Here is a 277,430-nt window from a genome sequence, read left to right as displayed (position 1 = left end):
AATAGTTAAAAAGCAAGGGATTTCACATAAAAACCTGCATTTCAGCTCCTTTTGCAAAGTCAGAAAGTCCTGGCCTCACTGGGCCCTCACGCCTGCCTGGAAGCTGTCCCCCGGGGTGGCTGTGGCTCTGAGGAGGGACATACGTTCTGCGTCACACCCTGGGCCAGCCTCACTCACTAAATGCGGCTGCGACCTGGTGGCATGTGAGCCGGTGACCCCACACTGAGCATGAACTCTTGCAGGAGGCTTCTAGGAGCTGGCGGAGGGCCCGTGGGCTGCATGTGTCCCCCATTGTCCCACAGCCCAGTAGAGGTAGAGCTGGGCAGTGAGGTGCGAAGCAGGTTGAGGGGGAGACTTCCTGGAGCCCCTAAAAGCTCTCCCACCGCCCACCTGTCCTCGGGACTGCCCGCGTGTCCACCCCACTCGTTCCAAAGCAGCTGTCGCCCGGTCCCCGAGCACCTCACCCGGAACCGTTCCCTCTGAACTCGGGGTGACTGTTTCTTCTGCCCCGAAGGACCCAGAGAGGTTGCAAAGTGGGATTCCCTCCAGAAACTTCCCTCGACCTCCCTGCCCCGGATAGAATTAATTTCCTGAAAAGCCATCTCCTCCCGCCCCCTCGGTGCTGAACAGCAAACCGAGTGCGGGGCCGGGGCTGGGGCTGTTCACTGCCAGTGGGCGAGGTGCCCTCTGATTCTGAGAGGGGCGGGAGAGGGGCCCGGGGCGGGCGGAAGGCTGGCGGGCGCCCCGAGGCCCTCGCCTCCCTGCCACCCCCCAGCTTCGCCGTTGCCCAGGCGGGATGCACGCAGGCCCCAGACGCCCATTTGTCTTCCCCCATTTGCAAGGGCTGAATGTCAGCATCTCCTGACAGGGCCGAACGCAGCGACTCCAAGCGAGCTATTTATGGGCCATTTTTTTCCGGCATAACTTGCATATTATAATTAAGAGATAATGTCAGTGGAATAGAACATTGTCATCGGGTAATGGTCCCCCGCTGCTTCCCAAATGTCAAGGCAAAGTCACAGCATTTATCAAAAATAAATGTTGGCGGGAAGACGCTCCGTTTGTTTGCACAGCAGGGACATCAATCCCGGGACAATGATATTGCAGCGTCTGCACCGCTCGTCCCGCGTGATGGATGCCAGGGGACCGTGCTGTCTGGCGGAGGTGGGGTCTTGCTGGTGTCTGGGGGTCTTGCCAGTGTGTGTGTGGGGGGGTGTCTTGTGGGCCAGGCAGCCACATTTCGAGCGGTTGGCGGGAGGGTTCAGCCACTGCTGGGACCAGCAGATTCACTCCCCACGCGTGGGAGGTGGCCCTCGGGGCGTCCTGGTTCCCGGTTGGGCGAGGCGGCTTCTGCAGCGGGTGAGGGCCCGCTGACTGGGCGGGGAGAAGGCCGACGGTTGGCAGAGGTCCCCCTTCCTGCCAACGCACGGTCCCCGGGGCAGTCGGCATGGTGATGGAGCGGGGGACCCCGGGACAACCTCAGTTTCCGCATCGCTACCCAGGAGGGAGCCAGCGTGGGAGAGGGCAGCTGGGCCGGCCGGCCACGGGTGACTCCCGGTGACCCGGGGACCTGGGGACCACTGGCTTGGCACAGGGACCTCACCCTCTCCAGGCAGCCTCACGGTCCTGCTGAGCCGCAGGATCGGCCGGCATCTCTTCGCACCGCTGCCCGGAGCGAATTTTCTCAGCTGCGGGTCTGATCAGGCAGCCGAGGCCGGAGTCCCCCCCGGGCCCTCAGGATCCAGTCCCGGTGGCTAAACAGCAGGCACGGCTTTCCCGACGTCCTCGCTGCCCCGGGCGAGCCTGCTGGTCCGAGGAGAGAGACAGGTGCTCAGCCAGCTGGCAGGTGCCCGCAGGCGAACGCGCGGCTGTGGCTTTAAGCCGCCGAGCCCGGGGGCATTTGTTAGGCGGCGCATCCTGGCGGCAGCTGACCCGTACAACCCGGCGCGGCGAGCCGCTGCTGCCGGCAGGGAGGCGGGGGCCGGGGATGCGGCGAGGGTTCCTGTGGCCGAGCCCCCAGAGGGCCCGGCTGCTGGAGTCCCGCCGCTCGGCCGTCCACCCGGCGCCGCACCGAGCGCCTACTGCGCGCCTGCCGGGGTGCGGGAAGCTGGAGCGCAGCCTCTGCTGAACAGACGCCTTTCCTCGGGTTTCACCGGGTGGCTGAGGTGGGGTCCCGTCGCCCCGGGGTGCATTCCCGCCCGAGCTAATCACGGCAGGGACGGGACACCGGGCTCGGGTTGGCCGGGCTCGGTCACATGTCCCCTCCCTGCAGTTAGCGGGGGGAAGCGATGACCCCACCTGAACCCCCCCGAGAGGACGGAGGAAGGGCTGTTAAACCTTGAGAAGGGGAACCGGGGCCGGGCAGAGAAAACCCCAGCGATGATCACACAACCCTCTGGGGTCCTGCAAGGACCTTGCGGCAGCTCTGCGGTCCCCCCTGCCCCCGACGTCCCCGGGGAGCTCCGCCCGGCTCTGGGAAGATCAGACGTGATTTATCCCTGGCATCTGTGCCGCCGCTGGCTGCGCGGCGCTTCTCGGTGGAACAATAAGTTGCAGGGCCATTTATCTTGCCGGCGGCTCCTGATAAAACCGGCAGCCTGGGCCGACGGCGCCTTTCACCAGCACGACCAGGGTGTTCATTTAGAAACCGGGAGACCTTGCAATTGGCTTGAATTGAAGGGGTGAGCGGCGAGGGGCTTGGCTGGGTTTGCTCAGAGCGGAGACGCCCCACCTCCGGGAAGGTCGCAGCGGCGGGCAGACCCGGCCTGAGCCCCAGGCGGTGCCCCCCCCCCCCCCCGTTTGACTCTGGGAAAGCTGCGTGACCTCGTCCGTACTTCGTTCCCTCCTCTGTGAAGTGGAGACGGATCGGCCAGTCCTTTTTCATGGCTGAGTAATATTCCGCCAACCAGCTAGACCATGTTGTTTCTTTGTCAGGTGATGGGCTGTTCCCGTTCGCTGGCTGTTGTGAACAGAGCTGCCAGGGACATTCCTGTGGGGTCCTATCATTTCATTTCTCCTGGGACTGTCGACATTTGGGGCAGGATCATTGCTTTCAGCTGTCCCCGGGCCTTGTGGGACGCTTAGCAGCATCCCTGGAGCCTATTAACTAGATTCCAGCAGCACGTTACCTTCAATTTGTGACAACCAAGAAATGTCTCCAGACGTTGCCCAGTGTCCCCTGGAGGCCAGCGTGCCCCTGGTTGAGAATCACGGGTGTGGAGTGAAAATATCTAATCACAGAACCGCCCTCCCCCCCGCCACACACAACACAGTGCTCTTGAGGTGAAGTTTAAAAATGACCATTCAGTTCCCACTTTACAGATGAGGAAACTGAGGCACAGAAAGGTTGGTCCAGGGTCCCACGGCTCCGAAGACCAGGGGCCCGGAAGGGTGAACCCCTCCTTTGGGAGGAGAGACTCCGATCGGGGCTCTATTTATGGCTCCCTGGGAGAGGAGGCCCGCGGGCTGTTTGCAGGCCTCTGCCCTGCCGTTTCTCGGGGTTAGCCAGCCCGGGCAGGCGGCTCTGTCCACACTCCGCCGGGGCCAAGGAATGTCACCGCGGCTGTGGCTCGGCAGGGCCGGGCGGGGGCAGGGGAGGGAGCCGCGTCTTGGCAGCGATGACAAATAGAAAACAGATTGTGTTTCCCTTTGCTTCCACCCCCAGCCGGGGGAGGGGATGAGCCGGAACCCAATTACCCACTTACAATGGACGCTCTATTGTGGGCCGGGGCAAGGTCAGGGGCAGGCGGGCGGGGCACAGTGTCCCTGGCAGGGCCGCTGGCTGGGTTCCCGCCGACCTGGCTTCCTCCTGCCAGTTCCCGCCAACCCCCTCCTGGCGCACAAAGACCCAGCGTCCCTTGTCCAAGCCGGGCTTTGCTCTCCAAGTAACCTTCACGCGCTCACTGCCCAGGACCTTCCGTAGGAGCCGGTGGCCCTCAGAGACCCCAGGCCCCAGGAAAGGCTTCCGCCACTCGCTCGGTCCTCCCTCCCCATCTCTGTGTCCACCTACTATCTGCTTAGTGACCTGGAAACGTTTGGGCAGCCAGCCAGCTTGGCTTCCATGGAGATTCATCCGCTTATTCACTATGTGTTAAGCACCTACTAGGCGCAGGCACTGAGGTATGTTCTTTCACCAACTAGCTGTGGTGCGCCTACTATGTGTAGGCGCTAGAGATGCTTTTTCGTCCATTTACCAAGTACTTGTGGTAACGTGTTTACCCACGTGTTTGCGCAGGTGTTTATCAAGTATCTGTGGAGCACCTACTATGCGCTAAGTGCCAGGACTATATGCATTTGTTTGCCCGGTGTCTGTGGGGCACCTACTATGTGTTAGGGATGCTGCGGTGAGGGAGATGGACATGGTCTCAGCTGCCAGGCATCTTGTGGTCCAATGGGATGGCCCTACTGTGTGCAGGGTCCTCGGAGGGCAGGGCTGGAGACTCATGATGGTCGGTGTGGGCAGCAGGAAAACTCAGGCTCGGGTTGAGTTTGTAACTGTGCGAGGCCTCACCTCCGGGACCTCAGTTTTCTCATCTGTGGAACAGGTAGGGGTGGGACCCAGCAAAGGGGCCCAGAAGCATCCGTGGGCTTCTGTAGGGACAGCAGTTGCTTTCGACGGCTCCGTATCTGTTCCTCCTCCTGGGCATCCCCTGCCCTGGTTGCTCTGGGCATCCGTGCTCTGCTTTCCTCTCCGCACCTGCTTTCCTCCCATCCCGCTCCCGGAGGAGCACGTGACCAAACCTGGCCAATCACATCACCCCATCCCCTGACCACGCCATTGGTTAGCGGGGGAGTCTCCTGATCCAGGCAGGGCCCCGGGGGTTTCAGCTCTGGAACCATCTGGAAGTTCACCTGCTGGGGTTGGCAGGTGGATGGGGTGTGGGCCCCTGGTGCCAGGCTGCCTCCCTGAGAATGAAACCAACCCAGAAGGAGGGGACAGAACCCGTCCTGATGGTGCTATGCGGAGCCCCTGGATCCAGCTATGCCTGAAGCTTGCTCAGCTCCTGGACTTTTCAGTAACACGGGCTGGGAAGTTATCTTTTTGCTTGGGCCAGTTTAAATGGGGACTTTATCACTTGGAAACAGGAACCCTGACTCCTAAATAGGCCTTTTCTTTCCCCAAATTTCATAAAACAGAAACCGCAGGATGCCGCACTCGGAACAGGGAAAACGAATCCCCTCGTTTCCTAAAAAGCTGATGAGAAGTGGATAACGGGAGAGGCTGCACAACCACTCCCGTGTCCTCGGGGTGTGGGACACCCTTTCTCCCCTGGCTCCAGCCTCGCCTCGCTGAGCCGGGGCAGAAATCGCCTAACCATCTGGGCCTTGGCTCTGAAAGGCTTATGAGGAATGGCGCTTGGCCTCGTGGGCGGAAATGGAAATTTCTGAGCTGTTTGGCCTGTCCCTCGGCTCTGCCTTCACAGCTGGCCGGGGCGGGGACGGTGGTGGGAGCTCTGGCTGGTGGGACTCAGAGGGGGCTGACTTTTTCTGTAAAGGCCGAATAGTCCATGCCTCAGGCTTGGTGGGCCAGAAGGTCTCTTGCATACTTTTTGGTTTCTGTCTATTTTGTTTTCTACAACTCTTAAGAAATGTAAAAAAACATTCTTAGTTCACAGGCTGCCCCCAAAACAGGCCACCGGCTGGATTTGGCTCATGGCTCTGACTCGCTGACTCCTGGATTAGATTATAGTTATGGGACTGAGCATCCCTTTTCTCCCTCCCTCCCTTATTTTTTTCTTTCTTTTTTGGGACAAAACCCTTGTTCCCTCAAACCCAAGAAATATCCTGGAAATTCTAATGTTTTGGTGTCAAAATTCACACCTACCAGTAGCCCACATCTCCTCTGCCTGCCCCTTGTCTCCACAGGGCTCACCACAGTCTGTAACTCCAGCTTTATTCCTTTGATTGTTTTGGGCATCTCCTAAGTCTAAAATAGGAGCCCCATGAAGAAGGAGAGCCCTGGGCAGCCTGGGGTCTGGGGTGCCTGGCACTTTGGGGCTGATTTCAGTGACATGGGGCTGGACGTGATAAAGTGCAGAGAGGCCAGGCTTCCAGCTGTGTGGCCGCTGGTGGCTGCTGGGGTCCCCTCTGCACAGGGAAGCGGAATCCACGGTCCTGAATCGTGATCTCAGAAAGTAGTGAGACCCCCGTCCCTGAAGGTGTGTAAGCCGAAGCTGCCTGTCTGCCACTTACAAGTTGTGCCAGTTTCCTCCCGTCTTGGGCTTTCTGTGTATGTGTATCTGTAGTAGATGCAAGAGCCTGTTTTGTCCTAAGCGCTACGTACATGTCATTAATTATATTTATCAATCCCAGTTGATGAAATAAACAAAAATCGACATTTCAGCTCAGTCTCTGAGCATCTGTGGGAGACAGCAGCCAGGCAAAGGTGTAGGCGTGTGGGGAACCGTGTTCCAGGTGTGAGAAGCAGCAGGTGCAAAGACCTGCACGACAGGCACGCAGAGACGCGTGAAGAGCTGAGTGCGGGGCTCAGCACAGGTGTGGCGAGGCTGAGCCCCGCCCTTTGGGGTTCACAAGGGTGCATCAGACCCGTTAACATGAGGTGGGAAAGGACCAGGCAGGCGTGTCCCAGCGGGCTGAAGAGCAGAGGACCTGCCCGGCGGGGCGGGCCTCAGGCATTGAGCATCGACCTGGGATCCAGGCGATCGGGGTTCGATTCCTGGTCAGGACACACGCCCGGGTTGTAGGCTAGATCCCCAGAGGGGGGCGTGCAGGAGGCAGCCAATCAATGCCTCTCATCATTGATGTTTCCATCTCTCTCCCTCTCCCTCTCTCTGAAATCAATAAAGATCTATTAAAAAAACAAACAGAGGAAGTGCATGGGAACAAAAATTACAGGGACCGCCCTAGCAGGTCTGGCTGAGTGGTTGGGGCGTCGGCCTATAGACTGAAGGGTCCCGGGTTTGATTCTGGCCAAGGGCACGTACCTCAGTTGCAGGCTTGACCCCGTTCGGGGTGCATGCGGGAGGCGACCAATCAACGCGTCTCTCTCACATTGACGCTTCCCTCTCTCTCTCAGTCCCTTCCACCCTCTCTGAAAAGCAATGGAAAAAATATCCTCTGGTGAAGATTAAAAAACAAAACAAAACATTGCAGGGGTCTTGTTAATTAAACCAATACCTCAGTTCTGGGGACAGAGATGTCCAGGTCTTCCTGGGAGATTTTTTTCCTCCCCCGCTCAATGGAAACGCTCCTCGCGAGGCCTTGGCTGCCCAGCCCTGTGGCCGTGGAAATCGAGCCTGTCTTTTCTGGGCGTGCAGAGGGACCCGCTGCGACTCTCATTTAAGAGCCAGGCACTTCCTGACCAGAAATGACTCAGATAAATGTGTTGGCGGAGGGCGGCAGCTGCCATCCTGGGATTCATTTGCAAGTGCTGGCTCAGGCCCGCTGGCTGCCGGCTGCCCCTGAAGGTCAGGCCTTCTCCCAGCCTCCCGCCCGGGTTGCTCTCGGAGCCTCTCTGCCTGCAGAGAGGGGGTGACTGGCCGGCATGTCGCCCCTGGAAAAATTCTGCTGCCGCTTCTCCCTGCCCTCCCGTTCTAGAGATGGGAGGGCGTTGGAGGGGGCATCCACTCAGTTGTTTAATCATCAGCATGGTTATTATTCAGTCAACAAACGCTGGCCCAGCACCTCCTACGTGCCGGGCACGGAGCTGGGTCTGATGACCGTTAAATAAGGTAGTGCCCCTCCGGCTGGCGTGGCGCAGTGGTTGAGCGTCTACCCGTGAACCAGGAGGTCACGGTTCGATTCCCGGTGAGGGCTCGTGCCCGGATTGCAGGCTCCTCGATCCCCAGCAGGGGCGTGCAGGAGGCAGCCGATCAATGCCCCTCATCACTGATGCTTCTGTGTCGCTCTCTCCCTCTCCCTTCCTCTCTCTGAGGTCAATGAGAACATAAGGTGTTGTCTTGCTTTCAAAGAGCTGCAGCCTCCCACGAGAGAGGCTGCGAGCTGGCGGTGACTCACAGTGACCGTCCGACGGGTCAGCAGCTGGATCAGCCAGGCTCCCTCTGCAAGTGCTAGAAGAAAACCAGACAAACCGCAAAGGAGCTGAGGCAACAGGTGGCTCAATAGCCATCTCGTAACGGAAAAGTCAAGGACACAGCTTCAGGTAGAGCTTGACTCAGGGGCTCCGCGCCGTGACCGGGATTTCCTTCCTTCCTGCCTCGGAACTCTGTTTCCCGTGGTTTTGGAGAGTGGCCTCCCCAGGGCTGTTCACGTCCTAATCCCAGGGAACCCGCGTGGCCTGACGTGGCAAAGGGGACTTTGCAGATGTGGTTCAGTGAAGGGTCCTGGGACGGGCAGATGGCCCTGATTAGCATACAGGTGATGTCATCACAGGGGTCTGCGTCGGGAGAATGGGACTCAGAGAGGTGACAACAGATGGAGAGATGGGAGTCATGCCATTTCCGGAGGGGCCACGGGCCACAGAACGTGGGCAGCTTCTGGAAGGGGCTGGGAGAGGCGAGTCGTGGATTTTTCTCCCAGAACCACCGGGAGAGGCACAGCCCGGCCCGCATCTTGGTTTCAGCCCAGGGAGACCGGAGGCCGCGTTGTCCGAACTGACTTCTCCCTCGGTTTCCAGTCCAGCAGAAGAGATGGGATGTTTTCTCCCTGGCAACTCCCGCCCAAGTCCTGCTCCCCGTTCTGATTGGACTAGCTGGGGTCACATGCCCGCCTCTGAGCCAATCACCTGGCTTGCCATGCTCCGATTGGCCAGGCTTGGGTCACAGGCTCCGCCCTTCGAGGAGGTGGCCCCCCACCAGCCCCTCCTGAGCTGCGTCCTGGCAGGTGGAGGAAATCCAGGGTGACGCTCCCACTGAAAAGGGGAAATGGGTGCTGCGTGGCTAAACTAGCAGCTTGTCCACGGCAGAGGCCGGAGAAGTCTCACCCGGCTCCAAGGTAGGAGAGAGCTGGCGGCCTTGGGAGCCTTGGGCCCAATCTTCCGTCTCCTGAGCTGTGTGACCTTGGGTAGGTGGTGCACCCTTTCTGGTCCTGTTTCCTCGCCTGTAAAACGGGGCTGTGGCTCCCTCGGGGATCATCCTCGAGCGACAGGCCGGCTTTGAGCCACTGCTGTCACTGTCGGGCCAACCCCAGGACGCCGGGCGGTGCGCGGGCTCCAGTGCGGCCGGCTCTTGGGTTTGCTTTCTCGGTGGTCTTGCTTGGTTCGGTCATTAAGCGGAATCTTGCTTTGGTGACTCAGACTCCCAAGGAGATTGAACTTCTGGGCGAATCCCCCCTGGTCTGCGGGTGGCTCCTTCCGTTCGTGGTCTCGTGGCTCCCGACCCGTCTGCGTGTGTCTTGCTGGCGTGGGTCCCGCCGTCTTCGTTCCTCAGGGGTTCCTGGCAGAGGGAAGCTGGGACCCGGGCCCACTCGTGGAGAAGGGAGGGGCTTCTCCAGGGCCAGCGGCCTCCTGCTTTGACTTGGCTCAGGTTTCAAGGGTCACATGATGTTTGGATGGGGACAGAATGGCCACAGTGACAAAAAGTCAAATCCACCCCGGCCAGTGTGGCTCAGTGGTTAGAGCATCAGCCTGTGGACGGAAGGGTCCCGGTTCAGTTCCAGCCAAGGTCACGTACATACCTCAGGTGCAGGCTCGGTCCATGGCCCCCGGTCTGGGCACATGCGAGAGGAGACCGATCTATGTCTCTCTCTTCTCCCCCTTCCACTCTCTGAAAAGCATTGGAAAAAATATCCTCAGGTTAGGAAAAAAAATAAAAATAAATAAAAAGATCAAATGGGTTGAAATCCCAGCTCCACTGCTCACTCGCTGTGTGACCCTGGGTAAGTCACGTAACCTCTCTGACACTGGTTGCTTAGTCTGTAAAAGGGAGGTGACCTTCTGTGGGCAGCTATGTGTGTTTTCCATCTATAGGGTGCAGCCACTGAGCATTCCCTGTGGATCCCTGCCCCGTCCAGTAAACGAGTTTTCTATTACACGCACCTGAATTTAATCCTGACTCCTAACTGCACCTCTCTTTGGCCCCTTGTCTCTGGCTCTGAGGAGCGGCACCTGCTGGCCTCCTCCCAGGCCCTTCTGGAGGCTGCACACCTGCGTCTGGCCTCCTGGCCTGACCCTGCCCTCCTTCACCTGCCCGGGTCACCTGAGAGCCTCTGCTTCGTGCAGGGTCAGGAGTCGGCGATTTGTGCCGGAAACTGGCCAGTGGGGGAGGATTCCCGGTCAGACTTTAGACACCACCCCAGGGAATTCTGCACCCTGCTGGGATGGGGCGCCTTGGGGGTCTGTGTCAGGCCTCCACCCTAAGCTTTGTCCTAAAATGACCCCGAGCTCGCCCCCCTCTGTTGAATAATCACCGTCCTTGGAGTGTAAATAGGATGGGATAGGCGCTGCCCCGACTGGGGGATGTGATGTCAGAAAATGGGAAGGTACAGCCATCCCCACGGCCACGTTGTATAAAAGCCGGTCGTAGAGACGGGAGAGAGACTCCCCTGCTGGCTCTGAGGGGCCTCAGAGAGCTCAGAGCGGCCCCTGCTGACCACCAGCCAGAATGTGGGGCTCTCGGGGCTGCTTGCAAGAGGAACCCGGCAGAGGAGCCCGAGGCCTCACCAGGCTGCACCGTCGCCCCGGCAGGGAGCCCAGCTAAGGTGACCAAGTGCGTGTTCTCGTGGTCACGGTCCATCTTTTTCCAGGAGAATGTCAGCCGTGATGTCGAAATGTTGGGGGCTTGTTCCCGCTATTTACTGGGGAACTCGGAGGAGCAGCAGGCAGGCCCAGCTTCCCCTAGCCCGCCTCAGCCACACGGATGGAGGCAGCCGCACGGCAGACACCCCACAGGCCGCCCTCGCCCCCTCCACGCCCCGCAGACACGTGCTTCGCCCGCACACCTGAGCGTGTGCCTCCGCAGGCAGGGGTTCGAACACCCTCCTGCCCCACCTGCTCTGCCCCTCCCGCTGCGGGAGGAGGTGGGACCCGCTCCAGGCTGACCTTGCTCTGCAGAGCCGCTTTCTGGAATTGCTGAGACGTTTCCCACAGGGAAGTGAAAAAACCAAGCTTTGCAAGAGAGAGAGAGAGAACTGGCTGAGCTGGCTGCTGGCTGGGCTGGGCCGGTTCCAGCAGCCACCCAGCCCAGCCCAGCTCAGCCCCCAGCCCCATCCAGAGGCCTCCCCGGGTGTGGACAGTGGGGCCGGGGACCCTCCCTCTGCTAGCCTCGGAGGGAGGTGGCACTCCTGGGACTCACACCTACTCCCAGCTTGCCCCCCCCCCCACTGGGCCCTTAGAGTGGCCAAGACGGACACGTGAGAATGAAATCACGGTGTTTGAGATGAGGCCACCCGGACTGTCCCCGGTTTCTGCCGCATCCCCTCAGGCAAATTCTCCCAGGCCCGCATCCTAGACATTCCTGAGCTGGCGGCCAATTCAGTTAAACAGTAAGCTGGGAGCCAGGCGGGCCTGGCGGTCACCTCGCCAGCAGCCACTCCCTCCTTCTTGGATGGGAATTCAGCCTCCACGCTGGGCTGGGCCACGAATGTAGATTCCACAGTGGATTTCCAAGTGTTCACGTGAGAGAGAGAAAAAAGTAAATATCTCACTGATAATCTCTCATGTGGATTTGATGCTGAAGTGATGATATTTTGCACTGATTAGGTTAAATGAAATATTAAACTTGATTTCCTCTGTTTGTTTCTCCTTTGGATGTTAACGTGGCTCCTGGGTAATTTTAAATTCCCCACGTGGCCTGGGCCAGCCACGCGTCCTCTGGGACGCCGGCTGGGTGAGGCAGCAAGTGGTCTCTGGGTTCTTTCTTTTTATTTTTAAATATGTCTTTATTGATTTCAGAGAGAGGAAAGGAGAGAGAGAGAGAGAGAGAGAGAGAGAAACATCAATGATGAGAGTCATGGATCGGCCGCCTCCTGCACACCCCCTGCTGGGGATCAAGCCCACAACCCGGGCATGTGCCCTGACGGGGAATCGAACCCTGATCGCCTGGATCCTAGGTCGATGCTCAACCACTGAGCCACTCCGGCTGGGCAGGGTTCACGTCTTTCTCAGTGTCATCTAGAACTGGGCCTACTGTGCGCTCTGGGTCTCCGTCGTCCCTGCCTTGACTTGTGGACTGTGAGCCTCTGTCCTTAGCACCGGGACATTCCCAGCCCCCAAGGGACAGCAGCTGCTGGGAGGGTGCGGGCAGGGTGACTCAGTTCCTGCTCTGGGGAGGAGAACTGGGGCGTCTGCTGGGAGCTTGTCACCGTGGCTTCTACCCGGTCCTGTTTGCCCGGGCCCTTCTCCCTGCCGCCCAGCCTGGGCTCCGCGGCACCTCCCCGTTGGCTGCGGAAACGGTTTGCATCATTTGTACCCACGGCCCGGGGGCATCTGAAGTTCAGATTCACTGGCAGGAAGTCAGGCCGGGCCTTGCTCTCCCCATAAAACGCAGATCAATAGGGCATTGATCCAGAGGAGGCACCTCCCTCCCCTGCGCGGCCTCTGAGCTGAGCCGGACCCTCCAGAGCCCAGCCCGGGGGAGGCTCAGACATGGGGCGGGGCGGGGGGGGGGACCGGCGCTTTTCCTGTTTTTTGTTTTTTACAAGCATAAAAAAATTATGATAAAATACACATAAAATGGACCGTTTTCACCATTTTTAGGTGTACAGTTCAGGGGCTTCAGCACATTCGCAGGGTGGTGCCGCCCTCAGTCTCCAGAACGCTTTCATCTGCCCCAAGGCACTGGCTCTTCATTCTTTGTTAACCTTCACCTGAGCGTATTTTTTCCATCGACTTTTAGAGAGAGTGGGAGAGTGGGTGGGGAAGAGAGAGAGAAACGTTGATGTGAGGGAGACCCATCCATTGGCTGCCTCCTGCATGCGCCCCGACTGGGGCTGGGGATCAGGGATCGGACCTGCAACCGGGAATCGAATCTGAGACCCTTTGGTACACCGGCCACACCGGCCAAGGTGTCACTGGCTTTTTAGACTTGGGGATGGGCAGAGGTGCCTGGGGGGCTGTGCGGTGCAGGATTCACCAGATGGCATCTGTGAATGAAGCCAACAGGGAGGAGAGGACAAGCCAGAGAGGGAGAGACTCAGGTCCAAGGACATTCTCTCAGCCCCTGGATCCAGCCATGTCTGAAGCTGACTCTATTCCCGAAATTTTAGTTACTCGAGCCAATGCATCTCTTTTTATTTTTTTTTTACTTAAGCCATTTGGATTTGCACCGGCTTGCAAGAAAGATTCCTGACACTATCAGTTTTTCCTTTTTTTCATTCTAAGCAGGCTACAGCTCTGATTCTGTCATTTTTCAGGGATTTTTTCCCCCCTCAAGTTCGGCAAGAACGCTGAGCAAGCGGCAGATGTGGGAGCAGCAAGCCGTCTGCTGCCTCTGGCCTTGTGGGTCAGCATTACTTCAGCCAACGGGGAGGGATGGGCCTGGGAAGGGTGGCGTCTGGCAGGACCTGTCCGGCTACACTGGATGTGGCTCTGGCTGGGGCCCGGGATCGGACCTGCAACCCGGGTACACACCCTTGACTGGGAATCAGACCCATGACTCTTCGGTGGGCGGGCTGACGCTCTGACCATGGAACCACACCGGCCGGGGCTACCCACATTTTTTCAGGTGAGAAAACCAAGCTCAGAGAGGTTAGGTAACTTCCTCAAGTACACAGAGCTTTTAAGTAGCTAAGCCAAGGACTCGTCCCATGTCCTCAAGACAACCTTCCCGTTTCTCACTCATGCCAGGCTGCTTATGGCCTAGTCTGGGACACACACACACACACACACACGCACACGCACACGGCAGGCGAGGCGATGGTCTGGAGCCTGTGGGGCTGGGAGGGCCCCTGCACCCGCCCCTGCTCACCCTGCAGCTCAGCTGGATGCCTGCGATTTCCTGGTACTTTGTAATAATTTATGGCAAATCTAATGTGCCTGCTGCTGCGTGAGCTCGCCCGCACCCCCCTCCATTGTCTGAGCCTCCTACCAGGAGCCGTCCTCCGAGGGCCCGGGGATCATCGCTCTGTGATTTATGGCACCAGCGTCCCCGCCGAGCCGGGCTGACCCAGTTGGAGGCTCAGCGCTCGGGAGAGGCGGCAGGGAAAGATCTGGTCGGTTTGTTTTATCCCCGGAGGAGAGCAGGCCTGAGGAGCGAAGGCTTTCAGACGCTCAAGCCCGACGGTGGATCACATCTGCTGCCGCTGTGCCCTCGGAGGGGGCCCGGGCTGGGCTGCCGCGGGCTCGGGCCTCCCGCACTGACCCGTTACGCTGACCTCAGACCTGCTCCCCCGCCGTCTCTGTCTCCGGGATGCTGACTTGGTCTTCCCGGTGCTGGGCTCAAAACCTCGGGGTCATCCCTGCCGCCGGTCCTTTCAGGAGACACACTTACTGTCGTCCGGGGACCCGGTATTTCACGTTCGTACGCAGATTGTCTTAGCGAAGGGGTCAGAGCGTGAAAGCGGGAGCTGCGTGCGTCTCTGAGACGCCTGGACTCGCTCTCCGCCCCGGAAAACGAGGTTTCCCGCACCGGCCAGGCCCTTTGGTCCCATTCCCTGACCCCCAGTGCGTCTGGCTGAGGGCACGGCTGTGCCCGGGAGGCGAGAGTTCCCGGCCACGGTGTGTGATCGATGGAGTTAATAAGCCGCAGTTCGCTTCCGGAGCCGTGGGCAGGAGGAGCAGGGGTGGGGGCCTGGCTGGCGTGGCTCAGTGGTTGAGCGTCTACCCATGAACCAGGAGATCGAGGTTGGCACGTACCTGGGTTGCAATTTCTACCCCCAGCAGGGGGCGAGCTGGAGGCAGCTGGTCAATGACTCATCATGATGTTTCTCCCTCCCTCCCTCCCTCCCTCTGAAATCAATAAAAACATATTTTTTGGAAGAAAGAAAAGGGTGTGGAGGCAGAGCGCCACGGACTGTGGGTCTGTGTCCTGCCCCCGTGGCCCCTGCGCCCTTTCCCCAGCATGCTCTTGGCCAAGGCCTGCATCTCTCTGCCCCTCCGTCCCTTTTCCTTCGAGGGCAGAGACTCCAGCTACTGCGCGTGTCGAAGCTGCCGGCACCCTGGGCTCGCGGGCAGGTCTCGCCCCCTCCCGGAGACCCTGCTGGCCGCCTTATTTTAAAATCACAGCCCTCCTGACCCAGGCCCTGGGAGAGGCATTATAGGAGTGATTCATGGGGGAGGGAGGCGGGGGGAGGCCGGATGGAGGGCAGGAAAATTTGAGCAAGGACTGTGGTCTCAGCTGGAGGCCAGCCTCAGCTGGTTCCCCGCAGGGCCCTGGGCTCTGGGCTCCAGAGCGTAAACTGCACCCGGATAGCCTGTCTTCTGCCAACTGGGTCAGGGTTTGTGTGTGTTTTACATGCCTAGTGGGTTGGGGTTGTTTTTTTTTTTTGCTTTATTATTATTATTTTTTAATTTTTATTTATTTTTAAAAATATATCTTTATTGATTTCAAAGAGAGGAAAGGAGGGGGAGAGAGAGAGAGAAACATCAGTGATGAGAGTCATCCGTCGGCTGCCTCCTGCACGCCCCCTACTGGGGATCGAGCCCACAACCCAGGCACGTGCCCGACCGGGAATCGAGCTGCAGCCTCCTGGTTCATAGGCCGATGCTCAACCGCTGAGCCACACTGGCCAGGCTGCTTTATTTTTTTTTAAATTGTGATAAAATGTACATGCTACAGGCTGAATGTGTTTCCTGCAAAATCCATATGTTAGAATCATATATTTGTCCTTTGGCGGCCGGCTGACTTCGCACGATGTGCCTCAGTCTCCCATCTGTAAAATGGGGGTGATGACAGACCTACCCCTTGGAGTGTGTGTGTTTCCTGGGCTTCCGTAACAGACATACCACAGACTACGTGGCTTAAAACAGCCAAAATCTATTCTCTCCCAGCTCTGGAGGCTAGAAGTCTGAGACCAAGGTGTCGGCAGCGTTGGTTCCTTCTGGGGTCGCTGAGGACGAGCCTGCTCCATGCCTCTCTGAGCTCCCGGTGTCACCAGCCATCCTTGGTGTCCTTGGCTTGTGGGCGCATCGCTCCCATCTCTGCCTCTCTCATTACCTAACGGTCTTCCCTCTGGGTATCTGTGCCCAAATCTCCCTCCTCTTATAAGGACACCAGTCACTGGCGAAGGCCCCCGCCCCCCGAATCAGCATGATCCCATCTTTAGTGGAGCAAACACCCTGTTCAAATAAGGTCCTATGCCCAGGTTCCAGGTCAGTGTGAATGTGGGGGGCACTTTTCACCCCACACAGTGTCATTTGCTGCCTCGGTTGTCCCAGGGAGAAATGGAACCTCCTGCTCTCATTTAAGCCACCGTTGGGGGGGGGGTCCCGTTACCTGCAACCCAATAAAACTCGACAGGTCTGTGCACCTCCTGGGTCCGGCAGAATCCTGCCCCTTCCCATGGGTCCTCCTCCTGCAGGCCCCTCTCCCGTCCCCCACTCCCCCCCGCCCCCCGCATTCAGCTGCATAATTCAGCCGGGGAGGGTGCAGGGTGCAGGCGAGAGCCACGGAACAGAGGAAACTGCTCCAGTTCTGGCTTTTTCAACAAGGCGGGCTTAATGAGGCAATTCAGCAGGACTGTTTTCTTTTATCCCCCCCCCTCCGTCTTCCCCAGAGTGCCCTCTGCGCCTGGAGCCCGCAGGGCCCTGAGGAGGAGAGGGACCTGTTCGCCCCCTTCAGGGGCAAGAGCGGGACTCAGAGGGGGCAGCAGCCGGGCCTGCGTAACACAGCGAGCTGGTGGGGCCAGAGCTGGGGGACCCCAGAGCCGCAGGACCCCGGCAGGTGAGGGGAGCCGGACGGGCCGGGCGGGGACTGTGGCACCTTTTGCGTCTGTACCACACCGGGCCCGACGTTGCTGCCCCGTGAAAGTGTTTTCTCTCTGCTGCCGTTGAAAGCCGCCCCATCCGTGTTCCGTGATGCCCGGGGGAGCGCTGTGTCTCCCACACACGTATCAGTTGCGTGGCTGCTGCCACAAACTGCCACAACTTAGTGGCTTAAAACAGTACATATGTGCCCCTGGCCGGTGCTGCTCAATGATTAGAGTGTCCGCCTGCGCACTGGAGGGTCGAGGGTTCAATTCCCGGTCGAGGACGCGTACCTGAGTTGGACCCTTGCCCCTTTTATCTATCTTCAAAACTGGTAACAGGGCCTCTGGTTTTTCGGGAGGGACTTTTCCTCTCCTGCTCTTAGTCCAGGGGCTTCATGTGGATCTGACCACCATCCTCCCCTCTCCAGCTCTCGGGTAGGCCAAGGGCCCGAGCCTAGCCCATCAGAGCGGCTCATGACCTTGGCCGGGCCAGTGAGAGCGTCCCTGGACTTGGGGTGGGTTGTTTTTCTGTGAGGTGGCTAAGCTGGTATATTGAAAACCTGGCACTGCTGGTGGTTTTCCTGCCTCCAGGTAGGAAGACGCTACTCGATCGTAAAGTCTACACAGAAGAAAGCAGACTAAGAAACAGAGAAAGGCCAATTCCTATGGACCTTGAGCGCCTGGATCCAGCTGTACCTGAAGCAAGCCAGGCCCTTGAGAGTTTTCAGATTCTGACATAATGATTTCTCCGTTTGGCTTAAGCCAGCTTGAATTTTGAGTTTCTAATTCTTGCTGCTAGGAGTCCCGGCTGGTCCTCCCTTCCCCAGTTTTGAACGCCCAGCCCCAAACCTCAGAATTAACATGCTGTTTTGGGGAGGAGGGGGCACCAAGCTTGTGTGGGCCTCACTTGCTTTCCTTCCTCTCCCCTCTCTCCCCCTGCCAGCGATGCTCTTGGGTGATACATCCTAATGTATATTTAACAGTGGTTTAAAATCAAATTAATTTAGATTGGTTAATAAACTGTAACATCCGTTTCTAAATCAAGCTCCGTTTTCCTCTTGAGCAACTAAATTCATGCCTGTTGGTTTAATTTGTTGCTATTGTAATCTTTAACGCTGATGAAATTATGGAAAGGTTTCTAGTGAAATTACCCAGATTTGATTAGGGTTGAACATACTAATATTTCTCCTTCCCAGGAGTCTTTGGAGAGAGACCGGCCGAGAGTACGCGGGCCCCGTACGCCGTGGAGGGTGATCTCAGGACGCAGACTCATCCTGTCCCTTTTCAGGTCACTCTTTCGATGTGCATTTATTGAGCACTGACTGTCTACACAGCCCTGGACATTAACACTCTCCGTGGAGCCCGGCCGGTGTGGCTCAGTGGGTTGAGCAGCATCCAAGGCACCAAGAGGTCGCCAGTGCGATTCCCGGTCAGGGCACATGCCTGGGTTTCGGGCTCGATCCCCAGGAGGAAGCATGCAGGAGGCAGCCAGTCGATGTCGATGTTTTTCTCCTCGACGTTTCTATCTCTCTCTCTCCCTTTCCCTTCCTCTCTCTCTAAAAAGCAATACAAATATATTTAAAACAAACAAACAAAGAACTCTTCATGGAGAGTCTGCAAGAAGAGGTTCCCGGGCTCCTATGCAGGAGCTGTGAGGAATTTAGGGGCACCGAGGGTCCCCTCAACTTTACCTCCTCCTAAAGGCCCCACCTCCAGCGGCCATGGAGCCTTTGCCCTCTCGTGCTCAGTTCCTGCCCCAAGTAGGTGCCCGCATGCAAATTAGCTTGACCTTGAGCTTGACCCTGAAGAATTTCCTGCTGACAAACTGCACCCCTGCAGGACCCCATGGGGAGCAGGAGCAGGTTGAGGCGAGAGGAGGGAAAGGGTGAAGGTCAAAGCCAGCCCCAGACGCGGCGGAGGGGAGAGAGACCGGGCAGGTGGGTCTCCATCTGCTCCCTCCGCCTCCCCCCTCCGCCCGCCGAGGCCCCGGCCTGCTGCTCGCTCCGTTCGTCACGGAATGCGCCAGCCTCGCCCCAAACAGCACATAATAGCCCAGGAATCCGAAGTGCGTTCCCAGGTTCCTCCTTCAGGAAAGAGTGGGTGGGGGCAGGCCCCGGAGTGGGTGACGTCAGGCCCAGAGAGGCCCCTGGGAGGGCCCCCAGCTCAGATTTCCAGCCACTCCTTGGTTCCCAGGGTAGCCTGGCTCACCCTCCCCTGCCTGGCATTCTGGCTGGTGATGCCTGAGCCTGGTACCGAGCTCCCCGGGAGGGCTGCCCCTTTCCCCACTAGGATGCATTATATAATGACCGCCCGGTGTTGGAAAGCGGGGTCCCGCAGCCAAACCTTTGTGTCGTCCGCCCCCCCCCCAACCTGCCCTTCCCCTCCTCCTGACCACACGCCTGCTCCCAGAAACTCAGCCTCAGGGCTCAGCTGGCCCATCGCTTCCTCAGAGAAGCCCCTTCTCCAGCGTCTAAAAGACATGAGTTCACCCATCCTCTGTCTCGCCCACTCCCTATTGCCTCCCCGGTGCTCAGAACAGAACCTGGCACATAGTAGGTGCTCAGCAAACGAAGGAATGGTAGGTGCACCTTCCCAGGCATTTGCTCATGGGAATCCCACAAAGGGAGCTCCTGTTCGCAGCCCTTTCAGGGCCAGGCACCCAGAGGAGAGGCGGAGAGCAGGAGGGATGGCCCGGCGTTCGCCCAGCTGCTCGGGTGGGGCCCCGGCTGAACCGGGGCCTCTTCCTGCCCCAGCCAAGGACCAAAAGCCCCGGCTCTCCTCTGTCTCCCTTCCCGTGTGCAACTTGAGATTTTTTTGCACAGGGGACTTTCGGAGCCGGTGGTTGACACCCCGACGAACAACCAGATGCCTCTCGTAACAGTAACGACGTCAGCACGGCCCTTCTTGGCCACCCTGGGGAGGGGACCTCCCTGAAAGGGGGGTGCCCCCCCCTTTCAGGAAGAGCTTCATCTGGCCCCCCGGGCAGCGTGAACAGGTCGCTCCTGGAAGGTATTTCAACATTCAGCAACTGTCGTTATTTCCCCAAGTGAAATATTTAAACAGAGCGTCAAGGAATCCAAGAAAAGAAAATTAGTTTTAGGGGAAACGCACGCAAGGGCACGCAGACAGACAGACCGACGCGCGCACACGCACGCACACACGCACACGCCGAATTCTTTCCCCAAAACATAAGCTGGAAGGATTTTATCTGCTCTCAGAGGGAAAATTCAAGAGGTTTCATTTAAAACTTGGGCGGGCTCAGGGCTTTTCAATGGGGCGATTGTTCCATAGTCGGGGGATGAGATAAGCAAACGTTTTCCAGCCAGTGTTTGCTTTGGCCTCCGACGGTCCATCGGGCCGACGGGCGGGCCTTCTTCCGAGAGCTCCCAGGCCCCGTGCGTGGCCTGGGCCGGTGTCTCCCGGCTCAGAGACCGGGTTTGCGGTAACGGTCCTGCAGTCGGAGGCTTCCAGGGGAAGGCTGAGCCCGGGCGCACGCCCGGAGCGTGGCCAAGGACGCGCTCGCCTCTCCGGGCTGCCTGGGGCCCAGCTGCCAGGCGCCCGGACCCTTGGCGGGCCGGTAAAATCCGGCCCAGGGAAGACGTGAGAATAGTCAGCCGTTGTCTGAAAGCCCCCTGAGGCAACAGCGTCCTGGGATCTGTGGGGAATCCAGGCTCTCCCGCCCTCGGCCGCCACCCGGGTGGGAAACGCAGACTGAGCTCCCCACAGGCCCAGCTTCCCCGACTCTTCCTGCCTGAGCTTCGTGGGGAATGAGACCTCGTGCCCAAGACCCCCCACGCCCCGCCTTTGCGCTCTCCTGGGAGAATGTTCGTTTAATAAGAGAACAGAGCGGCCTGGCTGGTGTGGCTCAGGGGTTAGAGCGTTGGCCTGCGCACCAAGAGGCCGCAGGTTCCACGCCCGGTCAAGGGCACGTACCTGGGCTGCAGGTTGGATCCCCGGCCCCGCCAGGGCGCAGGCTGGAGGCAGGCAATTGGTGTGTCTCTGACATCGACGTTTCTCTCGCTCCTCAGTCTCCTGCTCTCTCTAAAAATCAATGGGAGAAAAGAAAGCATCTGATGGGAATAAAAAAAAAACCAGGGCTTCCCAGAGCCCAAATTCAGGGAGAAGGGCAACCGAGTGGGACATCGAGCGGCTGTTGCTCTGGGAGTGACCAGTGTTTTGGGGAGAGCTTCTGATTTGTGGGTGGCTCCCCGGGGTCTCCTCAGTTTTGGAGATCAACACCCTCTGGGGAACTTTGCTCCTGGACATCGCGGCATCCCGCCTGGCGAGCCCCCGCCGTGTGGTGAGGGGACCAGCCCCGCATTCCAACGAGGAGGCAGGGCTCCTGCTCAGAGGGCAGGGAGCCCCCACCCCTCACCCAGCAAAACCCATCCTTGACCCTGACCTTGCCCCCCTGTGAGGCCCGGGCAGCCGGTGGTGGGGTCTGGCTCTCGTGATGGCTGCAGAGTGTCCCCTCGGCCCCGCTCGGGTCCCCCCCCAGCTGCCTGCCTGCATCCGGAGCAATCCCCACGACGCCCAGCCGGGAGGCCGTGAGCGGCTACGGAAAGCGACCGTCGCAGCCGATCCCGCCCTCAGGCCCTCCCCGCGCGACTTTCTCCAGGCGGCCATAACTCATTAAGCCGCAAGCTGGGTGGTTTAGCTCAACGGAAATGTGTTCTCACAGCTCCGGAGCCAGAAGCGGGAACCCGAGGTGTTGGCAGGGCGCGCTCCCGCCGCAGGCTGGGGGAGCCCCGCCTGCTTCCCCCGCCCGCAGCTGCCAGCAGCCCTCGGCCTGCCCCGGCTTGTATGTCTCCTCCGGGTCCCTGTGTCCTCACGTGGCCTCCTGATAAATTCACCAGTCATCGGGGCAGGGCCCCCCCCCACTCCTGATTCCATCTGCAAAGACCCTGTTTCCCTAAAAGATCTCGCTCTCAGGTTGGGGGTGGACGCGATTTGGGGGGAGGGGGGGCACTATTTGACTCAGCTTGCTCCCCAAGGGCCTGCACTGGGCTGAACTTCCTGCGTCCCCCACGTCACGCTCACCGCAACCACGGAGGCAGGTACGGTTGAAATGCACTGATAAGGAAACCGAGGCCCGAGGGCTCACGCGGCCAGGGCACGGGTCTGCGCAGCTGAAAGGCCGGAGCTGCGACTTCGTCGCACGTCAGCCGGGCTCCGGAGCTTTCTCTCGGCTGAGCCGGGGCCGGATCTCGCGGCCTGAACGCTGCGGCTAAGAGCAGGCCGGGCAGGAGCGCCTGCTGCAGACTCGCCTCCCTCAGGCACTCGGGTTTTAGAGCCCCATTTAAAACACGAGGAGCCCGGCCGGGCGTGGCCCAGCAGCTGAGCATCGACCTAGGATCCAGGCGATCGGGGTTCGATTCCCGGTCAGGGCACAGGCCCGGGTTGCGGGCTCGATCCCCAGTCGGGGGCGCGCAGGAGGCGGCCGATCAATGACTCATCATTGATGTTTCTCTCTCTCTCCCTCTCCTTTCCTCTCTCTGAAATCAATAAAGATATATTTTAAAAAATAAAATAAAATAAAACACGGGGGGGCCTGGCCGGTGTTGCTCGGTGGTCGAGCCGGTCGCGTGCACCAAGAGGTGGCTGGCCTGGTTCCTGGTCGGCGCACATGCCCATGTTGCGGGTTCGATCCCCAGTAGGGGGCGAGCAGGAGGCGGCGGATCGATGTTTCTTTCTTGTCGATGTTTCTGTCTCTCCCTCTCCCTTCCTCTCTCTGAAATCAATCAATAAAAACATTAAAAAAAAAAACCCACACACATGGACCCAACCCACTGATGTTGGGGATCCTGGGGATTAAAAGTTTTTCTAGGCAAGTCTGTAGAGACAACACAGGTTGGTGGGTGCCAGGGGCGGGGGAGACGGGGCAGAGTGACTTTGTAATAGGAACGAGGTCTCCTTTGGGGTGCTGAGGATGCTCTGGAACTAGACAGAGGTGGCAGGTGCACAGCGTCGTGAAAGGACCAAGTGCCCCAGCCCTGGGCTTGTTAACAGGGTTCGTTTCCTGTTATGTGACTTTTACCTAAAACACTGGTTTTTCGGTCTCAGTATCTTCCCTTTACCTGAAGTCTCGCCGCCAGAGCTCATCTTTGGTCTTGAGGGACCGTCCAGGTCGCTTCCTCTGCCCGAGACATTGTGTCCGGAGAGCTCGGCCCAACGCGGGGACGCTCCCGAGGCGGGGAGAGAGCTCGCAGCGTCCCCCTCGAGGACGAGGGGGGGTTGGCTCCCGGCCGCTGTCTCTTTAGAACCCGAGGGGGTAGGATGCAGGCAGGTGAGTTTTGCTTAACTGTTTTTTTTTTGGGGGGGGGGGGTAGAAGGGATGTAAGAAAAGCGAACGCAGCCGAGGATGCTGAAGTTCATCCGTTTTCCCCGGTTTCCCTGCCGACTGGTCCAGGGCGTCCCGTCCTCGCTCCATCCACTGTCCCCGAGCCCCTGGCCCTGCCCGCGGGGGGGTCGGGGGGCCGCCGGACTCTGGGCCCCGGGAGCACAGCCCCCCGCCTATTTGCCAAAAGGCCCAATGCAGCAATAGCTCAGTTTTATCGATCGTGTCGAAAGCAGTGATTCAAGAAAGCGATTTAGATTCTCCGGAGGAAGCCGGAGCACTTCCCTGCGTCTGCGTCAGCGTCCCCATCATTTCTGTTGCTGGCTGTCGGGCTGGAGACAGGCTTTCTGTAGGAGGCCGGGTGGCGACGGGTTAGGGTTTGCTCGCAGCCGGGGAAAAACTCGTAATCAACAGTTTGCCACCTAGAAATCGACAGGCAGGAGGGTTTACGGGGTGTGACCGCGGGGGGGGGTGCGGGCACCCAGGGGCGCACGCGGGCGTCCTCCCTAGTCCCTTCGGCAGATCCCCGCAGCCTCCGTCTCGGCGACAGTCACCCCGTGATTTGTGGCGGAGCAGGTGAATTTTTTCGCAGCCTTCCCCCCGTGGTTAAACTTTAATGAAAGCTTAAATCACGGCAGAATTCTCGCGGGTGCCAAGCAGATGAGCTCGTGGAAGGCGCGGCGGGGCTGGGTGGGAGGGCGGGCGGGGGCGGGGGGGGAGACAGCCCCACCCACCTGCTGTCACAGGGCCTTGGACCCCGGCCCGCAGCATCCTCTCTGCGCAGGAGCCGTGATTAATTCAGCTCCGAGTCCCCGGCGCCTGGCATGGAGCCTGGTACACAGCAGGTGCTCGGTGAATAATTGAATGAATGCTCGAGCCGGGTGAGCCGCCTACCTTTTTTTTTTATTTCAGAGAGAGGAAGGGAGAGGGAGAGAGAGAGAAAGAAACATCAATGATGAGAGTCACGGACCCGCTGCCTCCTGCGTGCCTCCTGCTGGGGATGGAGCCCGCAACCCGGCCTGCGCCCTGACCGACCGGGGATCAAACCGGGAATCTCAGCAGCCTCCCCTGGTTTGTAGGTTGACGGCCAACCACTGAGCCCCTCCGGCTGGCGTGAGCCGCCTGCCTTGAATTGTGTGCCGGGCTCAGCGGCTCCTGCAGATCACCGGTTGTCATGATATTTTCTGTCTGTGCGGGACATCTTCCGTTGGCCTCTCCAGGTCGATCAAGGACTTACCATTGGGAAACTGAGGCTCAGAGAGGCAAGGGGACTTTCCCAGTGGCACGCAGCCTGTTAGGGGTAGATCCGGGGCTCCGCTCTGAACTGTAAGAACCCCAATCTGAGCCTCTGGGCGTCACACATGGCATTTCCCTAGGACACTGAGAGATGCCCGGGGGAGGGCCCTAACCTCAAAGGGACCAATGGCTTGGAGTCTACCAGAGCCTTCTGAGATGCCTTTTTTAAAAATTTAATTTTTTTTTTTTTTTTAGGTGCTTTTAATTATCTACATTTCCCAGGAAAGGAAACTGGCTCAGAGAGGTGAAGCCGCTTCTCCGTGGTCACACAGCTTTGTGCAGAGCGGGGGTTCAGACCCAGATCCGTGGGGCTCCAGAGGCTCAGTGAGGCGGCTACAAGGGTGGTGGGGGGAAGGGGGTAGGCTAGGGTGCGGGGGCCGGGGGCCTGGGCCTTCACTGTGTCCTTCCTGCCTGCGCCTTCCCGGGCCCCTCACGGTTACGAATCCCGTTCATCTTCACGGCCCTGCGGGGCGGGTGCTGCTTTTGACTCTGTTTTACGGGCAGGGAAAGCTGCTCAGATAGAAGAGAGAGCCCCTGAGAGGGAGCCGGGAGGGGCCGGGTTAAGAGACCCTTCAGCATCGGGGGGGCCGCTTTGGACTTGGTTCCCCGGTGGGAATGGGCAGGGGGGCCCCACTCTTGCTGTACCTCGGGGACTCTCCCCGCCCCGCTCGCTCCGTGCTGGGTGATAAAGGAGCCACCGGCCCTGGTGCGCTGAGCTGCCCAACAGCTCACGTGGGGTTGAAACGCTGAAAAACGGACCCAATCAAGCTAACGGCCCCCTGGCTGCCCTGCAGTGAGCGCTTTGTGCTGAGCTGGGGGATCCCGCCGGTTAAGCCGTTAAGCTCCCCACTCTCCAGGGAGCAGCTGCGGGAGGAGGGGGTGCGGGGTGGACTGGAGAGTCCCCGAGGCTGTGGGCTCACGCCAGGCGCCTGGTGCCCTCCACGCCCGCCGTGGCCACGCCCTCGTGTTCGCGGAGACCGTGTCCTGTGTGTAGGGGGGTCTCACGTTGCCCCGTGGTGCAGGTGAGGAAACTGAGGCTCGGAAGGGAAGTGACCCACTCAAGGTCGCGCGGCTCATTGTGGGTGTTAGCTGCTGCTCCCCCCGTCCCCCTCCCAGTCCCTGTCACCGCTGAAAACGGACACAGGTCAAGCTGCCCTGGTTTCCATATGACTCAAATGCGCCAAAAATATACCCAGGGGGACCCTGCAGACCTGGCCAACCCCACGGGGCATCCTAGAATCGCCATGTGAATCCCTCATCTAAATAAAGCCGGGAGCTCTGGCCGGGTGGCTCAGTGGTTAGAGCATCGGCCCTCGGACTGAAGGATCCCTCGTTCGGTTCCGGCCAAGGGCACGTACCTGGGTGGCAGGCTCGATCCCCGGCCCTGGAGGGGGCACCTGCGGGAGGCAACCAATGGTCTCACGTCAATGTTTCTCTCTCTCTCTTCCTTCCACTGTCTCTGAAAGGCAATGGAAAAAATACCCTCGGGTGACAATTAAAAAAAATTTTAAAGCCGGGAGACGGGCACGGCTCAGCCTCTTCCCCTTACAAACCAGCCGCTCGGCTCCGTGGCGGGCGCAGGGCTGCAGACGCGACTCGGAGGCTGGACCGGGCGCCCGGAGCCCAGCGCTGAGAAAATTACCCTCAACCCCGTTCTCCTGGGTTTGAAGCTGACGGGCTCCCAGCGATGACAGGCTCGCCCAGCCTGGCCCTCCCGGTGCCGGAGCCCGTCTGGGCCTCCAGCCGGTCCGGGGCCCCAGTGCCAGCCGCCCTCGCTTGCTCTCCGGCAGGCGGCGAGCTCTGGCCGGGAGGGCCCTTAGAAGCCGTGTGCCCTGGGCCGGCCTGGGGACAGCAGCGGCTGGCCCGCTGTCTGCTGACTTCCAGGGCCCCTTTTTTCTGAGCTTTCAAAAAACAAAGGCTGCAGGGAGAAGACAGCGTGTCATTCGCAGGTGCCCGGGGAACATGCTGGCAGGTTCTGGCTCATTGAAGCTGGACGAGGCCCAGATCCTGGAGGCCGTTTTGCAGATTCACACTTGGAACAACGCTCTGGGTTTCGCAGGGTGAGTCACTCCCGGGAGACGGGAACTGTGCCGTTGGCAGATCTGCTTAGACTTTATGACAACTCCTGCCGGCCCCTCCTCGCTCCCTTTCCGCCGGTTCTCTGGGTCTGCTCAGGGCGGGCTCCGCGCGCAGCCGACGCGGAAAAGCCGTGGCGTGCGCGGGGCGCTTTGTGAGTGACCGGGCACCGCGGTGCCGGGGATGAGTCACCGCGCTCTGCAGGGCTGACCTTCTGAAGTCCTTCCAGGTACAGCCGGACCCGCACAGGACGCCGGGCCTGGCGCTGGGAACAGTCTGGACCGAGGCTGGGCCCTGCGTGTCCTTTCTGCACGGCCGGGTCTCAGACAGTCTAGCGTCTGGGTGACGACGCAGGCCTCTCCTGCCCGAGCGGCCAGGGAGCGCTGGTTTCCCCGAAGGGCTCGCCGTGTCCCCAGGAACCGTAGGGTACGTTTTTCAAATGAATCATGTCCCGAGAATTGGAGATGATAAAAAACGGGCCATTTTGACCCAAACAGTCGTATTCTGTACTGTGTGCCGGTTGCAATGGGGTGACTTGGGCGTGTCTGCCGTGAAGTGATGTCCCAGCCAAGGATCTCATAGAACAGAAAATGAGGGGGGAGGGAGAGGGGTGCCCTGGCCAGTGTGGCTCAGTGGTTAGAGGTCAGCCCTTGCCTGGAAGGGTCAAGGGTTCTATTCCGGTCAAGGTGAGTAAGCGGGTTGCCCGGTGGATCCCCGGCCCCCATCGGGACCTCACGCAGGAGGCAACCAATCAGTGCGTCCCTCTCACTCCCTCTCTCCCCCCACCTCCCTCCTTCCTTTCCACTCTTTCTGAAAATCCATGGAAAAAATATCCTCGGGTGAAGATTAACAAAAACAAATTTTTTTAGAAAAAAAAGGGAGGGGAGAGTTTTTAAAAAGTGGTCAAAAGGGAGGGTGGAAGCCGGACTGTCTGAGGGTGACCGTCGTTGGCTAAGCTCTGTTTCTTTCCCCGCCTCAGTCTCCCCATCTGTAAAACGGAGTAATAGCAACAGCCACGGAGGCTGGCCAGGGCCCGTACAGGAATTGGGTAAATGAAGGGGCCCAGGAGTCACAAAGGGCGCCTGCCACCTCTGACTGTGGTTGTCAGCTCTACGCCGGGGGTTGGAATGGGCAGGGTGAGGACATCCTGTCCTTTTATGTTCTGGAAATTTCGGGATTTTACAGCGTCAACACGTGGGTTACAAGGGTAAATATTTAACCGGGGGAAAGAAAGGAAAATTAGTAATGCTATTTGTAAAGGGTTAATGTGTGGGACGTTGGAAGGCCCCGGGACCTGCCCAGGGCATTACGGCAGTTTGGGGGCTGGGCTGGGGAGTGAGCACGCGGGCAGGGCTGTGGGCAGAGGCTGCCCTCCCGGAGAAGGTGACCGGGCCGCAGGGCATTTCTCGGGAGTGAGGTGACCTCTCTCGGGTTACCTGGCGGCCTCAGGACAGAAGTCCTTCAGCAAAGCAGGTTCCTTCCTGCCCGGTGGGTGCGATGAGCTGAGATTAAGGGCTCAGGTGACGCACAAAGGAACTGTTTCATCGGGAAAATTCCACGACAGGGCCGGGCTTGCCAGGCCTTGAATGCAGGGGCCGGGGACTCCTTCCATGTGTTCACTGCGAGCTTAGCAGGCAAGTAGCAGATTTTTATTGAGCACCTACTATGTGCTGGGCACTGTTCTGGGCACCGAGGATGTGGCCAATAGAGAAATAAATAATGCGAGAAATCCAACTGGTTGTCAGTTCTGGGAAAACCATAGTTTGTTTGTTTTAAAATATGCCTTTATTGATTTCAGAGAGAGGAAGGGAGATCGAGAGAGAGAGAGAGAAATATCAATGATGAGAGTCATGGATCGGCTGCCTCCTGCACACCCGCTGCTGTGGTTGAGCCCAAAACCTGGGCATGTGCCCTGACCAGGAATCGAACCGTGACCTCCGGGTGCGTGGGTCAATGCTCAACCAACTGGGCCACGCTGGCCGGGCTGGACCTCAGTTTTTTTCATCTATCAAGTGGGTTACGTGAGAATTAGGCAATAAATAATCAGTGAAGGGCTGTGTACTCAGCGCAGGTTAGCTGGTGTTGCACACGTCACTCAGTTATGACCCGTAAAGGCCAAGGTGCAAGGAAACCTTACAGCTGCCAGAATGCATGAAGAGCCCCCCCCAGTCTGAGCGGGGGGGGGGGGTTCCCCCAAGGCCAGCCCCTTCCCCCCGCAGGCCCCGCCCTCTTTGTTGCCATGGGTCTGTCCGGGAGGCCGGAGGGGGGGTGGAGGTCTGGATCCAGCTCTGTCACTTTCTAGCTGGGTGGCCTGGGGCAAGTTATTTTATCTCTCTGGGGGTCAATTCTGTTATCTGCAAAAAATAGCCATCACCGGCCCGGGCCTGACAGGGCCTGTATGTCCGGCTGCTGCGAGGACCGAGTGTCGCCGGGGGCTCTGGGCAGACGGTCACGGATAGGCGTTCAGACTTACTGAGCTCTTGCCGTGGGCCAGCCGCACGCTGTTCTGAGCACGTTGGGAACCGGCCCTGGAACCTCCCAAGGGGAGGTCTTGGCTCTGTCCCCTCTGCTCCTATTTAACAGATAGGGAAACTGAGGCCCCGCGAGGTAAGTCACCCGCCCCTGCAAGGCCTCTGTGTTCCCCAGCCCTTCTCTATTTCACTGAGCAGGAGTCCTCGGGTAACCCCCAGGACTCAGGAGCAGGCATTTATTGGGCACCTACTGGATGCAGGCCTGGTTCTGGCCTCCGGGGCGAGTGGAGGTGAATCGAGGGGGAGCTGGGACCCTCAGAAAGAAATGAGCGGGCCCAGCTGGCGTGGCTCAGCGGTTGCGCATCAACCTAGGATCCGGGAGATCGCGGTTCGATTCTTGGTCGGGGCACAGGCCTGGGTTGTGGCTCGATCCCCAGCAGGGGCCGAGCAGGAGGCAGCCGGTCAATGACTCTCATCACTGGTGTTTCTCTCTCCCTCTCCCTCTCCCTTCTTCTCTCTAAAGTCAATAAAAACATATTTTTTAAAAAGAAAAAGAAGTGAGCCGCCGGCCCAGAGACCCCCCCACATCCTTTGTCTCCTCTGGGATTTCTGGGTTCTGGCTTAGAGCGGGGTCAAGTGCACCCCACGACATATGCCCTCCGAAGGCCGGAACGAGGGCCGCCCGGCCTGGCAGTCACAGCTGCTCTGGAGTTTCTTTTGGGTAAATATTAAATGAAATCAAACTTCAAACTCCCCACCAGCCTGTCTATGTCCTTCTGTGACCTCAACTCCCCAGCCCAGCGAGGCCTCCCCTCTGCCGCCTCCTTCCTGATGGGAACCTTTGATATGCGGGTCCTCAGAGGGGAGGGGCCCAAGTTCAAGGGCTGGCCTCGGGTGGGGTCCAAGGCATGGGCCCAGGGGTCCCGGTGCCCAGGGAGCTGGGGCATGTCCACTGGAGGTGAGAGCTCCCAGCCGGGACCATGCCCAGCCCCTTGGTCACCCCCAACCCCTCCTCTCGGAGTCTGCTCCTGCCCACTGCAGGCCGTGGAGCCCGGGCCAGGTGCTGCTCCCCTCGGGGCCTCGGTCTCTTCACCTGGAAACACGCTGCCAACCCCGCTCCGCTCTGAGACCCCCCCGCCCCCCTTCACTGCAGGAGCCCCAGCTCGGCCGCCGGAGCTGCGGGCGGCGGGCGGGAGGGGGGAGCTCCCTTCTCTGCAATGTCACGGTCATCTCAGCACTTTTCATGTTCAAAGTGCTTCCTGGGCGCCAAGTAATTAATTCTCGCCATGCTCCTGAGCAAGGGAATAAATAAATGTCACCCGTGCGGGGTGACTAAGCCCGAGGGGAATCAGGGCTGACAGCTTTGGGCGCCAGCAGAGGGGTCGGCCGGGGACGGTCCCCCGGAGGCCAGGGCTGAAGAGGAGCCGCCTGGAGCGGGGCCAGCGCGGGTGCCGGGGGGGCTCGAGTCTTGGGGGGCTGCGGACGCTGCTTGGCTTTCTTTCCCGTGGATCAGGGGCACCCTCGGGCAGGACTGCAGTTTTCCCGTGTGCCTCCACCTTCCTGTCTGGGAAATGGGACCACCCTGGTGCCCCCTTCCCAGGCTCCCTGGGACAAGTCCAAATACCGCCTTGCTGGCCCGGCCGGCGTGGCTCAGTGGTTGAGCGTCGACCCTTGAACCAGGAGGCCCCGGTTGCCAGCTCCATCCCCAGTCGGGGGCGTGCAGGAGGCAGCCAATCGATGATGTTCCTCTCTCATCAGTGTTTCTATCTCTCTCCCTCTCCCTTCCTCTCTCTCAAAAAAAAAAAAAAATCAATAAAAATACATTTAAAAAGAGGTTGGGCCTGAGGAGCGCCTCCTGCATGGGGTGTCCCCATCCCACGTGCCCACTGGATCCCACCCCCAAAACCCTTGAGGTCTTTTCCTAGGCCTCACTGTCCCCCAGACTCCTCTCCAGGGCTCCACCCCTCCCCAGCTCACCTGCCCTGGTCCAGGGGCCCCGAATCCCCGCAGCTGTTTCGGGCACACCAAGCCCGTTCTCACAGCTGGATCACCCCCTGGCTGTTCCCTGCGCCCGGAATCTTCTTCCCCCAGGAGCGTGAGGGCTGGGTCCTGGCTCTATCCAGGTCCCTGCTCCATGTCACCTCCTCTGAGAAGCCTTCCCTGACTGCCATTGTCCTTCCCCTCAGCCCTTAGTTTGCTTCTGCTGTTGCACTGTCACTGTTGCTCCCCTGTCCGCCGCCCCCCCCCCCCGTCCGGGAGACCATGTCCTTCTTGGCCACCACTGTGCCCCAGTGTCTGGCACATAGTAGGTACTCAACAAATGTTTAGTCTGTTCACTGCTGTGTTCCCAACACCTGGGACAGCTCCTGGTACATAGTAGGTGCACAATAAATATTTGGTCGCTGTGGCCATCAGCCTCGTGCTGGGTGTATGGTGAGTGTCTCATGTGCATTTGTTTTGTTCAAGGCTGTATCCGCTTCCTAGAAAAGTAACTGGCACATAGTAGGTGTTCAATGCGTATTTGTTTCCTTTGTTATTGGGCCTCCAGTGCCCGGCGGTGTTCAGTGAATGAATGAATGGTTGAACGGATGGAGGTGTACCCTCCCCCAAAGCCCCAGAATCTTCCAGAACAGAGGTGCCTGTTATGGGGTGAGAGGCAGGGCCATGGAAGGAGCCAAGGTGGCCGGCGTGGGAGGCCCACCCGTGCCTCTCTCTGAGGAGCAGCCCCCCAGCCCGCCCGCCCGGTGCGGCCTGCCAGGCAGCACATGGCTCCAGCTCGCTCTGCCAGCTCCGAGGAGGCACCAGACCTGCCACGCTGCGAGGAGGAGGGACCGCAGATGGCTGGCCATCTGGCCACGCAGGAGGCTGGCCGGGCAGGCGCCCCTCGCCCCCGCCCCACGCTGTGCTTCCTCTTCATCTCTGCCTGGTGGGGCCAGTGGGGGCTCCAGGATGGAGAGAGGGGACCCCGTCCCCTCCCAGACTCTGGGTCTCCTCTGAGCACCCCAGTGTGTGTTGGGTCTGCATCTGGACCCAGGGTCCGGCATGGACTGGGCCGTGCAGGTATCAGGAGGAGCGTGACCAGGGTACCAAGGGCCAGGCCAGGTGGGCTCTGAGGACAGGGCTGGGACTGGCCCTGCCTCCTCCCTGCGCCCCCACCCTGCCGCCTGCCGCCTCCCACCCAGCAGGCGAGGCCGGGCAGCCACTGTAGGTCCTCCCCAGGTCATCCCAGACCAGGGGGCGCTGGGGTCGGCCCCAGGCCTCACCCCTGCTGGAGCAACAGGGAGGCCGGGGACAGAGGCCAGGGGCCCATCTGCGTGCGCACCGGCCTGGGCAGGTGTCCCCGCGCGTGTCCGCGATGCTCGGAGGAAGAAGGAAGTTTGGATCTTCCTGGATTTGGACTCTTCCATGTTTGAGTTACATGTTTTCCTGTCTGTGATTGAGTTCATGGTACAAATGACTATTTATCTACATGTGTGAGGATACACACGTGTATTTGCGTGTGCCTCCGTGTGCCATCCCGGTGGTGTTGACATAGGTGTTCTTCATGCCCCACACGTGTGCACCGCAGACTTGCGCGTGGGCCAGCGTGTGGTGCGTGTGTGCAGGGAGGGAGCCCGGGCAGGGGCAGGTGCGCCCGTCTTCTGTGTGTGTGTGTGCGTGTGCGTGTGTGTGCATACATGTGCTCACACGTGCATTCAGTGGCCACAGTGTGCCGACGAATGATAGTGAGTCTGTATGTTCATAGTGAGTGTGTGTAAATGTGTGTACGGGCTGAGAATGTGTTTCGAGGATGTGCATGTATGTGGGTGTGCAAACGGGTATGTGGAAGTCGCTTAACCTCTGGGTCCTTGTGATGGTGACGGTGGCCCCGCCTCTGCCCAGGACGGTTGTCTTGATGACTAAACAAGACAGAGCCCGGGAAGCTCTCGGAGTTGCCCCAGGCCCTGCTCCTGCCGCCCTGTCCTGAGGACTTACGGTCTCTCCCAAATCGCCGGGAGGGCCTGGGGTGGGTGCGAGCTCGGCCCAGTCATCCTCCGAGGCCACTCCCTGTTTCTCTCGGTTCTGCCCGAGGAGGGGGGTCTGCGGGGTGGGGAGCGGGGCTCTGCAGGGCATCTCCCTCCAACTGTGCGGGCCTGTGGACCAGGACAGGGTAACTCTCATTGCTTATCCACTCACCTGCTCAGGGACACGGGGTAGCTCCCAGCCAGCCCCCTTCCATAGATGTCACCTGGAGGTAAGCAGTAAACTCTGAGAGAGCCCTGCTGGGCTGGGCTGGCTGGGCTAGAGTGCGTGAGTTCTCAAAGTCAGACCCGCCTGTCCAGGGCCACCGAGTCCCCTGCAAGGAGCGCCCGCCGGCAGGGCCTGCGGAGTGGGGTCCGAATAGTGATGGAGCCAAGCTCCCCGCCGGCCCCTCCTCACCCCAGAGAAGCCTTCAGGGGGCTGCTCCTGCTGCCCCGCCCCCCCCCCCCCCCCCAGCGGGTGGACATTGAGCCCGATTCATCTGCCTTCAAAGGGCTCCTGTCTGAACCGGGCTCCCCGGGAACCCCCAGCCAAACCCTGGCCCAGGGACACACACCGGGCTCTTGTTTAGACGGAGCCGGCCCAGCTTCCAGGGCAGACGCCCGGCCGGAGCCCCGCGCACCCAGCCCCGGCGTGGCCCCCACGGCCCTGGCCTCCCCAAGGGGACACACGGTCCATTTCACTTTCTCCTCTTGGGACCTGTGCTCCTGCCCAACCAGGTCCTTTCCGCGAGGTGCCTTCCAGGCCCCAGATCTTCAACATCCTCCCGGTCAGGAGCCAGCCCCTGCCACACTCAGGGGGTGCAACACCAGAGGACAGGGGTCCTGGGGCATCTTAGGGTCTGTCCACCTTACTGTTCCTTCTCCACCTCTGGGGGTCCCCAGGCTGTCAGAGCCCCTCCCTGCCCCACCCACACCCACTGCCCCAACTACTCCCCCCCATGTCACTTCCAAATTGATGTCTCCGGTGCAGAGCTTTCTTCTGGGTGGACAGTCCACCTGTCACTTGCTGTTGCCACCTGGATGTTGCCAGTGTTCCGGTGGCTAAGCCGGGGGACCAGCCACTGTCCTGTCCAGTCCAGTCCTGGGCTGTGAGATCCTGCGGCCTCACTGTGCGCCCCCGCCTGGTGTCGTCAGTGGGTGGAGGGGGCCCAGACTCGTCTGCGGATGAGTGAATGGGTCCCGGCCTTTCATCGGCCTCCCCTTCCGTCAGACTCTCTGCGAAGAGGCGGGCGGGTGGAGGAGGGCAGCACTGGGTGGGGGGACTCACAGGAGGGTCCCAGGGAATTGCCAGGCGGAGAGGGGAAGGTGGGAGCCGGTTCCTTCTCCGGTTGCTAAAAGGAGGGGGGTGGGCATCCTGCAAATTTGCAGGCCTCCCCACAGGCCTTTTCCCCGTGAGCACAGTGGAGGAGTCCTGCCACAGAGCGGGCTCGTTAATTAAACGGACAAGCAGATGTCGCCGTTCATTAGGCCCCTCGGCGCCTGCGCGGCTCCTCTCCAGACCCCGCTGCCCCCGGCGCCCCAACTTAATTACCCGGCCCCGGGCGGCCCGCCCTGGAGGAAGAAGCCGGGAGCCTGCGGTTCCCAGAGCTCGGCGGGGTGGAGATGGCCCCGGGCCCTGTCAGCCGGGCCCGCAGCAGGACGCGAGGTGATGGAGACTTTTAATTTTCATCACGCCCGTCCATCCCAGCTCTGTTTTAAATCACTTTAACGGCGGATTAAAAATATATAAGTTGATATTAAAGGACACTCTTGGTGCCTTTATAAGTGTCTTAAATCAGGAGTGTGGCTTAATTGTACGTGGGTGGTTCATGGTTCAGGGGGGCTGGCAGGAGGGGGGGTCAGGTGAGTCTGCCTCGAGGGGTGGGGAGGGGAGGGGAAAAGCGGGAGCGTGGGAAGGAAGGTCCACAGGGCTCGGAGCTCAAAACAGGCCTCCAGTCAGCAGGTGACGACTGAGCCCTCCCCTCTGGTCCAGCCGGGGTAGCAGCAGGTAGCCCTACCTCCAAACCCTGAGCATTTTCTTCAAGAATGCAGGGCGAGGTCAAGGGCACGGCCTCCTCTCCCGGAGTCCCCACCCCCAGCCTGGGGAATTAGACCCTGGGCCAGGCCATCTGTCTGAAAACAATTAGCAATAAACGCCGGCGAGCTGGGGCTCCGGGTCACGGGGGATGGGGCGGTGGGGGTTATAAATCCAGAAGGCTCCCAGCTGAATCAGCCTTCCTGTCCGCCGGCCAAGAAAAACCCTCCAGGCCCCGCGGGAAGGGAGCTGCCCGGCGCCCTTGCGGGACGGAGACGAGCCTGCACGAAACGGCCTCAGCTGGGAGGCGGGCGGGACCATCTGGCGGAGTGCGGGCCACGTCCGTGTCTGCTGCGTATTGTGTGCGCCCCTTTCTCCAAACGCGCCAGCCTGTGCTCCAAGTGGCGGCTGGCAGCCAGCTGGGACCCTGGGTGGCTGGGTGGGGCACTTCCGAGCCCGGAGGAAGGAGGCTGGCGGGTCCGCAGGGCAGGGGCCGCTCACCCCCCCTACCCTTCACTTGGCTGGGTCCCCACCCCTCTTCCCTGCTTGGCCTGTGTAACGTTCCCCTGTTAGGGCCCTCAGCCTGCTCAGATGTCACCTCCCCTACACGGGAAGGGGAGCCCACTTTGCCAAGCTCGGCTGAGTTTATCTCCATACGGTTTGGCTCACAGAGCTGTTTTTTAATTTTGGTGATTTGAATGCATTGCTAGTGCATTAAAAAAAAAACCCAGGAGATTCTACATAAAAATCTTGGACATTCAGCTCCTTTTGAAAAATGAAAACATCTGGAGGTCTGTGTCGTCAGCGTGGCCTGAACCAGCCGGTGGGGGTGGGGAGGGGTAGCTGCCCCTTCAGCCCCCAGCGGCTTCTCTGTTCTGTGGTTCACTCATTCATTCACCCCTCAGTAGTGCTGGCACCTGTCACTGAGCCAAGGGCTTTACAGGGCCAAGCGGGGGGGAGGGGGCACGGGACAGACATGCACAGCGAGGATTCCAGGGGTAAACCTCCATAGACTTGCATGCTAACCTCCTCAGTCGGCACCCCTGAGCGTGCAAACGGAGATGCTCTTCCTTCAAGAAAATTCTAGCAAAGCCAAGGTCAGCTGTGTGCCCTGCAGGCAGGCAGTGCAGCGACACTGGGCAGATCCACTCCCAAGATAACTAACTACTGCTCATCGCTGGCAGATGTTCCTCCTAGGTGGTTTTCCGCCTCACCCCCTGCCCTGCCAGACATCCAGATGGTCCCTGTCCTTTGCGCTGGCCAGCTGCTAAGCTCCCCGTTTCCAGTAACCACACCTGGTTTTCCCTTGGAGCCCCCCCCACCCCATGACCTGACTCAGTGTACTTGTCCGTCCGGGCCCTCAGCTGGGATAATTGGGAGAGTTTAATAAAGGGGCAGTTTCAGAGGTGGAGACAGGTGTATGTGGGGGAACCAAGAAGAAAGGGTGCAGGGCTGGGCCCAGCAAGAGCAGGGAGCTGTTACCATCTTAGCCGGGAAGAGGTGGGGAGGGAGCAGCTCCTGGAACCCAGAGGGGCCTGAAGCTGCAGGAAAGGGGTGGTCAGGCCAGAGTGACCTCCAGGAGCTGGACACAGTCCCTGTAACAATCCCCCCAGCCTCTGCCTCCTCCCGCCCCCCAGTGTCCTATCTGTGCTTCCCATTGGCTGAGCCCAGCAGGAAGCATGGTGCAAGGGATCCTGGGAAATGTAGTCCACACCCTCCCCGTGCAGGGAGGGCGGGGCGGGGCCATGGCAAGATGAGCAGCAGACTTAAAATGAGGCTGCGGCAATGGAAATGGAAGTGGGAAAGGTAAGGGGACGATTAAGTTGTAAGCAGATTCTCACAAGGACCCACTGGACACTTGGCTTCCTTTGTCCCACTGCCCGCTGTCCTTGGCTTCTGGGCCACCTTTGTCCCTGAATCCCCGCTTTGGCGTCACATCACCAATTGCACCAGCCGTCTGCCTCTGACTCGGGGACTCTGGGGCCCTGGCATCGCCTCCGGGAGTGGTTTTGGCCGTGGGAAGGCCCGTCGTTTCCAGAGCTTTCTCCCAGCCGGCCAGCTCCCCCGGCCTGCCCCCCAGGGAGCCCAGAGCTCTGGCTGGTTCCCTGTGAACACAGCTGGCACGGTGTCAACAGGCCGTGCTGGGGGACTGCCTGCCAGGCGGAAGAGGGTGGAGCGAATCGGAGTGTGTTGGTGCAGAGGAGCGGCCCCCGAAGGTCCACATTCCTGTCCTCAGCTCGACGTGGCAGAAGGGACTTTGCAGATATGATTAGCGTGAGGACCTGGAGATGAGGAGACCAGCCTGGGTTATCAGGACGGGCCCGACCTGTGGCCATGAGTGTTCTTGTAAGAGGGAGACAGAGCTCTGGCTGCTGTGGCTCAGTGATTAGAGCGTCAGCCTGCATACTGAAGGGTCAAGGGTTCAATTCTCGGTCAAGGGCATGCACCTGGGTTGCAGGTTCCACCTGGGCTGTGGTCAGGGCACGTGCGGGAGGCAATCAATCAGTCTCTCTCACCTCAATGTTTCTCCCTCCCTCTCTCTCTCTCTCTCTCTTTCTCTCTTTCTCCCTCCCCCACCTCCCTTCCGCTCTCTCTGAAAGGCAATGGGGGAAAAAATATCCTCGTGAGGATTAACAAAGACAAAAAAGGGAGGCAGAGAGGCTTCACAGCAAAAGAGGAAGTAGACGTGACAATGGAAGCCAGCGGTTGGGTGGCTCAGGAAGAGGTGCTGAGACAGGAGTGGGGGCGGCCCCCAGAATAGGAAGGGCCTGGAGCCGTGATTCCCGAGAGGCTCCAGAAGGGGCGGGCCCTGCCAGCATCTCCGCTTAGCCCCGGGAGACTGATCCTGGACCTCTGGCCTCCGGCCTGCAGAGAATACACTTGTGTTGTTTGTTCGTGGTCATGTGTTACTGTAGCAACTCCAGACCAGCGCAGGTGGTCACAGGAGCTGCGACCTTCAGCCGAGGACACGGCCACTGCCCAACCTCGGCCCTGGGGGAGAGCAGGGGCATAAATCCCCAACCTCTCCCTCCTCCACCCTCTGGTCTATTCTGATGCTCCCCATTGGGTGACCCCACCAGAGGCTGGAGGGTTGGGGTCTGTGGATGCAGCGCACATGGGTCCGCCCTGCAGACGTGGAGAGAGGAAGGCGAGGCTGCGATCATTAGAGAGAATCACCGTCACTTTATGACTGAGCGTTAGGCTGAGAAAGGTCGAGTTTCTTGCTGAGGACACTCAGCTAACAAGAGGCAGAGGCAGGGTTTGAATCCAGGACCACCTGGCACCCGAGTCCCAGCTCTCCGCCAGACACCGGGAGTGGGGTGTGTCTGTGTTGGGGGCCCAGCCAAGCGAGAACACGCCTCTGTGTGTGTGCGCATGCGAGTGTACTTGCTGCTTTGACACCCACCCGCCACACCTTGTCCCCGGGCACGTGTTTCTGTGGGCGCTCCCTTTCTTCTGATCTGTTACCACCAGCAAGAGTGACGAAATGACACTTTAATTAAACAAGACCCATCTCCCACCTTCTCTGCTCGCTCTCGCAGTGCCTCTGTGGGTAGCTTGGGGTGTGATGGTGAGATGGCTGCTCCCTCCGCAGGTGGCGGGGGGCTGGTGTCGGGAAGCAGACACCCCACCCTGTGCGGGGAAGCGGGGCTCCTCCGTGGGTCCTGCGAGGCTGTGTGGGCTCCTGGAGTCCCTGGAAGCGCCTGATACAAAGTAGCAGACGGGCCGTGTACGTGCTAATGGGTCTGTCTGAAGCGGGAAGTGCCAGGCCTTGTCTATCAGTGTCATTGCGAGAATGTTTCCCTGGCTCTGCGGTTTGGGGCGATTTCCTTGAACTTGAGTGGAAGGAGGGAACAACTGCATTAGATTCCATCTCACCCTCCCAGCGTCCAGAGAGCTCTGGTTACAGCCAGCAAGAGTGAGAGAAGGGCCTGGGGTGGAGCTGGGATCAGGAGCAGCTTCAAAGCCCTGCACGTGGCCCTTGGGCCCAGTGGGGACCTTCTCTGCCTGTCACTCGGGCCACCTGCTCGGGGCTGAAGCCTGCAGCCTATCCCACAGTCCCAGCTGCTTTTCATTTGGGGCTTTAGCAGATGCTAGTCCCGCTGGTGAAAATGCTGTTCCCTGCTCTCCTGAGGAAAACTACTACTGACCCTACTCATCTCTTGGGCGTTAGGACAAGGCAGCTTGCACTGATGGCGGCTTTGTTGGGATGAAATACGGAATCATTGCACCCACTTTCCAGATGAGAAAACCTAGGCCCAGAGAGGCTGGCCTGGCCCAAGAGCATGGGGTGCTGAGTGGGGGAACCTGAGTGCTGGGCGGGGCAGTTCCCATCCCCACTGGGTCTTGCCACCTTGGAAGGTGCCTCCCACTATCCAGAGCCCCCAGGCACCGGCATCCCAAGTGCCTCGGTGACCCAGCATGCACTTGGGTGGGACACAGCCCTGGGCACCGTGACTGTCTTTCTATTTATTGCCCTGGTGACTAATGCTCGGTCTTCCCAGCAATGCTCTTGGAGGCCAGCAGATTTTTATCTTCAGAGGTGGAGATAAAAGGCACCTGGCTGTGGACAGGTAACCGCCAAGCACGTCCACCTTCTGCTGAGGCCCTGGGGCTGGGGCAACAGGATGCAGGCAGGCTGGCTCTGCGTGACTGCTGTCCCGGGGCTGGATTCCTCACCCCGTCCCCCCCCAGGCTCCCCGCAGAGAGGGGGAGGGCCGTGCGCCGACCTGCTCAGACAGGGAGGGCCAGGCTGGGCCCTCGCCCAGAGCTCTGGTCCGTCTCTCATCAGGGGAACAGCAGCTCCCTCTGTCTTCCTCACAGGCTCCAGCGTCTCTGGAACCCTCCTTCCTGGGCACAGCAAGGCAGGGGCGGGGGGGGGGGCGGGGGGGGCGGGGGGGCTCCAGGCAGCTAGAGGCAGGGCTGGGACGGGCCCTGGAAGAGAAGAGAGCAACGGAAGGACGGACGGAGGCCTCCGGTGGGGTGCCCTGCCTCCCGCACCCCCTCTCCTTCCCAAGGCCGGCCAGGTAGGCCCTGAGCCCTGGTTGGATGCCTGCTGCCTCCGGCTCCTCCTGTTTGCTCCAATTATCATTTCCCATTTCTTAGGTGAATGTTTTAGCTCAAAGGCACAGCAATTAGCCAACGACTGGGAGTTTAATGAGTCTGGACAATAGCAGGGAAGGTTTTCGAGGGGGAATCTTTAGAAAGGCCCGGTGGCTGCCGCCCTCCTTGCAGCCCCTCAGCCCCAGGGGGAGAGGCTGTGGATGGGACATGCAGACCCGGTGAGGGCACAGGGTACCGCCGTCCTGTCCACCAGCCCAGGACCGGCCACCACTCCGGGCTTCCAACAGCCGGACCTCCTGTCACGTCCTGCCCCTCTGGGTCTCTACCGAGAAATACTCTCCCGTCCACCCTTTTCTTGGCTGTGCCTCACCTGTGCCTCGCACCCAGTAGGTGCTTAATAAATGCTTACTAATTGAATGAATGGCAGAGATTGCAAACTGGTGACCCCTGGGTGAGATCCCGCATAGACATGTTGAATTGAGCCAGTGCGAATGAGCTGCTAACATGGATAGTGAGGGCGTTTTTCCTGCATCTAAACATCCAGCTGCTACAAAAGTTAGGATTTCTGGCCACACTGGGTCATGTTCCCTTGTAGCAACAATTGTTGGAGGTTGAATGTGGCTCCCCTGTCCGGACAGGGTGTGGCTGCCATGTGCCACAGTCTCTACCCCTCCCTATCACCTCCCACCCAACCGCACTAGCCCACGAGCTTCGTACTACTCAGTGCTCGTGATTTAGAAAGTCTCCCCCGGTGGCTTCACACAGCAGGGTTTCTTGCTCACGTAACAGTTCAGGGTTCAGGGTTTGGGATTTGCGGTAGAATTTAGGTGGAGGGGGGCCCTCCTTCCTTATGTCATTCACGCCTATCGTCTTGTGGTTCTACCATGTCCCTGAGCTCCAGCGCTATTGCAGTTTCCAGATGGTGCAAAACAAAGGGACCAAGGTGCCTACGGGTGGGGGGGGTGTTGGAGGGTCCGCCTGCCAGTGGCCCTCACCTGCCATTGGCAGAGCTCAGTCACATGGCCCCTGCCCACTGCAGAGGAGGCTGGGAAATGCCATCTTGCTGTTTGCCCAAAGGGGAAAAGAGCAGGTTCTGGCAGCCTCATGCATGTTCCCCAGATCTAAGGTTTGGGGCCGTCACCTTGCTTTCCGAGTGTCCACGGCTGAGGCTTTGCAGCCCAAAGCCCAGGCTCGTGCAACACAAAGCCTTTGGCTTCTGACCCTGAGCAGCTTTGCTCTCCTCCCCTCTTCCTCCCGGGCGGTGGATGCCAAGGGCGAGGCGAGAAAGGAGCCGCTGGGATCAAAAAGACACCGGTTGGTTAGGACGAGCATCCTGCCAAGTCAGCTCCTCTCCTAGGCGTTTGCCCAAGAGCAGTGGGAACACATGACCCACGTCTTCGCACACACAGCGTGCGTGGTGGCTCCATGTGTAACAGCTGAAAACGGGAAAAAGCCCGTGTCCACCCAAGGGAATCAGTCCCATTCAGCAATAAAAGGAACCTCAACATCACTATACGAAGGTGGGCAGCCTTTTTCTGCATGGGAACTACTCTTTTGATATTTTTCAGCCATGAAGAAATGTAAAAACACAGGCACTCTCATTCATCAATAGCGGGAAAGTCACTTGGGAAGACAGTTTGCAGTTTCTTAGAAAACGAAACATACTCTCACCACACGGTCCCACAATCACACCTCTTGGCGTTTGCCCAAATGAACTGAAAACCTATGTCCACACCAAAACCTGCACATGGGTATTTATAGCAGCTTTTTTCCAGGTCACCCAGAGTGGAAGCAGCCAGGATGTCCTTCGGCAGGTGATGGATAAATGCACTGTGGTCCATGCAGACAATGGAGCCTTGTTCAGCACTAGGAAGAAAGGAGCTATCACGTCAAGAAAAGACGTGGAAGACCCTTAAATGAGTATCAACAAGTGAAAGAAGCCCATCTGAAAAAACTGTATCCTGTACGGTGTCAACTATGGGACATTTTAGGAAAAGGCAAAGCTCTGGAGACAGAAAGACCAGCGGTTGCCAGGGGCTAAAGGGGAGGGAGGGAGGAATTGGGAGCACATAGGATTGTCAAAACCCACAGAAGGTACAACATCTTAAGGAACTTTAATCTAAACTGTGGGTTGTAGTTAGTAACAATGTATCAATACCGATTCATGAATTGTAACAAATGTACTACAGTGATGCAACATTTTAGCAACAGGGGAAACTATGTAGCGGAGTAGGGGGTTGGGGGGGGGTGTACGTGGAACTCTCTGTACTATCTGCTCAAATTTTTTGTAAATCTAAGGTTGTTCTTAAAAAAATTCTGTTAATTATTTTTTGAAGAACAGAAAATACAGAAAATAGAAGCCATTCTTAGCTCACAGGCCTTGGGAAAGCAGGTCTCCACCGCCCATGTCAAGGACAGGAGAGGCCAATGGAGCACAGCGTGTGACCCCGCTTCCGTTAAACTCTAGGGAAGCCGAACCTGTTCCATGTGACATAGAGCAGATTGCGGGTGGCCTGGGCGGGTGGGAGTGACCTCATGGGAAGGCACTGGGAGCTCCGGGGAATGACTGAAATGTCTGTGTTGCGTGGGGCGGCGGTTACACGCAGTCATCAGATTCTTGGAACAATGCACTAGGAGCGGCTGCGTTTTATTAAAACACCCTGGGACCCCCAGACCGCCCGCTTCCCGAGGTCTGGCTGTGTCTGTCCGTGAGAACCAGCCCTGGTGGGCTGCGTGGATGGGCTGAGATTCACTCAGCGTTCGGGGCAGGCAGGCGGAGCAGGCTGTGGCCGGTGGGGGACTTTTGAACTTGGGGATGAGTCAGGCACCACCACGGGATGCCCAGAAGAGGAAACAGCCGGGCAGAGGCTGGGAGGCAGGAAGGTCCTGGCCAGTTTGAGGAAGCAGCTGGGTGTGGCCCGAGATGAGGTCGGAAGGTCAGCGGGGCAGCTGAGGGTTTTGCCATCTTGTCCCCAGCAGAGAGAAAGGGGTCAGGTGCTGTGTGGTCACTCGTCCTTTGCATTCAGATGCACCCCTGTAGCCAGAGTCCCCCTCGTCCAAGGTGGTGACCCCAGGCCTTCGGGTCCCTCTGTCCTGAGGCTGGAGGCAGAAGTCTCTGATCCAGAGACAGGCTTGGAGGTGAGCTGGTCCAGGGAAGGAGTGTTCTGTCCCCTCCTCGGGAGGAGGGGACAGAGGGTAACTATGTGCCCACCGAGGCAGGAGTAGGTTTGGGTCAGTTTCTACAAAGATGGGCTTTTGGAAGGTGTGTTCGTCTCCTATAAGCAGCACAAATGTATCATCTTGCAGTTCTGGGCATTGTGGGAAAAAGACCAGCTTCCCTGAAGGGTTCTCTGAAGGGAATCCAAGAGCTTCGCCGCCGCCTCCCCGCACCCCCGGCCTCCTGCCCCTTCGGCAACGTGGGGAGCGCCAGCTTCAGAGCTTGGCGGCGCTGCGGAGGCTGCAGGGTCCCCGATGTGGCCATGCAGGGGCCCGGGAGGGGGGGCACCCTGCAGACACAGGGCCTTGCTGGGCATGTAGCTGTGAACCCCCCAGCCCAGCCCCATCACTTGCACTCACTCCCCTAGCTCACCCTGTCCGTTCGCCCTGCGCCCTGGGCAGGGGGCTGCGGGGACAGACCCTAAACCAGGCCGCGGGGGAATTCGGGCTGTGGGAAGTGAGAGCTCCGTAAAATGAGATGAGAAGACGGGCTGACGGAGGGGTGCGGCTGCTGCTCTAGAAAGGCCCCTGGGGACCCCTGTTGGACGTGATCTTTGACCCAGGGTGGGCTGGGGGGGGAGGGGGACTAACGGCAGGACCAGGGCCTGCAGCAGGACCCCCAGGCTGTCCCACAGCTCCTGGTTCAGCCCACCCCCCCCACAGCCCTGCTCTCCGCGGCCTCCCAGGGCGTCCAGCATCCTGGCTTCTGCTCCTATCTCTCTAGGATTCCACTTGAGTTTTTACACAAGCAGCAGCGAATTCCTTAGGAGGAAAACACTTCTCAGAATCACTCCCCCAGGGAGAGGCCGGAAGGGCAGCGTCTGGGCAGCCCCCCCCCACCTTCCTCCCCCTTCCCCCCCCCCTGCACAGACTGACGGATGGACAGATGGCGGGGTGGGGGCGCTGGGAGAGGCCGAGGGAGGCCCGTGGAGCAGAGTGGGGGCCGCACAGAACTCCGCACCCCAGCACTTTGCCATCTCGCTGGGACCCGCCTGCGGGGGATCCCCGGCAGCTGGCACCCCGACCTTCCTTCTCGTCTCCCAGGTGCCCCCCCAGCCTCTCTGGGGGGCTCTGTCACCGTCAGCTCGGGACTGGTGCCTAAACAGCGAAGGGGCCTGGGTCTCCTTTTGGGGGGATGGAAATGTTCTGGAACTAGGCAGAGACGGCAGCCACACGACCACGTGAGTGTGCTCAAACCGCTAAATTGTTCACTTAAGAACAAAACCAAACGAGTGGCTGTTCTGGAAACTACTATTGTCCCTTTTACAGAGGAGAACGCTGAGGCTCAGGCTTGATGACTTGTCCCAGGAGCTAGAGGCGGCGAGCGGGAGGGCAGGGATTTGAACCCAGGCCGGTTCTGCCTCCAAAGCCCCGCAGGTGACCCCACACCATGAGGGGCTCCCCAGATCTAGGGCGAGGCTCCGTGCCCCTCTCGGCCTCGGCCTCCGCGTGGGTGCATTGGGCGCACTGTGCGGGCCCAGGGCAGATGCTGCAGGCGACACAGCTCCCCCACTCCTCTCCCTCATGGAAGAACAGAAGGGAGCCCACCGCTTTGCAGGGCCAGCTGGGGCGCTGGGGAAGGCCGTGGTGGCTCAGAGAGGCTCAGCCACCTCCTGGCAGCTGTCCCCACGCTGGGAGAGAGGCCACAGCACTGTGTTCCTGGGCCAGGGTGTGGGCGTTTCCTGACACCCCCTTTTGTGCAAACACATCCCTGGTGACGTCCCCGTTGCCATGACGAGAGGCACCTTCTTCTGTCTAGAGTGACAGTCACCACCTCCCGGGACGGGAGCCAGTGCAGCCCAAGGGCAGGTGAATTCTGCCAGCTCGGGAAGGCCAGCTGCCCGGTGCCTTCGCTTCCCGCTCTCTGCTCCTCCCCAGGGGCTGACAGGAGGGGGGTGTCCTCTTCCAGAGTGGCACCCTGTTCCCTGAGGTGCTCCGGGAGGGGACAGGGCAGCTGACACGGGCTCGTGTGACCTTGAGCCCCAGTTTCTGTCTGAAAAGTGTAGCTCTGGCTGCCTCCCTGAGCACAGCCTGTTTTAGGGGGTTGCTGATTTGTTCAGCCAGCATTTGTTGAGCCCTGAGCAGATGCCGGGCACTGGGGTGGAAGCTGGGGACCAGAGGTGAGGTCCCTGTTCTCCTTGCCACAGAGGAATGAACACTAGAGTCCCATCTGTGAGCAGTGACCGCAGGAGGCGATTGTGGCTTCAGGCTGGGTCAGGGGGCTGGGGAAGACCTTTCTAAAGAGGCAGCCATGAGAAAACCTGGTGGACAAGCACTGTGGGCTGAGGGACAGCACACGCAAAGGCCCTGGGGCAGGAGAGGGCTATTAGTCTCCGGCTCTTGTTTCCTGCAAACCTTGTTCAAGAAGAAAAGACTGAGGCTGAATTCTGAGGGGGCGGGGAAAGGAAAACAAGCTTAGGTGACAGCAGCCCCCCCCAAATATGCCACCCCTTCCCCCTACTCGGCTCCACCTCCGTTCACTCCCTCCCTCCCCCCTTCCCATTCAAGCAGCCAGACTCTCTTATCACCAGAGCACACAGCTTCCTTTTTAGCCCCGAGGTCGTTATTTTAACACCTGCTGGGAAAACAGGCAGGCCCTGGGGGTGGGGCAGAGGGAGCCCAGGGGAGGTGCTGCTTGCAGGGCCGGCCCTCAGGGCTCAGCGAGTGGGCTGGGTGCCGGCTGGGCCTGGGTGGCCCTCATGGCTTTCTACCCACAGCGTCTGGCACTTGTGCTGGGCTGGCCGGAGGCGCGAGGCCTGGCAGGGCCCCTCTCCACCTGCAGACTCTCCTTTCCTCAGGCTTCACCTGTCCGTGTGGCCCTTGGCCTTCTGGAACTGGGCCTAAGCTGCTTTGCATGGTGGCAGCTGGGTGCCAAGATGGGGAAAAGCAGGAGCTGCCGGTTCTCTTCCAGGCTTAGTCCCAAACTGGCATGGAATCACGTCTACTGCCTCCTACGGGTCAAATACAGAGCCACCCGCTTTCAGGAGACTCCGCCTCCTGCTGGGAGGGGTTTCAGGTACCTGAGGGAGGCCATCTTTGCAGGGAACCCTCACTCCCCTCCGGCCTGGTGAGGCCTTAGAGGCTGCAGAGGACAGCAGGTCCACCTGTGAAATGCCAGCAAGATGCATGGGCTCCAAGGAGTCTTCTTTTATTTTTTAAAAAAGCAGGAAGGGGCTGTGATATCCCACCAGAGAACACCCGGTACTACACTCTACCTGGGAGGCTGAACACACAAATTAGATGTTTATGAGAATAAACAGTCATTGGAGCTCGAGCACTAGAGGGAAAACAAACACCGTCTCCAAATATTTTGCTGATTTGGCTCTGAGCTCTGCCTGCCCCTGAGTCGGCTGGTTTCTGGCTTGCAAATCCATTATGACAGCACCTGGCGCCTAGTAGGTGTTCAATAAATGTAAGCTACAGTTTCATTCATTCATTCACCCACTCATTCATTCATTCATTCATTCATTCATTCATTCAGCAAATGCTTAGAGGGCCCCGGCCAGAGGAGGCCGTCTGCACAGTGTTAAGGATCTAGCCGATGCCCCACACAGAGGGTGCCCGGGACAGGTTTCTTAGGAATGAGTGAATGGGGCATGGCCTTTGTCCCCTAAAGCTCCCGCCTGGAGAGGAGACCGACTTGTAAGTAAATCACTGGAAAAATTGCGATGAGAAAAAATGCAGAACAGTTCAAGGTATGGGTTTCACCTAAAGGGAGCAGGACTTTGGTAGAATTTCAGGTGGGGGAAGGCTCTGTGGGCAGGACCCGCCCCTGGACCCCTTTAAACAGGACCTGGTAGCCCTTGGCCGCTGCCCGCAGTCCGGGGAGGAGCGAGCGGGCGGGGAAGCCCTCACCAGGGGAAGAGCTTCGGGCTTCGGGCCGCACCCCGGCCCCCACGCCAGGCCCCGGTCAGGGACCCCTGGTTCCCAGGGCAGGAGCTGTGGGGAGGGCGGGCGTGGTGTCAGGAGGGCTTCCAGGCCTGTCTGTGGAGCAAGTTAATGACTGAGTGACTCTGGCCATTTAATCAGAGCCAGACATCACCTCCCGGACGTCTGCTCTGAGGCGCTCCGGCATCTGCCGAGGTTCTTCGGCAGCCAGGTGGGGGTGGAGGCTTTCTAGCCGCTTCTGGGCTCCAGTGGAGGGGGGCAGGGGCATCTACAGCCACAGCAGCTGGGGTCCCGAGCCGAGGCTGGATCTCAGATCTCCCCTGGCTGCCGAGGACTCTGTCTGCGCCTCTCCAATGGGGCCCCGTCCAGGCGGCCACGCAACTCGCAGGGCCTGGTGCAAAACGCATACCCAGGGTCCCTGGTTGGAAAATGACGAGAATTTCAAGACGGCAACAGTGGACGGCGAAGCCAAGGGTGGGCCCTTCCGAGTGTGGTCCCCTGTGTGACCGCACAAGTGACACACTTGGGAGGCTGGCCCTGTCCCCATCTGCCCCCCGTGGCCGGGGCACGCGGCAGGGCGCGGGAAGCCCAGATGTGCACGGACAAGTTGGCCACACAGGGGACGAGGCAGGAGAGCTTGGATTCTGGGACCTAGGGCCGCCTCTCTGGTCTACCGAGTGGGTCCCATCACCTTTGTCTCCCCTCCCTGCCCCCCAGGGGACACAGGCCTGGGCAGGAGAGCAAAGCAAACCTCAGGGGCCATAAAAATACAAAAGGGTGATTGTGTGGCTCTTCCCTTGGGCCTCAAAGCAGGTGTTGCCGAGAGAGCGAGTGGCTCCGGCTGGGAGCTGAGGTCAATGCCTCGCGTCAGGAGGTGCTGAGCAAGTGCTGTTCCCAGAACTGAGCCGCATTGTGCGGGGGGCCGGGGGGGGACACAGCCCTCACCCCGTGGGCCCCTGCGCCTCGCTGCCCCGGCCGCCCGGCAGGAAGCATCAGTTCTTCCAGCCCAGCAGTGGCCGCTTTGGCTCAGTGGTTAGGCCGTCAGCCTGGGGACTGAAGGGTCCAGGGTTCGATTCCGGCCAGGGGCACGTACCTGGGTTGCCGAGGTGTCTCTCTCACATCGCTGTTCCTCCCGCCCGCCCTCCCTCCCACTCTAGCTGGAAAGCAGTGGAAAAATGTCCTCAGGTGAGGATTTAAAAAGAACAAACTTCTATCCCAGGCCCCAGCACTCGCCACACTGTTCCCCTGATCAGCGTTTTCTCTCTCGCTCTCCCCGCAGCCTCCTAGAGGCAGACGCCCCGCCTGGCCCACTGCCGCCTGCAGAAAACACCCCGTGGCCCTGGCGCTGTGCCGCCTGCGCCCCGAGGGGTGGCCGGTTCCATTCCGAGCTGGGGCCCCGATCCCCAGTAGGGGGCGTGCAGGAGGCAGCCAGTCCGCGTTTCTCTCTCATCAATGTTTCTCTCTCTCTTCCTCTCTCTGAAATCTATATTTTTTAAAAAAAGGACAAGTCGGGGAGAACGGCCGTTGGGTGCCTAAAGGACACCGTCGCCACAGGACCTAACTGCCGGGTGACCCGCCACCTGACCACCACTGACCACTGTGGCCAGGCCAAGAGGAGGCAGGAGGCCACACCAGGCCAGGGGATGGCCGAGTCCCCCCCTCCCCCACTTGCTCACCCAGTGTCCTCAGCTCCTTCCCGCCAAAGAGGCTCCCACCAGGAAGGGACGGTCTGTCCCTAAGCCTCAGGGCACTGAGGTGGAAAGTCCCCTGACTCCCACCTTCGCCGGGTGCCAGGAGAAATGCGAGGTTCCAGATGGATTACCGGCCGCGGTCTATTAGTTCCCTTAAACCCTTTCTCAGTAATAAAGGGGAGGCTATTAACGTGGGGTGGCTGGTAATAAGCTAATTACGGTGCCAGCCGATCAGGGGCGTGGGGACAGGCCGTGTCCGTGCCCGGGTTTATCGGAGCCAGCAGTTTGGAACCATTCTGGATGTGACAGGGCCGTCACCGGCTTGCTGTGTGCCACCGAGCTGTTACTTACTTGGCAGGTTTGCCGGGGCACGATTGCCCAGGCGGACACCCCTGAACCCCTGGGCCCCGAACGCTTTCTTCTAACCCAAGCTACTGGGGAAAATGCGGACGCCCGAGGAGACCGATGGCCGAGTTTTCCTTCTCCATCCTGACTCAGTGACCTTGGCAACGAGGCCGGAGGCCAGGAATGGCTCTCTCCTCGCTGACGGACGGGCCTTTGGCTGGCCTCCCCGCAGGCTGTCGTCAGAAGGCCTCTCGGGGGCTGTGTGGGCGGGAGATTTGGGACAGAGGCTGCACAGGCCAGAGTGTGGGGGAGGGCAAGGCAAGGAAGGGTCAGGGCCATAGGTTCAAGTCCCACCCAGGTTCGTGGGCTGTGACCCTTGGCTCCCACGCGGAGAGGCACAAATGACTCGTGACAGAGCGCCCCCAACGCAGAAGCTGGATGACTCCCCAGCCCCCAGTGGGGTGGCCAGCTCATCCCGGTGTGTCCCGGCCTTTCTACCGCCTGAAAGCTCAGCTACTGGGCCAGTTCTGATTGGCGCAACTGCATCTTTTAAAAAATATATATCTTTATTGATTTCAGAGAGAAAGGGAGAGGGAGAGGGAGAGAAACATCAATGATGAGAGTCATTGATCGGCCGCCTCCTGCGCGCCCCCTGCTGGGGATTGAGCCCAAACCCAGGCATGTGCCCTGACCGGGACTCGAACCGCGATCTCCTGGATCCTAGGTCGACGCTCAACTGCTGAGCAACATGGGCCAGGCTGCAACTGTGTCTTCTGAAAAAAATCTGTGTCACTCCTGAAAAAATCACCATGACTCTGCCCGGCTTGGGCCACATCCTCTATTCGCATCATGTTAGAGACTATTTCATTTAGCTGTGAGAAAAGAAAGTTTCCCTAAGGGAACGCGGAGATGCTGCTACAGTCATGCACCCCCTAACGACGCCCCTAACGACGTCTCGACCAACAGCAGACCACGTGGCCGGTGTGGCTCAGTTGGTTGAGCGTCGTCCCCATGCACCGAGAGGTCGCCGGTTCGATTCCAGGTCAGGGCACGTGCCCAGGTTGCCACTCCGTGCCCAGTAGGGGGCGTGCAGGAGGCAGCCGACTGACGTCTCTCTCTCTCTAAAAGAACAAATGAAAACCTACTTAAACTGCTGAGGCATAAGGTGGGCAGGCGCATATGTTCAGACATGGTAGAGAGTTTTCCAAAGTGGTTGAACCATTTCACACAGTGGGAATTTGCCTGGACTTTTTGGTGTGTGTGTGTGTGTGTAATTATTTCAAAGGTCGGAGTGGCGGGATCTAAACTCACTTCTAAAAGGAAAGGGCACTGTCCTGAGAACAGGACGGCCCTGCAGCCCCAGTGTGTGCTCCATATCGGCTTCAAAGGAACCGCAGGGGTCACTCATTGGGTTTTTCCCTCGGCGCTGCCGCCAAAGCAAACTGTTGTGCAGGCACAGGCAAGCCCCGCCCCCTTCGCGCCCGGACTTGTCCCCACACTCGCCCCGCAGGCCTCCCCCTGTGCTGGGACCCAGGCTGGGGGGCGGGGGCATGAGTCCCTGCGTCCTGCCTTCGAGCCTCTCTGGCTTCCGTGTGCTCCTCTCCGTGGCACTGCCTGGCCTGACACATCGTTTCTCACCTCGAGGCCCCCCCCTCGTGCTGCTCAGGGTCTAACCGCTCTGAACCCTGACCCCGCCTGGCCACAGCCCTACGGAAACCCTTCAGTGTCTCCCTGGGGCTTAAGGGGAAGGCTGGACTCCTTGCTGGGGCGTTCTAGGATGTTCATGCTTGCCAGGCCCATCCAGCCCACCTCAGGGCCTTTGCACGTGCCGTTTCTCCAGCTGGAAGTGCCTTCTCCATGGATATCCTCGTGGCTGGCTCTCTCTCTTCATTCAAGTCTGCGTCCCATTGTCACCTCCCCGAGGAGGCCTTCCCTGGCCACCCTCTGTCACCCTCGACTTCCTTTTGCTTTCTTCAACACGAGCTGAAATTACACACAGCATGCTGTATGTACTGATTTGCTTCTTGGTCTGATGCCCCATCGTAGACCATGGTCCTGTGATGTCAGAGGGGTTGTCTCAGGTCTCCTGGTGGTAGGTTGTACGATTAAGCAGGAGAGGAGAACTGGAAGCTTTGGAGAAGGGCTTGTTTTCGAAAGAGCTGGCAGATGATATTTCTCAGGGACGTGCAGGAGGCGAGGGGCAAGTCACAGCCATCTGGGGAAAAGCGTCCTAAGCAGAGGGAACAGTCAGTGCCCAGGCCCAGAGGCATCGTGGATGTGTTTGAGGAGGCCAGTGTGTTTTCTGACTCCCTAAATCTTGCATGGAAGAGAATGGGCTGCTGTGGTTGAAGGGATTCCATTCCCGGTGTTTCGTGGCCGATCCCCTCGAGGCAGAGCTTCTGGGCAGGACACTCAGGGACACACCGCAGGAACCGCCGCCCCCGCCCCGGGCAGGAAGCCGGTTCCCACTGCTGCATGCACCCAGCCCGACGCTGGCCCCTCTCCCTACTGCGCGGACTCCTTTCGGGAATTCTAGCATCACGTATAAATTCCTGGAATCCATTCAGAATGTTTGCTGCAAGGGAGCCGGGGAGGCACCCTGCTCGGTTCAGGGGGGAGGGGGCACCGAACATGCCCAGCCAAGGCGTCCCTCCATGGCCCACCAGAAAGCTAGCCCCGTGGGAGTGCTGTGCTGGGCCCCGGGGCCAGCCCCATACATGTTTGCTGAGTGACTAAAAGGTGTCAGAGTTGGGAGTTGAACCAGGTATGTCTGACTCAAAACTGTGCATTTTTGCCTGGCTGGAGTGGCTCAGTTGGTTGAGCACAGAGTCCTGTGCACCAAAGGTTGCTGGTTCAATTCTTGGTCAGGGCACATGTCTGGGTTTTGGGTTTGATGACCGACCGATGTTTCTCTCTCTCTCTCTAAGCATGTCCTTAGGTGAGGCTTAGAGAAAGAATTTATTAAACAAAAACCTGCATTCTTTCCATTTTAACTCGCGTCTTGCTCGCTCGATGGCCCTCCCCTGGGGTGTGAGAGCCCTTACACTTTGCACACGCAGTGCTGGGCTTGCAGAGGTTCCTGAGGGTGTGGGGAGGTCCGGAGAGCCCTTCCAAGTCAGGGGACCCTGCCACACTGATGTTTTCAAAGTGACAATTATTGCTGGCTCTGTCCAGCGGAAGCCAGAGGGGACCCCGAGGGACACATGCTCAAATCTGAGACCGCAGGTGTTGCCGGCTGTGAACAGGCCTCAGGCTTCTGACCCTGCCTGGCCCAGGGACCTGAGCTCTGAGATCCCGATGGCGTAACCACTGCATGTGGGCTCTCCCACCGTGGGACATCCCATGGCCGCCGGCTGCCACCCTGGGAAGGCAGGGCTTGTGTCGACTTCCCAGGCCCAGCCGGGAGGTCAGGCCACCCAGGGGCTAATTCCTGACATTCTCTGGGAGGCTGAGAAACAGCAAATGTGGTGCAAAGATGCCAGAAAGGAGACCTCCTTGAATCTCAAGAAAAAATCCAGAAGCTCACACAGGGACGTCCAAAACCAGATGTCCAAGCTTGAAGAAAAAAAAAAAAGAACTTTCGTTATGCATCTTAAACAGTCCACAGGGATATGGTCAACACAAGTCGCCCCCCCTTCAACCCCAGCTCCGGGGCAGCCCTGAGCATCGGCTTGTCAGATGTCCCGTTACCTCCCCGAGCTCCCACTGCACCCCTGCCCCCCACTGCCCACTCCGTCCACTCTTCTCATACCTTGTTCCTTGACTACACCAGGCATGTTCCTGCCCCAGGACCTTTGCACTGGCTGTGCCCACACACTGAGCGGCTCCCTCCCTGTCATACTCTCAGCAGGGCCTTCCCTGACCTCCCGGCCCTGTCCACGCTGCTTTGCCTTTTCTCGGACCACTGACCTTCAACATTCATTTGGTTTCCTTGTGCATCTATCTCCCCCTTCAGACTGTGAGCTCCCGGAGGGCAGAGACTTTGCCCATCTGTCACTGCTGAATTCCCTGCACCTAGCACACAGTAGGCACTCCTGAACTAAAGAATACCCTTCCCGAGGCTTCCCTGTGTAGACGAGCACGTATGTGCATATTTACCCCTCCCCCCGTTTTGCACAGCAAGGGCCACACTGCACGCCTGGGTCTGCGCCTGCTTTTGTGCTGAACAATGTACTTGGAGCTCTGCCCCCGTCAGGAGGCTCTGCCTGTTCCCCTGCTTGTCCACAGCTGCCCTGGAGGGATGCCCAGGGGCCATGCCGCCTGCCCCACTGACCGCCACTCCTCCGGCTGGGCCTGGGCCACCGTGTGTCCCCCACCCTGCTCTGCTCTGTTCCCTTCTCACTGCGCCCGAGACCAGAGACTGAAGCAGCATCCCACGGGGGGGGGGGGGGGGGGGCGCGGGTGAACACCCCAGAAGCGGCTTCCAGGGAGAAAGCGGCTTGTTTATCTCCAGAGATAATCAGGCCTATCAGACCGGGTTTGACCTTGGTCCCTGCTTCCTTCTCTCTGAGTGTCATAAACAAAGGTGCAGACATCAGGGGAAGCTGGGGGTGACGATGCAGTTTCGTGCAGCTAGGGTGAGGGTGGCGGGGGGGGGGGGGCTCTGAGTGACATCTCAGTGATATTTTGCAAGACTGGGGCCTGCAGGGGCCCCTGGACTCCTCTGTGCAGGAGAGGAGCCCCGTCACCTCCCAAACCCTTTGTGTCCTGAGACCTGCGTAGCGTGGATTCATTTGTTCATCTCTCAGCACATTTTAATTGAGTGCCTACTATGTGCTGGAGACACAGAAGTGAGCCATCAGATGGGGCCTCTGCTGCATGGAGCTGACATTCTGGTGACAAAAGCCAATATGTCCAAGATAATTTTAGGTGGCGAGAAAGGGTGAAGGAAATGAATTGGGTGGCATGTTAGTAAGCGCCTTGGGGGCTCTAGATAGAGGGTCGGGGAAGGCCTCTCGAAGGAGGTGACTTTGGGCTGGGACCTGAAGTGAGAAGATTGTTGTCTCAGGCAGAGGGGACAGCAAGTGCAAAAGTCCTGGGGCAGGGATGAGTTTAAGAGTTTGCCGAGTATTTAGGAGGGAAAGGTTGCGTGTGACAGCCCTTCACCCAGTTCTAGTCTGGTCAGCGCCACTTACTGTGTGCTGCCCAATGTCCTCGGGTCACTCCCCTAACAGTCTCAGTCCCCTCACCTATGAAGTGGGTATGTTGGAAGTTTTTCCCTCGTGAAGGCTTAATGAGATGCTTGGGAAGCTCTTAGCTGACTCACATTCCTGGGGGTTCAGGGGCATCCAGAGGGGCTGTTTGGGGTGCAGTGTCCTTGACAGTTTTTCAAAGTTTCTGTTCCCATCACTGGGGCTCCCACTCAGAGCCCACTAGCAACTGGTGCACAGAGTAGGAATTGGGGTATGGGGTGCCAGTCTAGGGGTGTTGGGGGTGGGCAGAGGCTCAGCTGAGACCACCCCCTTCCAGCTCAGCCCCTCAGAGACAGGGCTTGGAGTACCCATCTGGAATCACTAACTAAATGAGTCTAGAGATTTAGGTTCTTAATCTCCCTGGGCCTCAGTTTCCCCACCTGTAATTGGGGTCAATCGCAGGACATCCTCCCCCCTCCACCCCTGAGGGTTCCTGGGGGGAGCTGGCGAGCTCTGAGGACATGGGCTGGTGTGGTGCCCTGCAGCCCAGGAGGGGATTAATAACCCAAGACAGGAGCTGGGGAGAGAGCCCGCAGATCCTCTCCGGAAAAATGCCTCCCTCCCTCCCCTTCTCCTGGCCTCAGCGTTTCCATCTGTGATGTGGTCGGTCCCGAGGGGACCCCTGGGACATTACAAAGCTGCCAGCCACCCAGCCTTCCGGACCCTCTCCTAAGCCCACAGCCTCAACCTCAGGGCAACCTGGGGGGGGGGGCGCGGGCTGGGAGAAGGAGCCCCTGAAGATATCCCGCCCCTCCCCTGAGCTGAATCTCAAGGAGATGCAAATCCCAGGAGCAGTCTCAGGTGACACCATGGGGGGGGGCTGAGGAGGCTGCCTGGTGGGGAGGGCTCCCCTCTGCTGGCACTCTCTCCCCCCTCCCCCAGTCCTCCAGTCCCCCCCAGGCTGAGCCTTCTGCAGGTCTAGCTTTTTGCTTGTGGTTTCTCACGGTCTGCCTGGCAGCTGGTGGGGACGGAGTGGGGAGGGTGGGGACACTGACCTGTGACCCCCTCCTGTTCCCAACTGCACACTGCTCCTCACCCCTCCACATACACTTCCCTTTTTCTAGATTTCATGAGCCCCAGGTGCCCCCCCCTCTACCCCCCAATGAACACCAGCAGCCTGAAGGGGCGAGAAGGGCAAATTGCTACCGGGGAACCGGGCAACCCCGGGCGCTGGCAGGAGGCGGGAGCAGGCCCAGGCCCTGCAAACTGTGAGGCCGCCTCCCACCGCAGCCATTCCCCGCTCCCCCGGGGGCTCTCAGATGTTGGCAGATGGCAGAACTGAATCTGCTGAGACGTCGCTCCAAAAAAGGAAAGTTGAACTGAAAAAAAAAAAAAAAATTCAAACTCTCCAACATCTTAGGGGAAGGCGGAGAGGAGAGAGGCTGCAGGCCTGGCGCTCCCCTCCCAGTGCCCTCTGCTATTTAAAAAGATCCCCCGTGGTCTGGGATGGGGCTGGGGGGGTGCAAATGAGGGGACACAGCCGGTGGGGCTCCTGGGGAGCTGAGGGACTGCGTGTGTCCGCGAGTGTCCACGCGTGTGCTGGTCTGGGAGCCTCCGAGCCGTCCACAGCCTTGCAGCATCCAGCCTGTGCACCGTGTCCCTGAATGTCCCCAAGTGGCCGTCCACTCAGGACACACTCTCGGTCCCCACTGTGTCAGAGCAGTGGACACACAGACCCCCACCCCCCGGGGGGGGGCAGGAACCGGACATCGCAGCGCGTGGGCCTGCGGGCCCGTGAGCGCGCGCGGGTCCCAGCGCTGATCCGTGGCTGACCTCACACCCGCGTCTGGGTCCCAGCCCGCGCTCCCCCCGCGTGGGGGCCGCTTCCCCCAGGTCCCCTGAACTTCATCTTCCATCTGCCGAGGCCCAGTGCGCACGGCCCCCGGTGCGTCCCGCGTCCGACTGTGCGCTCGGCTCCCGAGCGAGAGGGCGCTGCCCGCGCGTGGCCCTGCGCGGCTGTGTGCGCGGCCCTCCCCGCGCGTCCCCTCCGCATCCCCGGCCACTCCGGAGTTATCGCTTCATAGAGGAAACGCGCTTCCCGGGAAGCGTCCGGGGCTGGGGAGGAGGGGCGGGATGGAGAGGGGCTTCCTCCCTCCTTCCCCGCGCGGAGAGCGGCTGAAAAGAAACTCGGCGTCGCGCGCGCGGGTGTGCGTCCGGGTGGCACCGAGCGCGCGCGCGCGGGTGGGTGCGCGCGGGACCGAGGGAGGTGCCGCGGGCCCTTTAAGGAGCCCGAGGGGGCCGGGCCGGCGCCTCGGTGCGGGCGGGGAGCTGGGAGCAGGGTGGCCGAGCCACCGCCTCCTGGGCTCCCGCCCCGCCCCCTTCTCCCCCTCCCGCCGCCGCCGCCACCGCCGCCGCCACCGCCGCCGCCGCCGGGGAGCGGAGCCGCGGGCAGGCCGGGCCGCACTGGAGCCCCGCGTCCGCCCGCGCCCCGCCCGAGCCGTGCGCCCGCGCCCTGCGCCCCGAGATGCGCGCCAAGTTGCGGGCCGGGGACCCGGGGCTGGCGCCCTAGGAGGCGGCGGCGGGAGGATCGCGCCCCGGCTGGAGGCCGGGCCTGCTGCGCGCCCCTGGCCCTCGCTGCAGCGCCACTTGCCTGAGCGCCCCGGCGGCCCGAGCGCGCCCTGAGCCTCGGTGCCGCCGCCGCCACCTCCGCGAGGTGAGTTGGGGTCGAGGGTCCCCGCGGAGGGCGGGGGGTGGAGGCGCCGGGCGCGCTTCCGGGGGATGGGGGGGTGGAGAGCGAGCGGCGCACGCGGCGGAGTTGGCGGGGCCCCTGCGCTCGCGAGTTGGCGCTCTCGGGGGCTGGCCTGCTGGGGAGCGAGGCGCCCCATCGATACTGCGGCCCGCGTGCGTGGGGGCGCCGGGGAACTTAGGGGAACTCCAGCTCCCCAGCGAGGGGGCGGGAAGGAGGGAAGTGGCCCGGGGGGGGGCGCCCTGGAAATGCGGAGGTCAGCCCCCCACCTTGTGGGGCATGGCCGCCATGCGCCTGCCTCCTCCCGTAGCAGCCCCAGAGTTGGGGGTGACACTGCGCCTTGTTTTTCAGCGGGCGGTGCGGGTTTGGGGAGTCCCTGGAGATGGCACCCCCCCAGCTCCCCGGCCTGGCTGCTATGGAAGAGCGCTTAGGGGGGGTTCCTGCCAGCCGGGGAGGGGTGGCCGTGGCCGCGGGCGCTCCTGGGCATGGGACCAGAGGGCGCTGGGCGGGGGTCCCCCCCGGGAGAGGCGCCTGTTGTTCCCCCTCCCCCGCGGCCGGGGTTCCTGGTGTCTGGGCCTGCCTCCCGCGGCTGGTGACGCCTCATTGGGCCGCCTCCTGGTCCCTCCCCCGGGCTGTGCAGATACTTGGGATGCCACTAGTTTGGGAAGTTGGAATTCAGAGCTGATCCCACTTGGGCTGCACCCGGAGGCCCCAGGCCATAGCTGTGGGGGCGCATCCCCGGGGACCCGCGGGGAGCGGGGGGACCCGTGGGGCGCGCCTTCGCCATCCCAGGCGCTGGCAGGAAAAACCGGGGGGAGGAGGAAGGGCAGGCGGGCGAGCGGGACACGCTGTACCCGGGCGCCGCGGCCGCCGGGGCCCATTAGCGCGGGGCGCCGGGGCTCTGGTTACATTGTAGCCGCGTCTTCGGGGGAGCGAGCGGCGCCCGCGCCCGCGCCCGCCGCGCGCGCCCGCTCCCCGTGCGTCGGGTGCCGGCAGCGAAGGCGGGTCCGGGCCGTCGGCTCTGCCTCCTCCCTTCCTCCCCCTCCTCCCCCCTGTTGGTGAGAACTGGTTTTATTATGATTATGATTTTTTTTTTTTTCGTGTGCGGATTTGGAGGAAGGATGTGTGAGGGAGGGAGGGAGAGGGGAGAGAAGGTCCTCGTGGGCTGGATGAGGGAGTTCTGGGCAGGATGGGCTATGTTATCGGTGGCCTTGACTTTGCCCTTTTAAAACCAAGATCTGGGTCTGGCGACAGCTTTGAACTGAGGGGCTCTCTGGGCCCGGAGGGAGGTGGAAGGGGGTCCACAGGCCTTGTCTTGCCGGTCGTTGTGGGTGGCCCTTTTTTTTTTTCTTTCCGATTTAGGGGGGCGGGGGGAGAGCAATGGGGAAAGGAAGAGGTGTGAACCGGGATGGCCAGCTGTTCCTAGCCAACTCTGCAGCTCAGCTCCCTAGGTTCAGTTTCGCTTTGGCCACTTTCCTGGCTGTGTGACCCTGGACAAACTACTTAACCTCTCTGCGCTTCAGGTTTCTCATCTGCAGAGTGGGATAATCATAATAGTACCGAGGTCACAGGGTGGTTGTGAGAACCCAGGGTGACAGTACAGGGACGGTATTTGTACGTGTCACTGTGACCACTGTTGTCATTTCCCCCGGTTCTAAAACTTGGCCTTTAATCCAGCCAGGAAGTCCCGTGAGGTTGTGCCTGGGGAGGGGGGGACTTGGCGAGGGGAGGGCGGCTTTCTTTCCATCCCTTTGGCTGTTACCCTTGAGAATGGAGACGGGCCGGTGGTGCCCTCTCTCCATTGAACAGATACCCAGACTGAGTCCGCTGTGTGAGCGCTTGGTGGGGGAGGGGGGCCTGGAGCCAGCTGTGCGGGAGCCAGCTGTGCATGGTGAACCGGTGGCGGGGCTGCGAGGGGCATCTGGGGCGCTGTTTGGCTTCCCCACGCCTGCTGCCTCGTCCCTGCTTGGAAATTTACCGCGGCTGCCGGTGCCCAGGGAGTCTGTGGTGCCCAGACGTGGGGGCGGGAGCGAGTGGGCCGCAGCCCTGGCCTCTTCCCACTGAGCTATTTACGCTTGCTGGGGATCAATACTATTGACGAATCCATGTAGATGGTAATGTGGCTGTCAGGTCCCGGTGAGGGATGGAGACCCCTCCTGGGGCTGTGCGCACCCCCCTCCCTCGACCAGGGTTTGACTACGTGGGAAGGATTTATTTGGCATAATCTGCTCTTTTCCCCCAATTAATAACACTCATACCACCTCCGAAAGATTTCTGAGAGGTCTGCAAACATGAATTCAGCTGCATAAGAGCCCAAGCTGGGGAGGCTCGATTGTTCTCTGGGCATGGGCCGGGGGGTGGCTGCTGGCACGCACCCGCTGGCTGGCTGGCTGGCTGGCTGGCTGGCGCGTGGGAAAGCGGCCCCAGGAGTCCCGGCCCCCAGCGTCTTGCCATTCAGGCTGGGTGTGGAGGCTGCCAGGCCTGGTTCCCCCCTGACTGTGAGGTGGGGATGTGCCTTGTTCTCTGTTCCCACCCCCACCGGAGCCCTGTGGGTGGAGAAGTTGGTGGTTGGATCAGATTTTGGGGGAGAGGGTTGCACCTACACCTAACCCTACCAGAAGCAGAGGAGCTGGGCTCTCCCCCTTCCTTCTGACAGCTCCCCCAAATGAGAATCCCACATCCAGTGCTGCTCTGACAATAGAAGGTTGAGAGCATGTGTGTGCATGTGTGTGCACGTGTGTGTGCTTGTGTGTGTTCCCTCCTCTGTTTCCCCTTCATCTCTCAGAGCCAGCAGCAGCCTCCCTGGGTAACACCTCGGAGACTGGGCTCCTGAGAGAACAGCTTGCAGGAGCTGGTGGTTCCTGCTCCAGGCGCCAGGGGAGGGAGGGCTAGGCCAGGAGTGTCATCTTAAAAGGCCTTGTCTCTTCCTATAGGTGGGCACGGGAGGGTCCCCAGGGAAGTGATGCTTAGGAAAAGGCCAGCTGGCATCCTTTGAAGATCCTGACGGTGGGGAATGGGCTTTATAGCCTGCCAAGTGAACTTTTAGTCTAGGAGCTGGAAAATATTGAATATATGATACGTGACATATATCTACATGTATCTATGTATATACATATCTATGTAAAGTGCAGTAACAACAACAGCCAACGCATATCGAACACTTACTATGTGCCAGGTTCTATGCTCAACGGGAATCCACTTGTTTATTTTTTGTTACCCCCCTGTGAGGTTACTGCCCATCCTATGGATGGTGAAATTGAGTCACAGAAAGGTTACGTGACTTGCCCAAGGTCACAGTTTGGAAGTGGTAAACCTGGGGTTATTCAAGGTCATGTTGGTACAGCAAGAATTTGCTGCAGAGCTGCTCAGTGGGGAAGAAATTCTGTGTCTTATTTGAGCACCTAAAGGTCTGTGCCCTCCCCGGGGGAGGGGTAGGGGCAGGAGACTGAGAACCTGTCCCCAGCAGGATTTGGGGAGGGGGCCAGCGCCGGCGGCAAGCCTGGCATTTCTTTGAAGTGTCATTTTATCTTAAACATTCATGCACATTTGGCATTCCTCTTGGCGACAGGGCTGTGTTTATCTGGAAATGAAAACGTGGCTTTGAATTATTTAGCGTGGCGCAAAAGCGGGCTCCAGGAAGCTGCACCGGATGAGCACCTGCACGCTGCCCACGGCCCTGGGGAGCTGAAGCTGGAGGCCTAGAGCCATCCTGGCCATTTCCATTTCACATGGGAGGGCTCGGGTCGGGGGGCCTCAGGCTGGCCCTGGAGGAAGGGTCTTTTGGTTCATAGTTAAGTAAAGAGTCATTGGAAACAAACAGTAGAGCACAGTCTGGGAGTGTTCAGTTGGCGATTCTCAGGAGGGCAGATGGTGGACGGAGTCATGGAAGTTCCTGTGAGTTCAGGTCCCGGCTCAGCCATGTTCAAGCAGTATGCACAGGGGCTGTCCCAGCTTCTCCTGGGTGCCCTGGTCTATAAAATGGGCCTGTTGCCCACTGCCAGTGGGGTCGTGGGGAGGACCAAGGGGAAGAAAAGCGTGAGCGTTGGGTTTGATGTTCGGCTGTTTGACTTTGGGCAAGTTGCTTCTCTGAGCCTCAGGTTGCTCATCCGTAAAATGAGACCGGTGCCAGTGGTACTTCTGAGCTTTTGTTGTCAGGGCCCGAAATCGTGACTTATGTCGCTGGAGCTGCTGTTTTGGGCCACCCCTTAGAATTTGTTCAACCCAGGACCTCTCCCACCAGCTGACGGGACACGACCCATTCCTCCTTCTGAAGGGCAGCTGGGAAGGATCCTCTCGAGCCATCTCTTACCTGAGCCCCAGACCTGGGCTTGTTGCCCTCCGGAGACAGCAGGCTCCTCTCCTGATGGGCTGGTCGGTGATTTGTGGATGGGCCCAGCTCCCTTCCGATGCCTTTTCCATTTGGGACCTTGGAGGCCTGGGGTAGACTGGAGAGTGGGGGACCGTCTGGTGGGGAAGATGGGGTGGGGCCTCCTGAGGGCGGGCCGAGCTCCCCTCCGCTGGGGGAGATTCTAGAAAGACCTTCTTTGAAGTCAGACTTGGGTTCAAATCCTGCTTTGATCAATCCATTACTTGTGTGAAGCCTCTCACATTCCTTATCCTTAAGTGGGTGGGTGTGAGGAGGGAAACGGTGCCCACCTCAGAGGCCAGCCTGGAGCAGCGCCATCCAATCTGTGCCCCTCGGTTGAGGAGAATGTCCCAGATCTGTGCTGTCCCCACCGGAGCCACCAAGCTCATGTGGCTGCTGAGCACTTGCAGTGTGGCTGGTGTGACTGAACTGGTAATTCTATTTCATTTTAATTAACTTACATTTAAGTAGACATGTGTGGCCGTGGCTAATGGCCGCCTAATGGCCGGCACAGGGCGGGACGGCAGAGTGAGACTCCGTCCGTCGGAGCCGGGCCTGGCTCTTAGCATCTGATGTGTCTCTTTCTCGAGTGTTTTCCTCTGCCTGGGGCTCTCCCCGGGGCTGCCCCCGCTCCCGATCTCCCCCTCCTCGCTCCCAGCGGCTTCCAGGACAACTCCGTCCCGCAGACCTTCCCGTGGTGGGAGGACGTTGTGGATCCGCCCTGTCCAGGCCGGTCACCGAGCCGCACGTGGCATCACGGCCGCCCGTGGCAGCGAGCTCTCGGAGTGAGGCTAGAGCTGCCGGGCAATGGAGTCTTATTTTCCTTAATTTTAATAAATTTGCATAACCTCCGTGGCCTCCGTGGCCTCCGTGGGCAGCGTGGCTTCAGCGCTTCGCCTTCTCTGTTCAGGCCCCTGGCTGAGCATCTCTTCTTGGCCCTGCAGGCCACTGTCCCTGAGACCCGGGGCTCTGTGCCCTGCGTCCCCACTTTTGGTGGCTGTCATTTCTTGAGCACAGGAGGCGACGCGAGGCCTGCGCGGAGCGGACACCTCTGCTCCCGGGGGCTGAGCTCAGGCGCGTGGGCAGGGCCTGGCCGGGAGGGACCCTCGGGCCTGTTAAAAAATCTACCCAGCGCACAGAGGTGTCGAGGGCCGTCTGGTGCCCGTCCTGCCCTCCCGTCCCGTCCCCGGGGCAGACGGCACCGGCTCAGTCCCCCTCCGGCGCCCGCCCCGTTGCACTGCGGCCCCGGCCCGGGGGCTGCCCGGTCAGGTCGGCGAGCCCGGCGCGGGTCAGCCCAGCGCCTTCCTGTTTTCAAAGGGCGTGCAGGCCAAGAATGGTGTTTACGGCGTCTCATGGTTGAAAAAATAAAAAAGACGGCGGCTATTTTGTGACGTGTGAAGTTACGTGAAATTCAGATGTCACTGTCGGCAGATGAAGCTCCGCTGGGACGCAGCCCCGCCCGTTGGTTCCTGGCTGTGTGCGGCCGGCAGTGTGACAGAGGGCGCCAGGCGCGCGCCTCCGTCGTCATTCTGTGGCCCTTTAGGGAAAGCGCTCGCCCAGCCCTGGCAGGGAGCGGCCTCACGCTTTCTTTTATTTTTAACTTTTGCCTTTTTTTAAAAAAAATTTCACTTTGCAATGACAGTTGACATTCAGTATTATTTTATATTAGTGTCAGGTGTTCAGCATAGTTGTTAGATATTTATGCCACTTACGAAGCGATCCCCTCAGTAAGTCCAGTGCCCGCCCGGCACCATGCACAGTTATTACATTATTGACGGTGTCCCCTGTGCTGTACCTTACCTCCCCGTGACTGTTTTGTAACTTCTCAGTCCCTTCACCTTTTCACTCAGCTGCCCAACCCCCTCCCATATGTCAGCCACCAGTCTGCTCCCTGCACCTGTGAATCTGTTTCTGTTTTATTAGCTCATTTATTTTGTTCTTTGAATTCCACACATAAATGAAATCACATGGTTATTTGCCTTTCTCTGCCTGACTTATTTTACTCAGCACAATACTCTCTAGGTCCATCCAGGCTGGTAAGATTTCATTCTTTTTTATGGCTGAGTAATATTCCGTAGCTCAGCCTAACCTTCCAGGGTTTTCACTGTGGAAGAAACGGGGCCCAGAGAGGATTGTGGGTTTGAGGGTCACACTGAGGGCCCTAAGCCCCTCCTCCTGGCTGGCTCGCTGTTCTTGCTGAGTTGTGCTTGTGCTCATGGTTGTAATTTGCTGCTGTGGAATGCAGCTGGGAGAGGGGAGCAGTAGGCAGTAGGGCTGACTTTTGCCATGATTTTGGCCTCATATGATGCCTGAGGCCAGAATCCTTTCTGTACCGGGACACATGCACCTTCTGTACCGTGCTCCACAGTTTCTGTAAATTTTGCAAAGTTACTTATAACCCATCTTGTTTCCCTCTTTGCTTTGGCTGGTAGGAAACTCAGAGTCAAATATGCAGCCTGCCTTCAGCAGTGTGGTCTGGTCTGTGCCTTGGTTTTATGTAGTTGGTCCTGATTCCAGATGACTTTGTCCCCGATTTTCCCCTTTGTTCTCTGATTTTATCTTATCACTTGCATTCCTGACAGTCTCTTAGCTCCCAAGGAGCGGACTGGAGTGGGGCAGACTGGAGCGGGCAGGAGTCAAGAAAACACTTTGCAAAGTGTTTCCATGCTTGTTCCCCCACTGAGTGTCTGTGGAGTGGTGGGTGGGTGACTCCTGACAGAAGATTCCAGGAGGAAACCTCTTTACCAAGGTCAGAGTCTGGGCAAGAACTGGGATCTGTGGACGTCCATCAGACTCGGGATGTGTCGTGGACGGTGAAAGGTGTCCCTGTTGGAGACCTGTGTCCCTTGAGAACCACTGGGCCCGAGGGAGGGCCCTGGTGTGGGGCAGGTGGTGAGCTCACCGGGGATGGAGTGTCACATATCTGGGGCCTGGGGTTCAGGGATCTTGGCTTGTTGCCTTGTCGGTCTTGCAGGTGTGTCCACACTGAGCAACAGCTCGATGCTGTGCTGATGCTTTCCGGGATGTTGAGCCAGGAAGGAAGTGGGGGAGAAAGCAAGCGGACGGGAAGGGGGGTGTGTCTGTGAGCCCCCCTGGGGTTCTGTCATCCCTGGGCCCTGCCTCCTGCCTCTGGGGGTCGGCTTGGTTTCTGGTGACCCATGTATGTGTTTCAGGGCTTGTGAACGAGTCTGAGGTCCCGTGTCTGTATCTTGCAGGCTGTGTAGTGCAACCTAGGACAAGTCCTGGAGCTTCTGCAGGGCTCCTCAGTTTACCCAGCAGTGAAATGGGAGGAAGAATGACACGACCTCATAGCTCAGGGGACTGAGGGGCCGCTTGAGGTGGGAGACGGCTGTGTCCTGACCCCTGTCCACGGCTCACAAATCCACAGGGCCAGGTAGGCAGATCTGGCAGGCCTGTCCCAAGTGGGACCCACAGTCCCCCCTCACCCCAGACCCTCCTCCTGGAGTGTGTGGCATAGGCCACAGATGTGGGGGTCGCTCTCGCCCGCCCTCCTGCCCGCAGCCTACATAGCCTCCTCCCTGGTGTCCCAGAGTCTGTCCTGCCCCTGTGGCCATTCTCCGCATGCAGCTGCCAGGGGAGGCCACAGCTGGCAAGTGACCTGACCTTACTCAAGGCCCCACAGGGCGTCTCCCCACTTCTTGCACAAAATACAGACCCTTTTCACCACCTTGGGGGTGTCTGCCAGGTCCCAGCCCACCTCCCCTCCCGTCTCCCCCTGGCCAAGCTGCCCCGCGGTCACTGTGTGCAGGCAGGTCTGGGGGTTGGAGAGGGGATTTTTCTTTGTGGCCCAGGGGGACCTCTCTGAGAGATGTTGTTAGTTGGAAGTCCTAGAGGCCAGGCCCCAAGGTGCCCATGGGGAAGGATGCCCTGGAGGCCCCTGCTTGTCCCCATGTGTCCTCATTCTGAACTCTGGGCCGCTGCAGACCCTCTGGGAGCATTGCCTGGTGCCAGAGTGGTGTCTCTGTGGCCATGGCAACCGCCTGGCACCGAGGCCTGCTTGTTAGCCTAACGAGGCCAGCCTGCTGGGCTGAGGGGGAGCCAGGGACACACTGCCCCCCACCCCAGGTCTCCGCTGGGCGTCTCCATCAGGCCCTGGGGCCAGAAGTGGAGCTGGGGGAGCAGGAGCGGGTGTGGGGGAGCCCATAGCAGCAGGAGCCACATGGAGTGTTCCATGACCTTGGCTTTGACCTGGGGCTCTGGGTGAGGGGCACGGAGTGAAGACAGGGACTGCAAACTGTGAAGGGCGGTGCCGGAGGAGAAACACGCAAAAGGAACACCTGGAGCAGAGAGAGGCCGCCGGGAGGCTTCGAGCGGGGAGAGGGTGTGTGGGGTAGGGGTGTTTGTGTTCATTTTCCCTGACCTCTTAGTTCCTGCAAATCCAGTGTGGGCGCCTGGCCCCAAGGAAAAAAATGTCCCCAGTCTGTCCCCCACCCGTGACCAGCCAGCGATGATTCTCTAGGACCAGGTGTCTCTTGCCACGGCCCTGTCCCCAGGGGACCCGTGTTCCAGATTCTCGGAGCTGCTTCCTTCCCGGCTTCGCCCAAAATGGTCCTGGCCTCGCCCGAAGGCCCTGGGCTCCCGTCCAGAAACCTGAAGCTTGCAATTAAAAGAAACTCGATCCTCAGGTGAGGAGAGCTGCTGCCCGAGGGAGGAGTGGACGCCAGGCCCCAGGGACCGCGGCTCCCGCAGGGCTCGGTCCCGGAGCCAGCGGGGCCGCTGCGGGTGAGGGAGAGGGTGGCACGCACCTCCCAGCCTCGGTCCAGGGCCAGGTGGGTGACTTTTATTTAAAAAAAGCCCTGCAGGTGACCTTTGGGTCACCCAGGCCCCCTCCCCAGAGGCAGCCACTTCTCAGCTGGACGTGTGGCCTTCTCAACCACGTTTCCGGGCTCCCACGTGCGTGGCCTGGGGCCCTGTCTCGCCTCCAGGCTGGAAAACCGCAGGTGGCCATGGGTTCCCGCTGACATTTGGGTCAGATGATTCTGTTTGGGAGTCTGTTCTGTCATCGTAGGACGTTTATTTAGCAGCATCCCTGGTCTTTACGCCAGTGGTTCCCCCTTCCTGCATTGTGACAACCAGAAATGGCTCCAGATGTTGTCCTCTGAGGCGGACAGTCACTGCCCCATCCAGGCCCCTTGTGATATGTGAAGGGACCTCAGAGCTTACGGTCTGGAGGGCAGAGAGGCCCCCAAAAGCCTTTTCTTCAGAGTCCATGCCCAGCATATAGACTCCATTCTCTCGGATGCTTTTGTTAAGTACCTACTCTGTGCCCGGAGCTGTCCCTGGTGCTGCGACAGGGCTGGGAACAAGGCAGGCACCTGGCCCCACCTTCCCAGCCACATTGGGTCACCGTGGTGACTTAAGGCCCGTTCCTGCCTCTGTCTTCCCTTCTGTGAAATGGAACCAGGGTTGCAGGTGATCCGTGAGGAGCTCTGTCACCCTGGGCTGGCTGTTTCCTGGCCTCAGTTTCCCCATGTGGTAGCACTTGCCTCCTGGGTGGCTGTGGGGATTCAGGGAGTCACTTTGCCCTGGGCATGTGGCTCGCAGTAGGTGCTTTGTGACTGCAAGCAGACTGGAGGAATCTGCCCTTGGGGCCACCAAAGTGGGTGGAGCCCGGGGTGTGTGTGTGGGTGGGACGTGGGTGGGCATCCTCTCTACATCTGTCCGGACGGAGCTCAGCTGCCCTCCTCCCGAGGCCCCAGAGGAGCCAGCTCAGTGGAGATCCCTAAGGCGATTAAGTGGGTTCATTTGATCCTGAACGTGAACTTGAGCAGGCGGCTTATCTCCTGGAGATGGAAGCCGGGCGGGCAGCGAGCCACCTGGCCCCGGCGGGGAGTGCGGGGTTTTATAGCCTCACCCCCCGCCCACCTGGGGCCTGCGCTGGGGGCTTCGGTCCACTCTCCTCCCGCCCCCGCCCCCCCCCCCCCCCCACTGCTGGGGCTGCCTGGGGGCTGCGTGCTTTCTGCTCGCATCTAACAGCGGCCGGCACACGGCCCGTTGATTCATTTGATCTTCTCAATCTCGGGAGCTAGCAACCGTCATCACTTTCCTCAGGTCCCAGGCGAGCAGCTAAGGCTCAGAGAGGTCAGCCAGCTTGCCCGGTGCCACACAGCGTCCCGACAATATTTACATACTCACCCTTGAAAAATCCCCTTTACTTTTTGCCGCTGAAATTCCTCCTTAATGCCGTTTTGACTGTGCACGGAAATAACAACACAAACCAGTGTGATGCCCCTACGTGCGGTGCAGAGGGAAGTGAGAGGAAGGCGGGGCCGCCTGGCTCCCACGCAGGATGAGTAAGTGTAGCCTCGAGAGAAGTGAGAGCAGGATCCTCTCGGTACTGAAAATACGTGAAAGTGACGCTAAAAAAAAAAGGTAGTGTTTTGGATCGGTGCTGGCAGGTTTTTTTTTAAAGGGCCAGGTCATTTGAAAGTTGTGTGGGGAGGGTGACTTTGGTGGCGTGAGCCTGTCTCATGGGACAACCCCAAAACATTCCTGCATGTTCTGGGGTGGGGACGCGGCTGTGGAGACCCCTTCTGCCCCGACAACACAAACAGTAACTAACTATGTTGCTCTGTGGAACGGGACCAGGAAGGCCGGACCCTCTCTGTTTTCATATCAATTATGAGACGAAGACGGTAACGGCACCAGGCACTGTGATGAACCCCCCAGCCCCCCACTGTCTGGTGAGGACATCTGCCTGCAGCAGCTTCGCCCTGGCCCCTGAATCCACTCTTGGGCAGGGTTCCTAGGCATCCCCGAGTTGCTTGTCCTTGCTGTCACCAGCATGGGGTGACCTGTCATCCTTCCTGGCTGTCACAGCCTCTCATTTCCCCAGGGTCGAGGGTCACTTGGAGAGCCTGAGAGTAGCAGGTGTCCAGGTGGGACCTCCCTGCTGAGAGTATCCCCTTCAGTGCCCTTGTTTACAGACGGGGAGGCCGCGGCCCAGAGAGGGCGAGGGGTTGGCCTGGGGTCACACAGCACAGCAGGGCCTGGACTCGGGAGGCCTGATGTTTGAGCCCGATAGCTGGCTCTTCCCACCAGCCAGATTCCACGCCATCAGTTATTGAGGTCATCTGTTGTATAACTTAACCATTTTTGACTCTTTGAAGTCTCGGTGTATTTATATATTTTGCTGTGTTGCATTTCTGTATTGTCTGTCTGTGCAGCAGAATCCTATCCAGCCATGAAAAGGAAACCAAGTGTTGATACCTGTTCTGTGCGGCTGAACCTCGAAAACATGACGCTGAGTGAGAGGAGCCAGGCACGCAAGGCCACACACTGTGATTCTGTTTGAATGAGATCTTCAGAACAGGCATAGCCACAGGCAGAAAGTGATTGGTGGTGGCCAGGGGCTGGGGGGGCTGCAGAGACCGCTCAGTGGGGAAGGGGTTCCCTTTTCTTGGGGGAGCTGGAAATGCTTTGGAACTAGACAGAGGGAGTGGTTGCACAAGCCTTGTAAATGTGCTAAATGCCCCTGACCTGTTCACTTTTTAACGGTTAATTTTATGTGAATTTCACCGCAATAAAAAACAGTTTGGGAACTGGAAAAGATGTGCATTTATTGAGCTCTCGCTGCATGCTCGGCACTCCGTGTGGATTTCCTTGCTGAGTTTCTAAGTCACCCTGGGAGATGAGAGGCCCCGTTTCACAGGTGAGGAACCGGCTCAGAGATTCCGGGGTCAGACAGCCAGAAAGCTGTGGACCGTCCCGGGTCTCAGGCCACACCCTGAGCTCACCATGCTGTGCTTGGTGGCCTCCCCGGTTGCTGGTGGGGAGTCAGCTGTCACTCCGAGGCCAGGAGAAGGACAGTGTTGGTGGTCACTTTTCGCAACAGGTCTGGTGGCTGGTTGTCATGAAGAGCAGTGCCCAGACACACACAGCCCTCCACTCGGATCCTCCAAGGACAGGGCACCGATTCCCCCCCCCACAGCCCTCCACCCAGACCCTTCAAGAACAAGGCACGGGACTCCCCGTGAGGCTCACTTGGCTCTCAGCCCCTCGTGTCTGCACCAAATCCCTCCACACACGCCCCGGACACCTGCAGCCCCTCGCATCCCCTGTGTGAAGTGAGAGACGCCAGTGGGCCCCTCCCTCGCTGTCCCCACTACACAGGTGGGAAAACCAAGGCCCGAGGCAGCTAGTGGTGGGCAGCCTCCAGCAGGCTCCCTGAGGCTCCACAGGAACACGGGCTCTGCTCAGCAGGTGCTCAGAGGCCCGGGGGTGGGGGGGGTGGGGGGGGTGCTCTTCTGCCGTCTGCCTGGCAGCCACAAACACCGCCGAGGGCCCCTGCTCGCCGAGGGCCCCGCGCAGCTGGAGCTGACAGCCCCGAGGGGCACTGGGCTGTGAGTCTGGATATGATCCATGACTTAGGCTGGTTCCTGGGCCCCAGGCCTAGTGGGGGTTCTGTGCCCCTCGCCCCCCACCCCCACCCTGGCCACAGAAGCAGGAACTTTCCAACACAGAGCTGGGCGGGCTGCTGACTGTGAATCAGCGAGGTTCACTCTGGGGAGCTCGCGGGGCCCCGGCGCTGTTTTCGGTTTCCGAGGACTTTCTCGCTCTGACTCAGCGCCGTCCCTGGCCTCCTGGCCTCAGTGACCCCGCTTCTGAGCACCTGCTGAGCCGAGCCTGTGTTCCTGTGGAGCCTCAGGGAGCCTGCTAGAGGCTGCCCACCACTAGGGCCTTGGTTTTCCCACCTGTGTAGTGGGGGCAGCGAGGGAGGGGCCCACTGGCGTCTCTCACTTCACACAGGGGGTGCGAGGGGCTGCAGGTGCCCGGGGTGTGTGTGGAGGGATTTGGTGCAGACGAGGGGCTGAAAGCTGGGTGAGCCTCACGGGGAGTCCCGTGCCCTGTCCTTGGAGGATCCGAGTGGAGGACTGTATGTGACTGGGCACTTCTCTTCATGACAACCAGCCACCAGGCCTGGGTGCGAAAGGTGACCACCAGCACTGTCTTTCTCCTGGCCTCGGAGTGACAGCTGACTCCCCACCAGCACCTGAGTCTCCCATCAAGTCCTGCTGCAGAGGTCGGGTGGGGGCCTGTGCTCAGTGCAGTCTCATCCTGGCCTGGCTCGGGGCCTGGAGTCTGGGTGTCCCAGGTGCTGGGGTCCCAGATGAGTGGGGAGCACTATAGGGGCCTATAGGCCTACAAGGAGGCCTATAGGGGCCCATAGAAAGGGAAAGGGGGTGCTAGAGGCTGCATGGAGGGCCCTGCTCTCTGTCAGGGCCAGGTCAGCAGGAACTGTCCTCCCGCCTGGGTTGCCAGACTAGCTGGACTGTCCCCTGGGCCCGGGTGACAAATCTCCTTCACTATCTCTTGACCTAGACAATTAATTGCTTCTGGCGATCGATGGCACCTTTGCTCTCCCAGGCAGCGCTCAGCCTGCCCTGCGGCCACTAATGGCCAGACCCCACTCCCGGGCAGGGACGGATCTGTGACCAGCAGCACCCAGAGCCAGGACCCCCCCCCCAGGGAACCTAGCAGCTAACACTTTGGGGCGCTTGCCTTGGACTCCTACATGCAGAACTCGAGTTATCTTTACAAGGAGCCTGTGATGGGGCTGCTGAGGGGCATCCAGAGGCTTCTGGAAGCTTCCACCCCACCAGTCTCCTGTGCACCATTCCCAGGGAGCCTGCCCTCTGGTCTCCCTCCGGCCTGGGGCTCGGGGCAGGGTGTCTGGTTACAGGCATCCACCTGGGAACCCCAGGGTGAGCTTTCTTGTCTCTGCCTGGCTGCCCCCATCTGCACAAAGGGGCGCGGGGGTCAGGGCAACTTGTGCGGAGGGTGGGTGTAAGAATTAAATCAGTTAATAAGCGTGAAGGGCTCAGCATTGTGTCTGGCGCAGTGAAGCCCCTGGGAGGGCAGCTCCAGGTCCCTGTGGGCTCTGAGTGCTGGTGGCGGACAGACAGGTGGACAGACAGATGGCTGCTGCCTGCAGGGGCCTGGGAGCGAAGCCCCCGGCCTTGGCCCGAGCTTGGCCCGGAGCCCAGACGCCGCCCCCCTCCCTCCAGAAGCGGTCGATATCCCAGCTCCTTCCTGGCGTCTGATTGCTCCCGTCGGCTCTGTCTCTGCAAAGGAGGCCCCGCACCCTGCGGCGAGGAGATGGGCGTGGGGGGGTTCTGAGAAGCATGTTTTCAGGGCTACACTGTGGGTGTAAGAGGCGGAGGATGGGCCGCTGAGGGCAGACGCCTGGCTTCCCCTGTCCCCACCCCAGCCCAGCCGGCTTTGTGACTTGGGGAGGGTTCCATTTCCCGGTCTGTGAAACGGTCGGGACGGTGCCCGCTGACCGGGCCGTGAGGTGCCCCGGGGCCTGGCAGTGCCTGTGTGTGTGTGACCAGGGAGCTGGTACTGTTGTGATGAGCGTCGTGCTTGCGCCTGGTATGGGGACAGATCTCCCCGGGAGCCTGGGCGGACGGACTTGGGGCTGGGGTGCCCGTGGGCAGGCTCAGGGGTGCTGACTCCGGGCCCCAGCGTTGGGAGGCTGGCCCTCCGTGTGGGGCCACAGCCTCCTGCCCCTTCCCTCCCGCTCCAGGCCCTGTCGCTCCCTCCCATCCACGCCGCCCGCTGCCCGCCTGCTGGCGGGGAGTCAGCCCTTGGTGAACTTGGTGATCGCCTCTCTGGCAGCTTCAAGTAGAGCCTGCGTGGGGCTGGGCACGCCTCTGCTGTCACTTGGGAAGGAAAATAAAATATCCTAGTGGCTTCTAAATGGAAGCCTGCCTCCCGCCCACTCCGGCTGCCTGGGCTGCTCTCTGCCACCGTGACGGTGACAACGGGTGACACCTGGCCTCGGGGACCAGGGAGGGTCCCCGTTCACCTAGCGTGAAAGGATGTGCCAGGTGGGCCCAGGTGGCTAAAAGAGTGGCGTTAGGTCCTCCCCTACCCTCTGACCCCCCCCAGTGCCCGAGGTCCCCAAATGCAGCCCGTTGTCACTTTTGGAAGGTGCGACTTCCCTCCGAGGCCTGTGCCCAGGTCTGCCGGGTCCTGGGGTCCAGTTTAGGCTTCTGCAGAGCAAGGCCTGTGGTTTTCTCATCTTGGCCTAGTGTGGTTCACCCTGCCGGCTGTGGCAGCCACGTGGAGGCTCACGTGGGTGTCACTTCCCTTTCTTCAAAGCGGCAGGCCCTGCCTCAGGCCCCTGGGCCCCCCTGGTAATTTTGTAGACCTTGACCTGACTTGACCCCACTGGGGGTGTGCGATGGGGCGGTGGGGGCTGCGGGAAGTACCCTCAAGACTGAGAGGTGTTGGAACTACAGGCCTTGGAGACAGCTGAAGGGAGCGGGCCCATTTTCTGGATGAGACGGCAGAGCTCAGAGAGAACTGGGGGCTTGCCCAAGGTCACGGCCGTCCGTGGAAGAGCCGGGACCACAGCCAAGTGTTCAGACTCTGTCCGGTGCCCTGCCTACCGCACTGTTTTTTAATTTTCTTCATTTTTTTCTGCAATTGCTAACTCCATAAAGACCATAAACGTACAGGTGCAGATTAATGAAAAATGATAAAGGAGACACAGAGTAGCCAGGCTCCTCCCCAGAGGTGATCAGCGCCCTAACTTTCCCGCGAATCGCCTGCTTGCTCGACCTCTGTGCACCCCCATACGCGGGAATGTGAGCAGCGCCTTTCCCAGAGCCCCGTGTGTGTAGGGTGGAGTCGGGCTTCGGTGCTCAGCCCGAGTCTGACCTTCCTCCCTGTGTTCACGGGCCTCTGCAGTTAGTTCCACGTCACCGTGGAGTGCTCCTCGGTGTGGCTGTGCCACCTTTTCTGTTGGTTCGTCCCTCACTAGCTGATGTAGGTTTGGATCATTCCCAGTTTTATCTGATCGTGAGCAAAGCTGTTATGTCACGTGCGAACGTTTGTGTGGACACAGGTTTTCATTTTCCCTGGGTAAATACCCGGGAGCAGAATTGCTGGGCCCCGTGGTCGCCCAGCTGGATGCTTGGCCCGCTGGGACTGCCAGGCTGTTTCCCGAAGCAGCCTCACCGCTTTGTATCCAACTCGCGCCGCCTGAGGCTCTCCGCTGGTCTGTGTTCTCTGCGGCACTTGCTATTGTCTGTTTTTATTTTAGCACCCCATCCACACGGTGGGCAGGGGTCTCTCGGGGTTTTGATTTGCACTTTCCTGATGATTAATGGTACTGAGCGTCTTTTCCTGCGCTTATTGGCCGTCGTGAACTGTCAGCGAGCCTTTCCCCCGTTTTCCTATTGGTTCGACGGGCTCCTGTGTACCCGCGGGTGTCCGTTCTACGTTCTGGACGCTGGCTTTCACTGCACTGGTTCTGGCTTTGAATGGAGACTCAGAAATGCTCAGATGAGGATAGCAGGCCCACCCGCTCTCAGGTGTCACTCACTCGTTTGTTTATAGCGTCCCCTGGGAAGCTCCCCGGGGAGATTCACGGTGACACTGGGCTATGGGCCTGGGTCCCCTGGTAGCCTTGCCCGTATGAGGGCTGCCTTGATGGCCCCGGGGTCCGATTGGACTCCCAGCTCTGTGACTGCCTAGCTCTGGGACTGGGGGTGTGAGACTGACTCTCTGAGCTCAGGGGTGTGCAGTGCCTGTGTCTTGAGGCGTCGTGGAGAAGTGCTTGGCCTGGTGTGCACAGGGTGCCCGGCCTGTGGGCCTCGCCCTCTCTCCCCACCCGGGGGTGCGTCCTGTCGGAGCCCCTGTGTGGAGGACGAGATCTTTACTTACGGAACCCCTGTTTTTCCCTGCAGGTTCCCTGGAGCCTCTGAGGACACTGTGTTGCTGGCAGCCGTTTCGGGTAAGTTCCCGTCTGTCCCCCGACTCCTCGCTGCCTCTAGCAGATTCTTACAGCCAGGCCCTCTCGCGGGCAAGGGGTGAAGAGTCATTGGGGAGCCAGATTCCACCTGGCAGATGTGGCGGGGGGCTCATTGTGACCTTGTGGGGCTGGGGCTGGGACCCAGAGTTGCCCAGGGTGGGGAACGGCAGGAGGGTGTTGGGGGGGTCCCCTGAGGAGGGGATATTTCCTGGCCGAATGCAGTGATTTGAGGGCCCTGCGGGGCACCCAGCGGACATGCATCGTGACCTGGTTCAGGCTGGGCTGCTCCCAGGAGATTTCGGTCCTCGTGCAAAACATCCATTCATTGCATGATTACTTCTTTTTTTAAATATATCTTTTATTGATTTCAGAGAGAGGAAGGGAGAGGGAGAGAGAAACATCAATGATGAGAGAGTCATTGATCGGCTGCCTCCTGCATGCTCGCTGCTGGGGATCGAGCCTGCAACCTGGGCATGTGCCCTGACCGGGATTCGAACCCCGATCACCTGGATCCCAGGTCGATGCTCAGCTGCTGAGCCGCACCCGGCCGGGCTGCACGATTGTTTCTAAAGCACCTCCTGTGTGCCAGGCCCGGTTCTGGGTGCTATAAGATGGGCAGGCACCCATCCTCCCTGGCCAGACAGACAGTAAACAAGGCAGACACACAGTGTGTCCTTCGGTGGGAGGTGCTGGGGTGAGGAACCAGCAGAGGGGCTTGGGGAGCGTGGGTGGGCTGGGGTTGCTGTTTCACATGGGGGTGCTCAGGGTGGGCTTCCCTGCGAAGGTGGCGTTTGGGCAGAGATCTGCAGGCGGGGGGAAGGGAGCGTGCAGGTCTCTGCAGGGTGTTTCGGAGGGGGGACAGCCCTTGCGAAGGCCTTGAGGCTGTGTGGAGGGGCCTGCTGGTTTGTAGGAGTTGGCAGGGGTCCTGCGGGTGGGGTTTCTTGGGGCGGGCCTGTCTCCTTTGTTCCTGAGCCGCGCCCCGGGCCCCACAGTGGTGGGTTTCATCTTGCAGGTGGGGATCCCGGGCGACACCGGGGTGGGAGTCCCTCCAGGTGATCAGCCCAGGGGCCTTTGAAGTTGGAAGGCAGGTGGCCTGGCTGGGTGTTTTCCTGCCCTCCCGCCTCTGGTCCTCCATCAATCCCCGAGCCTAATGGGGAGCCCTCCCTCCGAGGCTGAGTTATCTGCTTGTCAGGCCAGAGGCCCACCGAGGACCTGACGATAAAAGGGCTTTTTGTCCGTGAGCTTCCTCCTCTGGGGCGATCCATCACCTCCCAGGGAGGGGGGGTGGGGGGGGGCAGACAGATGGGGAGGGGGAGGGGTTCTCTCCAGTGCTCCCAGGAGCCCCCTGGGCCCAGAGACGGGCTTGTCTGGTTGTCTGGGGAGGGCTGTGGGGGGGATGCTGACCCTCCGCCGCAGCGGCAGCCCTGGGCCTTGCTGAGCCCCTTGTCCTCTGGGGAGACCTGGAGGCCGGGCAGGGGGGAGGCACAGGGGTCAAGGGCACCGTGTCTGGAACAATAGCCGACCCGCAGCGGCCGCCAAGGGCGTCCATACTCGCGGCGCCGGAGCCCTTCTCGGCACTTTGTGGGATCGTGTCCTTTAATCCTCAGAGCGACCCGGCGAGGGGGCCCTGTCGCCGTCCCCATTGTATAGCTGAAGCCCAGGGGAGGCGACAGGATGTCCCCAAGCGTGCGGGCGGCCGAGGGAGGATTCCGGGACCCAGGCGGCCGCCGGAGGCCCTCGGAGGAGGTGGTGTTTGGTGGGGTTCTGCTCCCCGGAGGGGAGCTGTGCGAGCCCGGGGGGCAAACCGTGGTGCCCACGGGTGAGGGGTCCGATGTGGGTGGAGGCTGACAGGGAAGGGGGGACCGGGGCGGCCAGGCTTTCTGGGTACCCCGAGGGGGAAGATTTAGGAACCAGACAGACAAGCAACCAGGTGTGTGTGTCATCACACCGCCTGGACTCTGCCGCTCCTGGGCGACGGGGCCCTTGGAGGGGGCCCTAGTTGGACGGGGCCCTAGTTGGAGGGGGCCCTAGTTGGAGGGGGCCCTAGTTGGAGGGGTCCCTAGTTGGACAGGGCCGTAGTTGGAGGGGGCCCTAGTTGGACGGGGCCCTAGTTGGAGGGGGCCCTAGTTGGAGGGGGCCCTAGTTGGACGGGTCCCTAGTTGGAGGGGTCCCTAGTCGGACGGGCCCTAGTCGGACAGGCCCTAGTCCCTCCACTGGGCGGAGGAGGGAAGAGGGGAGCCCAGGGCGGCCTCTTTCCTCCCAGCTCAGCCCCGGGCAAGCTGCTCTCCCTTCCCCCAGGGCTCCCTCTTTCCTTCCCCTCCCTCCGCCCACTCCTCCCTAACCCCCCTCTTCCCTTCTCCTCCCCTCCCCTCTCCTTCCCACAACCCCCCTCCCGCTCCCCACAGGCCACCCTCAAATGACAGCAATTAATGGAGCCTCTGATGGCGGGCTGGGAGGAAGGCTGACAGTTGAGCGTGTCTGCCGGCGGCTGGCCCTCTAATCGGGCCCGGGGGACGCCCCTCCCGCCATGGCTCCCAGGTGCCGCCTGCCCCCCTGTCACTCAGGGGGAGCAGGAGCTGGCCCCCGATCTCCCCATCCCTGCAGCCCACGCCCGGCCATCCTTTTATTATATTTCTTTTATAAGTGGGTGGGCTCTGGGGTGACCCTTGTCCTGCCCCAGTTACCAGAATGTCTTCTCCTGGGGCAGACGGTGCCGCCCTCGGGGCCAACCTCTCCCCACGGGGCACCCACCTTTTTGCATCCCCTCTCTTGGGAGGAACCAAGGAGCCTTGGCTACCTGGAGCCTTCGGTGGCCGGGGCGGCCACCCGGACCTGGAATTTTGCCTGGTGGGGCCTTGTGCACGTCAGGGGGACAATTCCGGCCAGTCCCGTTCACCAAGGCCTGGTTCTGCAGCAGCATTAATGAGGCCCCTGCTGTATGCCAGGGACTGCAGCTGGTACTTGCCCCCTGGTTCATTTTTCTCCACAATGGCTCTCGGAGGAGCGCTATTTATAACCCTGCCTTTGTAGATGGGATCTTGACGGGCAGGGAGGCTAACCCCCGCCCTTCCTGGCCCTGCGCTCATAAATCAGGGGCTTGGGGACCTTGAGGGCCGGTGACAGAACCAGCAGATCTGAACTGGAAGTGGGGAACAGTCCCTGGGCACTGGGTCGGGGTTAGTGGTGCTAATATAATACATATATATTTTCCTGTTATGGCCAAAAAACCCCCAGCCTTATGGAGATGTAATTAACCTGTAATGAGAGTCACCCATGAGTTTTGACAAATGTAAACGTTAGTTTAACAACTAAGGCAATCAAGATACAGTGTTTCCATCACCCCCAAAAGAATCCTCATCCCTCACCCCACCAGAAGCACCCACCGATCTGTCATAGGACCATGTGGATTTTCGTAATAAAATGATAAAGTATGTAGTTTTTTGTATTTGGCTTTTTTCTGCATTTTTTTTTTTTAATTGATTTTTTTTAAGAGTGAGAGGAAGAAAGTAGAATGTGAGAGTGAAACATCGATCGGCTGCCTCCTGCATACCCCCTCCTGGGGATCGAGCCCACAACTCGGGCATGTGCCCTGACCGGGAATTGAACCAGCGACCTTTCAGTGCGCAGTACGACCCCCAGCCAACTGAGCCACCCAGCCAGGGCTCTCTGCATGTTTTTGAGATTCATGTGTGTCGTTGCACACATCCGGAGTTTCTTATTTTTTATTACCGAGTAATATTCCATTGTATGAATGTATCACAGTTGGGTCTATCCATTCACGACCAGGTGGGCATTTAGTTTGTTTCCAGTTTGGGGCTATTACAAATAAAGCTAGAAAGTCTTAGTGCCTCTCATTGCTTTTTCTTGCCCTATTGCATTGGCTGAGGCATTGGGTGGCGCCAAGTACCGGCAGTTGGGTTTTTAGTGCTAGCTGGCTGTGGGTGTTGTTTTTTACACTCCCATTTTACAGATGAGGTAACTGAGGCTCTGGGAGCTCACGTGACATATCTAAGGTCGTTGGGTAAGAGTTGAGTGCTCCTTGCCCTCCCCCAAGCTGGGAAATACCAGCCCTTTTGCTGCTCCGATGTGTTTGCTGGTCCCGAGGGTCACGCCGGAGCCAGAACGACTGGTCTCCCACTAGGGCCTCCTCTGTCGGAGACCTGAGAGTTCGAAGGAGGGTCCACTTCTGGGTCAAACGCTGCCCACTGGCGCTAAGACTGTTGAGTGCGTGCCAGGCCTTGCGTGAGCCTGTTGTCTTGGGCAGTGTCACCTAGGCCTTCCTGGGAGCTGTTCTGGAGCAAGGCAGGAGCATGACATGCGAAAGCCCAGGGACAGAAGTGGGGACAGACCCGGCCTCCTTTCCCCTCCTCCCTCGCCTGAGGAGTGTTCGCTGAGATGGCTTTTCGGGAAGGAGGCCCGCAAATTAAATAAGCAATCCTGTAAATAAATAAGTAATGAAGTTAGCGGGGTGCCTAATTACATCAGATTCATAATTATGGATGGATGCCTGCCCGAGAATGGTACTTATTTCTAATCTCCGGCTCTGACATGTGTCTCTTTCCATCTGATAGTAATCCCTGCCCCCAGCCGCAGGGAGGGGGGGGTACCGCCTTCCAGGGGTCCCCGTGAGCCCCAGGAACCCAGGTGGATTTGTGTGCATCCTGCAGTCGGGGTTATACACCCACGTAAGGTTTGAAATGGTCGCAAATGACAGCAGTAATGATAACAGTTTATAATAGTAACTGTGTTGCAGTTTGCATGTTATGATTTACTTAATTTCCTGGAACCCCCCCCCCCATGAAGTAGAGATTATGATTATCTCCACTTTATAGGTGAGGAAACGGTGAGCTAGGTGCTGTTATTATCAGCCCCGTTTTATAGGTGGGGAGGCTGGAGGCACAGAGAGGTTAAGTGACTTGCCCGAGGTCACACAGCTGTCAGAGCTGGGATTTGAACCGGGGCAGCTTGACTCCACAACACCTGTTGTTCATTGTGGAGATTGCGCAGGCGCCACCTGCAGCCCTTTCTCCGCCCGGAGCTACACTGGATCTCTTGGCAGGGCTGCACCGGTCTCGGGCCAGGCTCCATGTGCCACGTAGGGCCCCCTGGGCATGCAGCAGCTGCTCCGCTCTGGGCAGGTCTGGTCAGGACACGAGGGGTCTGTTCCTGCCTCCCTGCAGCCAGCCTGGTGTCCCCGTGGCCTCCTGGGGGAGGAGGGCACATAGCAAACAAGATGAAAGGCCTTGTGAATCCCTCGGCCTGGTGGGAGATGGGCAGTGCAGAAATCAAACGTGGTTCTACCGAGCCAAGAAATGAGGGCTGTGGAACAGCCCAGGATGGGGAGGGGGGCAACTCTGGTTTTGGGGGGCATCACTTTAGGTAGAAGAATCAGGGGTGGTCTCTGAGGAGGTGGCTTTGGAACTGAGGAGGAACCAACATGAAAGGAAGAGGGATCAGCCTTCTAGCTGGGAGAATAGCATGTGCAAAGGCCCTGAGGCCATCACGCTCAGGAATGCTGAGGAGCCCGAAGGCCTGGGAGCACCCGGAGTGGTTCTGGATCTGAGGCTGTTCTGTGGGCCTCAGGGGTTGGGCCCTTTTCCCCATTTAAGGCAGAAATGACACATAAAAGCTTTTGCTTCTCCTTTTTGTTCCTTTACTAGTTGATTAATTTACTTTTATTGGGCACATGGAATGTTCCAGACATTTGTAGGCCATTGGGATCATAACGCCTTTGAGGAGTTTAGTGTCCAGAGAGAGAGTGTCAGTGAAACCAGTGCCATCGAGAGTGGGAGGGTCATGGGACAGAGCTCAGGTCCCTGGAGCGCAACGAGATCTGAATTTGCGGTCAGGGCAGGCTTCCCGGACTAGTGTGGATTAAGGTGAGACCCGAGGGTGATTCATTAGGACTCCTGAGTCGTGGCGGAGTCTGGCTGGTTTACGCCGCAAGGGGGAATTGATGGGTGCTCATAACCACAAGGTCCAGCGTAGGATGTGTTCAGGCATGGCTGGATCCAGGAGCTTAAACCATGCCTTGGGGAGATGCCTGTGTGGGCTTTGTTCCCAGGCAGGTTCATGTCACCAGCACAGCCAGACAAGATGAAGCAGAATCACATGAAAGTCTAGAGTGTCACTTCTTTCCCTTGTCCATTAAAAAAAAATAAAAAATGTTTTATTGATTTTAGGGAGAGTGGGAGAGAGAGAGAGAGACATATCAATGATGAGAGAGAATCATTGATCGGCTGCCTCCTGCACGCTCCCTACTGGGGATCGAGCCCTCAACCTGGGCATGTGCCCTGACTGGGAATCGAACCGTGACCTCCTGGTTCATGGGTTGACACTCAGCCGCTGAGCAACACGGGCTGGGCCTCTTGTCCATTTTCTGGCTGACTGAGGCCTTTAACACTCATTCATCCGTCTTCAACAGCAGCGGGGAGGTGGCCAAGGTGGGGGAGGAAGGGGTGTCCCAAACTCAGACACAGTCAAGGAAGGGAATGAGGCAAAAGGGAGGGCTGAGGATTGTGGCTAACACATACTGGATATTCTGATTTTCTTTCCCCCAAGAAAAGCTGAAATCTGGATTTTATAAGCAATGTCCTAATTTTCACAAAAACATCGTGTGAGCCAGAAAGAGCTTCCCTGTTGGTTACAGCTGACTGTCATCATTCTGTGGCCTCTGTTCGTAGCTGTGACTTCTATCCGAAAGTATTTTGCCCTCTGTGGTCTGGGCAGATTGTCCCTTGGAATGTACCAGAAGGTCCCAAGGCTTGGGAAGTCACGTTTAATGCCTCTGGAGATGCACTCGCTGAAAGTCGGGGTCTGGGGGCCACAGCTCTTTCTCCGAGAGCCCTCCAGGGTGGCCCGATGTATTCTGAGAGACAGTAAATTTAGACTCGGGTGCCACACTCCCTGGGTCAAACCCCACTCTGCCACCCCTACTGCATGCCCTTGGGCCAGTCACTTCACTGCTCTGTGCCTCGGTCTCCCCATCTGTAACATGGGGATGGTAAAACCCCATGCCTCGGGATTGTTGTGAGGGCTGAGGGGCATGTGGGGAGCCTGTTTCCCAGCGCAGGCTCATTGGGAGCGTGCGTGCACCCAGCTGGTAGAACCTGCCCTTCCCGGCCTGGGTCCCATCCTGGGAGCCAGCGGGTGGTGGCCTGGAGCATTCCCGAACACCTCCTCCGTCCTCTGCTGCCCCCGGGAGTGGGCTCCCAGGGCCCTGGGCAGGGAGCCGCTGACCCAGCCCCAGCCCCAGCCCCCTGCCCCCTGCCAGGCGCTGCTGTTAGCTCTGCCCGCCTGGTGGGGACGGCCCCTTTAAAAAATAAAAAGAGCACACAGAAAGGAAAACAGCCCTGGGGGACAGCGTGCTGCTTGGGGTCAGCCTTGACGCTTGGGTGCCTGCGTGAAGGGACGCGGGAAGGCAGGATCCCTCCTGCTCTGTGTCTGCATTCAGGGCGAAGTCGCGGCCTGGTCTGGCCTTCACGCCCCGGAGCCCTTTCCTGTAAGTGCCCGAGGGGCTCGCGGGTGCCTCTCGCAGGGAAGGGGACCTGGGTGCCTCGGGGCCTGTTTGTGGCCGGCTCGGGTGGGAGGGGGCTGGATGCGGGACTCCTCAAGGTGCTCAGGTGTCTCTGAAGCCCCCAGCCTGGCTGCCTGGAATCAGGCGGAGAGGAGAGGGGAGGCCGACACAGACCTGGGCGTTTTGTGGCCGAACTGCGAGTATTGACTGTGCTGGAGTGTTGAGTGGTGGCCCCCAGAGGATATGTGTCCACTCGGAACCGTGAACGTGACCTTGTTTGGACAAAGAGTCTTTGCAGACGTGATCAAGTTAAGGACGGAGGTGAGATCATTCCAGCTTACGACGGGCCCTGGATCCGATGACGAAAGTCCTTAGAGGAGAAGACACAGAGGAGAAGCCCTTGGACCCAGAGGAGCGATGGGAGTGACGGGCCACCGGAAGCGGGGAGCGGCCTGGAGGGACCCTGTCCCGGCCCCTTCAGAAGGAGCTCGCACCTGCCCACACCTTGCTTCGGGGCGGCGGGCCTCCCGAAGGAGGGAATGAATCGCTGTGTTTTAAGCTGCCCAGTTTGTGGTCTTTCATTTCAGCAGCCCCAGGAAACTAGCGCAGGTGTGAATTTTATTTGAATAACATTGAGAACGTAAAGACCTGTTTGTGGCCTGTGGGAGCTGTGACAGGGCCCCGGTCCCTGCCACACCCTGCCTTCCCGAGCCATTCCAGCCGCGCGGGGCCTCCCGGTGGCCCACAACTCCCCCAGGACCTTTCCCCCAGGACCTTTCGTCCTGGCTGTTTCTCTGCCTGGGACGCTGTTCCCGAGAAGTGTCCCCACCCCTCTCCCTTACTTAGTCCAGACTCCGGCCTCGAAGGCCACCCATCCACAGCCATCCGTAGCGGCCGTCGTTACTCGAATTGCATCCTGTCTTTACCTGCTGGTCAGGTCCTCACCTCTTTTTTTTTTTTTTTTTTGGTTGCTCCCCAGCCGAGGATATTTTTTCATTGATTTTTAAAAAAAATTTTTTTAAGAGGGAGGGAGGGGGAGAGAGAGAGAAACGTCAATGTGAGAGAGAGACGTCAATGGAGAGAGACCGCACTTGCCTAGACCGGGGCCGGGGATCACACCTGCAACCCAGGTGCGTGCCCTTGACCACAAATCAAACATGAGCCCCTTCGGTGTGAGGCTGACTCTAACCACTGAGCCGCACCAGCCGGGGCTCCTCACCTGTTTTCATTGTCAGCCCCACAAGGGCAAGGAGCTGTCCTATTCCCTGCGGTGTCCCCAGTGCCCAGTGCATACACTCAGTGCTCAACCCATGCTGAATGTCTGACGGTTCCAGGCCTGGGGTCAGGGCCTTTTATTCAGAAAGAGAGTGAACAGCCGGAACGGTGACCGTTCAACCAAACCACCTTTTTAAAAATGTCAAATCACTTAAAATTAGCCATTTTGAAGTGAACGGTTTATTAGCGTTTAGTACATTGGTTTGCAGTGTCATAGAGCACCCCGCTCTGTCTAGTTCTAGAATATTTTCATCAGTCCTAAAGGAAACCCCATCCCCATGAGCAGTCACTCCCCATTCTCCCTTGGCCCAGCTCCTGGCTACCCCCCCCCCCTTTTCTGTTTCTGTGGATTTGCCTGTTCTGGACATTTCCTAGCAATGGAATCACACAGTATGTGGCCTTTTGTGTCTGGCTTCTCTCACTCAGCATCATGTTCTCAAGCTTCATGTTCTCAAGCTTGTAGCAGGAGTCAGTGCGCCATTCCTGTTCACGGCTGTGTAATATTCCACCGCGAGATGTACATCAACAGAAGCATCTCCTAAGCAGCTTTTCAGATGAGGGCACTGAGGCAGCCCAGAAAGGGGGTGGTCACCACCCGGAGGATTCTTGCGCTAAGCGGACAACCGTGTGCTTTTTCTGCCGCGAGCCCAGTCTCAGCCCCTGGCTGTGTCTGGAGGGCGCAGCGTGCGGCTGTTTCAGGGTTTCGATGGTTTGCCGTCTCTGTCAAGTGACTCAGCTGCCCAGCTTTCTCCGGGGAAGACACCAGAAGTGGCCGTGGAGTGACACACAGCCCAACCTCGACCCTGCCCGCAGCACAAATAGCTCTGGGGGATTTGGGTGCATTTCTCCAGATTCCCTGCGGGCCTCTTCGAAGGCCTGGGCGCAGGTCCTAGGCCAAAGCAAACAGAGAAGAACAAAAGGAACCGGTGAGTCCTGCCCGGGCTGCCCCAGGCTCCGCTTCCTGGCGGGGCTTGGTGGGGCCGGTTTGGCTCGTTCCTGAGTGTTGTGGTCTCCTGAGGGTCACGGCCAGACCCAACAGGCGGGAAGAATGCAGCGCCTGGATCTGTGGTCTAAAAACGGGGCTTTGGGCCGCTCACTCGCTTTTCTATGTGCCTCTGTTTCCCCACCTCTAAAAGAAAGCTTTGGGGTGGAAAAATCCCTGCTGTGGCTTTCGGGGCAGGTGTTTTCTTGGGAAAATCTGGAGGGCGAGCGGGTGAAAGTTGACACATCTGTGGCCCCCACGGGGGCCTCGTCATTGGTCTCCCGCTCTCGTGTCCTGGCTAGTTCAGTGGCCACGGACCTTCGTTGCACGCACAGCAGGTCTCCCCTAAGTCCCCTTGCTCATATACCACGTGTCATGGGGGGGGGAGCAAGCCAGGCTCACCCAGTTCAAACCACAGCCACTTTCCAGCTGTGTGACCCGGGGCGAGCCACTTAACCTCTCTGAGCCTGTTTCCTTCCTTGCATATGGGGGTTCAGAATTGCACCTTCCTTTTGCTGTGCTTTTGTGCGCAAGGATGGGTTAACAGGCAAGTGCTCACACAGCACCGGGCACACAGTATGTTATTATTATCGTCACTTACTCTTAGGAGCGTCCCCCAGTCTATGGAGTTAAGGGACTTGCCCAGAGTCCCCATGAGTTACCCCTCCCCCCCCTTTCTGTTATTCTCTGACCTCTTCTAACTCTACCCCCCTTGCCCACTGCACTCAGCCCCACCAGCCTCCTCTCTGCTTTTGCAACACACACGCCTCAGTCCAGCCCCCGGGCCTTTGCACGTCCAGGCCTCCCTCCCGCCTGTGGGGCCTCCCCTGCATCTGTAGGGATGCCGTCCTGGGCATCTGCCGCCTCCGCCCTGGCCCAGCTCCTGGCTGCTGGGGGCAGGGGAGGGACTCCAGAGCCCGCTGCGGGGACGCCCTGTCGCTGCTGCCCGCCGCCCGGAGCACTGTGGGAAGCCTAGCTGGGCCTGTCAGGCCGCAGATGGGAAGTTGACACCCAGAGCAGCGCAGACTCGTCTGATTCACACAGCCGGCTGCAGCCAAGGTTCAGGCCTCTGGCTGACCACCAAACCGTCCGCGCTGGCCGGCCCGCGTGCGTGCGTTCGTGTGGCCGTGTGTGTGTGTGTGTGTGTGTGTGTGTGTGTGTTTCCACCCTCCGGGCCTGCCACCGAGATGACCCGCGTTTCAGAAAACCGACTTGAGGGTCATGTTTGCTTTTCCTGAGATGACAAGGACAGAAATATGTTAGAGCAGAACTGCCCTCCGGCCGTGTCACCCTGGAGACTGGAGCACGGAAGGGACAGGGGCAGCCGCTTGGGTTTGGGTTTGGGTTTGGTGCGTGGCAGGCCCAGGCCCCGCGGGGTGGGGGCGAGGTGGGGGACGCGCGCTCCGGCTGGGAGGAAACGGGTTAAAGAGGGGAATTCGGCCGGGAGCTCGCTTCCCCGCGAGCGAGCGAGGGAATAGTGAAGTGGTTTTTCTACCTTGCTATAAAAAGGCCTCCCAGTGTTTCAGCTCCCCAGTGTCGGCTGGAAGCCCGCCAGGGTTACCATGGCGATGAGGAATTATTACTTACTGCCAAGGCTGGGAGAAAAGGCTCCTACTTTTGGCTCCCCAACAAGAGGAGTGGACTTATGTAATTCCCTGTGTTTATAGCCGGAGTGGCAGGAGGCAGGGAGGACTGCGGAGGCCTGACCTCGTGGGCGGCCCTGCTGCGGGTCGGGCGCCCGCGGCGTGTCCCCGCCGGTTGGCGGGCCCGTCCTGGGGGGCGTCGCGGGGGCTGGGGGGGGCGGTGTGGCCGCCGCTGGGCCCGCGGGGCCTCCCCATCCCGGGGAGCCCGTAGTCTCGCGGGAAGGCGGCGGCTGGAGGGGCCGCCCCCTCGGAGCGGGGCCTGCAGGAAGGATGGCTTGACATTGGACGCGGTGTGGCTGCTGGAAGCCAGCGGAACAGGCTGTGTGGACTCCGCTGACCCACGGCTGGCACGTTTTCTGGTCTTGTCTTTTTTTTTTCTTCTTGTGGGAGAGTTACTTCGAGTTGTGTTTGGAGCCGACGGGAGTGGAAGCCCGGTCATGTGCTCGGTAAGAGAAGTTTCCGGCTCGGGGGTGGGCAGGCCGGGAGGCAGGGTGGGCAAGGACGAGGCCGGGGCCCGCGGGAGGGCTGGGACCCGGCCGGGGACCCCGCTGGGGCGGCCGACGGCTCCTCTGGCCAGGGCCTGGTTCCGCCCGATGTGGGGGCCCGGGACCGGGCTGCGTGGACCCTGGGCTGCCGGCGGGATCGGACAATGGGCCGGACACCTTGTCGGCTGGAGTGGCTGCAGCCTGGGAAAAGGCACCGGGGGGAGGGTGGCCTGGCGGGGCCGTGCTTCTTGGCTGCCGTCGGCGAGAAGGGATACGTGGGGCGGGGACCTCGGGCCACAGGCAGAGCCAAGGGTCTGGGTGGTCCCCGTCTGTTCTTCGGTGTTGGCCCCAGAGGTGGTCTGGGAGGCACGGGGTTTGGGGGTGCAGCAGGGGAGGGGGCCAGGTGCAGGCAGTGCTTTGGTGTCCCAGGCGCCCGGCTCCCACCACGGTGGCGCTTGGCGGGGTGCCCGTGTCTGGTTTGAAATCAGCGCCACCGGCCCAGGCTTGCCCAGGGCCCTGGCAGCCAGGAGCCGGGATAAACACTGGAAAGTTGGAAGGGCTTCCCGAGCTCACAAGGAGCCTTTAGTTGCAGGCGGCGGGGGTGAGGGATCGACGTGTCTCGAGGCCTGGGTGCGCCTGGACTGGTGGGAGGCAGTGGCCCCGAGGCGGGGGCTCCAGCCTGGGGCCCTGGGGCATCTGGGTCCAGAGGGCACCTTTCGCTTGCCGCAGTCCGGGTTTGAATCCTGGTTCCCTCCTTCTTTCCATCCCAGGCAGCCTCACCTCGCCTGTGTGAGCCTCAGTTTTCTCATCTGTGAGATGGGGGCCATGAAGGGGGTCACACAGGCGTGGAGTGACGTAAGAGGAGCTGCAGCCTCCTGGTCCACTCGGGAGCTGGACTGCCAGGCTCATATCCCAGCCAAATGCTTCCTGGCTGTGGGACCTGGGACAAGTCACCTCCTCCAGCCTTAGTTTTCCCATCTGACAAATGGACGTGCCCCACAGGCTGTTCTGTGGCTTACAGGGGTGAATGAACTGTCCCAACCCGCCCCTCACAGACAGCATGACCTTGGGCAGGTCCCGGAGCGTCATGGACCCTCCCAGAGCCTCTGTTCTCTCATCCCCGCAGTGCCGGCCGCCCGTAGGTTTGCCCGGGGAAACCAAGACCAACCTGTAGGGCCCGGCTTGGTTGGTGTCTGCGGTGCCCTGTATGTGTAGACACGGGCTTGGGTTTAAGTGAGTTAAACCTCCAGTGATTTTTTTTTTCTTCCTGGGAACACTCCCATTTTACAGATGCAGAAACCCCAGCCCGGAGAGTTAGAGGTGGCTGGGCCCCTAGATCCCATCTGCATCTGGTCCTGGGCCGTGGTCCCTGGGTCTCCCCCAGCACATCCCTGTTCTGTCTCGTGTTCCACCCAACCTGGGTCAGACACCCAGATAGTACCCCGTGTGGTTGGGGGGCCGGGTGGGCAGGGCCGGCTCTCCCACCGAGGGTGGCAGCCCTGCTGTGTGTGTAAGTGACACCGGACGCTGGGCTGGTGGCTGGCTCGGGGCCCCTCCTTTTGGGCCAGCAGAGGCCGGTGGGGAGTTCCCCTCACATCCAGGTTGCCCACACCAGCTGCTTGCTGTCCACTGTCCTTCCACCCTTGCTGAGGACCTCAGGAAAGGCCTCTGCACATGCGCCCTCTCCCGGGGGTCCCACGGGTGTCCCCTTGCTGCTCCCAAGTCCTCCTTAGTGGCCGCCCCTGCCCTGCCCTGAGGGGCTCAGGACTTGATCCCTCCCATAGGTCACACGGGAGGAGCCTTCCTGGGCTGACGGGTGGCCACACTGCACCGAGGTAACAGTGCACAGGGCTGAACTCACTCGTCCTCCACACACACACTCACCCTCGCAAGTGAGCGCGAGTGAAAATGGTGAGATCTGAGTAAGAGCGACCACCAGTGTCAGTTTCTTGGTTACCCTGTTGACGTTGACCTTTGGCTCTGTAGGGATGGCACCGTTCGGGGAAGCTGGCTACAGGGCACATGGGGCCTTTCTGTACTATTATTATTGTTATTATTTTTGTTAACTCTCACCCAAAGATATTTTTTCCATTGACTTTTAGAGAGAGTGGAAGGGATGGGGAGGGAGAAACTTGGATGTGAGACACATTGATTGGGTGCCTCCCACACGTGCCTGGACCTGGGCCAGGGATGAACCTGCAACCCAGGCATGTGCCCTTCACCGGGAATCGAACCTGAGACCCCTCGGTGCTTGGGCCTACTCTCTAACCACTGAGCAACACTGGCTAGGGCTTTGTATTATTTTTAACAACTGCATGTGCGTCTACAGTGGTCCCATAGAGAGTCTAGGCCCTGGGGGCCAGGCTGTCCTGGGTTCGAGTGCAGATCTACCCCTCGGTAGCTGTGTGAATTAGAGCCAGTGGCTCCACTGCGCCAGCCTCGGTTTTCTCATCTGTGAAGTGGGGATAAGTGTTGAGTACCTCTTAGGGCTCATGGGAAGGTTAAATGAGTCGGCGCGTAATGAGTGCTTGGCGGGGGACCAGCTCGTGCTGAGCGGTATTATTGCCGACTGTGATGTGACCGCTGCAGTGTGTCTGGCACTGTCTCATCTATTCCCGCCTCAGCCATGGGAAGGAAGGATGCTCATGATTCCCACTGCTCAGGTGGTGGGACTCAAATCCCAGGCCAGGGCCTGCGTGTGGTGGTTCTTTGGCTGGGTGACCCTGGGGAGGTTGCTTGCCCTCTCTACGCCTCAGTTCCCTGCTTTTCTCCTCACCTGTAGGCCAGGACAGGTGGCTGGGCTCAGGACCTGTGAGAACCAGGCAGCCTTGACCTCTGGGCCCACCCCTTCGCAGCCACCTCCGCTGAGACCTCTGTTGGTAGCACCCAAAGTGGGACCTGGTCTCAGCGTTGTCTGTGGGGTCTGAGCTCCCTCTCTGAGCACTTTGCCTCTGGGCTGTCTTCTTTCCTCTCCTGCTGTTCCCTGGATAGGTACTGGTTTTTCTCAGACCCCTTCCCTCCTCCAGCGGTGGTGAGAAGGCCTTCGGGATGTGACTCGTTCATTCTAGAGTGAGCTGGGCTATCCCTGGCTGTCTCACAAGCATGGGAAATACATTTCTGTGCAGTCAAAACTAATGCGAGGGTAACCAGCTCTCCACGGGTTCTTGCAAGAGGGCCTGGGGACGGTTGTCCCCCTTACAGCTAGCTGGCTGGTCACTGAGCCTGGGCCCTCTGGTGTCTGGGAGGGCCAGGCAGGGCTTGCTTTCTGCCTGAGGATTCCAGAGTGGACAGGTGGGCACTTGCAAGGCCTGGTGTGCCTGAGCTGCTGAAAGGGAGCTTCCACCGACATGTTGGGGTGATGGAGGCTAGCGTTTGGGGCTAGGGTCTCAGGCTCTGGGCTTTGCTGAGCAGAGCCTGGAGGGGCAGGGAGCGGGGCTGGGGGCGGAGGGTGTTCCAGTTCTACGAGTCTCTTTGCTGTTTCTTGGAAGCTCCAGTCCTGGTCCTACCTCAGGACCTTTGCGTGTGCTGTGCCCTATTCCTGAAACACGTTCTCTCAGTTCTTGACACCTTTCGCTCTTTTAGGCCTCTGCTCAAATGTCACCTCCTAAGAGAGGCCCTGACCTCCCTGTCCTTACTCCCTGTCATCTTGCCACTGTCCCCACCTGGGATTTATCACAGGTTCATCCACCATGTCCCTCCAGGATTTTGTTCATTTTGGTTGCCACTGTGTCTCAGTGCTGGGTACATAAGTAGGTGCTGAGCAGACAGTGGTGCCTGACTCAGTGTCCCTCACAGGCTATGGACCAGGGCTTGCCCTCTCTCAGTGAGTGGGGCCCCTGCGTTGGAATTCACATGGTGCTCACCTCCCTTTACCGGCACCCTGGAAGTTCTGCATACGGGGTTTGAGAGTGTGTTTTGGGGCATGCCTGGGAAACTTGGGTCTTCCAAAAAACAGTTATGCCCTGTTGTAGGAATCCAGCAGCATTCCCAGAAAGTCTGCATTTCCTAGATAAACTCAGAAAGGTCAGGCTTGCGAGCAAGGAAATTGGGGGCCCGTAGAGACAAGGGTGATGGGAAGGGGTGCACTGAGAACTGACGAGGTGTGGCAAGCATTCTGCGGGCCTCAGTTTATTGAGTCCTTCTGACAACCCTGTGACAGGGGCCCTGAATCTTGCTGTTCGGATGAGGCACAGAGAGGGTCAGCAGCTCACCCAGAAACACACAGCAGTAGGCACGTCGCATCCATAGGTATTATTTACAGTAGATACTGGCATTTTGAGTGTAGTGGTCCCTGTGCCCAGTGTGATGCTTAGGGCTGTAAGCGGGTAATTCTCTTTCCCCCTTTTGCTCCCTGTCTCACAGGGCAGTGGCTCAGCAGGGGAGGAGGCAGGATTTGAACCCAGGTTCTGAGGTCCGCCCTTCGGGGCAGGGACTGTTTTCTGGGAATCTGGCTCAGGCCCCTTTCTCAGTCTAAGAGAGCCCTGTTCGGTCCAGATCTGAGGCTGGAGATGCCCACTCTTCTGGAAGGGGGGAGTGGATTTCTCCTCTTGGCTCAGGAGCTGAAGGCAGGAGGGGCTGCCCCTTCCTGAAGTCTTGTATTTGCATCACAATGAGCCCTTTGTCCCCGGGTGCAGCCTTCTTCCCAGGCTAATAACATAATTCCCGGCCTGTGAAGTCATAATGGGCCCTTTCTGCGCTGGACGGCCAGCTGTGTGGGCCTCGGGTGGGGCTGGTGATAAGCGGAGAGGCGGCGATTGCCGGGGCGGGACGCACCCCTTCACCCCTCGGAGGCAGGGCCTGCTCCCCTTGACACTGGAGCAGACTGCAAGCCTTGAGAAGTGTCCAGCCCCTGCGTGGAACCACTTCGAGCCGCTTCTTGGGCTGTGAAGTGGCGGTGAGTCATCGCCACTGGCCCCGTCCCCAGCGACGTGGGTGTGAGTCCCTTGTTTCCCTTGTAAAGTCCAGTGGCTCGGTGGCAGGACCACTCGGAGAGAACGGTTCCAACCCTGGCACGTGGCTTCGGTTTCTGTGCCTCTGTTTTCTCATTTTTGTGGACATTCTGCTGGGACTTGGCTGGGGGGGGGGCGGGGTGCAGGCAGGGAGCCAGCAGTCAGTAGAAGAGCCATGTCGGGAAGAGCCGAGGCCCCCAGAGCACACCTGCACCTGTTCACCCCCAGCTCGGTACGTGTGACCTGCTTGGGAAAAAGTCTTTGCGGATGTATCTCGAGGTGAGATTACCCTGGATGACTGGGTGAACCCTACATTTAGGGATCAGTGAGTGACCTTATGAGAGACAAAGAGAAGACACACAGAGGGACTGGCCTCCTGAAGATGGGCCGAGACTGGAGTGATGTGGCCATAAGCCAAGGACGCCTGGAGCAGCCAGAAGCTGGAGGAGGCAGGAAGGATCCCCCCCCGCCCTCCCACCCCCGGTCTTCGGAGAGAGTGAGGCCTTGGCAAGGCCTTGATTTTAGATTTTTGGGAATGTAAATTTTTTTTCTTTTTAAATATATCTTTTTTGATTTCAGAGAGAGGAAGGGAGAGGGAGAGAGAGATAGAAACATCAGTGATAGTCACTGATGGGCTGCCTCCTGCACGCCCCCGACTGGGAACCGAGCCCACAACCTGGGCATGCACCCTGACTGGGAATCGAACCTCGATCTCCTGGATCCTAGGTCCATGCTCAACCGCTGAGCCACGCCTGGCCGGGCTGGGAGTGTAAATTTATGTTGGCTACAACTAGTGCTGATTGGCCAGGCCATGGGGGTGGACTAGCCTCCCCCAGAGTCCAGGACCAAGGGTGTGTAGGTGGTAGCTCAAGGAACATCGGCCTGTGGTTTGCTACAGCCAGCTTGCCCCCCCTGCCAGGTTGGGGTCCTGCCCAGCCCCCCTTTCATGGCCAGTGTGTGTCCGCTGGGGTGGGGGGGGTGTCACCAAGGAGTTACAAGGCAAGTGGGTCCAGCTCCTCCCGCTCACTGCCTGCTGTAGTTTGGGGCCTCTCGGGGCTCCCCTCCAAGGCTTTGGTCTCTTTGGAGAACGTTCCCGCCTGCCCCTGGCTACTCCTCTTCTTCAAGCTCCCCCGGGCTTTGCTGGCCCTTTTTGTGGCTTCCAGCTGACCACAAGTCACAAGCCACGGTCACATCTGGCAGCCCGTGGGGCTGTGTTTGGGTGATTTATTGGGTTGGGTGTATAGTCAGTTTTTAAAACGAAAATTGCGAATCGAGCGATGTCTCCCAGTGGGACTTCCTTCTCCTGAAAGAATCGGAAGCTCTGGGTCCCCCGAGCAGCAGTCACCTCCTTCCGGTGCCCCTCACACACTCTGCCCCCACCTGCCTCTCTCCTCGTAGCCCAGACTCGCTCCAGTGGGGTGGTCGTATCTACAGCCCTCCTTTCTCCTCCCCCCGCCCTCCTTCCAGCCTGGGACCTTGTGGCCTGGAACCCAGTTCTTGTTTCCTCCGCAGACTGATAACCACACCCAGGGAGGTGCTTAACGCCCCCGCTGCCAGTCCTGGGCACCTCAGCACCTGTCGTTGTCTCTACTCCTGGCTGCAGAGGCCGGGGGACCTTTGGGATCTTGATTTCTCCATCATCAGACACTTACTGGCCAAGAGATGCCCTGGGGGTAATGAGCTCTCTGTGCCCGCGATCCAGCACTGGACCGAGCAGATCAGAGTGGGTCCTTCCCCGCTGCAGCCTGGGTGTCTGGTGGGTGCGGGGCTCAGGCCTGTGGGAGGGGGCCCCTTGGTCTGTTGGCGTGCTGGGGGTTGGGAAGGCGGATTGCATGGGAAGGCCGCTGCGGGGCGGGTGGGCTCCAGGCCCTGGAGGCCGTGTCTGGGACCCTGCTGCGGACGACCCTATTCTTACCAGCGGAAACATTTGTTCTTTTTTACATGTGGTGAAGGAAGCTTCCCCAGAGATCTGCCCTGAAATTCTCAGGACGACCCCGTAAATTCCTCAGAAAGCTGTTCTCGAGGGCCTGCGTGCGTGCACAGAGGAGGGGGCGGGAGGAGGCATTTCCGGCAGCTGCACAGCTGTGGACACGGTGGCCAGATGTTGGTGCAGGGAGGTCGGCGGGAACCTGGGGCCGCTGCCTTCCTTCTGAGGGCCGGCCCCGCTCCCCTCGGGGTCTCGGCGGGAGGCGGCCGCGATGGGATGGAGGCTGGAGACCGGCAGGCAGAGAGAGGGCGGGCGGCTCAGGGCCTGGCCTGGAGCTGCCGGGCCCAGGGGCCAGGGCCCGGGGCCAGGGGCCAGGAGGAGGGGAAGGATTGTCGGATCAGCGTCAGGAGGGAGAGCCAGGAAAAAGCCGGGCAGTGCCTGTGGGACAGACACCCCGTGGCCCTGTGCGGAGCCCTGTGACCTGGTGTGCTGGGAGGGTTGTCATGGCTGTGGTTTCTCTTTCCCTCTCTTCCTTTTAAAATTAAATGGGGGGAAAAAAAGAAGTCGAGGAGGAAGTGATTTTGAGCAGATCCCCGTGGTGGGGGAGCAGGGCCAGGCTGCCTTGGCCGCAGTCCAGCGGACACAAACGTACCAATTAAATTGAAAACAAACGGGCCTCCTGGGCGGCTCCAGCCAGCCCCACTTCCCTTCTGCTCGCCTCGGAGGGGCCCGTGGTTTTGGGGATCAGAACCGAGCCGGGCTGCTGCTTTCTGGCTGTGGGATCTTCAGCAATCTGAGCCTCAGTTTCCCGGCCTGTTGAATGGGATAGTCCTGTTTGGTGAGGGACAACGGAGCCGCCCCTGCGGGTGGCCAGCTTGCTGCTAGTGAAGGGATATGAGGAGCCTGGGAGGGTGAGAGGCAAAATCGGGGGCAGGGGGGTCATCCCAGTGGCAGAGATTGGGGTGACGCAGCCACAAGTCCACGGCCACCTGGGGTCACCAGGAGCTGGGAGCGGGAGCTGGCCCTGCTGACACCCACCCAGGCATGCCGGCTGTGGGCCCCCCGCCACCGCCCACCCCAGCTCTGCCCCCTGCAGGTTGGCATCCCCACGCGGTGCCCCAGAAGCTCCGCGCTTTCCTGCTCCGGGCTCCGAGCCCCCGCGGCGCGCGCCTGTTCCCGGTTCCGCCAGCAGGAGGCGCGGGGCAGGCTCTCATTGGCTCAGATTGGGTCACGTGCCCGTCCCCGGCCCTCTCACTGGCCCAGGGCGAGCAGGAGCCTGATTGGTCAGGCCCGGGTCACGGGACTAATTCTGGAGCCGGGAGCCGAGCGATGGTGGGTGGGAGCCGGGGTGCAGCCCGGGCCCCGGGAGCGGGGGGTGTCGTCCCTCCTCCGGGCGCCACCGTCTCCATCTCCCGGCCCGGCAGCTGCGCGCGGTAGACCCGCAGGGGCAGGGCACCCACGAGGGGCAGGGCACCCACGAGGGGCAGGGCACCCACGAGGGCAGGGCGGCCGCGCAGGGAGGGCAGCGCCACGCGCGAGGTCCCTGGGGGGAGCCGGGGACCTGCTGGTCGCCTGGTCACGTGAATCGCGTGGGAGCCCAGCAGGCGCGCCCCTGTGCCGTCCCGCGTGTTTCATGTTCCTGGGTGGGGGTGGGGGACCTGGGGGACCCACCTTCCCAAGGGGCTGGGTGTGGGGGGCTGGGGCGTGGGCCAGGGAGCCCCTGTGACCCCGCGCAGGGGGAGCGGAGCAGGGGCCCGGGAGGGTGGGGACCCGGAGGCCTCTGAGGGCCCCCTCGGCCCGTGTCTGGAGCGTTTTTCTTCTCTCTGGGCCTCGGTTTCCCGTCTGCCACGCAGCGGGTGTTTCGGGAGGTGGTTTCCACGTGGACGCGGTGGTTTCTCTCTCCTTCCCCCAGAGCCTTGGTGGCCCAGGTGGCTCTAGTCCGTGTCCTGGGCTCCCCCCCCTTGTGGCCCTGGGTGTCCCAGTTTTCCGGTTCCAGCTGAGTCTGGGCCAACCTCCTGAGTGTCCTGCTCCCACATCATAGTGTCACCCTTCCGCAGAGGGTCACCCGGAGGCCTGGGCAGGCCGGGCCTTGCCCGGGGTCACTGTGACCTGTGTCCTGCCCGAGCTGACAGCATCCACTACGCCCCCCACGGTGCCTCCCCGGACAGGGCCTCGGCTGCTTCCCACGAGCTGCCGGGTGCTTTGGAGAATTGCACCCGGTGACTCAGGGGCCCCCGGAGGCCTCGGCGTGAGGTCGGCGGGGCCAGGGGGGCTTGGGAGCCATTGGAGGTGCCCACAGAGTTGGGGTTCCATGGAGTAAGGCTGGGTGTGCCGAGTGGCTTGGGACACCTTGGGGATGGCGAGTGCAGCTCCTATGTGGTTAGGTTCCTGCGCCTGCTGAGTGAGGGCCTTGGTAGTGGGGTGGGCGCCAGTCTCCCTGACGTGGCTTCTGGGCAGCCACCGGCCTAGTCTGTGGCTCAGCGTTCCTCCAACACCACATCTTCCGTGGCAGATCAGGAGGACCTGCATGTCGCTCTCCCTCCCAGGCTCCGTGGCTGACCTCGCTTCTTTTCTGGTTTTCTCACAGGTGCCTGGGACAGGGCTGCCTGCGAACAGATGACGAGGACTGGCTTTTAATCCTTGGTGGCCTCTGAGAGGGAGCTCATCTGGACGACCACCGTCATGTCGGGGTCCACGCAGCCCGTGGCGCAGACGTGGAGGGCCACCGAGCCCCGCTACCCACCCCATGGCATTTCCTACCCGGTGCAGATCGCCCGGTCCCACACGGTAAGGGGTGCTCGGGGCCGCCTTTGGGGCATACTTCCGTCACCGAGTCTGCCTGATTCCTTTTTCTCCTTGGAGTCGGGGCCATTGTGGGATTACACATGATGATTTGTGTTTTGTCCCTAGGGCAGTGCCTGGCACACTCAGCCCGTGTGTCCACTTGCTGTGTTGTTACTGTCACAATTAGCTGCCTGGAGGGGCTTCCTCCCCAGGGGGGCCCTGGTTGATGCCTCCCTTCCTGCTGAGTTCACACCCCTCTCTTCACTTCTTCTCCACAGGCCCAGCCTCAGGGACTCCTCTTGTCCCCGTAGCCCCTGCCCTCCCGCTGACCCTCCTGCCCTTTGCCCTGGCTGGGCCCTCTTCAGTCATTTGGGGTCACCAGCTAACCCCAGACACCTCCTGCTGGGCCAGCAGTGACGCAGGATGTGGCTGGACAGGACCCAGCAGTCACCACCCCCTCCAGGCAGGAGGCTGAGGCCAGGGGGAGTGGGGGCCCTGGTGGCAGCAGTGGGGCCCTTCTCCCTGACCATCTGCCTCATGCTGGGATGGTCCAGCTAGGGGCTCTGCTTGTGCTCTCCTGGCTTGTGGCCTGGGCTGGAGTCATTTCTCTTGGGTGGTGGGAGGGGACCGTTGGGTCTGTAATTGGGAATCCCCTTCCCCCAACTGTCAGCTCCATGTCCCCCAACTCCTCCCACCAGCTCACTTTTCAGGCAGGCAAGGTTTGGGAGATGCCCTCCTTTATGAGTCTTTAGGAGACAAGAGAGTGGAGGAAAGGGGAAATTTGAGGCACAGAAAGACAGATGCCCTGTCCAAGGGCCAGCTGAGAACCTGAGTGTCCTGGCTGCTGGGACAGGAGCGAAGACAGGTCTGCTGGGATGTGGCGACAGGGCTAGGGCCCAGTGACACATCAGTTGGTTGCCTCTTGCACACACCCCAACTGCCGCCCGGGATCGAACCTGCAACCCAGGTACATGTCCTTTGACCAGGAATCGAACCCTTGACCCTTTGATGGGCAGGACGATGTTCTGTCCACTGAGCCAGGGTGACCGAGGTGGTGAGATGGTGAGCGTCCCATCAATTGACGTGTGCTGGCGCCTTCACTGAACGCCTGGGCAGTTAGCACCTGCTGCTGTGATGTAGCGACAGTGGCAATGTGGGTGATGACACAGCCATGAGTGTCCTCTTCATTCCGCCCAAGGACACACTGGGCTCTTGCCCTAGAGGAGGGGTGGCTGACCTCCCCTGTAAATATTCCAGGCTTTCCAGGCCACGTGTCTCTGTCACAATTGCTTGTGGCTGCTCCCGTTTTCTCGCGAAAGTTCAGCCCGGACGTAAAGCTGTGGCTGTGGCCAGGAGCCAGTGACACGTGACAAAACCAGCCTGGCTCTGGCCTTGGGTTTGCTGTCTTCTGCCCTCGATCAGCACTTATCAGACTGTGGGAAACACCCGTCTGTTTCATTTCCAGTCTGTCATAAACGGATACGTGGCCCTATTGCCCGCAACCCAATTTGTAGACTCGGGTGGGGGGCTCTGGGCAAGGCCAGCAGGACACGGGCCGGCTGTGTGCTTGGATGTGGCGGTTGTGCTGATGAGCCGCAAAGGGTCTGAATGCTCAACTCTTCTGCTCCCACCTCGTCCGGCAGGTGGCAGTGTCGGGGACCTCACCTGGGGCGGCATTGCCTGGGGCCAGGGGTCGTGGGCCTGGGAGCCAGCCTGGGCTGGAGGGGCACCTGCACGGTGTGGGGGAGCAGGCTGGTTGGAACGCTGGGTTCTTTGCCTGTATCTTGGATGCCGTCTGGGGTGGTCTTTCCCTGAGCTTTATGGTCCCTCGTGCTTGGAGACGGCTCCAGAGGGATGGTTTGGCCTCCCACAGCGAGCCTCTCGGGAGCCCCTGTGCTGGGAGCCTCGTTCATTCACTCCCTCACTCCCTCACTCACTCAGACAGTCAGCAAATGCTTCTCAGGCATCTCACGTGCAGGGCTCATCCCTGCCCAGCAGTGTAGCTGGGAACAGAACAAGCAACCCCCCGTCAGGGTGCGGATGTTCCTGTGGGAGGGGTGGGGGGGGGTCAGTGAGCGGGGGAGGAGGAGGGGTGGCTGGCTGGGTAGGAAGTTGGGGGTCCAGGGAACGAGGGCTTACCAAGAAGCTGACGTTGGACTTGAAACCTGGAGGCAGCTCCAGGGCCAGGCATGTGAAAGCCTGCCTAAAGAATGTTCCAGGCAGAGGGAACGGCACGTGCAAAGCCCCAGAGGTAGGAGCTTTCTTGACTGGAACCTCCGTCACTGCAGGAGGGGTCCTTGAGTCCAGGGTCTGGGAATGGACCCAGTGCTTCCTTTGCCTGCTTGAGACGTTTCCTCAGCTCCTTCTGGGGTAAGGAGCACCCCTTGTCTTACCCCAGCCACAGAGAAAGCCCTCTTCCCAGCTTTGCCCCCCTTGTGCATCTCAGAACCTACCCCCCCCCGTGTGACCCAGGCAAGTCACTTTTTCCCTGTGCCTCAGGTTTCTCATGTTTGCGTAGGACAGGGGTTAAATTAACATATATGTAAAGCATTTTGTGGCAGGCACACAAAGTAGGCAGTTTATGAACGTGGGATACTGTTGGCATGATTCCCTTTTTGTTACAGGCGGAGAGCTCTGCTCTGAGATGTGGCAGGGAGGCTGCCCCCCTGAGGGCCTGGTGATTTCAGGCTCACGTGACCACAGCGAGCCCCACTTTGGTCTCAGGGTCTCCCTGGTTCTTGCCTTCCTGTAGCGCATCCGGGTGCCCTTGGGGGCTCTTGGGCTCAGCCCTGGAGACGGGCTTTAGGCCCTGGGGTGGAGATTAATGTGGGCACCGCAGGAGTGGCCCCTCAGGTGCTTCTTAGCGGGACTTTGCCGATGAACTCGTCCCGCTTGGCTCCTGACCTGGGAAACTGAGGCCAGAGAGCTGGTGCAGCGGCCTCCCCGACCCCGCGGCGGGGCCCCATGTGCCAAAGTGCCCCTTCCTCCTCGTTGGCAGCTGTGGGCACCGACTTGCCCGGCCCCTCCCGAGGTGGACTCTGCCTCTCCACCGCTTTGTTCATTTGCTGTTGTGCGAAGGAGCCAGCGGGAGAAACTCCCTCCTGGCAGCGGCACAGCTTGCTTTCTCTCACACCTCTGTGCGTGCGGGTGAGAGTTCTGCCCGGCAGCTTCACCAGAGTCATCCTGGAGCCTCCCCTCCCCCCAGCCCTGCCTGCGCGTGGGCCCGGGCCTGCGAACACCTGGTCTCTGTGCCAGCCGTCCCGGTGGGGGCGCAGGAGCCCTTCTGCCTCCTGGAAGCTGCCCTCGGTCTTAGGAGACGTTCTGGGAAAGGTAAAGGGATCGGAGGCAAGGAGCACGGAGGCCTCCTTTTATCTGCGTCGGTCGCCTGCTTCAAAGACGAAACAAGCTCAGCGGGTTTGCGTTAGGCCCTGCCGTTGGGTGTTCGCAACCCAGCCTCTGAGGTTGACGGGGTCCCGTGGATTCCAGTTCTCAACCTCGTAAGCTTCTGGCCTCTCAGCCACTTACATGCTTGTTTTGGAGGGTCTGACACACACATACATTCTCAGCCCGGTTACCTGCTATCAACTGATTTGTTTTGCAGAAATAACTGCTTAACTAAATACACCAGAGAGCAGAAGAATGACTTGCTTTTTTTATGGAAAATTGGGAAAATGGAGAAAAGTGCCAAAAAGAAAATAAATCGCCTGCACCCCCGCTCTCTCCTAAGCCTCACCCGTGTCAGGCATCGCTAATGGGTTGCCACACGCAGTGTACTGGCTGTTCAAGGCAGACAGAGCGAACCGATTTGGATTGGCACATGGGGACGCCTGTCCCGTCTTCTCGTTGGAAGGATGTGTTTCTGTTTGTTTCTAAAAATCGACAGTCGGGGTGCATCTGATTTGTTAATGTTTAGTTTTTCCTGGGTGATCATTGGTAATGAATGGAGTTTTACTAAAGCGGGAGGGTTTTGCATGAATTTCATCTCTTTCTGACTTTGATTTTTGCTTACATATGTGACACACGTGTGGGTTTTTCCTTCATTTGGAGCCTGGGCTTTGAGCCTCACAGACGGAGCCTCCCTGTCGCACAGGGACCCCGTGTTCACGTAGTGCCCAAAGTAGACACCAGGCTGTACGTTTCTTCCCAGTCGTCCCTGCTAACACCCAGGCTCAGTCGTCTCATCCGGGAAGTGGGCAGAATCGCTGAGCCAAGTGGGGGACTGAGTGCAGCGCCCACCCAGAACACCCATTAGCTGGGGGTGCCATCTCTCCTTGTCAGCTGGCCCCAAGGATGCCCTTGGACACACTGGGCCTTGAGGGCCGGGTGAGGATGTGGATGGGTCCAGCGTCGCGCTCACCCCCTCTGTCCTCTTGCTGCAGGACGTTGGGCTGCTCGAGTACCAGCACCACCCCCGTGACTACACCTCGCACCTGTCCCCCGGCTCCATCATTCAGCCCCAGAGGAGGAGGCCCTCCCTGCTGTCGGAATTCCAGCCCGGAAACGAAAGGTGAGAGGAGAGGCTCCTGTGCCTGCTCAGAGCCGTGGAGCCGTTTCTCAGGTGGAGAAATGGAGGCCCAGGGAGGAGGAGCGGAGCTTGCTCGGTTGGTGTTAGGGTGGTCAGGCTGTGTTTGCCCTTGTCCTTGGGGAAGGTCAGGGATGTGCAGCGAAGAGCCACGTGGCCCTCGGACTTCCCACCGTGGGTCTTTAGTGTGACCTCTGGGTGTTTGGCTCAGGCAGGAGGGGGTGACCACCAGGATGTGGGGCAGCGGGGCTGGTTCGCTGGTTGGAACGGACACGTCCACACCTGGGTGCTCACTAGAGCCCCCTTTTCTCTGAGTCCTCTCTGTGCCCCAGCTAGCGGGTGAGGCCCTCTGGTGTCTGCCTGCTGTGTGCGCTCAGCAAGGCTGGGTCCTCTCCGGGACAGTTTCCTCCTCTGCAGACTGGGGGGGCCTTAAGGAGAGCCAGTCAGGAGTGATTGGGCTGGACAGCTCCCCGCTCTGCACCTGGCAGCTGGCGCCTTTGCAGCAGGAGTGTTGTGATCAGCCGGTGATGTCTGCCCGGGGGTGAGGTGCAGGTGGCATCCTGTGTGTTCGCAGACTGCTGTGATTGGCTGGTGATGTCTGCCCTGGGTGGGTGAGGTGCAGGTGGCACCACGAGTAATATTATCTGTGTTGGACCCACAGTGCTTTTCGGACTTGACTGTGCCCATGAGTCACCTGGGATCTTGCTTAAGTGCAGAGTGTGACTCAGCAGGCCTGGGGTGGGACTCAAGATTCTGCCTTTGTCACCGGCTCCGGTAGGGGGGCTGAGGCTTCTGGTCCCTGGGCCACACTCAGGAGCGAGGGGGTGCGGAACCAGGGTACATCCCCTCCTGATAAACGTGGTTAGTGGATGTTGACTCGCAGGAAGACAAGTCTGGGTTTGAGTCCCATGTGCCCTGGACAAGTGGGCACTTCTCCTGCAGGACTGAGGAGGGCACGGTGCCCAGTAGGTGCTCAGCAGGGAGAGCAGTAGACGTGATGCTTGTGCCCTCACCTCCCGCAGGTCTCAGGAGCTTCACCTGCGACCCGAGTCCCACTCGTACCTGCCCGAGCTGGGCAAGTCGGAGATGGAGTTCATGGACAGCAAGCGCCCTCGCCTGGAGCTGCTGCCGGAGTCCCTGCTGCGGCCCTCACCCCTCCTGGCCGCCGGCCAGCCTGGGGGCTCGGAGGACCTGTCCAAGGTAAGGCCTAGCCCCCCGGGAGCTCCTAAGGATATCTGGGTTTTGTTGCAGTTGGGCTGCATGCAGGGGAAGGAGGAGGCGTGCTGGGCTTGGGGACTGCTCGGGCCAAGGCTGGGCAGAGGCTGGGCAGTGAGAGGAGGGTCAGGGACAAGGTTGGCTCTGTGGGGCACTGCTTGGCTGGAGAGGGACAGCTGCCATCTGAGTGCGCCCAGACTGCAGGGCCAGCACGCCTCCGATGTCCCCTTTAAAAGAGAAAGTTGAGCCGAGATGCGGGGTGGAGGCTGTGCATAGGTTAAGCACCTGTGGTTTGCTGCTGTGGGGGGCAGGGTTCTGCTGTTGACTGCAGCTCAGAGCAGGAGTCTGCAGGCTCCTTTGACCTCCATTTACCCGGAGGGAGCCAGTTGAGGTGCTTCTGGCCCCCAGGCTCACCCAGCTGCCGGGGGTGGGGGGGGTGGGGGGGGGCGGGGCCTGTGGCCAGGCCAGGTGATGGATGCCCCTCCGGGGAGTGCGAGCAGTTCCATTAGGTTTCTTCACCACCTCGGGGACACACACTGGCTCATTAATGGCCTCGGGCTGCTGGGTGAGGTCAGGGCTCGTCTGTCTGACTGCGGCACTGGTGGGCGTGGCTGGGGACTGGGCGCCAGGCAGGGGAGGGAAGGTTCCCCTCGGGCCTGCTGGATGACGCCCGGTGGGACTGAACCGTGGGATTTCAGGCTGAGGCAGGTCCTTTCCTTGGGAGCTGGCACACAAGGGTCATCCCGCTGGGTTGGTGATGGTGGTGACAAGCTCACGTTAAGCGAGTGCTGGCCCTGTGTCAGGCAGCGTCTTCTCAGCTCCATGAAGTCCGACCTGCGATCCCCTTGGATACTCGGAGTCCCAGGCTCAGTGGAAGCCACTTGCCCATGGCCATGGGGACATGGGGAGGGCACTGAAGCCCAGCCCTGCCCACCGGGCTGTCCCGCTGTGGCTTCCCCTCAACTCTCCCAAGCAGGCCGCTGCCTCCCTCCTCCCAGGGCCTGCTGCCACCCCGCCCCCAGCCCTCCAGCACCCGAGTCTGTTTCCTCCGTCGTCGCCTTGGCCGCTCAGCCTCCTGGGAGGGACGCTGCCCTAGGAAAAGCTGCTCCCTGAAGTGGGTCTTGGACAAGCAGGGGAAGGGGTGTGTGGAGAGGCACAGGGCCACACCAGGGAGGCTGTCCTTCCTCCCTGGGGACTGGAGCCTGTGGGCTGTGCCCCACGCTGATGTCCAGTCTGCCAGAGAACGGGCCAGTGGTCGTCTCTGGCCCCCCACAGACTGGCTCTCCAGAATGGGGGCTCGGAGCCCTCCTCTGGTTCTTGTGAGGGCCCGAGCCTCACCGGGCTCTGGGTCCATCTGCTTGTCTATTTCCTCGTGGCTCCCTCTGTGGGTCTTTTTCAATCTCTGTGTCTGTCTATCAGTCTCTCTGCCTGGGGGTATGTCTCTGTGTGTCTGTCTTTCTCTTTCTCTCTGTCTGTCTGACTGCCTGCCTGTCTGTCTCTCTGTGTGTGTCTGTCTGCCTCTGCTGGGTATGTGTGTATGTCTACGTCTGTCTGACTCTCTTCTCTCCCTGGACCCCGGGATAATGGGGAGGGATGGGCCCCGCGTTGGGGCCTGGCTGGACCGGCTGCTGTAATTGCTCCAGGCTGCTGAGAGCGTTGGAAACTCTGAGCACATTTTGGGCGGGGAAGGGAGCCCGGGAGAGCAGCTCTGAGAGCCCTCAGATGTTTTCTGCGTTTGCCGTGTGGAATTCAGCTGGCAGCTCTGGATGGGAATTCGATGGGATTTCTTTTCACTCCCCGCAACCCCCAGTTGTGTTCCTTTTTCATAGAAAAATGTTCTGTTTTCTAACGCTTGCTCCCCTGCCCTTGGGCCTCTGGAGTCCTGTGGCCTTAGAGGTTTCCTTTGGAATTCACCCAACTGTGTTTTAGGGGACTTTAGAATTGTCCCGAACAGGACTGTTTCTGAAAGTCTCTCGGCCTGCTGGGGCTCTCTGTTGGCTGAAAGGGATGGAAAGCCCATGTCGGGCTGACTCGAGTCAGCCCTGAAAATCCAAGGGTTGGTGGACTTCAGGCACAGCTCACTCCAGGTGACGTGGTGTTTATTACCAGGTCCCATTTTTAAGTGGAAGAGAAGGGGGGGAGAGAGAGAGAAACATCGATGTGAGAGAGACTCATCGATTGGTTGCCTCCCACACCCGGTCCCTGTTGCACAGAAGCAGTGGATGTGTCTCACTCGATGTTTCTCTCTCTCCCCCTCCCTCCCTCCCTCTCTCTCTAAAAATCAATGGAAAAAATATCCTCGGGTGAAGATTAACAAAACAAAGCTAAGCCTGGACCTTAGGGAAGACACTTTTGCCCGCCGGAGTTTACGGAAACATTCCTGGCACCTTTTCTAACTGTTGCCGGCGGTTGCCAGTCGCCTCCTCACGCTCGCACTGCCTCTACCAGCTTTGGGGGTGGAAACCTCCTTTTTGCTGATGTTGCTTTTGAGAATTATTCCCAGGTTGGGCTCACATTTTCAGGGTCTCCTGCCCCCAAAGCCTTTCTTTCCACAGCCCTTGTTCTGTTCACCGCCCTTCTCGGTCCTGGTGGAAGATGAGAGGGGGGAGATGTTTCCTGCAGCAGATAATGCTGCTGGGGTCCAGGAACCGTGTCCCCACCCACCTCCCGACTCCCAGGAATCCCGAGAAATGAACAAGGCTGCCATGTGTCCTAGGGGCACGGAGGGAGGGTGGACCTCGGGCAGGGGAGGGCGAGTCCGACGTCCGCTGGCACTGAGGTGCAGAGCCAGGCACGCCGGCAGAGCGGACGGCTTGTGCAAGGCTCCCAGGTGCTAGAACGCACAAGCTGCTTCTGATTTGGTGTTGGAGGGAGTCAGGTGCCCGTAGTCCCTGGGTCCCGGTGGGGGGGCAGTTGGCAGCCACCGTCGCTGCAGTTGTCCCAGGGAATAATGTGCCCTCTGTCCTCCAGTGCAGCTGCCATGGGGGTGGGGAAGCAGCAGCAGCCTGGAGCTCCTCCCGGGGCCTCCCCTGCCAGCAGCTGCTGGCTTGGCCTTGAGGATGGCCCTGGGCAGGGGCTGGGTCCTGCCTGCGCTACCAGGGCTGCAGCTGGGGGCTCCGGGGCAGACGACCCAGCCAGGGCTCATGGGGCGCTTATAGTGCCAGGCTCAGCTGAGTGCTCTGCACATGCTGACTCATCCAGCCCCACAACAGACTGGGAGGTGGGAATTGTCCCATTGTGCAGATGAGGAAACTGAGGCAGGGGTAGTGCATGATCTGCTTGAGGTCACGGAGCTGGGAGGAGTCAGTGGGGATGGGGATCTGAATCCAAGGCCTTAGAGGTGAGTGATAATAAACTCTAGTTGGTAGAATGGAATCAATGAGTAACCCAGTGAAGGCTTCTCTTGTTTGTTTAACATTTTTAAAAACTTTATTACACAAAGAGTAACGCTCAGTTAACGAAAAAGCAGAAAAATACTGGTAAATTAAAGAAGACTGGGATTTCTTGTTTTCGTTGTTAACCTTCACCCGAGGATATTTTTTCCTTTGATTTTTAGAGAGGGAGAGAGGGAGGGAGAGAGAGAGGAACATCCATGAGAGACACATCCGCATAGCCAGGTCCGTTTGTTTACATGTCGTCTGTGGCTGCTTTTCTAATAAAATGTCAGGGTCGAATGGTCGCAGCAGAGACCCCGTGGTCAGCAGAGTCAAAAATATTGACCGGGATGCTCCGTTTTCTCTCCACCACAGGACCGCAGCCTGACTGGCAAGCTGGAGCCAGTGTCTCCTCCGAGCCCCCCCCACGCCGATCCTGAGCTGGAGCTGGTGCCCCCGCGTCTCTCCAAGGAGGAGCTGATCCAGAGCATGGACCGGGTGGACCGAGAGATCACCATGGTGGAGCAGCAGATCTCCAAGCTAAAGAAGAAGCAGGTGCGGGCAGTGGGGGGCAGGCCCGCGGTGGCAGGTCTGAGCTCCCGGGCCAGCAGCCACGACCGGGGTGGTAACACTAGTCACAGTCGCTCTGAGTGTGCGTTGAACACTGTCTGTGTGCCGGCACGTTTTTATGTCCTTTACGTTTATTGGGCAAGGTGCCGTTTGGCATGGCTGCCCTGCTGCACAGTGGAACTTCCTGTGAGGACGGAGATATTCCGTGTCTGCGCCGCCAGGTGTGTGACCGTCTGCCACTGGAACTGTGCTCGCTGTGGCTGAGGGACTTAACAGTGTAATTTGAATCAAATGAAATTTACACCTGAAGAGCCGCACAGCTTCTGTGCAGACACATGGAACAGTGGGTGGGAGGGAGGTCAGGATTTGCAGCAGGCTGTCCAGGTTCAGGTCCCATCTCTGCCTCGTCCTGGTGATGTGGGGCTGGCAGGTACTTCTCTGCTTCACTTGCCTCCTCCATCACGTGGGGGAAATATCACCTGACTCGGGCCCTGGCTCTGGAATCCTAATGGGCTAGGCCTCCTAGCTCTGCCTCAGTTTCCTTGACTGTAAAGTGGGCACAGACGTGACACCCCTCCCCCCCATAGGTTGTGAGGAAGGAACAGGGTAATGCCCTGAAAATCAACCCTCACTGTGACTGTTGAAACCAAAGTTAACATAAACGCTTGTAATACTGATTTTATAATTTCATTTTTAATACTGATATAAAATGGATTGATAGTCTGCCTTTTCCCAGCTCTTCACATGTGACCCTCTCTGGCACCTTCGGGTCTCTGCTCAGATGCCCCCACCACAAACAACCCCCCATTCTCCCTGCCTTTTCCAGGAGCCCTCACTTCAGCCCTCCTCTCCCCCAGGGCCCAGCAAACCCAGACTAGCTGGGCTCACTGCCTGCCTTTGTAAATAAAGTTTTATTGGCACACCGCCACGCCTGTTGGTTTACATATTGTCTGCGGCTGCTTTCCTAATACAACATCAGAGTTGAGTGGTCACAACGGAGACACTGGCCAGCAAAGCTGAAAATATTTACTATCTGGGCCTTGACAGGAAAAGTTTGCTGCCCCCTCTGTCCTGTCTCCTCACTTGATGTCATCACCATGTGAAATAACACCTGCCCTGCTCTCTCGTGGTCTTCTCCCCATCACGTCACAGCAGGGTCCTTGTCTCCCTGTTCACTGCTGTGCCTCGGGGAGGGCCACCTTCACCCATGGGAGAGAATCTCCGCCCACCCTCTCTGGCTGTGTAATTCTTCCTTTTCTTGGCTTCGTTTGTTTCACACTCTTTTGGAGAGATTTCGATGCCATGCCAGGGGCTGGCTGCTCTTTTGGACGCCACCACCAGGGGTCGCTGTGGGGCTGAGGCAGCTGGGCTCCCCCAGCCAGGCCTTTGCCTGGTAGGACCCAGAACTGAATTTTCTGGTTCTTTCCACGTTGCTCTGTCTTGGTGGCGTTTTGGGTTTATAATGGTTTGCTGCACTGTCACGGGCAGGCTTTGTGAGCATTAGAGCAGAGAACCGTGTTCTAATCTCCTTCAAGATTTCCCGTCAGATTGCACACGTGTGTGATGGCCTCCTGTGTGGCCTTGGGCCAGTGTCTTTAGCTCTCTGGCCCTTACTTTCCCATTTGATACAAAACAGCAGCACGAGGGAAAGTGCTTAATGGTGTCTTATTGGGAGGGGGGTCCACTGTGAAGACCTCAGGGCAGATGACGGTGGCGGTGACCATGGAAACCAGTTGCTGAGTGCTTTGCTGACTCGAGGGTAGAAAATGTGATTATCCCCATTTTCCAGATGAGGAAAGTGAGGCTCAGGGAAGGTTACAGAGCAGGGACATTGTGGGAATAGAGTTCCAGTCTGAACAGTCTGGCTCCAGAGCCTACACGTCCTCTCTGAGGATGACTGTCCTTGTGATGAACATAATGGGCTTCATAATAACAGCTGGCTTTTCACCCCGGCTGGTGTGGCTCAGTGGTTGAGCGTCGACCCAGGAACCAAGAGGTCACGGTTTGATTCCAGGTCAGGGCACATGCCCAGCTTTCCGGCTCTGTCCCCAGTAGGGGGTGTGTAGGACGCAGCCAATCGATGTCTCCCTCATCAATGCTTCTCTCTCTCTCCCTTTCCCCTCCTCTCTAAATTCAGTAAAAACATATTAAAAAATAATAATAATAAATAACGGCTGGCTTTCAGCGAGTCCCAGTCTGTGCCGCATACTCACTAACATTCTCTCCTCGCTGCAGCCCTATCAGGGCAGCACAGCTACAAGCCCCATTTTACAGACGTGGAAACTGAGGTGCAGGGGTTAAGCTGCTTACCCTTCCCTGGCTGCTAGGTCCCCAGGGCGGGAGGGACCCTGGGAAAGGCGGGCTGCAGAGCCCGGAGGCCGGAGCTCGCCCTGGGCCGGGCCCTTCGCGCTGGGGGAGCTGGGGCCCCTCCAGGGCTTGGAGTCCCTGCGGGTGACTCAGAGGAAATGGTTAGCAGCCTGACTTCCTGCGCGGCCACCAGCTCCTCTTCGCGGGCCGCCCCCCGCCATGGGGCTGCCTCCCCTTCCGCCGGCCCGGCGCTCACCGCCCACCGCGCTCTCTCCACAGCAACAGCTGGAGGAGGAGGCGGCCAAGCCGCCCGAGCCCGAGAAGCCCGTGTCGCCGCCGCCCATCGAGTCCAAGCACCGCAGCCTGGTGCAGATCATCTATGACGAGAACCGGGTAGGTGTCGCCGCCTCCCCGCCCGCTCCCGCCTGCCCTGTGCCGGCTGCCAGGGGCCCCTCGGAGGATCCGGCCCTCCCCCGGGCCCGGGGTTCCCACCGTGACCTCCTGCACCCGCAGAGATGTGTGCGTGTGAGCGGGAGGAGACGGGCTGGCCAGCGCGCACCCACTTGGGGCAGTGTGAAAATGTGGGCATCGGGCTGCAGGAGGGCATCGGGACCGGCCCAGCGGGGCCTGAGCAGCCGCCCAGGCACTCAAGCAGGAGGAATCCCTGATGCTGTGACTAACGGTAGCGGCAAACACAGAATGAACAGCTCCTCCTTCCGACGGGCCAGGTGTTTTAGGTAGTAGTCTTAGGAGGGTAGGTACAGTAATTGTTTCTGTTTAACACGTGGAGGAACTGAAGTCCAGAGAGATTAGGTGACTTGTCCAAAGTCACACAGCTAGTAAGTGGTGGACCTGGGACTTGAACCTGCTGCGGTTCATCAGATCCCAGGGCCTGATTCGTCAGCACTGGCCTCTGCTAACATTCAGCCCTGGACAGGGCCTTTGGGATGGTTGGACACAGGATCTATAGCAGGCTGTGGGGGCTTCTAGGGGTCCCTGGGGGGCAGCTACTGGGTGTCTGGAGGGGGCTTAGTCTTGGGGAGGAGCTCAAGGTACCCAGAGTAGAATGTCTCCAGGGGCTGATCCCCAAGGTCTGAGCTGTCCTAAAGGGGAACCTGGTGTCTAGTGAGGTGGTGAGCTCCCTGTCATCCCAATCAAGCCACTGAGAGCTCAGCTTCAATGATTTACAGTTGACTTTTTCCAAGGGTGCTCTAGGTCTGTGGGTGTTGAGTTCCCTCCCTGTGTTACAGATGAGGCAGGAAACTGAGGCCCAGACAGGGACTGTTCCTTATCTGAGGTCACATAGTCAAGTGTGACTGATGGGGGATCTCCCCTCCCTGCCTTGGCCTTCCTGTTCCCCCTCTTGCCCAGGGCTTCTCACCATCCTTCCCAGCTGTCTCTGCTGTGGAATATGCTCTTGGCTACTGGATCAGTGCACAGAGTTTAGATGGGGGTTGAGACATACCTGATGTCCTGGGGCCTGGGAACATGTGACTAGTGCCTATGGCTGTAACTCCAGGCAGGAAACTATTGGATCATCTAGTTTGCTATGTTTCCGCCTCTTGAAGCAGCAATAGTTGCAGGATGAGACTGAGCCTACTGCGACCTGGGAGCTGGGCCTTGTGGGGCTGGTCACCCATCCCACACCCTGACTGCACACCCCAAGTAGCACATAATAATCATTAACAATAGGAGAGGTAAGAGGCCACATGTACTTGAGCCAGACATCTAGGTTCGGCTCCCATCCCTACCACTTCCTGGCTCTGTGACCTTGGGCAGATCACTTAAACCTCTCTGTGACTCACGTTCCTCACTTACCAAGTGATCACAGCACCCATGTCTCACAGCGGTGTGGAGGTTAAGAGAGTTCATCATGTAGTTCCCTAGAACAACGCCAGGCACCAGGTAAGTGCCGCCCGTATTGCTGTTCTTGCTCAGGTGCGCTGGGCGCATTGCACGCGTCCTATTCATTCATTCACTCAGCAGCCAAGTAATGGGCCGCCTGCTCTCTGCCTGCTACTGTTTCAGGCACTGGGGACACAGCGGTGACCTCAGCCCCAGCACACACAGATGCTTCCTGGTCGGGGACAGAGTATCACACCCACAAGTCCCCATCCCTGGGCATACCCTTGATCTGAGGAGTTTTGTCGTTCCTGTCCCCGATCCCCTTTCTGTTCTTTCATTCATTTACCCCTCTCTCTGCTGCATGCTCCTGCCCCAGGGCCTTTGCCCAAGCTGTGCCTCTGCCACAGCTCTTTTTCCCCATGGGGCTCGCTCTCTCACTCCTTCAGCTCTTTGCTCCAATGTCCCCGTTTCTGTGAGGCCCATTTTGACCTTCAGTTTAACCCTGCAAACCCTTCAACCCCCATTTCTCTTTCTAGTTTTAATGTCTCCTTCGTCCCTAATCCTCTGGGCATGATTCATATTTAATGTTCTGTTTCCTGGGAATGGAAACTCTGTGAGGGCAAGGGTTTGTGTCTCTTTTTTCTCTCGGCTGCGTCCCTAGCACCTGGACAGTGTCTGGCACATGGTAGGTGCTCAGTAAATGTTTGTTGACCATGTGAAGGGATGGCAGAGGGAAGGGGAGAGGAGACTGCCCCCTGGAGCAGTCCTCGGTTTTGGGGACTGTTCCCAGTGGAGGTTGGGTTGGGGGGATGCTCCCTCTGCCTGGGCTGAGCCTCCGGGGCTGGAGGCTGGGTGGGCAGAGGCCCCTCCGCTGCCCTTGGCAGGAGCAGCCAGGACTCTCCGCCCCTTGGGGGGATCAATAGGATTAAATTTTAATCCTCTCTCCTTCCCTGCTGGTTCCTCGGAGAGGCTGCCGAGAAGGGCCTGTCTGTAAATGCCGCACTGGCTGGAGGACGCAGCTTCCCCCAGGCAGGGCCCGCCTGGCGCTTCTGCGCATTGGACTCGGGCTCATTGTCCATTCGGGGCACACGGACAAGGCGCCAGCACGCAGCGGGGAGCCGGCTGAGCCAGGCTCCTCCTGCCTCCCAGGAGCTGTGTGCGGGGCTGGGCAGGTGCACACAGATGGCGGAGCAGGAGGCCTGGGGCGGGAGCGGCGGGGGTGGGAACGGCTGCTTGGAGGCCGTGGGTGGGCCATTGGCCCCAGGAGGGCGTTCAGGTGGGTGTCAGCACAGGCAAAGGCTCAGAGAGGGGACAGGGGTCCTGTTTCATCTTCAGAGGGAGTGTGTGGGGGCCGGAGGTAGAGGCCTGGGAGGACGCTCGCCTCGGCTTCGAGTTTAGATAAAGCACATACGCACACAGCACTAGGAAAGGATGGATAAGTAAGGGACAGTTTGCCTGGTGCTGACACTGTAGGAATTCAGGGCAATGGGCAGTCAAGGTAGACCTCCTGGAGGAGGCGGGGACTTGAGCTAGGTCAGCCATAGTGGGCACTACTGGGATCCCACCACTCCAGCCCTGCCCTGCCTGTGTCTGGCATCACCCCTGTATCTAGTTGCTGCTGATCCTCACAGAGCCTCATGAAGGCGCACAACCTCCTATTCATCCCTCAAAACCCAGCTTATGTAACCCTCCTGTTCCCTTTCCAGAGAGGGTGACTTAGTTCCCATTTCATGCCTGCCCAGTATAGCACACGTGTCCTCTTCCTGAGTGGACAGACCTGCTGTCACCCTCTGGACTAGCTGCAAGGACTGGGCTCCTTGCAGGCATCACTGGGTTTCATGCTGTATCTCACCCTGGAGCTTCGTATGGAGTGGGTGCTCAGGGCGTGTGTGTGGAGCCACCCTGTCCCCTCCCCACCCCACACCTAGTCCCTCACTTGGCCTGGCTCAGGAATTCTCCCATCTCTAGTCCCCCACAGCTGGCCCTGTTTTTGCTTCGAGGTGCGGCCAGGGCAGGGTCTGCTGTGACTGTCAGGGTGGCGTCTGCCCCCCTGCCCGGGAGATGCCAGCTTCCTGGGTAGAACCCAGCCCTTGTCTTTCTCCCTCCTCGAAGCCCAGAGATCAGAAGGATTTTTTCCTTACGTCATCTCCCTGTGCCTCAGTTTCATCATCTGTGAAGCGGGGCCGCGTCCTGCATCTGCCTCGCGCTGTGTTTATGTGTGATGTAAATGTTGGTATTGCATGCAGTGTACGCAGCGCTTGGCTCATTGTGGGTGCTCAATAAAGTGGCAGCCATCATAATCACGTGCCCCCGATTTCCTGGCCCTGGCCACACTCTGAGCCTGTTGGCCTCTGCATGGGTGTCGGCTCTGCATGAGGGGGCCCGAGAAAAAGGCTCTGTTCAGGGTGGGCTGGGCCTAGGGCTCTAGGAGGAGCTAGTTCTAGGTGCCAGCTTGAGCCCACCCACATGCTCACTTCCTGTCACTGGGGGCTGCCCTCGGCACCCATCCTCCCTGCGTGACACTGGGGACCTGATTCCCCAAGGCTCCAGCTCACCCCCTTTTAGTGGGTCTGGACTTGGGGCTCCTTGGGGGACAGTTCGATTGGGTGATGGTGATATACTTGGCCTGTCCTCCTGCCCACACCCTGAGTTTGGCTGAGTCAGGAGCCCCCCCTTTCTTGGCTCATGAGGGGTGGGGGGCTCAGGGCTTCCATGTGCACGCCTTGGACCCCACTTTCCCCATCACACACTGTGGCCCAGGTCCAGCAAAGACCCTGCTGAAGCACCTTCCGCAGCCCTGTGTGCATCCCTTTACCCCCGCTGGCCTGACCGCCCTCCTCAGCAGCCCCTGGCGGCCCCGGGGGGGGGGGCGGGCAGGGCCTGGCGGAGGGCACAATGCCGCCTTCACGGCCAGCTGGGGCCCTGAGGTCCAGCCTGTTGAATCCACCGCCATGGAGTCCTTTCTGCCACGTGTTCCTGTTTCCCTAATAAGTCCGGGGTTGTGAGAGGGGAGGGAGGCGGGGAGGCCCAGGGCAGCTGAGAAATAGTCACATGATTGTGAAAGACAAGAATCCTAGAAAGGGTATCTCCTAGCGGCTCTATCTGCCCTCCCGCCCTCCTCCCCCTGGCTGGCGGCTCCAGCTCCGAGGTAACCGAAGACACCCAGCCAGCTTCCGGGGCGCAGGCAGGCACCTCGCTTGGCACTGTGGGCTGGCTGGCGAGGAGCTGTGCCCACTCCTCGGGCCGGGGGCATCGGGCCTGGGGGCCTGCGGGGGATGGGGGACGTCACCAGAGAACTGCGTTTGTTAGAATCGAAACTTGGCGAGCTGGCAGGGATGCCGTGTGGGTGTTTAGGCCCCTGCGTGTTGGTTTCCAGCCCGGGGAGGGCGTATGGGGGCCACCGCCTTCCCACCCGCTGGGCCGGGCAGCTGCCTGCCGTTCTCGGAGGCCTCTATTTATACTCCATTCTGTGTGTGTGTGTGTCTAATTCCTTGTCTCCTCCATCATCCTGCAGAAGAAGGCCGAAGCTGCCCATCGGATTCTGGAAGGCCTGGGGCCCCAGGTGGAGCTGGTGAGCTAGGGGACGGGGTGGGAGCTCGAGGGGGGGCGGCTGGAGACGTGGGGGCGGCAGGTGGGTGTGGAGGCTGTGGGAAGCGTGGAGGGAGGAAGTCCTGTATTGCCAAGCGCTGCCCTGTCCTCGGAGGAGGCAGGAAGTACACCCTGTGATAAGAAGGAGGGCAGATGGCCGGTGGGTGGGCCGGGCATGTCGGGGGGTGGGGGGTGGAGTGGTGGAGCCTTGGCACTCCTGCTGGGCTCCCACCCTTCCCGCTCAGGCAGCAAGGAGAGCCCAGCCAGTTTGGTCCCACTTAGCATGGATCTGAGGTCAAGTACTAGATCTGCCACTTCATAGCTGTGTGACCCTGAGCAGGTCTCTTAACCTCTCTGTGCCTTGCTTTCCTTGTCTGTAAAATGCACCTAATAGCAACACACATCCCACTGGGGTGTAGACGTGATTAATTATTAGTATTTATAAAGCACCTAGCACGGTGCCCGATGGACAGTATGTGCTGAGCGTTAGCTGTTGTTACTATTACTGTCGTCGGTGTCATTTCACCAACGGGAAGATGCCGCCAGTCGGGGCAGAGCCGCGGGGCAGCGTGCAGGCATGCTGTTGACCCACACATGCACGCAGGACAGATGTCAGGTCCTTGTGCCCTCGATGGCTCTGGGGTGGGCGTGGGCATGCCCATGGGGCAGAAATAAAGTCGCATACATTCAGAACTGACTCTCAGCTCATCTCCACCCTGAGTTTGCCGAGTGGCCTTGGAAAGGGCCTGGGTCTTCTCACCTGTGCAAGGGGAATCGGGATTGAGGGCTAAAGGAAATGGCTTGTGGCGCAGGCTCCCGTAGCAAGGCTGGTGGCCCGTAGTGAGCGCTCAGCCAGGGGAACACTGAGGAGGGTGGAGCGGGGTGGCCCAGGAGCTGTTTCCTGCAGTGTCAGCTGCTCCCAGCCAGGGGTTGTCTGCTCAGGCCACCGCTGGATAGCGAGCAGCGGCCTTTCCCGGCCATGCGGGCTCTCGGGGGGGGGGGGCTTCTACGGCTCTGGGGCAGGTCCCAGGGCCCCTCCAGGGTCGGGGACAGGCTCCCAGCCTGGGGCACGAGCTCGGGGATGTCTCTAGCAGCTTTTTTTTTTTTTTTAGTAGCCTTATTAAGATGTAATTCACATGCCATACAATTCACCCATTTAAAGTGTATACAACTTAGCGGTTTTTAGCACAGTCACAGACGTGTGCAACCATCTCCATGATCAGCAACATTTCAGCATCTCAAAGGAACGCTGTGCCCTTAGCTATCACCTCATCTCATCCCCCCACCCCCCACCCCCACCCCCAGCACGTCCCGTCTCTATGGATTTGCCTGTTCTGGACGTTTCCTATCAATGGATCACACACTATGTGGCCTTTTGTGCCTGGCTTCTCTCCCTCAGCACCACGTGATCGAGGGTCATCCACGTCGTAGCAGGTGTCAGTGCTCCACCCCTGTTCACGGCTGCGCAATATTCCACCGCACAGTTGGGCCACATTTAGTTTATTCTTCATCTGCTGGTGGGCATTAAGTTGCTTTTGCTTTTGGCTGTTATAAATAAACGGGCTACACACGTTCACATTCACGTGCCTGTAGGGACCCGTGTTTTCATTTCCTGTGGGTGTCTACCCAGGACCAGAACTGTGGATCATGGTAATTCTATGCTTAACCTCTCGAGGAATTGCCAGACTATTTTCCAAAGTTGCTGCATCATTTTCTGTTCCCACCAGTAAGCCGCTGCTTTCTTTTTTTTTAAAAAAGGTATCTTTATTGATTTCAGAGACAGGAAAGGAGAGGGAGAGAGAGAGAGAAACATCAGTGATTAGAAAGAGTCATTGATCGGCTGCCTCCTGCACGCCCCCGACTGGGGATCGAGCCCCCAACCCGGGCACGTGCCCTGACCGGGAATTGAACCTTGACCTCCTGGATCCTAGGTCGATGCTCAACTGCTGAGCTATGCTGGCCAGGCTGCTTCTTGCCTCAGTTTCCCCTTCTTAACGGGACCGCAGAACTAGAGGTGGTACCCAGCCATTCACAGACCCGGAGGCTCTCCCTCTCCTCTTTCCTGACCTAAGTAGTCCCGGGGCCTCCTGAGTGGGGGACATGATTGGAAGTCTCTGTCTGGGGGCCCAAGGCATGTCATGAGGGAAACAGGGCTGGTGTCCCTGGGAGTCGGCAGGAGTCTGCTGGGCTCAGAATCTGAGTGGTGGTTTTTTTCCCCATTGATTTTTATAGAGAGTCAAAGGAAGAGAGGGAGGGAAAGGGGGGGAGAGAAACGATTGGTTGCCTCCTGCACACGGGATGGAACCGACAACCCAGGTACATGTCCTTGACTGGGAGTGGAACCTGCCACCCACAGGTGCACTGGCAACACCAGCCAGGGCCTGAGCGATTCCTCCTGGGTCATCCCCTGCATGGGGTCCCAGAGTACAGGATCCCTCAAGGCTGGCGGCGTAGGATGCTGAGGTCTGATGTCTGGTGGGCTTCCTGGCTGTCACTGGAGTCCCCGGAAGCCAGTGGGCTGTTGGCTTGGTGGCCTTCAGTGAGCCTGTGGAGGAGACTCACGGTGACAGGGTACATGCTGTGTGTCAGGCCTCGTGGACGTGTCGCTGTCCCTTTTCTAGCTGAGGCACGGAGAGGGCAGTGCCCTGCCCAGGGTCACACAGCGAGAGATGAGGTGAAGGTGTCCTGAGCCTGTGGGGTGTGGCCAACGAGTTCTGCTCAGATCTCTCCTCTGCCTGGTCACCTCAAGGCCCAAGTGGCCAGAGGTGTCCTCCAGAGGGAGGCGGCTCAGAGGGGGGCCCTCTCTGCAGGGGTCACTCGTGCCACCCAGGAATCAGAGCCCAGGAGGGCCTGGGGTCGGGGCTGCACCATTGGGAGTCCTGTTCCCCGCACATGTCTCCCGGCTGCAGCCTCAGGGACAGTGGTGTGGGCTCTGTGACTGCTCCGGGAGGGACGCCTGGGCACAGGAGAAATTTGCATGTGGCAGGGACCCTCCATCCCAGCACCCGGGGGACGGCGGCCTGGCCTGGAGCAGGGCCGCGCGAGGGTGTGGGCAGCCGGCTCCCCCTCCCGCTGCCTTGAGTCACTGCTTCCTTCCTGTTCCGAGGTGTTATTTTAAGAACGTGGTGTCACCACAGGGTGAGGGCCGGGCTGACGCTTCACTTCTCAGGGCGCCGTCTACCTGGGGTTGCTGACTCTTGGCCGCCCCACCGGCTGGCTGAAGTCAGGCCCGAGGGCGACCCCACCCCCTCCTTGCCCCGAGCCCCAGCTCTTCTCTCTGAGCCATGGGAGTGTCTCGCTTCTGCCGCGGGGCTTTTGCCCAGGGCTTCGCGTCGGGCGCCCGCAGTCGGGCACGTCCTCCCCACTCCCGCTGCCTCTGCCCCCTCGTTGGCTGTGCCCCCGCCTTCAGGCAGGGAGAGGGAGGTGGGGGGACGGCGAGACACGGGCCGGGCCCAGCCTCACGCCCAGGCCTGTGGGTGGGACTCTCCTCAGGGACTGGGGCCCCGGCGGGGGGTGAACCCTGTCAGGTTGCGAGAGGCAGGGGAAGCCGAGCCCCCCGGCTGCCGTGGCCGTGGGGCTGAGGTCGCCTCGCGGCCGTCGCATTGGGACTCACCTCATGGGATAGATGGGGCCCTGCCTGGCCTCCTGCAGCCCCCTCCTGCAGGTGGCTCGGAGGGGGCCTGTGGCTGCGCTGCTTGTGGGTGGTCCCCATCAGCTGGTATCATTGGGAGGCTTGTGGGTGTCACAGGGGGTGTCCCCTTTGTCCCCAGGAAGAAATTCCAGGGTGGAGCCTTGTGTGCCTTCTTCCCCCACCCCGGGTCCTGCCTGAGGCTGCAGGACACCCAGTCCCTGTCCTTCCCGTCCTGCTTGACCCCTCACACTCTGTACCTGGTTCTTCTAACACAGTCACCCATGGCTGTCCCCGAGGTCCCTGCTGCGTGTGTGGGCCCGTGAGAGTGACAGAGGGTGGGAAAGGGAGAGGGTGGCTCAGAGACACATATGTATGCAGGGGGTGCAGGCAGAGAGAGAGAGAGGTGGGATCCTAGTGCCAGCCCATCTCCTACCAGCTGTGGGCAAGTGCTTTAACCTGTCAGGGACTCAGTTTTTCCATCTGTAAAATGGGAATGAGAATGGAGCTTGTTAGCTACTGCCATGTAACAGGACAGCCCCAAGTGTAGTGGCTCAAGACAACCACCGTTGAACTGTTTGCCACGAGGGTAGAAGTCAGCTGAGCGTTTCTGTTGATGTGAGCCCAGCTCGCTCACGTCCACGGTCAGCTGGGCGGTCAGCAGGCGGCTGTAGCTCAGCCTTAGCCGGGCCGGCCCTGCTGTAGTCTGTGTTGTCGCCTGCCTCCAACAGGCCAGGCTCGGCTGTCCTCTCCACAGGGACAGGCCACTCAGAGAGGAAGCAGGACTGCAGACACACGTTTCCAAGCCCCTGCTTCTGTTACATTTGCACCTGTCCCGTCGGCCAAAGCAAGGGTGTGGTTGGATCCAGGGAGGCAGGATAAATTGGTGCGGTGATGGTGGTGACAGGGATGCTGGTACTTGGGCATTTCTGCCAAGCACTGGTTTAAGAACTTGCAAGTACTGCCTGTTTCATCTCCACATCAGACCCTGTGAGTTTAACCCTGGTTATAGATGAAAACCCAGGGGTCCGGATGGCTCAAGTAACTCACCCAGAGACACACAGCCAGGGCATGTTAGGACCAGGCTGTGCCCCTCGGTTGTGCCCTGAGCCCCTGGCGGTGGTGATGGTGCCATGCACGAGGCACTGCCCAGCAACTAGCCAAGCTCTGGACCCATCGCAGACCCTACAGCAACTTGCTTCTTTCCTGTGCGTGCATGCCGCTGTACGTGGGCCTGGCCATTCATTTTTCAGTGCTGTATAGTATTCCGGACGCAAACAAACCCTCATTTCCCTATTCATCCTCCTGCGGGTGGGCTTTTAGCTTGCTAATGGGTTGCTGTTGGGAGTGGTGCTGTCCGGACATCACCTTCTGACGGTCACCTCCTGGTGGGACACGGCCCGGCGGTTCTGGGGCTTCCACAGGAGGGGTGCAGGTTGCAGGGCGGACACACGTTCATTCTTTAGCACAGGTGTCTTCACTGCTCCCGAAGCCTGTTGCCCGCGCACATTTGCATGAGCCATGCGCCAGCCTTCCTGTCTCCCCCACGTCCTCGCCAGTACCCGGCCTTCCTCAGCTTATCTTCTGTTGGCTGGTGGCTGACGTGGCCTCTCAGTGGTTTGCACACTGAGAAGTTGAGGACCCCCTGTTGGAGATCACTGCTGATCTCAGCTCCCCCAGGACGGGTGTGATCGTTCCCAAGGCTTCGGCCATCGCTGCCCAGTGCCCTGCAGAACAGCCTCAGTGGCCTTGGCAGGAAGTTGTGGTACCACAGCTGTGCCCAGAGGGTTAGTCTGTTCCTGGCTGGGGCCGTGGGCTGGGTCCCTGTGTTCCGTGTCCTGCCTGCCGGCGGCTGGTTCCCACGCCGGTGGACAGACGGCTCACAGGTGTCAGGGCCTTGGGCGCTGTGGTCGAGGGGGCTCGGGGGCACTGGCTGCCGGGCACCGGCTGCCGGGCGCCACAGTGGGGCTGCGGCCCGCCTGGCGCTCACTCTCACGTGCTTTCCCTCCCTCTGCAGCCCCTGTACAACCAGCCCTCTGACACCAGGCAGTACCATGAGAACATCAAAATGTGAGTACGTGGGCCTCGTGCAGACGCCCAGGGCGGGGGCCAGGCTGTCCGGCCTGGGAAGCCTGGGGTGGGACGTAGGTTCTCAGCTGGGGCTAGGGTCGGGAAGGGAGGCAGAAGGGGGCAGTTTGGGCAAGAGATCCGGGCCAGGCAGGACATAGATGGGGTCCGAGCAGGCCTGGGGTAGGGAGGAGGCAAGGGAGTGGCCCCATGAAGCTTCGGGACACAGACCTCAGGTTGGGGAGGACGCTGTGTGCACGGCCTGTAGAGACAAGGTGGAGGGTTGGGAGTCCTCGCCCCGTGTGAGCAGGAGGACCCTGCCAGGCAGAGGAGAGTAAGCTCAGGAGGATGGCATGGCCCTGTGGTTCGGGCTGTGATCCGAGCATACTTGCAGATGTCCTGTGGTCTGCGCAGCGGGTCCGTCTGTGTCATTGCCCAGTATGGGCAGCTGGGAGCCCTTGTCCCGACTAGAGGCTTTGCAGGTGGCCAGAATGATGGCTCCCTATGAGGGGGCCTTTCTTGGATGGGTGCTGGGGCGAAACAGCATCAGTTAGGTGCTACGTGTGCTTGGCCGCCCGGTCTGGCACAGTGGGGTGCCAGGACCATACTGGGGCCTGGGGGCTCCGTGTCTTCCTGTTGGGAGCGAGGCATCGGAGGGGTGGCTGCAGAAGGGGCTGGCTTTTTCTGGGGATGCGTGAATGGGAGTGTAGCCTCCCTGGCTGAGGAAGGGCTGTTACCGCTGCTTGTTACCCTGGAACCTGGAAGGTGAAAGGGGTGCAGAGCTCACCTTTTGGGGACATGTGGCCGCGAGCACTCCGAGGGGGGGTTAGGTTGGAGGCACACTCTGGAGTCACAGCCTTTGAGAGGGTGCAGGCTTTTTTGTGTGACTTCTGAGGGTGGTGCTTAGCTTGTCCAGTGGGCGGTCCAGCCCATCTTGTTGTCCGAGTGTCCCTGGGGTACAATTGCAGGGTGCACATGCAGTAGTGAGCTCCCCATCCCTTGAGGTATGCAGCCTCCTGATGGTGTCCACATACCTGCTGGGGCTGGACTAGTGGTTGGCGAGGTTTCTCTCTTGTAGTTTCTGGACTCACCTGACTGGTCCAGGCTCAGGTGATCAACTCACAGATGACTGTATTTCAGTTTAAAACACAGAGATGAGTCGTTTGAGATTTCTTAATAAGTGGTCAGCTTTATTTTAGAAAAATATACCCGTAAGTAAAGTATTTGAATTTAGATGTCCTTAGAATTTTAATGTTTTAAAAACGATTTTCCATGAAAATGACCGCTTCTGTGTATTAAATTTCAGCATGATTGTCATTAAATCGGTGGAGTCGTTCACTTTAGAAAATGCTGTTAAGATGGCAAATGGGGAGATGGTAGAAAATGTGAGGGGTGGCTTTAGCCAGGAGGATCAGGGCAGGGTAGGACCTGGCAGTTGAGGGAACACTTGCAGGCTGAGAGGCGGCCGGCAGTGCACATCTCCCAGGCAGCTGGAACAGGCCGTGCAAAGGCCCTGGGGCTGGTGCACTGGCGGGATCCCAGAAGGTCAGCAAGGCCCGAGGGGGTAGGTGAAGGGGAGAAAGGTGCCCAGGACTGGTTTCATTATCTGCACATTGAGGTTTATTCTGGGAAATGACGTGCTTGGATTTTTTTTTTTTAAAGCTCGAGCAGGTGGCTACAGGGAGAAAGGACTGGGGGTTGGGAGACCTTGGCAGAGGCCACTGCAGCTGGTGGAGCTTGATGCTGTGGGAGCTGTGGGGGTGGGCAGGGGTAGGGAGGTCCTATGGACTCCAGGGCTGGGGGCCTGGGCAGCCCTGCGGATAGACGGTGAGGCTGCGTCCTGAGGTGGAAGCTGACGGTGCAGGGACAGGGTTAGGGCCACGAACATCTGGCCCTTGTGGCTGCTTACTCTCAGTGGCTCAGTTTCCCCATCTGTGAGATGGGGTAGGGTTGCTGTTGAGGATTCAGTGGGCCACTTTCCCTGAGGCGCAGAGGAAGGGATCTGTGGTTTCTGTCCTTCCTGTGCAGACACCAGAGCTACTGCTCGTGTGTCCACTCTCCCACTGGCATTTTGTTGTTTTTAAATCTTCACCGGAGGGCATATTTTTTCCATTGCTTTTCAGAGAGAGTGGAAGGGGAGCGTGGGGTGGGGGGGAAAAATACGTCAATGTGAGAGAGACACGTTGATTGGTTGCCTCCCACAAACACCCCAACCGAGGCCGGGGATCGAGCCTGCAACCCAGGTACGTGCCCTTGACTGGGAATCGAACCCTTGACCCTTTGGTGCGCAGGCTGACGCTCTAACTGCTGAGCCACGCTGGCTGGCTCCACAGATGTTTATTAAGCACCTGCCATGCGCTAGGCCCAAATTCTGGGGAAACTGCAGTGGGTGAGGCCTGCCGATCCGGGGGTGCAGACAGGTAATACATCTGTGGACAGTGGGAGCTTGATAAGGACAGTGAGAGGAGCGGCAGGGCTGTGATGCGGAGCATCTCCAGGCTCCCTGTCGTCCTCTGTCCGCCCCCTGGCCCGGCCTCCTCCCAGCCCCTCCCTCTTGCCGCTGTAATTGCCATCAGGTGGGAGGTGACCCTTCCCCAGAGGACCTCGCCCTGTCACTTTAATTCCTCTGTGTCTGCACGCCAGGGCTGCGGACTCGAAGTTAATTTCACGCTTGACTTCCTGCGGCTCTGGCAATTTCGGATGTGTTCAGGTCACCTAGACCCACCTCCGCGGCTCTCCCACCGTCACCTGCCGCCTCGGGGGTGAGGGAGGGCCACCTGGGCCCCGTGGTGGGGACTTGCCGTAGGATCTTCCCCCCAAGGCCTCAGGAGGGACTCCTCAGACCTCGCCGACCCTGAGGACACAAGGGAGGGGCTGCGGGTGACCCTGAGCAGCGTAGTGGGTGCTCTGTTGAGGGAGGGGCCTGGCCAGAGTCTCCTCGGATGTCCAGAGTTGCCGGTTCCTCGTTCCCGCCTGGTTCACGCTTCTCTCTCCAAGTCCAGGCTCCTCCCAGGCCCCGCCCTCCTGCTGCTGTAATTGCCACCAGGTGGGAGGTGACCCTTCCCCTGAGGACCTCGCCCAGGGGATGAGGCCTGTGAGCCCCTCACGGGTTATGCGTTTTTACTGAAGACTAGCTCCCCTTGGCACCCCGTAAATGCCCGCACCAGGGAACTCACGGTGCCGCCTGTGTGTCTGCCCTTCCCGGGCCCTCGCAGAGGCTGTTCCTAGTTTTGCTGGATGGAATCTCAGGAGAGGAGGTGTCTCTGCAGAATGCTGTGTGCATCTCCAATATCAAAACACTTCTCAGTTAAAAGTAAACACCCAAAAAATGTTTGCTGGACGGATGTAGAACAAGTGGACACCCCAAGCCAGGCATCTAGGGGAGGCTGACTCGCTTGTGGGTGTCAGACCTGGAAGGAACAGCCCAGCGGCGAGTGCCCAGGACTGTGGGACTGTAGCGAATGAATGGTGGGCCATCTGGGCCGTCGCCCCGTTTAAAGCCCCCCCCCCCCCCCCCCCCCGGCCTCCCTTCCCAGCAGGGGGCAGGAGGGAGCACAGCCAGACCCCAGCATTTCCAGAGAAGCTTTAAGTTGAGCTTTTCATGCAGCAGCTCCTGGTTTTAGTTGTGGCCACGGGTACGGAATTTTTCGAATACTCCTCAGTCCAAACACAACGCTCTCACATGCCGCCTCCGCCGGGCGGACTGCGCCCTGCGCCTGTTCGCGACCTGCGGACGCTTATCCCTTCTGGCAGTAAGCAGAGGCCTCCGGGTGCCCCCTGGGTGCTGGGCAGAGCACTTGCCCTGGCAGGAGACGCGGACCATGCCCTCCGCCGCCGAGGTAAACGCTGGCAGCTGTCCCGTCCCCTCTGTCCGCATGGGACTTGTCCTTACCGACCTTTCCTTCCGCGACTCGTTAAACGCCGTTAGGCACCGTGTTAGTGACCTGGGGCGGCTGGGGCTGGGTGGCTGCAGACAACACCCGATTCTCTCCAGGTTTTGGAGGCCAGAAATGGGAAATCGGCATGTCGCCGCCCTGGGGGGCTCCCAGGGAGGCCCCGCCCGCCTCTCCCGGTCGAGCCTGTGGGCCTCGGGAGTCTCGGCTGCGCAGGGCCTGCGCTGTCTTCCCAGGCCCTCCGCCCTTTGTGCGGGTCTGTCTTCGTGTCCAAACTTCCCCCTTTTTGTAAGGACTCCAGCCACACGGGATGAGGGCCACCCTGATGACCTCTTTCCAATCTGATGACCTCTCTAAAGACCCGATTTCCTGGGGGTCAGGACTCCAGCGCCTTTTCTGGGGAGAGGACACGTGTTACCCCATAGCTCACACCAGGCCCTCTGCCAGCTGCGAAGTCAGTTACACGTGACGCTCGCCAGGGAATCTCGAATAGGTCATGTCCCCGTTTTTCTATTTTTTTGGTTATTCCTCACCTGAGGGTATTTTTCCATTGATTTTCAGAGAGCGCGGAAGGGGGGGGGACGTCGATGTGAGAGAGAGACAGCGGTCGGTTGCCTCTCACAGCCTGGACCGGAGCTAGGGCTCGAACCTGCAACCCAGGTACTTACCCTTGACCGGAAATCGAACCCACGACCTTTGGGTGCCTGGGCTGACACTCTAACTACTGAGCCACACCTGCCAGGGCTGTGTCCTTTTTTTAAAAACGACTTTAAAATAGCTAAACTTATAGAAGACCTGCAAACACAGTACAGAGAATGTCTCGTAGCTCCTTCCCATTTTCCTATGAATGTCCATTTTCTGGTCCAAGATCGGACCCAGGCTCCCACATCCCGCTCTGTCCTCCGGTCTCCGCCATTGTCAGCCTGTGCTGGTTCCTCGGCCTTCCCTTGGCTCTCCCGATCCTGACACTCTGGAATAGGACCGATCAGGGGTTTTGTAGAATGCCCCTTAGTTTTAGTTTGTCTGATATTTCCAGGAGGAGGCGGGGCTTGTGGACTTGGGGAAAAGTCCTGCAGAAATGAGGGAGACCCCCGCCCTGTCCCATCCCATTTGAGTGCAGTGTGGGCTCTCCGGGCCCGTGTTCCCGGTGTGAGGTCTGCGTGGCTGCAGGTGTGGGCTCTCCGGGCCCGTGTTCCCGGTGTGAGGTCTGCGTGGCTGCAGGTGTGGGCTCTCCGGGCCCGTGTCCTGGTGTGAGGTCTGCGTGGCTGCAGGTGTGGGCTCTCCGGGCCCGTGTTCCCGGTGTGAGGTCTGCGTGGCTGCAGGTGTGGGCTCTCCGGGCCCGTGTCCTGGTGTGAGGTCTGCGTGGCTGCAGGTGTGGGCTCTCCGGGCCCGTGTTCCCGGTGTGAGGTCTGCGTGGCTGCAGGTGTGGGCTCTCCGGGCCCGTGTCCTGGTGTGAGGTCTGCGTGGCTGCAGGTGTGGGCTCTCCGGGCCCGTGTCCTGGTGTGAGGTCTGCGTGGCTGCAGGTGTGGGCTCTCCGGGCCCATGTCCTGGTGTGAGGTCTGCGTGGCTGCAGGTGTGGGCTCTCCGGGTCCACGTCCTGGTGTGAGGTCTGCGTGGCTGCAGGTGTGGGCTCTCCGGGCCCGTGTCCTGGTGTGAGGTCTGCGTGGCTGCAGGTGTGGGCTCTCCGGGCCCGTGTCCTGGTGTGAGGTCTGCGTGGCTGCAGGTGTGGGCTCTCCGGGCCCGTGTCCTGGTGTGAGGTCTGCGTGGCTGCAGGTGTGGGCTCTCCGGGCCCGTGTTCCCGGTGTGAGGTCTGCGTGGCTGCAGGTGTGGGCTCTCCGGGCCCGTGTTCCCGGTGTGAGGTCTGCGTGGCTGCAGGTGTGGGCTCTCCGGGCCCGTGTTCCCGGTGTGAGGTCTGCGTGGCTGCAGGTGTGGGCTCTCCGGGCCCGTGTTCCCGGTGTGAGGTCTGCGTGGCTGCAGGTGTGGGCTCTCCGGGCCCGTGTCCTGGTGTGAGGTCTGCGTGGCTGCAGGTGTGGGCTCTCCGGGCCCGTGTCCTGGTGTGAGGTCTGCGTGGCTGCAGGTGTGGGCTCTCCGGGCCCGTGTCCTGGTGTGAGGTCTGCGTGGCTGCAGGTGTGGGCTCTCCGGGCCCGTGTCCTGGTGTGAGGTCTGCGTGGCTGCAGGTGTGGGCTCTCCGGGCCCGTGTCCTGGTGTGAGGTCTGCGTGGCTGCAGGTGTGGGCTCTCCGGGCCCGTGTCCTGGTGTGAGGTCTGCGTGGCTGCAGGTGTGGGCTCTCCGGGCCCGTGTTCCCGGTGTGAGGTCTGCGTGGCTGCAGGTGTGGGCTCTCCGGGCCCGTGTCCTGGTGTGAGGTCTGCGTGGCTGCAGGTGTGGGCTCTCCGGGCTGTGTTTCTGGTCGTGGATGTGTCTGTGGTCACTTTGCCACAGCAGGTGTAGCTCATGGGCAGAGCAGAGCCTACATGTGTGGGGGGCTAATGGCAGCTCCAGGGGAGGGCAGGATGCCACAAGCACTTCTCCCTCTTCAGAGCCCCCTTTTCTGCAGACGAAACTCATCCTAATCGTGGGTGGGGAGCACGTCGGGTTGGGAGAGGAGAACGGACTTGGCAGTTGGGGGCTCGCTCCGAGGGGTACGGGCATCTCTTACCTCACTGAGAACCAGCACTGGCCACTTCGGGGCTGGCTCTCGGGACCAGTTCAAGGTGGACAGGATACTGAGCCCCTCGGTACTGACCCGCCCCTCTCGCTGTCCTCCTGCGTAGAAACCAGGCGATGCGGAAAAAGTTAATCTTGTATTTCAAGAGGAGGAACCACGCTCGGAAACAATGGGTAAGTTACCCCTCAGCCCCTTCCCCACACCTTGTCCCGGCCCCAGTGGGCCAGGCTTCCTTGGGAGCTGGAGACGGTCCATGCCACGTCAGGCCACACCTGCCGGGACCCCTTGGCTTTGCAGCTGTCCTGTTACCGAGTGCCCAGGCTGGGAAGAAATGCCAAGGACAGCGACAGAAATGGGAAGAGACGGTAGCTGTCTCTGTGAAGCCGGGGGCTCAGAACACAGCTGCCCCACGGAGGCCTGGGGGTGGGTTGGGGTCGGGAATTCCGTTCTCCTTCCCACCCAACCTGGATGGGGAAAATCTGGTCCCTTGTCATTAGAGGACCCGTTGTGGGTTTCCAGGTGGAGAGAGAGAGAGGTTTGTGGTAAGAGTTGGAGGACTGGCATGGGCCGTGAGCTTTGCAATTGCAGGGAGCTCCCTTATAAATGAGGTTGGCCCAGCAGGCAGTGGCTGCCTGGAGAAAGACGGGGCACTAGCTCCCGCATCCTGCCTGGAGAGCACATGAGAGGGAACCTGTGCAGCTGTGGCTTAAGGTGGCCGTGTCCGTCGTGGGGACATCAGGGCCGAGTGATGGAGGGGGAGTTACCTGCTGGTGTTCTTCCAGCTCTGAGGGGAAGAAGAGCTGATTCAGATGTGCTTAAAGAGTAAAGGCATTTGTGTAGCTCAGAAAGTCCACTGGGTGGAGTTCAGGAGTGGTGCGATCAGGTTTCGCCTTCATTTCTATGCAGTTCTTTTTGCCCAACTCTGTATGTTAATACATTGGCAAACTGGTTTCCCTGTGGGACCTGAATTCCTACAGCAGGTTGGAGTGTTCTAGAGCCACAGAGAGAGCCCTTTCTCAGACCATTTCACCAGTCCTGATAGAACCACTCGAGGGCGTGAGTCCCTCTGAGCCAGTTCCTAAACTCACTCTGCTCTGGTCCCAGACCTCAGCTGGGCCCTCAGAGAGAGGAGACACTTCTGGCCCAGATACTGGGCGACTGGGAAGCTGGATGGGCGGCGTTTGGGACCCCCGGGGCCCTGTGGGACAGAGACCAGGAGCATGTCTGTGTTGCCGGCTGCTGTGGACGGGGCCCCGGCCATGTGTAGCTGCTGAGCGCTGGAAATGGGGCTGGGTGACCAGGAATCTGAATTTTAAATGTTACAGAAATTTACACGAACTGAACAGCCACACACGGCCAGCGGCATCCACTTTAGATGCGGCCTTTCTAGAGGCAGGGCGGCCACTACCCAAGGAGGGAGGTACCCAGGCCCTGGGTGGAGAGAAGCCTCTGGGTTTTCTTCAGGGCCCGGGTATGCCCAGGTCTCACGTGACTGTGCATATCTGCTGTGTGACTGGGTGTCTGTGTGACCCCGAGCCCATGTAGAGTGGGCAGCAGTGGGGAGGCTGCAGGCCTGGTGCAGGGGGACCCTCAGCAGTGCCCCCCGTGGTGCCCCCAGGAACAGAAGTTCTGCCAGCGCTATGACCAGCTCATGGAGGCCTGGGAGAAGAAGGTGGAGCGAATCGAGAGCAACCCCCGGCGGCGGGCCAAGGAGAGCAAGGTGCGGGAATACTACGAGAAGCAGTTCCCCGAGATCCGCAAGCAGCGCGAGCTGCAGGAGCGCATGCAGAGGTGAGCGGGGTGCCTGCCTGCTGCCCTCCCTGCCCCTGGGACTCACCGGGGACCTGGGCCAGCTTGAGGCCTGGTCAGCAGAGGCGCCCCGGCCTGTGTGAGACCGAAAGCCCAGCAGGGTCTCAAACTGGCGGCCCCTGCAGTGTTGGGGTCCCGACATTCCCGGGCCGGACTGGGGGCTCCATGCCCTCCCCGGTACCCCTCGGCGTGGGGCTGTCCCTGTGGGTGTGGGAGCCCCAGCCCCTCCCCGCTGCCCATGGGCTGTCTCAGGGGAAGTTGTGGGCTCGGGTCTGTGCTGAGGTACCGGCCTCCGGTCCCTCCCTGGCTGCCGAGGCCTGGTCCTGAGCGTGTCCCTCTGGTTTCCAGTAGGGTGGGCCAGCGGGGCAGTGGGCTCTCCATGTCAGCCGCCCGCAGTGAGCACGAGGTGTCTGAGATCATCGACGGCCTCTCGGAGCAGGAGGTGAGTCCCCGGCCTTGACTTGATTTGTTCCTGGTGGTTGACGTCAGGGCTTGTTACTGAGGTGTGGGCAGAACCATCGTGGGTGTCAAGGTGCCCGGGGGTAGCCATCCCTGTCCCTCGGCCTGAGGGATGAGCAGAGACAGGTGTTCCTGGCCTCCTGATCCCCCTCTTCCTTCTGTGCCACCGTTGGCTGAATCCCACTGGAAGCCGGAGGGTGGGGTGGGGGCCCTAAGAGCTATGGTGTCTTAAGTCAGCCTCCTGCTGCCTAGAACCAGGGGCAGAGGGAGAATCCCCACCACACCCACTGTCCACACGGCAGGGACCTCCTGTGAGACCCCTCAGCCCCACCACCTCGAGCTGGGGCCATGCCTGGACACCTCAAGTTCAGCCTGGGTGACCCTGGCTGTGGTCACCGGAGCCCAGAGGTGGGCAGTAAGCAGAGAGAGGAGGCCTTTTCACCTGGGGAAGGACTGGTGTTGGCCTGTCCCCTCCCTGGTCGCGTAGGTCAAGTATGTCACGTGCCCACCCCCCATGTCCCCAACACCACAGTAGACGGGGAGCCTTCAAGGAGGAGGGGCTCATGCGTCCTCACTGGGGACTTTTGTCCAGATGGGACTTCTTATTGCTCTGGCTCAGGGCAGTAGCCAGTGGCTATTTAAGTTGAAATCAACTAAAATGAAATAAAAATAAAAATCCAAGTCCATTGCCCAGGGTTGCTCGGTCGGGCATTGTCACATGCACCAGGAGGCTGCTAGTTCAGTTCCCGGTCAGGGCACACGCCCGGGTTTCGGGCTCAGTCCCCAGCAGGGGGCGTGCAGGAGGCAGCCGATCAGTGACCCTCTCACCACTGATGTTTCTGTTTCTCTTCCCCTCTCCCTTCCTCTTTCTGAAATCAATAAAAAACATTAAAAAAAAATAAAAATCCGGTTTTCCAGTCACGCCAGACACATTGCGCGTGAGTGGCCGCCGTGCGGGACGGGGCGGTGGACTGTTGTACGGGGCAGTGCTGCTGTGGCCCAAGTGTCCAGTAGGACAGCAGAGAGCCTTGGGGACCTGGTGTCTGGTTTAAATGGTGGCGTCCTTGGCCCCACCCCCCACCCTGGAGGTCCCGACTCGGCTACTCTAGGGCGGAGCCCAGGAGTATGTGTTTTTACCAGGCTACCCAGGTGATTCTGATACAGACAGTAACCCACTCTGGCCAGTAGAAAAGGGCATTCGTTTTAAAACTTTGCACAATACGTCCCTGTTTTAAACATTGTTCAGCCAACAGAAAGCAGAACTCAGGGTGCCTCTGCCCGCAGCCCCACCAGCGGGTCTGCCCCAGTTCCCGCCCGGATGCTGTGGCCACGGGCAGGTCCCACAAAGCACAGACAGGCTGGTTTTGCCCTGGAAGCCAGAGGAGGGAGGCCCTTCCCCATGGGTCCCCTGCCTGTTTCAGGGCCTGGGACATCGGGGCTGACTCAGCATCCCCAGGTCCTGGCCACGTGAAAATGTAGCCACTGGCGTCCTCAGGGGTTGTGGAAGGTGTAGCATCCAGAGGATTGAGACTTCACCTCAGGCCGACCTGAGGCTCCCCAGGAGGGCGGGAAGGGGGACTGGGCAGGAGGAGAGAGATCTACCCCTTCTTTGGGGAGCTGTTGGCAGATAGGGCGCAGGCCTCATGTGGAAGAGACAGGGAGGGAGCCCCGGAGAGCAGAACAGGGTTCTGCTGGTGCCGGTGACCATGGCTGTGGTCTGACAGTATATTCTCAGGCATCTGGGGAGGTGAAGATATTGGATGGCTGCTAGGATGCTGGGGAGGCTCAGGGCTCCGCAGGGTCCCTTTTCCCAGCAGGGTCAGGACTGACCTCCCCACCCTCCCCCACCACTGAGTGGAGAGGTCAGATGTGGGAGGCTGGGCTGGTCTCCTTTGAACCAGCTGACCTCGGCCCAGCTGGGTCTTCACCGGCCCCCAGAGGTGGGTAATTGCCGGCCAGTAACGGGCCGCCGCGGAGATCTGGGGAGATGAGCCCAGCTGAGTGGCAACTCAGCCCATTTAGGCCGCTAGCACCCAGGTGGGTGCTCCGGGGGCAGCTGGACGCCAGGGCTGGGAGCACATGGTTTTGCCCTCTGCCCACAGCCCCCGCCCCACCCCGTGTGCCCTCTGAACCCAAGCCCCTTAGGCCCAGCTGCACCGAGCATCTCCCCGCGGTGGTTTACGGCACCTGCGTTTCCAGAGGAAGATTCACTGCTCCCCTCTCACGACAGATGGGCCACCGCCACTCTGCGCTGATTTACAGCCCTGCCCACTGTAAACCCGCCTGGCGCTGCCTTTAAACTCTCCCTCCCCCAGCACCGGCTGCTATTACTTTTTTGCTCATCCCTCTCTCCCTCCCTCTCTCCCTTCCTCTCTCCCTTCCTCTCTCCCTCCCTCTCTCCCTCCCTCTCTCTCTGGTTCACGGTTTCCCACTCTCGGAACATCCGTCCCCTGCGCAGGTCCCCGGGTCGCCGGCGTTGGTTGGCGGGGACCCCCCTCCCCGCCCTGGCCCCATCTCCCCCTGACCGGGTCCTCTGCCTCCCCTCCCTGCAGAACCTGGAGAAGCAGATGCGCCAGCTGGCGGTCGTCCCGCCCATGCTGTACGACGCCGACCAGCAGCGCATCCGGTTCATCAACATGAACGGGCTCATGGGCGACCCCATGAAGGTGTACAAGGACCGCCAGGTCACCAACATGTGGAGCGAGCAGGAGAAGGACACCTTCCGGGAGAAGTGAGTGCGCCCCTGCGCCGGCCGCGCTGCGACTGACTGCGAGCTGACTGGGCGCTTACGCGGCAGGAACGCGTAACCTCAGCGCTGGAGGCCGGAGGTCTGAGGTCGGGGTGTCGGGGGCCGGCTCCACCTGGAAGCCCCGAGGGAGGCGGCTCCCCTCTGTGTCCCCTGAGTTCCGTGGTTCCCGCAGCCTGTCGTCCAGTGGCTGGTAGCTGGATGGCTCCTTCTCCGCTTTTGTTTTCATGTGGCCCCTTTTTTGTGTTTTCGTGGGTGTTTTTTTGTGGTCCTCTTTGTGTCTCTTACTCTTCTTTGGAAGACACCACTCGTACTAGATTTGGGGCCCACCCTACTCCAGTGTGATCTCATCTAACTCACTACATCTGGGAAGAACTCATTTCCAAGTAACGCCTCATTTTGAGGTTCTGGGTAGACGTGAGTTTGGGGGACACTGTTTGACTCAGGACGTGGTCTGGAGGCAGCCTCACGTGAGCCGAGGCCACGAGAATCGGAAGCACAGGGCCTTCGGGAGGGTCTCCGGGGCTGGGCTGCAGCCTTGTGCAGGGATACGTGGCTGGCCTCTGACTTTTTGGTTTTTGTTTTGCTTTGAAAACGGGAATCTGTCGAGCATTCCGTCCCAGGCAGGCACTGTGCCAGTGTTTTCTGGGCATTTTCCTTATTTTTTCTTTTTATCTCTCATAACAGCAATGTCAGAGCGGCCCCATTACATAGGTGAGGAAATGGGCTCAGAGATGTGAAGACATTTAATGAAGGCCACACAGCTTGCAAGTGGTAGTGGTAGGATGGCAGGATTTATACTCCCCCCAGATTCAGGGACTCGGCGCAGTGGGAATGAGGGGCTCATGGGGGAGGGGACACAGGGCCAGGGAGCAGAGGGCTTTGGAAGCAGAAGCAGGAGCTGGATGCTAAGAAGGGAGGCTCAGGGCCTCTAAAACATAAAAGCAGAATGACAGTGTTTTGGGGGGACGGATGGAAAAAACCCTCCTCCCCCGTGAGGAAGGAGGGTGGGAAACTGAGGCACAGGCAGAGGCCTCAGTGCTCCACCGGGAAGCGTGTTGGAAACAGTCTTCCTGCCTCACCACTGTCCTCTTATCTCCACCTGTGCCTCTGGAGAAGGCCTCATGGGCAGGAGAGTTTCTTCAAGACATGGGGCAGGCTGGGGGCAGTCTCTGCCCCTCCCAGGGGCGGGGGCTGGGGCAGGTTAGCCAGTACAGACCCCAGGACTTGACAATGCAGGAGGGGCAATGCAGGGAGAGGGTCCCAGGTGCCACCGATTCAGCCATCTCCAGGAAGTGGCCCTGTGGGGAGCAGTTCCTGAGGCATGTTTATTAGGGCTTAAGCTCGGAGACGGAAAAGGTCCCGGGGTGGCTCCTGCCAGGTCCTCGCAGTCACAGGGATGATTGCTCCACAGTTGAATCAAGTCCTCCCTCCGTAGGAGGCATTATGCACATTCAGGCCAGTGAAGTGACTATAGAACAGTGAAGGATGCTGAGAGTTACTGTTGCATTAGGTATATAAATCTCCCTGGTATGTTTGGTATTTATGCTATCTCAAGAGGAAAAAAAAAAGGTGTTTCTGGGTGTTTTCTGTGTTTCAGCCTTTTTAGAGATTTCATGTTTCTGTTCAGACCTAGTTAACTCACTATAAACTCGCAGACTGAGGCTGGGGCTGGGCTGACATCTGCAGCGGCCTGTTTGGGGCACTTACCTTTCACAGACTGTGGTCCTGGTTGAGGTCTCATTTTCAGTTGGATTGGTAGCTCAGGGCCTTTGACAATCCCGTGTGGGTGGCGTAGATCTTTGCCACTCCCCCTCTGGGCCTCAGTTTCCACGTCTGTAAACTGGGTGAGCGACAGTCGCTGTTCAGCTGTACCGAGGTGCCCGGTCACAGTCAGTTCTCGGTAATCGTTCACAGAGGGTACAAATGTCGATTGGAGGGGGAGGTGGACAGGTGCCCCAGGAGATTTCCAAGCTCCATTCCTGATCTCCTTAGGGGCCCATCTCTGCTTGGGGAAACCCTGCAGAAAGGATTTGGGGGGAAGGAAGTGTCCTGGGGCAGGGAGAGGGAGGGGACCGGAAGCCTGTCTGTCTGGAAAAGGAGGGTGTTAGGCCTGCCCGAGGCGGGATCCCAGGCGGGGAAGCCCGCCATCCACTCCTGGCTTCCTCCAGGAAGAGAGAAGAGGCCATTCCGGATTTTCCGGTATCTGGTTGGGGAACAGGGGGAGGGGCCCCTGGCCTCCTGCCCAGCCATCTGGAGGGCCAGGCGCTGGACCAGGCTCCCTCCGGGGGACCCAGGGCCCCTGCCTCTCCAGCAGCCTCTTCTTTCCCTGCGGGAGGCTGCGGAGCCTTGGCATTGTGGGGACAGCCAGGCTAAGGCTGGGCCCATGCCAGTGACTCCACCCAGCATCCCTGGAGCCGGAGCTGCCCTGACCCACATCTCCGCCCCCACGGCCCGCCTGCTCCCGTGGCCCTGACATTTGAGGCTGGCTGAGGTCTTTCCCAGTAATTCTCCCGGCTTCCCAGGAAGCCAGTTGGTGGGGCGCCAGCTCCCCGCCACCCCTCTGGCTCAGTCCCTTCTCGCCGCCTCCTTGGCCGGCCTGCCTCCGGCCCCCCTCCCCGAGGGCACTTGGAGCCTGTGCTCCCCACACTGGAGACCTGACCGGTGTCCTGGCTGGTGGGGGCCCCTCATGGGCCCAGCGAGGCCAGCTTCCCAGGCCCGGCTGGAGACAGAAACAAAAGCAGATTTTAAGAGGTGGGGGGGAATCCCACCAAAGAGCCGCTTGCTATGTCCTCATTTTTCCTGGAAGCGGCCTCCAGCAGGACAAACAAATATATTTTCAAAGGCGCTAAAACCAGTGACTCACTCCAAGGAACGCCCTCTCTTCGCCCTTGGCCCGCCCGCCCAGCCCTTCCCACACCCCCCTGGGCTTAATTGCTCCGAGTGGGGCGGTGCCCGCCCAGCCGGGCCAGCGGAGATGGCAGGCGCCCGGGAGCTCGGCGGCCGCCCAGCCGGGAAGCCCCCCTTGGCCGGGTCTCAGGCCCACCTCTCTCTCCCCGCAGGTTCATGCAGCACCCCAAGAACTTCGGCCTGATCGCATCTTTCCTGGAGAGGAAGGTGAGTCACAGCCCGCCAGCCCGGCCGCCCCGCCCTGTGCCCTACTGGCGTCCCCTCCTTGGGGCAGCTGCTGGGCCAGGGTGAAGGGCCTCCCTCCCCACCCACGAGGCCTCTGCCCGTGAGCCCCTTGCTCTAGTCCTGTATCTGTCAGTCCTTCCCTCCTTCCCTTCTGGGAGAAGCAGCCGCAGGCCCCGCCCCCGCCTCCCGGGCCCAGGGGGCGGAGCTCCGGGCTGGGAAACCCTAGGAGGGAGCCGTGCGCTGGGCTTCCCTGGAGCCGGCGCCTGGTGCGTGGCCACCAGCGTCCTCGCCAACTGGGCACAGGTTCTGGGAGCCACGGCGTCCTAATTAAGGCTTTATAGGCAAAGTGGCGTCCTTCTAGGGGGCCGGACGGAATGACCTTTCTGGTCCCTTATGCTCACTGTGTATTTGCTGACACCTGATGCCAAGCCAGGCATGTGGCGGGCAAGTCCCCATCCCCTTCAGACACACCCTCACCTGGCACTGACTCTCGAACCCCACCTTGGCCCAGACAGCCTGGGGGCAGCGTCCCTCTCAGGCTCCCTCTTATGCCCCCCCTGAGGCTGGCAGAGCAGAGCAGTGCCCGCAGTGGCCGCAGGTGGGGGACGCTGGTGAGGGGGGCTGAATGTGGCCCTGTCAGCCTTGGGACCCTGGGGTCACAGGGCAGAGTGGGAAAGGATTCCCACGAAGGTTCACCTCCCGGGGCCGCTGTTCTGGATGTTGTAAGCGGCGTCCCCCTAAATCTCGTTTCTCAGGTGGGGCGTTCACGCCTCCCCCCAGCTTTGCAAATGCCCTTCAGACTCCAGGAGGGTGGTGGAGTGGGAGCCAGGTTACTTACCTTATAGGGCCCCAGTTGTCCCCAGGTCTGCCTTTAATGAGCTGATAACCAAAGGAGGAGGGGACTGGGCAGTGGGGAAGCGTCTCCCCACCTGAGAAACCAGCGTGGAGAAGCAAGCCCCCTAAGTAGCCTCCCCCGCGAGTTAGTGTTGTCGATGCAGTCACCAGTAGCAGCAGCAACAGTTCAAACAGGTGACAATTCTATGGTGTGTCCTCTGCTCCGGGCACCGTCCTGGGTACTTACTCACTTGGTCTTCCTGACAACTCTGGAGTATGAGCTATTAGTATCATTTCACAAATGAGAAAACTGAGACACAGGTCAGGTAGCCTGGCCAAGGTCCCGCAGCTGGGACATGGGGAGGCGGGACTTGAACCCAGGGCTCTGGCTCCTGGCTGCCCACACTATGCACCTGCTCAGTGTCCCGTCCCCCTCCCGCCCGCAGACGGTGGCTGAGTGCGTCCTCTATTACTACCTGACCAAGAAGAATGAGAACTACAAGAGCCTGGTGAGGCGGAGCTACCGGCGCCGCGGGAAGAGCCAGGTGAGAGGCGGCCCGGGCGGGGGCCTCCGGGACTGGTTCCCAGCATGCTCAGCAGCGGGCTCCCTCCCTTTGGGGGCCCCCTCCCTGGGGGCGTCTGGCCTCCCCCAGCAGCAGAGAACAGCCGGGAGGAGTGGCCACTTGGTTCTCAGCCTGGAAAATTCTAGAACTCAGCCTGGTGACCCGTGGGCCCTGGGGTTAAAGGCTGTGTTCTCAGAGCAAGGGCTGGGTTCCTGGGCTGATGGGGGCTGGTCCACAAACTTAGCATTTTAAAAATTTTAATAGTTTTGTGTGTTTGTTTTAATGCATGTTTGAAAGAAAGCTTGGCCGGTACTTCAACCTGTAATTTTTCAGACTTCGCTGCTCGGGGTGAGACTGGAGGATTATTTACTTTAGAGCAAACTCTGGCCCGGCAGCTGCTTTTGTGAATCAAGTTTTATTGGTACACGGCCACGCCCACTTATTTGCATGTTGCTGTGGCAACAGCTGTGTTTCGGAGACTTGACAGAAACCGCAAAGCCTAGAAAATCGACTCTCTGGTTCTTTGCAGAAGTCTGTCGACCTCTGAATGAAAAGAAAAAGGGTTTGGCATAAAAAGTGCTCAGGAGATGAAGGCAAAGATGACGGGGTCATGGCACAGAGCCGGAGGGGGTCATGAGGGTTTGGTGTTTGGGAGAAGAGGGAAGGGAGTGGGTCTGTCCCGCTTCCCAGGGAGCACCCAGCGGGAGGCAGCGCCAGTGCTCGGGAGCGGCGGCCTGTGGTCGGAGGGGCTTGGGCACTGCTGTGCTGGCCAGGAGCTGGTCAAGGCATGTCCTTCCCTACATGGCCTCAGGGAGCCCAGGGGAGTGTGACAAAGGCCAGCAGACTGTGCCCCCGTGGGGTCCTGGAGGGGTGAAACTGAGTCGCGGACCCTGAGACATGGCTGGCGTCCGGCGGAAGCTGTCGTGCTTTCCCCGGAGGGCCGTGAAATCGCAGAGGCTGGTCGGCACCCTCAGCAGGGCCTGGGAGCCCGTGTTTCTAACAAGTTCCCAGCCAGGGACACTCTCAGAACCTCAGCCTGCAGGAGGGCTCTGGGAATGCCCCGAGGATAAAGGAAGGGAGCAGGTGGCAGAAGGGAAACAGGCACAGTGCAGGCCCCTGGCTGCCCTGATTGGCCGTCGGGCGCTCTGGAGCTGGGATGGCCTTCGAGGTTCCCCAGGTGGGCTGAGAGGGCCCGGTCCTGGGCCACAAGCCACGGGAACCCTCCATGGTAGGGCAGCAAAGTCCTCTCTGGAAGGGGACCTGGCCAGTCTGTCTTGGACAAATCATGTGTATTTGCATATTTGCAAACTATATCTCGCAGCACTTGTGACCTTCGTGAATGCTTAACCTCAGCATATTTGCACTGGGCCCCTACATCCATTCAGGTGACACCCCGCCGTGCCACACACTCACCTTTCACCCTGTGCCAGGCAGTGTGTCCATCGTTTGTGGGCTACATCTAGAAAGTGTGGGTGGGCATAAAACTCCCTGATGAACTGCATCGGCTGTCGGGAGTGTCTGGGGTCAGGCCTCAGACCTGCGCCTCCCCTCGGCTGCCCTCCGCCCTGCCCCGAGGAGAGCAAGGCCCGTCCGAGGTCCTTGGCGCTGCTGCTCAGCCCTGTGGCCGGCTGGAGGCGGGGAGGCCTGTACGTGGACTGCTGGGATGGCTTTCTTGTTTACTGGGTGGTGCTGCCCGCTTTCTGGAAGCCTCTCCGTATTCTGACAGTGAGACTCGGGCCGTGCCATAAACCTCTGGGAGGCTGGCCCCTGCACGCCCACCCCCGCCTGAGCCGGCATGCCTGAGCCCTGGCAGGAGAGGGCTGAGCCCCCCGATCTCCTGGCTCCTGCGCACTGGGACTCAGCCTGAGTGGCTGGTGAACTTGTGGTCTGGGCCGTGGTCCGAATGTCCTCTCCTGAGGTGAATCACCAGCCGAGGCAGGGCCAGCCCCGAGCCCTGGGTGCCGGCCCAGTGGTTTATAGTTCATGATTCATGGGCGAGGGGGCCGAGCTATCTCAACCGATGGCAAAACCCGAGCCCAGGAATGCTGTGGTCAGTAGTTGGCCTAACTATGCAGACCGTCGGGGAGCCGGGGATGAGGCTGATGCCGGCCAGGCAGCAGGGCAGGTCTCAGAGGCAGTAGTGACCACGAGGCCTGGCCTCCCAGTGATGGGAGGGCCGTGCTGTGGAGGGAGCGTGTCTCCAGGGGTGAGTTGCCACTGGCTGGGTATGGAGGGGAGAGGGGGCGGCTGGGGAGCAGGGCTGGTCGGGTCTTCTCGTGGCTGCGTGGTCTGTGATCTTTTCTATCTGCAGAGCTGGGCAAAGGGCAGGAAACATCCCTCCTGAGCGCCCAGCCCCTGGCCTGCCCCTCCCAGGGCCTGAGCAGGGAAGTCCAGGGAGGGGACGCTTCCTCCCTCCAGCTCCCAGCCTGCCTGCCTCGGCTGCCAGCCCTTCCTGAGGGGCAGGCCCCGCACCCCCAGATCTCCTGCTTGTTTCTGGATTGACCTCTCTCTCTGTTTCGTTTCCCTGTCTCTTCTCTGCCTCTGTCTCTTCCATCTCCTTTCAAACCAGTGCGCGTACATTCACACACACAGGCACACACACAGGCACGCACACAGGCACGCACACAGGCACGAACACGCGCAGGCACACACACACAGGCACGCACACGCACACACACAGGCACGCACGCACACACACACACAGGCACGCACACACACAGGCACGCACACACACAGGCACGCACACGCACGCACACACACACAGGCACGCACACACACACACAGGCACGCACACGCACGCACACACACCGCACAGGCACGCACATGCACACACACACACACACAGGCACGCGCACACACACAGAGGCACACTCACGCACACAGGCGCACACACGCACACACACACACAGGCACACACAGGCACGCACATGCACACACGCACACACAGGCACGCACACACACACAGGCACGCACATGCACACACGCACACACATGCACGCACGCACACACAGGCACGCACATGCACACACGCACACACAGGCACACACACACACAGGCACGCACATGCACACACGCACACACAGGCACACACACACACAGGCACACACAGGCACGCACACGCACGCACGCACACACACACACAGGCACACACAGGCACGCACACACACACAGGCACGCACACACGCACACACACGCACACACCCCAGTCTGGATCTCTCGCTTTCCCTCATCTCCCCTCCTCTCCCTGACCCTGCTTCCCACCCCTCCCCCAGCCCCCTCCCAGCTCCCCGCTGAGGGACAGGTGACCTTGTTCCGGCTGCTACGACACTCTAGAGGCTACTGGAATAGGGACAGAGTGACCCGGGAAGGTGTGCCAGGGCAGGGCCATTCAAGCGTGGTCCACAGGGGAGGGAGGGGGCAGCCGCTGTGTAGTTAGTCCGCCCTGGTTCCCAGGGCCTGGCTGCCACCGCCCCCGACGGCTCCCGGGTGAAGTCTAGCAGGGACATGTAGCAGGCCACACGGGGCCATGTTGCCTCCAGGCTGATGGGCTGCGCTGCTCCTGGCTGAGTGCGATCTTCTTGTGTCTCATCCCACCCGGCCACCCGGACAGGGATGGGCGTCCAGCGGGGGGTGGGTCCCTCTTCCCTGGCAGCCTGGGTTGCAGGAGGCAGCGGCTTCCACTCTGCGGGGGGCAGGCCGGGCTGGGCCGGCTTGCATCTGGATTTAGGGCTCGAGCGAGCAGATGTCCCCGGCTCTCCGCCCAGTTGTGTGCTAAGTGGGAACAGGCCTATGGGAGGGAGGCTCCTCCGGGTCCCCAGGCCCCAAGACACATCCCAGGGGATGTTGTTCTCAGCAAGGCAGCTGGGGGGCGAGCCCCTGGGAGGCAGGAGAGGCTGTACCCTGGGGACCAATCAAGCTGGGCTGCTGTTTTGGGAGAAGACAAGCATGGCCTTCTTGTGGGCCGTGATGGGGAAGCAGGGAGACCACGTCAAAGGGAGAGAAAGACTCACATGAATCACATGAGTCCCGCCCAGAAAACTTGAGGCATCAGTGAGACCCCAGGGGGCGAGGGGCTGACAGACCTCGCATCCAGGCACCCCAAGCTGGGCTGCAGAGCTGGGAGATAGTCACCAGTAGCGTTCGTGTGGGGCCCACACCAGCTTGACAGCTGGCAGTGCATCCTGGGCCACGTTGGAGTCCTTGTTTCATGTCTTCCCAGTGTCACTGTTCTAGGTGATTCCATGGTGAACAGTACAAACGAGGTCCCCCAAGCTGACTCCCATATGGGAGGCGGACAGCATACAAGTAAATCAGCATGGTTGTTTCTGTGGGAGCCTGGAGGCTGCTGATGAGGGAGGGAAGCTCTAAGAGAGCTGACCCTGAAGGCTTCCTGGAGGAGGTGTCATTTCAGCTCAGAGCTGAGCGATAAGAAGGAATCGGCCAGGCAGAGTTGGGGGCTTGTCCAGCACTCAGTGCTCCAGAAGCAGGGTCCCTTGGGGATTGGAGCTGAGGTCTCTGGCTGACCATAGACCTGGTCAGGTTTTCTGCAGAGCTGTGCTGTGGTTTGGGGGGCACATTCTCAACCAAGCCCCAGGCAGGAAGCCCATCGTCAGTCCATCTGAAAAGCAAAGCGGGACCCCTGCCGTGAGTGGCGGAGTCCTTTGAGATGGTGGACTTTGGCTTCTGGCTCTTCCCCCAGGTCCCCAGGCATCACTTATTGCCAGGGACCAGGGGCCCGGGTGAGTTCTGTGGTCCAGGAACCGCAGCCTCATCCTGCCCTGGGTGCTGCCCATAAATGCAGAGTCTTAGCCTGCCCCAGCCCCACCCAATCAGACCTGTATTGTCCCAGTATCATCAGGTGGTCCAATCCAGTTTGAGCAGTGCTGGTTTGGAGCAGGGGAGGGCAAACAACTGCCCCAGGGGGAGGGGGGGCAAAGCCTGTTTTTGTTGATGAAGTTTTATTGGCACCCCCCCCCCCCGGGTTTGCTTACAGTTTGGCTGCTTTCACGCTACCAGGGTAGAGTCGAGTGGTTGTGATGGGACTGAGGAGTAATGGCCCTAAAGTGTTTACCAGCTGGGCCTCAGAAAGCGATTCCCAGCTCCTGGTCTGAAGCACCAGTTCTCACACTTGGGGGTTTAAACCCCCCAGTGCCTGCGTCTCACCCGAGATTCCCACGTGGTGGGTGTGGGCGGGCCCGTGAGAAGGACTTCCCGGAGCCCCCGGGTGCTCTGTGGGTGCAGCCCTTGGGCTGTAAGCGCCAGGGCTCTGAATTGCCCGGGAACCCAGCCCCTGCAGGTGTGCGAGCCAGGGCACTGATAGGTGATGACCTAGCTCTTCCTCCCAAGGTCAGCCCAGGTTAACGGCAGCATTTGCCAGGGGCTCTGCATGGTGCCGGGACTGCTGTGTTTTTCACCCTCCTGGTCCTCAGGACGTCAGACAGGGCAGGAGCAGATGGACAGGACTATGTATGTGCACAGATGCACAGCACAGCAAGGACACATAGTAGGCGCTCGGGAAACCCCAGCATCCTCTGAGGGGCATTCCAAGGATTTGGGAAGGGAGGCACTGAGCACCGTGCCGGGTGCAGGTGCAAACAGCTCCGTGCCAGGTGCAGGTGCAGCCCCCTGGGCTCAGCTGGTGCAGCCAGCCGGGATGCATTAGCACGGGCTGGGAGGCTGAGGCTGGGCCAGCTGCTGCCGGGGCCTCGGTGGGAGCCCCATCTGCTGGCTGTGTCGGAGGTAGACAGAGGCCTGCAAGAATGAGACCCCTAGGCGCCTGGAGACCCCACCAGCCTAGACCCAAAGGACAATGACAGGGGCTCCAGGAGGGACAGCAGGAGATGCTCCCGAGTGAAGCTGCAGCCACGGGGGTGGGGGTGGGGGGTGGTTCTTGGCACAGCTCAGCCCAGGGTGGCCTCAGGAGATGCCAAGCTCCCTGGGGTTGGAAAGCCCCCACCCTGCCTGGCCCCCGTCCTGGGTGTTGGGTTCCTAGGTGTGCCAAAGCCGGCCAGTGTGTGGCAACCATGCCAGGTGGCCCACGTGGCCAGGGAGCCCTCCTCAGTCAGCCGAGCCATCTCAGCCAAACTACGCAGAGGGGCTGGGCTGGGCTGGGGGTGGGGGGTTTTGCCAGCCGAGGTAGCTTTGTATGTTGGCGGGAATGTGTTCCTGGTACAGAGGAAAGATGGGGGGGAAGGAAGCCCTCTTCCCATCTTGTCCATTTGCTGAGGTCTCTTCCCCTGTGGTTTGAAAATCGGTGTGACTGCGTCCCTAGTACGCACCAAGTAGTGGGTTTGTTTCCACTTGGTTCAGCAGGATGGCCAGATGGTTCAGTTTGGCCGCTGCCCGCAGGGAGGGCTTTGGGGTGGCCCAGAGAACCCCTGAGCTTTGAAAGAAATCAGGCAGGACAGAAAGGAAGTCGGGCGGTGGCGCGGGAAGGAGCCGGTGGAGGCTCCCGCTTCCTCTCCCGTCTTCTGAGGCCCAGAGTGGTGGGCAGGCTGGCCCTGCCCGGTGTCCACCTCACCTGCCTGGCCTGCTTGGGAGGAGATGAAAGAAAGAGGCCCTCAGAGGAGGCTGGTTTGCCTGTGAGCGTCTTTGATCTCCCTGTAAAACGGGGAGAGCGCCCGCCCCTCCTAGGGCCCCGTGGCAGCAGGGTGGCCTCATAGACACAGCCATGTTCCACGGGCCGGGAACGTGGAGACTGAGGCTGGGAGAAGCGCCTGAGCTGTGCCCGTGATGGACAGGGCTGGGGTCAGGGGTGTACCCCAGGTTCCCCGATGCTCGCTCTGCTCTTGCCCGAGGCAGAGCGGGGCACCTCCCGCTGGCGTTCGAGGGCTGTGCTTCCCAGAAATACCTGTGCCAGACGCCAGCGCTGTGGGGTTCTCACGCTTCAGCCTCCCGCCTCCTGGCGCACGTGGAGGCTCCCGGAACACCCCTGCTTTCAAGGGGGAGGAATCCGCGCACAGAGGGGTTAAGATCTTCATTGAGGGTCACAGAGCCACCAAGTGGAGGAGGCGGCGCTTTCTACACCTCGCCCATGGCTCCTGTCCCCTGGCCCTGTGGGCTGTGGCCTGGGGGTCCCTGAGTTCTATGAACCCCCCCCCGCCTCCCCACATTCCTGCCCCCCAGTATCCTCTGCCCACCCTCTCCCTCCCCTGGCCTGCCCAGCCCCGGTGCAGGCTCACCTGCCTCACTGTCCCCCTCCTGTGCTGGCAGCAGCAGCAGCAGCAGCAGATGCCCCGGAGCAGCCAGGATGAGAAGGAGGAGAAGGAGCCCGAGAGGGAGGAGGAGAGGCCCGAGGACGACCGGGAGGAGCTGACCAAGTAAGGCCCGGGCGGGCGGGCGGGGGCCAGGACTGGGCGCCCACGTCTGCGGGGCGCCTGCGGGGGAGAGGGGAGAGAGGCGCCTGGGCTCCGTCCCTCACGGCCCCCCTTCCGGAAGCCGGCTCCTCTCCTCCCCCTCCCCCCTCCCCTCCCCCCTCCCCCCTCCCCTCCCCCGCCCCCCTCCGCCTGCTCTTTCTTTCTCAAACTCTCCGGAGACCTTGCAGACTGATAGCTCATTTGAGCGCCACTCCTGAGCTAATAAATCCAGGCAATGACTTTGGAACTCTGCCCCCTCCTCTCCTCCCCCTGGTGGGGCTCGTCTCAGGAGACGCGGGAGGGGAGGGCGCTCCGAGGAGCTGGGAAGGACTAGGTGGGCAGCCCTCACCTCTAGAATTACCTCTGTCAGCGTGAGTCCTTGCAGATCAAGGCACAGCCTCGCCTTGAGCCCCGCAGCTTCCCGTGGGCCTGCCAGGGGCGGAGGGAGCACAGCCAGCTGGAGAGTCACGCACAGAAAGGGGGTGGGAGGGGGACCAGCACTGCCTGGTGCCAGGTACCTGGAACGGGCTCAGGAAGGCGGTTTCAGAGAACATCTGGCTCCCCCCCCCCCCCCAAGACCTCCAGGGAGGAGACTGGGAGGCAGAGATGGTAACCCCAGTAAACCCCCCTGAGGCGGCTTCTGAGAAAGGCCTCGCTCTGGGTATGGAGGCCACATGCACCCCCAGGCCCCTGGCCCCACCTTCGTGAGACCTGCAGGAGACTGGCCCCTTGCTTCTCCGAGGGGCGCACCGGCCTGTTAGTGCCGCTCCCAGAGCCCGCTGGGAACATCTCCGCGGAGCCCCATGGCTCTGTGCCCCTTGCGGACAGCGGAGAGCTCCCCTCTGGGCTGTGAGACGGCCGTGCACGTAGCAGCCAGCCCGCGCTCTAGCGAGGGGATGGAGCAGCCATCCGGGTACACTGGGGGCCGGTTCCTCGTTCGGAGAGGAAAGCGGTTGAGAGCTGCGAGCTCACACCGCCCTTTCGATAAGGTGGCGTTGCAGACAGCTGCCCACCGCGCGCCCCCGTCGGGTAAGGAGGCCTGGCAGGGGGCTGCCCGCTGCGCTCAACCAGCTAAAGAAACAGGTCTCGACCTGGCCGGTGTGCTCAGTGGTTAGAGCATCGGCCCCAGCACCAAAGGGTCTTGGGTTTGGTTCCCTGTCAAGGGCACATATCTGGGTTGCAGGTTAGATTCCCGGCCCCGTTTGGGGTGCATGTGGGAGGCAACCAGTCGATGTGTCTCCCTCACATCGCCCTCCCTCCCTCCCTTCCACCTGCTCTAAAAATCAGTGGCAAAAATATCCTCAGGTGGGGATTCACAAGAAACGCAGGTCCCTTGCCCCGGCCGCCGGGTGACTCGGTCCCGCCCCCCTCTGGCCTCCAGGGAGAAGACGGACGACACCTCTGGGGAGGACAACGACGAGAAGGAGGCCGTGGCCTCCAAGGGCCGAAAAACGGCTAACAGCCAGGGGAGACGCAAGGGTCGCATCACCCGCTCCATGGCCAACGAGGCCAACAGCGAGGAGGCCGTCACTCCACAGCAGAGCGCCGAGCTGGGTGAGTCCGGGCCGGGCGGGGAGCTGGAGCACGGCCGGTCAACGCGTCCCAGCTTTAGCTGAACCCGCTGTGTGACCCGGGGCAGGTTCCTTAACCTCTCTGTGCACAGCGGTTGCCTGTAACCTTGACTCTGTGTGTGGCAGGGGCCTACAGAAGTGCTTAGGGCATGGACCATGCTCCGGGGCCCTCAGCAGCAGTGATCCCAGGGTGGAGAGAGTTCCCATAAAAACAAGTCCAGATCGCCAGCTTTGGTTTTGCTGTTAAATCAGGTCAGGCTGCACGTGGCCTCCGTTTCTGTCAGGTAGCAGCTGCTGGCGCAGAGTAGCCACCACCTCCTTTTAGAAGGACCTGAGCGCTAACTGCCCACCCCGCCCTGACCCGCGGGCGCCTGGGTTCCTGGAGCACTCAGCGCTGTGCGCTGGAGGGTTGAGTAGCAGTTCCCACGTTCAGCCACAGGGGGGCAGCCCGCGCGTGCCTGTCGTCTGCACCAGTTTGCTCTTTGGGGTCCACCCTCCTGCCTCTGTGGGGAGCCCCCACCTCTGCCCCGCGTGCTGGGGCTGAGGTCCCAGCCACCAAGATGCCTTCCCAGGGTGGGAGTTGATGTTTCCTTTGTCACAGATACCCCTCCCCCCCACAGCAAGGGTCTGTTCCAGGCGCCTGTCCCTTCTTCCCGTGGGAGGTGATTTGTACCCATTTCACAGGTGAGCCGTTTGAGGCTTAGAGAAGGGATGTTGCTTATGTAGAGTCATGGAGTTTGTTGGGACGCAAACCCAGCCCAGCTGACCACAAGTCTCGTGCAGCTCCTTCAGTCTTTGGCCAGCCACCCCTTGGTGATGGCGTGCGAAGCGGCCCAGGACAAAAGGCGTCCGTTCAGGAGTAGACTGGTGTGCCTGACTTCTGGGGAAGTTCTTCGGGACCCCAGGCCGATATTGGGCCTGCACCCAGTCTCAGACTTCACAGCCTCCCCCGGGGCCCCCGAGGGAAGGAAGGGGGAAGTTGGCCCTGGCAGCTGGGAAAGGGGAGGCTGCCCATGAGGGTAGGGCCTTCTCGCTCCTGAGCTGCTGCTTATAGTCCCCTCCTGCCAGGCTTTTCCTCCCTGATCAGCCAGCCTTTGTCAGGCACACGTTCTGTGCCCGGCCCTGTTCTGGGTGCTGAGTCCATGGAGCTGACGTCCCCCATGCCCACCCTCCTCCCCGGGGTCTTAAGTAAGAGACTTGCAGGGGAGGACCCGGCTCACGTGCCGGGGAACTCAGAGGAGAGGCTCACCCCAGGCCTCAGCAGAGACCTGGCCAGCCCTGCTCCCTCCAGGGCCAGCCATATCCCGTCTGAGAAACACAGGAAACCTCTGTACCAACGAGTCGGGGGCGAGGGGAACAATCGCCCTGCAGGGCAGGATCTCAGTCAGGGCGTCTTACCCCAGAGGACAATGGGCTACGTCTGGAAGTATTTTTTTGTGTGTTAATCTTCACTCAAGGATATTTTCCCATTGACTTTTAGAGAGAGTGGAAGGACGGGTGAGGGTTGGGGGAGAGACAGACAGACATCTATGTGAGAGAGAGACATTGATTGATTGCCTCTCGTACTCGCCCCAACCAGGGCCAGGGATTGAACCTGCCACCCAGGTACGTGCCCTTGACCGAGAATTGAGCCTGTGACCCTGCAGTGTGCGGGCCGACGCTCCAACAACTGAGCCACACTGGCCGTGTCTGAAACATTTTGGGCGGTGATGGTTGGAGTGGGGGCCTCTGCCATCTATCTAGTGGGTGGCGGCCAGGGATGCTGCTACCCCCCTGCAGGGCCCAGAACAGCCCCCTGGCAGAGAATTACCCAGCCTCCAATGAGCCCCTGCTCAGATGAGCTCCCCGCCTTCCTGAAGCCTGAGCTTCTCGTCCCTGTTTCCCCCCGATCCCCATCCTCACAAAGCCACTGTGCTCCCGGGTGGGCCACCTCCGTCCCACCAAGTGCATAAGGTAGCTGTGTTGGTCCAGGCCCTGGGCTGCCTCAGTTTCTCTGTCTATAAAATGGGGTGATTGTACCCCTTGTAGCCCAGCGGGGTGCATGGAGGCTGGGCTGGGTGCCAGGACAGCCCAGCACAGTGCCCGTAGGCCCGGGACGGAGAAGGCGTCCCTTCCTAGTGGCGCCAACATGCCGTGTCCCCTTTGCAGCCTCCATGGAGATGAACGAGAGCTCCCGCTGGACCGAGGAGGAGATGGAGACGGCCAAGAAAGGTGAGAGCATCGGCGGCCCCGACTGCCCTGCTCGCATCCGGTCCTGAGGCCGTGAGGTGGGGGGGACATTGACTCAGGGCCCGGATCGGGGGGCCGTGGTATGGTCTGGAGGTCCTGGGGGCAGGCTCTGCTGCTCGGACGTTCTCAGGTCGTCGCTTCCCCTCGGAGCCTCAGTTCTGCCCTCCAGAGCGTGGGTCTGTGTGGTCGCTTTTCAGGCTCCACGGTGCGTCCCCAGGGCGCCGTGTGACGTGTGGTTGGTGGAGGGCTCCCGTAGCGCCAGCCCACCGTGACCCTGTAGACAGCGGCGGCGGTGCACCCAGGCGCCTCGGCGGAGGTGCAGGACCACGGTGGGGTCATAAGGTCAAGCTGTCTCCGCAGGGCTGCAGGTGGCCAGCACCTGGGTGCTGGGTGCTGGGGTGCCGACCCCGCCTCCTCCCTCAGCACGTTCATTTGAGCCAGAAGAGCTGGGTCCTCCGCCTCCTGGCTTAGCGACCTGTCCTTGGGCTTCCGTTCCCCCACCGTGAAGTGGGAAGGGTGCCCCGGCTGGCTGTGAGGAACGGAGGCGGGCCCTCGCTGTTGGGCCGTGTCGGAGTTTCGCCCCCGTCCCTGGAGAGCCTCCCGCCGGCCCTCCAGCCCCCGTGCCCAGCAAGGGGCTGCCAGGTCAGCGCCGATAGGAAGGCTGACGCCGCCACTCTGTTACCTTGGCCCCAGCCCGGGGGCTTGTTCCCGTCCTTGTTTTACTGCCCAGGAGGCGGGCAGAGGCTGAGCACTGCCCGGGCCCTGGAGCTGGAGCGTGGGGAGCTCGTGCTTGGAGGGGCGGGAGCGAGCGCTCCCTGCCCTTGTCCCCGAGGCCCCGCTGCCGACATGTGGCTCCTTTGTGCCCAGACCTCCTGGGCTGTGACTCACCAGGGAACAGACAGCCTTTCTCGCGAAGGACCCGGGCAGGCTCTGGGGGCAGGCGCGTGTGGGCGTAGCTGGGCCTGGAGGCTGAGACCTGGCCCCCGGGCTGCCTGCCCGCCCCGTGCCCACCCCCCACCCCGGGGACTGCGCCCAGGGGCCTGGGTGTTTCAGACACTGAGCAGACCCCCATTCAGGGCTCCTGTCTGGGCAGCCGCACCCTCGGGCTGCTTCCTCCAGCCTCCGCCCTCCGGGGAGGCGAGTCCTGGACCCTCAGCATCATCCGGATTCAGGGGACGAGCCACCTGCCTCCTCCCGCAGGTTCGGAACCTCCCGTCGGCTGCTTGAGGGGCTCACGGGGGCCGTGGGTCTCGCTACCTCACGGCACAGGGGTGCTTTCGGCCGCCCCGAGGGGCCATGCTGTTGGTCTCTCCTCTGCGTCCACTTAGGTGGTTTCCGTGGATTTCACTGTGGGTGCAAATGTGGCTGTGTGTGTTTTCTCTCCCTTTAATTTTGGTAAAACGCACGTTAAATTTACTGTTTGCCGTGTGCCGTTGAGTGGCTTGAAAGTCCTTCGGTGTGGTGCAGCGAGCCCCACTGCCGGCTCCGGCACTCGGTCCCCCGATGGAGGTGCTGCCCCGTCAGCAGTCGCCCCCCAGCCCTGCCGGCCTCACACCTGCCTGTCTGCTTTGTGTCCCCCGGGACCTGCCTTTCTGGGCCTTCACGTGGGTGGAATCAGACAATGGGTGCCCTTCTGCGTCTGGCTTTTCTCTCAGAAGCACGCCTTCGAGGTTCAGCCGTGGGGAGGGGTCGGCGCCCGGTCCTTTTCACGGCTGCGCCCTGTCCTGCGGCGTAGATGGACCCCGCGTTACTCATTCATTGGCTGACGGACCTGCGAGTTGTTTCCACCTGTGGGGGTTGTGAACAGCACTGCTCTGAGCATCTGTGTATCGTGCATGGGTTTTTAGCCACACGTGAGGCCCTGGGGTCTCGCTGTTGGCAGTGGCGTTGCCCTGGGACCCACCTGTGGGGGGAGTAAGGGCTCCACACGCAAGTTCCAGGCCTTCTGGCTTGAGCTCCCACGGCCTCTTACTCCCTGTGGTGTCGTCTGTCGTCACGGCAGCCCCGGCCCTGCCTCTCTCCCTCCCTGTTGCCGGGGAACAGGGAGTGAGCCAAGTTGGCGGCTGCCCTCTCCCTCCCTTTGGGAAGGGCAGATCTGGGGACCGGGAGGACAGCCGGGGATGACTCACCACTGAGACAGGAGTGTGCCCCAGCGTCTCAAGGTTGGGTCCTCGGCGGCAGTGAGCTCATCCCGGTCCTGCCCACGGAGCCGGCAGCGTGAGGGCCCTGCCGAGGCGCTGCTCAGTGACATTTGTGATAATGCAGCGAGCGCCAGAGGGCCCGTCCGCCGTGAATTACAGCAATCCGCACAATTACCGCCCAGGGTGGCTGCTAATGGCTGTGTGTTCCAGGCAGTGGCGGAGGCGGGGGAGGCGGGGAGGCAGGTGCTGGCAGCCCCAGCGAGTCCTTCACGGTGGGCAGGGGTGGGGAGGCTGCGAACATTCGGTGCCTCCTGCCCAGCCCTCAGAAACCCAGGGAAGGACCCAAGAGCCAGCTGTGCACGAGGCAGATGGCACCACCATCCTTCCCAGCATTTAAATCAAACTGCCTCACAGCCTGCAGGCAGGGCTGCCCGGAGCGGAGCCGGCCCTGGTCCCTCTCGGGGAGCCCAGGGAGATGAGCGGCCAGTGTCCCTGGCTCTTGGGACTGCTGAGCCTCTCCTGAGCATCAGGGACACAGCCGCCAGCCCAGCCTGAGGGATGAGCTGCACAGGGTCCCCATCCCCGGGAGAAGCCAGACCCCAGCCTCTGCATCGCTTAGGTCTCTGACCTCAGGCAGATCAGTCAACCTCGCTGTGCCTCAGTTTTCTCATCTGTACAGTGTGAATCAGTGTCAGCCTCTGCATTCATTTCCCGGGGCTGCTGTAACGAAGCACAAACTGACATGCATTCCCTCACAGCTGTGGAGGCCGCAAGTCCAAAATCAAGGTGTCAGCCAGCCGGGCTCCCTTCGAAGCCTCCCTGGGAGGAGCCCGCCTGCCTCCTCCAGCTCTGGCGTGGCCAGCAGTCCTTGGCGTTCCTTGGCTTGGAGACATGACTCTGCCTATCTCCACGTGGCCGTCTTCCCTCTGCGTCTGTCTAAATCTCCCTCTTAGAAGGACCCTCCCATCTAGTATGGCCTCATCTCACTTGCTTATATCTCTAAGACACTTTCTCCAAATAAGGTCATGTCCACAGGTTTTTTGGGGGGGATACTGTTCACCCCAGCACAGCCCACTTGATGGGGTTTTGGTGAAAGAGAACAGAAGAGCTTAGGGCAGCAACGTCTTGGAGGTAGTGAGTTCCCCGTCACCCTTGGTAACTACGACCAGCTCCCTCACCGTGTGCCTCTGGCCTGGCCCATCCCTGTCCCGGCCTTGTTTTCCCTTGTGTCTGAAATGCAGCTGGGGTCCCATCTCCCGGGGGTGTCATAAAGGTGCGTGAGCCATAGGTGTGCAGGAGGTGCTCAGAAGTGGCAGGACCACAGTGTGGCACACACACTTTGGAGCCTGTCTTCATGGGCACAAGTCCCGGCTCTGCCCCTCTGGGTGTGTGTCCCCAAGCAGGTGGCTGCACCTCTCGGATCCTCAGCTGCACCTTGGAGAAGTGGGTGGGAGGTGAGCGACCTGCTGAGCAGGTATAAACTGACACCTGAAGAAGGTCCTAGGACACTGGGACTCACCTGGCCAGAGAGGGCTCCCCTCTGCCCTGAGGAGTGCACCTTGGGCTGGCACCCAAAGCATGAAGTAACAGTGCTAAGTAACTCGCTCCCTGGGACATTTCGATACCTGTGGGTGCGCAGGAACTGCTAAAACTTTTACGTGTGTTAAGCTGCTTTGTCCCCACCAACCTTACAAAGCAGGTGCTGTTCCTTTTTCCAGAGAAGGAAACAGAGGCCCAGAGAGGCTGTGTGAGCTGCCTCAGGTCACACAGCTGTTAAGTGGTGGAGCTGGGATTTGAACCCAGACTCTCTAGTTACAGAATGGAAATGGGGCTGGTGTGGGGACTGAATGTGTCAGCCTACGGGCCAGGCTGCTGTGAGTGAGGCAGCGAGGAGGGAAGGGCATCCTGCAGAGGGAAGAGCGCGTGCAAAGTTCCCGTGGCAGAGCATTGTGGCTGTAGGAGCCGTTGAAACCCAGAGAGTGAGGGGGAGGCGGGTAAGGAACGGGGAGGCCGTCGGGAGGGACCCTGGCCTCCCCATTGTGGGATGGCATTCGACTGTTCTGCTGAGAGCGTGGGGCGGGGGACAGGGCAGCCTCCCAGGTGGGCAGGCAGACGACTTCCCTTCCTGTGTGATGGTCGGGGCTGCCCGCCCTGAGGCTCTCACCGAGCTGGGGCTGAGCATGTGCAGGAAGCTGGCTGCCCGCCTTGGGCCCGTGCCACACCAGGCAGGGGGGGCAGGCCGGGATGCGAGGCTCTGGTTCCCCTGGGAAAGGTCAGCCTGGCCTGGCTCAGAGTCTCGACCCAGCCATTTCGGGCAGCTCCGCCCTGTCCTCAGCCCCCCTTCTCTGGTGGGCAGGGTGCCAGCTGGGGAGGGGGTGGGGAAGCCCCTAGGTCCCACTGTTCCAGACCAGGAATAGGCCCTGGCCTGGCTCCATGCTGCCAGGTCCTGGTGGCCCAGGCAAGCCCTGTCAGGCTGACTGGAGTCCAGGCCGACCCCAGCTCCCCCGAGGAGCTCCAGGCCAGCCACCTGCAGGACATGTTTCTTTTCACGGAGTGAGGGAGAACCCACAGGTGGCTTCGCACTTCCTGAGCACTGGTTGGGTTAGTTTTCACGGATGGGGAGTCTAATGCTTGGGGAGTAGAAGTGTGAGCCCCCCCACTGTGGGGACACATCTCCCAGGCTCACAGCGGGGGGCCTGCCGGGTGTTGCACAGGGTTGGCGGCTGACCTGCCGGGTTTGGGGGTGCCGGGCACTCTGGATGCGGGCATCAGAGTGGGTGACTGAGGAGGGTTGACGTATAGGGCATTAGGGTAGTTAGAAGGGACAGTGTGGTGTCCTGGGAGACTGCTGCTACCCTTGGGCTGGAGCTAGACTGCTAGGGAGCGGCCAGGTTTTGGTCCCGTTGCTTCCGGACCCGAGTGCTCCTGGCACGTGAGAGGCTGTTGCGATGGAAAAAGTCAGGGGGACAGCCAGACCCAGGGGCCTGCTCCAGGCCCCTCTCTCGTTCCTCATCAGCACCTGGAAGGTAACGTCAGGCAGGCGTCAGCCCACTTCCCCCCGGGAGGAAAGTCCACGTGGGCACACAGGTGCCTCCTTCCTCGGAGAGAGAGACGGGGTTTACGCAGTGACGAGGCTGCCTGTTACCACGTGGCAGGTGCTCGCTGGTGGGCACTTTGCATGAATTATCTGCTCTTCCCGTGGGACCATGGGGGTGGGAGCGCCACATGTATGAACATGCACCTGCACCCGTGTGTGCACACACATGCACACACACGCGTGCACACAGGCACGGCTTCTGCCTTGCAGATGAGGAAACTGAGCCCACAGGCTGAGTGAGAGCTGGGCCAGCACAGCCCGGGAGTCCCTTGCTCGGCTCCGCTCTGCGGAGAACGTGGCGTTGGAAGGCGTCACGCGGCGTCTCCCTGGAGTGGTAGACGCCCCGCGAGATGGCGCACAGGTGGCCTCTTTCATCTTTGCGAGTGTGTTTTATTGTGTGTCGGGGGAGGAGCAGCCGGTTCGCAGCGTATCTGTGATTCGCAGACGTAATTGCCAAAACTGATGCTAAGGGAGGCATCACGGGGTATTATCACTATTATTATTTTTTGTTGTTGTTAATCCTTACCTGAAGATATTTTTTTCATGGATTTACTTTTTTAGAGAGGGGGTGGGGGCAGAGCATTGATGTGAGAGAGACACATTGATTGGTTGCCTCCCACATGCACCCCGACCGGAGCCGGGGAACCCAGGTATGTGCCCTTGGCCAGGAATCGAACCCGAGACCCTCTGGTCCGAGGGCCGACCCTTTAACCACTGAGTCAAGCTGGTCAGGGCATGGAGTATTTTGAATAGACAAAGACACCCACCCAGAGCCTGGGGTTTCTGAAATAAGGAAGTGGCCTGACTCAGGGCCCCCTCCTTTGATAGTGTTTTGGGCAGAAAAATCTGTTTCGCAAACTGGAGTTTCTTTTGGACGTGGCGGTTGGTGGGAGGGGTGTGGACGGGCCCCTGTGCTCTACGTGGAAGGAGGAGGAAGGTTCTGGGCTGGAGAGGCCAGCGGGCTGGGGAGCACGTGTGCTCCACGGACGGGGCTACTGGTTTCCAGGGAGAACGGCTTGAAATTCCCAGGATGCAAATGAATGGCGATGTAGGGCCCATGGGTGCTCGAAGGGTCACCTGTCCAGTTTACCTGGACTTGGATGGCCGGCTGGCTGTCGTGCAGGTTCCCACCGGGAGAGCTGCCTGTGGCAGAGACCCTGAGAGGGTGGTAGCTTGGCGGGGACCTGGCAGGGACGGGGCTCTGGGACAGTTTGTCACAGGTCCCTGGACAGTGCACACGGAGCGCCCACGAGGGCGGCCAGAGCAGTCGTCGGCCGGGGTGAGCTCCCCGCAGGCCACGACGTGGAGAGACACCGTCTCTCGGCCACCCGACGGCCACCGCCGGCTCCTCCGCCTCGCTCCAGGCCCGGGGTCCGTGACTCAGACCTCCCGCCTCGACTTCCTGTCTTGGTCAATTTCACTTCCTGGTTCCTGCCCCCTGACTCTTCGGAACGAAACTCCTTCCTTAGAAATTAGAAGTGGGGCTGGAGAACCCAGACCGCAGGGGACGTTGGCAGCCGGCTGGGCACCTCTGGGCACCGGTGCAGGGTGTGTGGGTGTGCTCCTGGGGAGAGGTGGGTGCTTCCTCCAGCCTCTCCTGGGACGGTCCCCCGTCCAGGACGTCCTAGAGGGAGATACGCTCAGGCCCTTCCTCTCTGGGCCACCGCTTCTCAGGAACCCACAGAGGGAGTAGAGGCACCTGTGGGATGCCCAGCCAGCCCCAGACCCAAATGCAGGCGCTCGGAGTGTCTGCAGCTTTGTCCATTGGCTGAGCAGCACCTCTTGCAAGCCTGGCAGTGGCAGGTGCAGTCAGTTAGCAGTGGAGCCAAGCAGCTCAGGGAGTAATAACCGCCCCAGAGATGACAAAACCCCAAGACAGCGGAGTGGCTGGGAGAACAGCTTTGGAGAAGGTGGTTAAGGAAGGCGGCTCAGAGGAGGTGTCCCTTGAGCCCAGAGCGGGAAAAGAGAACAGAGATGGATCTGTGCAAAAGCTATGTCGGCAGAACAGCGAGTGCAGGTGTCCTGGGGCACATCCCAGGGCTGGGCTTGAAGGTCCCAGTGGCTGGAGTGAGCGAAGGGGAAGGTAGGAAGCTGGCCCGGCAGGTGGGCAGGGCCGGCTCCTCGAGGAAGCCTTGGATTTTATTCGAGAGCTTTGGGGCGTCGTCATCGGAAGACTTGAAGCAGAGGAGTGACACAAGTGGATTGGCATTCGTAGCTCTGCCGGGAGCTCCCGGTGGAGAAGGGAAGTCCTAGATCCCTGACACGGTTGGGATCGGCTGCCCTCCCTTGGCACGGTGCCCCCAGGCAAGGGCTGGGGGCGCCAGGCCAGAAATAGGGCATTTGGGAGACCTGTGGCCTGTTGCTTTCGGGTTTCCATGGGCAGGATGGAAAAGTCCCAGGGCTAAAGGGACCAGCAGGTCAGTGACCCCAGAGCTGGAAAAAATCGGTCATGACCTGGATCTAGCTCCAAAGTTCAACTCAGTTAACTTTCAACCTCCCGGGAGCTTTGGGGCATCCGTGGCAGGTGTCCATAGGGAGCCGGCTGAGGTGCTTGTCAGGGGTGTCCTGGAAAGGGGGAAAGGAGCCTGGGTCCGAGGGCAGCAGAGAGCCCTTTGGGGACTCCGAACCTGCCCCCGCCCTAGGTGGGTGGAAGTCTCTTTGCTCTGTAGTCTCCTCAGAACCTAAACTATCCCCCACAGCGGCTGAACCAGCTCTGCCCACCCCCTTCCACCCTCCAGACCCCCGAGTCCCCACGGGGCGGGGGAGGCGGGCAGACTGCAGGTGGATCTGACGCGGGAACGGCGGCGGAAGGCGCTGTTTGCTCCGTCTGCCTGCGGGGCGGAGAGGCTGTTTTTCTGAGCGCTCATCTGTTCTTACCGCTGCTGACGCGCCACCGCCTGGATGGGAAGAGGGAGGGGAGCCGGTGCCAGGCCGCCCGCCCCCTCTGAACCTGGGCTCCTGCCACGCTCGCTCGCGCTCCCCCGCCCTGCGGCTCCCAGACCTCCGTCTGGGTCTGGAGGTCACATTCAGCCCCGAGGCGTCTCGCTGGGTCAGGCAGCAGGAAGACGGCCGCCTGGTGAGGCTGCTGGGGCACCGCGGCCGGTGGACTTGGCACGGTGGGAGCAGCGGGGGGGGTCCTGGGGGCTCCAGGCCAGTGCTCCTTGCTGAGCACCGTTTGGGGCACTTCGGTGCCCAGAGGAGCTGCAGGACACTGAGCCCTGGTGACGCCTGGCACGGGCCACTGAGCACACCACTGACAACTTCTCGCTCGCTGGCTGCCCTCAGCGGCGAAGGGCACCTCACTCGCCCGCAGCTGTGGGGGGCAGAGGGAGACCGAGTCGGGTGGCAGTGCCAGACCTGCTTCCCCACCCTTCAGCGCCAACCCTGGTCCCTCCCCCTCCCTCCCCCTCCAACCCTCGCTCCTCCCCCTCCCTTCCCTCCTCCCCCCGCCCCCCGCCCCCCGCCTCCCTCCTCCCCCCTCCCTGGCGCTGTTGGAGAAGAAGGATGTGAGGCTGAGCTGAGCTGCCAGCAGACGCCAGAGCCGGCACCGCGGCCGCCCAGCCTCCCGCCTCCCAACCCGCTGCTCCCAGCTCCTCTCCCTGGAGCACCCTCCAAGCCTTATGTTTCCGGAAAACTTGGCCGAGGGGGAGACGCAGATGAGAGGATGTGAGTGAGTGGCCCTGGGGGTGGGGGGCTTTGGGCCACGGTGACAGGGACACGGGGCTGTGGCAGCCCAGGGTCCGGGACTCGGCGGCTCTGTGTCTGTGGGGTCCCACCTCCACCTTTTGCTGACTCCCCTCCCCTGCCCTTGTGGCGTCAGGCTGGGGCCCTCGGGGAGAGGGCAGGACCTGGGTCTGAAGGGAGGCCTTGAGGGCGGCCTCGGGGTCTTGGTGGGCGCGTGCTCGAGGTGTCCTCCAGGTGGAGTGTTGTGGGGGGGCTTCGGCTGGGTCTCGTCCGGGTGGTCTCCAGGGCAGGGTGGGGTCTAAAGCGCCCCCGTGCCTGGTGCCTGCAGTGGCGTTTGAAAAGCAGGAATCAGAGAGGAGCCTGAGCTTTTCTCCTGCACCCCGGCCCTGTGTAGGGCAGTTAGGGAAACTGAGGCCCACACACAGTGGGGTGGCCGAGACCACACAGGACGCTCTGGCCAGGGCTTCTGGACAACTCCTTCCGGTGCTTTTCCTGAGCTCTTGTTTCAGGAAGGCCTGGGGGACACCCCCCCCCAATCCCCAGCTGGACTCCCGGCCACCTCCTTATTTATTTGCCCAGCTCAGAAATGCCAGCCTCCCCAGGGTCCAGCCACCCTCTGGGTGCTCACCACCCCACCCCACCCCAGGAGGCCCAGATGGGAGACCCACCCCTCCCGCCCAGGGTTCCGGCCCGACGTGTTTGCCTGGGCTCTCTTGGCCCCGGCTGGGGAAATATAAATAAACGCGCGTCCCGGTCGCCCTCCGCCAGGTTCTGTGGAAGTGGCAGCTGCTGCTGGCGCGGGCAGAGGGAAAGGTCAGGGGGCCGGCTCGCACTTGATCCCACGCCCTCCCTTCCCCTCCTCCTGTCCTTGAGGAACCCTGAGCCGCCGTGGAGCCACGTGGCCCTGTGGCCTCCGCAGGGGAGCAGGTGGCCTGTCAGTCCAGCACCACCCCCACCCGCTGGGTCCCGCGGCGAGGGGGGGCAGAAACCCGGGTCCCCGTGCCCGTGCGACCCCTGGGCCTGTCCCATGAGCTTGTGAGTTGCTGTGGCCCCCGAGTCTTGGTTTCCCCCATCCTGGGGAAGGGAAGCCAGGAGGGATGCGAGGGAACCAAGGCTTTCAAGGGCTGTGCAAGCCCCAGGTCCCTTGGCCACGCAGCACGGTGGTTTCTTCATGTTGGTTTGCTGCTGTTTTATTTTTATTAGAACCTTGTATGTAGCAAGCCAGTAGCACGTGTTTGAGTGGATGGAAGGACGGATGGAAGGGTGGGTGGACGGATGGAAGACAAAATCCAACACAGACTGCCAGCCCCCGGCTCCCGCACCCTGCAGGATTCCCGGTGTGGCCCTCCCTGTCTGCAGCGTGGTTTGATTCAGGGAAAATGGGAAACCTCTCGTTAGTCGTTGCGAGTGTAGCTCTGGGAACCCGAGGCCACCGAGTTCGTTCCCAGCAACGTGACTCAGGCTTCATGCCTGCAGCCCTCCGGCCGGTCCTGCCCTCAGCCCCCGGAGGGCTGGAGCCCTCCTCCCGCCCCTGCTGTGCCGTCCGGGGAAGTGGGCGGCGGGCTGGGCTGCTGCAGGCGTGCTGCTGCCCGGAGACCAGGTGTAAACGGAGAGGCCGCAGCCCGGCCGTGTGTCTGCCAGCCCGTGTGTTCCGGAGCTCTGCGGGCAGATGGGCTGCCACCCAGGGCCGGGCTCCCGGGGCACCGCCTTGGATCCGGGGCCGTGGGGGGGGTGTTTTTCCTGAGCTGGTTTAGGGCATTGGAAATAGAAGTGGGGGTGGGGGTAATAGCTCTGGCCTGAGTTTGTGAGGATTGAGGAAACTTTCTTGGACTGCAGTCGGTTTGATGTGAGGTTTTCCAATTTCTGGGGGCTTCTCCCCACATCAGGAGACGATGAAGCTGTGAGCTCACCGAGAGAGGGGGGCTGTGATTTGGGGACAAGTCCACTCCCAGCCCCTGGACTATCCAGTGTGTACACATCCAGGGCAGTGGGCCTTGAGGTGTCCACGGGGGCCTTAGAGCCCTGGGGTGCCCCAGAGAACCTAGGTGCAGAGGCTCCTTGCCCCGGCTCATCCCCACCTGGACCTCATTGTCGGCCCCCCCCCCCCAGCCGTTCCTTCCTTCCCCAGCCCGGTGCAGCCGGAAAACAGCCCGGTCTCCTGAGGCCACATCTGCAGCTGCAAGTGCGTGTCAGCTCTGGGTCAGGACAGCGGGGAGGTGGGGGCCTGGGCGGGGTCTGCACCCCAGGCCTCAGCCCTCAGCCCCCAGGCCTCTCCATGCAGCCTATGGAGGCCAGACCCCCTGCCCTCACTCTCTCTGGTGCCCCCATTGCTTGTTTCAGGGCCTGAGACCCAAGCAGGGAGCCTCAGGCCTGGTGTGGGGGCTGCTGTTTGCCCGGGGCTCCGTCTGCCTCCCAGGCCATGGTCACAGCCCCTCACCTGCCGCCCTCTCCCCCAGGTCTCCTGGAGCACGGCCGGAACTGGTCGGCTATCGCCCGGATGGTGGGCTCCAAGACGGTGTCTCAGTGTAAGAACTTCTATTTCAACTACAAGAAGAGGCAGAACCTCGATGAGATCCTGCAGCAGCACAAGCTGAAGATGGTGAGCCCCCCGAACTCCCCACTGCCTGCCTCCTGAGGGTCCCAGCCAGACCGGGGGCCTTGTGGAGGCTGCAACTGGGAGCCTCTCTCAGTTCATGCCCGGTGATACCCACAGGACACTGCAGGGTTGCTCTGTGCCATAAACATCCCTCCTGGGTATGGGGACAGGCAGGCATGCCCACTGTATGCCAGGCCGCCCCTCCTCCACCCCAGCACCCCTCTCAGACACCCCTGGGGGCCTGGTGAGCCGGCTGGGGCTGAGGCCGCTGACTCACCCGGGGTTTGTGGTTGTCAGCGCATTGGAATGAAGACCCAGAAGCAGATGAACCCCGAGTGACCGTCTCCCCCACCCCATTTGACTTCACAGTCTTAGGACTGCCTTGGGGAGGGAAGGACAGGTCAGGGAGCAGCCGACCAAGCCCTGGCCTCTGTGGGCCTCGGGGGAGGCCGAGTCCTTTCCCTCCCCGAGGAGCACAGAAGGGGCGGGCCCACCTCTCTCAGCGAATAAATGGTCTCCGGAGGGACTACTTCCTCCACAGCTGTTACTGGAAATGAGGGCCATTTGGGGCAGCCTCTGCTTTCTCTGCGTCTCTCTCCCATCTGTCTGTCTGTCTGTCTCTCTGTCTCTTTCTCTCTGGCTCTGGCTCTTTCTCTCCGTCTCCCCATCTCCCCTCCCCCCCTTGGGCAGTCACCATTGCAGATATGGGGAAACGGGCTCAGCGAGGCTCTGCAGCAGCTGCTTGGGTTTGAACCCAAAGACCCATGCTCTTAACCGGCGGGCTGCATAGGGAGGGTACACAGCTCCCCCCCCGGCCCCCCCCCATCGGCCCACCTGTTGCCATTTAAAGTTCGCGCGTCCTGTCCAAGAGCCAGCGCCGCCCGCTGAGGCCCAGAGAGGGCGAGCAGGCTGCTGCAGTGGCGCCGCCCATGGTGGGCAGGGCACAATCGCGCCGTTCGAATTCTTTGAGCGCTGTGCAGAAGTTAAGGGCACCCCTTCCCAGCCCCGTGTGTTCTGGGGGACACTGGCCGTGCCCCTGCAGTCAGGCCAGCCCCCTGCCTGCGCCCCATTCCCCGCCACACCCAGTTAGGCCATGCCTCCTTCATGGCCCACCTGCTGGTCAGGTGGGGGCCCTGGGATGATGGGTCCTGGTGCTCCTCAAGCTCTGGGCAGCACGCCCTGCACACCAAGAGCTGTGCTTTTCCCCAGATTTTCCAGGACTCTGATTTCCACGGGGAAGGAGGAAGACTCCGTGAGAGTGAGGGCACTGGGTACCTGTCCTGACACTTGCTGAAATCCCTTAGATCAGAGAGGGTGCTGAGCCCCAAGCAGCAGGAGGGGCAGAGGGGTGGGGTGTCGGCCAGCCTCTGCATACCCCAACTCAGAATTGTGGGGGGGGGTGCCCCTGAGCATCACCCCAGGCACACAATGATGTCTTCCTGTGCCCTCCCGAGCTCTTCCTCCCTGCCTCCCCGCTCCCCTCCCCCAGTCCCTGCTCCTCCTGGCCCATGTCCGCGGCGTGGCCTGCACAGCCCAGGCTATTGGGTTACTGGCATCTCCTCCCTCCTCTCCCAGCCGCTGGCCCCAGGCCTCACTTTCCAGGTTTCCTCAGGGCACAGCCCCCCCGTATCCCCAGGATACCCTGAACTCGAGAGCATAGTTGAGGGGACCAGAGACCCTAACAAGGTGGATAGTGAGCTGGGGCTCAGGGCAGGGGGGGTGGACAAGTCCTGGCTTGATGACTGGGCACCTGTGTGACTCTGGGCAGCGGCCTCGCCCCGCTGAGCCTCAGTTCCCTCCTCTATAAAGTGGGGAAGTAGAGGCCCTTATCCTGAGAACTCAGGGCGAGTGCCTGCCTGGGGCGGGGGCACTCAGTGAGGGTTGGCTCCCTTCTGATTACCACTGTAACCCATCCCTGATTATTGCTCCTGTGAATAGCAGTCATATTAGTGTCATCGTCGCCATCATTTTATTTCAAAGCCACCGGCCCCCTTTTCCTCTCCTGGGCCTTGGAGTCACTCTCTTGAAGGCTGCTCAGCAGAGCAGGGACCCTGGGCCCAAGAGACCCGCGTTCAAATCCAGATGCTGCCACTTACTAGCGATGTGCCTGAGGACTGGTGGCTTGACCGCTGTGCCTCGGTTTCCCCACCTCTGAAACGGGGATAGTAATAGAACTGTGGTGGGAGTGGATTGAGTATAGGCCTGGCCGGTCTCCAGGGCTCTGTGATGGAGAACCCCCACCGGTGGTGGTGTGGTGGCCCTTTGACATCAGGTGCCTGGTGGCTGGGAGTCACAGGTCCCTCTGTTGTCAGTGGCTGTGGAGTCTGTCGGCTCCTGGACTGACTGACTGACTGGTTGGTTGGCTGGTTAATGGATTGATTCATTCATTCGCTCAGAGCGTCCACCTTGCAGAGTGTTGGAGGGCGGGGCTCTGGGCCAGTGTTCACACCTGGCTGCGCCCTCGCTGGCTGGTGCCTGAGGGTATCTGGCCTCCCTGCTCGGTTTCCTCTGTGAAACGGGTCTCCTAGGACCCTCTGGCAGGCTGCTGTGAGGAGCAGATGAGTTCCTGGTCTAAAGGGCCGTGCCTGGGCCTCAGCTGGTGCTCTGTGTGGACACGATCCTGATTGTGCATTCAGCAAGCCTTTACTGGGCGCCCTCTGTGTGCCCAGGAAGCAGTGACAGGTGCCCAAGGGTCGATGTGTAGGCGAGGCTTTTATCTGCACTGGGAGCTGGTCATGTCTTCCACAGACAGTGGGAGCCATGGAAGGTTTGTGAGCCAAGGGGCAGCCCAGCCCAGGCTGAGGGGCAGGCATGAACAGGAGAGGACCCAGAGGCCAGCACAGGCCCCTTCCCAGCCCCTGAGATTGCCTCCATTGTCCTCATTCCCCGGGTGTGGGTAATGAGGCCCGGAGCAGGTGGGTGCCTGGTGAGACCACAGAGGGACTATGAACCTGGCCTGTAGGAGCCCTTGGCTTCCCTTGTGGGCCTGACTCTGTGTCCCTGTGTCACACAGAACTGCGCAGAGGGTCGTCCTGCCATGGACCCCTGGTGGGGGGCTGTCCGGCTACAGTCAGGCTGATGTACAGATGGACCTTGCTGGTGGCTTAATGGACCTTGATGGAAGAGAGCGATTTGGAGCATGGGGCTGGCCCTCGCTCAGCTGCCCTTGAAGGGCAGACTCCCATTGAGGGCCACAGAAAAAACTGAGCAGACGCAAGAACCTGTCATAGGAAGTTGGGCTTAGCCTGGGTCCCTCTGTCCTGACTGCTGTTGCTCCCGGGCAGGGGTGAGTTCCTCTGCTACTGGAGTATGCAAATGGGCCTTATGCGATGTTGATGATGATGATGCTGGTGCTGCTGAACCCAGTGACCTCTGCCTCCTGCCCCCCCCCCCCCCACTCTCCCGTCCCCAGGAGGAAGATGGGTCCTTGTGAGTCCTGAAGCAGTCGCCTCTGTCAGGCTGCTGGCCAGACCCTGTCTGGAGCTCAGGAAGACATGTCACCCTGGGCCAGCCCAGGAAGGAGCGGGGAAGTGGAGGGTCAGCGGGTGGGTGTCCCCTTCTGCCTTGCAGCAGGCCTGGCCTGAGCGTGGCCGCTGGCGACGTCAGCAGGAAGCAGGATTGGGCGGGCAGGCAGAGCTGTCCAGGGTTATGTAACACTTGGCATCGCTGTCCTCTCTGGGGCTCCCCCCCTCTGGCCGAAGGTTACCCTTCTCTCCCATCTGTGAATCCAGGCCCTGGGGCTCAGCTTCCGCGTTTCTCCATCTCTGTTTGCCTCCGCCCAGGCCCGGCCTGGCCTTGTTTCCCTCTGTCATCTCTTTCATCTGAGGCCTCGCAGGCCTGCGGAGAGAGAGAGATGATCTGGGCAAGGAAATAGTGCTTGAACGTGACCTGCTTTCGAAGCTAAGCTCCTCCACTCAGGAGCTGTGCGGTCCCAGGCAAGTGTCTTAGCCTCTCAGAGCCAACGCAGTTAGAGCCGGGCCCTGTGCCAGGGGTGCTGGGAGGACAGCTGAGAGCAGGCCTAGAGGAGCTGGTTCTAGTTTGAGAAACAAATTAACACAAAAATAATTCCACATTGTGGCCTGAAGATGGTAAGATGAGGGACATAGTAGAATGTGATTGATGGGTGGCAAGGATTCACTGATTTTGACAGGGTAATCAGGGAAGGCCTCTTGGAAGAGGTGAGAAAGTGAGTCACTCAGGTAACTGGGAGAAGGGTGTCCAGGCAGAGGGACAGCTAGTGCAGAGGCCCTGTGGCTGGGATGCTGTGCCCACTTCTGCAGGAACAGGGCAGCGAGTTTGTGGTTGAGTGACCGAGGAGGTGAAGGGTGGACAAGCAAGTTGGAGAGGCGGGTGAGGTCCAGATCTAAATTACATAGGGCTGTATGAACAGGTAGGACCCGGGGTTTTATTTCAAGGGCTTTGGGGGATCCCCTAGAGGGTTGGAAGCAGGAAACAGCATGCTGACTGGCTGTGTGTCCAATGAATTAATATCTGGAAAATGCTTGGGATATATTAGCTGCTTAGGAAAATCACCTGTAACTATTAATACTGATACCCAGCACCTACTCTGTGCACACCTCCCGATTCCAAGGTGCAGGGCTGTGCAGAAGGATTTGGTATAATTCCTGGGACACTCAGTACATCCCAGCCTCTCAGACCCAAACAGCGTTGACACTATACTGACCCCACTTGGCCTGAGTGACCTGGGGGACCCTCCCAGAGAGACCCTTCGTCCCCAGGAAGACACACGTCCTGGCCAGGCCCACAGGAACCCTTGTTCCCTGGGAGGCTCAGAGCTTCCCGAGTCCCGCCCTCTGCCCAGGCAGCCAGTCACTGCCTGCCCCAGCCCTGGGCACTGGAGAGAGTCCCTGCCTGCTAAAAATAGGAAGAAGAGGGAACCCTTAGCCTCACCCACAGAAGCCAGTGCCACACAACTTTCTGGCACCTCCGTGGGCTCCAGCCGGGGGCCCCCAGGGGGAAGCTTGGGGTTTGGGGCAGCTGTGGGAGTGGGTGAGTGGCGGGGCTGGGTGTTCCCAAACGGGTGATGGACATTGGGCAGGGTGGGGCTGTGGTCCTCTGGCCCAGTGCTGGTGACGGAAACCGTGACTAACGGGCAAATGGATATTTCCCTTTTCCTCCCAGTGTTCCCAGCGGCTGTGCCCCGAGGACCCCCATTTGCTCTGGGAGGAGGCAGGACAGGAAGTGATACTGCCCTGGGGCTGGGCCTTGGGGACCCCAAGGCCTGTTCCCAGCCAGGCCGTGGTGAAGGGCCAGGGTGGCACCTGCAGGCGACCTGTGTCTGCCCTGAGAGCGGCTGTGCCAGCTGTGTGGCGATGTGGGCGGCTTTCCCCTGGGGCCTGGCTGGGGAATTGGTGGAGGGAGGAGGTGTGTTAGTTTCTCGATTCTTGTACCAACCGACCAGCCAGGTCTCTTGAAACAGCAGAAATTCATTCTCTCACAATTCGGGAGCCAGGAGTCTGAACCCAGGTGTCAGCAGGGCTTGGCTCCCTCTGCCGGCTCCGGGGAGGGTCCCACCTTGTCCCTCCAGCTCCGACTGCCTAGCTGTTCCCTGGCTCGGAGATGCAGCACTCCCCTGTGTGCCGCTGGGTCCAAATTCCCCTCTTATAAGGACACCAGTCATTGGATTCAGGGCCCTCCCTAATTTAGGCTGACCTCATCTTAACTAATTACATCTGCTGAGAGCTGATTTCCAAATAAGGTCACGTTATGAGGTTTGGGTGGACGTGGATTCTGGGGGACAGTCTCTGGCCCTGGATGAGGGGCTTTGCTGAAAGCTGTGGGCACATCCTGTAGTGCCCAAGGGTCCGTCTCCTTCCTTGGAGACTCCCAAGAGCTCAGGATGAACCCCTACCCCTGTCACATGGGCTGTGTTGGGTGCCCTCTGAGGGTCCAGTTCACTCCCCCAGGAGTCCCTAGTCACCTCGAGACCCCCAGCACACTCTGGCCCCACACACACCCCAACTCTCTACTGTGGGTTTAAGCCCAAGAAACTGCCAATTTTCAGTCGCTCTGTAAGTCGATCAACAAACACCTCTGAGCATCTGCCTGTCTCAGCCTGGTCAGGTGAAGAGATGCCCAAGATGTCTTTTCTGCCCTCCTGGAGTGCCCAGCCCAGTGCAGTGCAAAGAGGGAGCTGCCAATGAGGAGTGACATTTGTACCCAAGCTGCAGGCTGGGCTCCTGGCCCCTGTGTGAGGAGCCAGACTTCTGGGGACCAGGGCATGGTGCAGAGGGAAGTGAAAGACTCTGCAGTGAAGGCCTACTTTTTGTCCTACCCCTGGACCTTTGCACTTGCAGCCTCTCCACCTGGACTGCCCCCCTCCAGAGCTTTGCCTGGCCAGCTCCCTCTCGGCACCACCTCGGAGAAGCCGTCCTGGGTCCTCTGTCTAGAGTAGCCCCACCCTTTCTCACCCTGCCCCATCTGACCTCTGAAGCCCTGTGTGCACCGGAGTCTTCTTTTTAAGATGTGTTTGCTGGCCTTCCTGACGAGAAGGGACGTCGTTTTCCCTGGGTCGTGTGTCAGCCCTGGCGCAGCAGCTGCGCACAGTGGGTGCCCTGTAAAGACTGGTGGAGTGAAGTGATGAGCTTCCCAAGTTAGCCTGTCTCCCGGGGATCCGTGGGGGGCAGATGGGACGGGCAAGGAAAAGCTTGTTTCATTTAATTTGCTCCACGGACTGATGGAACCCAGCAGGGTGTCCCTTGGGGGCATGGTCACGGCCCTGGCTAGAGCCACCGGAAGGGCTGTAGCGATCATAGGGCCTCTTTGGGGAGAGGCTGCCCTTCCTCGCCTGTTTGGAAGGGTGTCGGGGAAGCCGACAGGGGAGGCTGCACCCCGGAGGGTCTGGGACACGGTGGAAGAAGAAGGCCCTGAGTAAAAAGAACCACTAGCAAGTTTGGCCACTGCCGTGGGGAGCAAGGGGGAAGGGCCCCCTCAACCCTGTGGCTGGGGGCACTGTCCCTCGCGGCTGTGGCGAGGCCTCAGTCCCGGTCCCCAGGCTGACGGCCCAGCCCGAGCCCTGACCTGAGCTCCTCCTGTGCCGCAGGAGAAGGAGAGGAACGCGCGGAGGAAGAAGAAGAAAACCCCGGCCGCGGCCAGTGAGGAGGCCGCCTTCCCGCCTGCTGCGGAGGACGAGGAGATGGAGGCGTCAGGCGCGAGCGGGAACGAGGAGGAGATGGCGGAGGAGGCGGAAGGTGAGGCGGGCCCTGGGGACTGGCCTTGGGCACGTCGGCATCCTTCTGAAGGCGCCTTGACTGCCCTGAGGAGAGCGGGATGGTGACGGTGGTGATGGTGGTGGTGATGGTGGTGATGATGATGGTGATGGTGATGATGGTGGTGATGGTGGTGGTGGTGGTGGTGATGATGATGGTGGTGGTGGTGATGGTGGTGATGATGGTGATGATGGTGGTGGTGATGGTGGTGGTGGTGGTGGTGATGATGATGGTGGTGGTGGTGGTGATGGTGGTGGTGATGGTGATGGTGGTGGTGGTGGTGATGGTGGTGATGGTGGTGGTGGTGGTGGTGGTGATGGTGGTGGTGATGATGGTGATGGTGGTGGTGATGGTGGTGGTGGTGGTGGTGGTGGTGGTGATGGTGGTGGTGATGGTGGTGGTGGTGATGGTGGTGATGGTGGTGGTGGTGGTGGTGATGGTGGTGATTGTGATGGCAACAACAATAATAATAATTGGTTACTCTGCTCCTGCTGGGCACTTGTCCATTCAACCCTCCTGACCCCCGTGAACAGCCCAGGACAGCTCTAATGATATCTGTTGTCCTGACATCTCATCTGCTGTCACATTTTAGAAAAAATGTATATATATTTTTGAAAATAGATTTTTGATCGGAACTGTTTACAAATGGACCAGTATAAGGAGAGCCAAGCTATTGGTCAATAAATATTTTGAAAGTTGAATAATTATAGTGCCTCCCACGTGTCCCAATCACACAACTGTTTCCTGGGTGGGGAACTGAGGCTCGGGCAGTTAAATGTCCTGGCCCAGCCTGCAGTTGCATTGAAGCACCTGTCTTAGGTGAATTCTCCCGTCAGGTGAGTGCTGCTCAAGAGACAGTGAGAGTTAATCATCTCAGTTATACCGACAGACCTGCCCAGGTCTCAGGATTTTGACCACACGAGATCGGTCCCCTTTTTAACACTCAGCTCCACTGTATGACAAGTGTTTGTAGATCCAGGAATTGCCCCAGGCTGCCTGACACAGGCCTTATGCTCCTGATCACTAATTAGTCTGCCTTTGCCCCCACTTGGCATGGAGCCCCTGAAGGCCCCAACCCCTATACGCCCACCGCCAAGGCATGGAGCCCCTGAAGGCCCCAAGTCCTGCTTAGCTGAACGTCTTTGCCTCTCCTTCCGTTGTCTCCCTGCCCGGAGCTGTCCCTGCTGGGCCCTCAGGCTCCTGGTGATTAGAACCTTCCCTCCTCCTGCCCCTGTCTTGGGGTTTCTTTCTCTGGCTCCCCTCTGCCTGTCCCTGCATTTACACTCCCGATCTCCCACCATGTGGCAGAGGAAGTTGTGCGTCCCCTCTTGGCTCTGTAAGCCAGGCCTGCTAACAAATGCAGGCTTTCCCAGCCCGAGAGGACTCACTAGCCCACATCCTATGTCCCTGTTGAGAGTGGAGAACGGGACCATTTCATGGTCTCAGGTTGGGGATGGGTCTGGAGTCTGAGCCTGGCCTCGCCAGCGCTGGGTCTCTCTAGCCAAGTTGGCAGACACCTGGCGAGCATCCGAATCCTATGGAGCCCTGCAGGTCCAGGTTGGTTCCTGGGTTTGTACCAGGGAGAGGGAAGCCTTAGGGAGCAGAAGCCTGAACCCCCTGCAGATACCCCAGCCTCTGTGTGTGGGCAGGATGCAGGCTCTGTGGGAACGTTAGAGGAAACCAGGCCGACCTGTGCAGGAAGAGGGCTCAGCATTAGTGAGCCCTGGAGGGAGGAGGTGCATCGGCTCAAGGACCAGAGCGCTCAGGACAGGGCAGGTGAGCGGCCAGTGGAGCCGCTATAAGTCCTGCTGCTACCCGCTGGCCCTCGGCCCTGCCTCCCTGACCACACCGCCCCCCCCCCCCCCCCCCCCGCTCACGCCGCCCGGCTCCTAACCCGTCTCTCGCTTCCTTCCAGCCTCACACGCCTCTGGGAACGAGGTGCCCAGAGGGGAAAGCAGTGGCCCAGGTATGAGTGTGGCCGTCTGGCCGGGGGGGGCACACTGAAGTCCCCGTCCTCTGCGAGGAGCCCCACTCGCGTCTGCACGCTTCGGCCTGTGGGCACCTCTGTCTGTGCTCCCGCCACCTGCGCCCACCCTCCCGGGCAGCAGCCGTTCCCCCTGCTGTTCCCGCCTCGCTCCCGCAGATCAGGGCCCTCGGCTCAGCTGTTTGCTGATGTTCACTGGTGTTTCCGTCCATGACTCTTACCTGGTTTGATTTCCCAACAAGTGTGGGGATTTTTAAATGTACCCACTTTACAGAAAATGGGGGAACTTGAGACCCAGAGAAGTGGCAGGGGTGATTTTGTTCTTTTTAAGGCTCAAGAGCCAGGTCTGGAGCCGAGGTCCACACAGTCCCTAGGTTCTCACTCGCTGTGCTCCTGCCGAGTATCAGTCCCAGTGGGAGACGGGTGGGGGTGCAGTCGCTGCGGCTCCCCCTTCCTCTGAGTTCATTGCTCCCAGTTTCGGTGCCGTTTTGTGACAATGATGACACAGCGGCAAATAGCCACTAGGCCAGTTACTAGGAGCCTCTGGCTGTTTGGTGTCAGGAGATGGGGCCACTAACCCAGAGCCGGGGGGCGCAGCTTGGGGAGTGGGGAGAGCAGCGCCCACCTCCCCCGCGGCCCCGCGGCTCACGCTCTGCCCTCTGCGCCCGCAGCGGCCGCGAACAACAGCTCGGACACCGAGAGCGTCCCCTCTCCCCGCGCCGAGGCCGCCAGGGACACCGGGCAGAGCGCGCCCCGGACCCCGCCCGCCCCGGGCGCCGAGCCGCCCCCCGAGCCGCCTGCCCCGCCGCCCGAGGACGCCCCGGCCCCCGCCCAGCCTGCCCCGGCCCCCGAAGCCGCTGGGCCACCCACGCCCCCACCGGCGCCCCCGGTGCCCGCAGCGCCCCCCGGGGCCCCCCAGGAGGAGAAGGAAGAAGACGAGGGGACCCCGGGGGCTGGAGGGGGGGCGCAGCAGCCGCCTGGGGCCCAGGAGCCCGCCGCCGAGGCGCGCAAGGAGGAGCCGGCCGAGGCGCTGCCTGCGGAGCCCACGGGGGCCGAGTGCAAGGAGGAGGCCCCAGGGGAGGCGCCCACGGAGGCCGCAGCGGAGCCCACCCCTGAGAGCGCGGGCACGGGGGACGCCAAGGAGGGTGCAGGCCCTGGGGGCAAGGCCCCGACCGCCAAGGGCTCAGGCGCCCCCCAGGACAGCGACTCCAGCGCCACCTGCAGCGCCGACGAGGTGGATGAGCCGGAGGGAGGCGACAAGAACAGGTGAGTGGACCTGCCGGGCGGCCGCTTCTGTGCTTTCATCCTGCAGATCCTCGAAGAGCACCAGCTGGGCACCGGGGAGCATGTGGCCGATTCTCTGGCCGCCCTCCGGGAGCAGCGGTCTGGTCGGGGAGGCAGGCGCTGAGTGGAGTCCAGATGCAAGGGTTCCATGGGGGGGGCAGGGGGGACCTCCCCCAGGAGGTGGCACGTGTCAAGAGCTGAGTCTTGGGGACATGTTCCTACCTTTCTTCCCTCTGCTTTGCTCCTGGCACAGGGTGCTTGTCTCCCCCAATCCCGGGAATGCTAGATTTTAACCACTTTTGGCACAGATGCTTAGGGACCCCGAGGCGCCAGCTGGGAGGGGCAGGAGCTCGTCTGCCTGAGTCGGAGCCCACGGCACGCAGCCGAAGGCAATGGCATGGGCGCCGCTCGCTCAACTCTGGGCCACGTGAGGAATTGTTTTCTAGTGAGGCGGGCGGGCCGTTTTTATTTTGACTGAAAACAGTGTGGTCTGTTCTCTCTCCTTGCGTCTGTTGGAAAAGTTCTGGGCAGAACGGGAGGGAGGAAAATCTGACTTTCAAATCTGATGCAGTCACTCGGAGCCACTTCCTCTGCCCCGTGATTCACCTCCGGACAAGTTCTAGAACATTCCATGGGAAAATCAGATTCGGTCAGCGCTCTCTGGGTCTCCTGCATACGTTCCACAGAGTAGTTGAGCCACATCAGCCTCCGCTTCCCATGTCCTAGGGTCCTCAGTGGCCACCATTGGCCCCATCTATGTGGGAAACAGCTGGTCTGGGGGTGGCCCTTTGATGACCAAAGGCCTGGCCGGCAGGCTCCTGAGGGTGCAGAGTTCCCAAGACTCTTGCCCAACAGGTGCAGCTCTGAAAACAGTGCTCACGGCGGCTCAGTCTGAGGGGAGGTCCCTCAGCCACGGTCTGGCCCATCACTCGCTCTGTACCTGGGTAAAGGTGTCAGGACAGTCATGGAAACGTTTCTGCTTTAGAATGAGTGCTGAGCTCTGGGGCAGTCACACTCCTGAGCAGCCTCCTGGAGTCTGTTTTGGGTCCACGTGGCTGTCCAAGGCTGAAAAGCTGGGAGGGTTGGCCTGAGTCCTGCCAGCCCCCCGGGACCCCTCGGGCCAGGCCTGAAGCCCCATAGCTACCTTTCCGCCCCTCCCCGGTCCTCTGGCAGCCGCACCCAGGGACACGTCCTTCCCTTCCGAGCTGGGCCTGGCTTTTGTCCACTCTTTCTGCCGGAATGTCCAGCATTCGATCCCCGGGGAGCACCAACCCTGGGCGGAGAGTCAGGACACCTGGTTTGTCCCGCCCTGTGTGACCCAGGCCAGTCCCCGCCCTCAGGGTGAGCGAGGCTGGACTCAGGCCAACCCGGTGACCTTTTCCTGGCTGGCCACCCGCCACCCAGCCTGGCTGAGAGCTGCGTCAGAGCGGGTCCTGGCAGTCAGGGCCTCCCGGAAGGGCCAGTGGGATGGGTGGGCTCCTGGGTGACCTGGGGCCTAGCTGCCTGCCCCCCACCTTCCTTCCCGCCTGGCAGCCCCGCAGTGAACTGGGCATCCCTGGACACACCCAAGACGATGCTGGTCCTGGCTCTTGCCTGGGCCATGTCCTGCCTCTGCTCTCTGTCACTGCCAGGCAGCTGCACTGGGCAGTTTTCCTGGCCCATGACCAGAGATAGTGACTGTGACTACAATGGCTCGAGCTTGCTCGCCCTCCCCTGTCCAGTTCCCGGGGAAGGTGCCTGGTTACTTTTCGGGAGGGGAGGGCCCTCTGAAACCCCTTCCCTGGGACTCAGCTTTCCCATCTGTAAGGCGGGTGTTGGTGTCCCCCCTTGTGAGGATGATGGAGTTACTAGCCGTAAAATACCAGCTTGGTGCTGGGCTCAATAAAAAACTTGCTGCTCTCCTTTGGAACTGTTTTGGGAACCCCCCCAAAGGTGGCTCCAAGAGGGGCCAAGAGTGCAGCTTCTTCCACGGAGCCCCTCCCTGGAATTTTGAAAGAATCATAACAGCAATTCCTCTTCAGTTTCTTTATTCCATAAGTGATAAATTGCGCACCAGTGTGCACCAGGCACGAGTCTAGGTTCGAGGAGTGCTGGGAATAGGACAGAGGAGGCCCTGCGTCCAGGGAGCTTACATTCTGGTGACAGCCACTTGTCTGAGCCTGTAACAGTAAAGGAATAAAGTGGATGTTCATGAGATAAGTGGACGGTGGAGGGGTTGGGGAGGTCGAGGGCAGGGGAGTGGGCAGACATTCTGGCATCGGGAGCCCTCATAAACTGTGAGTGCTGTGCCCATGCCTCTGTCCCCACTGGGCCCGTTTCCCATCTGCCCCCTGCCTGGGTGTGGAGCCTGGGAAATCCAAGGCAGGACCCAGGCCTGGATGGGAGGCCCTAGCTCATTGACAGTCCACGGGACACAGGCATTTTGCTTTCTGTGTGTTGTGAAAACTTTATATCTCTACAGGATCATATTTACAGAGATACAGAATTTCCTGTTTTAACTAAAATTTTATAAAGCAAATAATGTAACATTGTTACTTTATTGTTCTTAGATATAGTACAGTTACTGTAACAACCCCTTGATTTCCTGGCCAGCGTAAACTAAGTATCTTCTTTGTTTTTGTTTTGGTAACAGCTATTGGGTTATAGCCCACATACCATATAATTCAGGCATTAAGGTGTACAGGTCACTGGGTTTTAGTGTATTTACAGTTGTGCAACTATCACCACTATTAATTCCAGAACATTTTCATTAACCCTCACTTCCCCCCCCAGAAAAAAACAAAAACCCATTAGCAGTCACTCCTCAGCCCCCAGCCTCTGCAACCACAAATCTACTTTTAGTTTCTATGAATTTGCCTATTTGGGACGTTTCTTATAAATGGAATCACACAGTACGTGGCCTTGTGTGTCTGGCTTCTCTCACTCAGCACCATGTTTTTGAAGTTCACCCATGTGGAGTGTGTCGGTGCTTCTTTCCCTTTTCGTGGCTGAGTAATATTCCACTCTGCGGACAGACCGCATTCTGGTTCTCCGTACGTCCACTTTTGGGTGTTTGGGTTGTTTGCCCCTTCGGTGATGGTGGCTGGTGCTGATGCTGTGCCCTTTCGTGAGCCAGTGTCTGTGTGGACGTGGGTTCTCTGTTCTCTTGGGCACACACCCCATGGTGGAATTGCCTGGTCAGAGGGTAACTCCGTGACTTGCCTCTTGAGGAACCGCCAAGCTGTTTTCTAAAGTGGCTGCAGTGGTTTTTTTTTTTAACCTTAAATTTACAAATGCCAGTTGTTTTAAGTGGACGATATTAAGTAAATGTGAGAGGAGGGGCAGCTGGGTTTGGGGGCAGTTGCCCGAGGTGGGGGTTGCCCGGGCAGGTGAGACGGGCGCAGGCCCATGCCCAGGGGAGCCTGCAAGGCCAGCAGCTGCAGGAGAGGCCTCAGGGGGTCCTGGGAGTGCGAGCGGGATCGGAGGGGTCAGGTGAGGTGAGGACCGGAGGCAGGTGCGCCCGGAGGGGGTGGGGGAGGAACGCGGAGGCCGTGGAGCATGGCAGAGTCAGATGACCTTCCCCTGCGCCAGCCCCACCTGCACGCCGTGGGCAGCGTGTCTGTCTCCACCCAGCCAAGCCTGTGGCAGATGCTGGTGGAGGCTGATGCCCTCAGGACCTGCCTGTCACAGGCCGTGGTGCCCCCGCCGAAGAGGGAACCTAGGCTGAGTGTCACGTGTCTGCTCCGCTCCATCTGCTCCTTGTCGGGCATCAGGCACTGGCAGCTGGGCACTGAGTGGCGTGAGCGTGTCCCTGTTTCCCTGGTCAGACCTCGAAGTCAGTGGCTGTGACCGACATTCCGCGTGTGGCCTCAGTGTGGCCACCGCGCACAGTAAGAGCTGTGCCAACAGGACCCTCCGTCTTTGGGGAGCTGGCCTTTGTTTTGCCATCAGGCTGAATCCCAGCCCATGGCTGACGTCCTCAAGTGCTGTTTGTCACCCAGCTGGCTCGGGGAACCTGCAGGCAGACACTGGGTTCGGGGTCTCCCCCGTGCACCTCACGATCAATGCCGGTCCAGTTGAGTGCCCCGCAAGTGCAGGATGCCCGGAGGAGTCAAGAGCTAGGCCGGAGCCTGGCAACCCCGTTGGGCAGATGAGGGAGCCAGATGGGGACCGTGACCCGGCACTGCGCCCAGTGTTTGGTGTCCTGGAAATCTCTGAAAGTCTCCTGAAGGAGGTGGCTCCCATGAACAGTGAGGAGCCATCCACAGGGCTGGCTGTGCCCGGGGGCCCAAACACCACAACCCTATCCTGGAGTGACCCAGGGCCTGCACCTGTTTTGGCCCCACGTGTGCCCAGTGCAGGTGCAGTGGGCAGCTCTGAGTGTAAGCAGCAGATGGGGGCGACCTCGCTGGGAGACGAGGCGCCCGCGGGCTGCGCTCGGCACCACGGCCACACTCGGGATGCTGGTGGACAGTGTCCACACACCAGGTTCCCCACCAAAGCCTGTGGCTTTAGCTTCTCAATAACTGGTGTGTGAGCGAGATCCAGTTAGTGGGACATCCTGGGTAAGCTGGTGGTCTCCCTGACCCTTGTCTCCAATGAGCAGGGTCCCCCCTTCTCCCTGCCCAAGGCCCTGCCCTGGTGCCTGAGCCCCTATTTGGCGGTGAGCCGCCTGCCTGAATCTCCCTCCCTCCCTGAGCCATCCTCCGGTTGATTCTGTGGCTTCGGCAGCTTCTGAAGAGCCCCGAGTGGCGTGGGCTCTGAGGCTGGGCCTCCCTGGGGCTTCCCTGGCCTCAGGCTGCCTTGGGCCAATGTCGGATCCCAACCCAGGCCTCTGGGCTGGTGTTGGAGGAGCTCGGGCCCTTCTGGGACCCGTGTGGACCAGAAGATGGGGGGCAGAGCGGAGCCCCCTCCCTACTCCCACACCTCGAGACCTGGCTGGTCTGGGCGGATGGCCTGGTGAGCGGAGATTGGATGTGTGTCCTCCCTCCCCGTGGTCCAGGGCTTGAGCCAGGAGCGGCCAGCTGTGAGCCACGGGCCTGACGCTCGTCTCCCCCGCAGGCTGCTGTCACCACGTCCCAGCCTCCTTACCCCGACTGGTGACACCAGGGCCAACGCCTCGCCCCAGAAGCCGCTGGACCTGAAGCAGTTGAAGCAGCGAGCGGCTGCCATCCCCCCGATCGTGAGTTCCAGGCACCCCCATTCTGCGCCCCGTGAGGTAGCCACCCTGCCCACCCGACCTCCCGTCTGTTCAGGAAAACAGTGGACCCTGGAGCTCAGGCCAGGGCTGCTCAGCTCGGGCGCTGGCGGGCGGCACCTGCAGATCGGCCCCGCCCCACCCGTTTCCTGGAGAAATCCCCTGGAGATGAGGCGGGAACAGCTCAGGGTGGGGCTCCCGGAACCAGGGAGCAGGGCCTGCAGGTTTCCTCCTTGCTGTGCCCCCAGCCCAGCTCCCTCAGAGGCCCCCCACCCCCACCTCACCTGCTGAGGGTGCCCCAGTGCCAGGCACTGGGCTGTGGGAAGGCAGGAAGTCACCCACCCATCCCAGCTGTCACAGTGCCTCCGAGAGAAGGGGGGGCCCTACCAGTTGTAAACGTGAGGTCCCTTAAGGAAGGCTGCCCCCCTGGAAGATTGTCCATGCCACGAAGGAGCCTCTTCCCCATGGTGGCCCGGCCTCTGCCCAGCTGCCCCTCTCCAGAGGTGGCCTGGTTTCCCGTACGCAGCGGGGGCTGTAGGCCAAAGGCTCTGAGCTGACAAGTGCTTTCCACTGAGGGGCACAGGGCGTGCTGACTGCACTGCCTGCTCCTGGAGGCTGGGCACCATCTCGTTTGTCAGTCCCCATCTCTCTGCCACCCAGAGAGACCTAGCGCCGGGCTGGGTAGGAAAGTTTACCACCAGGCAGCTGGCTTCATGCGGAGACCTGCCCTCCTGACCCTTGAGCTCTGTGCCCTGGGCACGTCGCTGCCTCCCCCTGGCCTCAGGTCCGGGCTAGTCACACACAGGGGCCCAGGAGACTTTCCCTGTTCTCTGTGGCCTGCAGACAGCCCTCGAAGATGCTCTCTTCTCTTTGCTTCCCTCAGCAGGTCACCAAAGTCCATGAGCCCGCCCGGGAGGACACAGCTCCCCCTAAGCCAGCACCTCCGGCCCCACCTCCACCACAGCACCTGCAGCCAGAGAGCAGCACCCCCCAGCAGTCCGGCAACAGCCCTCGAGGCAAAAGCAGGAGCCCTGTGCCTCCTGCTGAGAAGGAGGGTAAGTGTGCCGGTGGCTGAGGGAGCAAGGGGCCGATGGGCAGGGATAAGGGAGGGGGCACTTGTGTGCCTAGAGCAGCTTTGCAAACTCCAAACCTGTAGCAGCAGATCAGACCAAGTGAATGAGTGAAACAGCGGGAATGAGGCAGTAGGGAATGGTGGGGACTGCAGCAGTTGGAGACTTCATGTTCTTTCCAAAGGCACCTGTTGGCCTCAGCCAGAGCCACCATGTGGCAACGTGGACCTGAGGTTTTTCTCTCAGAGACCAGACACCTTTCTTTTCACGTGACATCTTCTAGTTTCTCAACATGGGCAACCTTTTTAAATTTTAAGTGCCTTATGCATGCATAGAAACATGCCCGTGCCCCAGCCCTGGTTTTGTGCGGTTCAGTCCTCTCACGAGCTCCTAGAAACACAGAGGAGGCTCTGTGCCCAACTGGCAGCAGCCTGGGCAGGAAGCTCTGCCCCGCCCAGCTCTAGTCCCGACCTTCTTCCAGGCCGAGGTCACTGGGTTCGCCGGGGAGTTGTGGGGTGATTCTCCGAGCAGCTGTGTTACAGCAACTGGCTGGGGTTGCTTCATTGTCACCATAGGAAGCTCAGGGTCAGCAGACAGGCAGGGTGTGCAGGGCATGGGGCTTCGGTGGTGAGCAGGGTAAATCCCTGCTCCGGGAAGCTGCTGTTTTTATAAGTGGGCAGGACATTACGCCAGGGTCTGTGGAAGGAAGCAATGTGACTTTAGAGTAGTCCACACAGTGAGATAAGCAAAAACGGGGAGTGATGAGGGGCCCAGGGGTGAGGTCTCTGCAAAGAGGAGGAGTTGGTCATGGGAAAAGGTCAGGGAAGGGCGTTGCAAACAGAAAATAGCCCGATCAGAGGCCCTGGGGTGGAGACAGGCCCGGTGTGTTTGAGGAACTGCAGGATGCTGTGCAGGGGCCCCGGTTCCTGGAACAGCCCCCGTGGGAGACGGTGCTCCCAGCATCAGCCACCTGTGCATTTCTCTCGAGGTCGGGGTACGCTCGTGGTCTTAGGCACACGCGTGAACTTGGCACCCAGCACTGCCTCTCTGGTCGCCTGGCTTCTGAGCGCAGCAGCTCAGCCAGGCCAGTCCCTCGGGCTTCCCTGGGCCCTGCTGCAGGAACAGGTTGTCTCTCCAGGCCCTGGGCCACCTGCCGGGCCTGGCCCGGCCCCAGGCTCCACTTCCATCACTGGAGGCCCCCCTTCCCTGGCCCGGCCCCAGGCTCCACTTCCAACACTGGAGGCCCCCCTTCCCTGGCCCGGCCCCAGGCTCCACTTCCAACACTGGAGGCCCCCCTTCCCCACATCGGCACAAAGCAGCTGAGGCACACGCAGGGCTGGATAACTGGAGCAGCGAGGTCCAGGGTGTCCACAGGATTTCCTGGCACCCTGAGGTGGGGGCGGTGCCTGCACCGCGCTCGGGGGTGCTTCCCTGTGGCATGCTAGGGGCACTCGGTCTCTCCTTGGAGAGAAATGACAGCACGCGCGCCTTCATCCCACCTGTGGTGCCCGCAGCAGGCATCATCACGAGTCAGTGCCAGTGCTCTCGAGTCGGGGCCTTCAGAGCCTCTCTTTTGTCTGGAGGTGGCCTGAGAGGTGACTGCTACCTGCCACCCTGTCCTAGGCCTGTCGTCTCCGCATCATGTCCCGTCCCCACTTCTTGGCCATTTATCTCCCTGGGATGGGGCCTCAAGCTTGACACCAATTCTCTGGGGAGAGGTTCTAAGCTCAGGACAGATTTCAGCAGGACACTGTGACAGCAGCCCCAAGCCCCCTGGCCCTTGGCTGTGTCTCCGTGGTGTCCCCAGGCCTGAGAATTGGGGCTGGTCATTGCCCCTCTTCCTGTGGGCAGAGTGCGCAGTGAAGGTGTCACATTCTGCAGCTGGCTCACGGATGCAAAGCCCCCTCTGCCATGCGCCTGCTGTAGGCCTTCGACCAGATGACATCCCCTCTCAGCCTCAGTTTCCCCTCTGCACTGGAGAGTGTGGCAGTCAGCTCCTTGCGGGTGTTGCGAGGGTAACGAGCCAGCGCACAGTAAGCCCCGGACGAGTGCCGCCTGAGGGGTCTCGGGGCCGCGTCGTCCTCTGCTGTCCTGTGTTTCGCAGCTGCATGGAGGTCAGGGGGTCAGATCCTGGCTTAGCTAAATAACTTGTTAGTAACCTCAGATAAGCCCACAGTTATGACTGTGCTCCCCCTCCCCCCACGCAACCTGGTGACAGTCCCTTCCTCACAAGCTCACGCTGGGGAAACCGCATGGCCACCAGCAGGCAGGGCTGCTCCCCAGCCCCCCCACATACGCATCCATGCAGCCATCTGACCACCCTCCTGATGTGTAGAGGTCAGCAGGCTTTTTCTGGAAAGGGCCAGATAGTAAATATTTTAGGCCAGACTCTGTGTGTCGCAACCGCTCGGCGCTGCCGTAGGTGATGAATAAATGGGCAGACGTGACCAGGCTCCAGTACCAATGTGTGTAAACATCAGGCATGGGGCCCTGGGCCAGTTGGACGTCCCCTAGCCTGAGGGTGTGTCCCAACCCCCCCTTGCCTGACACTGGGCCAGGGCCTGCAGGACCCAGTGTTAGGGCTCAAAAGCTCCCTGGGGTCTCGGGCCAACAAGGACCCAAGCCCAGCCCCAGGACACACGCCTGTGCTGAGCGAATGTCCCAGGGCTCAGAGCAGCACCCGGCTCACAGATTTGGGAGGCTTGCATCATAGATGCCCTCCCCCTTCCTTTTGGCTGGGACCCTGCCCTTGGCCTGGGCCGCGCTGAGGGCTCAGAGAGGGTCACGTTTAAGTGGGGGCGGCCGTGTCCCTGAGGTTCTTGACTCTGGCTGAGCACAACTGACTGTCCTCTTGTCCCCTTGGCAGAGAAGCCTGTGTTCTTTCCAACCTTCGCAGCTGAGGGCCAGAAGCTGCCCGCGGAGCCCCCGTGCTGGACCTCTGGCCTGCCCTTCCCTGTGCCCCCTCGCGAGGTGATCAAGGCCTCCCCGCATGCCCCTGATCCCTCGGCCTTCTCCTACGCCCCGCCTGGTGAGTAGCTCGCCGAGCTTGGGCTTCTCGGCCACCGGGCTGAGTTGGCCGGCGCAGTCATTGGGCGCCAACTATTTGCACATGGTCATTGAAGGCACAGGCGAGGAATCTGTGGAGATCTGAGAAGCCTGTAGGATTGGGGTTGAAATCACTGGTGAGAGGGAGCCATAGATGGTGCGTGACTGGTGAGGGGCAGCTGTCTTCCTCCAGTGACTCAGAGCTAATGGGCTGTTGGAGAGGAAATCCTGGGGAGGGGGCTGCTTTGGTTTGTGGGTACAGTCAGGCTGGCTTTGAGGTCATTCCTGGGTGCCCCAGTCCTTCTGGACCCCACCAGCAGCTGATTAGGAAAGGCCGTGCTAAGCAGAACTGATCCTGAAGGACACATGGGCCAGATGAGCCAGGAGAAGGAGAGGCATGCCAGGCAGAGGGAAGAGTATATGCAAAGGTCCAGAGGCAGGAAAGAGTATGTTAATCTTGAGAAACTGAGTCAGGCTGCTGTGGTGGGAGCTTGGTGCCCCATGAGCCTGGGGAGACTACTAGCACCAGGCCAGGTAACCCAGAAAGCCATGTTGGAGGTTAAGACTTTATCCTGGGGGCAGTGGGAGCCACAGAAGGTTCACAGCGCTGGGAGGACATAAACCAGGGGACTTTGTACAAAGACCCCTCTGACTTCTGTGAGGGGAATGGACTATTGGAGGGTAAAGTGGAAATGGGGAGACCAGTCAAGGGGTATGGGCAAGAGTTGAGGGGCTGGGGCCAGGCCCTGGGATGTGACTGGGTGGATCCCAGTCTTCGCTGGGGGTTGATGTCTGGACCAAGGACACAGACAGCTTCTGAGGACAGAAACGGGAGCACATAGGGGCACATGTGGATGGTCACCTGCCTGGGTAGGACAGGGCAGAAGTGGGGAGAGGCCTGGTCAGGGGGAAATCTGTCCAGCAGGGGCATGCCCACGTGTGGGGACCTGTGATGGACAGATGTGTGCCCTGCAGGTCACCCACTGTCCCTGGGCCTCCACGACAGCACCCGGCCCGTCCTGCCACGCCCTCCTGCCATCTCTAACCCTCCACCCCTCATCTCCTCCACGAAGCACCCCAGCGTCCTTGACAGACAGGTGGGTGCCATCTCTCTCCCAGGTGAGGCGGGAGGGGCGGCCCCCCAGGAGCGTCAGTGCAGCCTGGTGCCTGGAAACAGCCCCTTCCTCTCCTGGGGGTTCAGTTTTGCTATCTGTAAAGTGGGGCCACCGGGACCTGTGATGTGTGGATGGGGCGGGGTCATCTCTGTTCATGGCTGGCTGGGGTCTGACCTGGCTGGAGCCTGCCCCGGACACTCAGAACCTGAGGAGGTCACTCTGTGAGGCAGTCAGGTGCACGTGCCTTGCAACCAGACTGTGTCTGTGCCTCCATTTCCACTCTGTGAAATGGAAGGTCGAGTGCACTAGGCACTAGGCTGGCATGTGCTGAGCCTTGGTCTGTGGCTTCCTTCACCTCCCTGCCCTGCCCCGTGCAGCATAGGAGGTGGGTTGGGGAGTGGGGTTGAGGCATCAGCTCAGCCCCTAGACTGCTTGTACCATTCCCCATAAACCACACCAGGTCTCCATGGCCACTTCGCAGGTGAGGGGACCGAGGCTCTGGAGAGGCAGTGGCTTGTCCACGGCTGCTCTGTGGGGCGTCAGGGCCGGGACTCTAGCCCCAGGCCTCTTGGACCTTCTGTGGTACCAAGGTCCCCCCCTTGGCTCTCATAAGAGGGGATGTCTGGGTGCTGTGGCTGGGCCAGGGCCTGTGGTGCAGGGACTGGGGGTGCTCTGTGACCCCATGACCTCTGTCCTCGCAGGGACTGTCTGTGCAGCTCCACATCCCGTACTCAGAGCATGCCAAGGTTCCCGTGGGCCCCATCACCATGGGGCTGTCCCCTGCCATGGACCCCAAGAAGCTGGGTAAGGATTGGGGCCTCCCCATCTGGGTGGCCCAGGCTTGGCTCTGGCTGCCCCTGTCAGAGGGACACCTGGGTTATTCAGCTGTCCTTGCTGGGGTTTGAGGGCTGGCAGGTCGGCCCATGGGACTCTGGCGTGAATGTGGGGGTTGGCACGGTGGACCCCCCGGGCAGGCTGGGGAGGGACCCTGTCCCAGGGGCGCCTGGCTCACCACTCTTGCTTGTCCCCAGCACCCTTCAGCGGGGTGAAGCAGGAGCAGCTGTCCCCGCGGGGCCAGGCTGGGCCACCGGAGAGCTTGGGGGTACCCATGGCCCAGGAGACGTCTGTGCTGAGAGGTGAGGCCCAGAGTCTGCCCTGTGTCCCCAGCAGCTGCCCCTCTGTCCTTGGAAGGTGGAGGCAGGAGTGGGCCCGTGAACTAAACCCTGCTGAGAAGCTCCAGCTCCCGGAGGGTCCACAGCCCATATTCTCCATTGGCTGCCTCGCTCTGTGGGGCCCAGGCTCCCTCCGCGTGGAGACCCTGAGGGAGACGGCAGCACAGTGAGGGTGGCTCCCAGGCCTGGGGCCGGGCCACAGAAATCCTTTAGCCCCCACGTCTCGTGTCTTCCAGGGACATCCCTGGGCTCGGTTCCAGGAGGCAGCATCAGCAAAGGCGTCCCCAGCACGCGGGTACCTTCCGAGAGCCCCATCACCTACCGAGGCTCCATCACCCACGTGAGTGCCTGGGGCACAGCAGGAGGACAGGGCGGGGCAGACCAGCGGGCGGCAATTTCAGGTGTGGTCCTGGCTGTGGACAGCAGTGGACCAGCCCCTCTGTCACCTCTGTGTCGCCAAGCGGCACCTGCCTCTGAGGAGCCTCTTGATAGGACGCCCCTGGCTCCCTGGCTGAGCGGTGGCTGCAACCTAGTTTGTCACCCAAATTCACACCCGTGTGTCTACACGTCGGCGCATGAACAGTTTAAAGTGCAGCCGGGAGGTTCTAACTGGAGTGTTGATTTTGAGAAGTCCAGGGGGAGCCCTGTGCATCTGGGCACCTTGCTCACCTCCCCCTTGCAGATCAGCATTCGCGAGAAAGCCCAGGGCGGCCAGCTGCTGCCCCGTCCCCACTGGGGGTTGTTGCTCAGCAGAGAAAGTCCTGTGGGGGGCTTGGTGTTCACTGGTCCTGGGCCTGGTGCACAGTAGGGCCCCATGTCTTTGAATGGGCTCTTGGAGTCACAGAAAGAGCAAAGGAGCATCTTGATTTGTGGGCAGCTGGTCTGTGCTGGGTGCCTTGGAGAGTTGTAGATAGAGATGGTCTCTGTTCTGCGATGTATGGACGGGTTCAGAGGCAGAATGGCATGGCCACAGTCACACAGCAGCCCGCCTGGGAAGCTGCCGTTGGACATCCAGCAATCCGACTCCAGATTCTAGCCGGTCCCCACACTAGTGTTCTCGGAGGTCGCCCGGGCGGGCGTGTGGTTTGGAGGCCACATGTGGACACGTGCTCGCCCCCTCTGCGCCTGCAGGGCACTCCTGCTGATGTCCTGTACAAGGGCACCATCACGCGGATCATCGGCGAGGACAGCCCGAGCCGCCTGGACCGCGGTCGGGAGGATGGCCTGCCCAAGGGCCACGTCATCTACGAGGGCAAGAAGGGCCATGTCCTGTCCTACGAGGGTGAGTTCTGTCCCCGGCAGCTTCGAGAAGCTGGCGGGGTGGGCAAGGCTTCTCTTCCTCCCAGTCGTGGGCTCTCTGCTGCCCAGGAGAGACTCTCAAGGTGAGAGGACTTGTGGGACCTGGTGTTTACCGGGAGCCGACCACATGCAGGGCTGGGGACACAGCGTCTGAAGTTCCCCCTCAGACAGGACGTCACCTTGTTAATTCTGAGTCATGGGAACCTACCCCGCCCAACATCGCTTGTCCACCCAACCCCAGGCCTTGGTGTTTCTGGAGCTGGTCAAGGTCACAGGGTGGGGTTGGGGCTAAAGGGCAGCCAGATGGGAAACCGTGGAAGGGGGTGCCTCTTCCATCCAGTGGTCCATGGCCACCCTTTTGGCCCCTCTAGAGAAAAGAAGGCCCAGGATCAGGGGCGGAGGATGTTTCGTCCCTTGAGGTGGCTTGATAGGGGCAGGGCTGGGGTGACACCAGGAAGCACATTCAGAGAGGTGGTGAGCTCCCCGTCCCTGCAGATATCCAAGCCAGCAGCAGGTAAGGGTTGGCTTTAGCTGCCTCCCTCCTCTGCCCAGTTCTTTACAATTGAGGAAACAATTGTAGCAGGCATTGCTAGAAGCATAGTGGGGAAACTGAGGCCCGGAGACCCTGCTCATGCCCCTGGACCCAACTCCAGGCCCCCTCAGCCCTCCTCCTTTCTGGTTCTGGGTTTCACAGCCGAGGGGCCCTGCACAGAAGAGGTTAAGGGAGTTAACACTGGATGAGAATTTCCTGGCAGGCTGGGCACCCAGGGGTGTGGAGATAAAAGCTGCTAATGGGCGCCCCTCTCAGCCGCTGGCAGCTGCCAGGCCCTAAATTGCTTGTCCTCTGATGGGCGGGCACCTCTTCCTCTCCAGCCTCCTCCAGTCCTGGGGAGTGGAGGCAGCACCCTGTGGCTTAGGCACGTGCTGCGCTGTGCTGCCAAGTTGTGGAGACAGCCTTGGGGACACTGCCAGCCTCCATACCTGGCCGAAGGCCCTGGGGGACAGTGGAAAACTGGGTGGGTGAGGTCTTGGGGGCAGAGAGCAGTGGGCGGAATCTCCGCTTGGGCTCCTTGACCAGTTCCTGAGTCTCTGTGGTTAAGTTTATCATCTGCAAAATGGTCTTTTAATTTCTCATATGCTTCCTGGGACCACGTGGCTGCGGGCAGCAGCCCGGGTGTAAGGCAGTAGGGAATGGGGAGGACTGTGGCCACCTGGAGAGCGAATGCTGTCTCCAGGGGCACCTGCCTCTCTCTGGTCACCAGTAGCTGATTGTTGTGCCCTAGGAAGGTGAGCCCGCTGGCTCGACGCTGATCTCTCCATGGGTATCTGAAATCTCCCAATGTTTAAACATTAGCACTTAATTCTGAAAAGAAAAATTTGATAGCAGCAACTGGCCCCCAGTTTGCAATCTCCGGAGTAGCCAGTGCTTCGAGGATCCTGGGAGGGGATCCTTCATCTCTGCGGGCCGGGATGCGAGCCCTTCATCTCTCCCCAACCTGATGGGCGAGACCAGCCTTTTGCCCTCCCAGGGTCCTTGGCCTGTCCAGGGGGCAGTGAGCCCAGCCACAGGTCCTCGCCCCACTGGGCTCATCCTAGCTTTGCGAGGCCACCTCTGCCGTGGACACTCCTTGTCCCTTCCCTCCCTCCCCAGACACACACTTCCATGTGGACATGGCATGGGGCACACACATTTGTGCACGTGGCCTCCCTTTGCCCTCAGTGACCCGCACGCCTGCACACATGCACAGGCCCAGCTGGTTTGCTGGTCCCAGGCCTGTGCCCACGATCGCCCTGTGGCGGGCCCCTCACCGCCAGCTTGGCCTGGTTTCCAGGTGGCATGTCTGTGTCCCAGTGCTCCAAGGAGGACAGCAGGAGCAGCTCAGGACCGGCCCACGAGACGGCCGCCCCCAAGCGCACCTACGACATGATGGAGGGCCGTGTCGGCAGGGCCATCACCTCGGCCAGCATCGAAGGTGGGGTGCTGCCCGGGCGTCTCCTCCAGGCCTCAGAAACGAATGCTGGGGCGCCCAGGGCTGCCTCCCTGAAGAGAGAGCGTGTCTCTCGGCGCCCCCTGGAGGGAGGGGGTGGGATGCTCAGCCCTGTTTACAGATAGGAAAACAGAGGTTGGGCGTCTGAGGCCGTCTGGGCCCAGGAGCTGGGACACTCGCTTGCTGGGTCCTATGCCCCCACCACCTTTATCTTGGGGACTGCTGAAGGGACCTACCACTGGGAGGGGTGGCCCCTGTCAGTGCCCAAGGCTGGCTCGGGGGACCCATGTAACGATGCTCTTGCCCTCTCCCCCCAGGTCTCATGGGCCGGGCCATCCCACCTGAGCGACACAGCCCCCACCATCTCAAAGAGCAGCACCACATCCGCGGCTCCATCACGCAAGGTACCCCCCCCCCCCGGGCCTCACAGCAGCTGTAATGAGGTTACAGTCCAGGAGGGGAGAGATGCTTGAGGCCGTGGGGGCTCGGGTCAGGGAACGGGCTGGGGAAGGCGTGTCGTGCACGTGTACGTGACAGGCACATGCACAGGTTGAAAAGAGAGCAAAATGCCACCCATCCCTCTTCACTCTGTAGGCGCCATTTACTGAGCACCCACTGTGTGCTTGGCACTAACCCAAGCGCTGCTTGTGTGTTACCTTGCAGAGCAGCTTGGAGGAGCAGTTGGTAGGAGGTTGGGGGCAGGCGCCTGGGCTCTTGGTTGGTTCGTGGCAGGCCAGCCACTGTGAGCCCGTTTACACTCTGTCTACAGGACGTCCCAGAAAAGGTGTGCACGCCCTGAATAATGATAAAGGCAGCGTTTATTAAAATACATTTCACTTTCAGAATGGAGCCATCCGCTGCTAAAGTGTGTACACGTTTTGGGGGGACACCCAGTATATTATCTCATTTGAAGGTTTGTGGTTGGGGGGCTGTCTCAGGAAATGTTCCTGTTTTATATGAAAACATCGAACCCAGGTAGCGTGGCTCCAGGATCCGCCGGTGTGGAGGCGCCGGGTGAGGATGGACCGGGGGGTACAGGCGTGACGTCAGTGCCTTGTCCTCTCGGCAGGGATCCCACGGTCCTACGTGGAGGCCCAGGAAGACTACCTGCGTCGGGAAGCCAAGCTGCTGAAGCTGGAGGGCACCCCGCCCCCGCCCCCGCCCCCTCGGGACCTGGCCGAGGCCTACAAGGCTCGACCCTTGGAGGCCCTGGGCCCCCTGAAGCTGAAGCCGACCCACGAGGGCCTGGTGGCCACTGTGAAGGAGGCGGGCCGCTCCATCCACGAGATCCCACGCGAGGAGCTGCGGCGCACGCCCGAGCTGCCCCTGGCCCCGCGGCCGCTCAAGGAGGGCTCCATCACGCAGGTACAGGGGCGGGGCCGGGGCGCCGTGGGGACTGTGGGCCCCTGCAGATGGGGAAACAGCCCAAGGTCGCACAGCTGCTGGTTACTGGGCATTTGCCATGTCCGTTTCGGACCCCACGCTGTCGGCCTTATGCTCGTGAGTTTTCACTGCGTTTACAGCCTATGAGTCCATGATCCCATCCTTCAGGCGCAGGCACTGAGGCCCTAGAGCTAAACTTACTGATAGTGGCCGCCCTCATTGAGCCCTTGCTGTGGGCCGGGGCCGCCTGGCCACGTGGCGTCACCGTGTGGTTGGCCCTCCCTTCAGCGGCCCGAGGTGGTTCTTACCATCCTCATTTTGTTTGTGAGTCAACAAGGTCAAGGAGGTTAAGCTACTTCCCCAGCGTCGTGCAGCAAGTGAAGGGCAGTGGTGACTCTCAAGTCCAGCTGCCCCCAAATCTGCAGCATCTTTGTTTCGCGGCATCTACCCCCTGAGAGGCTCCAGCCCGGTGGGGGGGGGATCAGCTCCGACTGTGGGAGGCGCCGGCCAGTGGGAACCACGAAGGGCCACAGTCCCTTCCTGTGGTCCAAGGCCTGTGTGAGGGAGAGGGAGCCTCTGGGGGGACAAGGCAGGAGCAGTGGAAAGCTCCCCTCAGGGCCAGGGGAGGGTGAGGCTCCCAGCTCTTAGGCACTTGAAGAGCCATCAGCAAGTAAACAGGGACTCCAGTCTGATTCTAGAATATTCTCTTTGAAACGAGGGCGTTTCCCCTCCTTATGAAAGTAATTAAAACATTCCTGAACAAACACGGAGTTGTGTTATTTGCAAAGACACAGGGCCCCTCTGTATCTGGGTTTCCCAAGCCTGTCTAAACAGGGCGGGGTCTTCTCCCAGGTGGCCAGGCTGGGACGGGACCCCTGTTTCTTCAGCTGCCCTTCCTGGCCAGAGAGCAAACATGAACCTCAGCCCTGACCGCCCAACCTTAGGCCTCGGGCGGTGGAGCCGGAATTTGTTGCTGAATCCCCTGGCTTGGCAGTGGGTGTGGGAAGGAGGGTCCCACACTGGCGGGAGGATTGTGCCCACGTGGGGTGTTGATCAGCGATCCAGCAAACCCCAGGGGCCAATAGCAGGTCCCCCACTTGCTCCAGGAAGGGCTGACCTCTGACCTCTCTGTGCCTTCTGCTGCTTCACCCCCATTCCCCACCCCAGGGTGGCTCTGGGGGCCAGAGGCCAGGGCAGGGCAAGCAGGACAGCGAGGGTGTGCTCCTCTGAGGCCCAGCACACCCTTGGGTGTGGGATGTGGGTCCCCATTATGTGGCCGAGCAGCTGAGGCCGAGAGAGTGATGTGGCTGGTGCTCACCTCTCCTCCCCCCACAGGGGACCCCGCTCAAGTATGACACTGGCTCCTCCTCGGGCTCCAAGAAGCATGACGTTCGCTCCATCATCGGCAGCCCTGGCCGCACCTTCCCGGCCGTGCACCCGCTGGATGTGATGGCAGATGCGCGGGCACTGGAGCGCGCCTGCTATGAGGAGAGCCTGAAGGGCCGGCCGGGGGCCGTCAGCGGCACGGGGGGCTCCATCACCCGGGGCGCCCCGGTCATTGTGCCCGAGCTGGGCAAGCCGCGGCAGAGCCCTCTTACCTACGAGGACCATGGGGCACCTTTCACCGGCCATCTGCCACGAGGCTCGCCAGTGACCACGCGGGAGCCCACGCCACGCCTACAGGAGGGTGCGCGGGGCGTGGGTGCAGGGTGGGAGGTTAGGGCGGTGGGAATGGGCTCCCGTCTCGGGAAACTGCCCCACTGCCCACTCTTAGCTCAGGTCGGAACCCAGGGGCACCCACCAGGCCACCACGTCTGTTCCGTGGGCCTTCGAGTCCCGCTCAGCATTCCCCCCCTCCCCGCCCCCTCCCAGACCACCACCACTTGCACTTGGCTTCCCCGACTCCGCTCCTGTCCTGTAATCTCAAACAGCAGCCAGGTGCTGCTTTAAAAACTTACATCAAATTGCACTGCCCTTCTGCGTAACTAGCCCGGTGACTCCTCGCCAGTCTCAGGAGGAAAATGGACCTTCTCCGCCCTGCCCTGGGGAGCCTGCAGGCCGGGCCCCCCCTCCAGCTTCCTTTACCCCCGGGGCCCAGCCGGAGGGGCCTCCCCTTGGCTGCTTCTCCCAGGCCCTTTGCACGTGCTGCCCCTCTGCCTGAAACGCCCCCGCCTCCCGGGCCTTTACCTAACTTCTCACCCTTCAGTTCTCTGCCCAAAAGTCACATCCTTGGGGACACTTCTTTCCCGTCCTGTCACATCCATTCACGTCGTAAAGTTTTCTCAGACCGTTTCTCACTCCGCAGTTCTCGTTGGAGGGTTCGTCTGCCGTCCGCCTCCCGAGTTGGGTCAGCTCCGTGGGGGCCGGGAGCTCTGCCCGCCGTCTGTTCCCAGGGGCGGCCCAGCTCCCGGCACAGTGCTTGGCAAGGAGTCGGGGCTCAGGAGCATTTTTTGATGGGTGGATTGAATGAATGGATGAAACCGGGAACAAATGAATGTTGATTTTTTTTTTTAAGAATTAAAAAGCAAATGAGTAAAGGATTGAAGAAACAAAGAACTGAGGCCTGTAAGGGGGGTGAAGGCAGATACCTGGTCCTGGGGCCCCAGAAACCCCCTCCCCCAATAGCTTCCCACAAACACGAGCCTCGGCGGCCCCTGCGTGGGGCTGGGACACGGGCACAGAGGTCTGATGCCGTCCCCGCTCTGGGTCCACAGGCAGCCTCTCGTCCAGCAAGTCCTCCCAGGACCGGAAGCTGACGTCGACGCCCCGTGAGGTTGCCAAGTCCCCGCACAGCACCGTGCCCGAGCACCACCCCCACCCCATCTCCCCCTACGAGCACCTCCTCCGGGGCGTGAGCGGAGTGGACCTGTACCGCGGCCACATCCCGCTGGCCTTCGACCCCGCCTCCATCCCCCGCGGAATCCCTCTGGATGCAGGTGATTGTCCTGGACCCGCAGGACCCGGGGCTCGGGGCTGGGGCCCCGTCGGTGTCTCCCGAGGGCTCCCCGTTCACTAGCTGGGCTTCGCTGTTTGGGGAGACCAAGGCCTAGAGCTGGGGAACCCAATGGTGCAACCATGGGAACTGCTTGGTTGGAATTTCTCGTAGGAGTCAGAGGGACAGGCTGGGTTAAACATCTTTCAGTGGTTTTCTCTTCCTGAGGGACTTGTCAGCACCTTTAAAGTTGCAAACGTATCTCGGGAAGGCCCGGGTGCGAGTGTTCCCCAAAGGAATGTGATCTGAGCACCGTTGGGTGCTTCCCTGTGTTCTGGTGACCACGTTTTGGGTGCCGAGCATTTGGGGTAACTTCAGTCCAGAGAGAACTGTCCATAAGAGCCCCCGTGTAGGTTTTGGGGAGCGAGCTTTTTCCTGCTTAGAGGCCTCAGTTCTGACCTGGGGTGTCTGGGGAGATGCTGTCGGTGTGGGAGTTGGGGGCACGGGGACGGTGGGTGGCGTCCTCTGACCCTGCACCCCCCCCAGCAGCCGCCGCGTATTACCTGCCCCGGCACCTGGCCCCCAGCCCCACGTACCCGCCCCTGTACCCGCCCTACCTCCTCCGCGGCTACCCGGACACGGCGGCGCTGGAGAACCGCCAGACAATCATCAACGACTACATCACCTCGCAGCAGATGCACCACAACGCGGCCACCGCCATGGCCCAGCGCGCAGACATGCTGCGGGGCCTCTCCCCTCGCGAGTCCTCGCTGGCGCTCAACTACGCCGCCGGCCCGCGAGGTGGGTGGCCGCCGTCCCCGAGCAGGTGGGCCGCGGGAGAGGGGACACGCAGGCCGGCACGAGCTCACGCGTCCTCGCGGAGGCGCTGCGGGCGTGGTGCTGTCGGTCCCGGTGGTGTGCGCCGCGGGCACCCTGCATGCACGCCCGCGAGGGTGCCCGCGGGCTGTGTGCTCCTGGCACACGCAGTTTCAGGGTTTGCGAAACAGCAAAAGCAAGGCTGTCGGGATTTCTGGTTCCCACGACTTGCGTGCAGCCTGCGGCTGCCTTGCGTGTGTCTGTGGACATCAGCCTCTGGAGAAACTCCCAGGATGTCCTGAGACGCCCAAGTCCTCGTTAGGGCCCAGTTGGGGAAACCCGTCACACGGGGTGTTCCAAAGACGGGGCTGGAGTGTCGAGACCTGAGGCTGAGGTCCGGGCGGGGCCTCGGGGCGCAGGCCGCTGCAGGCTCACCCACTGCTGAGCTCGGGAGCAGCGGGGGCACCGGGAGAGCCTGACGTTCGGAGAAGGGCCCTTCGGGGCCAGGGCGAGGGCCCGGGAGGGAGCACCCGGTGTGTTGTTCGGGTGGGGACCTGGAGGCCCCCGCCAGCAGGGTGGCCCGGCCGGCAGGGCCCCTCCCCCCGTGGCTACAGCCTGCCTCGCCGCCCCCGCAGGCATCATTGACCTGTCCCAAGTGCCACACCTGCCCGTGCTGGTGCCCCCGACACCGGGCACGCCCGCCACCGCCATGGACCGCCTGGCCTACCTCCCCGCCGCACCCCAGCACTTCAGTAGCCGGCTCAGCAGCTCCCCACTCTCCCCAGGTAACGTCTGCCCCTGCCCCGGCCCGGCCCCTGCCCGGGTCAGACCCTAGTGGCTGGGGAAGTGGCCAGATGGATGTCCGTGGGCAGATGCCTCGCCCTCTCTCTTTCACCCCAGAAGACAAATCCTGGCCCTTTCTGGACCCTGGGGCTGAGCCGCAGGCCTTTTGGTTTCCAGGAGGCCCCGCTCACCTGACAAAACCCACCACCGCGTCCTCGTCGGAGCGGGAGCGGGAGCGGGAGCGGGAGCGAGACCGCGACCGGGAGCGGGAGCGGGAGCGGGAGAAGTCCATCCTCACGTCCACCACAACGGTGGAACACGCGCCCATCTGGAGACCTGGTGGGCACCGGAGACCTCACCCCGAGCCCCAGGGGAGTGGGCCCCCCGCCGACGGGAGGCCGGCCCCTGACACCGCGACCTGTCGCCTCCAGGCACAGAGCAGAGCGGCGGGGGCGGGGGCAGCAGCCGCCCTGCCTCCCACTCCCACCAGCACTCGCCCATCTCGCCCCGGACCCAGGACGCCATCCAGCAGAGGCCCAGCGTGCTGCACAACACGAGCATGAAGGGCATCGTCACCTCCGTGGAGCCCAGCACGCCCACGGTCCTGAGGTGGGCCAGGTTGGCACAGGGCGGGGACGGGCGGGCGGCTCATGGACACAGGTGGCCGGAAACACAGATGGACCCGTGGGGTGGCCATGGACGGGGACGGTGGCTGGTGGGTGGTGAATGGGTGGCTGGTTGCATAGACCTGGGCAGGCGAGAGGATGGGTAGGTGGGTGAGCAGGAAACTTGGATGGGTGATGGGCTGAAACAGTGGACGTGTGGGAAGATAAACGAACGGGTGATGGGTAGGTGGAGGGTTATGGGTGACGGGTGGGCGGGTGGATAAGGCAGGTGCGTTGGGTGGGTGGGCGGGGGGATAGGTGATGAATTGGTGGACAGGTGAGGACCTGCCTGGGTGGGCGGAAGGGCAGGTGGGCAGGCTGTCGGGCTCAGGGAGCCTGGAGGAGGAGAGACTGTAGGCGCGAGGGAGCGACTCAGGCCCCATCTGGCTCCCGCGGCCTCCTGACCCCCACTCTCCTCCCCCAGGTCCACCTCCACCTCCTCTCCTGTCCGCCCAGCTGCCACATTCCCACCCACCACCCACTGCCCACTGGGCAGCACCCTGGACGGGGTCTACCCCACCCTCATGGATCCCGTCCTGCTGCCCAAAGAGGCCCCGAGGGTCACCCGGCCAGAGAGGCCCCGAGGGGACGCCGGCCACGCCTTCCTCACCAAGCCCCAGGCCCGAGTAGGGCTGGAGCCAGCCTCCTCCCCGGGCAAGGGATCCGAGCCCCGGGCCCCGGCGCCCCCCGGCTCCGGCCACACAGCCATCGCCCGCACCCCGGCGAAGAGCCTCGCGCCCCACCACGCCAGCCCGGACGCGCCTGCGCCGCCCGCCTCGGCCGCGGACCTGCACCGGGAAAAGACTCAAAGTAAACCCCTTTCCATCCAGGAACTGGAACTCCGTTCTCTGGGTAAGACCACCCTGACTGCGGCCACCTTCATAGACGCGATAATCATGCGTCAAATTGCTCACGATAAAGGGTCGCGAGAAGGAGGTTCGCTGGCCAACGACTCCCCTCGCGATGGTAAGACTTCTGGCCCCGCCACACCGCCCGCCCGCCCCGTCTTGTGGCCTAAAGATATTTTCAGATCTCTGCTTTTTACTCCCCTCCCCCGTTTTTCGTTGGTTTCGGTATTTGGTTTTTTTAACTTCGTCTCCATTGACTGCACGCTCTGGGGGCCCCCCGCCCCTCCAGGGGGGGCCCATCATCTGCACATTGTTTTATCGTGATTTTTTTTTTTTTTTGGATTTTCGCTTTTCTTCCTTAATGAATGGATCTGTGATTTGACTTCCACCGCGCCTCCCATCGCCCCCCTTGCGCCTTCGTCGGGGGAGCAGGGAGTGGGCTGCAGAGGGGCGCGGGCGCTTTGCCTGCCGCCGTGTGTGGATGGATGAGTTAGGTTTGGAGGATGCCCGCCAAGGAAGACGGGAAGGGGAGAGGAGGGGGGACACCCCACTTTCCAGGAGGAACTTGGGACCTGACCCCTGCATCCCTCCCAGGCTGTCAGGGAACCTTGGGGATGCCCCGACCCTGTGTCCCCCTTGCTGACCCACCACCTAGCATCCGGGGGAAAAGGGGGTCCTCTGGCCCCAGCTCTGGGCCCCTCTGCTGGTCCAGGGCTTGTGGGGGCCTCTGGGACCTGAACGTTTCTCCTGCCACCACCACCCCGCCCACTGACCTCGCTCCCTCCAGCCCATCGCGGCTGTTCCACACCCCCCCAGAGACTCACCCTCCCCACGTCTTACTCTCCCCCCGGCCCACGCCTGGGGGTCTGTCTCTGTTCCTGCCCCATCCGTATGTCTCTCTGTCCTTCCCAGGTCTGTCTCCATCTCATCCTGTCTGCCTGTGTCCCAGTCTCTCGTTTTTTCTCCATCTGTCTCCCTCTGCTGTCTTCTCTCCCTCCCTTCTCAGTGCACCCCCACCCACCCCTACCCCCGGCCAACCAGCAGCCTCTGCTCTGGCTCACCCCCCGTCTCCATCTGCCCAAATACCACACTCTGGCCTGGGGGGTCCGGGGACCACTCAGTGTGGCAGGGCAGGGAAGGGGGGCTGGGTGGGGGAACCCAGCTTCAAGTCCTGGCCTGGCCTGACCTTCGGCCTCACCCTGCTCTAGGTTACCATGGTGGCAGCTACAGCCCCGATGGGGTGGAGCCCATCAGCCCCGTGAGCTCACCCAGCCTGACCCACGACAAGGGGCACCCCAAGCACCTCGAGGAGCTTGACAAGAGCCACCTGGAGGGGGACCTGCGGCACAAGCAGCCAGGTAGGGCCCTGCCCTGCCCCCGTGTCTCCATCACACAGAAGGAAGACAGGCTCCTGGAGGTAGAGGGATCGCCCGTCCCCACAGCCGCATTCAAGGCCACGCCTTGCCCACCCCCACGCCCTGACCGGCTCTGCTCTGCCCACAGGCTCGGGGAAGCTTGGTGGTGAGGCCGCTCACCTCCCGCACCTGCGGCCGCTGTCCGAGAGCCAGCCCTCCTCCAGCCCGCTGCTCCAGACTGCCCCCGGGGTCAAAGGTCACCAGCGGGTGGTGACCCTGGCTCAGCACATCAGTGTAACTACCTCGCCTCATCCCCTTGGCATGTGGGGCGGAACCAGACCCTAGGGTGCTGGTCGGAGGGTGGGGGGAAGGTCACACACAGCCCCTTGTCTGCTGGGTAAACCAAGCCCTGGCGGTGTGGCCCGGGGATCCCTGAGTCTCAGCAGCAGATTCTGTAGCTTCCCGCATCCAGCCGACGGATCCTGTGTGAGCCCACGTTCCACGTCTTACACACGCTGGCTGGTGGCCCTGCCCTGGGCATGCGGGGCATTTAGGCTGCTGTTGGCAGGGAGCAGGGAACCGAGCTCAGTCTAGCCCTCACCCCACTGGAAGATTCTGGAAGGTTCTGGTGCCGTGGATGCCCCCTGACCCTGTGCCTCTGCCCCCACCCTGGCCTGCAGGAGGTGATCACGCAGGACTACACGAGGCACCACCCGCAGCAGCTCAGCACGCCCCTCCCCGCCCCGCTCTACTCCTTCCCTGGGGCCAGCTGCCCCGTCCTGGACCTCCGCCGCCCTCCCAGCGACCTCTACCTCCCGCCCCCGGACCATGGTGCCCCAGCCCGCGTCTCCCCTCACAGCGAAGGGGGCAAGCGGTGAGTGCTGGGGGCCGGGTGCCCCTTGCCCGTCGGCCACCCTCGGGAGGCCGGTGTACAGATGAGAAACGGGCCCGGGGAGAAGGGAGCATTTGTTCAAGGTCACAGCTGATAGGTAACAGCCGGTATCCGTGGGTTCTAGGCACCGAGCTAAACACCTAACACGGGTTAACCGGGATTCTCACCACAGCCCCAGGAAGTGTAGGCAGCATTGTCCCTATTTCACAGAAGAAGAAACTAAGGCATGAGAAGTGAACTCCCTTGCCCACAGGGACACAGCCAGTAAGTGGCGGAGCTGGGGTTCTAACCAGAGCCGTGTAGTCTGAGAGCAGCCTCCTGGCAGCCTCCCACACCCTCGCACCGGGTGACCCCTGGGGGCCTGGGGGTTGCAGAGGAGAGGGAAGGTTTCTAGCTCCGAGGATGGAGCCATTCTGGGTGGGGGGCACCAGCTGAGTGAGACACAGAGGTGGGGAGACTGCAGGATGTCTGTGGAAACAGTGGGTTACCTGGTACACGGTCCATGAGCTGAGGGTGATTTTATGTTTTTAAAGTGTTATTAAAAAGGAATAATACACAGCAGAGACCACAAGTGGCCACAGCACCTAAAATATTTACTATCTGGCCATTCCCAGGAAAAGCATGCTGAGCTCTGAGTTCCAGTGAGGCCGGAGCGGGGGAGGGATGCGTCCCCCTCGGGAGGGGGCGCTCTGAGCGCTGACCACTTTCTCCCCTAGGTCTCCGGAGCCTAGCAAGACATCAGCCCTGGGCAGCGGTGAGGATGGCATCGAACCTGTGTCCCCACCAGAGGCCGTGGCCGAGCCTGGGCATCCCCGGAGTGCCATGTACCCCCCGCTGTACCGGGATGGGGAGCAGGTGGAGCCCAGGTACCTACTGGCACCCCCACCACCACCATGGGGGCTTAGGGCCCAGCCACTTGCCTGCCTGAGCCCTCAGGAGTTAACAAAGGCTTCAGGGGGGCCTTAGTGGCAGCTTCCCCTGCCTTGCGCTGGTGTCGCTCACCTCAGGCCGGGCCCCAGTTACTGGCATGTGGAGAAGGTCTGAGAAGTGAGCTGAAGGTGCTGGGGCCGAGTTGGGGCTCAGGGTGGGGTGTAGGCAGAGAAAAAAGCCAGGCCTGCTGGCCTTTGGGAAAGCCGTGGTCTCAATCCACCTCTGGTTCCCAAGGCCCTTTTCAGAGGTGCGGGTGGGGAGAGCTGTTGCAGGTAGACAGATGTGGCCCACCAGGGCAGCTGGGATTCTCCAGAGGTGTCCCAAGTCCAGGGACAGGTGAGTTATGGAGACATGTGCAGGAGACGTGGTCCCTAAAGGATGGGGTTGCAGCCATGGGCGGGAGAGGCTTGGTTTCAAATTTCTAAGGCAGTCAGGTGGTGAGTGCCCCATCATCAGAGGCGTGTAAGCTCAGCACCGGGGTAACTGACCTGCGTGTCTGATCCTCGCAGCAGAATGGGCTCCAAATCTCCAGGCAACACCAGCCAGCCGCCAGCCTTCTTCAGTAAGCTAACCGAGAGCAACTCCGCCATGGTCAAGTCCAAGAAGCAGGAGATCAACAAGAAGCTGAACACCCACAACCGGAACGAGCCCGAATACAGTAAGGGCTGCCTGTGGGGCCCAGAGCCTGTGGGGCCCGGAGCTGGAGCCTCAGCAGAAACCCACGGGGGGGGGGGGCTCTCTAAAGCCAGGGGACCTGCTGACCACCCCTGCCACGGCCCTTTGCCCCACGTTCAGGCTGGTCTCTCTCTGCTGTAGGCACTTACTGGCCCAACATGTGGCACCTAGGACAGTGCCTGCCTCCAGGGGGCGCTCAGTGAATCCGTGTGTGAACCATCTCAGCCCTGCACCAGCATTGGTGTCAGAGCCCAGAAGGGCCCTCTGTGCCCTCTGTTTACGGCGTTCACCCCATTCTTGGTTCCCCCATTTACGTGGTTAGTGCAGGAAACCCCAGGTGGGCTTTGCCACCCTTAGCACAGAGCCTGGCACGTGGCACCTCAGGACAGTGAATGGCAGGAACCTGTCACCGTCCCTGGTCTGAGGAAGCCGCACTGGCCAGGGAGTCAGGGCATCCCGGAGACTTTTCTCTTCCTGGGACTGGCCTAGAAATTCTGCAGACAGTCCCTGGCCCAGGCAGCACCTGCCCCGGCAGGAGCCCATCTGCATTGGCCAAGCACCCAGGGGTGCACCTTGTCTAGACCAGACAGGTGACCGAGCAGGGTTATGTCCTCGGGCCCGTCTGCTGTAGGTCTTACCCATCTCCTCATCTCCAGATATCGGCCAGCCCGGGACGGAAATCTTCAACATGCCCGCCATCACCGGAGCAGGTAACCGCCAACTCCGGCCACGTGGCCACGGGCCCCTCCCCCCCTCCCCTTCCCCAGCTTGGCTGCTCCCTGGGGAGGGCAGACTGGACAGAGACTGGGGGACCCTGGCCTCGGAGGTCACTGGGGCCCTGCCCCAACCAGTCACGACAACAGGACCCTTCTTAGCTCCTGTGTGTCCCCTCCTCTGATCTGAACCAGCCCTGCAGTGGGACCCACGAGGCTGGCGAAGGGTCTCACTTAGAGTTAAGTTCCAACACCCCAGGCGTTAGATGGTATGAGATGCCCTCACACTGTCCAGGAACCTACCTGGCTCGCCTGCTGCGTCTCAGGTGGGGACAGCGGAGTGGGCTCATACTTGGGGTGCACAGGCTTCCCTCGGGGTCCATGTGGGCACTTTTTATAGTTAGAGAGTCACTTTTACTTAAATTCAGGCCAGGGAGTTGAAGAAATGATACAGATGTTACAGAGATGGATCTAAATTCACACGTTTAAGCTAAAACTTGAGCCTTCTATGACACTTTGGACTTCGGCTGGGGCTGGGGTTGGACCCCAGTCTCCGGCAGGGGCCACACTTACGCTGTGTATTTCTTCGGAGAAGGACTGGCTGGGGCTGGATCTGATGTGAGGGGTCCAGGCCCTGAGCGGATTGGTGGCTGGCGCCCCCGTGTGGTGGGGGAGCCGGGGTGTTTGCAGGCTGTTGGCTCTGTGCTCTCTGGGCCTTCAGGGGGAGCCTGAGGCCACAGGGAGTGGGGGAGCTGTGCTGACCCCCGGGGACCGTGGTGAGCAGGGGACCAGCCACGTGTGGGTCCTGACTGGGTTGTGTCTGTCCCCCCAGAGACACTGGGGGCTTCGCTGCGCTGGGCCCCAGGCCACGGGGAGGAGACAATTTGTCCAAAACAAGATGGTTAGAAACAAACGTTTCCGGGATGTTCCAGATCTTGACAGGCAGCTAGTGTGTCTGCAGAAGTTCGTGCCGAGGGTGCAGGGAAGCTTCAGACTTTGTAACTGGAGACGGTTGAGCTTCCTGCCCAGCACTCAGCTCAGCTCCCAGGAATGACCTTGGGGAGACGGCTCAGTGACCCTGTCATTGCTAAGACCAGAGACCGCCAAGGCCTGCCCTGTGTCGTCCTTTCCACTTTCCCGGTGTTTGCTGAGTGTGTAGGATCGCAAATACTTTCTTTTTTAGCACTCACCCCTGCTGGAAATTTGGCTTTTTCTTGAGGACATGGCTTATTTTTTTTTTTTTTAAGTGCTGTTGAAATACAGCCGGGACATAGCTGAAAGGTTGGGGAGGGCGCCCCCTGGGTGTGAAAAGAAAAACTGTAGTTGCCAATCAGTTGCCACGGAAATGGGATGTTGGCTCCTGGCCCCAGAAGAGGGAGGGTCTGAGAGGCGCACTCTTCGCCCGGGGATGGCAGGCGGCCTCCGCTCGCCCGCCCTCTGTCACTTGGTATCTGCACATTTCCTCCGAGCGGAAGGATTAAAATTCGTGGACATGTTGCCCCACGGCAGACAGACGGCTCAGGGCTTTGCCAAAAGCAAACAAACCGAAAAGAGACACATTCTCCAGGGTTTGCAAAAGTCCCCAGAATGGGTCACAAGAAAAAAAAAGGGGCAGAAAACCTGGTCGGCAGAAAAGGAGGCCTGATTAGCGTGACTTGGCAGAGGGTGTGTGGAAGGATCTGGCCGGGAGCAGTGTGTGGGTTCCACCACTTTGCAGCGGGGTGGCTGGGCCGGGGGCGGTCATGCAATTGTCTCTGGCTCTGCCCTGTCCCCCCCACGCACCATAACTGCATGGCTACAACCCTCACCCTCCGTCTCTGCACCTCTCTCTCCTCGTGACTCCCGGGTGGCGAGAGTTAGACCCAGCTGGGGGCAGATGGGGCTGAGGATCCCAGGCCTCGCGGGCGGGGGCATCAGAGGGGGGTACCGGCTGGTCACCTTCCTCCCCTGAGTCTTTCCCAGGCCCCTGCCGCCTCCACCTCTTGCCCAGTACCAAGCTCTGGCTTGACTTAGTTTCCCAGCAGCCCCTTCTTCAAACAGGGTGGCCCTCTGGCCCCCCTTGGAATTTAAACAAAGAAGCAGCTTCAGCTAGGACTAGGGGGGCAGAGGGGGCCCCTGATTTCCCAGTGAGCAGAGTAGAAAGGAGGCCCCCAGCCCCACCTCCCCGGGGATGCCTGAGCGCCCCCAGGGCCCACGGCAGCGGGGTCCCCAGCGGCAGGGACACCGAGGGGCGGCGGGGATAAAGAAACGTGTTGCTTTGCCGAAATGTGCTCACTGTGTATTCTCTCTCCTCCCTCTCTCCCTGTCCGCTGCCCCTCCGTGTCCCTCGGCCCCCGTGTGTGTGTGTGTGTGTCTCTCTCCCAGGCCTCATGACCTGCCGAAGCCAGGCGGTGCAGGAGCATGCCAGCACCAACATGGGGCTGGAGGCCATTATTAGAAAAGCACTCATGGGTAAATATGATCAGTGGGAGGAGCCCCCGCTCGGCGCCAATGCTTTTAACGCTCTCAATGCCAGTGCCGGCCTGCCCGCTGCTATGCCCATAACCGCTGACGGACGGAGCGAACACGCACTCACCTCGCCAGGTCTGCAGGCCGCCTCCGCTCGGCCCGCCCCGCCCCGTCTGTCCTGCCCGCCCGCCCGCCCACTGCCCAGTGTCTTTAATCCTCGCGCCTCCAGCTCCTCTCACCGACCCCCCTGCAGCTTTAGAGCTTCTGACTATTTTTGTGCGTGTTTGACGTGGTTCTGGAGTTGGCTAATCCGTCCCCTAGCTGGGCGGGTACCCCCCGCGTGGCCACGGCACCCCGACCCGCCTCGCCCACCGGGCCCCAAAGGAGCCACTGCTTTTCTAAAATCACACTGCCGCCCGACTCCTGCCCTGCGCTCCTCCCCACGGGACACAGGGCTGCCCGAGTCCCTGCCTGTCCCTGTGTCTCCTCGGGGGAGATCAGGCTCTGTTCCCCCGCCCGCTCTGTAGATCAGGGGGATCCCCTGGGCTTGTGGCTGAGAGGCCTGTGGGCTCAGCGCCTACTGGGGCCGCCGTGCGTGTCCACCACTGGCCCTTGGGCTCATGGGAAGAGACCAGTGTCCATGTGCTAGCCCCAAACTCAGAGGGGCCAGCTCCCTCTGCCAGGGGCACACTGCATATTGGAGCAAGGGCCAGGCAGGGAGGGCTCAGATCTGTTAGTCTGACCTGGACCCCGTGGTCTCATAAAGCGTCTGGGCCTAATGGAGGCCCAGGCCTGGCTTCGGGCGGGGCCTGCTGTTTGCCAGTTCAGCAGAGTCCCGGGGCAGTGGTCTGGGCAAGCCAGAGGCCCAAGGCTTCATGCTCAGGTCCAGCCGCTGGGCGGGGAGCTGGGCTGCAGGGCAGCCTGAGGGGGCTTTGCAGATAATCAGTCCACCCCCTCCAGTAGAAACTCACCCCCAGACCCAGGCTTCTCCCTTGGGAGGCCCCACCCCACCCCCCTATCCCACCGCGGTGTGAGTGCGCCCTGGCAGTCCCACATGGCCCCCTCCTTTGTGTCTCCTGCAGGTGGTGGCGGGAAGGCCAAAGTCTCCGGGAGACCCGGCAGCCGAAAAGCCAAGTCCCCGGCCCCAGGCCTGGCATCTGGGGACCGGCCACCTTCTGTCTCCTCGGTGCACTCGGAGGGTGACTGCAGCCGCCGGACACCACTCACCAATCGTGTGTGGGAGGACCGGCCCTCGTCTGCAGGTGGGCATCAGGGTGGCGGCCAGGCCGAGCCCCTGCGCCAGGCCCAGCCAGCTGCCCGAGCACCTACTGTGTGCAGAGCATATGGTAGGGCCTGTGCTGGGAAACTGCTCAGGGGGTCAGGAAGCTTCTGACAAGGACCCAGGTGGAGGGAAAGGGGGTGTGAGTAGGGCTGTCCTGGGAGCCTGGCCTCTAGGTTTCCCCGAAGAGTAGATGGAGGACTCAGGAAACAGGGCGGTGGGCAAGGCCCGATCCCGTGGGCTTGGCGGGCTGTTGGGCACCAGTTTTCTTTATGAGCAAAAGGGGACGCCGGAGGTTTAGTTGGGGAAGAGCAGGATCGCTGTAGGTTCAAGAGGTCTGTCGGCTACAGAACTGACGCGAGGGGCCGGGCGCCTCGGTCCAGCCAGGGAACAGGCGGAGGTGGGAGAGGCGGCAGTTCCGAGAAACCTGCCAGGAGTTGGAAAGGGCTGGGGCAGCTGCCGGGCTCAGGAGGCCCCGGCCCGGCGCCTGGCGTGGCGGGCGGGCCCGTGGGGCTGCCTGGCTTACCAGCACCCCGCGTCTTTCTGGCAGGTTCCACACCGTTCCCCTACAACCCCCTGATCATGCGGCTGCAGGCGGGTGTCATGGCCTCCCCGCCCCCGCCAGGCCTCCTCCCGGGCAGCGGGCCGCTCGCCGGCCCTCATCACGCCTGGGAGGAGGAGCCCAAGCCGCTGCTCTGCTCGCAGTACGAGACGCTCTCCGACAGCGAGTGACCGTCGCAGTGGGGTTGGGGGCGGCGCAAGTGCCAGCGAGCATCCGAGCAGCAGGTGAGGATCGGGCGGCTGCCAACTCCCCCGACTGAGGAAGGAGCCCCAAAGTCTGCCTGTGCGTCCGTCCATTCATCCGTCCGTCTGTCCAGAGCCGGCATCCTTGCCTGTCTAAAGCCTTAACTAGGACTCCCGCCCCGGGCTGGCCCTGTGCAGTGACCTTACTCAGGGGATGTTTACCTGGTGCTCGGGAGGGGAGGGGGCCGGGAGGCAGCGCGGCCAGCGTGCGGTGGCCACACGCAGACGCTGAGATGGCCAGGGACCCAAAGCAGGATGACCACACACCTCCTACGCCACTGCCTCCCCCCCCTTAACGCATTTGGAACCAAAGTCTAAACTGAGCTAGCAGCCCCTGCACCCTTCCTCCGCCCCCATCCTGCTTAGCGCTCCGGACAGATGGACACGGGCCCTGTCCAGCCCCCAGCGCTCTCATCCCCACCCCAGGGCTGCCCCAGCCGCCGAGACTGCTGGAGCCGATTCAGGAGGCCAGGTGGGCGGGCGAAAGGGCTGGGTGTGGCCTGGGGCCCGCGCCACCGAGGAACTGGACTGTTTTCTCACACATCGTTGCCGCGGCGGTGGGAAAGAAAGGCAGGTGTAAATGATGTATTGGTTTACAGGGTATATTTTTGATACCTGCAATGAATTAATTCAGATGTTTTACGCAAGGAAGGACTTACCCAGTATTATTGCTGCTGTGCTTTCAATCCGCTTACCGTTGGAGCGGCCGCGCAGGCCCGCAGTGGGTGAGCCCCTTGTCCCGGGCCGAGGGGCGGGGCCACCAGCTCGCAGCCCCCATGCCCGCCCGCCCTCCTTCCTTGGGCAGAACGCGTTGGATGGGTGTTCCGTGACCGCCATCTGCGTGGGGCGGTGGCGTCTGTCATTTACACGTTGTTCTCATTAAAAAGCGAATTATACTCGAGCGATGGTGCTGCTTCTGTCTCAGACTGGGCACTGGGGGGCGGGCATGGGAGTCGGGGGACAGTGGGAGGGAACCTCGGGATTGAGGTTGGGCCCTAACTCAGCAGCCTGGGCCCTCTGCAGAGGAGTGTTTAACCCGCGGTTAGAATGTCCCCTGAGGGCACCGAGGACTCGCCCGCGGGAGAGCCACACTCAGGCTGAGGGTGTCCCCGATGCCCTCGTCATGGACAAGCAGACGCTGCTGCTCCGCCTGCCAGACAGGAGGACGCGGGTCTGGGAGCAGCTGCCGGTGTCCTCGTGGTTCGCGCCCAGGACCCCTGCCCCTCCCGGGACGCCCGGCTGGGCCTCACGTTCAGCACTTCCCGCAGGATTTGGGTAGCAGCAGAGAACCAGGGTGCCCTGGAGGAGGGCGAAATCGCCATCCCCTGCCTGACCCCCGGGCTTCCCGGGGTGTGGACCCGGGAGGCCGGAGGGGGTGGGAGTGGGGGCGGGGCGCAGTTGCCGCCTTCCTGCAGTTGCCCCGTTTGCTTTGTGAGCCTGCTCCATGAGGCGACATGAGCAGAGGGCTTTGGCGCCACACGGGGCCTGGCTGACATTCTGTGACCTTGGGGACGCTCGGTGCCCTCGGTGCACCGGTGGGCGCAGCCTCGCTCCCGGGCTGCAGTACTGACGCTGACGGGCAGGTGGCAGTGCTTGGCCGGCAGAAGGCCCTGCCCTGGGCCAGGTTTCCCTCCACACAGGGCTCAAGTGCCCCCACCCAGAGCCCAGGGCGGGTCAGGTGACGCTGGCCACACCAGCCTCCAGGTGTTAGCCAGGCCGGGGCCACCCAGGACCCCATGGCACCTCCCACAGCTGTGGTCAGACCAGGACGTAGGTGATATGTGGGGGGGGCGTCACCTCTGCCAGGCCCCCTCCCCCATCCTCCCATCTCCCTGGCCTCAGAGTGGGCACCCCCGTTGAGGTCCAATGACCCAGACCTGACACGGGCTGTTTGAAGGGTGTAGGGAGAGCTCACGGCCTCTTGGTGCCCTCGGGGTCCACCCAGTCTATTAGGCCGAGACCAGCCAGTCCCCAACCCCCGAGGAGGTCATCCCATCCCATCCTGTTTGATTTTCTCACTGCTCTGCCTTTCAAATGGAGGCCTCACCCGGCCAGGCGTGGCTCAGCGGTTGAGCTTCAACCTAGGATCCAGGCGATCAGGGTTCGATTCCCGGTCAGGGCACATGCCCGGGTTGCAGGCTCGATCCCCAGTCGGGGGCATGCAGGAGGCAGCCGATCAATGACTCTCTCATCATTGATGTTTCTCTCTCCCTTTCCTTTTCTCTCTCTGAAATCAATAAAGACATTTTTTTTTTAAATAAAAATAAAAAAATAAAATGGGAGGCCTCAGTTGTGCACCAGATCCCCGTGTCCCTGGAAAACTCCTACACATGCTTCAAAACCCAGCTGGGGCACTGCCTCCTCTAGGAGCTCATCTCACAATCTTTCTCCTTCTGACCCTGAGCCCCGGTGGCTGCTGCCCTGAACCAATCGTGTGAGGATCAAACAAAATTAGAAGGTGACCTGTAAAGTGAAGGACAGTTGGCAAATGTCCCCGTCTTAGGACACTGGAAAGTTGGTTAAGATGCAGATTACAAGGCCCCACCTAGGTCCAGGGTGGGCTTGGAAATCTGTTTTCATACACAGCCCAGGAGGTTGATTGCAGCCCAGGTGTCTCCAATGCAGGTAGTTTGCAGCCTCTCTATGGGGGTGGGGGTTTTGCACCCTCACCTAGAACCTGTCCCCTTCGCCTTCTGTCTGGCTGGGAGATTTCCATAGAAGGAGGCCCAGGCCACCAGCCCCAAGAGCTGCCTCCCACCGAGAGGGCAAGAATGGCTGGTCCTCAAGGCCCCCCGGGGACGGCTCAGGACAGGCGTTCCTGGGGCCCGATAACTGAACCTGAGCAGAGGGAACCTGTGTGGGCAAAGGCTGGGAGGTGAGACCCAGCCAGGGACATTCGGGAGCCCAGGGGTGGCTGGACCTAAGTCAGTGTGGGGCCCAGGAGTTTGAGAAGGAGCCAGCTGATACCCAGTAAGGCCACTTCCTTTTTTTTCCGCAATTGGGGTGGCCCCCGTCAGCCTGCAAGGGCCCTGGATGGATTGTGATGGAGAAACAGGCCTGGGAGACAGTTTTCCCATCTGTAAAATGGGTCCAAGGATATGTGAGGAGCACTGGGAAGCCCTGTGTAGACAGGGCCCACTCATCTGTGGGGGAGGAGGGGAGGCAGAGAACAGAGACAAGGGCCAGGTGGGGAGGAAAAGCAGGTGGTGGGCAACCGGGTCTTATTTGCGTAATTTGGGAGTAAACCTCTGGCAGCTGGTGGGAGGGCCCCTGGCTCTTCTGTCCTTGAGAAAGCTAAGGAGGGCCCTCAAAGGAAGCCGCCAGGGTGTAGCTCTGGGCCAGGTGACCAGCTGTCCTTCTGCAGCGCTGGCGATTGGCCAGGTCCCATGTCCTCGTTAGAATTTCTCACCCGCTACCTCCCAGGGTCACCGTGGAGAGTAACCGGGTGAAACGCTGACCGCCGGGCCAGGCTGTCCGCAGACAGTACCTGTCTCGTCTGCTCTTGTCAATCCTGGAGGTGGGACTGGTCGAGGCCAGGGGGTGGGGGCACCTGTTTTGGGTGGGGGTGGGGAGACTGCTGAGTTTGACTTGAGGCTGGTGAGGGTGAACCCAGAGATAGGGAGGGGTGACAGTCGAGGCTGAACGAGGGGGTGGAGCTGGGTGTTTGGGGCCAGAGGCCCTGGGAGAGAGGGGGCACCTGGCCCTGCCCCTGGGAAGGGCCCGGGAAGGGTCTGGCCGGTTCCGCTGCACCTGAGGCTTCACGAGCATGAGTCCTGTCATCCCAGCCCGGGAGGCCAGGCCGAGGGCCCATTCTGCAGAGGCTAAGTAAAGCCACCTGGCTTTTTTGTAGTCACCAGGCCCCTCCCCAGCGGGGGGCTTAGCTCCTTAACCTCTCTGTGCCTCGCTTACGCCTCCGTGTGATGGAGACAGCAGGGAGGGCTCAAAGGAGACCACAGGATGCCCAACCATGTCTGGGCCACTGCCAGGCGAAGGTTCAGGTGGCAGGCGGCCACGCAGACCCTGCCATGGCCCTGCTGTGACCCACCTCCTCGCCGGAAGGATCTGTCCCCTGCAAAAAACCTCTATGTCCAAAGACGCCCCCCCCCCACTTGCCTGACTCATGGAGGACACTGTCCCACAGGGGCCGTCTCCCCGGCTGCACTCACAATCCAGAGGCCCCTCCAAGCAGATTCCCAGGGCTCTCCTGGGATCCCCCCCGACCTGAGTCCGGGTGGGGCCTGGGCCTCTGCATTTGTTAACTCATGAGCGGAGGAGACGGACCAGGGCCTGCGAAGACCAATCTTACCCTCGCCCACCCCCAAGGGATGCGAGGGTCTCACAGAAGAGGGAGCCTCTTTGCATTTGCACATTTTATTAAGAGAATCGATTCTTAAGTTATCTCTGATCATTGGAAAGCATCTCTGGAGGGAACACGCACAGTCCGCGCAGATACTTAAAAAAGTGTCCCTTTTCCTCTCGGGACTGGAGCGCCAAGTGCCCCAGCTCGCCAGCAGGAGGCGCTAGAGCCCCGGCCACTGCCCGTGGTGGGGGCGGGGGAGGCGGGGCCGCCCCGCGCACCGGGTCCATTCAGGCCTGGGGGCCTCCCGCGGACACCGCGGGGCTCCTGGGCATCTCCAGGGCAGCGCCGAGCCCTGCGCCCCAGCCCTGGCGTCCCGGTCTGTGTCTCCTCTCCTGACGTCCCACATTTGAGGGGGACCCCGCGGCATGGTCACTGCAGCCCCCCGCGCTCTCGCTTTAAGCCAGCAGCTGGGCCCGGGCCTCAGGCAGGTGGCGGCGGCCTCCCCGCGGGCACCCGGCGCGCGGGCTCCGAGGCCGGCGACTCCCGGTTCTCGGGGCGTCGCGTGGAGAGGCCGGCGGGGGCGCCCTGCGGGCGAGGCTCCCCGCACGCAGCTCGGGGCCTCCACCTGGAGGGCTGTGCCCCAAATCTTCCCGACCAGGGCGCGGGGCACCAGAGCGGCTCAGGCCCGCACAAGGTCTTTTCCAGGCTGCCCCCCGCCCTTCCCTCCCCCCCAAACATACAGCCACCACCAGCCCCGGCACCAGCGTCCGGTCCGTGCCCAACCGCCCGGCTCGACGTCCACCGGGGGTCGCCCAGCCGCGGCTTCGGCCCCTGCGGGCCAAGCTGCGCGCCCATCTGAGAGCCCCGCTTCGCAAACACCCCTTTCTGGGGGCAGCGGGTGTCCGGGCGGCACCCCTCTTCCGTCCAGGCCACCAGCCCTGGGCAGACGGGGTGGCCGGGGGTCCGCGGAGCTGCAGCGGGGGCTCCTCCCGGCCCGCCCCGGGGTGGCCGGCACCCCCCGCAGGCCCCCTGCCCGCGCCCCGCCGCGCGCTCCGGAGGCTGATGGGGGCGATGCGTCTGCGCCGAGTCCGCCGCGTCCGACGGCGGGGGCCGGGCGGGGCCTCCCGCCGCGCTCCCCGCGCGGGCTCCCGGCGGCGTCAGGGCGCGGGGGGCGCGGGGCGCGGGCCGGGCTGCAGCTGGACGCTGGCGGTGAAGCGGCGGCGCGCGCGGCCCAGGCTGCAGTGCAGGGTGGTGCGGAAGGAGCTGCGCGCGCGCTTGGGGAAGATGATGGTGGTGCAGCCGAAGCGCAGCGCGCGCGGCCGCGGCTCCAGGGTCAGCTGGCTGCGGTAGTTGCGCCACGTGCAGTTGGGCGCGGCCACGATGGTCTCGCTGTAGGCGGTGACCGTGGGCACGTGCGCGTAGTAGACGTTGTCCCGGAAATGCTTCTCGGAGGCGTAGGTGACCTCGGAGTTGCACCTGGGGCGGGGGGCGCGTGAGTGCGCGCGGGGGGGGGGGGGGGGCCCGCGCACGGTCCCGCTCCGCCCGAAGGTCAGGGCCCAAAGGTCAACGACGGGCGCAGGGACCTGACCGCTGAAGGCAGCGCGTGGCCCCCGCTGGACCCCGGACCGCGAAGCACACGTGCCCCAAATGGACACTCGGGGCGGTCGGCGAAACTGGGCGCCCAGGGCGCGTGGCGCATTCACAGGGCGTCCCAGTGGGAAAGGGGGCGCGTGGGGTTCCTTACACCGAGCAACCAGAGGGGTACAGGGGGCCCTGCGGAGCCGCGGCCTGGCCTCCCGCTCAGCCCCCCAGGGTCAGGGCGCCCCGGCCCCGCCCGCCCGCCCGCAGCCCCTCTCACCGGATCTCGTGTGTGGGTTCGGGGTTCACCTCGATGCCCTCGCCAAAGAACACGGGCCGCAGCCGGGGCCGCATCTCCAGCGCCGGGGGGTTCTCCGGGAGGGGCGGGGGCTGCGGGGAGAGAGACACCCGGTTACAGCCCTGTGGAGCTCTGAGCCCCGCTCCCCCAGGCGCAGGCGGGACACCCGCACCCCTCCAGCCCCAGCCCCTGCCTGTGGGCCCCACGGCAATTGCACAGCCCCAGGCCTCCCGCCTGCAGCCCAGCCCCACGCGAGCCAGCGCTGCCCGCAGTTTCAATGCCCTCCAGCCCCTCTCCCCACTGTCCAGGAAAATCCCCCATGACCATCCTGCCTGTCACCAAACCCAAGGGCCAGCCCAGAAAAACCGGGCGATTCGAAGCAGAAATCTGACTGGGACAGGATCTCTCCCCCGAGGCCTAAGGCTCCCGGCAGCCTCCTCGGGGCTCTGCGGTGACACCGTCCGGCACTGTCCACCCCGTTCCTACAGTCAGGACAGATCTGACCCGGCTACAAGCGAGTGGTGAGCCGGGGCCTCTGCTCTTCCTCCTGTTTCACGTCCAGCACAGCCACTGTGGGCTCATTAATAACGACCCGCTCGTCACCAGCTCTCCGCCTTCCACACAAGCGGCGGGCACCCCCAGTCCCGGTCCCTCTGGGGGGTGCAGGGACGAGACGAGTTCTGCCCGGGACCTGTGTCACCTCCAGGCCAGTGTGAGGTCCCCTAGAGCCCCCCTTCCTTCTGGTGCATCATGCAAAGTGGCAGCTGTGTCACCAGCCTTAGATGCCACTCCCCAGGCCTTCCCATCACGGGCAGCCCCTGCTCTGGGCCACAGCCTCCCGGGCTCTTCAGGGGACAACAGGGCACCCGCCTCACAGGCCGTGCCGAGGACTGAACGAGCATGTGGTGCCTGGACGGCCTGGCGCGGAGTCAGGGCCGGGAAAAGCTGCTTGTATCACGAGTTGTCCTTTCTGTGAAGGTCTAGGGGTACAACCCACACCCCGAACCTTGAAACCTCGCCGCTCTCATCTTCCCGAAGTGAACACCCATGATTTCAGGAGACCAAATTCAGAAAACAAAACAAAACGAAGCGCCCAGCTTCAGATGCTTCCGGAACCTTCCGTGGCTCCCTGGTGCCATCCACGCGACCCTGGCTGCAGAACTCCATGACGCGATGTTTATAGAAACACTCTCCAAAAAGATGTTTCCCAAACATAAGCAGGTGTTTGCTGAGCACCTACTGTGTGCTGGTCCCTGTGGGCGGGATGCACCAGGCTACTTGTGCTGGTTTAACCGCCCGCTGCCCGCCAACAAAGGACAATCCCAAGTTCCCGAGCAGGAGGTTCTTGGAGAGGTGAAGCCTTGGTGCCACCTCCTGGGTCCACCCGGGCTAAAGAAACGGCCCAACCTCGGCCGCAGCCCGAGCAGGCCTTTGGGCCAACGTGACAGCAGCCGCATTGGGGCAGATCTGGCCCCCGGGCAGCGGCCAGCGCAGGACACAAGGCTCACTTCATGGGCTGCCCGGGGAGCCGGAGCCTGGGCACCATTTCCAAAGGGCCCCAGTGGAAAAACAGCCCCAGGCCGCCCGAGCTGGAAGCACCACTCGAGATACAGGAGGCGTGAGGCCCAGACGCAGGCTGGCATCCAGCGGGCCTGGTGGCGAGACAGCTCCGGAAGTCGCCAAGGCCCAGAACGCCCCCGCGGGCCCCAGGCTGGGGAAGCCACGGCAGCCGCGGCGTCCGGAGCCCAGAGCAGTCTTTCTGGCCACGGAGCCACTGTAACAGTGAGATGGCAGTGTGGTCCGTGGCATCCAGCCGGCGGGAGAGTGGGCACAGAAAGCTCCGGTCACAGCCAAGAAGGCACGCCGTGGGCCTGGGAGGGCCGCCTTCCAACCACACTGGAACTAGATGCTCCTCAGAGACCAGGGCACATTGGGACGGGAGCCGCCGGGGTGGGGGAGGCTGGGGGAGGCTTAGGGAGGGGGCACGCACAGGGGAGGGGCACACTGAGTGGGCTCGGGCACCCAGGGGACCTGCTGCGGCTGCTTGACTGCTCAGAGGCCCCCTGGAGGGAAGCAAGCCCTCAGAAGGCATATCGGGGTGACACTAACCAACTGAGCTACCGGCCGGGGCCAGGCCTGGTTCCTGCTGCCCACTAATGAGACCCCACAGAGGGCCCCTTGGCCTCCTGCTCACTGGGCCTCAGTTTGCTCATCTGTAAAATGAGGCTGTGCCATCTGTGAGGCCTACACAGGGGCCTGGGAGCCCATCAGGGACACCTGAGGTGCAGACCAGCCAGAGTCCGAGGGGCTCAGGGCCCCTCGCAGCCCTGGAACTCAGGGGCAGGCGAAGACAAGCTGAAGGCGGGCTCCCCAGTCTCCCGGCACCACCCTCCCTGCCCTGGGGTGGTCCAGAGCCTCCAGCTCCTTCCAGTGGGCAGGAGAGCAGGGTGTAGCCTGCGGCAGGGGGAGGGGGTGGAATCTGCAGGGCAGGCGGCCACCAGGCCCCACCTGCCTCGCCCCATGATTCATGCGCCTTCCCGGGGATAAGTACTCGGAGGCTGGAAGTTAAAATACACACAGGTGCTCTGGCTGCCCCCTTCCTGGCTGCTGTGCCGGCCCGGCCCACAGGGCACAGGGAGATAACCGCTCTCGGGGAGAGACCCGTGCCCCGTGGAGACGGCCCGGCCCGGCCCAGCCAGGGGTCCCGGCCTGGCAAGCAGGGACAGCCCAGCAGTGTCTGTGCCCAACCTGGGTGACACAGAGCCCACCACTGCCACAGCACGAGACACGGCCACAGCCACGCGTGGCCCAGGGAACTGCTGCTCCCTCCCTGTCTCCAGAGCACCTGGAAGGGTGCAGGCCTGTCTGCCTTCTTTTCACACGACAGCGACAGGCAGAGCTGCAGTTCTCGGGTGAGCCTGCCACAGATGCGGGGCTGTCAGGGCCTTCGCTGAATTCCCACCAGCTCGTCCAGGACTAAGCAGATGGGGCTGAGGGGAGGCGTCAGGGTTCTGCCCCCCCCCCCCCCCCCCGCACAGCTCCCTTTTCTGCACAAGGGCCCCTCCTGCCTCGGCCTCGGGCACCTGGCTCTCCCCCACCTGGGTGCTCAGACCCTTCCCTGGCCAGGGACACACCCCGAAGCCTGTAAGAGGGACGTGGGCCTGCCCCCTTCTCCTCAGCCTGTCCGTCCGTCCATCCTTCCTTCCTTCCCAATCCTGGGCACTACTCCCTAAACCCTAACTCGCTTCCCTCTCCTCCCTCGTCTTTGGTTTCACCCTCACAGACCAGAAACAGAGACATGAGAAAATCCAGGGTGGGGGAGGGGAGGGCGACCTAAGAGGTAGGTGGCTGTGACCAGGCGTCATCTCCAAGGGCTGGCACCCTGGGAAATTTTCAAAGGCACTCCCCTCGCCCCACCGGTGCTACCTAGATGCACCCACAGGGTTTCCCTCAGAACTGGGGTCCAGGGAACCAGCACCTCATCCTTGGGGACATTCTCAAGTGCACCCTCAGAAATCCACTCAACCTGAAAACAGACCCGGCAGGTTGGGCAGGGAGGACAGCAGCCCCTCCGGCCACCACTCCACAGCCCCGAGATCCCTCTGCATGTCGCCCACTCCGGTGGTGGCCGGTCCCTCCCACAGGCCCCCCAAGAACTCAGCTGGAGACTCCAAATGCCGGCTGTGGTCTCCCTGGGGCAGTGAGATGGGGCAGGGCTAGTTCCCTCAACTGCCCTGTTAACTGGGGAGCCGGGATGCACAGGACAGACCCCCCTCCCCACGATGCCCTCAGCCCCCCACAGCGAGGCCAAGCAGGGCAGGGAGGAGGGAGGCGCTGCGGTCCCGGAGCCCGAGGGGCACAGACAGCCTGCGCCTTGTTCGGGCTGCAGGCCCGGCCGCGCCCGGCTTAAATATTCGCGGGAGGAATGCAGCTGACGGGCAAACCCCTCTTGGCCCGGCTGGCAGCCCTGGCCCTCGGGTGTCCTGCCGGAGAGCCAGGCCCCACCCGCGGGAGACAAGCTCTCACGGGCATCTCTCAGTCAAATCTCCGACTCGGGTTTCTAATTTGGGGAGTGTGGGAGCTCATAATACCTTTTAAAAAATAAAAATAAAACAGTCTCAAGTACACTTTTAAAAGACCAAATGGAATTTTACTCTCTGGCCTCCGTTTGGCCTACGAGTTCCTGCTGCAGCCTCTGGTGGCCTCCTTGCTGCCCCTCGAACACGCCCCTCTGGTTCCTGCCCCAGGACCTTTGCACTTGCCATTCTCTTAGACTCCCACACACTTCAGCCATGTAACCATTAAGTCTACCCCGTTTTTTTTCTGGCTTCTATTAAACGTCACTTCCCTGACACCCCTCCCCCCCATGTGAAGGAGCTCCCCTGACCCCAGCTTTCTGTCTTAAGGGCACGTTTCAATCACCTGGCACTATGTCCCACGCAAATGTGTGCCATGAGGGCAGGGACCTTAAACATCCTGTTCCCTGCTGCGTCGCCCATGGTCCAAAACAGTGCCTGGCGCACAGTGGGTGCCGCATAGTGGGTGCTCGGTAAGTGCTGCTGGGATGAACGTCCGATTTCCTGGTCTCCACGGGTTTGGGAATCACCGGGAACATTACTATCCAAAGAGTGAGCAAGAAAAGAAGCCCACGGTCGCGGCGGTTGGGCCAGTTCATTCCCACCCTGCCCGGGGCCAGTGCTTTGTATGTCTTGAGTGGGGCGAGATCCCGAAGCAGCCACGGCCCTGTCTGCCTCGAGTGGGTACCATTCAGGAGGTGAGCCCAGCCCATGGAAACAAAGTGGGGGGATGGGACCCCTCTGCTGAAGTAAAGCATGAGCGATTTAACGTGCACAGGAACATTTCTTTAACATGCACGTCCAGCATAATAAATCGGGTGACAAGCTGGTGAGGACCCAGCCACCAGCTAGGGGTTGGGGACAGACAGCCTGCAGTTCACCCCCTGGGCGGCGGTGCTGGGCCCTGATGTCAGGACAAAAGCAGCCACTGTGCAGAGCAGGCCGAGACCCCGACCATGTCGTCTGACCCAGGGGGCTAGGGCAGGGCCGGGGGAAGCCCGGCCTGGGCCACCGGCCTCTGTTGGGGCATCTGAGACCACAGCTCTCAGACACAGGACAGGATCTGCCCCTCCTGAGGCGCCTGTATCTGCGCCTGGGACGGGGTCTCTGTGGGTCCCCACAGCAGGGAGCCGCATTCCCGGGTCTGTCCCAGCGCGGCCACCTGCCGGCTGGGAGCCCTTAGGCCAGTGGCCTCTGTGCCTCAGCTACCCCTCCGGGAAACGGGAGGGATAAAAGCGACTCCTCGGCTGGAACTGGGTGGGAATGAGCTGCTGCGCCCAAGGGGCTGAGGACGCTCCCGGCTGGAGGAAAGGCCGCCGAGCGGTGTCGCTACAGCGCAGAAACCGGCCCGGTGCGCCTCGGAGCCACACTAAGAGATCGGGACGGCGGGTCCCGTCCCTGGCGTCTAGGCAGCGAGGAAGGGAAAGAAAATAAAACATGTTCAGCTACGCCAGCCAAGACAAGCAAGGCGGGCACGCCGGCTGGCCCGGCGGCCCAGGGAAAAGCAGCCAGAGAACGCGCTTTCCGGAGGATTCTGGGTCACGGAAACAATAAGGGGAACACTGGTCCCCTGTCCCCTTTCTCTGAGCCCCGCCGTGCGAGACGCCACCGGGATTTGTTCCAAGGTGCCCTCCGCGCAACGGTGCCAAGTCTGAGACTCACGGGCCGCAGTGGCATCGGGCTCGCCGGCAGCAGCCTCCCTCGCCCCTCGGCCCTGGATTCCTCAGCACCCCGCGCGCCCGGCCCGCAGAGAGACCAACATTCAGGCTCCCTGCGCGGTCTGGGTCTCAGACGGCGGGGCCCAACCTTCGCCGCACGCTGAAAATGGTTTTTTTAATCCTTGCCGAGGATATTTTTTCCCAGTGCTTTTCAGAGAGCGGGAGGGAGAGAGGGAGAGAGAGAAACATCGATGCGAGAGACACACCGATGGGCCGCCTCCCGCATGCACCTCGACCGGGCTGGGGATCAACCCTGCAGCCGAGGCTCATACCTTTGACCGGAATCGAACCCGGGACCCTTCAAGTCCACAGGCCGATGCTCTAACCACTGAGCAAGACCGGCTCAGGCTACTGGGAAGGTTTTAAAAATCCTGACACCCAGGGTGCAACCTGTCCCCCTTAAAGGAGACCGTCCGGCGGCGGGAGGCGGGCAGGGCATTTCGTAGGGATCTCTGAGGTGCTCTGGTGCCAGGTCAAGTTTGGGACCCACTGGACTCAGGAGAAACGGCCGCACAAATGACAATCATGTCATTATCTGGAGGGAAGGGGGCCGTCCCCTTGGATTTCGGCTGGGGAAAGCATTCACTGCCCCGAGGTCCCAGGCCACGTGCCCAGGCCCCGGGGAAAGTGCCTGGGGCTGGAGTCCTGCGCACAGACACACACACAGACACACACACAGACACACAGACACACAGACACACACACAGACGCACACACAGACACAGACACAGACACACAGACACAGACACACAGACACAGACACAGACACACAGACACAGACACACACAGACACACAGACACACAGACACAGACACAGACACACAGACACACAGACAGACACACACACACACAGACACACAGACACACACACAGACGCACACACAGACACAGACACAGACACACAGACACAGACACACAGACACAGACACACACACACAGACACACACACACAGACACACACACAGACACAGAAAGACACAGACACAGACACACACACAGACACGGACACACAGACACAGACACACAGACACAGACAGACACATGGACACACAGACACGGACAGACAGACACGGACACACAGACACAGACACGGACACAGACACAGACACACAGACAGACACACAGACAGACACACACCCCTGGAGAAAAGCAGCTCCGCGGCAGGGCCGGGCCGGCAGGAGGGGACAGTGCCCCGGGCTGGTGGCCTCCGGGTCCCTACCTGTCCTTTCCTCGGGGCGGGAGGGACTGGATCCCACGCCCGGGCGGACCTGCTCGTCCGCGGGGAGCACCCGGTGCCCGCCCGAAGGCCCCACTAAGTCGGGCGAGAGACAGACTCCCGAGCCCCCCCCCCGGCCCGGCCCCGGCTCCTCGCTGCCCGGCGCTTGAGCAATAAAAGTGAACCGCCCGCGGGGCCAGCACAGCGGCTCCGGGTCAGCGGCAGCGCCGTCGGGGGGGCCGTGGGGCAGAGCCTCGCCGCTGACCCCCACTGCCCACGGCGGGGCCCTGGCGCACGGCCCGGAGCCGGGGGGGCTGCAGGCCCCCCACGCGCCCTGGCCCCCACCTGGGGGCGCGCCCGGCCCGGCCCCCTCCCGCCCGCACGCGCGGGGTGCGGACCAGGTGCCCGCCGGAGCCCGAGCGCACGGCCCCCGCCCCGCCGGGCCCGCGCCAGGGCGCTTACCGCTCGGGCCTCGCCGCCGGGTCCCGGGGGCTCCGAGGCGGCGCCGGCGCCCCCCGCGCGCGCGTCCAGGGCGCCGGGCTCCAGGGAGTAGAAGGGCGGGCTGGGGCTGGGGCTGGGGGGCAGCCCGGAGTCGGGGCTGTCCAGCAGGCCCTCCCGGCTCTGCTCCCGCGGGCCGTCCTCCATGCCCTGCAGATGCAGGTGGCCCACCATGTCTGGGGGCGCGGGGCGCGGGCCCCCGCTCCTCCGGGGGCTCCTCCGCCGCGCTCCGGCCCGCGCCCCGCGCCCCGCGCTCCGCGGAGGCTGCGCGCTGCCCCCGGGCCTGCCGAGCCCGCGCCGCCGGCCGCTCCGCACCTTCCCGCCCGCGCCGCCTTTTCTAGGCGCCGCCCCGCGCGCCCCGCCCCGCGCCCGGCTCCCCGCGCGCCCCGCCCCGCGCGCCCGGCTCCCCGCGCGCCCCGCCCCGCGCCCGGCTCCCCGCGCGCCCCGCCCGCCGCGAGAAGGCCCGAGGCGGCTCCCAGGGGTGGCGCGAGGGGCCCAGCCCCCCGCGGCAGGAGGGGCCCTCGGCGGGTCTGGCGGGGCCGCCCCGGTTTTCTGCGTCGCTCTCAAGCCGCTTTGGGCAGCAGGCGCTTTGGGGACGCGCGGCCCCCGCGCTCCCCCGTCCGGCCGGTGCCCGGCCCTTTGTTGACGGCCGCGGGCGCCGGCCCTGGGCGCTGTGTCTGGGTCTTGGGGTGGAAAGGGGCCTGGGGAGGGGAGGGGGCACCGGGAGCATTTCCTGGCCCCCTCCAGCATCCTCCTGTTCTCCCCGTTTCTCCCAAGCAGGCTCTTGCTCACTGAGGAGGGTCCCCCTGTCTCCCTCGCCCCCCCCTTCCTCCCAGGGAGAAGGGCACGGGCTCCCTGGGTGCTCAGATGGCCGGCAGGGAGGCCCCGCACCCAGCTCCCACCCGCCCGCCGGCACCCCCACAGCACCCAGGCGTCCAGCCCGCCACCGGGACGCGGAAAGTCCAGCTTCCTGCAGGGTGCTGGAGGGCAGGAGTCAGGGAGAGGGGACCGGCTCGGGACAGGACCCGAGGGCGAGGGCAGGGCTGAGTGTGGACAGAGCACCAGCCCAGGCTCCTCCAGGCCCCCCCGGGCCCCAGCCTGCCAGGCTCCGGGGAGCCCAGTCCCATCAGGGGGTCACCCCACCAGGAGGCAAATGCTGTGAGTTCAGTGGAGGAAATGAAACTCCGTTAATAATCGGAGGGACAGGTTACGCCCCGTGTCCAGGGAAGGTGGCTCTGAGAAGGGGACGTTGCCCGGTGAGACCCCGACAGCCAGGCAGGGAGCGGGAGGCAGACTTAGCCGTCCAGGAGCCAGGTTTTCCCCGGAGTTTCCTGAGACGCCGCAGGAAGGCCCTGGGCCGGCGTCGCAGCGGCTTAGAGCGTCGTCCGGACCCACCAAGGGCGAGGGTTCAATGCCCGTCAGCCGAGGCCCCTGCGGGCACAACCGAGGGATGCATAAATGAAATGACAGATCGCCGTCTCTCTTTCTCTCTCTCAAAAATCAATTAAAAAAAAAAGTGCTGTGGGGACAGAGGAACCTCTGATCGGGTGAATTTACAACCCGTTTCCGTACCCACCAGGAACAGCGAGAGCCGTCTGCTGCCCAGAGTTAACCTGAGGTTTGAGTGTCTGGAAGGTTCCAGAGGACAAACCAGAGGGGCCTCCCTCAGCCCTCGGGCCACTCGCCCTGGGGACAAGGGGGGGACCAGCTATCATCTCAGGGGACCAAGCAGGGAGAGGGGCCGGACCTTCCGCAACAGGAGGCGTGAGGACCCACCTGGTCCCCAGCGCCCGGCCCTGCCCCCCAGGGGAGCGAGTGGCTCCTGTCGGGCCCCTGCCCCCCCCCCCCACGCAGCCGGGGCGGAGGAGAGCAGGGTGAGGCTGTGGGGTGGGGCACACAACTTGATTGAAGATGTTGATGTTTCCTTGCACCTCAATTTTATTTTATTTTTTTGCATTAATTTTGACTTTTAACATATTGCAGTAAAATAGGATCGGTCGTGATTTTTCTTGTTTGGGACATTCCCTTAAATGCTGTGCTCTGGGCTCTGACCTGGCCGGCTCCCGCCATTCACACCGACCAGGACCACGGATATGGCCACGCCCGCCGGGGTTCCGGAGGTTTCCCTGGGCTCACCCTCCACTCCCTGGGGAGGGACCCCCGGTGGCGGGAGAGACACGACTGCACTACAAATGTCAAACACCGGTTAGTGGCCCACACAAGTGACCCTGGTGACTGTGACCTCTGACCTGTGCGAGTCAGAAGCCGCAGGCCGGGGCTGCTCCTGGACTGAAAGCCGCAGTGTAACAGCTTCTGTTTCTCCGGGGGCCAGATGGTCTGCAAATGTCAGAGGGAGGAAAGCCGACATTTCCACAAGGGAGCTGGGGCCAGGGCCAGGGCCTGGTGGGCGTGGGGGGGGGCCCTCTCGGCCGGCCTCAGGAGGTGCTGTGGGGCTAGGGGAGCAAGGGGGGGGGCTTTGGAAACCTGGGGGCCTGCTCTGGGCCAGGTGCCGGGGGCGTGTGGTCCGAGGAGATTTCGAAGCAGGTTTTAGGAATGATCTGAGCCAAACTGCTCCTGAAGTTGGATTAAAAAGAGGAGAGGAGAGAAAGAGAGAAATTGGGCCAAGGGAGTGGATACTTACTAGAAAAGAGGCATTAGGGTGCCCGACGAGGGGTCCCCACATGTGTGTCCCATGCTGGAGAGAAGGGGAGGCCGCCGGACCTCACTCCCTGGGGAGGGAGATGTTCACCCAGGAGCCAGGGAACTCACCTGCTTTCAGGAGCACGTGGTAGCCAAGAAAGGGGACCTGGGGTGATCCCAGGCTCCCGGGGGGTCGCCCCACACCCCAGCATAAGGGGACTTTCCCAGGCTGCCTGGTGAGGGGGGAGCTTGACTCCAAGAGGGAAAGGCCAGAGGGTGCCGGGGAAGGGCGCAGAGAAAGGCGGCTTTTCACGAGAGCCGTGAGCCGTTTGTTCCGAGCTGCCCGGAGGCCGGTCAGGAAGGGGGGCTGTGCCTCTCAGGCAGCTCACAAAGGCCTCTGCACATGCCCTCGAACCCCACAAACCTCCCTGACCCTCCGGGGATGTGTGTGCGTTGCTCCCAGTTTAAACTAAAGCAGGTCTAGAGCAGATCACGGAGGCCCAGAGAGGGTAAGCTTTCTGCCTAAACTCACACAGCAGGGCCAAGCCTATCTACACACATACACACACCCACACACATACACGGTGTCCCCCAAAAATGTATACACGCACTCTGAATATAATTAAGAAGGTGGCGTTTATTAAAATACATTTCATTGTCATTTAACACCTATCAGCTGTGGGACTTTTTGTTTTTTAAGAAGAAAAGAAGAGCAGGGGGTGGTGATAAACTGTCTTTTGTGTGGAGAGTTTATACACAGTGTCTGCCTTCAGGGCCCCGGGAGAGTAAGAGTAACCCCACGTTATTTAGCATTTCAGCCGAACTTAACGTGGGGCTCAGAGAGAGGAGGGGGAGAGACAGTTCTTGACAAGTCCTCCTGGACCCGTTCACACGACATCGACCCAGGGAAATCGGTGTTAGGTCCCAGGCGCCGGCCAGACAGCGTGACACGGGCCGTGTGTCCTCAGCAGCGCGGGGCCGGGCCCAGTCGGCGATGCCCTCCGCCCGCCCTTCCTCAGGCCCCAGCCGAGCCTCGGGCCTCCGGGCTTTGACAATGACTCACCTCTTCATTTTTAGCCGCGGGCGTCCCCTCTGAGCCCGCAGCTCTGGGTTTGCTGGGCAGCTGTTCGCCCGGGGCTCGGGCCTGCTCTCCAGCCTTGCTGCCCTCGGGCCCGGGCACGGAGGTGGAGGGGACTGGCATCCACTCCCAAGCCGGCTCTGGGCGGCCTGCCGACCAAGACAGGGACGTGGGGACGCGGGTCCCGGGCGCGCTTGGACCTGGGGCGTGTTCCGCTGACCTCTGAGCGTGTGTGTCCGGAGCAGCCTCAGGAATCCCGAGGCTTCGAGCGAAATCATGGAAACCGCTTGAAGGGTCTTCCTTGGACTTCCCGGCGTGGGACGCCCGCTGCTGTCCCCTCCCGGCCACAGCCAGGCGTCCGCAGCTGCGGGTTTCGTGCCGGGGAGCTCGCTGGCTCACACCGTCGGCTCCAAGGAGCTTTGGCTGCGGGGCCTGCTCTGCCAGCCGCTCCCCGACGTGAGCAAACAACCACCGTCACGTCCTCAGGGGGCTCGACGGAGGCCGGCGGGGAAGATCCGGAGGGTTTGGGGGACGACAGTGCCGTTTACACCAGGGGAAGAAACGGGGTCGTCCCAAAAGCACTGGCTTTCAGGAGCGACGGCAGATGCTCACCAACTGGGCAGCGGCTTGACCACAGACGGGGACAGGCCGCCTGCGGGCTCCTTAGAGATCGTCTAAGAGCAGGTCTCGCCCGGGCGTGCAACCGAGGGAGCAGTCCTCCCGGCTCCCGCCAAACTCAGGTGACAGCGACCGGGGAGGTGCCCCGGGGCCACGTGCCCCGGCAGGCGCCCAGGGGTGAGCGCACCGCAGAGGGGGGCAAACAAGTGCCGCGTCCGGTCACTCCTCAAGGACCACACAAATCCCGGCACGTGTTCCGGTCGGTGGTGCGGTTTCCAGCTGAAAGTGAGGTCAGAAGACGTCAAGTGGGAGGCAGAGGAAGGGCTCCGGGTTCCTGGTGTGGTGCCCGGGGCTGGGGGCACAGTCTGGGTACCAGGCGTGGCTTGGGGGGGCGGGGACGGGGGCACAGGGATGCTCCCCTGCAGCCGGAGATGCTGAGGGGACGGGAGGGGCTTCCCTGCCATCCCCGCAATCAGTTGTTAATTGTGCACCTACGGGGGCTGCCGCCAGGGACAGGTCAGACTTGGTCTCTGTTCTCGTGGGAGTTAGTCCGGTGTAGGGAGAGGAAGGACTGGAACACAGTGATTTCGGAGTTCACACTACACAGGTGAAACGGGACAGAGGAGACCCAAGGTGAGCTGTCCGGTGGGGGTCCCGGGAGAGGCAGGGACGCCCCTCCGGAGGGGACTCTGGGAGGGTGCAAAGGGCTGGCTCTGGGGAGGGCCGGAGGAAGGGCGCTTCTGGACCAGGACGCGGATGGTGCAAAGGCCCTGGGGCTGCCGCCAGCTCGTGGTTATATTTCCTTTTTATTTTGTTAATGCTCACCTGAGGATATTGTTTCCATTGATTTTCAGAGACGGTGGAAGCGGAGGGGGGGACATCGTGTGAGAGAGACACATCGATTAGGGTGCCTCCTGCACGCGCCCTGACTGGGGACGGAGATCGAACCTGCAACCCAGGTACGTGCCCTTGGCCGGGAATCGAAATCGGCGATCATCAGGGCGCGGGGCGACGCTCCAACCAGCGGGCCACACGGGCCAGGGCTCGAGGTTTTCTTTATATAGAGGGAAGAGAGACAGAGAGAAGGGGGGAGACGTCCACAGAGACAGACGCGGGAGGGAAACAGCGCGAGGCCGGGCGAGAGGGCTGGGGGCAGGCAGGGCCGGCTCGTGGCCGGGCGGGGAGAAAGCTCCTGGGAGGGGGACACTGCGTCGTGGGCGCATGGGGAGCGGGGACGTGCCGAGCGGCCCACGCGCCTCTGCTCCCGGGTGGCGGCTGCTGGTCTGCACGCGCGTGGGCCGGGCAGTTTCCTGGCTGTGTTGCCAACGCCTCCAAGGCAGAGAGAGAGCCTCGTGCTTGATTTTCCCTGCACAGCACTTGCCGCAATGCCCTGCTCGCCGTGGGCTCCTAAACGGTCGTTTCGGGCGGGTGGGCGGATGGGTGATGGACGGATGGGTGTTTGGGTGGAGGGAGGGAGGGATGGATGCAGGGACTTGGGTGCACACACACTGTCGGGTCCCCATCGCCCTCCAGGCACAGCCACGCCCCATCCACCCGGGAAGGGCTCCCCCAGGGACAGCCACCGGGAACCACCGGAAGCTGAGCTGGCTGCCCGGGGGACGGCCGGTGTGCTACAGGGTGTTCGGGATGCCCAGTGGCACCGAGGTGGTGGGACATCAGCTAGGACACGGGGGGGGGGGGGGGGGGGCCCTGCGGGGGGCGGGCTGAGCCTGGCCGATGTGCCCCCGAGTTGTGGTGTTTTCCTTCTGGGGCTGAATGAATGTGGCCTCAGACATGCTGCCGGGCAGCTGTTTGTGGCTCCCCCTCCCGCGCGGGCCGGTGGCTCTGAGACGGGGCTGGACTGGAATCCGACAAAGGGGCCAGTGTCTCGGAGGGAGCCTGACGGCCCGGCAGCGCCCAGCGGCGGGAGTTTGCACAGCTGCGGCGGGCACGCAAACATGTCCTCGGAGCTGACCCGGCCTGCGGCCCGGGCATTAAACCTGACACTTTCCAGATGTGGGCGCCCGGCGCTGGCACCGTCCCCAGGGCTCGGTCCCCAGGTACGCGCACACTCGCCTTCTCACTCGCGCCCTGCGGCCCCGTAAATGCCGCATTGTGCCCGAGCCCGGCCTCTCCTGCACACTCCACGCCCAGGCCCCAGGGTGAGCCCCCTGGGCCAAGCTGCAGATTTACGAGCTGGATTTCAACACAGTTCAAGTTCAAAGTCACTTCTGCGGCTGCCACTCCGACCACCGTCCGTCTTCAGGCCGGGCTCCGGGTCGGGGGGGGGGGGGGGGGGGGATGGGACGCTGAGCGTGCCTTCCAGAAGGTTCTTTCCAACTGGCATTAGGATGAACCCTGAGATCTCTGAAACCAGAGGGAGGGAGGCCCAGGAGGAGTTTGGGGGTGGGGGTTCCCCTCCATGGCCACTCTCAATCCTCAAATCCTGGGCCTTGAGCACAGCCCATGTGGCCCCCACCTATGGGCCCCAGCTGCCTGGAGACCCCCAAGGTGGTCACGAACTCCTGCTCGGGCCCAGCCTCTGCAGCTCCAGGGCTCTGGAAATTACTCCCCTCAGCAGCCCTGAGGGGGGCACAGGTCCCCGAGTGACAGGCGGGAAGAGGCCCTAGGACATTTTCTTGGGCAGGGGGTAGCTTGCTTGGCTGTCGTCTCCAGAGGCCCAACCCCACCAGGGGGTCTCTGAACTCAACAGGCCAGAGAAGTGGGACCGGGGCCCCTTGTCCACGGAGGGTGTGGCCTCCTGTTGGGCCCGGAGACAGGAGGGGTTGCCTTCCTCACCTGGCCCTGGGTCACGAGGGGTAACAGGAGGTGTCACCGCGTTAGCAGCCGTGACTCGCAGGGTGTGTTTCCCGCTGGGACAAACCTGAGGACCCTGGGGACACACCCACTCGGGAGCTGGAAGGGAGGCCTGGAGGCTCCGAGGCCCCAGTGCTCACACCTCGGGGTGAGCGAACCCAGGCAGCAGTGGGTGCCCCCCAGGCCCTCCCAGGAGCATTTGTTAAGGCCCCTCTGTGTACACGCCTACGGCCTCCGAGTACAGAATCCGTCGTTTCTCTCTTTTTTTGTTGTTAATTTTCACCTGAGGATATTTTTTCCATTGAGTTTTAGAGAGTGGAAGGGAGGGATGGGGTGGGGGAGAGAGAGGTAGAAACATCGATGTGAGAGAGACACATCGATTGGTTGCCTCTCGCATGCACCCCGACCGACCAGGGCCGGGGATCGAGCCTGCAACCCTTTGGTGGTTGGACCGATGCTCTAACCACGGAGCCACACCGCCCAGGGCCACCTCAGGTTTTGAGTCCTGGAGCTCAGTTCACTCTGTTCTTAGGTGAGCCCTGGGCCGGGTCCCTCTCCTCCCATGGGAGACGGTGCCCTGGAGGCCCTGGGAACCGGTCTCCCAGCGCCCGCCGCTCTGGCTGCTGCAGATCCGGCCTCACGTCCATCCGCCTGCCCCGGCCAGATCGCAGGTCCTGCGGATGAATCGGCCCATTCTCCTCCTGGCAGACACACGGCGCATCACGCGCTCCACCTGTCTGGTCACCTCCCCAGATCTGAATCCCCATTTTGTGAGCTGGTGGGAAAAGAGAGATCTTTAGAGCCTTCGAAAGACACTCTGTGAGCCCTGCCTCGGGACAAGCCCCCACCGGGCTGTGGGCTCAGTGTCCCTGGGGAGGGGAATGAGCCAAAGAAGTTCAGAGCCACAGCTCTCGGGCCAGGAGAGACCAGGCTGGTGACCCGTGTGCTCCCGGCTACGGGAGAGGACGCTAACTGGGGCCTGCGATTCTCAGCCCGCCAGTCCCCACGCTAGACACGGCTCCCGCTCCAGCATGTCCAGCATCTAGTTCACTGCCAAGCGGTGATCCCCGTACAGCCCAGTGTTGCTTGAATCTGTGCCTCCTCTCACCTGGTCTCCACCCACCGAGTTTGGCGTCACCCATCCGTCAATCACAGCTGCTGTGCTAGACAGAGCACCCCCACCCAGTCTAATAACAATCTCAAAATCTAGGTGGCTTAACGCAATGGGAACGTGTTTCCCATTCATTCTGGCATAGGTGGTCTTTGCTAAGGGACCCAGACTCCTTCCATATTGTGGCTCCATCCCAGCATCCTCCACTGGATCCTTCGTGTCCAGCTGGGAGGCTGCTAAGAGCTTGGAGCTTCTCTCAGGAAGCTTGTCTCTAGGGGCCTCGAGTGAGCATTCGGCGTAAAATGAAACAATGGAGTAAAGGAAAGATCATCAGAGAAGGGGGTGAGACGGGGGGCTTGTCGAGAGATGGAGTGACAGAGGCCAACACAGGGAACGGCCACACTCCCCATGCTGGCAGGGGACACGTGAGCCAGTGTGGCTGCGATGGCAAGACAAGGCAATCCCGAGAGCCTGCCCTGGGCCCAGTATCTCCTTCCAGGGCCCCAGCTACATGGCAGACTCCTGAGGTGGAGCCGGGATGCCCACGTCCCGGAGTCTACGAGAGTCCACCCGTCTGTATTTCTAAATGCAAATCTTGGGAGGCTGCTTGTTGGTTAAGAAAACAAGTGGTATCTGCTTCCACTTCGAGAGGCTGGGACCCTCTGGTTTGGAGGCGGGGGGTTGCTGACAGGGTCTGGGGTCCCTCTCCCTCCCTCGAATTAAGAAACAAACTCACTTGGCTCGTCCCCCCTAAATCCTGTGGCCGGCAGCCTCCGGCATGGGGTTTTTTCACTCATTTAAATTGGATCCTGCATTTACCCGTGTTTGTTTTCTCCATAAAGGCCTTTTTATTTGGGTCCTGGAGAGCTGTTTACTGCTTAGCACCTGTGGCATGAAGAAATGATTTGACGCAGACCCTAAGGTTGCTCTCCAGTGACCGGGCTGGAGGGGCGCCGGGTGGGCTCCCTGCCCCCACCGGGCACTGCCCGCCCCCACCCAGGTAAGAGCAGCCGTTTCCAAACGGGACCGTCCTCCGTGGAGCTGAGGGATGGAGCTGCCTCCGGACACATCCCCAGGAAGAGGCTCAGTGGTTGGAGCGGCAGCCCACACACTGAAGGGTCTCGGGTTCGATTCTCCATCAAGGGCACACACCTGGGTTGCAGGTTCGATCCCCGGCCTTGGTCGGGGCTCGGGCAGGAGGCTGATGGATGTGTCTCGCTCACATCGACGTTTCTCTCTCTCTCTCCCTTCCACTCTCTCTAGAAATCAGTGGAAAAAATATCCTCGGGTGAGAGTTCACAACAACAACCAAAAGGTAAAAGGAAATGGGTGAAATTTCTTGTAATAGCATCTAACCCAGTCTATCCAAAAGCTATCATTTCAACATGGGATCCATACAGACTATTCACGAAACACTTTACCTTTGAAACCTTGTGTGTGGTTTACACCTGGACACACGTGGGTCGGCCCCGGTTCAAGGGCCCAGCAGCCACCGGAGACCGGCGGGGACGACCTCAGTGAGCCGAGGGCGAGAGAGTGAACCCTTTACAAAGCACTAAGTGATACGTTGAGGCCCTAAAATGAGGAATCTCCTGGTTGGTTTCGGGTCCGAGACTTGTGACACATGTTTTAAAATGAACTCCCTAACGTGAAATCATTTTACGCCTCCAGACGTTGCATTGCTGGGTGTCTTGACCTTCAAAACCTCCCTGGGGCCAGCAGGGCCCAGCGCACTTGGGACTTTTGGGGTCCTGAGAAGTCAGACTTAGGCTGGGCCGATTACTTTGATGCTCCGAGTCCAAATTCCCCACGAGTTACTCGGGGACTTGAGACTCTGCGGAAGGTTCCGGAGTCAGTGATAACACTGGGAGTTGCCAAATTTCCAACTTGTGATTCATTTTTTTCTATTTATACCACCCTTCCTCTAGGGTGACCAACAGCCTGTTGGCAAACATCTGCTCCTGAGGCGTGGCCGGGGTGGCAGAGGGCACCGAAGCAAAGGACCCACGTCGGCCTTGTGCTGGGCACTCAGTCTTCGAAACCCGATGTGCCTTTTATACTTGGGTACAAATCCATTTGGATGCCACACTTCCATCGGAAATGTATCATGTCGTCAATGTGACAGTGTCACAAAACTGTGTATTTCCTAAAATACACGCAGGTAAAAGGCGAGACCCACCTCCCAACACTGGCCCCTAACGTACTTAAAAAGTTTTCTAATTGCTGAATTAAGCCTCAGTTTTTACATCGAAACGTATTAAAATGAAACTAAAATCCAGCTCCTCCGTGGGACTAGCTCGGGGTCGGGTGCCCACCAGGCACACGTGGCCAGAGGCCCGCAGGGTGGACAAAGTCAACAGCTCTCCTGTCGCCCCCAGGCTCTGTCCCCTGCCCATCGCTGCCCTCTGGCCCCAGGTCCTGCGGCAGGCGGGCCGTCCCTCTCCCCCTTCCTCGCCTGCACCTTCACCCAGATGCGGCTCTGCCAGCCCGGCCTTAAGCCAAGGGCTTCCGCTCGCTCGGGCCTGGGCCGGGCCTCGCCCTTGTTTTTCCAGATCGCGGCCGGCCTCGGGCTAAGGGCAACTGCTCCCAGGGCCGCGACGGGCTGTCACCCTCGGCCGCAGGAGGGGCTCTGGGCCACTCCACGGGCCTCTTGGGCCAGAAGTTGATGAGGAAAATCACGCTCGATGTGGGTCTCTCGATTTTCCCCTGCTCCCTCCTTTGGCGCTTGAACCGCAAGCCGCCGCTTCCCCGGCGCGGGCTGCGGGCGCGTTTGCCTCGGCATCTCCGAGATGACAGCCCTCGGAGCCTGTCACACGTCTGCTCCTGGGGCCTGACGGACGGGCGCGCTCGCTGAATGCTGGGTCTTCCCCGAGTGCCTCGGTTAGAGGAAGCAGATGCGGCCTCGGGGAGAGAAAATGTATTTATGGGCCCCTCGGATGCAACGTGAGCCTTCCTCGGCCACAAACGGTTTCCTGGGGGATTTGAGCAGAGCCACAGGAGGTGCACCCTCGTGGCAGGGCCACCCCGGCCTGTCTGTGTCCAGCCTTGTGGACGTTACACGAGGGGGCTGGTGCTATGGCAAGTCAGGGGCTCGCCCAGGACCGGGGGGGTTATGCGACAGGTGGAATTCCAGCTCCCGCGGTCACCCCAGCAGTGTCCCCGGGTGACAAGGTCATCAGACAAACAGCTGGACACACAGTGTGAAGGTCGGTCATTTTCCACGGTTACCCGGGGCCCTGCCAATGGAACCACGTTTAGCGTTTCGATATTTTCCAAACTTTAGCCGTTGGCATGTCGCCTCCCATAGCTTTGCTGTGTCGGCCTCCCACCTACAGCAGGGACCCGCGAACTGTTCCTGTAAAGGGCCAGACGGTCCATGTTCCAGGCTCGGCCGGCGACCGTCTCTGCTGAAGCCACCTGCTGCTGAACAGTTAGAGCGGCCCGAGCAACGTAACGTCAACCATGGGCCACGTGCCGATAAAACTTTATTGACAAAAACAGGCTGCAGACCGGATTGTGCCCAGGGCCATAGTCTGCAGACCCCAACCCACACTATTATTTACAAAACATATTAAGGAGGAAAAAAAAACTTACAATAAATGAAAAGGAAACGTCCTATCAATCCCATAAACGGAAAACCATGCTGTTCACAAAAACGGCCAAAGTCAGTGTAATGAAGACGAAACTGGTTATTAAGCTGTGACCAGGAGGGTGGACTGGGGGAGATTCGCAGCCTGAGGCCGGCCCTCTCTTTAAAAAAAGGGAAATTAGGAGGCTCCCGGAGGCATTAACCATCCGCGAGCGCTGGGCTGTCTCTTTCCTTGTAGGAATCAGCTGGATTAAAGCGAGTTGAAAGGGACACGCTTTTCTCGATGTGGCCTAATCTCATTTAAGCCCGTTCGGCTGTCACCTGACGTCATCGGGGACCCGGCAGAGACTGTCCCGAGACACCCGGTTCATCTCTTGTAGCGGCTGCTGTCCCGCAACGAGAGCCCCGTTTATTTGGAAGGCGGCGTCCGACCACGAGGCAGCAAGGTCGCCTGCCGTCCTGGAGGCGGGGAGGCCAGGCGGAGGGCGCCCCCCGCCCGGCAGCGTGCCCAGGCGGGCTCTGCCCTCCCCGATCCCCGGGGAAGGTGGCAAACAAACCCTCCCCGGGTGAGGCGGCAGGCCCCGCTGGCAGAGCCCGGCTCCCGGGTGACCAGCCTGGCCCACCCAGCCTCGCCCTGTCTGGCAGCAGGCTCTTAGGTCGGTGCCGCCTTCAGGTCCCTCGGGGCTCCGCGTGGCAGGCGGTAACCAAGCAGCGGGGGCTGTAAAGTCTGAGCCCCAGGGGCCCCGCTGATCCCAGGGGAGGCACGACCAAGGGCGGCCTCTTAAGCTCCGTCCTATCCAAGGTCATAAACCAGAGCTGCTGACCACACAGGGCCGGGCGGGCCGGCCGTGAGGGATGAGTGTTGTTAGCTTAAAAATACCAGCCGCAATCACTGCGCGTGGGTCAAACCCTCGATTCAGAGAACAACCAACGCTGAGCTCGCGAGCTGCGCAAACAGGCGGGGCGGGGGCGGGGGCCAGAGCCCACGCTGCCCGGAGCCCCGGAGGCCCCTGCAGGCCCTGTGGGCTTGTGGAACCCGGGGCTGAAGATACCCGAGGGCCCCAAAGGGGCTCAGACCACTGCGACCCAAGCAGGGTTCCTGCCGACTCGGGGTCCTTGTCCTCCCATTGTCACCTCACAGGGACAGAGGGGACCAGGCGGGAGCGGGGGCTGCGGATGCTCCGGCCCAGAGCCCACGGCCTCCCGGGGGCGGCGGGACCAGGAGCGGCCAGCAGGGGGTGGCTCTGAGGAGTCTTCCAGGCCCCGTGGCGGTTACGGAGCAGTAACCTGCCCCCCAAACAAAGCACACCCTTTCCTGCCCCTTCCGCCCGCTGCCCTCTGGCTTTCCCCTGCGGTCACCTCCCCAAATGCTCTGTGCCCTCAGGCCCTCATCGCGGGTTTTTTCATGGCCTCATGTCTTAAGTCCTTAATCCATTTTGAGCTGACTTTCGCATCTGGTCACGAGACAAGGGTCCAGTTTCATTCATCCACATCCGGACGCGCGGTTTTCTCAGGGCCACCTACTGAAAAGGCTGCTCTTGCGGGCGGGGCCCTGGCCGCGGACTAGCCGCCGGCGCCCGCCGGGTGCGTCCCGGCCCGTCCCTTCCACTGGTCTGCGTCTGTTGTCTTGGTGCCACACTGTTTGGACTCCCGTAGCTTTGTCATATAATTTGAAGCCGGACCACGCGATGCTTCTGGTTTTGTTCTTTCTCAAGTTTGCGTTGGCCATTCGGGGGAATCTTTTGTGATTCCATATAAAATTTAGGATTTTTTTTCTTCCTATTTCTGTGAAAAATGGCTTTGGCATTTTGATGGGAATGGCACTGAACCTGCGGGTCACTTTCGGTGGTATGCGCGTTTTAATAACATTCATTCTTCTGACCCGCGAACTAAAAAGGTTCTGCACAGCAAAGGAAACAGTCAACAAAGTGAGAAGGCAACGTAGGGGATGGGATGGAGCATCTGCAAACCGTATGTCTGATAGGGGACTTATTCAAAATATATAAGGAACCCGTACAGCTCAACAGCCAGAAACAAATCGCCCGACTGAAAAACGGACAGACGTGTTTTCAAAGGAGACACACAGACGGCCAACAGAGGGATGAGGGTCCTGATCAAGGTCACCCAGCAGCGGAGAAACGCAAACCAAAACCAGAGAGACACCACCTCGCACCCGTCAGAAGGGGGAGAATGACGGTGCTGGCGAGGTCGTGGAGAGAGGTGCCCACCCGAGGTGACGGGCATGCCAATCGCCTCGGCTGTGTCACCAGGTCTCAGTGCAGGTGGAGCCACACGTGACTGTGCCCCTTAAACACAGAGGGCGATGATTCGTCACTCATGCGCCCGTGAAGCTGGAGAAAATAATTTTTAAATCCATTTGAAAGGCTCCCTACTGTCTGAATTCATTTATATGACGTTCTGGTGACGGCAAAATTGCTGAGACAGGTCGAGGTCAGGGGTTGCCTGGGGGTGGGGTTGGAGTGGGGGTGGGGCACAAGGGAGCTTTTGGGGTGACCGAACGCCCGTGATCTTGTTGGCGGTGGTGATGTGACACCAATTTGGTCTGCGGTTCCCAAGCTCCGCGGAACTGAGCTCTGAAAAGAAGCTGGAAAACTAGGCTCCATGGCGCAGGGCGAGGCGAGGGAGAGATAAAGAATTGGGCCATTAGCACAATCCGCCCGGGAGGGGACACAGGGCGCCCGCGGATCTCCGGGGGGCACGTGCCGGGCCCCAGAACAGACTGGCTTTCAGTGGGTTAGGAGAGGCCCGGCCAAGGCCCCCCTTCCTCCTGGTGGCCACGTGGCTGTCGTAGGCGGTGCCTGGCTGGCTGCCTGGGGCTCGGAGCTGGGGGGGGACACAGAGCCCGTTGTTACCTGGAAATCCAACGAGCTGAGGTCAGAGGGCTTCCAGTCTCAGCCCGGCTCCCAAATCAGCACAAATGACGTGCCCCCCGCACCAGCCCAGGCCACTCCCCTCGGACAGGCTCAAAGGAAGGAAACCTGCCGGGGTCAGACCCCTGCCAGAGGCCCCCCATTCACACCGGCCCAGGCCTGCAGCCGCAACCCCTCCGGTGCACGGGGCCCCCACCCCCGGTTAGCCACCCGGGCTGACGGGCCCGCCTTGGCTGTGCCCTCGCGGTGGTCTTCCCGTCCCGGGTCCCCCCGCGGCCTTGGGTCCGCGGGTCACACGCAGAAAGACGCAGAGGAGGGCCTTCCCATCACCACCCCGTCAGGCCCTTGGCTGCAAAAACCGGACCTCCCTCCTGCTTCCTCTCACGGTGACGCCCAGCTACCCCGGACATCGGGAAATACGTGACACACCTTCACGCATTATCCACGCGGGCGGCGCACGGGCTTGGAGCTGGGGGGGGGACACAGAGCCCGTTGGGTCCCAGGTCCTAAGGGGTTCGGTGCAAAGCGTGCGCGTGGGAGGGGAGCCCGGGAAGGCGGGCGGTGGGGGTGAACGTGGGCGGGTGGGGGCCCCCTGCCCACTTTTCGCGTCAGTCGCCCCCGATGGCTCGCCCGGGCCGCGGTCTCCGGTGCCCGTGGCCCAGCCCGCGGGGCCCAGTTCAGCAGCCGCTCACCTCCTGGGCTCCGAGACGGGCCGGAGGCGCGAAGTACACACCGGGTTTCGGTGCCGCGACGCGAGAAAAATGCGAACTATGCCATTCATCACGCTCGACGGCGGGTCCGTGCTGAAGTGAAAATGTGTTGGATATACTGGGTTAAAGAAAATACGTATGAAAACCAACGGCACCTGTTTCTTTTTACTGTTTTTTAAATAAAAAATGTGGCTACTAGAAAATCTGAGACGAGCCCATTCTGCCCCGTGGCCCACGTTTCGTTTCCGGCGGACGCTGCTTCCTAGAGCATTGGTCCTGTGTCCCCCCGCGTGGTTTTGTTTCCGTTTCTCCTCCGGGACCATACACGTCTTGAGAGAGGGGCCGCGTCTCCGTCTCGCCTCCATCCCGGGGGAGCTTTGCAGACGACGGGAACTTAGAGGGATCTTTCCGAACGCAGGTGCCCTTCCAACCCCACCTCTGTCTTACCCAAGACCTTCCAGTAGTTTCCTATGACTTGTGGATAAAGCAAAACTCTCCGATGTGCTGCGAGGCCCTGTGGGGTGTGGCCTCCGCCCACCTTTCCGCACTCTCGGCACCCTCCACGCCCCCGGCCGCCTGGCCTTCTTTCCTGCTTGCTCCTGCCCCAGGCCCTTTGCACGTGCCACTCCCTCTTCTGGGGCTGCCTTTTCTTTCCATCCTCAGCTCATGACGTCTATTCGCCCTTTGGATCTGAGCTCAGACAGACCACGATGACTCTGCTCAAGGCTCAGACTCACAGGTAGATACCCTGCGCCTCAAAAATGGCAAATTCCACAAACCACCAGCTTGGGCCTATTTGCATGCCCCCCGGGGGACTCTTGGGCCCTGCTCGCCATCCAGGTAAGACCCCAACCCACGCTCCCCACGCTGGCTGGAGGAAGACATGTGACCGGTAGATGCTGTACCCCAGTCTCAGGTGTCCCCGAAATGGAACTCCGGTCCAAGAACAACACTAGTAATTAGATGCCTCGTGTCAATTTTACGGGCTGCAGTTGGACCCTGAGGTAGGTTCCAGGCTGAGCAGCCCCTGAGGAGCTGCTAACATGTTTCTTGGTGGCTCTTCTGAAAATGTTTTTGTCCCTGACTTTGGGACTGACCTCCCCAGGCTGGGGGGGGAGGGGACAGCCTGGGGCTTCCAGCGAGGACACGACCGACCTTGGCGCTGAGGCAACTTTCAGGGCCAGCGAGCTGGCTCCGGGCGGCCAACAGGACATCTGAGCCGCAGCGGACGCGGCCTCTTTCAGGCCTCGAGAGCCTGCCAGCTCCCAGGAGATCTGAGGCCAGATTTCACCTGGAGACTAAGAAACCCTCTCCCCTGAGGCCCGAGGAAGAGCGACGAGCGGCTATCACATCGGAGCTGGAAGCAGGCTGGACGACGTCGCCTGGATCAAGTCACGGCCAGCACGGGCCCCCGCGATGCTCCGTGTCTCTCTGTTTTTTTCTCTCTGTTGTAATACTCACTGGAGAATATTTTTTTCATTGATTTCCTTCTAGAGAGAGTGGAAGGGAGGAAGGGAGGAGAGAGAGAGAGAGACGCATCGATCGGTTGCCCCCGGCATGCGCCCCAGCTGCGGCTGGGGATCCAACCTACAACTCAGGCTCACGCCCTTGACTGGGAATCGAACCCGAGACCCTTTAGTCTGCAGGCCGACGACGGTCTAACCTCTGAGCCAGGGCTGTTTCCCTCTTTATACTCTAATGTATATTTTTTAAAAGTCGTATTGAAGCATCGCCCGTGGAGAAAAGCACAGCTCACTGGACTTTCATGAAGTGAACACGCCTGGGCACCCGGCACCCAGGTGAAAGGCCCGCACCTTCCGGGTGCCCGGTGCCCTCCCTGGGCCAGTCCCAGTTCCTGCGTTCACCCAGCGGCACCCCCACGCCGCCTCCTAACTCGGCGAACCCGGCTGCCTCGCTGGGCATCGCGTCCGTGCCCCGGGCGGGGAGGCCTGGGGCCCCCACCGCTCCCGCTCCCTGCGCCCCGCGAGGCGCCCGCATCTGTTCTGTTCACCTGCTGACGGATCTTTGGATAATCCCCAAGTTTCTGGCTGTTTCAAAGCGTCCTGCTGGGAACGGCCTGGTACATGATTTTTGGCGAACACATGTGCGCGTTTCCAGGATGGCCGGGGCCGGGGGGGGGGGGGGGGGGCGACGGGGAAGGTTGTAAGGAACCAACACGCGGTTTCCCAAAGTGCCAGGACCCGCCCGCATCCCGCCCGCGGCGTGGGCGCTCCAGTCGCCCGGCGTCCCAGCCCACGCGCGCTCCTTTTCACGGCAGCCGTGGGGCAGGCGGGCACCAGTGGATGTGAACGGTGGCTGTGGATAAAGAAAACCCCGTGCACTGGGGAAGGCTGGGGGAGGGCCCGACGACTTCCTTTGGGGGCGTAAAGGATGCACAGGGACGTGGGTCTCGTGTCTGTTTGGTTTTGATTAAAAAATATACATGTCTTTTTCTTGGTCAGTCCTCCCCGGAAGGTATTTTTCCCACTGATCTTAGAGAGAAGGGGGGAGAGAGAAACATCGATGGGAGAGAGACACACGGATTCGGTGCCTCCCACACGCGTCCCCGAGCTGGGGATGGATCCTGCAGCCCAGGTACGTGCCCTTGAGCGGGAATCGAACCCGAGACCCTTCGGTGTGTGGGCCGACGCTCTAACCACTGGGCTGCACCGGCCAGGGCTTGATTTTTAATTTTTCGAGCAGGTAACATCCGCACACAGTTTGCCCCTCAGAAGCCGCAAGGAGGGGCATGTTTACAGTGACTAAGATGTGTCTCCGGGTCCGGCGCGAGGAGGCCAGGTCCCCAGCTCCCAGCCTCCCTGGGGAGGCCACCCGGGTGGGCCGGGCGAGGTCCCGGAGGGGCACCGGCCACATGCCGGGGGCTCGCGGGAGCAGGAGCCCCCGGGCCGGGGGAGGGCGGGCTCCTTCCCAGCTCATAAAACCCCTCGCTGGCATTTGCAGCCAGCGTTTGATCCTTCAAAGGCGTCCCCTCCGCCCGCCGCTCACCGAGGCCCCCGTTTCGCCGGGTTATTTATGGCCTGGGCCACTTACCGAGCCTCCGCCCGCTGTATTTAGTTATTTATTCACACGGACATATATTTTTCTACCAACTTCGTTTGGAGCCGGGGGTGGTGAAAGGGAAACGAGCGTGAGCTCACGGGCACGGGAGCTCGGCGGCTGCAGGAACCCGGGGGCTCCGAGCTGACGGGCGGCCCCTTCCTTGGTTGGCGCGTTTGGGACCCTCGCTCTGGCCAGGGAGGGTGGGACCGAAAACAAACAGGTAAACAAGAGGATTTCAGAGCGACAGCGGCTATGAAGATGAAATGAAACAGCGCAACAGGGCCGAGACGTGAGGGTGAAGAGGGCTGTATTGATTAGGTGGTCGGGGAAGGCCTCCCGACGGAGGGGACAGCTGGGCACAGGTCTAAAGGCCTAGCACCCAAAGAACTGAGGGAAGGGTGTTCTGTGTGGAGGAACAGCAAGTGCAAAGGCCCCGAGGCAGACACTGCCCCCGACAGGGCCCAGTCATGCGGGGCCTCGCAGGCTTTATTGCAGCTGTGATGAGCAGCATACGGAGGGCAGTAAGCACTTACGTGGCCTTGAGACGCTCCGGTCGCGCAGGCCAGCACAGGTCTCTTTTCTCGGCAGCTGAAATAGCGAGGTAGCCCAGTTTGCTGCAGCATTAATATCATCCCTCCTCTCCTCCAAAAGGGCCCATCTTCAGATCAAAGGAGTCTTCATATCTGAGCCACGTCCGATTAGCTCCTCGAAGAATCGCTTTCACTGGGTTGGCCTTTATCCAGGATTCTTTTAGGAAACCGTCACGGGAGCTCTATGTTTGCCTCTTCCCTGAAACGATTGTCGAGAGCGCCGTAACCCAATATCCCTCCTATGAAGCCCAAGAGGATAAATTTATTTCAGAACTTGGAATTAGAAATAAATCGCAGGGCTGCTGTTTCCTTCTTCCTACGGTGAGGGGGACGAGGCTTCCTGTGCTTTCCCTTTTTGACCTGGCTGCCAGGGAGCTCAGGCCTAAGTCATGTGCTTCACCATTGAAACGACTCATCCTTGTCATTGGTGTCGTCGCTCCCGCTTTCGCTGGACCTAACTTGCTGCTTCTGTGATACCGACCATTTTTATTTTTTTTATTATTATTTTTAATGCTGTTCTTTGCTGTAAGGCTCCTTGTCCTCGTTTGGAGAGACGTGGGGAGCGGCAGAAATAAAGGTTTCGTTCATCGGAGGCGCGAGCATGGGCACGGTCCAGTTGACTTAGTTCCCCGAGACTTACGGCGGGAATTCAAACACCCAGAGCAAAGCAAGCGCGAATGTCACTTCTTACCCCCGGCTTTGGGGTCAGAAAGGAAAGCCGCAGGCACAGCTCCCGCAGGAGCCCACTGCTCTCTCCAGCGTCTGCCGCTGTCTCTGGCCTGAGACGAGCCAGGTTTATTCCTGACGTCGCCCCCCCCCCCCGCCGGGGGGCGTCTGTGTCCCAGCACAGTGACAGGACCCAGGAGAGAACTGAGGGCCCGACACAGCGAGGGGCCCAGACACTGCTTCCAGTTAGAAAGCTGCTTGCACAGGGGCTGACGGCCCCCTCTGGCGGCCTGGTAATGGGGCATTTTCCCCCTTTTTCGAGGACAGCGACGTCCCTTCGAGTGTCGGCATAATTAACCGGGCCTGGGACAGGCTCCCACGTCTGCGGGGTTTTGTCGGGATGCGTCTCAGAGCTGGGGCCAGGTGAGAGCCATCGCCGAGCTCGCTGACGAGCCCCGGGGGTGAGGCCGTGTTGGGATGCCCGTGGGGTGTCACTCACAGAGGAGGCGGGGCTGTGGGGGGCACTTCCCCTGGCACCCCGGGAGCACAGACCCACCCTCTGCCCCATTCCCAGCTCTCACTCCCCGGGAAGGAATCAGCCCCGGCAATTCCATTTATGCTCCTGAGGCTGCTTCTCTCTTTTTCATCCTTACCTGAGGACGTCCTTAGAGAGAGGAAGGGAGAGGGGGAGAGAGAAACATCGACGAGAGAGCCACGGGCCGGCTGCCTCCTGCCGGCCCCCGACTGCGGATGGAGCCCGCACCCCAGGCGTGCGCCCCGACCGGGAATCGAACCGGCGACCTCCTGCTGCACGGTCAGCACTCAACCACGGGACACACCAGCAGGGCAAGGAACTGAATTTTCAACACTTTATTGACTTTGAACGGACAGGTCCACGTGGAGCCCGTGGCGCGCAAATCCCCAGGCCTGGGACAGGAAAGGGAAACGTCGGGGAACGATCGGCTCGGGAAGCTGCTTCCCCGAAGCGACTCTCTCCCTCCTCAGGTGATTTCACTTTGAAAATGTCCCTTTAAGTTCCGACAGCTTCGAAAGACCAGAATGGGTTTGCTCAGAGCCGCGGTCACAGGACACGCTCGCCCGGGCTTGGCGAGCGCCGGCTGCCCACGTCGTTCTCGTTGCGACTTCAGCAGTTTAAGCCCATTGAGCGGCAGCGAACAAAACAAGGCCTTCAGGGTTTCTAAAATCCACGCCAGCTTCCGTTCAAACAGGCCGTGGGCGCGCCCGAGGGACAAGGGTGACATCCAGCGCCCGTTAGGGACGGCGTGAAATCCCGCTTTGCACGGCTCGGCCGACTTTCATCACGGGCGGCTGCTTTCCCATTTTCTTTGAAATAAGCTCAGTGCTTCCCCGGAGGGCAGAGCCTTGTGTTTTTCTCCTTCAACGGGACCAGCTTTTCTGGGGTTTGGGTGGACGGGTTACTAAGGATTCACAGCCATGGGGAAGGCGGCTCGGATCCCAAACGCCAGCCTGGACCTCGGTCCCTCTGAGACACATCTTCGTGGGGCGGGGGGCGGGCGGGAGACGGCCCAACGGGGGCCCAGCGCCCGGTCCTTTGTCAAGAAGAAAGAAGCCCTTTGAAACTGAGAGAGGTTTGGGGAAAAGTCGGAACTGAGCGTAAGTGCAGCACCTGCTGTTCTTAGAGCCTTTTATTTTTAAAATCCTCACCTGAGGGTATATTTTTCCTTCGGCTTTTCAGAGAGAGAGGAAGGGAGGGAGGGAGAGAGAAACATCGATGTGAGAGACACAGTGACTGGTTGCCTCCTGCATGGGCCCCAGCTGGGGCCAGGGATCCAGCCTGGAACCCAGGACCGGGAATTGAACCCTCGACCGTTCCACGCGGGGGCCGATGCTCTAACCACTGAGCCAGGCCGGCTTCTCCGGAGCAGCAGGGTTCAGGCGGAGGACCTCGGGGGAAACAAGGCCGCACTGTGGGACGGCCCAGCCCGGCCCAGCCCGGCCGCCCCGGAGGGCTGGCACGTGGCGGAGCCCGAGAGGCTCTGAAAAGCAACATTGTGGACGGGCCCGGGCGCCTCCCGTTCCTGCCCTTGGACGCCCGCGATCCAAAAGACCCATCGAGCTGAAAGGGAGGCTCTGACCCCCTTCCCGCCTGCCGCCCCCGCAGGCAGGTGAGCGGAAACAGCCCTCCCTCAGCAAATATTGACCGAGGGCTCGGGTGCCCAAGGCCCTGGGTTAGGTGTGGTTGAGCATTCGGTCCTGGGGTTTATTGCAAAGCAGGCTGACAGGGCAGGGCATTCAACAGAAACGTCCAGAAAATATTAACTGTGCGTCGGCTATGGGCCAGGCACTGTTGCAGGGTAGGACGTGGGACGAGGCGGCGACGTCCCCGGCACTGTGGTGCCTGCGTTCCAACCTCAGGGACGGCCGGTAAACCAGTAAATCAGTAAACAAGGTCACTGTTGGACGGCGGTCAGGACGTCTCCGGAGACAATGAAACAGGTGAAGAGACAGAAGGGATGTCCACGCGAGAGCGGCCTTCCGCCGGACGCCACAGCCCGCCTCTCCCATCTGGCGGCAGGTGAACTGTGTCCCAGGGGATTTTTTTTCACTCACTCAACCTGCGTTTACGGGGCACCGCCCAGGCGCCAGGCGTCGGAAAATATCAATGGATGAAATCGACAAGGGCCCCTGTTCTCGTGGAACCAATGGGAGTGAAGGAAGCTGGACAGTAACAAATACCTAATAAGCAAATTGAATGTTGGAAGCTGAACAAATGCAACGGGAACAAGAAAACGTGGGGCAGGAGGAATGGGATTGCAAGGCCAAGGCCAAGGGCTGGGGCAGAAGAGGGCAGGGCAGGGGCCGATAGGAGTGAGCCCCGCTGGGTGACATCTGAGCAAAGAGGCAACGGGCGGAGCCACGTGGGTGTCGGGAAGCGCGTCCCAAGGAGCCAGGGGCAGGAACTGTGAGGATGGCAACAAAGTTGCGTTCAGCCAGGGGCTTGGGGGTGCACCCCGCAGGCGGGGGTGAAGGGCAGCCAAACTGAGCTCGGCGCCCGGCGCAGGACCTCCTCCCGCTGAGCGGGGCACGTCGGCGCTCCGTGGTCTCCGTGAGCCACGTCGGCGCTCCGTGGTCTCCGTGAGCCACGTCGGCGCTCCGTGGTCCGCGTGAGCCACGCACCGAGAACCCCACGTCGAATTTCCTTGACTTCTTTTCCTTCCAGGGTCCTCCCCTCCGACCTCCTGCAGCTACTCGCTCCCGAGCCTGCGTTCCCGACCACGCCGGCGGTGTCCAGATCCGCCCACCTCTGAACGCTTAGACGGCGGGATCCCCCCCCGTCCCATCCCAGGTGACCACGGCCTTCTGTCCCCCTGCTCCCTTCACTGCCTCAGCTCCTTCCTTTGTGGACCCGTCATGGGTCCCTTCAAAGACCCTTAGAGTCCCCATAACCCTTCTGCAGTTGATGGCATTTTGTAAATCTCTCTTGGTCTCTCCCTCACAACAAGGCTCCCTTGTTTCTACCTGGATTACTGAGCTCAGCCGGTGGGGGGGACCCTGACCCCCTGGCCTAAGGAGTGAACGAATCTGCCCGATGCTAGAACCTCCGATCGATTCCCCTTGTGCCCTGTTGCCCTCCCCCAGGTCCAGGCCCCTCAGCCTTCTGGCCTGGATTTTGCGCGCCCCCCCCCCCCCGATGCTCAGCCCTCCCCACCGTCACACAGCTTCTCCCGAGGGGATAAACCGCCACGTCCTGCCAGCTCCCTCTCAACATCCCGAAAGCCCAACTCAGCCCCTCCTTGGCCCAGACCCCTTGATCCAAAATAAAGAAGTGACTTTTCTAATGTTTTGGGGCTGGAAGGCTCCGAAGGCCGCCCGTCTAAGGCCCATCAGTAGCCCCTCGGGCTTATGAAAGGCCCTGTGTGCAGCGGGGCCGGGCGCCGTTTGAAGGCGGGACGCCGGCTTCCTTCTTCCCGGAGCCTGGTGGGTTGGTGGGTTTAGGCGACACCTGAGAAAACAGAGTGGGCACTGTGCCCGCGTGCGGCGTGTGGATAAAGGGGCCGGAGGGGGAGCCGTGAACGCGCCTCAGTCGGGGACAGAACATTGGGCCTTTGTGTGCGCACAGCCGCGGCCGAGTCCAGAGCCCCACACAGGACCCCCTCCCCGCCGTCCCCGGCCGAGAAGCCAGGGGCCCGGGGGCCGTGTGTTTATCCTGGAGCAAGCGCTGAAGGGACTGTTGTCTGGAACTCAGGGAGCGTGGGCACCTTATCGACCCTTTTCTGCAGCGCCCCTGGGCAAGGTGGGGCGACCGGCCAGTGGGGGGGAGCCAGCCCGTCGCCCGTCCGTGTGGATAAAGCAATTCAGAGAAAACGCCACGAACGTGCCTGAATCGTGGCAACAGATCGCTGGGCCTCGACCCTGCGTGGGCGGGTGGGAGGGTGCAGGAGGGGTGGGGACACGTCTCTACTTGTTCCCAATGTCATGGCGAGGACCCACGGAGGAGCTGGCCAGATGGCCCTTTAAGGTGCCGGTGGACACAGGCCAGGCAGGTGGTGGCTGGAGGTGGTGGCGCGGGTGTGGTCAGCTTGGTAACAAAGGGGTCAGTGTCACAGGGCGGAGCGTGGGCTGGGTCCTGCGGGGAGAGAGGAGCCAAGGGCCAGGCAATAAATTGTTCAATGGCCACCGATTCCTCGCTCCCGGCACCCACTCCCCTTTGCAAGGAGACTCCGTCTTCCCTCCCTTGACCCACCGGAGACGGGGTCACCTTGTCCTTCCTCCCAGAAAGAGGGTCTTCTCCACCCCCGAATCCGGGCTGGACACGTGACTTGTTTCGGCCAACAGTGTCGGGAGGACCGGACATCGGGTTGGAGCCGAGGTCTGCAGAGGCTGGCGGGAGGTGGCCGCAGCAATGCCCCCGGGACCTCTCGACGCTGGAGGAGGCAGGAAGGAGCCTCCTGCGGAGCCCGTGGAGGGAGCCCGGCCCTGCCCTCACCTTCACCTGGGATCCTGGCCTCCGGATGTGACAGGACACGCTTCTGCTGGCAGAAGTCACCGAGTCTATGGAAATTTGTTATAGCCCCCCCCCCCCCCCGGAATCTCACACACTGGCCAGCAGACTCCCAGGCTTCAGGGTGGACGAGGGGTGGGCGGCCACACCGTGACTGGAGCAGGCGCTGGGGGGGGGGCAGATGCAACTCAACCAAACAAAACATGTGTGGAGAGAAAACCAGCGGACGTTTAGCCAACACGGAGCGTGCCGGGCGCTGTTCGAATGCTTCGACTTCATCCCCTCCACAGCCCTCTGAGGCAGACACTCATCCCCATCACCCAGGCGGGGAAACCGAGGCACAGAAGGGGTTCCTCAAAGAAGGCCACACGGCTGCTAAATGGGAGATCCGGGATCGGGACCCTGGCCATCTGGCGGTGGTAGGGCCTCTCCCAAGCGTGTCGAGTCCCGGCAGAGGCGAGCGGGAGACAGGCGGGGGACAGGCGGGGGACAGGCGGGGGACAGGCCGGGGACAGGCGGGGGACAGGCGGGGACAGGTGGGGGACAGGCGGGGGACAGGCGGGGACAGGCGGGGGACAGGCGGGGGACAGGCCGGGGACAGGCGGGGGACAGGCGGGGGACAGGCGGGGGACAGGCGGGGGGACAGGCGGGGGACAGGTGGGGACAGGCGGGGACAGCGTGAGCGGCTGTGGAGGGGGAGAGCCAGGGGCCAGCAGGAACGCTTCTCCTTCAGGCTGCCTGCGGGAAAGGGCAATCTTATCAACATCCCACGGAAATCTTCTTGTTGTTTTTAATCCTCACTGGAGGATATTTTTTCCATTGATTTTTAGAGAGAGTGGAAGGAAGGGAGGGGGGAGAGGGAGAGGGAGATTGGTTGCCTCCCTCGTGCACCCTGACCTGGCCTGGGGGTGGAGCCTGCCGCCCAGGTACATGCCCTTGACCGGGAATCGAACCCACCACCTTTCGGCGCACATGCTGATGCTCTAACCACCGAGCCACACGGGCCGGGGCTCAGGCTGGCATCACTGGGTGGGTTGGCTGCGCATCATTTTCCCTGCACCCCCGCCCACCCCTGCTCGGAAGTCACCGCCGAGTGACCAGAGGCACCTCGGGGCCATCGGAACATCCAGAAACCAGCACCGTCGGCCCCAAATGCAAGCGAGGCTGCTTTTTCCGCTTCCAAACCTCGGCCGCTGCCGGCCTGGCTCCCTCCAGGAAATCCTGTTTGTGCTATTTTGGGAGAATGGACAAGCTTTTGTTTTCAACCCCCCTGAGCCTTCCAGAAGCCTGACAGACGGTCCCAGACTCTCGCTGCGTTTCCAGCGCGGCCCCCGGGGCGCCCGGCCGTTCTCCCTACTGCGCGGGAGTTTCAGGACACTGTTGGTCACCAAATGTTCGCGGGAAGCTGCTGCCCGCGAAGGGCTGCGATAGGTGCCGGGACACGCGCCCGGACGGACGGACGCCCTGAGCGCCCTACATGCTCCCGAGCACGTGGGAGCCAGCGGGGCTGCGGGGAGGAGCAGGCGCTGTGCGGAGGGGGCTGCACCCGGTAACCCTGGGAGGCGCCCACCCTCGGAGCCTTTCTGCACAAGCAAGATCCCATCAAAAGAAGTGACCGCGGGAGCCTGAAAATGAAGAAAACGTCAAGGAAAGAACCCGGAGACCGTTTGCGTTGGTGAGAGGAGGGCTGTGTCTTAGCGGCAGCTCGGGCCCTGGGCTCAGTGGTTAGAGCGCCAGCCTGCTCACCTGAGGGTCGCGAGTTCGAGTTCCGATCAGGGCCCGGGCCGGGTTGCAGGCTCCTCCATCCCCAGCAGGGGGCGTGCAGGAGGCAGCCAACTGATGTTTCGCTCTCACGTCGATGTTTCCCTCTCTCCCCCTCCCTTCCTCTCTCTCTAAAAAAATCAATTAACAAAGCTTAAAAAAATAAAAATGTAAAAGTTTTAAAAAAAGATTCTGCCATTTTTCTACTTCTCTCTCTCTTTCTGTCCCACTTTAAAGTAAATTACAGGTATCACAGACCTTAAACTCTCAACACTTTGGCCTGTGTCTCCAAGAAGTAAAGACATTTCCCCCCATATCTACTGTTCCTTCATCGCTTGGAACTAAATTAATAATAATTCCCCCACTTTATCTAATACCCAGTCCCTATTCCATCCCCCGGCCTCCCTCAAGTCATCGTCCCACAGGATTCTGCACCTGGGTCTATCCGGGCAGACGTGGCAAAGGCGGCTTCTCACCCACTGAGGCTCGTTCTGGTCTGATTTTCGCCTGGGTGACAAGGACCTGTCCATGGGGGTCGACTGTGCCCGGAACCGACAGACCGCGCGAGCCACGCCGCCCGGAGCCTCAGCGCGGGGAAGGGACAGATTCTCCCGTTTCCCCTCGGCGCTCGGGTTCCCGGGAGGCCAGGCCGCGCACGGGCCTTGGCCCAGCCTGCGGCTGGGAAACCGGGCCCCTCGGTCCTGTTTCCTATTAGGAAGGGGGAGCCCACGCTAAGTGGTGCTTTCTTTCCCTGCCCCGTAAGAATCCAAACAAAATTCTTTGGTTATTGACTTTTTCTGTGGCTGAGCTCCCGAGGTCCACCGAACCCCTGCTCCAGGGCTCCAGGTGGCCGCTCCCCAAGCCCACTCTACCCAAGCACCGTGCTCAATGTGCACACACCCACGCACACCCATATGTGCACACCCATGTGTACACACGTGCACACACATGCACAATCGTGCACACACATGCATACACACGTGCACACAAACACACACACAGAATGCACAGGTCCCTCCATCAGGGATAAACGGAAACTCAGGCTCCCAGCACGTGCTCTCCCCCCTTCTCCCCCACTCAACCCCGTCCAAGTGCTCCCCAGCTTCTGATAAGCCCCCCACTCCCCCTCAGCTGTAGGAAGCTTGCGGCCGGCCGGCCAACCACTGCTTGGAAACAGCTGAGCTGGCATTCCCCAGCCGGCTGGCGCAGGAGAGGCCCAGCCTAGGGCAGGGGAGGCGCTCCCTCATCTCGTTACCTCCTGGGCTCCCCTCGGCTTCTGCCCCTCCCTGGGCCCCCTGCCCCCACCAGCCGCTGAAAACAAGAGAGAGAATGGTCAGCCCTTAGGTGCAACCAAAGTCCTGTGAAAGAAGACATATGGCCGGGGGTGAGGTGGAGGGAGGCAGGCTGGGGGGGGGAGGGAGGGGAGGGCAGGGGGAGGGTGTTTAAGAGAGGCCTGGGCCCAACAGAGGGAAAGAAACTCGAGTCTACGTTTTTTAATGGGGATTTGATTCAAAACAGTGAGGATCTTTTTATAAACCTGCCTGCAGAGCGCCACGCGGAGCGTGGCAGGGCAGGCGAGTGGGGCCCGGGCCTTACGGGGCTCTTCAGTCCGGCCTCAGCCGCGGGTATGTTGTTGAGTCATTTACCTCTTGTGGAGCAAATAACAGGGGGCAGCCCCCCTGGGGAGAAGGGCAGAGGCGGCCGGGAAACACGCGGGTCCAGTTCGGAAACCCGGCCACACAGCCCTCGAGTCCCAGCTGGGCAGGTTTCTCAGGGGGGCGTGGGCACCTTGGGGCGCAAAGCTCCGCTGCGGGGTCGGTAACACAGCTGGTCTCACACGCGTGTCTTCTCTGCCCTGACACCCATCACAGCCTTCCCGTGCCCGGGGCCATTTCAAAGTCCCCACCAAAAAGCACGAAAACGCATAAAACATGGCAGTAAGTAAACTGCAAAGAGGATGCTTGTCTGTGGTGTGACACGAAAGGAGGCGGCGGCCAGCGGTCCCGTTTGACTTCAGCCGGGAGCAGGCGCGTCCGGCGACTTTGCACGTGTTTTCAAGTGACTCAGGTAGTGCCCCGAATGTTGGTCTGGGGGTTAAACTAAATGTCAGTGCCCTGGCTGGCGTGGCTCAGTGGTTAGAGTGCCGGCCTGCGCCCCGTGGGTTGCAGGTTTGATCCCTCGCCCTGGTCATGGCACCGCGAGGGAGGCGACCAGCCGATGAATCGATGTCTCGCTCACATCAGTGTTTCTCTCTCTCTCTGTCTCTCTCCACCACCCTCCTTCCACTCTCACTAAAAATCAATGGAAAAAATATCCCCAGGCTTGAGGATTGACAAAAAAATAAAAATAAAAAAATAAAGTGCTGGTGAGCAGGCGAATTGGCAAGTTCGGAAACCACCGATGAGGAGGCCTGACCGTGCTCCCGGCAACTGCCGCCGACGGCCCCCTGCCCACGCCGGCCCGCACTCGGCTCTGCGGGGCCAGGTCGGGTCGTCAGAGGGGAAGACGACAGACGGCCCTGAGCAGAGGGGCCGGGGCCCTTGTGCAAAATTCAGCTCCGCCCATAGGATTCAGGGGCCTGGACAAAAAATAAATGTCTTCGAAGGTCAGCTCAGGAGCAGGCCACGTCCTGCTCCGTCCCGGCGAAATCTAAGCCGCGGCCACGAGCTCGTGTAAGCAGCCGGCTGACGCGAGCTTGCCCTGCAGAACTCTTGATCCTTGGGGCGTCGGTTTGCTCACCTTGTAAATGGGTACAAGTAACGCTGCAAACGTGGGTGTCGGGACTCGCACAGCGCCTGCTGAGTGGTAGCCGCTGCTTGGGTTGCTATTATTATTACTCTCAGGCTGCTGTTATTACTATCATTATTGTTTATATTATTATTACCATTATCACCATCATCAGAATTTACCACCCGGCCAGGCTTCTGGCCTCTCCTCTGTTACAATCTTAGCTGGCAGGAGCAGGGCCAGGTTTGGGGGAGTGTGCAGCTCCTCCAATTTCAGAGGGTGTTTTTAAAATTAAAATAAAAATACAAAATTGCAAATTAAAAAATTAGATCCAGGGCCTTCCAAGGAGTTGTTTGGGTGAGGAACCTGCAATTTAAGCTCCGTCACTGCCAAAGTAAACCCACCTGTTTGGATCTTGTACCAAACACACAAATGAAGTCCTTGGTTGTCTATTTCTTTCTTAATTAATCAATTAAGAGAATTAAACATGTCACTTCATTTCCTGCTCTGTGCCAAGCACAGCAGTGATTAAGACAAAGGCCCCGCTCTCATGGGAGAGGCTTCTGGGGGTGGGAGAGATGGGAAAGAAACACATGACCCCGTAAATAACACGGACAGTAAGGGGGAGAGATGGGAGGGGTGTGCCACTGGCACACAGCTCGGGGCAGATTCGGGGCTGAGATTTTCAGGATGAGAAAGAACAAGTCCTGTAGAGCTCTGCGGAAAGAACCTCCAGACAAAGGGAACAGGAAGGGAAGGGACAAGCATTGCGCTTTCGAGGAATAACGAGGCCAGTGGCCCGGAGTGAGGGACACGAGATGAACTCCAAGAGGTCGGTCGGCAGAGGTGATCAGGGAGACCCGGAAAGGAGTTTGGACTTGGTTTCAAGAGCCCGAGGAAGCCAGCGGGGGATTTTCAACAGGTCTTGAGACGACTTATGTTTCTGAAAGACTGTCTGGCTTCCGTGAGTAGAATGGATTATGGGGGAGAGGAGGCAAAGAGGAAAGGCAGTGAGGAGGCCCCTGCCTGCCTGCTGTCTTCTGGGGTCAACAGCTTGGAAGGCGGATCAGGTAGGGCTGGGACGCAGGAGTGGAGCAGTTCTAAGGGACCCCTCCAGCCCCCTCTGCCACATGGCCAGTTCATGAGGGTCAGTAGCTGGAACAGGCCCTCAGGTTCCTGCTTTGTTCTAGTGGAGCAAAGTAAAGAAAGAATATAAAGGGCTTGGCCAGGGGCCCTGTGGGAAGGGAGGCAATTTCAGGGAGCCAGCGTCAGCACTCCCTTCCTGGGCCAGGGCTTCCTGGGGAGGGTACCTGATTACACGCCTGTGGATGGGTTTTTGGCAGCAGGCAGGCCACTGTCAGAAGGGCTCTAGTCCCGCTCAGCCAGAGTTGGGCGGGAAGGAAGAGTTTGCCACAATGTGTTTTGCTTTCGTTTGGCACGGCGACCTTGAGAGGGGCCAAGGTTGTGGAATTAATTACAGCCAATTACCTTGCATATAATGCTCGGGTTCCAACCTGCTGAAAGCCTCTAGAAGTGGAGAAATTCACAGATGAGCAGTCAAGAAAAGGCTCCCTCCGCCCATCTCGCTGCCCAGCCTCCTAGGAGTTCACCCTTTAATACTCTCCTTTAAATAAGCACAGCCTCCCTAAAATTTTCCCCAAATAAGGATTACTGCAATTAACACAAGAAAAAAAAAAAAAGTTTCAGAGCTGCTTATGTTTAAATATTCCTCTATGCACTTCCACGTATCTTCATGTATTAACAGATGACCAATGTCCTCCAAAATTGACCTAAATCAATTAATAGTAATAGTAAATCAATTAATAGTAATAAACATTATAATCTGCAAATGATGATAAATCTGTTGTCTTCCTTTCCATCACTTTATCCATTTTTTAAAATATTCATGTCTTATTGCTTTGGCCTATTTAGCTGATCTAGAACATTAGACGGTGCATTATAAAGGACTGGGCATCCTTGTCTTGCTCGTGATTTTTGTTGTTGTTGTTAATCCTACCCGAGGATATTTTTTTTCCATTGATTTTCACAGAGAGTGGAAGGGAGGAGAGAAGGGGAAAGAGAGAAGAGAGAGAGCGAAACATCGATGTGAGAGAGACACACGGATTGGTTGCCCCCCACACACACCCTCACCTGGCTGGGAATTGAACCTGCAACCCAGGTACATGCCCTTGACTGGCAATCAAACCCTTGACCCTTTGGTGTGTGGGCTGAAGCCCTAACCACTGAGCCACGCCAGCCAGGGCTTATCATTTCATTTTTGCTTCATTTAAAGGCCTCATTTCCTCAAATCCTGTTGTAAAACCAAGAGAGGTGTTTTCTGCAATTCGCTTCTGTTTCCTGTAGCAACTTTTTCAAACGTCTGTGTTTCTTCTTGGGAGCAAAACTTCCCACCTTTCTTATTGCCGGATCATTTCATAAACCATCCGGGTTATCTTCTGGTGGCTTCCTTGGATGAGGAGACGTCTCCTGGAGCTCAGTGGCCGCTGGCTCTCTGGCCCCCCTCACAACGCACCCGCTTGCTGTTAGAAACCCAGGTTCGGGTCTGGAAGCCTGGGCCTTGGCCGTTAAGACCCGGCCTGGAAGCGAGTTCCCCGCGTCTGGCAGCTATTTCTTGGGAGGGGCTCTGCTGGCCGAGGAGGCAGCTTCCACTTCTGGTGCTGGGTTGCCTGACAATCCAAAGGGAAATTTATTCGTCGATAATTTGAAACAGTCTGAAGTCCTTCCAATGCCAGAGGGAGTGCAGCAAAAATCCACAGCCCCCGAGGGCAGCACTCCCACCGCTGATCCTGTCCCTGCTCTTCCTTTCCTTCCAACTCGACACCCCAGAAGTCAGTGACCACCACCCAGCCGCCGCCTCGGGCCAGGCTCCCTGCTGGGAAACTCGGAGCAGACTGGACAGGAAGGCGAGGTACTGACGCGGGGACGAGGTGTGAAGAGTCTGTGGTCGGGCCCAGCCTCTGTGCCGCTGGGGGTGCAGCTGGGGGTGCCGCCTACGCTCCGAACCTGCCCCACCGCTGACACCGGCCTGGGCAGGACGGGAGCCCCCGGCCGCCCCGCGGGCCCAGCAGCTCCGCCCGATGCCACGACTGCTGCAGTTCTCCTAAGTGAGAGGGGCAGGGCCGGTCCCCTGGGCTCGGCGTGCCTTCGGGTTTTGTTTCTTGATCACCGGGTGCAGCTCCCCCCGCCCCCAGTTGTTTGTATGTTTGTTTGCTGTGTGGCTAACGTGGTAAGAGAAGAGAAAAACCTGAATCAGCAGGGCCCGTTTCTGTCCACATGAGTCTCCAGCTGGTTCCTATTCTGGGATCGTGCCTGTCAGCAGAACCAGTTCTGATGGTTCCTTCCGCAGGCTAAGGGAGTGGTATTTTTTTCCACTAAAAAAAAAATCTCAAACAGAAGTCCCCACCCCTCAACCCCAGGACATCCAGAGTCCATATGCACACAGTCCAGGGTGGTCACCGGGTGTGTCCCCGGCAGCTCGGTCACATTTTGATTCCTGGTGAAGGGCACATACCTGGGTTACAGGTTTGACCCCTGGCCCTGGTCAGGGTGCATGCAGGAGGCAGCCAATTAATGCGTCTCTCTCACATCAATGTTTCTCTCTCTCTCCCCGCCCTTCCACTCTCTCTAAAAGCAATGGAAAAAATATCCTTGGGGAGGGACGGAGGGAGGGACGGAGGGAGGGAGGGAGGGAGGGAGGGAGGGAGGAAGGAAGGAAGGAAGGAAGGAAGGAAGGAAGGAAGGAAGGAAGGAAGGAAGGAAGGAAGGAAGGAAGGAAGGAAGGAAGGCCAGCCGCCCACAGGCCAGGAAACGGACTCACAGACACAGAACCTGCGGCACCGTGAGCTCGGCCTTCCCGCCTCCAGAGCTGTGAGATAACAAATCCCCGCCGTTGGAAGCTGCTACGTGCGTGCCCATTTGTTACAGCGGCAACGGGAAGCTCATACGCGGGGCATTCCGGCCGGAGCTGAGCCACGTTCCCTCAAGCCCACCGGCTGGGTCTCCACAGCACAGGGGCGATCCCCCCGGGGAGGGGTCCCCAGGGTCAGCTGCATCGGGTGACACAAGTACCACCCAGGGCTTTGGGGCCAGGATGCGTCCCATCGAACTCGCCAGCACGTGGCTGGTGCAGACACAGGGCCCTGTACCTACCAGCACAGTCCCGTGGCCAGAAAGCAGTCGTTTCCCCTTAAGCTGCAGTTTCAATCCATTTCACATTAGCCTTTACGAGAAAACATTCCCACCCTCCATCCCTCTGGTTTTCCACGCATGTGGCAAGGCTTTGGTCCAGGAAACGAAAAATAAAAGAATCACACTATTTCAGAACGCAAGAGAAATTAAGTCCAAATTTTCGCGGAATGTTAAAAGTTAAACACAACTCAAAACATGCTCGGGGTTCAGACTGGATTTCGAAACGCTCTCTGAGAAGGGAACCCCCACAGCAAAAGCCGACGACTCCTCTTTAGAAGATTCTCCCTGACTGTCGGGAAGGGGGCCCGAATCGAATGGTCAGCAGCGGCACACGGGAAGAGTGTTCCCGGTTTTCGGGGGAAGGTAAAAATATTGTTTTAAATCCAGGGTTGCTTCTTGATTCTCAGTAATCCCGGGGCGAGGCAGACACCACTGGGATAAAATTAACATCGGGGAAAACCGTGCGGACTGTGGAACCGAAGTGATTTGAAACAGGCCACAAGGTAGCCAGTGGGGGGAGATGGTGCCGCTCGGTTTCAAAGCGCAAAGAGAACGGACCGGTTTCACGCGGAGGCCTTTGGGGGGACACGGGGTCTGGGGTGCAGGCGAACGGGGCCCAGAAGCACCCGGAGGCGGAGTGGTCTGGGCTTGAACCTGACCCAGGGGCCACGGGAGTGTCGCTGAAGGATCTAAATCAGGAAAATGGCACGAACCGGTCTGTACACTGAAAACACGTCTCGGAGGAACAAATAGCATGAAAACAGCGGATTTTATGTGCACGGGGATCTAGCTCTTATAAAAGTTTAACGTCCTATAAATGCGGCATTACAAATCGGCGCGGGAAGGAGGGATTAGTCGTTGACGCTGGGACGGTCGGTCCGTTTTCCGGAAGAAAAACAAAGTTGGCCTCTCAACTTCATAAACCGAAATAAAACCCAGATGGGTTAAAGAAGTCAGCGCAGGAGAAGAGAGCTCTGGGGCGAGCGGGAACGCACAGAAGTAAATGAAGACGTACCTGGCTTCCGGGCGGGACAAAGCTGTGCAGGTTCTGAACGAGGAAGGACACCTGAGAGGCCGCCGGATGCGACTCTCACAGCCAAACCTCTGAAAGCCAGTTAATGCCCCAAACAAAACGTAAGGGACAACGTAACTGAGGGAGGATATTTGCGACGCTGAAGATGGACCAATATGCGCGTCCTTCCTATGTAAAGAGTCCTTAAAAACAAACGGGGAAAAACAGCAATCACTCTAACAGAACAAAAGACATTTGTATCAGAAGGGGAGGCGTTTGTCTAATAAACGTACAAAAACATTCACCTGTGTAGCGAAAGCTGCGTGACCCTACGTACAAACAGGACACTGTTTTTTAAAAGCTTATCAAACGTAGGAAGCGTTTTGTTTTCTTTTCATTAAAAAAGAAAACGTGTTGTTGAGGGTGCAGGAAAATGGGCACCTATGCCGGTGGGCTGCAAATTCTCTCTACGAGAAAACTGGGTAACAGCAGAAACCCTGAAAATGTTCTCGCCCTTTGGTCCAGTGATTCCACTTAGAGAAAGCCGTTCTCAGGAAATAATCACGGACGTAATTACATGTTCGCGCGGGTGAATTATTCTGCAGAATATTTGTGTTAAAGGCGCCCGTGCCCTTGACCGGGAATCGAACTCACGACCCTTCGGTGCTCGGGCCTATGGTATAACCGCAGAGCCACACCGGCCAGGGTTAGACACCCTTTTTTTAATGTCAAATCATAAGTCAAGACTGTTTTATAAAGACAGGGACCTCCCGAAGCCAGAGGCCGTGGCCCCGAGGGGTTAGGTTTTTATGAAGTAGACATAATTTGATTTAGGGATGAAAGTTCCGCTACTCTGGTGAATCCTTTCCAATTTTAAACAATTGCCTAAACGTGTTCAATGAAATTTAACTTAGCTGAGTCACTGTCGGAGAAAACCGCAGCAAGACTTCTGGAAGTCAGAAAAAAAAGGTCCCAGGACACTGAGTTCTGCCCGAGGATCTCGCCCGCCAGCCCACTGTCGCCTCTAGAATGGAACCGTGTCCACAGTGGCGATAGTGATGCTGATAATCATCATAACACTGCACGTTAGCGCATCTGAGTCCCCCACAGCCTCAGGCGCAGGAACCTTATTTTTCCTCAATGGCACCAATGAGGGAAATGAGAGCCCAGGGAGGGTGAGCGATTTTCCTGACGTCACACAGCTCGTCTCCGAGGCACAGTTGAGTCAGAACCTAGGTCTTCTAACCCCAGTCCTGCAATATTTTCCCCCAAATTGGAAAGCCAGCGAAAAACAAAGATGAACCAGGGAGCGAGGAGGGAGAAATGGATTCCCTGGGAGTATTGTGGGTTTCACATCAGGAGGGCTCACTGTTTCTTTCTGAGGCTTTTCCATCCTGGGGATGTTTTTGGTTTGGTTGTTTTTCTCCTGGTTTTAGCATGAACAGCCCCGTTCAGATACACCCAGACCTGACTCCTGGGAGCCCTGACCACCCTCCCCCTCAGTTCTGCCCTTTTCTCAGCTGCAGCCCGGGCCCAGGGCGCATTTTTGGGAATCCAGCCGGCCCGGGCGCTGTTATCCTCCCATCGCCGGGCGCGTTCCCTGGAAGTCCCGCCAAACCTCGGCGGGCCCACCGGCTGGAAGGGGCGCTGGGGGGGAGCAGCGGAGCACATTCCATCCTCAGGGGGCCCCGCTGCCGAGATGGCAGGGACAGGATGACCGAGGGCGGCTGCCTTTTTTTTTTTTTTATGTCTATTGATTTCAGAGAGAGAAACATCAATGATGAGAGTCATGGGTCAGCTGCCTCTGGGGCTCGGGCATGTGCCCTGAGCGGGAATCACATCGCGATCTCCTGGATCCCAGGTCGATGCTCAGCCGCTGAGCCTCACCGGGCCGGGCTGCTCCTCCCAGGGAAGTAGCACCTGGTCGCTGGGGACAGCCCCGTCCCTGTCCGCGCCTCTGACAGGCCAGCCGGCTGTGTCTTCCCGGACACATCTGTGAAGCGGGTTCGTCAGCGCAGGACGCAGGCGTCGGGTCTCAGACGAGATGGCGGGACCGGCAGAGCGCTCAGCCATCGGCTGCCTTTAGACAAAGCCTCGCATAAAGCCTCATGTGTTCCTGATTTGAGGTCTCGCTGCGTGGGGGGGGTCTGGTTTCCGTCTGCTCGGCCGGGAGGGCTGGGGGCAGGCAGGGAAGAGAGGGGATGGGCTGCAGTTACTAGGCCCGTGTGGGGAGCTCCTGGCCACAAACATCCAAGGGCCCTCTTTCCTCAAGAAAGAGAGCCCGGCCGGTGTGGGTCAGTGGTTGAGCATCGACCCGTGAACCTGGAGGTCACGGTGTGGTTCCCCGTCAGGGCACATGCCTGGGTTGCCGGCTTGCTCCCCAGTAGGGGGCGTGCAGGAGGCAGCAGACGGATGTCTCTCTCGTCGATGTTTCTCTCTCTCTGTCTCTCTTCCTCTCTCTGAAATCAACAAAAAAAGACATTTAAAAAATGTTTTCTTTATTGAGTTTTAGTAGCATGCCTCCTACGGGGGACCGAGCACAAACTGGGGAATGTGCCCTGACCGGGAATCGAACCGGCAACCTTTTGGTGCGCAGGATGACGCCCAACCAACGGAGCCACGCTGGCTAATCGCTCTTTTCTTTCCACTCCGTCCTTGAGTCCATGGAAAGTGACCGCACTGCACGGCCAGCTCGCCTCCCAGCACCACGGGCTCCTAGTGCCCCAATGACAGTCTTTCCTTAGGAAAAGTCGCCTCTTTCGTGGCTCTGGTGGTACATTTATTTTGGAAAAGTGAGGGAGTTCCTTACACACCCTCCCGAGCTCTGTTTTGAATTAGTGCCTCAGGCCTGCCTGCCAAACCTGCCAAGTATAAAGGGACTGGCGGCCGAGTGTGTAAATAACTTTTAGAATTCCACCGGTGGTGATTTGGAAATAAGAGGGGTTTTCTTTTTTTTTCTCTCCCCCCACTAGGGTTACTAAAGAATTTAACATTGTTTTAATTTGGAACACAAGTCGAGTCTATTAAAACCTCTTGTGCCCTGGATATAAAACGTGTACTTTACAACATCACAGAGCTTTACAGAATTAAGTATTCGATTTAATTAAGCAAGCAAATTTTTTTGGGGGGGGCCCCACCTAGGATGTGAAAACAGTTTATCAATTTTTTAAAAACTGTACTTTTATTGATTTCAAAGAGAGGAAGGGAGAGGGAGAGGTGGAAACATCCATCGGCTGCCTCCTGCACGCCCCCTACTGGGGATCAAGCCCGAGACCTGGGCATGTGCCCCGACCGGGAATCCAACTGGAGACCTCTCGGTTCCTGGGGCGACGCTCAACCACTGAGCCACACCAGCCGGGCACCTCTGGCACTTTTTAATGGGCTGACCTGGAAAAGGCTCAGATTGAGTTAAAGGAGCCATTTTTCTAAGCCAAATTCCTAAGTCACCTTCTCCAGACTTGAAACATAATTGCCCTGAGGGGGCGGGGGATGAGCTGACCAGAGGAGACAGAAGAGAAACGAATCCCGGCCTGAACCATCCAGGTCTCTGACCCACAATTTTTAGGGGAGCGGACAATTGCTTCTCCTGGGATCCGGGGAGGACCGAGATTTTCCATTTTCCTGCGACACAGGAAGGAAATTGAGACTTTGCGTTCTAGTTTGTTCATTTTGCTTCGGAATCTCTCTCTGGCTGCAAAACTCCAGTGGGGAGTCCTGGCCCCGGGCAGGAAGGGGCGACAGGGGAGGTTGGGGTGGAGCCCGAAGCTGCGCTGCCAACAATGTCCGCTTCTGGACCAGGAGCCGGGCCCTTTAGCACTGTTCTGTGTATTTGTCAGACTCATCCTTCCCCACGTCCAGAGTTCCCTGGCAGCCGCTGCCAGGAAGACAGCCCGGTCCGGCCTCTGGAAACTTCCTTTAAAACACTCAGGGTTCTACTTCAGTGTTAGACAGTCACGGGATTCCTGGCCTGGAATAAGCGCTGTTTTAAAAGATTCATATCACCCTCCCACCACCACCACCAGCTCTGCAACAAAATGTCTCACCCCGCGGGCCACCAGCTCTGCAACAAAGTGTCTCACCCCACCCGCCACCAGCTCTGCAACAAAGTGTCTCTGTAGCGAGGAAACAGTGCAGGTTCCTCCGCATGTTTGTGGAAGCGATTTAACCTGTGTGAACGACCTCATCTTGGAAAAACAGGCATAAACGTACCTGGGGGAGGCAGAGAGGCTCTTTCAGCGACTTCCCATACACTACCGACCGACCCGAACGCGGTGCGTTTTGTCATTCGCTCAGTCGTCCCAGTGAGCTGCTGCTGCGTAACAAGCAAGTCGGGAACATAGCCACTTAACATCGACTTGTTGCTCCCCTTGTTTATGCCCTAACTGGTTGATTCTTGTATGTGTCCTGACCCAGGATGGAACCTGAAACCCTGGCGGGATCAGGAGGACGCTCTAACTAGCTGAGCCCCCCGGCCAGGGTGATTGCAAGATCTTTAAAAAGGCCAGTTTGGACCAAGGGAAGAAGGGTGGAGGGAAATTATCAAGAAATGAGACTGGGCAGGGTTTGTCTTGTGCTCAAGTCATGCTGGGCCTTGGAAACCATGTTAAAGTTTCCGGGGGTTTGATCCCAAAGCGATGGACAGCCGATAAAGGGTTTTTAAAAGTTAAAAAATAAAAAGATTTATGAGTACTTTCCCTTTCTGTCCACTAGGTCATGTGGCAACCTGTCTGAATGAACCGAGGCCGCGTTTCCACGGGGGAATTAATCTGTGGAGGAGACCGTGCGGGCAATGCTAGCGGCCAAGGTGTCGCGCTGTGGTGGTCTTGACAACCCTGGGGCAAGGTCACAGAAATACCCGCACCCATTCCTGGGGACCAAAGGGGACAGAGTGTGGGAAAGTGTTTTTCCAGCGTATTAAATGCTATTCAAACCTGAGCTCCTATTACTATTCAAAGCTGGGACTCCGGGATTCCTCGCATAATTAGCTAATTGGTCTCACATTTCCCACCTTGGAATTTTTTGATTTTTTTTTTTTTAAAGAAAGTATTTGGCCCCCAAGGTTTTTTAAACTATTATGTTTCGTAGTGTTAATTTTTTCATTGTCTAGACAGCTGTGGAGTCAGACAGGATTATCCGTGTTTCACGACCAAAAGTCGACCTTCTAGCCGATGGAATTTACATATTAATGACCAAGGCGGCAGCTGTCCCGAGAAACCTTTAAAAGCAGAACCTTTTCCTATTTGCGCATTCCTGAAATTGGGGGGGGGGGGGGGAGGATACTTTGCATTTTTTAACACACACAAAAGACCTTTGAATAAAACCACAGAAGAGAAAGATGGATGAGTGTGGACCTCCGGGTGGGGGAATCTGAGCTCGGTCCCAAAGGACCTGTCCTCTGATGGGCGTCTCGAGGAATCAGAAGAATTCCGACTGTTTTGCTAAGGTGAGAAGGGACTCGGAGTCAGACAGCCACCGTTCCAGCTCGACAGAACCCAAGGACAGGAAGACATGCCTGTGAGAGCTGGGATGTAGGACCATGGTCAGGGTGACCTGTGCCATGTTCTGCTCCCTCCCACAGTCCCCCAAATGGGCCACTCCACTCCAGTTTGAACATCTCTGTTGACAGGGACTCACTGGCTTCCCAGTTGGAATAGCTCCTCCCTTCTCAGTAGCTTCTTTGTGGGCGTTTCTATCAACTGGCCCCAAATCTGGCCTTGGAAGCCCGCAGACTTTCCGCTGCCTCTCCGTGGTTAACTGGGAGTGCCCCTCAAAGTCAGGGGCCTGCTCCATGCCCAGCCGCAGGGCCCTGGCTGAGGGAGGACTGGGATGCCGGTGTGGAGAGCCTTCCCTCCAGCCTTCCCTCCAGCGGCAGTCAGCCCCGAGCAGAAACCCACGGGCGGCTCTGAACTCCTGATGCTCCAGAGCCAGGGGCCGAGGGAGGGGGGTCTCTGGTGTCCGTAACTAGCGGCTGGTTTCAGCCAGCATCGCCCCATGGTGAGACCTGAGCTCCTACAAAAGGGGCATTGTGTGGGCTCCGGGAAGCCATTACCCATGTTTATCCTGAAGGCAGTGTCCTGTGTCCTGTGGCAGGGAGCCGGGAGTCATGGGCAGACGTGACCATCTGGGAGGCGGGGGTGGGGGGTGCACAGTACGGCCCAAGTTCCAGACCCTTCCACCGCCAGCCACTCAGGGGATGTGAGAAGGGGAGAGACGAGGGCCTGAGACAGCTTCCTTCGGCCCCGTTAGCAAGGACAACACCAGAGTTGGGTGTCTGGCGGACGCAGGGACTTCGCGGCAATGGGTCAGAAGCGGGCAGTGTAACCGCCCCACGGCTCGCTCACCAGGGGGCGTTGCTGAGGCCCTCAGAGGGCTCCGTGCCTCAGGAAAGCCCTGGCACAGACTCAGTTTACCCTCAAATCACGGAGCTGTGCCAAGATTAACATGGACATCCCACCCATACCCAGAGTGGCCCTGAGAGGGGAGAGCGAGCACTGCAAAGGCCAGGTGGCCAGTCCTGCTTGTCGGTGCCCTGGGCTCACACAGGAGGGTGGCCGCATTCAAGCATAAGTAGGACGCCAGGAGAGTCAGGGTCAGGGTGTGTGACAGAGTCCACGAGCCAGATCTCTGAGGCCATCTCCCTTCTTTCCCTCCCCTGTAGGAGGCCGGGGTCCCTGAGCTTGGGCCATTGCTGCCACCTGACACCAGCCAGTTCGCCTCTCTGTGGCCGTTTTCTCAGTGCTGGAATTCAGGTGACAAGACCGGGCAAAGTTTTCCCTAATCCCTCAAGGGTCCCTCTCCCCCTCCCTCTCCCTCTCCCTCTCCCTCTCTCTCCCTCCCCTCCCCCCCCTCTCTCTCTCCCTCCCCTCCCCCCCCCTCTCTCTCACACATACACACACACACACACACACAGAGCACTGTTGGGATGTTTCCTTTGTTTTCACCCAGGAAGAGAGAATAAACCACTGAGAGGACCTTTGGTCCCTGCGACATAAAGCGTGTAATTTACCGACTCAAATGCGCGCCTTCCAGCCACAGAGCCGTGTCAGATGGAAGTCAACAGACTGGCTGAGACGAGGTGTGGGAGGTCATCCCCAAAGGGGCCAGCCAGATCCCGAGCTCGGTCTCCACACTGTCCCCCACCCCAGGCCGGCCTGGCAGGGGGGCCCAGTCCACGAGCCAGGAGGGAGCAGATGGTGCGGAGAGGGCACCCCTCTCCGGAAGGACATAAATATTAGATGGTTGCTCTCTGAGTAAGCTGAGAATCCTGAAGATGGAATTGGCTTGCGTGGAAAGTGGGTGAAGGAACAGACTTAGCCTCACACGGTATAGCCGCGTCCACTGCCTGGTTTGACGCTGTGCTGCTCTTATCGTTGACACTACTAGGTGGGCACTATTTTAGTAGCTTTCTGTGGAACCCATAATTATTGCAAGATATAGAGTGGGGGTTTTAAAAGGTGAAGGGTTTCACCCGCCCGTGTGGCTTGGCAGAAACTGGTTTTATGGGACTTAAAGGTTCGCAGAGCGTGGTGGCCGGGGCTCCTCATCTCGGGCGGGGAGCGTGTTCCACAGCTCCATTTCTCTCTCTTTTTTCAATGTTAAGCCAGAGAGCCATATATTTTCCTGACAATGTGGGACAGAAAAAGGCGGCAGTACCTGGTGTTAACTCTCAGGTCACATCCGCAAGGTAAACAAGGCATAAATTAACCAGTTACAACTGCGCGAAGGCCTCTGACAGCTCTGCATTTCCCTGGGAAACGCTCCCAGCTGCGACCCCCGACCTGAGGTGCGCAGCTGAAGGAGGCCTGAGTTTGATTTTAATGGGTGGCGTCTTCGTGCTCCCAAGGGCCCCTGCCCGTCTCTCAAACAAGCCACTTTAAAAGTCCCTGAGAGGAGGAGGTACGCCTGGGCATCCCCAGGGCCTTCTCACGACTGCTTGTCAATTAGAAATTGGCTCGGCCGGGCATGGCTCAGCGGTTGAGTGTCGACCTAGGGTCCAGGAGATCAGGGTTCGATTCCAGGTCAGGGCACAGGCCCGGGTTGTGGGCTCGATCAATGACTCTCTCATCGTTGATGTTTCTAACTCTCTCTCTCTCTCTCCTTTCCTCTCTCTGAAATCAATAAAGGTATATTTAAAAAATTAAAAAAAAAAAGAAATCAGCTCTTTATACATGGGACAGACCCCTGAGGACTGAGCCAGGAGAGCACCACAGTTAGAAGCTTCCATTCAGCAAGAGCCCTGGTCCACCAGACAGGGGACAGGTGAGGGGCGGGATGGGGACAGATGAGGGCAGGGGAGCCTACAGCTTGTTCTTGTAAATAAAGTTTTTGTTTTGTTACTCCTCACCTGAGGATTTTTTTTTTTTTTTGCCATTGCTTTTCAGACTGGAAGGGGGGGGAGAAACATCGATGTGAAAGAGACACATTGATTGGTTGCCTCCTGCATGAGCCCTGACTGGGGCCAGGGATCAAATCTGCAACCCAGGTACGTGCCCTTGACAGAGAATTGAACCTGTGACCCTTCGGTGCGTGGGCCACTGCTCTAACCACTGAGCCACACTGGCCAGGGCTCATCTCTCCCTCTTAACACTGTGCTCTCCTGGTGACAGTGCTGGGCTTCACTCTCTGTTAGAGCCGTGGGCAAACCTGTCAACTTCCTTAGAGTGAGGTACAAATCTCTGGAGGGCCCAGACCATGTCTAAGTCACCCTGTGGTATCTGACACACTCACAAGTGGCCGGTGACCAGCATATGTACATGTTGAACAGAGGGAGGCAGACACACCACGGCTTTGAACTGTAAAGCAGAAGTGGGGACGCTCTTTTTCCATTCCTCCCCTGCAGCCACTGAGACCAGTTCTCCTTCTAAAAATAATCACGATGGCCTGTGGAAGGGAGATTTCCCTGGGCCCATAAAACCCCGCCATTGACATTCATATCCAGGCTCCACTTCTTTCCACAACTCATTATAGTTTTTTCCATTCTTTACTCCCGGCTAATGGAAAATGGATTTAAAAATAGGCCCGTGTATTACAGGAAACTTCTTGGTTCTAGAAAAAGCAGGCGGGAGGCTTCAAAGGAAGTGGATAGGGTCGCCGCCATCCCTGGTGTTTGAAAGTGAATCTTCGGTTGCAATGCGTTGTGCTTGGCTGCCCCCTAGTGGCCAGTCTAGGGTGATGATGTCCACAGTCTGGTCCCATTCAAGCGGGGCAGAGGAGGCAGGGGAGGGGGAGAGGGGAGAGGGGAGGGGGGTGGGGGAAAAAGGAGAAAGGAGAGAGGAGAGGGGAGAGGAGGGGGAGAGGGGAGGGGGAGAGGGGAGGGGGAGAGAGGAGAGGGGAGAGAGGAGGGGGAGAGGGGAGGAGGAGAGAGGAGAGGGGAGGGGGAGAGAGGAGGGGGAGAGGGGAGGGAATGGCTTTGAGGAAATAACCTTCTTGGGAAATGTCTCCCGGGGCTGTCTGCACAGGAAATATGTACAAAGGGGGGAGGAGGAGGGAAAATGTGGAACAGATCTGGTTTCTTCCCAACTGACCGATCCCCAGGAATGTTTTCTATTGTTTTTTCCTCACTCGGCGCAGAAGGTGGGGGTTTTCCCTTCTCTCTTTCCTCTGTAACCTGCCTTTATTTTCCTGCAAAGCCTTTTTGTGTGTGTGTCAATCCTCACCCAAGGATATTTTTTCCATTGATTTTTTAGAGAGTGGAAGGGAAGAAGGGAGGAGGAAAGAGAGAGCCACATTGATTGGCTGCCTCCTGTGCACCCCGACCTTGACCGGAATTGAATCTGCAACCCTTCAGTCCTCCTGCCAAAGCTCTAACCACTGAGACACACTGGCCAGGGCCAAAGTGATTTGATTTTAAAAATCAATAATCAAAGTAAGAGTGCCGAGAACCTTCTGGAACAATGCCTTCTTTCTCTGCTCTGGTGTCATTAACACCTGCAGTATTCAGTGATGGTTCTCAACCATTCTCCCAATGTCACCTCATACATGTCACCCACCACCCAACTGGCTGTCCCAACACACCTCCCCTCCGGCCCTTTCTTCCCCAATTCACATTCTGCTGTCCCCATGGCATTCAAAATAATGACGGTATTTCTGTCCCAAACTTCCTAACTCTGGGCCACCTGATCTCTGTCTGTCTCCCTAAACACATCCTATGTTCCAGAACCTTCTGGCTCCTTCATCTGTGCTCCTGATGTTATCACGTCCTCGCTCACACCCACCTGCCACAGCTCTACACCATCCCTGTGACTTCAAGCACAAGCCTCCTTCCCTGCTGGTGTCTGAGAGTCACAAGCCAGGAAAATGTTTCATGTCTTCACTACCCAGTGCCCAGAACTGGATTAGACATGGAGGGGTGTTCAGTAAACATTTCTGCAACAATTGAACCAATGTCAGGAGTAAAGTCACTTCTAAGATACTTTCTGGAACAACATTGTATCTTCCACTGCTGGGCCTGACAGATTTCAATCATTCCGGGCGAGCAGCGCCCTCTTGTGGCTGAAGACTGACAGTGTGTCATTCTTAACAAAAGGGCTGACTCAGTGGGGAGAAAGGGAGAGATGGGTTCAATTATGGAGTTCTGAGGTTTCCTGCCCGGAGGCTTTCTGCCCCCCTAACTACAGAGAGGGGCACAAGGAAGTCATTCCAATCGTACACCTGAGGGCGACGCTCATGGCTCAGAAGAAGTCAGGATGACAACCAGATGACGGGAGCTGTGGAGACATCCCTCCCGCGTCAGAGTAAAAGAAACTTCAGAGGCACAAAAGCAACCGCTGATGAACATCACACATTGTGCAAACCTGCCCCCCACCCCTGCCCTTCCTGGCTTGGTTGTGGGCATTACCTAGGATCTATTTCCAAAATGAAAAATTCAGCTGTCATCCTCCATGTCCTATCAGCCACCAAGCCTAGCATCCTCCGCCTCCTACATCTCTCTCTCCCACCAGCTGACCGTATGACAGCCACACAATGGCCTCAGCTGTACAATGGGCACAATACCCACTGACCATTGTATTGTATCGTATCAGTTGAACATTATGTCATTATATTATATAATGCATCATCAGGGTTGAATATCATTCACATACACCACGCCATTAGGGCTGAACATTAGATATATCACATATCCTGGTGCCCGCTGCTGCTAGAAGACACAAACGTGTACTTCTTTATTTCCCCTGCCCACACCTCCCTGACACTCAGGCCCCTCCCTAACTCTCTAAACATATTGCTCAGACACATCCAATTCCAGCGGCGCTGTTACTCACGGTTCCCCGAACGCGTGCTGGGACTGCATGCTCAGGTCTCCGTGCACATCAGTGGCTCTCCAAATGTGGTCCTTAGGGTGACAGTAGCAGCAGCAGCATCCCCTGGGAACTTAATAGAGACAGAAATTCTCAGGCCCCACCCCACACCCACAGAATCAGAAATTCAGAAACTCGGGGTGGGGCTCAGGGTTCCATGTTCCCACGAGCCCTCCAGGTGATTCTGAAGCTTGGCTAATTTTGAGAACGACGGTGTGTATCTTCTCTGCTTTCTCATTACACCTGTTGAGCAAACTCTTATGCACCCCTCAAAGCCCTCCTGGTGGAAGCCCCTCCTGGCTCCCATGGCCCGAGATAGGGTGATTCACACTGACCTCTATCTGCACTAACGCTGTACCTGGATCATACTTCTTTCTATAGGTATTCTTAGGACACTGTGCTATAACTATTTGCTGGGCAGGCTCTCTCCCCTACTAGGCTAAACGTGTAGCATGATCTGACTCTGCATTTTCAGGCCCCTAGCAGGGTTCACCACCATCTGTGTCCAGAACTGTCTCTTCTTCCCAAACTGACTGTCTCCATTAAAGACTAATTCCCTGTTCCCACCCCCAGCCCTGGGAACCCCCATTCTACTGTGAATCTAACCACTCTGGGTCTCTCATACGAATGGAATCATACAGCTTTGTCCTTCAGTGTCTGGCTTCTTTCACTGATGACAATGCCCGCCAGGCTCATCTGTGTTGTAGAATATGTCAGAAATGTGCCAGAATTCCCTTTTTAAAAAAATGGATTTCAGAGAGAGGAAGATAGACAGACACATCAATGAGGAGAATCACTGATCGGCTGCTGATAGACGATGCATCAGCCGGGGATCGAACCTACAACTCAGGTACTGGGAACTGGACCCATGGGGCTCGGGGTGGGTGGGCTGATGCTCTAACCACTGAGCCACACCGGCCTGGGGAAGTGCCCACATTTATCACGTGTGGTACTTCTGCCCTGCCCTGTGTGGGCTTGGACCCAGCACTCTTGCCCGCCCACCAGTTTCCATTAAGAACCCCACCCAGACCTACATCACCCCAACTTTAGGGGAAGGGCTGTGGTCCTTGGGAGTTTGCATCATCCTGCTCCATGGGGCCCCTCTCCCCCACTCCTCCCCCACTCCTGTTTCCGTCTCTGCCTATTCTGGGGGGAACCAGGGTGGGGTTCAAGGTCTCTCTCTAATCCTGGGGAGCAATTCAGCCCTTTCCAGTCCTACCGCCAAACTTAGGTGCCCAAGCCCCCCACAGTGCTCAGCAGAGCAGGGAAGGTTGCAGAGAACATGGCCCACCCTCCTCCACAGGACACCGGGACTAGTCATGTTTCTTCTGTTGTATGTTTGTGTTTCACTTATTTAATTTTCCCAACTAGCTCAAGAGGAAAGCATTTGCAAAACCATGTTATTGATGAGAGCCTGAGGCTCAGAGACACTAAGAAACCGCATGAGGTCACACAGGGAGCACTGGGTCACCTTCCTCTTGCTCTCTCTGACTCAAGTCTAAACTAGGCAGTGCTGCCCACGACGTATCCCCCATGTCCCCGTGCCCCCCGTGGGTGATCTGACCATGGAGTCCTCTCCCCGTCGGTTTCTGACCTTTGCTTCCTGGTCACCCAGTTTTTTCAAATTCCTGAGGATGACAGCAAGTTGTTAAGAGAAAATTGATAATTTTAAACGCTTTAGAATAACAAAACTAAGAGCTTGGAAGATCCCTTGGAAGGCTCCATGTCCGAGCTCACGTGACACCAAGGAAACACTACAGTACTTCCTGCAGACGGCCCGCGGGGGCCTGGGCACCCCGTTCCCACAGAGGGCCACGTGACCGTTGTCGGGCTCTCGGATTAGAGGGTGGGGTCTGCCACCCTTCACTCAGGCTCCAGCAGACACTGGGAAGTTGGCCTTGACCCCTCTCACCCTGTCCTCACAGGCACTGGAGTGAGTGGCTCCACGGTGACATGAGCCCATGTGTAGCCTCCTCCCCGCCCACTCACAGCCCAGGGCTAGCGTGGACTGGTCCCACCTCGACAGTGGGTGTGGGACGCGGACCTGCCTGCACCAGCTTCAAATGTCTCCTACCAGCGGTAGGTTGTCAGCTGGGACTGGAGAAGGCTCACCTATAGGCACATCCGGTAACTCGAGTGACCACAGGGGTTCCACAGGGACATGAACTCACTGTCAAGGTGGAAGGATCATTAGTGTGGGCTTTTCTTACAGGGGCAGAGTGTGTGGGGACCTTGGGCGCGTCCTACCATGGAGACAGCTACGTGCACACCGAGCAGGACTGTCCTGTGCCTGCCCAGGGAGAGCTACCCCCAGCTGCAGGCCTTTGATTCCTCTGTCAATTACTCCTGATGTGGTTTAGTCACCTGTCACTCGCTTGGGTTGTGACCCTGGTTTGCCGGGAGAGTCCCTGTGTAGGCCTGCTGTCCTCACTCAGGACAACAGCACCCCCACCCAGTTACTCCTAGGTGTCCAGCTCAAACAATGTTACATGGTCACCTCGACATGGTGCACAAGCCCAGCCCCCACCACACGCACGCATGCTTGCACGCGTGCACACACACACAATGCACACACTCACATACATCATTCACACACACATTGACAACGAGACCACACAGCCACAGGCCAGGCACCGAGCCCTGTTATAAAGTGATTTTATTAAATTGATTTGGACAGACTGTAGGTCAAATAATATTTTCTGAAAACAATTATGGACTTTAAAGCTCGACATAAAATTAGTAGCTTCAAAAGTGTTAGTCATATTCCCAGCAACAGCATGATAAAATAATTAACTATGTAGAAATATAGAACTCTAGGACTAGCTGGAAACGCGGAAATCGGGGAGCCTAATGTCCTCGTCTGGGGAAAACGAGACTCCAGGGTTAGGTGGTTTGCCCAAGCTCGCACACCTAATAGTCATAAAGCTAGAAATCAAACCAACTTCTCCTAAAACTAAAACTATTGATGTCTCAACTGGCTCTCTACCAACTAAAAGTCCAGGCATCTCTAGCGCCTGCACTACTGTGACATGAGATAAGACACTACAGTAAATCGTGGTCAGGAACCGGCCTGGAAGGGGCTCTGCCCAGCTGCGCCAGCCCCTCCCTGTGAAGAGGAGGGAGCGAGCGAGACAGACTCACCGAGGCCCGCTCACGGTGCCTGGAGTCCACCCAGACTGTGACCGGGGAACCCCGGGTCCCGTCCTGTTTCACGGCCCGCCCACAAATTCATGTGCTCCTTTTAAATCTCCCTCGTGCACGGAGGTCTCAGTTACACAAAACCCCCTCCCAGTCAAACAGGAGAAATTCAGATACAAGAACTCAAGCTTTCTGTCAGCATGTCGGTGACTGTTTTGGGGGTTGGCTTCCCAACCTCTGTGACAGCTGACGGGCACCATGTGGGGATATGGTCACCCGTCTCGGAGCTTCAAAGATCCTTAACTCCCCAAGATTCCTGAGCAAAAGGACTACATGTGGGAATCACCGCCAACGGGAATGAGAAGAGAAACAGTTAAAGGTCGGCTGCTTGTTCTTGTCACTGGGGACTTTTGGTCTTCTAAACATTCCTTGAGTTCCTCCACATGAGTGTTAATATCTAGCCAAAACATAAAATAAAAAAAGGCCTATAACCGTCAGACACTGAGCAGCTCAGTGTCTGCCCGCTGGCCGCTCACTACGCTCCAGCGCCCACGCCTCTGCCCAGACACCCACGGGTCTGCCCACTCCGCCAGCCAGAGCTGGACCCCGCTCTCCGCTCAGCCACCCCTCAGAAAGGCCTTGCCCAACAGCTACCTAAGGATGCCCCGCCCCCGCCCCCACCCCTCTAAGTCACCACCCTAGTTTATTTTCTTCGTAGCACTTAATCACTATCTCAAACTACATTATTTATTTGTTTACTTGTCGCCTGTCTCCTCCACCAGAAGTAAACTCCGTGAGTAGGGGCCTGGTCTGTCTTCCTCAGTGGTATTCCCAGCACCCAGCCCCGTGCCTAGCACACAGGAGGTGTTTAATAAATACTTGTTAAGTGAACGAATGAATGAAGGGTAATTAGCACACATCCCCACTTACAGGGAACTGACAGGCAGCCCTCCTCGGGGGGCTGCCCAGCCTCCTACTCCTCACCGCGCAGAATCAAAGAAGGAATGAGACCATCATTAGCGGCGCCTCCTCCTGCCACCACTCCTCCCACTGGCTCCCCTGGCCAGACTGAGCTCCCTCCACATCACAAAGGAGCCAAGAGCAGAAAGTTCCAACTTTACTTGCTCCTGCCTCCCTATTTACATTCAGCTATTTCCAAAAAAATTCAAGTTAAAAATGTGTGATGGGGGCACTAAAATATATCTAACAGAAATGCGGTGATTAGCAGAATCCCAAAAATTAAAAAAAAAAAAAAAAAGTTCGAGGGCACATCCGTCTGCCAATGATTCTGATCCTGACTGGCTGACTGAGTAAAACTAAAATGAGACTGGACGCCATCTAGGAAGAGGGGGTGTCTATGGGTAGAGTACTTTGAGGACACACAGGAACGTGGGTTCAGAAACAATGGGGTCTATGGAGAGGCAGGGGTGAATTGAGGGGAGCCTCAGAGATGTCAAAGCACTGACTTGGGGGGACTGTCCATTTCAAATGCATTAACCAATATGCCTGAATTGAGAGAAGGGGTTGTGAGCTCTCCATGGAGGGATGGGGAGGAGGGCTGGGCTAACTCACTGTTGGGTGAAGCGTCAACAGAAGGTGACGCAGGAGGCTGGGTGACAGCCGTGGTTCCCTGTGCAGTATTCACTACGGAGGCATCGGGCTGGAACCTCAAGAAATGCACCCACGTTTCGTGGGTGGGAAACGCTGGGACCCCGCGGCCCATCTGGGGCAGACACCCGGAGGGATTCCAGAGTCAAAGTCCAATTGTGGAACACACTGGCATGGATCAAAAAATCAGCCTCACACTCGCCTCTTCAAAAAGAATGTTCTGCTGGGGCTGGGGCTTCCTGTAACAATTCTCGGGTCAATGCAGGTGTCTGTAGGGTTTCCTTCCTAGTGGCACTTATGGGTTTAGGATTTCTAACTTAACAAGCGCTCTATAGAACTGGTATTTTGAGGTGATTCCTCTCCTTTGTGTGCACCCGCTGGTGGATGCAGAGGCTGGTGCTCTGGCTGAAGGCCTTCCCGCACTCATCACACTTGAAGGGCTTCTCCCCGGTGTGCACTCTCTGGTGGATGCACAGGCTGGAGCTCTGGCTGAAGGCCTTCCCGCACCCACAGCACCTGTAGGGCTTCTCCCCGGTGTGCACCCGCTGGTGGATGCAGAGGCTGGAGCTCTGGCTGAAAGCCTTCCCGCACTCGTAGCACTTGTAGGGCTTCTCCCCCGTGTGCACCCGTTGGTGCATGCAGAGGCTGGACGTATGCCGGAAGGCCTTGCCACACTCCTCACACTTGAAGGGCTTCTCGCCCGTGTGCACTCTCTGATGCATGCAGAGGTTCGAGCTGTTACTGAAGCCCCGCCCGCACTCACTGCAGACATAGGGCTTCTCCCCTGTGTGAACTCTCATGTGGATCTGGAGATGGGAGCTCCAATTGAATGCTTTGCCACACTCATAGCATTTATAGGGCTTCTCCACGGTGTGGATTTTCTTATGCCTGTTAAGCTTCGTTGTGGTGCTAAAATCCTTACCGCAGTCATCGCACTTATAGACCTTCTCTCCAGTGTGGTCTCGCCAGTGAACGTGGAGCTCCGATATGTGAAAGAAACCCTTGTCACACTTGTCACACTTGTGGGGCTTCTCAGCAGTGTGGATTTTCTGATGCATGAAAAGGTCTGCTCTCTCAGAGAAAAACTCCCTACACATGGGGCACTTGTAGATCATGTTTCCTATTTGGTATAGTGACTTAAAAGAGGAAATCTTGACAACTCCAGGTATAGGCGAGAGGTCACCAAGTCCCCTACTTTGCCATGTCAGCAGCTTATCTCAGGCTCACTCTACTTGGGAGGCTCAGGGTCAGCCTAAGCTTTGCCCTGCCTGTCTTCCTGTGGAAGGCTTCCTCCTGCATAGTGTCCCTCACTCAGGGTGACTTACTGGTTATAAAGTGACATTCACTTCCACGTGAAGCCCGGACTCATCAACACAGAACTTCCTGTCAGGTCCTGAGTTGTCCACATTCCAGGGGCTCCCAAGGCAAACCTTAGCAATTTTGAGTCCCTGGCAGCCACCTCGTGTAAAATGGGCTCTCGTGTCTCACTGTTAGACAGAGAGCCACACAGTGTCCCCTGCAGTAGAGGCTGAGACAGTGCGTGCTGGTCTCGGTCCCCTGCAGGATCCCCTGAAGAGTCAGTCTGATGTCCTGCCTCCTGCACATCAGACGGGAGCCTCCCAAGAAGAGGTTCCTCGGGCCCCAGGTGTGCGGCTCCTCCCTTCTGAGGCTCCCTGCACAGGTACCACTCCAGTCTCCTGTGACAGAAACAGAAATAAAGTCAGTGAAAAGGCTTTCTGTCCAGAACACTGCCGATGATTCCATAATTAACTGGATAGAAATGTGAGAGCAGTAACACAGACCTTTTCTGGTCTTGAGAAATGAGCCCTTATCTTCCATAGAGAGGTGTCCTTGGTATGCAGGTCTGAAGAGAATTTGCAGATATCATGCTCCTGGTCACAGCCCACGTGCAAATCCAATACAACCACTCACTGCAATTATCTGAGCAACATCTAGGGGGTGCTACTAAGAAAGGAGCGTCCTCAGAAGACCCACAGTGAGCACGGAAGCAGCTGTCCTACATACAGGACCGAGGAGGACAACGGCCTCCCCTGTGAACTCTGGGACGGACAATGCTGCTGCTGCTGCCGGAGCTCACACACCCTATCTGAGCAGCCTCGCAGTCTAAAAGAACAACAAACATACATGGTGCTGTATTAGATGGTGCTCCCTTGCTTAACTGTCCTCAGTGGTTTCCAAAAACTCAAAGTCCTGCCACACACAACCCCCCCCCCCCCCCCCGCTGTGCTTTTTCCGTTCTGTGCCTGCCTTGGGGCCTCTGCACAGGCTCTTTCCTGTGCCTGAAATGCTCCTTCCCCACCTGTGCCGCTCGGAGTGTCAGCAGCCCCTCCTGTACCTACAGAAGGCCCCTGGCTAAGACTCTACTTTAATCTTAGTAGAGCCCTTCAAAGCAGGCAGGACTTGTAATTATCTCATGTTCCTTGGTTTTTGATCTGTGTCCTGTACCAGGACATCAATGTCACCAGAGACCCTCTGTGTGCTGCTCCGTCACAGTCAGTGAAGGGAGGTGTTTGATTATGACCTGTCAGATGTGTTCGGGAAGGGTGTCCTGATGCCCTCTCTGCCCCCCAGACAGAACCTGCTGCAACTGCCTGCATGAGGCTGTGAGACACGAGTCACTCCAACATGCCTTCTGTATGTTACTCTCTGTTACACAGCTGACCAAAAAATAGGACTCTGTTTGGGAACCAAGGTGTGCCAGTATTCCACGGATTTCTTGTTGAAATGACCCTATGACTGCAAACCAGTAACTTAAAGTAGAAGGACCCAGTCTCCACAAGGCAGGTGCTGGAGAACACAGGCAGCAACAGGTGTGACCATGAGGGGCAGCATCCCACAGGGGCCTCAGGAGGAGCACAGGGGCCCTCAGTGCTGGCAGGATGGGAAGAGCCGGAGGATGCCAACCACTGGACATGGAGGCGGAGGCTGGGGACTGAGACTGAAGTCCCTCAGCAGAGGATGGGCACAGAATCCAGGCCCATCACCCTGACTCAGCAGGAGAGAAATTCTGAAGGCATTAGCAGCCCAGAGCCCTGGCATCAGACTTGGCACACGAGGTAGAGGCTGAGCTAGACGTACCCATGACAGCACTGCAGAGCGCACAGGCCTGGACCCACCACCACTGACTGAGACGAGAAGACGGCCTAGAGCCATGGGAGTCCCACAGCAGACCCTTGTGAAGGGCGAGGCGCACAGCTGATGCAAAGGAGGCCGGCCCCAGGGTCTGGGACCATGCGACACACTGTCTTCCTGGCCTGCATGGCTCCCCTGCCTCGCCCACCATGCCCCTACTGCCTTCACTGGAGACCCTCCTGCTCTGCTCGACATCTAAATGTAGGGCTGGCTCCAGGGCTCCAACTGGCAACACCTTTTTCTATGAGTTTACAACCCCTCCAAGTAACCTCACTCAGTCACATCATGAGGTTGGCTCCCCAGCTTCATCTCAGCCCCGGAAGCTCCCCAAATAACCTTCCCAAACCCAACCCCCTCAAACTGCTCCTTCCTCACCTTCCCCATCTTGGAGCACTGACACCCACCCAGGTCAGCCCCCCCCCAACAATACATCCCCACGCTGCTCCTCAGTCTCCATCGCCACCTCGCCCACCTAGCCTACCTGGCCGGACGCAGACTCTGTCCACAGCCTCCCCATCACATCTCTCTGCTTCATTCCTGTTCCCCACCCCCTGCTTAACTCTCCCGATGCTCTTTAAACGCACACACCCTTTGGGTTGGGCAGGCGTTGTCCGCTGGCTCTACCCACTCATCTCCTACCCACTCTTGTCCACCACACACCACCTCACTCCAACCCTTCTCGTCCTCAGACCTGCCCAGCCTGTTTCCCCTTAGCACCTCCCGGGCCCACGCGTCGTCCCGTCAGAGCTGGCGTCTTCTCACACTCAGGTCTCAGCACCAGCACTGCCTCCTTAGGGAGCAGCCTCAATGAACCATGAACCACATCAGCTAGTCCTGCTCCCCTGCAGCCTCTCCTCACAGGCACCACCGACTACTGGGTCATTCTGTGCTGGTTTCCTTGTCTGCCGTCTCCCTTTCCTGGCTTCCTGCGTGTCAGCTCCTCCAGCAGCAGAAAGAGCTAAACTCCTTCATCACTCTGTCTCCAGCAGGTCATCCAACCAACATGTTTCCTGAGTGTCTAACTGTGCCAGCCACCGTGCCCGCAACAAGGAGCAGAAATACAATGGGGACCTCCCTCGTGGAATTTAGTCCAGCGGGAGGCAGACGCTCATCCAAGACATCCATGCAGAGACGTCAAACCCAAACTGCACTGAGTGTGACAAAGTCATCCTGGGTGGGGCTTGGGGCTAGGGGAGCTGCAGTGGGATGGGAGTGGGGGCTCCCCCGTCGGGAGAGTCAGGAACCACCGCGCTGCAGAGAGCTGAGCTCACGTCCACAGGAGTCTGCAGGGTAAAGGGAACAGTAGAGCACGGAGCACGGAAAGCTCACGGCTGGGTCTCAGACTATGCGATGGCCTCGCTCTAGAACCAACCACTGTCAGGCCGTGGCGTCACATCCCCGGTGAGTTCAGTTATCTGAAAAGGCTACTAAGCCCCTTTCCCACGGCATTATCTGGGTGAAGCCGCTGTCTTCCCAACTTCCACCAAAACAGCCCACTGCAGAGCTGGGTGCACAGCAGGCGAGTCTCTTCGCAGCCTTACATGATTAAAGACAGGTGCCAACGTGTAAGTACTGCCCTCTTCCTACTAAGTATTTCTTGTTTTACAGACTGTCAGAGAGCATACTCATAAGCCCTCCCACAGAACTGACCCTCGAGTACCGGGGTGGGACTCCCTGGAGAGGAGTGTTCAAGTGCCCACAGGCCTGAGGCACGGCGGAGGCTCAACAAGCGCACGTCTCCCCACTGCCCTTGTTGCAATTAGCGCAGGACACCAGCCTCTCCGCCAAGGGCTTCACAAGCAGAGGCTCCCAGACCCATGGCCCCACCTCCCTGGAGTTAGGCTCCTCCCATGCAGTGTTCAGCTCCAGGTCTGTCTCCTGCACCCCTGCTTCTACTGGGCAGTTTTCCCTCCTGACCAACCCTCTGTCCCCATGAGGGATTTAAAACACATGGGACATTAGTGACACTTCCCCACAGTCTGGGCTCCACAGCTTTCCTTCCTGCCCTTCGATGCTGGGCACAGAGAACCTGAGTCGTGGGACAGAAAGTGCCCCACTCCAAGGACAACCCCACATGAATTCCACCCGCAGGCCTAGCTTATCTTATCGGGCTGGTGAATGTGTAACATATACATGCATTAACCTCACAGTAATGTAGGGGGCAGAGCACTGAACTGCAGTCCCGGTCCTAAGGTCAGTTCCTGACCTGATACCACCCAGCTGTGCGACCATCGGCCGAGGTTATTCCTCTGGGACATGGAGGGTAAGGCCTATTTTCCATCCTACAGGCGCTCACTCTTGCCCTCACCATGCAGGGGGTTAAGTGACTCAGTGCTCGACTGTCCTCAAGAAGGGGGAACACTGAGGGGACCTGAGAAAAAGAGGAATCATTCAGAACACACCCAGGGTGCCCAGAGTCAGCACACTGAGCAAAGCAGAGGTGGCACTGTCCTCTGTCTGCAGGACCTGCCTCTCCTGCCCCTTCCCTCTGCCTGACACTGCTGGTCTGTCTTCCTCAGGGACAGCCTTTCCAGCCAGGCCTGGGAGCCCTGCTCTGGGTGGGGCAGAGTGTGAGCGCCAGTGACCATCCTCTCAGAGGAGGAGATTCAATCATTAAACATGCCTCCTTCCTCCCACCGCTGGGCACAGTAAGACCCAAAGGGACAAAGTCCATGTTCAGGCCCAGAGGAGAAAGGAACAGACACCGGGAAGCTCGTGCCATCCTTGGGAGAAGCAGAAGTCTGGAGATCACATGAGGCTGCCTGGCTCACTAAGGAAGGAAAGGCAGGCTGGGCCTGGGAGACAGTGACAGAAACACAAAGTGGGCCTCAGCAGGACTGTCCCCAGTGACACCGGGAGTGGGAGTGTCCCAGAGCAAGCAGGTCAGAAAGTCTGGGATTTGGGATTCTGGCTAGTTTTAACTGCACTAAAAGTATATTCACATTATTGCGAAAAAAGGCTCTAGAGCTTTTTCCTCTTGCGGAATGGAAACACTGTACCACTGACTGCCTCCCCTCCCTGTCCCACAGAGCCTGGTAACCACCCTCAGCTTACTGTTCCTATGATCTGACTACTTTAAACATCCCAGACTCTAGCTGTCTCCATACCTAACTCACATGTAACTCGTACTGTTCAGCAAACCAAAACGCACACAGGCAGGGGAGGGATCTTGGGGCCAACTCACCTAGGAAGCTCCAAGTACAGAGGCCATGTGCTTCTCAGAGCCAAAGAACCACAGGAGACGTGGAAGTCCTAAGACCGTAAGACTGGCAATCAGAGTTCAGGACTGGCATGGATAGAAACTCATCACTACCGCCTCAAAGAGGGCCTGGGGTGGGAGACCACAAACATGCTCAGTGGGTGATGGGCATTATTTCTGGGAATGTACGCCCTTAAAGACAAATCAAATCTGGCCAGCAGTCTCAGGAAACACCCTCATTTCTAGAACTCTAGGTGGAAACATGAACAGGACTGAGCTAGAAATGGAAAACACAGGAGCACCTGGCTATTACCTGGGCCTATGCATCCAACTCCCGCTGTGGCCACAATAAGCCCGGCGAGGTCATGTGGAGGATTCCTTCCCCTGTATAAGCGATAACCTTGAGATTGAGACCAAAGCAAACACTGGCAGGAACAACTTGGAATCCATAAAATACTAGGCCTGCACCTCAAATCCTATCGCCCATAAGGCTGGCTGGCTAAGGGCACTGAGTTAGCGAGAGAGGAGGGAGGGACACTTGCCACTCGAGGACAACTCACCTCAGTGCCTGCACCTCTTCCCACAGGGTAAGTGGCTAAGGACACAGGACCCTTCTCTCTCTTGCTTCCTAGCTAAGAGTGGAAATAGCATAAAACTCTATCAGGTACGTAGACCATGGGGGCCCAGACTGTGTGTTCAACTGGAGTACTTCAGATTTCAGCAATGACCAAGGACAGATGAGTAACCACCTGTCCTGTGGAAGATGTGGGTTGTCTCCTTCAGTTCTGTGCAAAAGGGAAAATTCATAAAAAATGATCACTAATCCAAAGGCCCAAAGAAAACAAGGGGAAACGCTTGTGCAGGAAACACAGTGGCTCTGGGAATCCAGTCTGTACATGGCCAATGGAAAACGAGACCCCCCAGGTTGGGGACTTCCAAGGACCCGTATCCAGGGAGAAGGTTGCTGTCAAGGTTTTGGGAGAAAACAGCAAGAACTTACGGAGAGAGGAAAAACTCAGCTAGAAAAGGTCTGATATCTCAGTGTAGAGAATAGCGTGTGTGTGGGGAGCAGGACGGCGGGTCCAGAACCCGGTTCCGGAGCAGAAGCCAAGGCAGCAGAGGAAACGGGCAGGTGGAGTGGAGCTGCACTAACCCAAGGTGCCCGTGAGTACTGAAGCCCAAACTGCAGGGCAGCAAAGAAGTTCCTGCTGCCTTCAGATTCAAGGAAGGCCATCAGGGTCCAGGGAGCTCAAAGCCAGAGAGGTGAGAGCATGAGGAAAACAGTGAGGTAGGAAGCTGTCCCTGCTCCCAGATGGCACCCACACCAGCTCAGCCACCTAGTCCAGGTTCTTGCCTCTGTTAAGAAAATGTTCTGCAGGAGTCTCGTTTCACTGCCCGCAATGCCTGCAGAGGGCACTCAAACACTGCTCAGATGCCCTCGTGGACATTCACGCCAAGGTGTCTGAACATGAACCTCAGCGGGCGAGTGGCGTGACGATTAGTCCAGCCTGCCTTCTGCAGGTTCCCTGTCTCTGACTGTGAGCTGGGGCCTCTACCACAGCCCTAAGTTACTGAGTACTGGTTAACTGAGAAAACTGACTTCCATCTGCTAGCTGAGGCCGAGTACTTGGAATCAGTGAAATATTCTTAAATACTACATGCTTGAACTGTGCATCTAAAAATAACTGAAAGCTAGAGGGACCTAACAGGGTTTAGTGTACAGAAGAGCAAGCTAATTTTATGAATTGTTTTATCATTTCCCTAAGAGGCAGACCAATGGTTGGGACAGAGGTCTGCTCTGGCTACAAGGGCTCCCTCCTAGGCCCTGTCAGGAGACCATGGAAGGCACTGCAAATAAGATAGGGAAATGGACGACTATTTCATGAGCCTGACTTGCAGGGGTTTGAAAAATGAATGAGCTCCGGAGCAGCCTCACTGGCTTCCTATGATGTATCAGGTGACACAGTGACAGCGCACGTTCCAGCTGGGATGAAGATGCAGACACACTGTTGTGCTGGGCAGAACGTAAATTACTGCTTTTTAAAATGGAACTCTGCTTGCTTCTGACATGATGCCAAAGCTGATTTTCATTTTTTTAAAAAACCTCTCTTCCAGGAACAAATGAACATCCACCAAAAGCCACACTAGGAAATACCAAGGCCCATGTTTAAGTTTCTGCATTTATCCCACAGGTACAAAATTAGAAATGAGAACCATTCTTATTCTGCGTGTTGCTAGGAAGCTATTTTCCTCCAAATATGGGAAGCAACAAAGTTCATTCAAACTTACTCCAAATGCTCCACTCAAAAAACGTTCCAATGGCAGTTTTTAGCATACAGTTTAGCGCATGCTTTATATGACAGAGCAGATCTATTTTTAAAAGTGCGCATGCCTATTCACCATGCAGCTAACATATGTCCTAGATACAATGTGCTTTTTAAACTCAATGTTCCATTATAAATGTAACACATATAATCTTGGAAGATGCAAAAAAAGCAAAATTTTTAAGTCACCCAACATTCCACCTCCCAATGTACACAATTTTTAAGGTTTTCATCTGGTTTCTTCCAGACAGTTTTCCATTGTAGGTTTTTGTGGACGGTGGTTGGGATGTTTAAGAGTTTTAATCGCATCAGGTATGTAATTTTGTGTCCTGGTTTCATTCCACTTAACACCATCGTAAACATTTTAATACATTTTCGTCATAAACATTTTAATGGCCATGCATCATTGAGTGGATGAATCATAACTCAGTCACTCTGCGAGCGCACCCTTAAAAGTAACTACCACATGTGTCTTTTGTGGGTGAAGCTTCTCTGCTTAAAAATGCTCCTTTGATGGTCCTAGATGGTTCTGCATCAAAGAATGTGAACATTTCTAAGGCCCTTGATACATACAGCCAATGTAACAGGAGTGTGGCATTTTTACCATGTCCTCATAAGTACTAGGTACTCTCATTTTTTAGTCTAAATTGATGAGTGAGAAACTATAGCATCTTTATTACAAAAGTAAATACTATAAAAACAACAACTAAAACAATGAAAAAGTATGTGAAATAAAAAATCAGTCTCTCCGGGGGAGGGCGGAAGGGTCAATGGGCGGGGAACGGGGACATCTGTAAAAAAAAAAAAGAGAGGAAAAAAAGTCTCCCTTAGGACTTTCCCCTCAGTAGTCACAATGTTCCTTCTACAACTTTTTCTATTTTTATGCAGGACATACACAATTTTTGGTATGGTACAAAAAAATTAAAACTTGCTTTTTTGGCTCAGTAACATATCTAGACCTATCCATCCAGGCCATGTCAGAGCCTATTTTTTATTTTCCATTTTAGTTTCTGCCAGCTAGTTTCTGGTATTCAAAAGCTATGGATTCTACATATGCACTGTTACCTAGTCACTTCCTCAGTGTTTCTGTCCGTTTCTCAGTTACTCTCATTTTTGTAGCCAATAGCATCTACAAAAGATTTCCTGCCTTTCATTTTATATCCTCACCTTGCTCTTGTTTCATATATTACTGTTTTGACAAAACTTATAAAAACGGCCCGGCCAGTGTGGCTCAGTGGCTGAGCATCGACCTATGATCCAGGAGATCTGGGTTCGATTCCCAGTGAGGGCCCATGCCCGGGTTTCAGGCTCCATCTCCAGTAGGGGGCGTGCAGGAGGCAGCCAATCAATGACTCTCTCATCAATGATGTTTCTCTCTCTCTCCCCCCCCTCTCTGAAATCAATAAAGATATCTTTAAAAAAAACCCAAACATATAAAAACCATGTTAAATAACTTCCAAAATTTTGACTCATATTTTTTAAAGTATAGTGTGGGCAATTAGTTTAATATTTACGTGTACTTTTTGCATTAAAAAAGTGCCTTTTCATTCTACTTATAAAAAAATGAGGACTTAAAAAAAAAAAGTGTCTATTTTGACCTTAGTTTAGATGGCAGTTTGAGTTCAATGTGAACTCCAAGGGAGAGACGGCCTCTCATCTAAACCAACCTCTGAAACGGCCTATGTGGTCTCCCCCACTTCCCACCCCCCACATTCTGCGTGCAGCAGCTGGAATGGTTGTTTAAAAATGCAAATCTGATTATGTCATTCTTCTGCTTAAAACCCACTCCTTGCGATGGTTTCCCACTTCACTCAGGATAAAGTAAAACATCCCGAACCTACCCTACAAGACCCTACATGACCAAGAGGCCCCTGCCTGGCCACACTTCCCCTCGCCCACAACAACCTACCCAAGAGTCCGTCTCTGTTCCTGGAACAGGCAAAGCATTTTCCCCGCCAGGGCCTTCCCACACGCCATTCCCTGCCTGGACGATCACCCCCCACCTCACTCTACACTAACCCTGCTCTCCCTTCAGATCTCAGCTGAGACCTGACTTTTGTTTAAAAAAACAAAAAAAATGTCCTGGGCCCTCTCTCCACAATCTAAAAGTTGGTTCTCGTTTCATTCTTGCAGCCAGTGCTGCTGAGCTTTCACTGCTCACAGGTTTGTGGTTATACCTGTAGTCTGTGGGACTGTATTCATTCCCAGTCCCCTCCACCCCAGAGATCTTAAACTCCACGAGCACAGGGGCACGTTGATTTGCTGGCCACACTACAAGCACTCATGTGTATCTAAATGAAAGAAAAATACCTACAAAGCCCCCAATTACATCTCTTACATCTTACAATGAAATCCATCACACCATTTAATCGATATTTAAACTGCTAAACTCCAATGCTGCCTATAAATTCAGTAAGAATACATTTTACCTGAAAGACATGAACACGGACCTGTGCACTGCTGCCACAGGAAAACTCTCGTACAAATTCACATCACTTGGAAATAAGTTTTGTTTAAATATTACAATGAGTTTTGTTTCATGTCCTGTTTGATTTGCTGATACTTTATTCATAATCAACTGACATGACTTATTTTTTTATGGCATGTAAAGCACTGGGAAAAATGTGCTTTGTCAAATATCCTGTAAAAAGCCTAATGTATGAATAGCACTTAGTAAAAATTAATTATAGCAAAATCATGAGTTAAAAAGCACTCAAAGCTGGCTGTCTCTCAGTAACACACATCTAGTCTATATATGTGTATATACATGTATACAAACACACATTATGTTTCAAATAAAAAATCTGTATGGATCATGAAAGCCAGTAAAACCAACCTTTATACACCACGGTACACTCTACAAAGCACTTTTCACACACTTCATGTCACTGAACTCTGTGGGGTGAACAGAGCAGGTACGACCACCATTTATAGAAAAGAAAACTGAGGTTCAGAGTGACCAAGTGTCCTGCCCAAGGTCACAGGACTTGGAAGGGGCGGAGTCACAATGACAGCGGGGGCAGGGTGGATGGAGGCTCCCGCACTTGTTTCTTAACCAGAGAGCCTGGACCCTGAGGCCTGGTCTCTGTAATCAGCATAGTTTTGTGCTCCCTTCGCTAAAACTGCACCTCACCGGAGAACACCACCCAAAGAGCTGTTTCAAATATAAAGTGAAATCTTAAATTACCATCAATCCAGGAAATAGCTAAATGAACTATGGTCTGGTCTCAAATTATGGGACGTGAGGCAGCGGTTCTTCAAGATGAGCTAATCCACTCATCACACGCTAAACTTCAGTGCGCCACGAGTTATTAAAACAAGGGTAATGCAAGTAGATACACCCACACACGCGAGTATTTTAAAAGATCTAGAAGAATACGCACCAAACACATAATAGTTTCTATCTCTGGAGATGGGGGTTGGTAGTCAAAGACTTTAGCCATCTCAGCAATGTTTTCATTTTTACCAAGGAAATGTATTACTCACTTAAAATTAATTTTAAATATTTACAAATTATTAACCTGTGGGTAGAACGAGGCCATTTTTCTGCTCTAAAAAGCTATGCATCTCTAAAGGAAGTAGGGGCCCCAGTCTCGCGGAGGAGACAAAACAGAGAAACAAAAACAGTTCGACCCCGTTAAAACAATAAGCTGTCTAAACATCACAAAACGTTCCTTTAAAAAAAATTTTTAAAAAAAGCAGTAGCTTAGATTTTTGTTTCTCTTTTTTAGTTATCTGGTCTCCTTTGTTGCGGTTAAGACAACCAATAAGCGAGCGATCCAGGAGAGGGGCCCGGGCCGGCTCCTCCTCGGGATCCAGCGGTCGGAGCCCCGCGGGCGGTTTCACAAAGGAGCCGGGTTTCGAGGGCGAGGAGGTGACCTGGCGGGTGAACCCAGACGGGCGCACGTCCGGGAGGCGGGCGGCGGGAGGCGGGAGGGGCACTGAAGTCCCCGAGAGAGGGGGCACTGCCGGGGTGCGGGAGCGGAGAGGGAGCCCGCCTGCGCTGCCCTCGGTTTACCTGGGAGCCGATCGGCCCTGGTTATGGTCAAACAATGGAGGCGTCAGGCGGCGGCTGCGTTCCGCGCCCGGGGCGCGAGGGGCTTCTCATCACCTGCGCAGGATGCTCGCGGGGCTCCGCCGGGACGCGAGGCGCCTGGAAAACAGCAGAGCACCCCCTGCAGCGAGGCCTCGCCGCCGCGCGCCCGGCCCCGGCCCGGCCAGGCCGCGACCGCCGCTGCGGGGACCCTCCGGGGGAGGCTCCAGGGCGCGGCTGCACGGGCCCCGGGCGCCGCCGCTCTGCTCCCCCTTCCCTCGGCCACCACAACAATGGGGCCCGCCCGGGAGTCCGGCTCCCGCGGGGCCTCGCCCGGCCTCGCCCCCGCCGCTGCCCGGCCTGCGCCGCGCGCCCGCCCGGCCGCCATCTGCGGGCCTCGCTCCCCGCAACCGGCGCTGCGGGGCCCACGCGGGGCGCCGAGGCCCGAGACCCGGCCGCCCCGGAGCCGCGGGGTCTGCCCCGGGGCCGCGCGCGGCGGCTCTGACCTTCCCCGCCGGCGCCCCGGGCCCGGCCGCGGCTCGAGGCCCAGGCGCGGCGACCGGCCGTTTCTTTTCTTTAATCCCCTCACCGTCCGGCCCGCCCGCCCAAGCCGCTCGCCGGCCCCCGCCCCGCCCCCACCCGGCGCCCCGACTCGGCCGGCGAAGAAATAAAGACGAGGCCGCCCCAGAACTCACTCCAAGTGCGGGGTGCAGCGCCCGGGCCGCGGCTCCGCGCACCCACCCGCCCGCTCCTCCGGGGACGCCTCACAGGTGCGCCTCCCAGCCGCGCGCGCTCCGCTCGCCCAGGCGCCTCCGGGGGCAGCGCGCGTGCGCACGCACGAGGCCGGCGAGACCCCGGGAGCCACGGCCGCACGCATGCGCGCCGCCCGCCCGCGCCCCTGCGCGCCGCCCGCCCCGCCCCCCGCCGCCCGCGCGCCCGCCCCCCGCCCCCCGCAGGCTGGCCCCGGGTACCCCCACTTCCCCC

General features: G+C 59.8%; 3 protein-coding genes and 1 long non-coding RNA gene across 13 annotated transcripts; 1 reads left to right on the top strand and 3 right to left on the bottom strand.

The window, feature by feature from the left end:
* The first annotated feature begins 85,879 nt into the window (after nt 1-85,879).
* NCOR2 (nuclear receptor corepressor 2) lies at nt 85,880-200,448 on the top strand. The gene is made up of 48 exons (XM_087828348.1): nt 85,880-86,071; nt 95,574-95,773; nt 100,150-100,277; nt 101,315-101,492; nt 105,257-105,436; nt 108,038-108,151; nt 113,118-113,174; nt 118,837-118,889; nt 125,550-125,616; nt 127,062-127,234; nt 127,601-127,694; nt 130,264-130,442; nt 133,520-133,574; nt 134,873-134,971; nt 142,202-142,308; nt 143,726-143,898; nt 146,064-146,126; nt 157,523-157,665; nt 164,726-164,873; nt 166,807-166,857; nt 167,547-168,141; nt 173,200-173,320; nt 174,219-174,390; nt 177,272-177,433; nt 178,426-178,547; nt 179,267-179,369; nt 179,597-179,701; nt 179,974-180,077; nt 180,869-181,019; nt 182,869-183,009; nt 183,342-183,428; nt 184,094-184,389; nt 185,743-186,094; nt 187,122-187,343; nt 187,886-188,140; nt 188,791-188,940; nt 189,116-189,277; nt 189,370-189,556; nt 190,028-190,569; nt 191,660-191,809; nt 191,955-192,100; nt 192,487-192,680; nt 193,415-193,564; nt 194,138-194,286; nt 194,960-195,013; nt 197,381-197,599; nt 198,547-198,726; nt 199,294-200,448. Exons 2-48 carry the CDS (start codon nt 95,669-95,671, stop codon nt 199,473-199,475), a joined length of 7,620 nt encoding a protein of 2,539 aa, XP_087684474.1. The 5' UTR covers nt 85,880-86,071; nt 95,574-95,668; the 3' UTR covers nt 199,476-200,448.
* Nucleotides 200,449-205,004: 4,556 nt separating this feature from the next.
* Nucleotides 205,005-213,435, bottom strand: RFLNA (refilin A). The gene is made up of 3 exons (XM_087828805.1): nt 213,196-213,435; nt 205,706-205,815; nt 205,005-205,323 (listed from the first exon to the last, which is right to left on the bottom strand). Exons 1-3 carry the CDS (start codon nt 213,403-213,405, stop codon nt 205,005-205,007), a joined length of 639 nt encoding a protein of 212 aa, XP_087684931.1. The 5' UTR covers nt 213,406-213,435.
* A 4,963-nt stretch (nt 213,436-218,398) lies between these two features.
* On the bottom strand, nt 218,399-259,264 carry LOC107529686 (uncharacterized). 4 transcript variants are annotated; one of them, XR_015716228.1, is made up of 3 exons: nt 258,956-259,264; nt 247,698-247,897; nt 218,399-218,621 (listed from the first exon to the last, which is right to left on the bottom strand). It is a non-coding gene; the product is annotated as an uncharacterized LOC107529686 (long non-coding RNA). The 4 variants fall into 4 exon arrangements; XR_001602469.2 differs by lacking the exon at nt 218,399-218,621 and adding an exon at nt 219,898-221,159; XR_001602468.2 differs by lacking the exon at nt 218,399-218,621 and adding an exon at nt 233,857-234,602.
* Nucleotides 259,265-261,629: 2,365 nt separating this feature from the next.
* On the bottom strand, nt 261,630-277,219 carry ZNF664 (zinc finger protein 664). Of its 7 annotated transcripts, XM_087828552.1 has the most exons (6): nt 277,142-277,219; nt 276,432-276,566; nt 270,650-270,874; nt 270,075-270,142; nt 265,540-265,861; nt 261,630-265,434 (listed from the first exon to the last, which is right to left on the bottom strand). In XM_087828552.1, the coding sequence occupies exon 6, from the start codon at nt 264,850-264,852 to the stop codon at nt 264,067-264,069; it is 786 nt and encodes a 261-aa protein (XP_087684678.1). In that variant the 5' UTR covers nt 264,853-265,434; nt 265,540-265,861; nt 270,075-270,142; nt 270,650-270,874; nt 276,432-276,566; nt 277,142-277,219; the 3' UTR covers nt 261,630-264,066. The 7 variants fall into 7 exon arrangements, with proteins under 7 accessions (XP_087684678.1, XP_087684681.1, XP_087684680.1 ...); XM_087828555.1 differs by lacking the exon at nt 265,540-265,861; XM_087828554.1 differs by lacking the exons at nt 270,075-270,142; nt 270,650-270,874 and having other exon boundaries at nt 265,540-265,601.
* Nucleotides 277,220-277,430: the final 211 nt, after the last annotated feature.

The sequence above is a fragment of the Miniopterus natalensis genome, chromosome 20 (assembly GCF_054644295.1).
Source record: "Miniopterus natalensis isolate mMinNat1 chromosome 20, mMinNat1.hap1, whole genome shotgun sequence".
Lineage (NCBI taxonomy): Eukaryota > Metazoa > Chordata > Mammalia > Chiroptera > Miniopteridae > Miniopterus > Miniopterus natalensis.
Note: the sequence above shows the minus strand (reverse complement) of the source record. Positions and strands in the feature narration are given on the sequence as shown.

Bases quoted from the DNA above. Each gene is read 5' to 3' on its own strand.
- RFLNA (XM_087828805.1), bottom strand. From the start codon at position 213,405: ATGGTGGGCCACCTGCATCTGCAGGGCATGGAGGACGGCCCGCGGGAG. The intron at 205,816-213,195 runs GTAAGCGCCCTG...CTCTCCCCGCAG, and splicing joins CCGGCGGCGAGGCCCGAGCG to CCCCCGCCCCTCCCGGAGAA. The intron at 205,324-205,705 runs GTGAGAGGGGCT...CCCCCGCCCCAG, and splicing joins GAACCCACACACGAGATCCG to GTGCAACTCCGAGGTCACCT.
- NCOR2 (XM_087828348.1), top strand. From the start codon at position 95,669: ATGTCGGGGTCCACGCAGCCCGTGGCGCAGACGTGGAGGGCCACCGAG. The intron at 133,575-134,872 runs GTGAGTCACAGC...TCCCGCCCGCAG, and splicing joins CATCTTTCCTGGAGAGGAAG to ACGGTGGCTGAGTGCGTCCT. The intron at 179,370-179,596 runs GTAAGGATTGGG...GCTTGTCCCCAG, and splicing joins CATGGACCCCAAGAAGCTGG to CACCCTTCAGCGGGGTGAAG.
- ZNF664 (XM_087828552.1), bottom strand. From the start codon at position 264,852: ATGATCTACAAGTGCCCCATGTGTAGGGAGTTTTTCTCTGAGAGAGCA.